Below are 235,207 nucleotides of genomic sequence, written 5' to 3'. Positions count from 1 at the left end.
TGCCTTGCCCCTGAGTGACAGCCTTGGAAAAATCCATCACCACCACGTCCTGTCTGGGGGGTACCGTGGGGTGGGGGGCGGTTCCCTGGCTCTGTGGCTTGACTGGTTTCCCAGCTGTGCAAACTTCTTGCTTGTCAAGCAGACTGCCTTGACCTCCCTTCTGTCTGCCCGCAGGTCTCTCTGCACAGACTAATCCTGCTTTTACGGAGCTTCCTGCCCTGGCACTAACTACCTCCTGCTGTGGTAGCCCAGGTCAAGGATGGGCCTGTGCAAGCTTGTGTGGAACCCCAGGTGTGGTGCCCACTCTCCTGTCACTGCCCTTGGTCTCACCCCAACTCTCCCTCCTCCGGGTTCTCCATGCCTCCCCATACTGTACTGGGATGAAAGCAGCTGCATGGCAATTTTCAGGGTGGAAAGTAGTTAGGAAACTGATTAGTTAGCAGATAGGAACATAGGCTCCGGTGTAAGTCACTCCAGGACATATATTCCATTTTAATTCTACAAACTGTGTGACCCAGGGCAAGTTACTCAACCTCTTTGGGCCTCATATAATAGGACCCTCCTCATAAACTTATGAGAATGAGATGATCTAGTGCAGAGAAAGTACTTAGCACAGCTCCTCGAAAAGAATACATGCTCAATAAATGCAAACCACTCTATTTTTCCAAAGGAGGAAAGAATGAAGACATGCCTTTTTTTTTTTTTTTTTTTTTTGACATGGGCAGGCTCCAGCAATCAAACCCGGGTCTCCGGCATAGCAGGCAAGAACTCTGCCACTAAGCCTGCCCCATACCACTTTTTAATGGATAGCATTCTTGTGTAGAAAACACGAAAGCTGCGATAGCCAATGGGAGATAAAATAAGGGAAGACTTAGATGCCAACTGGGAGAAAGTGGGAAAACCCCCAAGCCAGGCTATCCTGAAGAACAGAGGGAGACTGAGCGCAAGGGGCATAGGTAGGAGCATGGTATGGATCCTCTCTGAACAAAACGAGGCTCAATGGACAGAGGAGAATCTGCAGGACGTGTGTGCATACACCTGGGGTCCACTGTCTGTATGCTGGCACTGATTGCGCACAGTGTATGAATCTGCGTAAACTATGGACTGTGCCTCCTCGGCAGTGTGAGTGCAAACATCTGTGTGCAGGTGTTCCGTGGCAGGGTTGGGCCAGCCACCCTTTGCCAGCTGTGCCACATCAGCAGCTGGTTGGGGTGGAGCGCTGAGGACACACTGCCAGCCAAGGCCAGAGCTAGAGGTTGGCTGAGGTATCTGGGCTCAGGGAGTCCTTGGCCTGGGCCCAGTCTCTGCCTGAACATGGCACCGTGGGTGGGAGCTCACACAAGGCATGGTGTGGGGGAGATGGGAACAGCAGCCACACCTATGGGCTGCGGATGTGGGAACCTGAGGGTTGGGCTGGGTAGGAAGGGCCTAGGGTGGGAGCTGGCTGCGACCAATTTAAGCTGCCCTTTCCCAACTTGATGGCTGCCACCTAGTGACTGGGGCTCGCAGGGGCTAAGGGAAGGTGGGCTGCAGACCTCCCTTTATTGCAGTGTTCCAGAAGAAAGGCACTCCTTATCCCCCTCAATTCTTTCTCAACCTTTTCCCCATCTCCCAGGTTCTTCACTCTGCCAAGGAACAAATTAAATGGTCATTACTGAAATGAAGGCTGTGGATTCAAGGCTCCCTTCCCCAGACCATTTCCCCAAACTTGGAAAAAACCCAAAGACCCCAGGGAACAGGAGAGATCCCTCTGTGTACCCCATCCCCTCCCAGAACTGACTCCTGAGGTCTCTGGACAGGGATTCTGAGATGCAAAGGTTTGACCCTGGCACTGAATCATCCCTTCTCACTGCCTTGCCCTGCCCACTGGGTCATGGGAATCAGCTGAGCTGCCTTAAGTCAGACCTTAGGCATCTGGGGCCCGAGGAGGCATCTGGGGCCTGAGGACCATAATAAAATCTGCTTTCCTCTCCTGGTAGAGTTTCCTTCTCTTTTGGCGTGTGTGTGTGTATGTGTGTGCGTGCGTGCGTGCGTGCGTGTGTGTGTGTGTGTGTGTGTGTGTCCCAAATGCAAAGCTCAGTATATTTCTGGAGTCTTGTCTTCAGGGATGCCCGCTACCAGGGTGTGTTCCTGGGGATGTGTGATTGGGGTGGGGGTGGGGACGCGGATCAAGTAAAAGGGGACTCTTTAACGTAGTGAATGGATGCAACATTGCACCACCTGGCCCCTATGTGGTGGGGAGGTGTGTGTGTGTGTGTGTGTGTGTGTGTGTGTGTGTGTGTGTGTGACGCGGGGACAGTAAATACTTCCGGGAAAGCAAAGAGTGGTATCCCCGTTTTGTGAGTGCCTTACAAACATATTGGCCCTGCTGGGGGTTCCTTGACTCACTTTTTCCATCCCTAACCTCCAGAGAGGAAGGGAGTGAGGCTTCCTCTGGACAAACCGAGGAACAGCGTGCCTGTTTTTCTTGGCATGTCTGGGACCAAGGAATTCCTACACTGGGCACAAGAGCCCTGCATGCTTGCCACTCGGCCTGGATGCTGGAAGCGGGGACGCACTCTCCAGTTCCTATCATGTCCGTGGCCAGTGCACCCGAGGCGCTCCAGATGATGTGAAGAATTGCAAGTCGGGAGGGAAAGAAGGGCGAAAGAGGATGCTGGGCAAAAGGAGAAAGATGGAGATGTATAGTATTTCTACGGGATCCGCCTCCTCTTCTCTCTCCTCCTGCCCTAGAACTTCCCGTTACTCTCTTTCTCTGAGACGTACGATTTCTGCGTCCACGTCCCCATGTCCCCGTGCGTGTCCAAGTTTCCGTCCCGGGACAGCTTGTTTCCCTCAATCTTCCGCTGTTTGCAGTGCTGCTTCATGCCCCGCCCCAGTCCCACGCGGCCGCCGAGCTTCGCAGGAAGCCCCGCCCCCGGACAGCATCCGTGGTCCTGTAGCGCCACCTGGAGGGAAAAGTGGGAAAACGCTCTCCTTCCGGATCCAGCTTCCCTAACTAACTCCACCTCCAGGGCGGGTCTGACACCGCTCTGCGGCTTTTCTCCTCGGCTTTCTACGCGGGCAACAGGCCGTTGCCCTAGCAACCAGCCCATGTGACCCGTCCAGCACAAATAGGCGAATTTCCGCTAGCACCTACAATAAACTAGCTGCGATCCCCGAGCGTTAATAGAGGCTTTTCCTGCGGGTTATCACGTTCTTCATTACAGAACTCTCCAAGGAGTGGATATTTATAATGAGCATGACTACTTGCGCAATTAGAGAAAATGATAAAGATACAGTTATATAAGCATATACGTTGTAACCGCTGTGTGCACAGCGCATTCCAGTAAACAATGCAAAAAGGCAACTCTGAGGGGAATAAAGGTATGCAATTAAATACCATAGAAGTTCAGGGGCCAGTGTGGCGACGGGAAATGAGAACGTCTCCAGAAATACTTTGGCAAATATGCGGCCACACCTAAAGTCTGGCTCCATCCGCCACCCCTGAACAACCGCAAGGACTGGAGGGGCAAACCCGCTTCCTAGCAACCGGGTCGCGCCCGTCCTGGCCCTGCAATCTGTGCCGGGAACAGAGTGGGGAGGGATGGTAGGAGCCCGGCCGGCACGCTTTACACTGGCTTTCTGAAATCTGTGAGCTACGCGATGCTACTCCCATTTTACGGAGGGGAAGACGGAGGGTCTGAAAGGTTAAAGTATTTGCAACAGTTTCTGCAGAGCCCGGGCTGGGGGGCAGAGAACTGCTAGGGGAGGGGTGGCCCCTATCCCACGGCGGTCGAACCCCTCGCCTACACAGGGTCTGTACAGGGTTAAGAGGAATGAGCCTAAGGAACACGGCAAAGCAGAGAAGTCAGCAAAGTCTCATCGCCCGCTGTGACTAAAGGACTATTGCGGTGCGGGGGAGGGCGAGCCCAGAGAGGGCGGCGCGGAATCGCCAGAGCACCCGGGACAGGCCGGCGGGCAGGGGTCGCTGCTCATTCCCAAGGGTCCCAAGTTTGCTGGCCGGGCTTTCTGGGGACTGATACGGAGACCGCGTTGGGTCCAGAGGGACCCCCACCCCCACCCCGGCCGCTGCCTCCCCGGCCTGCTCTCGGTGCCCGCAGGCGGGCGAAGCAGCCAGGACGGCAGGCTTGGGGGTCAACTCCGAGCTCTACCCGCCGGCACCGGCTCTCGGAGTCGGCGGCGGGAGGGCAACAGCCAGAGACCCGGCGGGGGACCCGCAGTCTGCGGAAGACCGGGTTTCGGGAAGGGTGGTCGGCGGTTCCGGGTGGAGGCGGCCGTCTGGGCGTGCCTTCTCGTCTCGTCTCATCCCCAGCGCCCCTCCCTTCCTCTTCCCCTCGGGGATGGCCCAGCGGATCCCGAGTGTGGAAGGAAGAGGGGCCCAGGAAGCCCCCTTTCCTCCTGCTGAATCGGTGCACGTCAGACACCGAATTCCCAGGAGGCTGGGCCCAGCCAGAAGGCTGCACGGAAACACTGGGCCGGGGGGCTCTGCGAGGGAGGGGCACTAGCCATCCCCGACCCGGCTGCGGGAAACAGAGGATGCGGGGCCCAAGCCTCGGACCCCCTTTATACCACCCCCAGACAGTCTCATCTCCTTTTCCGCGCGCCCGCTACGTTTCGGCGATTGGCCGGCAGGAAGGAAGGGCTGGCCGGATTGGCTAGCGTCCAGACAGTGATGGATAGCTCCCCGCAGGCTGGACCCGGGCGGGTGCGTGTCACCGCCCCACGCAGACTGGCAGAGGCGGGCCCAGCCAGCCCAGGGGTGGCCAGTGCCGGGATGAGTAGAGAGAGACCCCACGGGGGTTCAGACTTTCTGTATCTTCAATTCCCTTTGAAACTCTGCTCTGTAGAGTAAATTCCCGGTAGATTAACACCGGAGCCTGATATACGCAAAGTTGAGTAATTTACCCAAAGTGGGCTATGGACCTCCTTTTCCCTCCAACCCGGGTCTCATACATTCAACAATATTCATTCATTCACTCAAATATCTGAGTATTTATCATAAGCCAGGCACTGGGGAAAGAAAACGAGGAAGACTGATTAGGAAGCAATATGGGCAGCCCAAGCAGAGTTTGCCAATGGGTGTTGAAAGGAAGGAAAGGATTTGAGAGCTATTTTAAGGTAAAAATGCCTTTAGAATTCAAATGTTGTCTTAGATTCTGATCTGAGTAGTGGCAACAAGTTAGAGTTTACACTTAAGATTTTGCTCTTTGTCACAGTGTAAGTCATACTTCAATTAAAAAAAAGAAAATGAATTAATCAAATGACTGCCAAATTATATCCTGTCATCAACATTTGTATGGTCTTCATGTATTTCCTAATCTTCATCTCTACTAGCTAAAAATGGAATATCTCAGTTGAGGATCCAAAGAAATGAAAGTGAATGTGGAACAAATGTGGAATTTATACTGTACATGTAGATGAATACCATCCCGCAAAATGGTCTCTTTGCAAAGAAAAGCAGCATTGATAAAAAAATAATAATAAAGTAAACTCTTTTTTTGAAATGCATTCTTTCAACAGACATAGAAGTGGTGGTTCTGAGCCAGGCACCTTGCTGAGGTTTGGTGGGAGCTTCTAAGTTGAATTGGAAGACACAGTTCTTGGCTCAAGGAGATAACAAGTTGACTGCAAGCAAAGTCGTATATGCAGATAATGAAATTATAAGCATTCGTAGAATAGGCTGCATAGAAGAGATGCATAGTGTAGAATGAGATGGGGAAAAAGGCACTACAAAGGGTGCAACAGTAAAGAGGCAAAGAAGCATAGCAAGCAAAGAAGCACAGAAACCCCGACTTGTTTAAAGAATTGCAAATAGGCGAACATAGCTCAAATAGAGGATGTGTGTCACCATGCGGGGAATGGGGTATGTTATGGTATGACGTTTCTCCCTAAACAAATGGAAACTGGGTGGCCACAGGCATTGAATGCTATGCTAAAAGTAACTACCATTTACCAAGTTTATTACTCTGTACACTTTAGGAATACTATTGTCCTCAAAACAGTCTAACAAAGTAGATGCTGTTAGTCCTATTTTACAAATGAGGAAACTGAGGACCTAAGAGGTTAAATATTTTGCTCCAGGTCACAGAGATGAGATTTAAATCCATGCTAGTATACCATTGCCCAATGCTCTTCTTGCCAACCAGAGAGCTAAGGCGCTTGGGTTGTATTTTGAAGATTACAGGGAGTCATTGAAGATTTTCAAACAGTTACGTGATATCAGCCTTGCTTTTTGAGAGAGAAACTCTGCCTATAAACTGGAACATGAATTGAAATGGGGAATAGGAATTTAGGGTCAGTTTATGACCCACAGAAGTAAATCATTTTAATTACAGTCACTTCTCATCCTTTTTCTTAAATACCCAGCTTGATTGCTGACCTTATTCACCAAGCAGTTTGGAAAAATCAAGCCCATACACAGAGCTTAAAGATTTGATGCTTTTAAGTTAATTCATATCGTTGCAAGCAATCATTCAAGAGGCCTTACAAAGGAACCACTTTGTCAAGGACAGTGATTTGACATTTAGGTTCTGCAAAGTCTGTTTAAAATAATAAATCAGTTTATAAGTTATTTGGCGCCTTCTTAACATTCCATTCCCCCAACTCTGAAAATAGACGCACGCACAGAAACCAACAAAAAACAGACCAAATACAAGAAAAAGAAGTGTGATGTGAGATCTGACTCCATTTGATCAGACCCACAATTTCTTTTTATCCAGACACCTGATTTTGAAGGCATTAAAAATATGTATCTTGTCATGACAGCTAAAGAGCCTTCATCTAAAAGAACATGAGGCTAGAAGAAAATTCAGAAAGTCATGAAAACTATGCCCCTGGCTCTAGGAAACAACTTTTTAGTGAGCAACAGAGTTTCCTGGGATGGTACTTTGGGGACATACCACCACTTAGTAGACGTCTATCGAAAGAATTCATTTCAAAAAAGGAATCTATTTTATTTTATTTTATTTATCTCATGTGGAGATGCAGGTTCACTGGTGGAACGATTGGAAAGAGACTGGCATCAGTGCTTCTGGGTCTCAGTAGGTGGGGTACCCCTCCCACTCCTGAGTTCGGAAGGTTAGAGGACTCCTCGAACATTCCCTCCCAAGAGACGTCTGGAAAGCCCGGAACTCAGAGCTTGATTTTGGGAAGACAGACGAGATTAAGGAAAAAAAAAAAAAAACTTCTGAGAGCAAAAGATATCTGGCTTTCAAGACCAAAAAAAATATCGCGGTCAGTTTCGGGATGGCGACAAGAAGAGTTGGAGTTCACAGGTCTGGCCAGAAGATGGCGCTGTAAGACAAGCCCCATTTCCCTTCTTTTTAGGGGAGTGGGATCAAGGCGGGTCAGTGGAAGGCCTGCAGGAACTAGAACTTCTACTTACCGGGCGGCAGCTATGCCAGAGAGCGCTGAGCATGGGAAGTTCATCCCTAGAGATCCCCTAAACCACAGAGGAGAACAAGGGCGAGAGGGTGGGGTGGCCCACATCTGTGGTGTGAACAACATGTGGTTTTTAATCAGCTTTAGCTAGAATAATTTACATACATTAACTTCATCCATTTTCTGTCTACAGTTCAATGAGTATTGACAACTCTATGTGGGAATTTTGTATAGCTCTAGGCATACCAACTCCAGTACTGTTTCTAAAATAACGCAATTAATAAGTGAGTGCAGTCATCAGCTGCATTTATTTTCAAAGAAAGGAGACTTCTTTCCTGTACAAAACACAGAATAGCTTCACACATAGGTTTCTTCTAGTAAAATGTATGTAAACACCTCATATTTATCAAGTGTTGTGTAAGAGTACTCTGTTTCCTCCACATAGGGAATTCTATTTGCTCTCTCGGCTGCTGTGAGGTAGGCAGGCCTCGACATCCCCACTAGACAGGTAGGAAAACTGAGGCTCAGTTGAGAAGGAGGTTGCTTTGTGGTCCCAGGAGCGGAAGCAGTGGGTCTGAACCCAGGTGTAGGCTTCACTTTGAAGACAAATTTCTCTTCTCTCAAGGTATTGTCTGGGACCCAGTGCGCCAGCCCCCAATTGCTCTCTGGTGAACACAGAATGGTTGCAGCTTCCCAGGAGCCCCATCCTGACTGACAAAATGGCTGGGTGGATGGGGGTGTGGGTGGAGGAAGGAGATGGGGAATCAGACTCACTTCTCCAGACGTGAGTGACAGCTTTGAGGGCAGTATTGAAATGAATCTGAGAAGCTAAGAATCCTGGAAAACCTTGAAGAACACCCACCCCCACTGCAAGGATTAGGATGCAGACAGTCTCCTTTTTGTGCAACAAGGAGAAATAATTATTCCTGAAGGCTGGAGAAGCATGCCAAATGCTAGTCCGGGCACAGAGTATCCAGGGACTGAGCTCAATATCATTGCATCCTGAAAAACTTAAAAATAAGTCTGAGTCTCTAGCTCTGTATCTCTTTGTTCTAGGGGTGCATTTTGAGTTTCCTTTAAGTTCCTATCTAAATATAATGAGAGGAACTAGGGTTAGTTGGTGGGGAAGTAGACTAAGGACTGAGAAGAAAGGAAGAGGAGAGACAAGGGTGGCTGGCACCTGAGGCTGACCCCCTGCACACCAACCTATCCCCCACCCCCAAGCCTGTGCTCCTCCAAAGGATGTTCAGTTTAATGCTCAGACCCTAGGCAACAGCAGAGAACAGCAGAGCAGATCGGCTTAAGGGTCCTATTTGTAGAATCTGAAAACCCAGAGGCTGCCCTGGCAAGCTGCTTAGGGCTCTGGGTCAAGAGAAATGAGGAGCTCCCCTGGTGACAATCTTTCTCCTCCTCTTCCTCCTCTTTCTAGTTCTTTTCTTCCTTCCACTCCCCTTAAACTTGCTGAATCCCTTAGGCAGCTGGGATCAACATAAGCTAGAGACTGATACGTGTACAAGGGAAACAGGGGGGCCTAGAAACAGCAGAACCTGGGAGAGGTATCCATGTACAGGGCAAATGAGGGGAGCCTGGAAACAGCTGAATCTGGGGAGATGGAACTGCCTAGTGAGAGAGTAAGGGGATCCTGGAAACTGCTGAACCCAGGGAGGCCAATTTGTGTACAGGGAAATATGGGGGAACCTGGAAACAGCAGGATCTAGGGAGACAGTTCGTGTACAGGGGGGCAGACAGAGAGAGAGAGAGAGAGAGAAGCCTGAAAACAGTTGAATCTGGGGAGATTCGTGTGCAGGGGAAACAAGGGGAGAATGGAAACAGCACAATCTGGGGAGATGTGTCAGTGTATGGAGAAAGCTGGGGCAGCCTGAAAACAGGGGCTCTCAGGGGATGGATCTGTGTGGGATTGCAGCGGGAGAGGAGGGGGGAGCCTGGGACTCTGATGAGGCAGGCGGGGTGCAGGGGAGACAGGCAAGCACAGGAGTGGAGTTGGAATGGTGGTTGTATGGAATGGGGAGTCCAGTGGAGCTTCCTTCCTAGTTAGGCTTGACTTTGAGACCCCTTCAACTTCTTCTGGACAGGTTACGGTAAGAAAGTAGATCTCCAATGGAGACCCAGGATTCCTCATGGCGAGGAGAGAAGATGGGTCTTTGTAGACAGTTGCTGACCAAGTCTTAAAATAAGCATGCTTCAGTCTCAAAGCCAGCTCATTCTAGGCCCCTGGAATTCCTTAGGGGAGCCAAGAAGTTGAGAGAGGAGAGGGAGATGAAGAGGTGGAAAAAGTTGGGTCCCCCTCATGTTCTTCCCCATCCTCTCTGACAGGCACAGACCCCTCCTCTCCCTTTCCACCAGCCAACCTGACCTCCTCTCTGCCAGCAGTTCACTTCTGAGTGACATACAGACAAAGACAGAGCTGTGGACAATCGAGTGGGGGAGGGCCCACAAAAGCTCCCTCCTTACTCACCACCACCACCCCACCCCACCCCCAGCCAGGGCCAAAGGGAGCTGTCACTCCAGCGGAGCTGCGTTCAGAAGAGAGGGTGACTAGGGGCTTGGAAAGGCCTGAGATTTTTGGGATTCTGCCTGTGCCTCTTGGAAACCAGGGTTTCCCAACCACTTGCCTCTGAGAGGAGAGAGGGAGGGGCGTCAGCAGCCCACCATGGCAGAAAGTGCAAGTTGGCGCCACCATTCCCTAGCTATCAGATTGTGGGCAAGTTATAGGCCCTCTCTGGGTCCTAGTGTTCTCATCTGTGAAATGAAAGATTGTTCTAGATCTTTAACGGCTCTTGCAGCTCTAACATGGGGATTCTCAATAGACTCAAAGGAGAGAGAGCCCAGATAGCATTTCTTCTCGTTTGCTGATATTGCTTAAGCCTTTGCAGGCAAACACTGGGAGCAAGGCTGGCATTTGGGATGTTGTGGGAGTGTTTAAGCAAGCTTCCCCTGCATTGATAACTTTTCCGGAACACGTATGTTTCTATTTCTTATCACTCCAAGGAGGTCCCTCCTCTTATGCGAAATTATTTTTTACTCCAACTGCCTCAAGCTCCCACCTTGTGATTTAGCTCAGGAGTGGAATCTGAGCACAGAATCTCCTCCCTCTCTCTTGCATATTTCGCCCTGTTTTTCCCTGCTGGTCTCACACCCCTGCACTTCTTGTCCTCTCTAAGTGTCCCTTGCCTGTGGCCTTTCCTGATGCCAGGGATATTTGGAAAGGGGGCCTCTGCTTGCAATCTTGTAATGAAGTTTTAGAGTCTCAGGGAAAGGACGCCAGAAGGATCCTGTAGGTTCCCCAGAGCTCGGATGCATCGCTGCACCCTGCCCATCACCAAGCCCTGGAAGGGGACAATGCATCCCTCATGTGCATCTCACAGTGCTTGCTGGGAAGGCTTTTGAGGCCACCTGTGAAAGAATGGCCTTGGGCCTGGAAGCATGGAAAGTATGATGTGCATGTGTGGCTGGCAGGGGGTCAAAGTCGCTGCTGGCCTAATTCAGGCCAGGCCTGTAGGTCTGTGCCTCTCCACACCTCCCCTCGGTCTGAGAAATTGGGTTTAGCACCAGGCCCTATAGCTTGGGTTGATGCTCTGATGACTCCAGAAACCCTCTCCACCTCTAGTTCTGTGCAGAATAAATCATTAGCATGTTCAGAGTATCAGAATGCAAGAGACCTGCCCAGAGGCAAGGGAACCATGGTTGCCTGCCTTACCTCTCAGGGACCTCAGGTGACCTGCCTCAACCTAATCAAGAAGTGGGGAGAAGAGTGGTCTCCTGGGGACAGTGCTGGGTACCACCAAAGATGAGGACCTTGGGTGCACATAACCTCGTCGGAGCCGGGGCCTGTCGCTCCCAGACACGGGAGTGCCAGGGCACCTCTACCCTTCTGCTTCTCTCAGCACCGCCAGGGCTGCACCCGCAGTTCTTAATGAGTCCCAAGGCTGTAGGAGCTGAAGGGGTTAGTCGGTTGGGCAGAGGAGAGTGGGCTCTGCCGGGCCCAGCGGAGGGGAGAGGGGGAGGGGATCTGATTAGAATCCGGACCGTATGGTGAACGCTGCGGAGATGGAGGTAATCACTGAGCGGGCGAGACAGCGTGCTCGGCGACAGCAGGCGGCCCGGCCGTCGCCATGGCAACCGCGGCCTCCGGGGCGCTCGGCTCCGCGCAGCTCAGCGTCCGCGGCGGAACATCTGCTTTGCACGGGGCTGCTGGGAGCCGGGGGGCGCGGGCGCGGCTGCACTGCCCTCCCCCCGCTTAAAAAAAAAAAAAAAAAAGAAAAGAAAAGAAACAAATTAGGCCAACTGTCCAATGAGGGACCGCAAATGTATTTATTAATGCGAGGGAAAGGTTGTTCCGGAGCGCAGTTTGATTAATGTTTGAGTCTTCAGCCTGTCAGTCTGGTTTTGTCTCCTGCAAAAGGGGAAAGGGGAGGGGTTGGGCGGGGGGCTGGGGGGGAGTGGGGAGAAGAGAGACAACAAAGCGGGAGGGGATGTTAATAACCAAATAGGCTCTTTTTCATGTTTCCCTCAGCCTGCCACCCTTGATTGATGGCTCAGACAGAGACCGGAGCGCATCAGGGAGACGCGAGCCCCCTCGGAGGGAGAGACGGGGGATGGAGGGAGAGGGGGTCGCGGGAGCCTGGCTGGGGTCTGTGGGGAAGGAGCTCCCAGAGGGCGTAAAGGAAAGGAATGGCCCTGGGAAACGGACAACTCCTAGGGAAAGCCGAGGAAAATGTCAGAAACTGTTTACGAGCCTCGCCTAGCTTCCTCTACTTGCAAGCACTGGCCTCGGGGAGAGGAGATGGCAGGGAGGTTGGAGGGGACGGCCTGGGCGCCTCTGATGTCACAGGGAAGAGGAGATTGCACCCGTGGAGAGAGGGATGAGAGATGGGTGGTGGGCAAAAGCCCATGGCTTCGAATTCTTCTTCCTCTTTTCCTTACTCCACCGTTCACTTTTCCTTCCTCTCACCCACTCTGCCATACTTCCCAGCTTTACTTTTTGCACCGTTTTTCCCCCTTTCCCTTTGTCTCTTCCATTGTTTTTTTCCCTCCATCTTCCCACCCTCTCCTGGTGACATCCACTGGCCGTGATGGGAACTGCCTAGCTGAGGTGTGTCATCTGTGAACACATCTAATATGTCCTATTTTCTGTCTCTTCTTTTCTGAATTCATGGGGGAATGGTGAACTCCATTGGAACCCCAGGCCTGAGCCAAAGTATGAGAAAACAGAACCCCATTCCTCCTTTACCCTCTCCACCCAAATCTTCTCAGCCCCAGTGCTCTAGGAATGCATGCCATGGAAGCTGAAAAGTACAGATTTCTGGTCGGGCCTGGAATTCAGAAAGACAGGGGAGGGTTTGAAAAGTTAGACTTCTCTGAGGTGAGAGGTTTCCTCTTTATTATCCCTTGCCAAAAAATAAAATAAAAATTAGAAAGTACCCCTTTAGGCCGGGCCACATCCTAATATGGCTTTGTAGCTCACCTTACTTTCCCTTCCAAGAGGGGATTGAATTTATACATCAAAAGAGCTTTGCATTGATATTATTTGCTACTTAAGTATTTTCTATTATACAGTCAATTCTGTTAGAATACTTGTTTTGGAAACACAAATTATTCCAATGGGTTTGATAAGTTTCATCATAAGGCAAATCTTGCATTTGCTTATGTACAATTTCATAAGAAACACTAAATGAACACAGAGCTGCATCCAGCTAAGCCAAGCCACAGAGAAGGACCCAAAACATACATACTTCAAATGCCACCGTGTATTGTAAGCCACACCCACCCACATCTGGTGTCACTTTCCATTCAATTTCAGATGACCATCCTTCCACCACTTCACAGTAACTTACAAGCCGCAACACTTCCGATGCCCAATTCCACAAGCAAACTTCAAGGAAAAGTCCCATAGGTATTGTAGAATTATGTTGCAGTAGATTGAGTTGTGTACCTCAGGAAAAAAAAAAAAACGTGTTATTAATACATTCCTGTGGCTGTGAACCCATTGTAAATAGGACCTTTTGAAATGTTATTTTTAATTAAGGTGTGGCCAACTTAATCAAGATGAGTCTTAATCCTATCAGTGGAGGTCTTTATAGAGAAGACCACAGAGAAAGAAGCTGTAAATCAAGAGAACCCAGAAGAGAAAGGGGAAGATGCCACCATGTGCATTGCCAAATGACAAAAAAAGCAAAGAGCCCCAGGATCACTAGCAGCTAATCCCAAAATACCATAGACTTTGGAGAGAAAGCATCACCTTTCTGATGCCTCAGTTTTGGACTTCTCCTAACCTCAAAACCATGAGCCAATAAAATTTCCATTGTTTAATACCCCCCCCAATAAAAAAGGGCTTTGCAATAGTGAAGTTATTAGGCCTAAACAAGATGGCTCAGTCAGATCACAGCCCCACTTTCCTTGGAAGATTTTTATTTATTATTGTCAGCATCGCAACTAGTATTATTCACAGTCTTTTCAAGGGCAGGGATTGTCCTCTTCAAATGTGGTGGTAACACCTTGGTTAAGAGTGGGGGGCTATGGGTTGAATTCCGATTTTGCCACTCACTAGCTGGGTTACAGGGTGGGGGAGAGAATTACTTAACCTTCTAAGCCTCAGTTTCCTCTTAATAAAAGGAGGAATATAATTGTCCCTGGATCCCTGGGTTGTGGAAGGAGTAAGTAATCTACATAAGAAAAGAGGCAATGTTCATAAAGTGTTAGCACTCTGACTGATGGGCTTTATGTGCTCAGTGCATGCTGCTCTACTGGCTGCCATTATTATTTTAGTTGTAGACCTTCCAAACAACCTCCATGATCAGCAACAGTGAACATGCATTGTGCTTCAACTGTTCAAGTAGCGTTACATTAAATATAAGATGGGATGTATATGCCAGTGGGACCTCTGCTCTTGAAAGGCTTATGGTCATTCTGACAAGGAAGAGCAGATACATTAAAAATTAAAAATCATACAAGTCACGTGCCAAGTGCCAAGTAGTATAGATGCTAAATGATTTTAAGACTCAGCTCCAAGGGAAGGATTGCAGGGCTTAGAACTTGGGGGTCCTTCCAGAACAAGCCACAAGGCCCAGGTCTTGAAGGAAGTAAGAGATGGAGCCAAGTACAGTGGAGAAGGAAATAACATGAGCAAAGGCCAGGAGGATCTGTTTGGGGATGAGTGGGTTTGGCTGCATCTAATGGAACCTTGAGGAGAGTCTTGAACACAGCACCCAGACACTTGAATTTCATCTTGTATGCTTTAGGAATTGTTGTTGGTTTTTGAACGAGAGTGTCAGGATGCAAAATATTTTTATCATATATGTCATATCTTATATATACATATATAACCACATGTACACACACCTATATAGAAGGAAGATTAATCTAGTGGTAGCACTCAGAATGAGTTGGTTAGGAGAGAGACCGGAGACCAGGAAACCAGTAAGGAGACTGGGTGAAGAGGACCTGGACCAGAAGGGAGAGGAAAGAATAGGTATGAAAACATGAGGAAGTTAGGAGACCGAGTGCATATTAGGAAGAGAGTGGGGAGAGGGATTCTGCATTCAAGTCTAAGGCTTTGAACCTGAGTTATGGAAAAGACATCTACAGATCATAATTTGGTCCTCATTCACTTTGAGCTCTGGGTGGAGCCCACATAAATTTTGCTGACCTGCCTGCTGCCTGGGGCTTATTGATATGGTTTCATATTTATCAGATGTCCATTATGGGGTGGGTATGGTGAGGAGTCACCGTCATCACCCACCCTCCATCACTATGACATATGTTTTGAATAGTTTGGAATTGACTACCCTGGACATCTTTGTTTTTCCATGGCTGATCTTAGAGGTTAAGGGTTCATCCTATGGTAAGTAGAAATAACCCTTTTGGGGGGCCAAACGTAAGATTCAGATCTATTGGCGTAATATTTGCTTCAACAAGTGAGTTTAAAAGTAGTACATGTCCATCCCATAGGCCTGTTTTCTGGAAGCTGAAATACAGATGGTGTACAGTTTGTAAGCAAATGGCCTAGGCAAATATTCCTCTCTTTGAGGATATTCCCTTCAAAGTAATCTCACCAGGAGGCTGCACTTGTTCCAAATGTTTCCATTGCTTAAAATATTGGGGAATGCTTCATGGAATTATCTTCAGAGTCTGCTGCACATTTATTTTGCTGTTTTCAGAGGTACCAAATCTTCATTCTTTGAAGGTGGATGGCTTAATTGTTTTTCTTAGGTTGGCACTATCCAAAAAAATTTTCCAACTGCTTTTGGCAATGGCAAAAGTGTTTAAATAAAACCACAGCCTGCTACTAAAGAGCCACGACAACTGGATGCCGTGTCTGATCCAAGATTGGATCCTGGAATGGGGGTGGGGGACACTGAGGGTGGGAATAGCTATAGGGGGCATTACTGGGAAAATTGATGGAATTGAAAGTGAACTATGGATTAGATAATAGTCTTGCAGCAATGTTAAAGTTCTTGATTTTTATAAAGTGTGCTGTGGTTGTTTGTGTAAGAGAATGCCCTTGTTCTTAGAAAATACACACTAAAGTATTTAGGGATAAAGTGAACATGATGTCTCCAACTTACTCTCAGAAAGTTCAGAAAATATACATTAATAATCATATAGATAAAGAAGGATAGAGTAAATGGGGCTAAATGTAAGCAATTGATGAACCTATGTAAAGGGCATATGGGAGTTCTTTGTGCTATTTTTGATACTCTGTACATTTGAAATTACATTGAAATAAAAAGTTATTAACAACCACCACCATTAACAGCTATAACCTCCATTTGAAGGAGAGTGACAGTATTTAGAAATTGATTTTACCAAAACAGTCCTCCTGGCGGGCAATGGTGCTCTTCAACATTTTCATCAAGGATTGGATGAAGAAGTGTGATAGTTTGAAGCTATTATGGACCTCAGAAAAGGCCATATTCTTTTAATCCATTCTTGTGGGTGCAGGCCTATTGTGGGTGGGAACTTTTGTTTAGGTTATTTCATTTGAGAAGTGACCCACTCCATTCAAGATGGGTCTTAATCATTTACTGGAGCCCTTTATGAGAGCACAGAGAGAGAAATGCCCAGAGACATATGGAGAGAGCTTCAAGAGAGCAGGAGCTGAAAGCAGCAAAACCCAGGAGAGAAGAATCAACAGAGTCAGCCATGTGACTTCCCATGTGACAGAGGAATGCCAGATGCCATTGGCCTTTCTTCAGAGAGGAGGTATCATCCTGTTGATGCCTTAATTGGGGTGTTTTCATGGCCTTCGAACTATAAATTTGCAAATGAATAAATCTCTATTGTAAAAACCAACCCATTTCTGGTACATTGCCTTCTGGCAACTTGAGCAAACCGAAACAACATGGGAGACAAGCTCATAAGATCTGTGGATGATACAGAGCTGGAAGAGACAGTTAATATTTTGGGTGACCGTCTCATAATCTAAGAACTCAACAGGGTGAGAACATGGGACCAAATTGAACACAGTTAAATACGATACTTGCCCCATTAGTGTCAATCAGTTGAAGTGAACTGAGTGAGATGAAATTGAAAAAGATTAAATAAGTTTTATGCTTGTCACCAAAAATGTTAGCTCAAGTACGATTGAGGAATTTATGGCTTAATGGTGGCATATAACAAAGACAAGTTTTGTTGCCTGTGGCTTCAGTGAGCTTATATGATATAGGAGCTACTATGATCCGTGGCTGCCATAAAAACAAGCCGATTCTGAGCTGCATTAACAGAAATACAGTGTGCAGAACAAAGGAGGTGATAATCTGTCTCTGTCCTGTGCCTTTTAGACTTAATCTAAACCATTCAGTTTAGGCCTGGGGCATCACTTATAAAGAAAAAGGCATCACAAATGTAAAGGAATACAGAGAAAGAGGATTTGAAATGAGAACATTTGAGGAACAGCTGAAGGTATTAGGGATGTTTAAGTTGAAGGAGAAAAGTCTCGGGGGTTCCTTTGGCTGCCTTCTAGACATTTGATTGACGTCTGAACTGGGGGTCACACATTCACCATAGCTTCACGTGATGAAAATAGGACAGGTGGAAGTTTCCAGCTTAATAGGAGGAAAAATGTTTTAAACAGTAAAGAAGTCTCAAATGGAAATGGGTCACCTAATGAGGTAGTGAGTTCCCTGTCATTGGAAATATTCAAAGAAGAATATTATCAGGACTACTATACTAAGGAGTCTTGCAGCAGGAAGGATCCTAGGTTAGATGAATCTTTCTGATCCCTAACCTCCGAAAGCCTGAGTAAGTGCCTGTCTGTTTAGAATAATAAAGCCATCTGCCTCATCATTCTGTGTTCTTGAGTCTATCTTTACAGAAACTGGCCCCAAAGTCACTGCTTGTATTAGGCTTGGGAAACCCAGACGGGGAGCCTCCTTATTTTGACTTCTCTCTGCCTCACTCCCCCTCTTTTGCAGGTCTCATCTGCCCCTTGGCCCCCACTGCCCAGCACTTCCTGTGCCATCCTGCAGGATGGGATCTCCCTTGAGAGACGTGTAACATTTAAGACATTCCAGGTGATGTACCGGTCGAGTGACTGAAGATGACTCTAACTCCTTTCTGGCATTTGTTTTCAGAGCACAATTTCCTGCACCGGAGGAATTGAGCTGGGATCCCAGCACTCTTGCTTACAGCTCAGAAAGCAGGGTAGAGTGTGTGTGTCAGTGGCATGTATGAGGGGGGCAGCACCAGCTCTGAACCCCAAGGGAAAGCAAACCCTTGGAATGGACTGTGGATCCCAGAAGCAAATGAAGGTAGAAAACAGAGATAAGAAATGCACTCCCTTTCTTTCCTGTTCTCTTTTCCCAGTTCTTCTCTGTTTTAATCACAGGAAGAATGATTAGTCAGCTGCAGAAGGACGGGGGAAGAAAGCAGATGAGTTTTATCTGGCTGGGGTCTGTCTGCGCCACAGCCATGTGACTACCCAGCTGACCTGGGGTCTCCATCATGTTCCTGCCCGTCCACAAGATGGATCAGGCTGCCCTTCTCCACCGCCCTCCTCCTCCTTCATTCCAGGAGAGGCTTGCTAGGATAATTACAGCTTACTTGTTTCTCTCCCTCTCTCCCACTCTTCAGGTCTTTGAATTTTTTTTTACTTCCTCAGGGACTGAGAAACTTCTTCAACACTGTGGTAAACAAGAATCTGGAAGATTCCTTCTAGCAGAGATAGAGATAGTGAGGTTAGATTCTCAGAAATCATCCCCGTCTGTTCTCCTCCCCCTAAGGTTAACTGAGAATCTTAATTGCTTTGCCCTGAATTTCAGCAATACTGAGCCTTTCCCCGGCACACATGAAGTTGACCCCTCCCAAGGGCGATCTGGCTTATTTTGGGGAGTCAACAGACCTGGGTTTTCTATCACTTGCCCAAGCTCTGACCTTGGGTAAGTTGCAAAATCTCTCTGAGCATCAATTATTCCGCTAGTAAAATGGGAATAATTATACTGATCTCCCAAAATGTTTATAAATGTTTATAAATATTCAATGAAATAATAAAGCTCTTAGCCCAGTGGCTGGCAAAGTGAGTACTCAAAACATGGCAACTCTTACTCAAAAGGCTCACAGGTTGCCTGTGCTAAGTGGACAAAGCAAAAGGAGATGGCGAGGATTAAGGAAGCAAACAGAAAGGAGACTCAAAGGAGAGAGGCTGAAAGCGGTGGATTTGGTAATAGCAGGAGGGAGGGAAGAGAAGGAGAAAGAAGGCTAGGAAGAGGAAAGGAAAGGAAAAGGTGGACTCGTTGGAAGCTGGTCTGGTGGGACGAGAGAAAATCGGACTGGACAGAATGAGATGGAGCAAGGGAAAAGGACAAACAGACACAGATGGCAGATGGGAAAGGAAGACGGAATGATACACATCAGGGAAGAAAACCAGCTGGTGTAAGACAGACAAGGAGTGCTGGAGAAAACAGACGGAAGGAAAAGAGAAACTGAGTGGGGGTGGGTGGGTGTCAAAATGAGATGGGGGAGCAGTGGCAGGACAGACAGACTGAGAGCGAGTTGAGAAATCAGAAGACGGACAGACAGATGGCAGGGACAAGAGGGTGCCCTGGGTTGCCTGCATTCTGCTGTGTTTACCAGCTAATTGAGTTAAATTGTTGTCAGAGATGTAATTAAAGGGTAGAGAGAGCTCTCTGGCAGGCCCGAAACAGATGGAGGGGGCTTTAATTGGTAATTAAATTCTTCCCTGGCAGCTGAGGAAGGAACTTGTGCTTCAGCCTCACAAGGCCACAGCGGCCTTCCCCCCAATGCCGGCCCCTCTCAGGGGCTCTTTGGGGAGGGGACTGGGCCCTGCACACCAGCAGCCTGGCAGGCGGGGAGGCCTGGTAACTGCAGGAGAATGCCAAAGCAACCCCTCCTTCCCTACCAGGACTGGCTCAGCTCCCAAGGGCTGTTTCCAGCAAACCCACCCCTGTGCCTGCCCCTCCCTGACCTCCCACTCCCACCCACCAAACTGGCATTGACCAATGAATTTCTATATGGCCCCTATTGCTTCCCTTGGGATCCCAGGAGAAAATAATGGGCTCTGGCTCTGCAGACCGACCGGCTTGGGATGGGTTGGTTGGTTTAGTCGGGGATCCAGGCAGACCCATCTGTTGGCTCTCACGAGCCTCTCAGCATCTGCACGCATCACCCCACCCACCCACCCTCCCCTCCAGGAGACACGGAGTGGAAATGCTGTTCTGCCCAGCACATCACTGTGTAGAGCTGACTTGGCTTCTTGCTTCTCCTCCCCACTCCAAACCCCCAACACCAAATTAGTCAGGAATGGGATCAGTAGCCTTGATGGGCAGATTGGTTGGACTCTTTAAGATGTGGGCATTTAGACTAATCAGCTTTCAACTGCAAATCTCAGTTTGACCTGCATTTCATTGGAGAAGGACCCTTGGGATGGCAGATTTCCCTGAAACCCACATTTTCTTGACATGTTCCACTTCAAAGAAAGAGATAAGTCAAAAGAGAGGCAGGGCTTTTAAAAGAGAAAGCTGAAAAGGGAACTTAGGCAGAAATAAAATCTGGCCCGGACATTGTGAGATTATTGTAAAAGGCATGGCTGTCCGTGAGTCAGCAGTACAGCACAGCTCTTATAAAAACAGCCCCACGCGGGATGCATAAATAAGGAGGCGGGGGTCATTTTCTCATTTTATCTCAGCTGATCAGACAAAAGTTCTTTGTTTTTCTCCGGGCCTCATGGAGCCCAGGGAGTCACGGGGAGCTTAGAGAGGTTTCTGGGAAGGGCCAACGAAATGACAGAAGGCTCCTAGGACAGATTGCTGGGGCTATTCTGCATTTCACTGGGTTTGTCCCACCAGCTGCCTTACCTTCAGCCGCTCTCTCCTCTGCAGCCGAGCCCTCATTTCTTTAGCATGCTATCCCTGGCCCCATCTCCCCACTCTCAACACCGTGTGTGCCTCACCTGTCTTAGCACTGTGTCCTAATTGCTAGTTTAATTGTCTGACTCCCTCGTGAACCTGCGAGATCAAAAGGACTAAAGATGGTGTTGATTTTGCTCACTTTTGTCTCCCCAATACCTAACCTAGGGTCTGTTAAGCAGTAGGTGCTGAATTAATTTTTGTTGAATGAATGAATAAACCCAGATCACTCAGAGCAAAGACGAGAAAGTTGAAAGCAAACTCGGAAAGTCATCAGTAAAATTATTACACAGGTAATAAAGTCAAGAAATCCAGCAGAGATTTTTGTTAGCTATAGGAAAGAACTTTTTGTTTGTTTGTTTTTTAAAAATCTTTCGTATTAGCTAAGGAAGAATGAGGAAATCTCTTGCAGAAATAGAAAGAGAAGAGGATGAAGTCTTTTATATGATCAGCACTGATCGTAACCTGGAGCCTGGGCCTACAATGGGGACAGCTAGGAGGGTGAGTTTAATGGTTCCCAAATGCCAGCAGCAGCTCCCCACCACCCCATCTTGGGATTTTTGCTCAGTCTGGGACCAGGGACAAGAATCTGTATTTTTTAAACCTTACTCCATGATTCTGATTCTGATGACTGGCAGATTTAGAAACCACTGGATTAAATGTGGGATCTCTTTTAGCTACAAACATTTGTTTTTCTATACTTTTCTCTTACTCATTGGCTTTTTTTTTCACTCCAGCAGGAACGAATCAGCCAGACTAGTTCTAATAGACTGGAAAGAAAACAGGCTTTCAGGATGTTGAATTCTGCATCCTGCACGGGACCTAAGCAGATGAAGGCATGAAGCCTGCTTGTCGAGTGGGCCCTTTCGCCACATGCCGGATGAGGCGATGGTCCCTGGAGACACTTCTCCCTCTATTCACCCCTGACCTTCTCTATTGGAAAGACCAAATTTAAAATGAATATGATTTGAATCCTTGTTTAGGATCCCACAGAATGGGATCTCCATACAAACAGCTTCCAGGTCAAGGACTGCTGGAACCAAGTACTGAGTCTTGCATTTTACTCCTGATTGTCAAGGGCCCCATCACCTTATAAACCTATTGGGCTCCCGGGGAGGGGAGGCCAGGAAAAGGAGATGGATAACATTGCCTCCTTGAAAGTAACCCTGTCTTCCTGGTGAGAGGCTGGCCCCGAGGACCCACCGCTTCAGAGGCCACCAGAAGGCCTAGGGATCCCCAGGGCAAAGCATTCTGGCTCATAAGAGCCCCCACAGCCACGTCCTTCATGGCCAGGCCAAACCTAAGCCTCCTTGTTGTTCTCTGCTCTCCCTCCTGCATGGCCTCTGTGGCCTGTTACTTAGACTCGTGGTATTTAGAGCTGGAATCAACCCTAGCCTCCTTTTGGGATAATAGTTTTCAGGTCCTGGATTTCGGCAAAGCTTGGTGGGGAAGGGGCATCCATGCTTCCAGCAAAGCAATTCTGCTTTTCTCTGTCTTTATTAACATCTTAGAGTTCCAATGGGTGGTGTGCTTGGTAAGAGTTAAACAGCTCTCGCGAGGGCAGGGTGGGGAAGAGCTCTGCTATGCAGCATTGGCCCGTTTCTGAGGAGAAATATGGCCAAAGCCCATTCCAAGCTACCATTGGGCAGTCGCCAAATGCGAAGCTGGAATGCAGTGCACACCTAGGGGTCAGCGTAAGCTGCCCTGGCCCAGCACTGGCTCTGGTCCTCCTTTTTTAAAAGAAGTGTGAAGACCATTGCCTGGCATTCCTGTTTAAAGATGAGGTAACTGAGACCTAGTGAGATGAAGAGTTGCTGAGAGCTTTCTCAGCAACGGTTCTCTCAGTAACTGACAGCTAGCTGCACTGAGAAGTGGGACCAGATTCCAAACCCCCTGACCCCCACAACCCCTGGTGCCATAGTACCTTGCCAGCCTGCCCTAGGCAGCTGGGAAGGGAACACAAACCACAGCGGGGGTGGGGGTGGGGGGCCTGGGGTTAACTCGCAGTGGACAGTGTCAAACGAGTGGCCAAAGGGTCTCACACTCAGCCTTTCCTGGTGCCTACGTGCTGCTTCTTACTCTTCTGGGGGCAAAAACAGAAAAAAAAAAAAAAAACTTAAAAAGCTCCTTTTCGGTGGGCCACGGTGGCTCAGCAGGCAAGAATGCTTGCCTGCCGTGCCCGAGGACCTGGGTTCGATTCCCAGTGCCTGCCCATGTAAAAAAAAAAAAAAAAGCTCCTTTTCTTTTTTTTTTTCCTCTTTTAGAATCCTTTTTTAAAAAAATTTTCCTAATAAAACCAATCAACAAAAACACGAACATTCTTAACGTATGAACATTCCATATTTAATGTGCAATCAGTGGCTCACAATATCATCACATAGTTGTATATTCATCACCATGATCATTTCTCAGAACATTTACATCACTCCAGAAAAAGAAATAAAAAGAAAAAGGAAAAAACTCATACATACCATACCCCTTACTCCTCCCTTTCATTGACTACTAGTATTTCCCTCTACCCAATTTATTTTAATATTTGTTCCCCTATTATTTATTTATTTTTAATCCGTATTTTTTACTCATCTGTCCACACCATAGAAAAAAGGAGCATCAGACACAAGGTTTTCACAATCACACAGTCACTTTGCGAAAGCTATATCGTTATACAGTCATCTTAAAGAAACACAGCTACTGGAACACAGCTCTACAGTTTCAGGCACTTCCCTCCAGCCTCTCTAATACACCTTAAACTGAAAAGGGGTTATCTATATAATGTGTAAGAATAACCTCCAGGATAACCTCTTGACTCTGAAATCTCTCAGCCACTGACTCTTTATTTTGTCTCATTTCTCTCTGCCCCCTTTCAGTCGAGATGGTTTTCTCAATCCCTTGATGCTGAGTCCCAGCTCATTCTAGGATTTCTGTCCCATGTTGCCAGGGAGGTCCACACCCCTGGGAGTCATGTCCCACGTAGAGAGGGGGAGAGCAGTGAGTTTGCCTGCCGTGTTGACAAGCCCCTTTTCAAAAAACCTCCTCCATGTTCTCAGGGAGTAAATGATATCCCATTCCCAGCCAGGCTGACACAGGAAGCACCTTCACCAACCCTCCCACCCACACCCCAAGCCTATCTCCCAAACCTGCTAGAAGTCCTTGGGCAAGGCATTCTGAGTTTGCTGCAGGTAAGGGAGGGGCCTGGAAAAGAACCCAGCCCTTCCAGTTAAGCCCAGGAGTAATTATTTTAGCAGCTGTTACATATTCTTCCAGGGTAAGGAGCAAGGAGGGGTGTGATGCAATGCCACCGAAAGGGTCTTGATCAGGGAGTCTTCTGGAGTCCAGTCCGGCCCGGGTGCTCATTTGGGTAAGCCTCTCTCCTTCTCTAGGTTCCAGTTTCCCCAAGATACCATGCAAGTTAGAACTGATGCTTTCTAGCATTTCTTTCTTTTAAAATCCCATAGCAGGCAATCACCATGGGGTAAAAAGGATGGAGAGACTACCCAGCGATGTTTCTTTCTCCCTCTGCAGTGTCTCACTCTTGCTTGCTCCACTGAGCACCTTTTCCTTGACCCTCCAAAGATGCCTCCCGCTCTATAGACAATCTCCCCAAAGGCTCCCTCCTTCCAAGTTCTCTGTACGTGGAGAGGAGACATGAAGTCTCCCGGTCCTGACATGGGGCTCCTCCAGCCAGGCAGCTGGTCTCCTGTTTCCTAGTGATTCTTTGTGTCTGGGTGTCTTCCCTGGGAGCCGGGGTCACAGTGCCAAGGACAAGGAATGAAGGGGGGAGGTCATCTTTTTTCTCCAGTCTCTGCCTATCTCCCCCCACCCTTCCAATCTGCTTTTCCAGTGGGGAGGAGGGAGGATGGGGGCGAGGGATTGCCAAAAGAATCCTGTGACTCCCAAGCCTGTCCTGCAGCTTCTCACTCCCCTGTCTTCCCCTCCACAGAAGGAAAATGGGTCACGCTCTGCAAGGGCCCGTTATCGCCAACCTGGCCCTGCTGCTGCCTGATAGAGCCCAGCCCTCCCCCACCAGATCTCATTAAGGGGTCGTCACTTATGCTTCCCAGAGCCCCCCATCCATCTTTGGCTACGGATGACAGACTGGGCCCGGGGCTGATGGCCGGCAGGTGACAGGGTTAATGGCAGAAGAGGGCAGAGGGCAGAGGCCAGTCGACTCACAGTGGTGGGAGGGCAGTGTGGGGAGGGCCTGGGTCCATTCCAGTTGGGCAGCCCCTCAAATTACAACACCTGGGGGGAGGGATAGGTCCTAGGCTCTGCTATCCCCAGGGAGGCAAGGTAGGCAGTATTGGCCCAGTATTGGCCAACTTGGGAGCACATGGTGGGAGGGGAAAGCATGTGAGCCTGGGAGGAAGGTGAGTTAAAATAAGCTTGGAAGGGACAGAAAGCTGCAAAAAAATACACACACAGAAAAATCCCTGCATTTGTCAGCTCAATGAAAAAGTTACCTCTGGGATCCCTGGATGCTCTTTGACAAGAAGCACACATTTTGCAAATGTGTATGCAGTTGGATGAGTGCTTTAGAGATGGGTACCCAGGGCCTATAGTTTGGGACCAGTCTCCAGAATCAAACAATGTGGGTCCAAAGCCTGTTCAGATCCTCTCTGTGTGGCCCCAGGTAAATTACTTCACCTCTCTGAGCCTTCTTTTGTTCATCTGTGCAATGTGAGTTCCCAGCTCCTGTGAGGATAGAATGACATACTGCAGGTAAACACAGTACCTGGGACAGAGTGAGGGTTCAACAGATCCTCGCTGCCATTGGCAGTGGGGTTATATCCTGATTATCGTCCTTGCCATCACCTCTGGTGCCTCTCCCCCATTCCCAGCCTTTCCCAGGACTTCTGCCCCTGGCCCTCCCTTGTCTGACCTCCTCCATGCCCAGGATCACCTCCTGGCCTGCTCTGCTCACTCCCAGGGAGCGACTGAATGCTACTTTGGGAGCAGCTGACCCTTCCCGGCCTGAAGGAGGGGCCCCTTCGTGGCAAGGGTTACCCCCCTGGGCCTTTGAAGCTCAGGGAGGGGAGGGGCTGCCTGTGCTGCTGACCTGGGGGAGGGGAGGAGGGGCTCAGCCCCTGCCCGCCGTGGGAGGCGCTCGGGGAACAATGGGCAGTGGCGGGCTGGCTCCAGCGCAGGCCAGCTGGCAATTGGGCGAGGGGGTGGGCTAGGGGCAGGAGCACCCTCTCCCCAAAGGAAGCAAAACTCTCCTTTAAAATTGGGTAGTGGCTGTGCGACGCTCCCCACCCCCTCCGGGATATCCTGTAGAGAGGGGGGGACAATGCCGCCTCCTGGACTGAAGTCGTCCAGACCCCTCCCAGAGAGAGACAAGTGTCCCTCCCCGGGCCCAGGAACATCCCCCCAAAAGCGAACCCCAATCTCAGGGTAGTCAGAGGAGTCAAGTAGCACTGCTCTGCCCTCCTCCTGGAGCTTGGAGGGGTCTAGAGGGTGGAGTGGCTCCTCCGGGGGTGCTGATTGCCTCCATTAGCTCCTCAATCTTGCGAGGATAACGCATGGCCCAGGCCGGGCTGGGGGAGGAGGCCCCGCCAGCAGGGGAACCGCAAGGCAGGATGTGACAGCCAGTGCCTGAGCCGAATATCAAGCGGTGGGCTGGGACGCCACCCTGGCTGCCAGCATAGCTGGGACAAAGCTGGGACAAATCTGAGCTGGGGAGGCCTCGTGGAGGGGAAAGGGTGGGGTCTGTTCCCGCCCCCAGAGCCCCCGGCCACCTCTGCGCACCTCTGTGCACTCAGGCCAGCTCCATCAGCTCCCTGCCATGGCTGAACATATGCAGAGCCACAGAGGGGCTTGGGGTCTCACCCTCCCACCACTGCAAGCTCCATGGTGCCAGGGTCCGAGGTGGCAGGAAACAGCAGCAGCAGCCTCCCCACTGGGATGGTCCAGAGCCCTGCTCATCTCAGGGCCTCTGAAGATCCAGCAAGATCAGAATAAAAACCCACCTGGCAGAGGTGGGAGGACTCAGAAGAGCAAAATATCCTTCCCTTTCATCACCTATTCCCAGTTGTTAAATGAAATAACCCCGTGAGAGAGACCCAGCCACAGGCCTCCTCTGAAGCCCATTTGCCGTGCTGTGGCCTGCTCGCTGCTAGTCCCGTCTCCTTAGGGACGCTGCTGCCCTTGGCCGGCTGGCTCTGGTCGACCAGGACCTCTCAGCCTGTCATACCCCAGCCTCCCCTTTCACCTTCTGCTGGGAAGACCTCTGATCCTATCTTACGTGCTATTCTGCCCTGCAGGTGACAGAGTCCTTTCACTTCCGTGGCTGGGTCTGACTTTCCCCATCCTGCCTGGAAAGGGCGACGGCGTTCTTGCCGCTGGAAGGCAGCGTGGCCTAGGAGTGAGGGGCTCGGGCCCCGCAGCCAGACAAAGGGAGGGTGTAAACCAACCCGGCCACTTACCAGCTGGGTGACCTTGGGCAAGTCTGTTAAATTCTCAGGGCCTGAGTTTCCTTACCTGATTAAAATAGTATTATGCTGGGTGGCTAGGAGAATTAACTGAGATAATGCTATTGTAAAGCATTTACATTATTATTTAGTGCAGGGCCTGGCACATTGTAAGTGCTTAAAAATGGCACAGAAAGCAAAAATACCTTTTTAAAACTTCCTATTTTATAGGTGAAGAAAGTGAGGTCCAGGAAGGAAAGGGATTTGGGCTGGATCATAGAACCAGGGGCAGAAAAAAACGGGTTCAGTGAGGTCTCTGCACTCTGATTCCAAAGCTCCTCGCACGGCCGTCCCCTTCAGAGGCCGTCCAGCCCCGGAACTTCCTCTCACCCTCCTGCTTCGCCCTCAGCCTTGTGTCCCAAATCTTGCTTGCCCTGAATTTGGGGTGTCAGGCCTCTGCTCCAGTCTCTGATCCTCCTTCATCTGAAACGTTGATTCTCTCTTCCTGTCCGGACTGTGGGGAGATGTTTGTGATAATGGGAGCAGCAGTGGGGAGTCTCGGCCCATAACTCACCAGCGATCAGATGTAGGGGCGGTGCCTGGACAGTCATATTAATAACTGCGCCATGAAAAACAAGCAAGTGAGGTGCTGATAAAAACATGTGTCGGTTGGGGTGGTTGGGTTTGTTTATTTTTATTTTTTTTCCCCTTCAGGAGCAAATGGGGCCACAGAGGGAGAACATTAAATTATCTCTTGAAATGATTCCAGTAATAAGTTGGGCAGGTTAGAAAAGCTGTCGGCAGCTCCTGCCAGACCTCCTTCACCCTTTCCTAACTCCTGGCTTTCACTTGGCTTTAGTCTAGAGGTGTTTAAAGCCACCGTCTTCATGGGCAAAATGTGCTTTTTTTTGTGTGCATTGCATCAGCCTAGCAAGTCAGAGGGATCCTATGTTAGTCCTTGCCAGAAATTGGGGCATGTGGTATGACATGGAAAAGAGGAAAAGAGAGGGGACTTGGGTGGGCCACAGTGGCTCAGCAGGCAAGAATGCTTGCCTGCCATGCCCGAGGACCCGAGTTCGATTCCTGGTGCCTGCCCATGTGAAAAAAAAAAAAGAGAGAGGGGACTTGTAGGGATAAAGGCTTTGAATATTTGAAGTGTTCAATGTTCTGGAAAATCAGGTCCACAGAGGCCTAATAATAACATCAATAATAATAGCTAGCTTTCACACGACATGGGTGACAGGCCAGGCGCTCCGTTCTGAGCAGTTTACACGTCTCCTCACCTTTCGCCTTCACAATCACTCTGTGCACGTGTACTGTTAGGATTCCCGCACCCCGGGCCAGAGGAAACTGACATCCTGAAGCTGTTAAATGGCAGAGCTGGGATTCAACCCTGGCCAGCCTGGCTCCCCAGGCAGTTTCCACCCCCGAGTACACCACACTTCCTCAGAGAGTTTGCTCTGTGGTCAGGGCCCTCTCCCGCCTTCTTAACTGCTGAATTGAGGGTGCCCCGGCTGGGTTTAGAAGATATTCCTGAAGCCCGAAAAGCCCTTCCTGTCTCAGACAGTAGCAGCCGAGGTACCCCAAAGGCCTGCGGTGAGCGAGGCGGTGTGCTAGAAACAGGCTGCGTGCGAGCGTGACTTCACTAGTTCTCAGTGACCCTGCGAGATTGCAGCTGTTGTCACTCCCACTCTGCAGACAAGCGAGTCGGGGCCCCTGGGTGTCGAAGGGCACGCTAGCAAGTACGCACTCAAAGCCAGGGCTGCCTCAGTAGGTTCCCCTGCCCTGTGCAGTTTCTCCCACTTCCCATGCCGGGATGCCATGATTCTCACGCTGCGTGTTCAGGTTTGACCAAGCCCTGTTGTACGGAGTGCAGCCCATTTCTAAGACACCCCCGATTCCCAAGGCTGGGGTCCTAGGCCGGGGGACCCAGCCTGAGACAGGCACAGACCGGGAGGCATGGGGGGGTCTTTTAATTCTACATTAAAAGAGACGGCTCCCTCCCCCATGCCCCCAGCCCTCTCCCCCCTGCTTCGGCTCCCTTGCAGTCACATCAGAGGGCCCAGAGGGGGCTTGACCTCTGTCCTCGGGGGAGGTCAGCCGGGGTGACCCTGCCTGTGTGCAGGGTCCCGTGAGAGAGACCCAGCTGCAGCCCTGGAGCGCTAGAGGCGCACCCGGAAACAGGCTCAGGGTCGTGAGGGCGGCCCCAGCCGCGGGGGGGCTCCCTGGGCCCTTTGTGAGCTGATGGGCAGGGGGATATTAGTTCCACAGGCAGCCCCTGTGTCTCCAGAGAAAGGGGCTATTATGGAGCCACTAAAAATACAGGGCACGCCCCCCCCTTTTATCACCATGGAGATGAGGAGGCTGTGGGGGGAGGGGAGGGGTTTGGGGGAGGGGGGCGAAGAGAGCAAGAGAGGGCGGGAGAATGAAAGGCACGTGAAAATGGGAGGAGGGAGAAGCCAGGAGTGGAGGCCAGCGAAAGAAAAAAGGAGAGAGGGGAGAACTCTGTGTCTGCCTTTCTTCCCCAGAGCGGCCGGTGGGAACTCTCAGCTTCACCTCCAGCTCACCATTTCCTCTCCACATCCTGCCTGCTGGGTCACAGACACTGCCTGGGGTCTACCCTGGCAAAGAGGGGCCCCCTTATAACCCTGCAGCTGGCCCTGTGACCCCTGAGGGTGAGGGTCCGGCCATCTGGGATTAAATTGCGAGATGGCCACATGGAAGGCAGCTGGCGAGCAGCTGCTCGGCCTTGTCCAGCTTCTGGACACACCAAGCGCCCCAAACCTCCCGCCCTCTGAGGCATCCCTGCCAGGTATTTGATCTGCAGCAGCCCGAGACCTTCCATGACGGTGGCTGTCCCACCTGTCCCTTGTGGGGGGCCTTTGATGGTCAGCACAGGCTTCCTGCCATCACGCAGAGAACTGGGCCATAGTTCTGCCTTTTGGGCCTGCTCAGTGGAATTGGGGAGGCATTTAACAAATATTGTAGAAAGAAAACCATTCTGACATTTCTTAACATGAAATATTTGAAGAAAGCTACTGAAAAGATAACTCCGTTTCCAAAAAATATAGTCTGGTTTTTTTATCTGAAGCTAAATGGAAATCCTGGGACAGGAAGTGATGCTTGCCACTGAACACGGGGCGGGCAGAAGATCAAGCATCCCGAGAGGCCAGACTCCAGGGAGCTTCTCTGATGTCAACACAGAAGGTTATGGATGGAACCTTGGGCTTCTCTCAGCAAACTAGGCATTCAGTGAATACCCAGCCCAAGGGGCAGAGAGGGAACCCAGAGTTAGGGCTGGCCAGGGGGCAGTGGCGAGGCTCTGGCTCTCTGCCCCTCACGCCTACTACAAGCTGGAGAAACGTGTCCCATCCCCAATGGGAAGCTCTTGAAAGAGGGACCCACTCCTGGCCAGGGGCAAAAGGCCCTGTGATCTTATTAGAGATGTGAAAAGGAAGGGGCCTCCCTCTTTGGGAGCTACAAGCTCTCAGGCTAAAAGATGTGTGATTCCACAGTTTGAAAAGACTTAAGGATTCGGTCGGTTAACTGGGGTCCTCCAATTGGCAAGATTATAAACCTCAATCTGTGCTCCAGGGAGCCCACCCGGGAAGCTTCAGGTCCATTTCTGACCCCCTAGAAGAGGGAAAGGAGGCAAACCCCATCATGGAGGGAGAGAAATCAGGCTCTTGTACCTTTTTTCCCTCCCTGCACTCCCACCACCTGGGGGGACCTAGGGACCAGATTCCATAGACAAGACATTTGGAGCAGATGTGGTTTAGGTGTGCCAGCAACCTGGAATAAGTGGAGACTTGGGTTGCACTAACAAGGCTGTGTATACACCATGCCCAAGAACAGCTGTTTCAAAATGCTGGGAACTGGCAGTTGGAAGGTGGTAGGAACAGCCCACACCCTGATCTTGCATCAGGAGAGAACAAGCAGATAAGTCCCTGGCTCCCTCCTTGAGCAGTGCCACGGCCTGGGCTGTCAAGAGAGGCACGCATACCTGCTGTTGCCTCTTCCCATTCAACGCCGGGGCTCCTGCCCAAATGCTAGTGTCCAGATTGTATTTATGACTGTTTTAAGAAGGAGTGACAGAGCCTTTTAATATCCCTGACAGCCCGGGATGTTTTAATAGATGGTGGAACTGGGCCACGGGAGTTAAGAAAGAGCTGAGTCGTTGAGCGAGCTGTCAGGCCTGCTTTCTATGACAGTCCTACTGATGGACTCGACGACAAAATAAAATACGGGGCCGTGTCTCTCCTCAGTCCCCTCAGGTTGACAGACAGTCTGTCACCACTGTATGTCATCTTTCACCTCCTAATCACTCAGGCTTAGGGGAAACCTGTGTTTCATGGGGAGTCCCTACAGGATTTCTACCCAAACCCACCACCTGCACATCCAGCCTCCATTTCACCCTCTCTGGGCTCCAGCTGGAGTGCTCCTGTTTTCTGGATTTCAAAGAGAACTCTTCTCCCTACCGAGTCCCACCTTACTTGTTGCCCTTTGTTAGAGGTGATTAGAGGTCACACAGGGTGGCCAGGGATTCTGCAAAGAACAAATGGAGGAAGGAACAAAGGGTGATGCTTTGGATTTTTGACCCCTTTGAACTTGAGTGTTCCACAGTCTATACCTATAACCTGTAGCAAAACTAGCCCGACGCCTCCACTCCGCAGAAAAGCACTCAGCTTCCCTCACCTCCTCCGTCCTTGCCTCTTCCTCAGTGCCCCGCGGTTTACAGGCCTCAAGGTCATTGTTTTCAGGCTCCTTGTACACTCCCTGCTTTCAGCAGGGACTCGATTTGACCACACCCCTTAGGCCTCTAAGGGATTCTCCTGCTTTTTGGATGGGGAAACCGAGAGAAGTAAATCGAGGGGCCACCGGCCTTATTCTTTGCTGAGTAACTCAAAAACCTTAGAAGAGAGAACGAAGTTCTTTCTTCCACACGTGTTGAGGTTAGTTGTGCTCGGTCTGTGCTCCCTCCATGGGGGGCTCCCCTCTGCGCTCCCCGCCTGCGAGGAGGGGTACGGGGCATCACCGATGCTCCCTGGCCCTGGGGTTGCGGGCACCGCTACAGACAGGAAGCTTCCCACCAGCCCCAGCGGCCCAGGGCCCTGCGTTCAAGTCCCCTGCCAGGAGAGAGTTAAGGGCTTGGGTTTAATTTGCCCGTTAATCACAGTTAAAAGAAGTAATGAGCGTCTCCCCAAAGCCTGGGTGTTTCTCTGCAGATTAAGCAGCAATTTGCATAGCCCCTTTATTCATGCCCACCTTCCCCTGTGGGGCGGCTTGTCCTTTCAGACACAGCCAAGCGCAGCCGGCGGCGGGAGCGGTTTGACAAATGGCTTTGCCGGCTGCCGCCGCCGCCGTTGGGGCGAGGTGGGGGGGCGGGGAGCGCTGGGAGGGAGAGGGCAGCTCCCAACAGTAATGGATAGCTGGGGCGTTAAATAGTGCAGAACTTTTTATTAGGCACACAGGAGAAGTTTAAATATTCAGACTGGTTTTCTTTGAAGCCCGGGGAACGGGAGGAGGTGGCAGGCAGAAGTAAGAGTTTACTCAGGGCCACTTTACTTAGAGAGTCCCCGAGAGGAAGGGCACCTGGAGGGCAAAGGCGGGTCTGCAGTCAGCTGGTGCCCCTGGGCTCCTCACCCCTAGAACGGGCCTGACACCCTCCTGCTGGGCTCTTGGATCTGCCCTGAGTGGGGCAGCCTGGAAGCCGCTCCTCGGGCTCTGATTACCCGGGGTGCAGAGCAGCATATGGCCGGCATTGGATAAATGGGACTGAGGCCAGCTTTGGTGGCAAACCCCCATCTATGAGGCAATGACATCCCCAAGAGAATGGGACAACAGTCCTCTCCAGTTTCAGCCAGAAATGCCCTCATCCAAACAGGGAGAGAGGATGGGAGAGGAGGCTCAGAAGGTTCTCAGGATAGTTGCTCTCACTTGACATATTACAAAAGGCATTTTTGTTTAGCCATTGGTCCATTTTAAAGCCTGCTTATACCCAATTTTCTTTGGAAGCTTCTAGTGCTTTGGGGAACTCTTCCTTTTTTGCCGGATGATTTATGAGCTATATGATCATAATATTTTAGAAGTTAAAGTCACTTTAGAGAAATAAGTTTGAGATTTCAAGGGGGACATGAAGGTGAGCAAGACACAACCCCACCCTGCCCTCAAGAAGCTCAGTTTGGGGGACAGAAGATTGGGAGGGCATTATGATGCCATCAGTTGATAAGAGTTCTCCTAGGGACATCTCCACGGAGCTGTGGGACTGCTGCCAGGAGTAGGGGTGAGGGTGATGGAAGGGAGGATAGGGAAGGAGGGAGGAAATGTCCATGGAGATGATATTTGGGCCCATTCTGAGCTGGTTCCAGAAGGCTACGAGGGAGCCAAAAAGAGGGTCAGGGCTCTGGGGACTTACATGTGTTGGGTGTCTTGGGTGGAAATCCCAAGCTGAAAAGACAGGTAAGGGTCCGAGAACAAGGGTTAACCTGCTGTATCAGAAATTTGGGGAGCTGAGGAGCACTGGAGTTTCTAAGCAGAAGAATGTTTAGGGTAAAAACGCCTGAAGCAATGTGGGAAAGGTGGGTTAGAAAGGGGAGCCAGCAGAAACTGGGAAATTGTTGATGACACAAAGGGAAATAGGAGGGTGCACGGGTGGTTCAGTGGTAGAATATCTGCCTTCCATATAGGAGACCCGGGTTCGATTCCTGGACCATGCACAAAAATAAATAAATAATAAAAACAAACCAAAAAACTAGTTACATGAACTCATTAAAAAAAAAAAAGAGGAAATAGGAAATATCAGAGAAGGATCAAGGGTGGTTGAGGGTGATGAGGGTTTTAGTTCGGGACATATTGGAATATTGGGACATATGGAGCCAGGACCAGAACCCAGTTTTTAACCTTAGCTCAAGGATGTTTCTGCACTGCCACCCTCTCGAAACAGCTAGCGTCTGCCTGCTTTCTGTGTGCCAAGGCTCCACTCTATGCACCTCACCTGCTCATCTATTTCCTGGAGAGAGGTGGCATCTTTATCATCACTATACAGTTGATGGAAAGGAGGCATAGAGTGGTCCAGTAACTTGTCCAAGGTCACACAGGGTGTGAGAATAGAGCTGGACTTGAACCAAGGCAGTCCCAGTCTAGGGCACCTGCTAACCACCCCCACACTGCACTGCCTACCTTCCTAACTTACCAGTTTTATCACACTTTGAATGTGTATATACAGGAGTGGGGGGAAGAGGTGCAGAATAAGCAAGTGGAAACTAAAAGAAGAAATAAAAATTAAGAATAGTACAGTTAGGTGTGGGTGAAAAGGCAAACGGCCCCACGATCTGTTTCTGTGGGAGAAACTGGGTAAGCACCCTGGGGAACTCATGAGAGGGAGTGCAGCCTCGGCCACAGTGAACTCTGCAAGGCTCGGGATGTGCTTCTCTTTGGTTCCCAGCACCAGGCCAGTTCTCCTTGGCACCAGTCATTCTTTCCACAGGCAAGGAGATTTTCTGCTGAATGATGCTGATTAATTCCTTGCGCTGCACTGGTAATGGGAAACTAGTTCTAGACGAGTATTACAGAACTGCCCAGCAAGCTCAGAATGGGGCACAGATTCTGGTTGCCAGAACCCAGATGGAGGAATCTCAGCAACCCCTTAGCTCATGTTCATGGTCAGTCTCACCTCAGCTGAACATGAGTCAGCCACCAGGCTGCAGTGGAAAGGAATTCTACTTTTGTTCACTGCGAAGAGAACCACACTTTGAAAGGATATGGTGGAGATGATGCAGGAAGAAAGGCTTCAATTGGGCAGAGTCCATGAGTAGGGCAGGGGCAAAGGCTGGGTTTAGCAGGGTGAGATTTTGGAAAGATATCATGCTGCTTCAGATAAGGAAGGTATCTTATCTGTGTTAGCTAAACAGTGAAAGTCACTACCTTAATCCTTTCTGGAAAGTACTGGGATTACAAGAAACATAAAAATATTCAGTGCTCTTGGCAATAATACAATTCACATCAAACAAGATTTTAATAGTGTAATATTGGCCCACCTCCTATCTCTATCTATCTATCTATCATCTTTATCTGTCGGTCTGTCTATCCAGCTATCTATCTTGGCAGCCCTAGAAACCCAAACTCCTCAAAATGTGGTCTTCAAGATCCACAAGTGCCCCTCGTCCCTTTCTTCCAAGAACTCAAATTGGGCCAGAATGGAGCATTTGTATTGTTCACAAACTTTATTGTTTCAGACTTTAAACATTAGAGCTCACATTTATCCCGTGAGCGCCTTCTCTGCCAGGCACTATTTTAAGAGCACTGCATGTGTGAGCTCATTTGATCCTCATAACCCTTGAGGCAAGAAAAAAGACATTAACAAGCAGGAACCTAAATGCGATCGAGTGAACCTGAGGGAAATCTGAAAGCATATCTGAGGGACAGAACTGTCCCTTACATGGGGTGAAACAGCCAGCTGGGTTCCTGGGTCTTTGGACTGGTCAGGAAGGTGGAATGGGGAAGCACTGGCCAAATGCAAATGAAGCTGAAGGTTCTAGACACCAAATACAAATATAATAGAGTTAAAGGCTTTTAAGAAACCATTTACATCAGCCTAGGGCTCAGGGTATGCCTCCATTTCACCAAATGAGCAGTGAAATGGGTCTGACCCCAGCTGTCACATTGCCAGCTATGAAAGAGCACAGGTCCCCAAGCACACAGATCTCTAAGGTGGCTGAATCTGCTGAGAAAACCTGTTCCATCCAAGTCCACTTTCTTTACTGGTGAAAGCCTTAAAAATGGCCAACCCTCAGCGAGTACTACTTCCCCTCACTGCCCCTGGGGTGGATGAGGAGGCAGGACAGGGAGGGCAGAGGCCTGGGCCCAGCCTGTGGTGGTCATGTGACCCACGGGGCTTCTCCCCAGTGCTCTGTCCCTGCAAGCAATAGTCTGTGTAACAGCTGGTGATTGGACAAGGGACAGAAGACAGGGCAAGGGTAGCACGCCTCAGTGAGCTGACGGCTGCTGCAAGAGGCAGGCCAGAAGGCCAGTGGAGCCAGCAGCTGAACAGGTGGGGCTGGAGGTAGAAGACATGTCACCAAAGGAACCAGGAGAAGCAGACAGCAACCCCAGCCCAGAGGGTTTCTAGCAGCTGAGGGCAGGACATGGCCCACTCAGGACCCTCCATGCCCTTCTGTTGAGAGCACTTTTACCTCAGCATACCACCAATTATTTTTTTCCTTTTCCCTAGATTTCTTATTTCAGCTCCCAGCCTCCCCAAAAAGAGGTGACCAGGCAAGGATGGGGGAAGCGATGGGTTGACATTAATTGATAGGAGCGGCTTGGAGCAGTTCATGCTGCCTTATCTCTCTCTCCTTTGGATAGCGTGTGTCCGCCGGAGTCCACGGGGTCGGTGATTAATAGGGGCTATCACTCACTGTCCAGGACGGCTGAAAGGCAGCAGGGAGGGGGCGGCCCTCCCCAGAACTGAGATAACAAGCAGCAGGAATAATGAGTGGTGTCACTCCACTTTTCATTTTGATGGAAAGTCATTACGGGAGTCAACGCCAGCGACAAAGAGCCATGAATCAACTGCTCTGCTATGAAATTAAAATCGAATTGCCGGCCACCCCCAACCCCTACCCTGCCTGGGAAGCAGGGATGGGTAGGTGGCTTGGGAGAGGGGTGCTATACTGGGGTGGGCGCTATCCAATCACAGAGCAGGCGGTGATAGGTAGGAAGGGGACAGGCAGCTAGTGAAGGTGACAACTCCTGTCTCCACCCTGTTTATCAGACCCTTCCTACCCAAACCGCATTTTCCCTCTGCCTTGAGGTAAGCTGTGATTAAAAGGAAAACATGGCTTTGCTGGCTCCAACAAGGCTGCACTGGCGGCTCCCTTTGGTCTGCTGGCCTGAGTGGGGCAGTCTCGGCCTGGTTATGGAGAGAAAGGGCCCAGCCAACACAGCTATCCCAGAGCCCCTTGCAGAGCCTCCAATCTGGAGCCCACCCTTTTGCCAGAGGTAAAGAGGAGACGTCTTTACTTTGGGGCCCCAAAGCAACAGCTGATGGCCCAGGAAGCAAATCTGGAACAAAAATCTCATGAAAAAACAGGTGCATGGCCTTACTTCAGGCTTACAAAAGGAGTGCAAGTAACTGCATAGTGAAGTCAAGAGTTTTCTCCTCTTTTATTAAGTCCAACTAAATTAACCACAAGGGGCAGAAGCTGTGGCCAGAGCCAACCAAGATAGCTTCTTGCAGAGAGCACAGTGAGTGGCAAGGTAACAGCCTCTACTTCTCCCATTTGAGTGACAGTTTCTTCATGTGGCTTTCCATCCTCCAGTTTGCCTCATCCCTTGCCGACAAGGACCCACAACAGCAGCCCTGCCTGTTCCACCTCCATGTTGAAGGCTGACAAGAAGGGTGGGCAGCAAGAAGGCAGACAGGTATCACAGAGCAGTTCCCATCAGGTTCACAGGGCGCCCGTTGTATCTCTTAGAAATGTCAGCTTCAATCTGAAAGACAGTGATACCCAGTAGGCAGGAAGCAGAGAAGTGAAGGGGCCTCATTCTGCAGAAACTGGGGGTTCTCCCACTTGGCAGCTCTCCCTTCCGACCTTACCAACTTCTGCAGCTCCCTGGTCTTCTCCAGCAGCAGGTCCAGCTTGGGCTCCAGAGCTGCTTGCTCTTGAAGCACTTCCCGCTGCTTCTGCACCATCAGTTCTTTCTTCAAGGCCAGCAGCTGGGACTGCTTCAGCTTTTGCTGGAGGAATTCAGTCACTCGGTCCACATACCTGTGCAGCACACTCAGGTGAGTGTTTATGTACCTGTGAGCCCTGAGCATTCCCATTCAACCGGCAGGAAAGGCGAAGTTCAGGACGCAGGCTCCCTACTTCACTTCTCTAGCCTCTACATCCTTAAATCTTTATTTGTAAGGAATCCCCACCCCCAGCTCCCCTGTCCTACTTGAGAATCAGATTTTATCTGTATAATTCAAATCACCCCATCTTGCCTCAAAGAGGAGCCCCCATCTCTCATAAAGTGATGTTACAGGAGACAGGGCGAAGTTTCAGGGGCCACACAAGAGGAAGAGGAATGTACAGGAGTCAGAGCTGCTGAACATGGCAGAGCCCTGTGTCATGCTCCCGAACAGCCCAGGCATCGAGGGGAAAGCCAGACCTTGGTGAGGCGAGGATCATAAAGAGGTGCTGCATCCGAAGATTGGTGAGCTGGCCAATCAGATCCTGCAGTGCTGACACCATGGTAACCATCTTCCCTTTGGTCTGGCCCTGCAGGATGGCTGGAGCCAGCTGGAACTGGCTCATGGACAAGATGTCAGCCTCCTCACTCATTTCTACTGCTCTCTGGGACAAGAAGATCTCGAGCTGAGAATAGAAGAGGACTTGGTTCAAACTGCGAAAAGAACCCAGAAGCTAAGTCCTTAGCTGCTCAAAATGCAAGGAGATGTGCACGTTAAATTCAGAGGGGTTGTTTCATATTAACACTTTTATGGCTGGGAACACACCGACGGTAACATGAAAGCTTGGGGCAGCCTGTGCAGTCACTCCTCCACCCCCGTTTCCTATCTCAGGACTTACTTAGAGCCCTGCACCTCCATCCCTCCTCCCCAGCCATGGATCACATAACTAGGAACACAGGGACCCAAAAGGTTTGCTTTTCCCCAGGAAGATATTTTTTCACCATGGGAGAAATGAGATTCAGGGAATAGGAATCCATGTTTGAGAAAACATGGATTAAGAAAGGGCTAAAAAGAATCTGAGAACCAGCTACATATCTGTCAATTGTATTCTACCATAAAAACTTGATGCCTTCTATTCACCTCTCCTCTTGAGGCTAGGAGGGGCTTCTGTTGGCAGAAGAGGAAGGAGTAAGGCAGGACTAACAAGGTAGCTGAGAATTTTCATGAGGCCCTCTCTAATCAGGCACCTTGGAAAGGGAACAGACCCAGTGAATAAAGAAGAGTGGGTCCCCAACTCCCCGATCCCCTGGTGAAGGTCCAAGAAAGCCAGCTCCTTATTCTGGGGTGCTCAAGCCATGGGGCTACATTTAAACACACATGACATCATGTCACTTCTCTGCTTAAAATCTCCAGCAGCTTCCCGTTTCATTCAGAGCAAAAACCAAAGCTCTCTTTTCTTCTCTGAGCAGCTCTTCTACTTGCGCCAGCTCCCGCCCCCCCCGCCCACTGACTCCTACTCCTCTGCACACCCACACTGGCCTCCCTGCACCTCAAACGTGCTGGGCACGCGGCTCCCCGTGCCTGGTTCCCTTCTGCCAGGTATCTGCAGGGCTCTCTCCACTCCTCCTGCAGGTCATCTTTGCCAGGGGGCCTTTCCTGATGACCCAGTACAAAACTGCAGCCCTTCCCAATCCTCTCTATCTCCCTTCCTTGCTTTATTCTCTCCATGAACTTATCATCTAAAGTAGTGTGTATTTTACTAATTCTTTTTGGTTCTTGTCCACCTTTCCCACCAGAACATAAGCTCCATGAGGCCCAGGACTTCTGTCTTGTTCACTACTGACTTTCTGGAACCTCAGATACAGCCAGGTGCACAGGAAGTGCGCAATAAATATCTGTTGAATGAATGGTGGAGCGTCTTGTAGATAAGGCCTCTGTTCCAGAATGTGCAAATCTCTCAGCGCCTTTCACCCACCAGCCAGGGTCAGGTGGGCGTCCTGGAGGTGGGGCACTGCACGGGTATAGGCTACAACCCCACACCTCCCAAAGGACCACAGTACCTCCATGAGCTCATCAATGAACTGATTCCGAGTCTCAGGATGTTCAAGAAGTGTCAGAGCATCTAGGCCCCTAGCTACACCTTCTGGAGCTGCCAGGAGGAGAAACAGAGAAGTGAAAAAGGAGCTGAGGGCCAGAGAAGGAAAAGACCTTTAATTGTGAGAAGCCCTGGGGTGTTAACATGAATACAGACTCATTGCACGAAAGTTACTTCCTGCCCCAACCCAAGGGGGAAGGAAGAGTCACTCTTTCCCATATGCCTCAGCCCTCATCAGGCACCCACAGTGTGCGAGGAGGATCACACAGCTGGGTGGCGAGTGGAGAGGAGAAAGGTCAAGTTTCATCCTGCACTGCCCTCTAGTGGCACAGCTCACTGCTGCATCCTCTCTGCTATGGAGAAGTGGGCCCACAGAACCTCCCAATACCTCCACCAGAACAGCTCCAAAAAGTTGAGAGTTTCCATGCTTCATCTTAAGAGCCTCTCCCTATCCCCTTTCACTCACATCCTCTTCACGATTTTAAGAAAACAGTAAAAGTGCAAATAGCCCACTCTTTTTGCTTTGTTTCTAGAGACACAGGGCTGCAGGGGACAGTGGACTTACCCTCGGTTCCGGCTTCTAGCACTGTGATTTGCAAAGTGGAAGCATCATGTCCCCAGTCTATTCCATCACTCCTGGATTCCTGGATGGAGAGCAAAGAACCCCAGACGTGTTGAGAGAATTTTCCCTAGCAATGAAAGCTGGAAAAAGCCAAAGCCCTGGACGAGTCAATGACTGCACACTGCGACTGTATTAAGGTCTCGCAGCCCTAATGCAGGCAGCAAAGACAGTGTCAGGGGCCCATTTATCTTGCCACCTTGTCTGTGCTTTGTGCAGCTGCCACCTGCTGGCACTCCCACATCGTGCTCCAAACACCAGGAGAAAAGGGGTCCAAACTGTGATATGTCCCTTTTGAAAATCTGTCTAGCCCCAGCTACACCTGGTATTAGAAGTAAAAACCTCAAGTGATGGTTTAAAGACAGACAACACTTTTCTTATCACTGACACCGCAATCACAGAAAGCCCTCAGAGAGACAGATGGAGAGTGCATCCTAACCGTAGAGTCTGGTTCCGGGGAGATGTCCCAGTTTATTCCAGCAGCCTCAGCAGAGATGCCATAGTCAATCCCTTCAGAAGCTGCCTCTACCCCAAAGTCGCCCCAGTCAATCTAGAAGGGGAGGAAAAAAGTGTCAGCTCATGGCAGGTGGGTGAGCGAAAGGTGACCTGCCTTCCTATGGCCCTCAGCTGCTTCTGTCAGAAATGCTAGTATGCTGTTTAATGCGATGGCCTGCAAGCTCTCCAAAAGAGAGCTCATCTTCAGAGGGTTTGTGTGACTGAAGGGTTCCCAGTTTAAAGAGAAGTAGCTCTCTGAGCCTCTTTTGCACTCATCTATGTTCTGGTCTCATGAAGGCCAGAAAATAAAAGAGTGGGGCCTTCTGGGCCCTTCTGTCTATAATGCTTCACACAAATCCCCCTCTCTTCCTTCGGGAAGTGTGACTCTAGGTCGTGGGGGATTGGGCTCTGTGGGCGAGCAGCTATACTCTCATCTGTTCTGCGGCAGGTGCCTCCTAACAGAGCTTGTCTTACCGCATCTTCTTCCACCTGCTTGGGAGGCTCCTCGAGGTGCGGCCGCTCCACCACCGAGGGCTCCGTCCCGGTTCTCCATTCATACACCGTGGAGTTTCCCCGCTTCTGCACGTATCTCAGCATTGGCAGCACCTGTTCTGTGGCACTAAAACAGACCACATAACTGACTCTTCTGCTGACCCACCTTGAAGCCAACACTGGGATTCAGTCCTGGCTACAGGGTCAAATGGGCAAGGCTCCTACAGAATTTCCACATAGAATAAAGCTCAAGTGTCATGTGGGAAAAATAGAAGTGGAGGAGACGGGATAACCAGGGAAAATAAGTAAGCCATCCCTCTTGTCAGAGAAAAATGGAGGTGCTCTTTACCTTTCGCACACAAACCCCACACAGGCCTGATACAGGTCAATGGCTTCCCCTAGGGACTGAGCCCCAACTCCAATGGCAGCCAGCTGGCTCGGCAGGTCCTTCACCAGGGCCAGCAGTTCTCTTCGCACATTATCTCCCTAGAGAGGATGGAAGAGATGGGCTAAGATGGAGTGGTGGGAAGCAGATGCCAACAGACAAAAGAAAACATCAGAAAATGGAGATTAGCTGGACACTAAGCCCAAGAAAGGCACAACCCAGCTGAGAAGGAAGGTTTTGCCAGCAGCAAAGGAGTTGGGTGCTGAGTGGCCTCTGTAGTTCCTGAGCCCCAGGAAGACAGACAGCTCAGGCACCTCCCATCGTGCATCGCTCTGCTCACCGTGATGCCGTACTGCTTGCAGGAGTGGTAGAACTGCTCCCGCATCTCGGCAGCCCCGGCCTGGCCCTCCTCCTCCCTGCGGCTGTACTCCTGCTGCAGCTGCTGGCACTTGGCAATCTGCTTCTTCAGTAAGGGGATCTCGTAGTTGACATTCCTAACCAGGAGGCTAGAGAGTTCCGCTGGGAAGGGCCCAGGAAATTCCCCCTCAGCATACCATAAGGCACACAAGGCAAGTATGCCCCAGGAAACATGCACACAAATACCCCAAGTGAGGTCCTGAGAGCATGGAGTTGACTTCCTGGGTCTTCCCCTTCCTAGCTGTGAAAGCTAAGATCAGTCACTTAACCTCCCCAAACCAAGTCTCATTTGTAACACAAGGACAGTAATATTGATCATGAGAATTAAAAGGGTCCATATAAAACACCAAGCACAATTCCTTGTACTTAGGTGTTTGGTAAAAATTAACTATTATTAATATTGATAGAAATCACAATTGAACTACAATCAGCCTTTCACTGCTCTCTCTTGGGCACCGGACAGCAGACCCCAGGATGAACCCTGCCCCTCTGTCTCATACAGAATGGGGGTACAGTGGGGTTGGGGCACTGAGTGATGGCAGATGTATATACCTAGTCATTTGGCATGGTATGATCCTGCCTGATCCACCTCTGCTCTCTCCTCCTTTACCCTAACACTCTTGGTAGAATTTATGTCTGCCACCTCATCAACAGGCAACATCTACATTCTGGCCTCATCGCAAACACAGCCTGCGCCTCCTATCAGCCCGCCGTCTCAGAACCCTGGGAGTGCACTTCGTACGGCTGCCAGGACTCCCAGGCTGGGCCACTTTACCCAAGTAGGTGTTGTCCTTCTCATACAGGGCTACGATCTCCTGCCAGTCCTGAGTAAGACAGAAACAGAAAATGAGCCAGAAAAGCACTCAGCCGCCACATCCTAGCTCAAGTCCTGAACAGGGATGCTCTTCCCGGCTTTACATCAAACACACTCCTTGCCCTCCTTCAACTCATAACGCTGGGTGGACCACCAACTTCCTTTTTTATAAACATTTGTTCCCCCTATTATTTATTTATTTTTAATCCATACGTTTTACTCATCTGTCCATAAGGTACATAAAACCATCAGACACAAGGTTTTCACAATCACACAGTCACATTGTGAAAGCTATATCATTACTCAATCATCCTCAAGAAACACGGCTACTGGAACACAGCTCTACATTTTCAGGCAGTTTCCGCCAGCCTCTCTGTTATGCCTTAACCAAAAAGGTGAAATCTATTTAATGCGTAAGAATAACCTCCAAGATAACCTCTCGACTCTGTTTGGAATCTCTCAGCCATTGACACTTTATTTTGTCTCATTTTTCTCTTCCCCTTTTTGGTCGAGAAGGTTTTCTCAATCCCTTGGTGCTGAGTTCCAGCTCATTCTAGGATTTCTGTCCCACGTTGCCAGGAAGATCCGTACCCCTGGGATTCATGTCCCACGTAGAGAGAGGGGGAGGGCAGTGAGTTTGCTTGTCATGTTGGCTGAGAGAGAGAGGCCACATCTGAGCAACAAAAGAGGTTCTCTTGGGGGTAACTCTTAGGCCTAATTTTAAATAGGCTTAGTCGATATTTTGGGGGCTTACATTTCATATGAATAAACACCAAGATTGGGGGCTCAGCCTATCGCTTTGGTTGGCCCCACTGCTTGTGAGAATATCAAGAATTCTCCACTTGGGGAAGTTGAATTTTCCCCCTTTGTCACCATTTCCCCAAGGGAACTTTGCAAATTTTTTTTTATTCACTGTTCAAATTGTTTAAATCCTTCTGGGATTTATCGAGGCATCACTCTGCACAAACCTACAAAATCTCAGGCCCTACTTAAGGTTCTATGTACTTATGGTGTTCAATTAAGCTGTCTATATAAGTTATATTAGGAAATGCACTAGTCAAAATATAAATTTTGTACCAAATAAATATTTTTTGTTTTAGTCTCATATAGACATTAAAGTTTTAAAATATTAATTACCATCTATGTTCAATACCCTGTATTATTGACATTCCTTTGTTCTTCCTCATGCAAAGCATTTTTAAATTTGTACATTTAGTCACTATCATTATACACTCTAGGCATTCCTAGCCACTTTCTTTTAAGAGTGGGGCGCCAACAAGCAATTCCCAAAGCAGTGGATCTGAAAATTTAAACCCAGGGGTAAGATCTACCTTTGGCATAAATTATGGGGACAGAGAGAAAGCTCAGGAAATATTCTACAAAGGAGCCTCCCACTGGATCCTCAGAGAAATGAGAAAGGCTCTAACCCTGCAGGCTGGAGGCACATCACCAGTCCTCAGCCCATACTTGCCTGCATTCGCTGTGAAGAGTACCACCCAAAAATATTTTTCGTGGAGGCCTCAGTGCCTTTGAGAAGGTCCACGATTCTTAGGCAGTGGAAATAATGGATGTCTGGAAATCAAGGAAGAGTGAAGACATTGAGAATTACAGTGCCGTTGGCATGTGGTCGACTCTCCCGTCATCATATGGTGCTGGAAGAAACCAGCACTGACACCCTCAAATAAAAATGTCTCTCTACTGTGTTCCAGTAGCCATGTTTCTTGATGATGATTGTATAATGATGTAGCTGTGTGACTGTGTGATTGTGAAAACCTTGTGTCTGATGCTCCTTTTATCTACCTTGTCAACAGACAAGTAAAACATATGTAATAAAAATAAATAATAGGGGGAACAAATGTTAAAATAAATTTAGTTTGAAATGCTAGTGATCAATGAAAGTGAGGGGTAAGGTGTATGGTATGTATAATCTTTTTTTTTTCTGTTTTTGTTTTATTTCGTTTTCTGTTGTCTTTTTATTTCTTTTTCTGAATTGATGCAAATGTTCTAAGAAATAAAGAATATGCAACTATGTGATGATATTGTGAATTACTGATTATATATGTAGAATGGAATGATCATATGTTAATGTTTTTGTTTGTTGTTAAATTTTTTTTTAATTAATAAATAAATAAATTAAAAAAACAAAATATCTCTCTAGGGGTCAGCCCAGGAGCTAAACAACAAGAGAATGGCTCAGCTGATACAGACAGCTCTGGGAGAGGGGAGACCCCGGTAACAGTACTGAAGCACTCACAGGAGCCAGAGAGCAGCTGGGCAATCTCCTCGCTCTCCGGCATGTCCTGGATGGCAGCGTTGATCTTCTCTCGGATCGTCAGCACCAGCCTCTGCCATCGCAGGTTGCAATGTCTTCTGTCCACCAGCCAGTCTATCGAGAAACACCCAAATCATTGCAGCCCCACTCCCAGCACCAAATGAGATAGGCTGAGACAAGAGCTAGATTTTCTTCATCCTGTTTAAGGATTGGGGGTCAGGGGAATATGGTTGGAAAGACAGATCCAAAGGGATGCTTGGGGCTAAACAAACCCTGGCAACCTGATTTTGTCTTCAGTGTGATTTTTATAGAGCATGTGCCTCAACACAGAGAGACAGAAAATTTTAAATTGGTCCTGATATAAAAGCGCCAGTTTGACCACTTAAATTCTCCATAGTATTTCTGCTTCCATGGGTAGTCATTCCACTTTCTCAGGGATGGAATTAACCACAACAATGCAAAACACAAGATGGTTATGCCAAGTTCCAGATGAATGACCATCTGTAAAGCCCCTAATACCTAAGAACTAGATAACACTGGTCTAGTCTCAACAGTGAAGTACTGTCCCATATATATAAATGTCAACAGGCCTGACCTTCCAGAATCTAGGCTTAGACCTGTGCTTTTCATAAGAGGTATGGGTGGACTGAGCTGTGCACACCAGTCTTCAATGGGAGAGAGCTAAGAGCTAGGCTTTATGATCAGATGGGTCTGGCTTCCACAGTTTCTTGGGCTAGTTTCTCAACCTCTCTTTGCCTCAGTTTCCCCACATGTAAAATGGAGAGAATAAGGTACTGAGTCCAAATAAAGCCTGGACTGTGCCTGACACCTGGCAAGGACTCAGTAAACCTCAGTGATCCTTATTTTTATAACAGTAAATGCCTAAAACAGTGTCTGGCATACATCAAGCCCTCAATTAATGATACTGTTTTATTTGTCCTTTTCATAACCAACGATGAGCTCACACAGCAAGAGTGCACTTGTACAAAAGAGTCAGAACAAATCTGAAGTGAGGCTAAAGAAGCTCTTCTATAGGCCACTGCACAGGTCTTAGTAGATGGCCCTAAAATCTGCCAACTCATCAAATACTGTGGTCCCACACTCACAGAACTAAAAGCAAAGGCCTGACACCACCTTAATGATAAGACTGGCACTGTATCCATTAATTCACTGAGCAATGAACAACAGCAGAAGCTGTGCAAATACCCTGGAGTGGTCAGAATAAAGAGACCCTTCCCCTACTCGGAACTGGGGAAGAGGTACATAAACCAGAGAGAGGCGGTTGGGAGATGGCCTAGCTAATTAAAGGTCTTTATTTCCAACTAATTTTTGTTTCCCTAATCCCCCTAAAATCACAGGGAGATGGAAGCTAGTAAGAATGGCATATCTGAGAAAGCGTGGCCATTAGAGACACTTAAGTTCCAATCTCGGGGAGGTCACTTGGCAGTCGAATGTCTTTAAAGTAAGTCATATAGCCTCCCTACACTTAAATGATATGACTTGATAACACGTTTAAATGTTAATATAGAAAAGGCAGGTGAAGTACAGATTCTACGTTCGATTCTATCCCCCCTTCTCTTAGCGAGACAGGTCCAGCCACAGATGAGGCACATGGCGAGAGACAAATGCCTCAACCCGGACCTTCAGGCATCAAGACTCCTGGCTCTTGGCGACAGGGGACAAAGAATCGGGCCCCCCTTCTGACAGCCAGCTGAGCGAGGGCTCCCCCTCCTACCGAGCAGCTTGCTGGTCTGGATGTCGATGGGCACGTCCTGATGGTCCTAAGAGGGAAACACCGGAGGAAGGGGAGCGTCAGCGCGGGCCGGGGGTGCGACACTCGCGCGCTCATTTCACAGTCCCCACAGTCACCCTGCGGGGCCAAATCGAAGGGCCAGGAAGGGCTGCCCCGGGGGCGAGGCCGAGATAGCCGGTCGGCAACGGACCGGCAGGACACCGCCCAGGGGTCCCAGGTCAGCACCCCCTTTTCCCACCTCCGTACTCCCACCTGCATCTTTCCTCTACTTCCGCTTCCGGCCGGGGGACCCAAGCCCGCCCCGCCCTACCACCAATCCTGCGCTGAGGTGGCTGAGTCTAAGTTAGACACGAACTGGCCTCCTTCGACTACGTCTCCACCTTCGGCAGAGCCAATGAGCCAATCGAGGCGTACGCTCCTCCCCGGCCGCAAGCCCCACCCCCACCCAGGCTCCGATTGGCTGCACCGAGAGAGGCGGGAGAACGGGAGACAGCCAATGGGAGGAGCAAGGCGGGCTCAGGCCGGGGAATGGGAAGGCGGAGCCTGGGAAGGGGCTGTAGCCGTGGCGCGATCGCGGCAGGGGGCGCTGGAGGGACGGTAACCGCAGTCTCCACCCCGGGACAACGCGGAGCTGTCACCTCCCCGCAGTCCGCATGCAGGGTCCCAGCGTCAACCTGGAGGGCGTTTTCCACGGGCATTAAAAATCCTTCTTTCTTGTAGATCACAAAAGGTCTTGTATGTCGTGTATGACAGATAGTTACTGCTCACCAAATATCCATGTTCGCCCCTCGTTTTCCAGTCTTCTTCCAGTTGGAGGGAGCCAATGGGCTGTAAGCGGAAGGCGCATATGTCAGTTCGGGGCTAAAGCACATTAGAGGCAGTGTGAGTTCTCCCTTAGCTTTCTTGCCTCGCTCCAGAGACCAACGAGGTTACATGCTCCAAGATGCTGGTGTAAAGGAGAAATTAAGAATTAACAAATGATTATGATTACTGAATCATTATATAGATGTTTTCTTTTTATATTGTAGAACAGCTGAAAGTTAATACCTGAAATTACTGAAACTCAACTAGTCTCAGCCCTGTGAATACTCACTATTGTAATGCTTATTATAGCCTAGTCTCAGCCCTGCTTTTATACTTGATATTGTAATGGTAACAGCTCCCTTGGTTGAATCCATAAACTCCCTGAACTCCTTAGACCCGGGGAGACAGATTTTTGGGCCAATAGGCCATCTGATCTCCTGCTTTCCATGTAGCAATAGACTTTTTTTTTTCTTTTTGCATGGGCAGGTTCCAGGAATCAAACCTGGATCTCCAGTTTGGCAGTCGAGAATTCTTGCCACTGAGCCACCGTGGCACCGCCTAGCGGTAGACTTTTTGAGTCCCCTTTGTCAGGGATCAGCTGTTATGCACATCAGGCAGGGAACCCAGCATTGGATCGATATCATTGGAGCTTGCATCAGCCTGGGCCCATGAAAGGCCATGTGGGGCAGGGCCCGTGCTAGCATGCATTGGATATGTACAGTGAGCAAGAAATAAACTTACCATGTATTAAGCCATTAGGATTTGGGGATAATTTGTTACTGCAGCATAACTTAGCCAATCCGGACTGATAAACCAAGCTAAGATATTTGGAATTTACCCTAGAGATGGAGAGCTAGGAAAAAAAAATGTTAAAGCCAACTTGCCTCTTTGCCTCTCTTTACCATCAATAATAGTTTGTAACTCTCTTGGGGCACTTGTCGGGCTGTTTTCCCTTTCAATTTATCAGTGCTCAATTTGTGATTAGGTGATTGGTGCTCTGGAGAGGGAGGGAGGATGGTCAGGGAGGCATTACACAGATAACACCTAAGTGTGATCTTAAAGGCAGAGCTGTAGAAAGGGGGGCATTGTAAGCAGGAGTGTTTCAGTGGGGAGACTGCACAAAGCTTTGGAGGCCAGAAACTGCAAGAGGGATTCAGGGAACAGCGTAATTGGTGAGGCCCAGGGCAAAATGAAAATGCGGGACCTTTGTTCAAAAATTACTAAGAAATTCAAGACAGCCACAGCTGCTCAGTAAAGCAAGCGTGGGGTCCATTTGCACATTGGGCCCCATGCAACTGCACCGGTCTCAGGCTCTTGAAGCAGCTCTATGGGCAGGCCAACTTCCCCATAGTAAAAGTTTTGAGGCAGGGAGTGTGGCCTGAGATGAGTCTGTGAAGGTGGAAGGGTCAAATCTTAGGGGGTTTCCTTAAGGAACTTGGACTTCGCCCTGCAGAAAGGAACCCCAGAAGGGTTTTAAGTCTTTGAAGCAGGGAGAGACCTGTATAGATTTGCATCTTAGATCTTTCTAATGACTGCAAGGAAGATGGATTCAAGGGAGATAAAACTGAAGTCAGGGACATTGTCTGCTTAGGAGGTTATCTGGGAGAGGTTGGGGCCTCAAATGGGACAGAAGCCACGAGAAGGAGGAGGGAGGCTGGATTTGAAAGCTGTTAGGGAGAAAAATGCACAGCACTTGGCAATTTACTGGCTGGGTACATTAGGGGAGAGAGACCCCAAGGATGACAGCTTCTGTTGGGTGGAGTGCTACCGTCTGAGACAGGGATACAGGGTGCAGAGCAGGTGTTGGGGAGGGGATCTCAGCCTCAAACCTGGGGGTGGGTTGGTGGTGCTCAGAGACTGCCAGGTAGAATGTCTGCGGCAGGCAATGGCGTCCACAGCTCTGGAGTTCAGGGGCTGGAGGGAGAGCTTTGGAGAGTCACAGGCTGGCCGATCTGTGATCCAAGCAGTGGCTGAAGCCCAGGGAGGAGAGGAGCCTGGCCCAGAGGGGGGTCGAGTGAGAAGAGAGGTTGGGAACAGTACATCTCCACACTCCCCCTCCCCCCAGGATCTCACAGTCCTGGGTAGACCATTGCTCCCCTTTCAGGCTAGCTCCTCCCAGAGGCTCTGCCTGATTCTTTCACATGTCCAGCCCCTGCAGCCCAAATTTTGGGACCCAGTACATTTTTTTTTTAACTGTATGGTGTGATACAACAGTGGGGAGACATAGACTCCTACCCAGTGAGCTCTTAGACCATTTCCACAACCTTTCTCATAGCCACAGTTTCCTCAACAATAGCATGGAGATACCTCTGCTGACCAATTAAAGGTATTTCTGCTTATAGAATTAAATACATAAATATACTAGGTGTATGTAGCTCTGTATACTTCACAAGATACTTTAGACCTTTTTTTCTTATAATTTTTTACTCATATATATTAAACATTATACAGGCATAGCCCAAATACCCTAAAGAGTGGGAGAAAGATCAAAGGTGATGGTGGAGTTATGCGGAGAAGGTCGGGTTTAACAAACAAGTATGAGTGCTGAATCATTATACTGATATTTCTTTTAGTCTCCAGTATCTTAGGGCAGCTAGAAGCAAAAGCCTAAAATGGTGGAATTGTAACACATACCAAACTATGAAATCTGTTCTACAACTAATTGTTGCGATGTGCTTTGAAATTTATGGCTTTTTTGTATATGTGTTACTTTTCACAGAAAAGAAAAAACTTCCTTCTAGACTCCAAAGTTTGGGAGCAGCTAGAAGGAAAAATCTGAAATAGTGGAATGGTAACCCATAACAAACTCTGAAATCTGTTCTGCATCTACTTCTTGAAGTGTACTTTGAAAATCATTGCTTTTTCTTTCTTTTCTTTGTGTATATGTTATATTTAACAATAAAAAACATTTAAACAAATCATATATATAATAATAATCATTATTATTATTATAGAATGGGTTGACAGTAACTTCTTTACTCAGCTTCCTTGAAAACGGCTCACAGGGCAGAACCAAGGGCCTCTTCATGTTCTCTCATGGGAATTTGGCTCCTGTCTTAGAGTCCTGACTCAGGCCGCAAGAATTGCTCAGGCTCCCCAGTGATTAAACAAACACTTACTGGACTCCAACTATGTGTTCCCTACATTCTGGGGCATCCCAAGAAATATGACCCTGCCCCACCCTCAAGGTGGATCTCTCCTCCTTGAACCCATAGGCCGGGCAGAGCAGGTCAGGGTGGCTCTAGAAGACCCGGCCCTGGTGAATGGGTGGAGGCAGAGACCACTGGCGTTCCACCCCTACCTTCAGCTCCTGTGACCCAGGTGGGACAGAAGGATGGCAAAGGACATTTCTGCTCAGCTGCTGGCCCCAGGGAGGCCACCCCAAGAGAGCGCAGGAGAGTGGGCCACGGGGAGCACCCTACAAAGCCACAGGGAACCTCAGGGGCCTGGGGGCACGTCAGACCCAATGGTCTGGCATCAGGGCATTGGCTCTGCCTGCATAGGGGTGGGTGGGATGGGGAGCTGTGGCCCTCGGGGCTCCCAGCATCTGGAAGGAGGCAGGATAGAATGTGGGATATTCCTTGCTGTGAATCTCTCAATTTGCTGCTGATTTAGCAGGTGGGACACTGCCTGGGAGAAGAGCAGCACATGTAGGGAGGTGGGCAGGGACCCAGCCAGCTATGCCAGCTTTGTTTAGGAAGCACAGAGCCCCAGGGTGCTATGGATGCAGCCTGCTTGTTATGGATGTTGTTAAATTGCTTGTTAAGGGATGACCACGTGCCGTGCGGGTGTAGAACTTAATGTTTTACAAGCCTTATCTAAGTTGATCCTTCCAACAACCTTATAATGTGAGTACTATTATTAGCCCGCTTTTAAAGACAAGGAAGCCAAAGCTGAGTAATTAAGTAACTTGTCCAAGGTCATAGAGCTGCTAATTGGCGGGGGCTGGGATTCAAACCCAGGCCTGTCTGGCTCCTCAGCCTGCATTCTTGTTTGCTGTGTGACGTGACTTTATTTCCCCTACATGGCTGCCTGCCCCATTCGTTCTGCTCAGCCACACTAGCCCATGTCTCTTCCTTCCTCGGTCTTTGTCCTGATTCCCACTTTCTCCCCACTTACGCAGCACATCTAGAACCCCCACCCTGTAGTCTCTGCTCTCTTCCAAAGTCCTTCTGGACCACACCCCACTCTAGGCTAGAACGCCCACTATTTATCCTCATGCAATAGCCATAAAAAGAAGGCTTACCCTTGACATCCAAATAATCTTTTTTTTTTTTTTACCTCCCATATGTTTATTATTTTATGGCTTCTATGCTTTCTATGTGCTTGCTCACAGCCACATTAACTGCTGTGTGTGTGTTTATCTGCCTGCTGGGCTGCAAGCCCTGGAAACTTAGCAGCCTTGCCCAGGTCTCTTGCTGTTTGGAGTGTAATATCTGCGTTGTTTTTTCAGTCTCTCTAACTGGCTGTGAGCACCTTGCAGGCTGGGAGGACTGACTGGCACATCTCTGGAACACCAGCACCTGCCACAACACCTGATATTAAGCATATGTTTAGTGGATTCTTGTAGAGGAAGAGTTAAGAGAATGTACAGCCACGTGCAGGAAGGCATTTAATGATGGTGGTGGTCGTGGTGAGCTGGGTCCATGATCAAGTCGTGTGTGGGCTGGAGGTGGGCAAGTTGCCCAGCTCCTTTCATCATCTGTTCAACCACCCTGAGCTTCTTGGGACTGGAGAAAGAAAATCAGGGAGAGGACAGCATGGCTGGTTGGCTACCCAAGCCAGTGAGGGCCTGGGGGGACCTCTGTGGGCCTCTCCACTGGGCTGTACTCTGGGGCCACCAGTTGCACCTGTAACCCTGGTCATCTGTGCCCTTCCCATCCCTCCACCCTGTCAGTCTTCTGGGGAGAAGCGACTTGCCAGTCAGCCGCGTGAAATGGGGCACAGGTGTCGTCTCCTGAGAATACCTCCACATTTCATCATTCCATCATCTCATCATGATGGTGGAGGAAACCATCTCTTCGAAGGAAGGAAAAATCAAGTTCATTATCAAACCACCCATCTCAGCCTCCTTCCCATGCAGCTCAGCATCTGTACCCTCTATTTGACAAGCATTATTTGCCAGGGTGCTGGGGGGGCGGGGGGCTTAACACAAAGACATAGTCCCTGTCCTCAAGGAAAGCAACAGTACAATGTGCCAAGAGCCCACCGTACTCCAAATCCCCTCACTGCACTCTCAGAACCCAGCACTGTGTGCATGAATGGTTAAGTGCTTAAAATTTTCCATACCAACCAAATAAGAGGTGTCCACTGAGTGCAAAGGGAGCCGAGAGGAAAGGTATCTGACTTAAGCAGGAGGTAAAGGCAATGAAATGGGGATGGAAAAGAATCACACCAGCTTCCTGATGAGACTTGCAAGATGGGTATGAATTGCTGTCAAAGGGAGAGGAGAAAGGAGAGGTAGGAAGGTGATGGGCTTCTCCTCGGAAGAGGGAATAGCATGTGTGGAGAGCATGGCTGTTCTGGAAGGAGTTTATTACAGGAGCACAGAATGCTTAAGGGGAGAGGAGAGAAATTAGGATGGAGAAGTTAGAAGTGGGGATCATGAAGAATTCTCTAGGCTGTGACAAGGGCTTCAATTTAATCCTCTAGACTAGAGTTCCAAAACTAGTGGGCAGCAAATCCCTGGGAGGCTGTGGAATCGTGCAAAGGGCCTGGAAATCCATAAAGGGCACCATCATCTGGGGAGGTGGAGGACTTGTCCTATGTTGAAGAGGAGCGTTTCGGAAACCATGACAGGCAAATGGCCAATAAACCTATGAAAAATGTTCAACCTCACCAGAAAGGAGGGACGCGCAACTAGAAAATAGACAATGAACTTCACTTCCATCACATTGCGAAAACTAAAATGTCTCTAATATGGGTTATGCTCAGGGGCCAAGGTATTTATTAGGGATCAGTAGATGTGAGAGGAACTGGAAAAAAGTAGGACTGGGCAGAGGGAGAAGTCCAACTGTGATGCAGGCCCAGCAAAGCCTCCTCCAAGCTGCTGGGAGTAGAGAGAGTGGAGAGAGTCTAGTCCCTCTGGGGATCCCTATGGGGCTGAAATGGCTGGACCTTTACACCTGCCAATGTGGGCTGCCCCTAGGAGGGGTGCCCTCCTACAAGGTGGCTCTCTGCAGCTGCGCCAACAGCGGGAGGCTCACCGCTGACCATGCCCAGGGCTGGGCAGCAAGCCCATCTTGAAGGGGGTCTGGGTGGCACAGCACACTGTCCACCACATCCTGACAACGCAAAGAGTTAGTGAGAGTGAAGAGCGTGGGAGGCCGAGAAATGGCCTCTCCTAAAAGATATGCATGTCAAATCCCCGGAAACTGTGAATATTATCTCCCCTGGAAAAAGGGTCTTTGCAAATGTGACTCAGATAAGAATTTTGAGATAAACTTGGATTCTCCAGATCTGCCCTAAATGCCACCCCTAAAATCCTTATAAGAGGGAGGTGTGGGCAGATTAGACAGAAAGGAGAAGGAGGCAATGTGGCCACAGAGGCAGAGATTGGAGTGATGCAGCCACAAGCCAAGGAGAGTTGGCAGCCACGAGAAGATGAAAGAGGCAAGGACCGGATTTTCTCCTGGAGCCTCTAGAGGGAGTATGGCCCTGCTGATATCTTGATTTTGGCTCAGTGAAACTGATTTTGACCTTTTGGCCTCCAAAATTGTGAGAGAAGTAATTTCTGTTGTTTCAAGCCACCAAGTTTGTGGTAATTTGTTACAGTAGCCATGGGAATTTGATGCAAAGGATAACAGAAAATTTGCTGGTGGGCATGCAAATCAGTGCACCCACTTAGAGGATCTGCCTTAGGAGGTGGCTGAAAGGATAAAGAGTTCACATAAGCAGAACATTTGGAAGAGTGCCCGGTGCACGGTAAGGACCCCCAAAATATTGGCTGCTAATAACCCTTCTCCCCCATTGAAAGCCCCTTCCAATGGCAACCCCACCACCAGCCTCAGGTCAGAATGCAGCTGCTGCCTGCCCCCTGCCCTGCTTCCCAGCAGAGCCTGGCAGAGCCCGCAGGACCCTGATCTCTGCCCTTGCCCCACTTCTCGCCTCAGCCAGGCTGGGAATCCCCAGGATGTCCAATCTCCTAGCTTTCCTGAGAGGGAAGGGGAGTTGAGGAGGGTGGCAGCTCCTCCCTCATCCCGTTTGGGGAAGGAAATATCCCTGAAGCTTAGATCTGCTCCCTAGGCAGAGGAGTCAGGAAAATGGGAAGTATATTTCAGGTCAGATTGGGTTTGTAATCTCAGGGGCCCAGTGGCTGTGTGCCCCAAATCAGAGCACCAAGTTTCTTGGAGCTGCTTGACGAAGATAAATTTCTTAAAGTGTGCAAATTGCGTGTTTGCATAGAGAATATTGAACTTTAACCTGGTTTTAGGAAGATGTGCTTAAAGGTGAACACATTCTATAAAAGCAGTTTGTGGGGCGTGGGGTGGGGCGAGGATGATCTATTTAGGGTAGATATATTCATAGCTCTTAGCCTTATCTCAAACTCTCTTCCCCACCCTGCTCTTCCCAGAAATAAACCCCTGAAGGCCAGGGGTTGGGCCTGGCGTCCCAGACCGGTCCCTCCCAAGAGGACAGGCTGAGCTGTCCACCTCCTGCTCCTGGTCACGGAGGTGCTTCCGGAAGAACAGGCCACAGGTGGGTGGCCCACGGGTCTTGCCCACCAGGGTTCTCACTGGGCTCTTTCTCCAGTGTGGGGCCGAGAGAACAGGATTCTGAAACCTTGAGTCTCAGACGTCAGAGAGGCCTGGGTTTCAGGATGGATGGAATGAGTTCAGAACGGACCGGCGCCTTCCCGTCCTGGGATGGAGAAAATTGGCTTCCTGTTTCTCAATCCAGCACCGGAGCTGGGATGACTATTTAGGCTCTTCTGGTGACTTCTGGATCTGACATCCCTCTCTGGGTAGACTGGGCTTTCAGAGAGAGCTGTGGGCACCATCCTGGGGCGTCTGCGTGCACGTGTACCAGGGGCAGGGAGACCTTGCAATGTAACGAGAATTCTACCACTGAACTACCCTTGCACTGCTCGACCTTGCAATATAATATCCTCCAATTCGCATATGCCCCTGGGGAGGTGATACAACAGCAAGCCTGCTTAGCTGGAACCACAAGAAGTCAAATAAATGGGTTTTCTCTCCCATTTCACCTGTCTCAGGGAGCTTAGGACAAAGGCAACTGGCTGCAATAAGAGTTTCTTGAGGGCAAAGACAGTGGTTCTGTTTCTCATTCCCAATTTCATGCTTGTGTTAAGTACCTACTGTATTTCTGGCCCGTATCAGTGATAAATAATTCTGGGCTCAAGGAGCTAAAATTCTATAAGGGAGACAGGCACATGAATAGATAATCACAATACTATGTATGCACATATGTACACTCACGGTTACACACACACACACACACACATATACAAGTGCTCAATCATGGTATACATCATGTAAAATACAAGTATATGAGCGAGCTCTGTGGGAGCACAACAGGGAGAGCAAGCCACTTCCTGATGGGGTGGTAGGTGAAATGCTTAATTTGGGACTTGAGGCATGAATAGGAGTTTTTCCTGGGCTGCACAAGCGATGAGGAGGCCACTCCTGGCTAAGAGCACAGTATGTACTCCTAATGTCACCCTCTTAGGCAATCTCTGTGCCCAGAAAGGTAAGCAGAGAATGGACGCAGCGTATGTATCCAGGGAGAGCTGGGGAGGTGAGTGGGGACAGGAGGCTGGAGAGGTTGCAGAGGCCTCATCCTAGAAAGACCAGGCTAAGCGGGTTCCACTGGGGGCCATGGAGAGCCTTTGAAGGACTGTCCGCCCGAGGGAGACTGTGCACAGGGTGATGACTTAGGAGGGAAGTGACTGTGAACTGAAGAAGCCATGAGAAGCTGTATCAACTGGAAGTGGGCTTGGAGACAATGGGACAGTTTGAGAGTTGGTTAGTTAGGATTTAAAATTGTCATTTGGGTGGGGGAACCAGGGGAAAGGGGGAATTGTGTGCCCTTTCTGCCTGGCATGTAGGGACTGCTCAGTGCACGGAGGCGGACAGCGGGGCTGGCGAACTGAGCAGCTCGGCTGGGCAGCACTGTCCACAGGAAGTTTCAAGGGACGCTGAATATGCAGCAGGTGTTTCTCATCCTGCAGGGGTGCCTGTCTGAGGGAAGAGAGGATGCGAACACAATCAGGGCACTTGAGGGTGGCTGCAACAGGTTATCCAAAGAACAGAGCCATCTGCCAGAGCAGCCCTGGCTGCAAGCTGCCGGCCACCTAGCCGGACTGTGACAGGAGGGCTCCACGGGGCAGTTTGCAGAGGAGGCGTGGCTTTAGAGGAGGCGTGGCTGCAGCGCAGTGAGGACCACGACCCCCCACCCCCCACCCCCCACCCCCGCACACTCTGCCTGACCCCGGTGTGCCCACCAGCCTGCTGCTTGCATGTGCCTCTCTTCCCTCCTCACCAGGGCCCCATCTCTCCCTCTTTCCCCTGAGAGCTTGCCCTGGGTTTTGCCAGCTTTATCATACTCAGTAAGGCCCTTCAGGGGACTGTGGGAAGTTTGGGGGAAGTTGAAGGAACGCACTATGCGGATAAGTTGGAAATCTCAGTTCTCTTTGAGAGTCTGAGAAAAAAGTTATGAGTTCTGTGCAAAGAAAAACATCCCTCTGCCAACACAAATGGAGATTTTTTGGGGGGGAGGATGTTCATGGTCAGGGAATCGAACTGGGGTCTCCCGCATGGAAGGGGAGCACTTTACCACTGGCCACCCTGCACTGCACCAGTGGAGTTCTGCATGTGATTTCAGGGCCCTGAAGCCCATCTCTGAGCTTAGGCAGGGGGTGGGGGTGGGGAGCGAGGCTCTTTGAGGTGGTGGTGGGTCTGGAGAGCCTGGCCCAAGGAGGGGAGATCTCGAGGAGGTGCCCTTCAGGCCAGAAGGGAACAGCCCCTCCTCCCGGCCCTGACCATCTGAGGCACTGAGGCTTTGGGGCGGGGAGGAGACCCAGCCTGCGAACTGGTCTACCAACCTGTTTAACCAGGGACTGGTTTCGACTCAGAGAGTTCAAAGGGAACAGGGGTGCACCCTGTCCTGCCCGCCCCCGCTGTGTGCCAACGGGAGCAGTGGCCCTTAACCCTTTCTTGGTTGTGCCCCGGCCAACGTCCGGAAGGTGGTCCTTGCTGAGAAGGGTACTTGCTGGAGACCCCTTTGGTGATGGAATGAATGGGGTGACCTTGGCTATAACTGGGGGTGCAACCAAGCAGCCCAAGGGTGGGGAAACTGAAGAGAAAGGCTCCCATACCTGACATCTCCCTTGGGATTCCCTCCTCTGCCTTGGCAATCCCTCGAGGACCTAGGCTTCTGGGTGGGTGCAGGGGCTCTGGGATTGGATTTCAGGGATGATGAATATTCATCAGTCTGAGCCAGCCTCTGCTTCTGTTTACTTAGCCGGGAGGGGTTGGGTTTCAGGTTCACCTTGAGTCCAGGAGCTGCAGCCCGGCAGGTACCTGCTCCTGCACCTGTTTCTCCTGCACCTGACGTGCAGCTGCTCCTACCCACCACTCCTGAGCCTTGCCCGGCGCAGCACCCTGGAAGCACCCTCACCTCCCCCAGTTTCACCCTCCTGGGCAGCTCCTACACTCAGCTCCTTCTCTAGGGAAGGGCTCGCCTCCAGCCCGGAGCAATCAGGATTACAGGTACAGGCAGAGGGCAGGTGGGTGGGGAAACCAAGGCACAGTCTTCAGCAAGAGCACCCAGCTCTGCCTTCATGGCCAGCAAACCTGGCTGGGAGGGGGCAACCCAGGCACACCTTCTCCCACCTCTCCCTAGGTGGGCAGGCAGAGCCCGGGACTCATCCCACTGGCTTCTTGGAGGCAATCCAGGCCTCCAGCAGAGCTTTTTCTGGGAAAGTTTCACTCCGGAGCAGTTCTCTTTTAACTCTTGCTGAACTGGAGCTTCCCCCTGGCACCCCGTCCCCCCCACCCAGCCTGGAGGATGTTTCTGTCTGTTTGATTGTCAGGAGCACTTGTTCTGAGCACCTCAGATTCATGGGGTGAAATGCCACTAGGGTCCCACAGGGGTATGGGGTGAGGTCTCTGAGTTTTCTGTGCAACATCAAAGCTGGCTTGCTCCCCTTTTCCTCCAGTCAATGGATAACTAGTCCCAGCTCAGAGAATGGCCAGGCCCAGCCTGGGCAAGTCCCTTCGGAGCAGCTAGGGAACCCAGCTGGGTGGTGGGGTCCAACCTGCACAACACAGTGCCAACCGCCAAATGCCAGGGGTGGCAGCTGTCCCATGAGGCCCTTTGTAGGCTCCGAAGCAAAGCTGTGCAAACAGTGGAGGTGGAGTTGGCCTCCTTAAGGGCTGATTTCCATCTCCCCTGTGGATTGTAGGGCCCCAGGCAAGGGGCCCAGCCTCCAGTGCCACCAGTGGTGCAATCTGCTGGGGCACTAAATGCTGGGCTTGTGCGAAATCCTGAGTAGTTGCCCTACCCCTGGCCCCCAGCCCCACCGGGCCTGTGACTGGGCATGGGCATGCAGCTGTGGGCACCTGGCTTTTTGTAAGTTTGAATATCCAGGAAGTTTGGATAGCACGTCACTTTTCTTAAAAAGTAAATCAGATTTTCAACTATCTTGGGGCAGCTCGCTGTTTAGAAGAATCTTATAGCTGGGTGACTTTATAAAGCAAAGAATAGTCTCCTAATTTATGTGTTTTGCAAATTTGGATTTCCCTGTATCAAGCTTGCCTGAAGAGGTAACACCTGCCTACTGGCGCTCATGTGTCCTTCTTGAACAGAAGTGACTAGAAGGTCTGGCCAACAGCATCCTAGAAAAACCCAGAAAGAGGCCAGAAAGAGAGGCACCAGACCCCAGGGTAGGGTCTGAGGGATGTTCCCAGCTCTCGTTATGGTTTTCTGACAAGAAGTTCCTGTGGTGTGTCTGCCACTGCCTTTATCACCCCATGGATGCCAAATGAAATACCCCTTAAAGCAGTATATTTTAACTGGCACTGGCAGAAGCCACTTCCTCTCACAGAGCTAGGCAGTCTGTTCCCCCCACCCCTACCCCTAAGTGTCTTGGCAGCCCCAGATGGGCATGGTGGGGTTGTGGGTCTTGCACCAGACACGGCAGCAACTGGCATCATTGAGCCAGCAAGCACCCTGTCCCTCCTTCCCTACCTCCCCCCCCCACCTCCTTCCAGAAATCCATCCTGGAACGCCGAGTTCTGTGCAAGGCTGTGCTAAGCCCAGCCGGGGCAGGCTGCCAAAACAAACCTCTCAGTCTATCCCCTTGGTGAGCTCACCTCTGCAGGGTGCCCTGAAAGCATTTATCTGGCCATTCAAACCTCCTCCTTCGCTTTCCAAGGAGGAGCTCCACAAGATCTCCTTTGGTTTCTCTGGTGACTTGAGACCAGCTACTGGGACAGAGCTGGCAATATGGGGTTTATCTCTCAGACAAAGAAGTGGGAAGGAATCCACTGGGCATGCCTTCTGGGGAAGGAGATGGGCATATGCAGGGTCAAGAGATGATAGTAGCACCAGGCAGTAGGTCCCAATACTTGATTTAGACCAAGCCTAGGAAAATCAGGAAGTCAGAAAAAGAGAGGGAAGAAAACATCTCTTATTCCTTCTACACAAAAAAAACTGCAACTAATGGTTTGTGTGTTTTCTTCTGGCCATTTTAGAAAACATAGTTAAGGCCATCAGTTTTTAAAAGGATGTGATCTATTTATTTGCCTGTGCTTGGGGAAGCCGCCTGTAGCTTTTTGGTCTGCACTCTGGCCACTGCACCCTCCTCCCAGGAGTTTCTCGATCCACACCTGGGCGTCCGAAGAGCCAGACCACCAACCTCTCCAGGCCCAGAGGCGCCTCCATTTCTCATGGCTTTGCCTGCTCTTTCATTGTTCTTTATTCCTCTAGCCTCCCATCCCCTTCTCCCATCTTCCAGGCCCTGGATATCAATGATGTCCAGGCAACTTCATCTCCCAGAACTCTCAGGAGCTCACACAGCACCTTTGTGCAAACTAGCAAAAGGCAAGGCTCCTAGTAGGGTGGCTCCACGTCAGGGTGGGCAGCTTGTGAGCGGAGAAGCCGGGACTTCGGCTGCAGGTACAGCCTGTGGCGGCCAGATTGCACACCCATACCCCATGGCTCACCAAACTTCTTTCCAAACTCTTTTAAACTCAGGTTTCCCCTGGAAACTGGGTGAGGGAAGGGAGCCATCCTTGATATTTACTGCATAATCGTAAATGTGATTTTGCAAAGCGCATCTACCCCTCTGGGCAGGGATTAACGTTAGGCTACATGTAAGGGGTAGAAGGGACAAATGAGGAAACAGAGGCCCAGAGAAGTCACTTACCAGAGGTCACCAAGGTAGAACAGTCCCCAGGACTTCCCACTGACTCCACGTCATGTTTTTCTCCCCTTAGACAAAGGTCAGCATCTTCCTTAGACTTTCTAGTCAACACTGGCAAGTCCAAATGACTCCGAGTAGTGTAAATTCTACTTGGTTTCGTAATGAAATCCAAGCAAAATGCACAGGGCATTTCTGTCTGTCTCATACCCGTCACCCAGCTGTTCACCTCCTAGCAGCAGGGTCTGGTGTGTAGCGGGCAGAACGTGGAGGGATGCACGAGGCCTGGATGCTGGGCCGGGCAAGCCCCTCACCTTCCTGCAGCTCTGAGGGGCCTGGAATGGATGATCCCTTGGTTTCTGACCACCCGGCACGGCAACGATGCAACAGGCCCAGTGTCCCCTGTGGCTGGCTCCATAGGCTTCCCCGCCTGTGTTTACTTTGGCTGCCCTTTCCCCAGGCCCTTCTCTCTTCTCATCCTCTCCAAAAGCATTGCATCCCTGGAACCTGGGTTTCAGGCTTAATTTTTTTTTTTTTTTTCACATGGGCAGGCACCGGGAATCGAACCCGGGTCCTCTGGCATGGCAGGCAAGCATTCTTGCCTGCTGAGCCACCGTGGCCCGCCCTCAGGCTTAATTCTTTAATTAAGAATTACCTTAAATTCTTTCAGGCCTGGGCTAGTGAAACAGCCCACGACGATGAGTCTAGGGTAGGCTGGTTCCCCACTGACCCCTTCTCTTTCCACCCTGCGCCAGCAGAGAGACCCACCCTCTCGCCTCGGGGAGCGCCATGACCGACGTTGGTTGGTGGAAGCTGACCTTCCTTCGAAAAAAGAAATCCACTCCCAAGGTGCTGTATGAGATCCCGGACACCTACGCCCAAACAGAGGGAGGCACGGAGCCCCCACGGCCCGAGGAAGGGGGCCCCAGCAGTGACTTTAACACCCGCCTGGGGAAGATTGTAGACAAGAGTACAAAGGGCAAACACGTCAAAGTTTCCAATTCAGGTCGATTCAAGGAGAAGAAAAAAGTTCGAGCCACGCTGGCAGAGAACCCTAACCTCTTCGATGACAAGGAGGGCAAAGGACAGTGAAGGAGGCCCAGGTGGAGGCTAGCGCCTCCCCGCTTCCTGCCATCAGCCAGGTTGGAGATAGGAGCGTACCACGCTGGCCCCTTTGGCCACAGCTAAAGTCTTGGAGCAGTTGATGCCTGCTGGCAAGAAAATGCCTGTTTTTTAGGTTTGTGTTCATGTGCCCCAGCTTTATTTAAGGCCCAGGAGATCCTAGGGCTACCCCTCACCCCAACCCCCTGACCACAAACACAAAGTACTCCAGTTAAAGAATGAACGCTTCCACCCAGGAAGGAAAGTGCTCCTAGAAGCAATGGCAGTGCCAGTAAGGAGGTGGGCATGGCGAGGAATGGAGAGAGGGAGCCGGACAGACTTCAGCCCTTCCCTGGGCACAGGGTCAAGGGTGACTCTGGATTGCTGCTCCACGTGATGGGGGTGGTGGCCTTGGAGCCAGAGGCGGAGGCGCTGAACTTGAGCTCACCTCCAGACACACGGGGTAAACTTCCTAGAACTTTGCCCCCAAGTGCAGAGTGGGGAGAGGACCCTGGCACTTGGAGGGGGAGCTGCAATGGCCAAATCGGTGATTCCCAGGTTCCAGCTCCGGCCGTGCCAAGCTGCACACCTTGAACGGCAGGTCCACTAGCCCAGTGGTCCTAACTGGGGGTGGGTGGGGAGGCTCTGGCAGGAGCAAAAAGCAGCCAGTTTCCTCCTGTCTGACCCTTACTAGTATTTAAGAAAGACTAGCCCCAGAGATGAGTCCTGGAGCCTTGTGCTTTGTTTTAAAAATTAATTGTTGGTTTCTCTCTTTGTAATAATGCCATTAAAGCAGAGAACCCATTTATGCTCTTGTCCTGCATTTATTGAGGTGACTATTTCTGATGCCCTTACCTCCCTTCATGTAAGAAAATGGAACTTTGTGCTAGAACTGTTTTTTTCAAGCTGGAAGAAGGGTCCCCAGGTATGAGAATGTAGGAACTGGCTCTCTCCCAGGATTAGGTATGCTGCCTTCCCCCAGGCTTCTTCCCCCAGCCTTCCCCACTGGAACTTTCTAGGTTCCTATCAGTTACCCAGTCCTAACACCCGTAGTCACACTCCTGCCAGATAGTAAAACCAGCAAGTCATCCTCAGTGTCTGGGGAGAGCAGAGGAGGGAGGCAGTTGGTTCTCAATGGTCAGTTCTAGCGGAGAGGAGCACACTTTGGGTGACCTCCGTGTCCCCGTGGTTTGGTTTGGGATCAGGATTTAAATTCAGGTTGATCTTGGGAATACATATTTTTAATTCCCTCTGAGGCTCAGTCTCCTCTTCCATAGAAGGGGCTGCAGTAAAACCTACTGCACAGGGAGTGATCGGTTTTAAGGGGTGACTCATATAGGGGCTCAGTAAACACTGGTTTCCCTTCCCCTTCCTTCACCGAGGACTGCCTCCACGCCCCGCAGCTTCAGTTTAAGGAAGAGGAAAAAGCTCTCTTGTGCCGTTAGGTTGGTTGAACTTTTTCTCAAGCACAGGAGCCAGGAACTGGAAAGATTTGGCCAACCCCCTGGAGCTCATGGTGGGAACAGGGAGCCACCAGTGTGGCCGGCTAAGTGATGAGGGCCTGCAGTTTCCAGGCCAGCTCCTCCCAGGCAGGGCCACCGCACCCCGGGGAGCTGTTGCTCAGGAAATTTATTACCAAAACAAACAGACTTGTACAAGGGGGCCTTTGTTAGGTGGCCCCACCCAGGCCAGGGGGAACTCTGGGGATGCATGAGTAGTCTGGGCTCTCTCCCAGGATTAGGTGTGCTGCCTTTCCCAGGGCCTCTCCCCCAACCCCCCCCCCCACCCTGCTCCCACGGAACTTTTTAGGGTCCTAACAGTTACCCAACCCTAAAGCCTCTCAGACTCACACTCCTATTCACACTCCTTCCAGATAGTAAAACCGGCCAGGCCCTACAGCAAGTGCTTTACAAGTTCCCCATTTAATCCTCTCCTCATCCCTGAGACAGATGCTGTCATTATCCTCATGTTCCAGACAGTTAGCTGGGGCTTAGAGGCTGTCACTTGCCCTGGGTCAGGTGCCAACAGTAGTGGCGCTGGGACTGAAGCCGGAGCTGGCCTGGTGTGAACCTCTAGCACTCTTGATTTCTGTCGGCGCTGGGGCCGGGAGCAGCCACCTTCCGCAGAAGGCAGGTGGGGGTGGGCAGGGCAGTCTCAGGACCTGGGGAGGTGAGCACCGCTGGAGGGGGCTGCGGAGACTCTGGAACCAATGGGGAAAAGCTGTCCAGGTTGGAGGCCCGGTGACCCCTGAGGCCCCAGTCTGCAGGGACCTTCCACTTCAGCCCATCCTGGGGTTCCCTAGGCTGGAGGCCGGCACTGCCGCCTGCCTGGGTATCCCAGGTACCATGAGCCCTCCTAGGTGAGCGTGTCCATGGCCATGCTGCCCCTTGCAAGCCCGCCCTGCTGCACAGCCCCAGAGTGAATGCTTTAGGAATCTCCCAGAGCAACTCCACTATGCCCCTAAGCTGGGGACGGCAGAGAGACAGGAGGAGGCTACTAAAAGCTAAAGGGAGATCTGGTGACCTGGGTGGCCGAGCTGAGCAGTTGCAGGATTTCAAAGGGCCGGAGGTGGAGGAGGAACTGAGAGAGCAAATATGTGCAGGAGTCGGGAGAGGCTACGGGTTATCAAACACAGTTTTGCTGGGAGGCGACCCAAGGTGGGCGGGCGGGGGACGGCAGGAGAGGTCCGCCGGAGCTGGCCTTCGGCTGCCCAGAAGAGGCCAAGCACGAATGGCTGGCTCCCCCTGCTGGAGACCCAATCTATGTGGGGAGACCCTCTTTGATCCCCCAAATCCCTTCCTTCCCAGGGCGAGACCACACTGGAGGAAAGCTGATACCGCACACACCTGGCAGACTTTTATTAGGCTTGGCACAGGGATGGACAGACAGCCTTGGAAAAGAACAGTTGGGACCAGGCTCAAACTGGGGGATTACACAACCCCCAGGAACACAGGTGTGGTGCGGCACTTCACACACATGTACGCACACACTCACCAAGTACACAGCCCACCGCACAAGGACAAAGAGGACAAGGCAGGTGGCCGCAGGGTTAATGCTGAGCTTTCCTGCCCCCAGGCTGAAGCAGCATCAGGGCAGGAGGGGGGCTGCCAGTTAATACAAAGCCCATCCAGTCAAACACACATGGCAGCACGGTTTACAGAAGAGCAAGTTCAGTGCCAATGAGTGCAAAGAACAGTGAGTCCTCCGATCAGGGTTGAGTCACAGCAAACATGTGCCCAGCCTGGTTCTTCACCGTGACCAGCGCACCTCGCACCCAGGTAATCCCCGGTCACCAGGTGTGTGCTCAAGGAAAGCAAACACATTTCAGCACAGGCCTCAGCCCAGGGTTATTAAAGAATCCCAGACTGCCAGAGTGGGGGGTTGTCGGCTTGCAGGCTGAGGCCAGTGAGACCCGGGGGTCCTGTTAGGATAAGGGTCTGCTCTCTCTCTCATGGGCTCTCGGTGAGGCTGATGCCAGAGGCCCATGGACCACACTGAGGAGCAAAGGGACCAGTGAGTGGGTCTCAATCTTGGCTGTACAAGAATCCCTGGTGAGCCTTTCAAAGTCCCAACTTCCATGCTGCACTCCAGACCAGTTAAATCTCTGACGGTGAGACCCAGATATCAGGACTTTAAAGGCTACCCAGGTAATTCCACTGTGCTGGGATACACCATTGCCCAAGGGATCATCTGTAGAAGGCGGCAAGGGGTGTGTGTGTCTGTGTATTTAGTCTGAAAGGCATAATCTATATAATAACTTCATTTTATATCTGGAAAATGAAATATGTGTGTACACACATATAACCAAACATAGAAAGAGAAGTTCAATTAAAATCTTCCCAGCCACAAGGCACCTAGCATTTGAGACCCTTCTGTAAAATTCCTAACGGGGATTGAATACTTCTCCCGACAGAACTTGCTCCCTAACAGGCAGCTCTTATTTGAAATCTCTCCTAGTATGGAGATGAAACACACTTCCCTGGAACTTCCAGGAGGTATAGAGAATAAATTTAACCCCTTTTCATATACCTGTGCTTCAAACCACAGAAGGCAACAATTAGCAGAGTAAATGTTGTAATGATGTTTTACCAGTTAATGCTAGATTAAGTCCCAAATGGGATTTACAGGGTGAAGGGTGGGATGTCTTGAGGCAGGAGCAACTGCACAGCCCAGAGTGGGAAGGAGAGATAAGGGCAGCTTCAAGAATTTGCATGGCAGCAGCCGCAGCCTGGTTGCTTCTTGGCTGCCATTGATGATTTGGCTACAATGATTCCTATGCTCAGATCTCCATTCCAAATTTCAAATTGCTGATGAGAAAATCTGATTGGCTAGGTTGGCTCACGTGCCTACCCTGGGACCAATCGGCTTGGGCCAATATGACCAGTCACATGGTAACAGGCAGGACTGCTGGGGGCCACTCTGTGTCACTGGAGAAGGGAATTACACCAGTTGCAATCCCCAGGGGGCGCTATTACGATAAAGTGCAGTCAACGCCAAGAAAAATAATCATGGGATTGTTTTCCCTTTGTGAGCCTCTATATCCCTCATTGAGAGTCAACTGGGTACAGATAACAGAGGCCAAGCTCTGAAGAGCCCTAGGTATAAGTGCTGGGAGGGAAATGGGTTGAGCATAGAAGGTTCTGGCTCCCAGCGCCACACCTCTGAGCATCTAGCTCCAGCTTCAGTCCGGCCGACAGGTCCCGGAGTCAGGGTGCAAGTCTCTCGTAGAGCCACTCTGCGTCCCCACAGTGGGTCATTGGTCCTAAAGGGGAGTCTGTTGGCAAGCCCTTCCGGAAGACAATCCGGTCGTGCAGGCGGTTGGTTTGGCCTTGCCAGAACTCTATCACCTCCGGGCACAGCACGTAGCCTCCCCTGCAAGAAGAAGCAGAAGTTTCACTGCTCTATGGGTTTTCCCAGGCAGGTCCCTCCTTCCCCCAATCCCAGAGCTCTGTGCGGGAAGCAACTGGAATACCTCCGACCAGGCTGCCAGGGGAAAAGGAGATGTGTGATACACAGGGTGGTGGTAGGTAAACACGGGGGTCCTGATGTCCTTTTCTAGAGGACCACCACTTATCACTCACCAGGATTTCGGCTTAGGCACCTCTTGTTCCTGGTAGAGGCGCTCTAATTCCTCATTCTTCTTTCTCAGATACTGTCCAGGAAAAGGAGAGGGAGGAAGGGCCAGGCCCAGTCAACGATTCATTCAATGACCACTTACAGAGCGCATGCTCTGTGCCAGGCCACCCGCGGACACGGGCAAGCCAGGCAGACGGCCTCTGTCCTCCCCAAACCCGTGGCCCAACAGGAGGCTCAGGCAGATAAAGAAGCCTCGCTCCCCACCTCCTCCTTTGCTGGAGAGAGGGGACCCTGGGGATGGCTTAGCCCCAGAGGACTAAGGACGAGCCCCACTCACCTCCCGACTGGGAATCACAGAACTCTGGTGGCTGACCGCAGCCCCAATCTGACTGCTCTTGGGGCGGGAGTGGAAGTAGCGCTCGGCCTCCTCCTCGGGGAGCTTCTTTACGGAACCTTCCACACGTACCTGCAGAGGAATGGTCCCGGGTAGGTGAGGTTCAATGCCGTCTGCTCTACCCACCAGTCCATATCCCATTCCTCTCTGTTCTTTTCCTTATGGACTGCCCCACCACTCCCGGCTTCAACTACAGTTGCTAATTGAGCGTCGTTTCTGAGAAGCAGAGGGCACGAGGCCCAGGCAGGATGCTTGCCCAGCCTGCGAAGCTTCACTAGGCACATCCATAAACCCAGCCCCTCCCTATCAGGCCTACCGCAGCCTGTCCTGGACACAGATCACTCACCTGACGGCTAAGGGGCTCCCAGTAGAAGACAAGGGAAGCTAAGGGGTTGGAGTCCTGAAAGAAAACACATGAACAGCCATCAGGCGGGGGGAAGGATGCCACCAGCATGCAGGGTGGAAGGCACGACAGCTGCAGGGTGAGGGCCCCCAGCAGATGCAATCCACCATAACGTCTCCTTTAAGTCGCAAAGGCAGGCCTACTTTTACAGATGTGGACATAGACTAGGAGAAATTAAGTATTTTGCCCAAATTCATGATTGTAATGATAGAACTGAGTTTAAAAAGCAAGCTGTTACTAGACAAAGGTGATGGATTCTTTTGCCCAAGGTCCTCAAATGGCCGATCCCTGAGACACCGGGGTTTTAGAGAGAAAGAGTTTACACCTAGGAGCCAAGTAGGAAGTCAGGTGCCCATTCGCCCCAAAGTCTGTCTTCCCAAACTGCAGAAATGCTGATGGTTTTATGGAGTTAAAAGATGAGCAGGTTTTAGGATAAGGAGCACAATGGCTCCAGATAATGTTATTAGAGTTGATTTAATTATTGAGCACCTGCAGATTGATTACATGCTTAGTCACAGAATGTATATATAAGAAAACGGTGCCCTTAATATAATGATGGGCATGATTTTTATTACCATAATGAGGTACAGGTAACTTACAGGTTAAAGTCTAAGCTACTGCATATGTCAGGCAGGACCATTTTGTTTAGATCCAGCATAACTTTGGACTTTGGTTGGGATAGTTCTGGGCTGACCCAGGGCCCTTCGTTAATAAACATGAGGGGCTGTCTGCAGTGATCCAAAGACGCCAAAGTTGAAAACCAGATAAGATGGGTACAAATGAGGGTCAGTCATAAGGGGCACAAGATAATGGCCATACAATCATTATCAGAGATCAAGGAAGTTGGATTACAGTTCAAATATTTCAGGAATTTCCCTGTTTACTCCAATATAACAGAAGGTAAAAAGGAATATCTATATAATGATTCAGGAACCATAATCATCCCTTAAATCCTAATTTCTTGGTTACAAAGTCAGCTTATCTCCAAAATGAGGCTTTGCCATTTTGCTCACTTATAGGTTTGCAAGTCCTGAGAAATGCATGTGTGGCTAGCATGGACTCAGGGAAGGCTATTGATTTTGGCTTCATTCACTGAATGCATACCTTTCTCCTGTGACAGACACCAGGCTAGGTGCTGGGGATGCAGCAGAGATAAAAGAGGCAGTCTCTGCCCCTACAGAGTTTACTGTTTAGCAGGGGAGACAAACATTAATCAGATAATTGCATAAATAAATGTATAGTTGCAAATTGAAAAAAAAATGGCAGGAAGTTATAAGTTACAATGACAGAAAACAGCACAAGGGGCTGGCCCAGTGTAGGAGTCAGAGAAGGCTCTCCCTGAGAGGAAGAACTATTTGGGCTGAAGTCTGAAGGAACAGGAGTTAATTAGGTAAACAAATGATAGAGGGTATTTAGGAAGAGCATTCATTCAGAGCAAAGAGAACATCAGGTGCAAAGGAGGGAGGAAGGATCCTGAGGGTAAAAAGAAGTGGGGAAAAAAAAAAAAGAGAGAAGTGGGGGAGGCAGGAGAAGAATGGGGGAAGGAGGGCTGGACCATGTGGATCCTGGGAAGGACTGACTGCACACGCTCACCAGCTCTTTTCCTTTGCGACTCTCAAAGTTAGTGAAGAAGCGGAAGCCGTCCTTGTCAAAGCCCTTCAGCAGCAACATGCGGGCAGAGGGTTTTCCATCTCTAGAGGCAAACGGAAGAGGCCTGTAGTCAGAGCCCACTTCAATTACCTCCCCCCCCCTCCCCCCTACCCCGCAAGATGTCTGCACACAGCCCTACAGCTGTGCTCCCTTATCTTGCACTGTCTCAGCACTCAGGCTTTCAGCCTACTCCACCTGGCCCTACTTGCCCCTGGGGATCTGTCCTAGAGGTATGAGTATGCCACCACTGCCAGGGTAACTAAGGGCAGGGACCATAAATAACTTAATGAGCCATCAGCTAGGCATCACAGAAGGCGCAGTTATATCCGGTCCTCTGTTCAGAGCTCTGGGAGATACCTCGGGATAAAGCATAAGATCCTTGTCTTCAAAGTCCTTATGCTTTAGTGAGAGGGGACAAGAAGAGTTAAATTAGAGGCTAATACATAAGATGTCTCAAGGGGTATATGATGAATTGTCAAATGCATGATGGAGCTTAGCACTGTAGTTCTATGCCACGTCTGAAGAGTTGGAGAGAGCTAGCTTCATGGAAAGGACCAGGAGAAGCAGATATTGAAGGACAGATGGGAACTGGGTAAGTGGGGAGATGCAGCACGCAGAGGTGTGGCTGGGGATGCATCAAAGGTAGAGATGAATGAGGCACTGCATTTTATCACTGAAATGACATTTAGTGATGTTTGGCTGTCTGTTTACAGGTAAGCACCTTGAGGCTCCGAGGGGACAAGTGACTTTCCTGAGGACATGCAGCATGTTAACACCAGAGCTAGAACCATAAAGGTGGCATCCATGAAACTGAGAGTTTCCCAAGTTTCCTACTTCATCTGCAGCCACCCACGTAAGGCCCCACCTGGTGCTGGTAGCCAGACACATGGCATTGGCTTCGCCTATGCCAGGACACTGAACCGCCTCCTCGAACCAGGCAGCAAACTGCTTCATGGGGTCCAGGGAGGTGAGGTGAGCCTCCTCAAACGCCTGAGAAGAAAGATTTTTATCTGATTTAATGAACACACACACATAGTGCTTACTTCGTTCTTGGCATTGTTCTTGGCAATGTTCAAATACCACCTCATCTAGTCCTCACGATAAAAAAAACATTATCCAGGAAGTAGTTCTGTTAGCCCCATTTTCCAGGTGAGGAAATTAAGGCATATAGAAAGGTCAAACGATTTTTGCCTGGTCACACAGCTAGAAATGGATGAATCAGAGTTCCACGTCGTAAGTATCAAACCTATCTGTGTATTGGAATCACAGCGGGGCCTAAAAGGAGATTCCTAGGCTCTACCCCCATAGATTTCATTCAATAGTTCCGAGGCTTAGATGAAAACTGCATTTTTAACTAGCACTTCAGAAGATGCTCAGAAATAGCCAGATTTGCATGGCTCTGGGACTCAAACCCCAAACAGTTCTCTGGGCTCCTATCCTGAGGAGGGAGGAGGAAAAAAACTTCAAGTTCTTCAACTTTAGTTATTTGATTTATCCATCACTTACAAATTACTTACCACTGTTCTAAGCACTTCACAGTCACCAGTAGGTGGCAGGATTCTAACCCAGGCAGGCTCCAGCTGGACCTCTTATCCACCCGGACAAGCTGCCTCTAGATCCCCTCTCCATTCACTCCCGGACCCCAGATCTCTACCTACAAAACATCTCTACAAGGTTGGGTGCGATCACTGCGAAGTACTTACCCAAGAGAGTAAGTACAGGCCCAGAGAGTAAGTACATTGCCTAGTTGACCAGCCAGTAGGTGGCAGGATTCCAACCCAGGCAGGCTCCAGCTGGACCTCTTATCCACCCGGACAAGCTGCCTCTAGATCCCCGCTCCATTCACTCCCGGACCCCAGATCTCTCCGCCCCCTACGGAAGGTCCCGGCGCCCGCACCTCTAGGTCCCCGCGGTAACCCCTGCGCATAGATTCCAGGTCCATGACAGCACCGCGACTGCACAGGCGGCGGAGGTAGCCCAGCCAGGCCGCAGGTCGCCCAAACGTCACGGTGACACTCCGCAGCACGCACGTCATTGGGGAGGGAGGGCGCCCGTCACGTGACCCGGCGTCGCCCGGCCCCGGGTTCCGTTAGATTCGGAACCAATTTCTCATCCCGGGACTCGACCCGGGGGAAGGAAGAATTTGCCAGTCGCCAAGCCAGGCTAACAGGCCTCACTCCTCGGAGCCAATGGGAGTCCACGATCGGAGGAGGGAGACAGACGCGGAAAGGTCATTGGTTGGCGTTTTTCTGGAGCTTGGCCAATTAGAGAGAGAACTGGAACCCAGCGGCCAATGGGCAGCGCCTCCGGGGGCGGGAGCAGAGAGACAAGGAAATGCTGTCACCGCCGTTAATACGCACGTGGAGGTTTGTTAAAGGTGTAGGACGACTGCAGTCCAAGCGGGGGACGGGGGATGAGCCTGTGGGGGCTTGAGGGGAATGGTCAGGGTCAAGTGGCTGGCCCACAGTAGCTGCCTGACGGCGAGTTTAGTACAGCGAGTACCCTTGGGAGGGGAAACTAGTGGGCTGGGAAAGAGAAAACAGGAAAGAATTTAGGGACTAGACTCCTAGGCAAGATAAAGGAGAGACACAGAGAAAGGGGAGATCTGGTTGGGGGAAGAAATTAGGGCTTGAGAGTGGACGAGCTTGAAGTGATTTGTGGACCACATGAGATAGGAGCCCTGGAGTGGGTGGGAGAGGGAGTCCCTTTGAGGTCTGGGGAGGTGCAGTGGGGTCAGGAAGAGACTAGAGAGTGAGGGGGAAAAAAAAAGGCAGCTGAATGGGAAGGGGAAAGCGGAAATTTTGGGAGCAGAGCATTCCACACCAGAATCACCTCCCTGTTTCAGCTCTGCACCCTCTCTCTCCAGCCTTGTTTCTTTAACTGGGGCCAGGGCTTGCTGCCCCTTTGCCCATCATTTCCCCTTTCCTGGTGCAGCTGAGTTCACACTAGCTGGTGTTCTGATAGATGGAAAGGTTGCCACTGTTCCACCTCAGTTTGGCTTCCTCCATCTTTGCTGGGTCCCCCCCACCCCCTTTCCCCTTTTGTCCTTCCTAGGTAGCTTGGGGTCTAGACCCTAGGTCAATTGGTGTCAGCAAAAGCTGAGGATATAGGGGAGCAGGTGGCTGTGCAAAGCCACATTCCTACTATAGAGACTGGGCTGAGAGATGGGAAACCTGCCAGTGCCCATTTCTGCTTTGACCTGGCTGAGGCAGCTTGGGTCAGGACCTCTCTAAATCCCTGGTTTCCACCAACATGAGGAAGGGGAGCTGCAAGAACCATCTAGGCAGGCACCCCACGATTGTGCCAGGTAAGGGGAACTTCTTGCCCTGCACAGGTGTCGGCATTGCAGCTAAGTGTCTTAAAGCCCTATATTGGATACTTGTCATCTTTTATTATGTACATGGAGCTTGAGGCATATAGAATCTGGAGGACAGATTTGTTGCAAAGACATAATAGGTCTCAAAATTTAATGATATGGATCTGTGGATTATCCATGGTTGGAACTTGCCAACCAGTGCCACTGTGGTGTTTTGTTTTGGTTTTGTGCTGCCATTGTTTTCCTCTGGTAGCACTGTTGAGAGTTGACTTGGCTTACTTTCTTGTTGAGGGTATTTTCCCACAAATGAGCATTTGTGTTCTCCCCTGTCTCATACCCCTGCACTTGGACCTGTCTGAGCAGTAATCAGTAGCTTTCAACTCAGACTGTTTTGTCAATGGAGCTATATTCCTTTAGCATTCCTGGGCCACTGCTACCCTGGATTTCAAAGAAGCTAGCCTAGGATCATTTGAATAGGCAGTTTTAGGTTTGTTTAAATCCAAGAGCTCAGTGTAGTGGGGTAGATATTTATCCATTCAATGGACATTTGTTAGACTTTGTATGAACCAGGCATTGAACTAGGCCTGAGAATACCAAAGTGAAGATGACGACATGGTTCTTGCCCATAAGCAGCTTGTGGTCTATCAGGGGAGGAATAGCTCTAACCTAAAGAGTTGCAGGTACTTTAGCAGATGTTTCTGGAGGGTAGCGGGAAGCAAAAAGGGAAGAAGTGGTTTCCAGGGGTCAAACAGTCAGCAAAGGCTTTGCAAGGGTTTGGACATTTGATTTGTCATAATAAGTAAGCTTTTCCTGGATGAACAGTGAAATGGGCATTCACAAGCCATGGTGCATTTGGGGCGCTTGGAGTAGTGTAATATGCTGGAGCGAGGTGGTGAAAAAACAGGGCATGTAAGGGGCCTGGGGTGCCTCACTGAAAGGTTGCACGCAGGGAAAGAGGACCAGGCTTTCAAGCACAAAGATTCTAATTTTTTATCCTGTGATACTGTTGAACTGGAGTGCCCTATTTTTTCAAGACCAAATGGGAGAACAAAGTGCTAGATTCTGATAGCCTCCTTCCTTGGTGAGGAAGTTTTACATCTGGTTGTTTTTTTATATTTTTCCCATTGTCTTGAAGATAATAAGCAGGCATGTGGTGTGCTTTTCTGCTTCTGGGAATTAGTGTCAGGATCACAAAGCAGCCCTGCGGCGTGGAACCAGAGTGGGAAACACGCCTACTGGCTGCTGCAACTGCTGATGCAACCTGCCATGGGTTTTATCTGAGTGCAAGACATGATTTTTTTTTTTGCTGTTACTGATTTTTCTTAAACACTTTGCCACCCTCCCCAACTTTATAGAATTATTAATCTTTTCTTGAGAAAGTCTTAAAAGAATAGAAATATATTGCAATATTTTATCCTATAGAGAGCTAGATACATTGGTTTCTGGATATGGAACAGAGAGGCTGTATGTGAGTTTGGGGACTTTATGTCCTGCCTGTTTTCTGCTAATGCTTTTGCATTTATGTTCTTAAATCTTTTATTTAATTATTTGATTTAATTATATATTCCAGTGGAATGTTTTTGTGGTTGGATTTGTGTATTGAAACCATCACACTGGTGACCAGTGGACGATGGGCTGGGGAGGCTGGGGGCGAGGCTGGCAGCAGGGAGATGCTGGGGGTGGTGGTGCATAGATGCTGTGCTGTCTCAGGGGAAGTAGGATGGGAGTGGAGGGGGTGGGCCTAGGGAGGCAGAGGTGGGGGTACAAAGAGGAGGGAATTGACTCTCCAGGATTGGCTTTATGTGACATGGTGGTACGGTTCATTGATGTGGGGCATGTTGGAGGAGGAGGTTGGGGGTAAAGGTGAATTCATTATCGGACTTGTTGAGTATGAGGGTTTATGGGACATCCTCGTTCGGTCAGGAACATCGAGTGTGGAGCTTAGAGGAGAAGTCTGGGCTGATGATACACATTCGCTATGGCGAAGGATGTCTGGGAAGGGAGATCCCAGGGGAGTTAAGATGGTAGGGAAAGGGAGAGGTCCAGGAAGGAAGGTAATGATGCTGGTGAAATACAGCACCCAGCTTTCCAGGAAGCCAGAGAAGAGGGGTGGCAGCCGGGAGGGATGTGCTAGGGAGTTATGGATGCTAAGCTCTGGAATTCCCAGGCCCAGCTTTAGGAGTGAACTCAGCTTGGGGCACCTGGGGTTAGCAACATCAGGAACACAGAGAGGGGGTAGTCGCTGCTCTGCCTACAGGTGTCTGGGCCCTGATACTGATAATTAGGGGGCCAGAGGAGGACTGGGTCCTCCGAGGCTTATGGAGGGATCCAGAGGAAACAACCAAGTCTGTGTCTGATCTGTGGCATTTTTGTAGTTCACCCCATGCACAGCCATGGCTCATGCTCACGGGTTGCTGCTCAAGGTTGTTCCATAGTTTTCATGCATGAGTCTGGTGTGCCCGCTAGACTGGGAGCAGCTCCAAGTAGGGAACACATCTCTCACTTTCTCTGGCTCTTCAAAATTCCAGTCAACAGGGTGTGTTCAGGAACTTAACTCTGGTTTTTCTGCTTAAGCTGCTTTTGTTAAGCTTCTCTGTATGTTGGGTGCTAGGCATGGCCATGGGCTTGAGGTTCTTTTGTGCCTGGTGGGAGCAGGGCCATGTGTCTTTGCTGATGTAGAGGGATGTTACATGAGTCATTAGGAGACCAGTCCCAGTCCTGGGACTGGGTGCTTTGGTAATTAGCCTGTGTGCTCCAGGCAGCCAGCAGAAGGAGGCCCGGTGGGACGCTCTCCAGGCAGTCCCAAGAGCATATGACGTGCTGGCTTCTTAGGGTCTTTTAAAAAGAACCCTGGCTTTTGCCTTTGGCCTGCCCTGCATTTATGTCTTGTTTCCTCCTGCCTAGGATTCCTACGAGGATGTAGTTGGCTCTCCTCTCTCCATAGACATCTGAGATGAGGCTGCTTTCTGAACCCCAAGTGAAGGGGGGACCCCTACTTCACTTCTGCATCACCTGGGGAGCCCAGGGTACCCCCCGCTGAGACCCCCAATCTTCCCTAGACCACAAGCCTCAGGCCAGTTTCCCTGACATGCGGCAGCCCTGCTGTGCTGAATGAGAGAGCATATAGGACATACAGCCTGATGGGACTGCAGAACGGATGTTCCTGGTAGAGGTGGGTGTCTCCAAGAGCTGGTAGTGGAAAATGGGTCTAGGTTCCCTCTGCCTCCAAGGCCTCCAGAGCTAGGGAGGTGGGACAGGGTTGCCATGGGCCTGTTTTCAGTCAACATCTAGGCTGAAATCCTCTGGGTACTAGATTCCGGAAGGAGAGTCAGGAGACCAAGACAACATCCAGCTTCAGGGGAGGTCTACAGAAGTGGGTAGATACTGAGGGAGCACGCTTCCCACCCCACAGAACAGTAGTAGGGAGAACAGTCCTGCTGTATTTTTAAACAATTTGAGCCAACCTTTAAAGGCTAGGAGATTTCATATCAAACTCCACATTTCCAGCTTTCTTTATAAAACTCACAAGGACTGGTATTCTTGCCCAACACCAGCTGGCCAAAGCTGAGTGGGACACCCTGATGAGGGCTGGGTGCCTTAGTTTGGCAATATCCTTTCCCATATTCTCCACCCTTGGCATTTGTCATGGTGCTTGCACTGTTTCCTTCCTGGTCTCTGAGGTATGTGGGTTGGCAGTGGCCTAATATTTGAGCAGAGTGGGTGAGAGCATCTACCCTGAGAGCTGGAGAGGAAGAGAGGCCTGAATGGCACTGGGGGGTTTAGGGGAGCCCCAAGGAAGAAGGGCTGACTAGGAGAGTTCTGGAAAACAGCTGGAGGGAGGAAGCGGGTCACAAGGATTGGGAAGGGCCCCAGATCATTGCTCAAGAAGGATCTACTGGTGAAGTGGAAAACAGGCCAGGGCTTAGGAGGCAGAGAGAAGAAGTCATCATTTTTATTCAGACTCTAAATAACTGACAGCTTAATCTTTTTAGCTCGAGGTCTAGGTGCTGAAGGGATAGTTTCAACGGGGTTTCAAGTTTGTTGGACAGTGGAAAGATTCAAATGGGGATCAAAACAGCCCCATTTCTGCCACTCAGATCAGGACAGCTGCATGTGCTCGGGCCACACCCTGGGCTGGGGTGGACCTGTTTTCACACCCCAGTCTTCCTGAAAACATGCCACTGAGGCTAGTTGTATCTTCAGCCTAGACATCACTCTCAATTGTGGGGCTTCACAAGCACTCAGAAGATGATCATAAAGATGGATCAGTGATTTGAAGAAAAGAAATTTGAGTCCAATTTGCTAGGTTGGGTAAAAGAAAAAGTACTTTGCCTGGATTTGCCTTCAGGAGGGGGACTCGTTGCCTCACCCCTCTTTCTGTCAGGCCTGTAATCCTAGGATTAATGAGGAGAACTGTAGTGTTTAGCATTTGCTGAGCAAAGAGGAAGGGGTGGTGAGGTGTCTTTGGTGCTGATGACTCTGGGGAGAAAAGTGGGGGCAGAGGAGGAAGCCTGGGCTGTGCAGCCCCCAGCCCAGAAGCTGGGTGTGGGGCTAGGAGGACCCAGGGACCCAGCCCCAGGCAAGAGGGCTGCAAGCTCCCTCCTACAGGCACCCCAGTCTCGTAAGTCCCCTGCAACCAGACTAAGGCTGATTTGCCACTGCATCTTCCCAGTCTTTCCTCCTGCCATGCTGCCACCAGGGAGAAAACATGTTCTCCCTTGCTGTCTAACTCAGGCATCCTGTGAGAGGTAGGGATGGTCAGCCAGTAATTCTTGACACTGGGTGGAGCGGGGAAATCTGGCCTGTTCTGCTGAGCTCTGGGCTGGCACCTTCATTTCCAAATGATGCTGTGGAGTCAGGTCAGTCTCTACAAATGAGCCTGAAGCAATGACTTGGAATCAGCTCCCAGGAAAGGATTATTCTTTGTGCCTGAGAGCAAAGCCAAAGGGAACATGTGGCAGAAAGAGGTCAATTTGTTAATGTTCCCCTTCTCTCCACCAAACCCTGTTCAGAACACCACAAGGTAGCTGTGCACCCATGCAGCTATGCATGAGTAGTAGATAAATATACTGCACAGCTTCCTCCTGTTGCTAGCGGAGAGATGAGATGTGGGGCTCATGGGGTGGCTAGGAGGTAGATTTGGCTGTTGGTCTAGTAGTGCCCAGGGGGTTTAGGTCTCAGTAGGATGGTCTGCCTACCTGCTAACAGAGACTGATCAAGGGCAGAGAACCTGTGAGCCATCAGAGAGGAGAGAGCCCACACCTCTGTTTCATTTCTTCAGCTTATGTGAGGGCTGTATGATCTAAGGAATCGCTGTCAGCAAATGCAGGCTTCTGGGTGACAAAGGAAAGAGATTAAGGGAAAGAACAGTTCAAATCCAGCCCTGGCCACTCCTGCACATAGCAGCAATCCTGGCTGTGTCCTTTTGAGAGTGAGTGAAAAACATTGTCATTATATGGAAAGCAAATGTCATTCTCTTTTTGCTTGAGACCAATTTGGTCTCCCTTTAGCCCAGATGCTTTTCACACCCTTGCTAGGTGTCAGTACAGGGGTGGAGCTAGCTCTAATCTCAATGTGCATTAACAGCACCATCCTTGACTTCCCTCTTCCCCCCAAATTTCTGTAGCACCTGCTAAAACTTAAGGCAGCCATCAGCCCATTGGCCCTCCCTGGGGTGCTGGGGTGGAGGAGAAGAAAAACAGATTTGATGCCCAGGGACCTCCTTTGGGTAGGATGGGGCTCCTGGTCCTCTGTCAGGCCCTCCACCTTAGGAAGGGATCTTGGCCTTTGGGGAAATGTTTTCTCCAGACTCTGGCCTTTTGGAAGTAACTGAGACCAGGCCCCGTTGGCTCATCTCCCCAAAACACCTTATGAAAGGTCTCTGAGGCCAAAGCCTTCCACCAAAGGGGACGAATGGAGGGACTGGCTCGCTGGCAGAGGAAGTGACTGCCGCCCTGACTCTGTGGTCTCTGTTCTCTGACTTGCAGAAGAAAAAACAGGTATCAGTGGGGTACCTGCCCCTGGAGGTCCCAGCTAGGTGCTGTGGGGGCTTGTGCCAAGGCTGAGAGGTATGTGGGGCTGTGGCCTGGCCGTGGCTGGGAGTGTATGCCGAGGGTCAGGAGGGAAAGTCCTACCTTCTTCCCAGTGTGGGGGCTCTGAGAGACCACGGCTCCCTCCTCTGGAGTCCTCTCTCCGAGCTTTCCAAGGTAAAAGCAAAGGAAGCCGCACTGCCAAGCTGCAGATTTTGCCTCAGGCAACTAAATTTATTAGCAAGAAAAAATTTTTGTCAGCTCAGTGCTGACCAACAAAGTACATCGTTAATAAAGGATAACAAATCTGTCACTTAATTCATAAAACATACCTCAAGCAGTTACAACTAAAAATAAAGTTGGATTTTTGTTTAATTTAAAAGCCTCAAAAATAACAAGCAATATGTTTTTAAACATGTAGTAGACACAATTGTCTATTATACAATATACACTGTACACAGATGGAGCTTGAGCCAAGTCGGGGTGGGAGAGATGAGGTGGAGAGGGACAAGGTTCAATGTGTGTGGTGTTTTTATCTGGATCCAAATTTGAATTGAAATGCTGTGTCATTTAGAAATGAGAATTGCCAGAGTAAGAAAAAAATTCATATGCTCATCATTGCCCCCCAAAACCCTAAACTGAAAGCAGGCATGGGGGAGGTGAGTAACAAGGAAAGGAAGATGGGAGCAATTAAATAAACTTCTTTAAAGCACGCACAATACACAGTGTTCATCATCTGAAGTAGAGAGTATAAGGCAACGTTCTCCATAGAAAAGAGGGGAATCAGGAGTCCCAGGGATCTTTACTTTTTTAAATAGAAAGTTGGAATGTGCTGGAGGAGAGTTGTGGCCGGGCCAGGGTGTGGAGTGAAGGCATCCCCCTGAGCCCCTCCAGAGGCGGATGCCAGTGAGGAGCAGGGGAGGGGAGGGGGCATGGCACGGGCGACCCAGCTCGCCAGGCTCTGGGTCGCTGCAGTGGTAGGACTGGGATGGGGCAGGGCTCACTTTGCTCCTCGACGGAGTGAAATTCATGTTTTTCCTTTGGAAATAAGGGTTCCCACTCGTCCTGATTTAGAACGTCTCATGGGGCACGGCCAGTGTCCATGGTCTGGGCAGGCCGGGACCTTGTGGTAAGAGGGAGAGAGCTGGGGTGGAGTTATGGGGCTACAGAAGGAAGGGAGTCCAGGGTGGCAGTGCCCGTTCCTGTGGGGACACAGTCACAGGACAGGAGGAAGGGCTGAGCGGGGCCTGGGGCGGCTTGGGCGTCCTTGCCGCCGGGGGCCCAGGCAGGACACGGACAGGGGCTGCATCTTCGGTCTCCTGCCTGTTGGCCTTACAAGTTCTTCGTGACCAGGTGGGTCTTATAATGCTTGGTGAGGTGGTCACTCCTCATGAAGCGCTTCTGACACTGGGCACACTCGAAGCGTTTGTCCCCTGGGAAGAGGAGATGGCTGTCACTTCCTGAGCCCACATGCAGCCCTGTCCAGCCCCAGAAAGGAGCGGCACATACAGGGGGTACCCCATAAAGCCAGTGTCACCCTTCCCATCACGTTCTGCTGCCTCCTGCTCCCATTCCATTTGTTCCCTATCTAGAAACTGAAACCCTTTTATCAATTCTCATCCCTCTCTACCCCCCAGCTGACCTCCAGTCTACTTTGCTTCTGTTCCTGACCCCTTCCCCAGGGATGGCTGCCTGCGCTGATCCTGGTTCCTCGGGCCCAACATCCCCCTCCTCTCAGGAAAACTCCATTACATCCCGACCTGCCAGCCCTGAGCCCTTAGCCCCAAACCACACTGACCCCAGTAGGTCAGCTGCTGTTCTGAGCCATTTTTTATTCTTCAGCAAGAGCTTTGGGTCATCTGTCCCCATCCCCAGGCCCAGAAAGGGGTCTGCTCACTAGGGCAGTCACTACAGCAGCACTTCTCAAAGTGTGTGCCCTGGGCCACTAGGGCTTATCTAAGACAATTTTAGGTGGTAGGTAAGTGGTGAATAGTTTCCATTTTAATAGTTTTGTATTTATGTGCCAATGTGTTAAGAAATTTAATGATAGTAAACCAGTGACATCAAAGATAACACTGCACAGGGCATAAATGAGTAAAAATAGTGAGATGATAAAAGAAAAATCATTAGGTCATGGGCTTAAGAGTCAGGCAGCCAGGTCTGCTCCCAGCTTCATCAACCAAAGATGTGTGATCTTACACACGTGACCTCCTTCTTATGCCCCAGAAAATAGGAGAAAATAAAAAATACCCTCCCCATGGAGTTATTATGAGGATTAAATTAGTTTATCTGCAAAGTTTGCACTGGCGCATCATGTCAGTGCTCACTAAATAACAAGGTGGTACAAGTCACTGTGGCTGTGTAATGCAACGCAAATGGCAGTACTTTGGGAAACTCTGTGACAAGGGAGTAGACTGAAGGAACTTCCTGTGTAGTCCCTGGACCCTGATCCCTGAGAAGACAGCTGTGGCTCATGCTCAGTATGTCAGTTCCTTGGCAGGGCCAGGAATCTCCCAGCCATAGAAACACCCCATGCTGCTGAGGTGCCCAGGGGGAGGGTAGTACAGACCCACATGGGTGCGAGCGTGCAGAGGTGGGTGCAGACCTGTGTGGGTGCGAGCGTGCAGAGGTGGGTGCAGACCTGTGTGGGTGCGAGTGTGCAGAGGTGGGTGCAGACCTAGGTGGGTGCAGACCTGTATGGGTGCGAGCGTGCCGCTGGAGTTCGTCACTCCGTGTGAACCTCTTTCCACAGAAGAACCAGTTGCAGACGAACGGCCGCTCGCCGGTGTGCAGGCGCACGTGGGCCCGCAGCAAGGACGTCTTCCGGAAGGTCTTGCCGCAGTCAGGGATGTGGCAGACGTGCTTCTTCTTGCCCTGCTCGCCAGACCTGGGGATTGGGTTAAGGATGGGATGGAGGGAATGGGAAGAGAAAAGAAGAAGGAGGTAGAAAACGGGGGCAGGAGCAGGAGGGAAAGGGGACTTGAGGCTAGGGAAGAGGGTCCGGGTAAGGTATGGCAGACCAGTGACTTGGGGCTGGCCTGGAGCCCCCCTGGGCTGTGGGAACACACCAGGCTGACAGGGTGGCTCCTCTCCACGAATTACCTCTTCTCCCCATCCTTGCAGTTGGGGCACGTGCAGGCCATGCGGCGCCGCTTCTCCCCAGGCTGGGTTTCTCCAGCCAGGGCCTGCTCCATCTGCAGCTGGATCTGGGTGGGACTCAGCCCGCTGATGGTCAGGTTGTTCCCAGAAACATTCTGTACTGTCAGCTGCTGCTGCCCTGTGGACCGGAAGGCACAGCTGAGGATGAGAAAACCTGAGGGGCACAGGAGGGAGCCCGACACCTCAGGGGGAGCCTTCCCTTCTGTACAAGGTAAGGGTGATAAAACAGCATTTCTGAGAGAGCCTGTTAGGGGCCAGATACCTTGTTAGGGACTTGCTGTAAGCACTAAGGTGTTTAATCGCCACACCAACCCTATGAGACAGGTCCTCTTCTCCATTTTTCACAGATAAAGAAATGGAGGTACATTAACTTATTAAAGTCACACGGCTAGTAAACGGGAGAAGCTGGAACTGACCCTAAGCAGCCCACTTCCTGGAACCAGTATTTTACACGGGAAGCATTCGCTTTAGCACACGCTTTGTCCGTGTGATTGCAATGGGGCAGGGCCTTGTAATGGGTTGCTCTGAAGTGCTTATTCTGGAATGGTTCAGTCTTAGACCCTTGTGAGATACGAACTCTGCTTTCAGGAGAGTCTCCAGACATTTTTGTTGGTAACAGTGAGGAAACAGTTCTAGGAATTTTGGGAAAAACCAAGTCCCTTTCTAATGGGGCACTTCTGCATAAGGCCATTCAAAGCAGGGGAAGTGCCACTGACCTAACACCTGTGTCCCTTGAGTGGACCACTTCCACATTCCCTACAAAGAAGAGGAGTCCTGTCCTCCCCTCTTGGGGTCACCTCAAGTGGAAAGACCAAAGATATGAAGTGCAGCAAATTAATTAAGGATGAAGAAATTCACAGAGCTCCCACCACCCTGACAATTGCCCTTCATCTAGGTAAAGGATGCAAGGAGCCATTTTTGCCAGGTGGTTACAACTTTTCCTGGGATTATCTGCAGGGCCACCTTTACAGTGTAAACATCACCACTGAACAGAACTGCAGCACAGGCTATTCCCTCCCTTTTCTTCCAACCTTAACTCAAAGCTTTCTCATCCAAAAAGCCTTCCTTAAAGCTCCTTTATATAAGCGTCTCCCTTGAACACTTGTTCATGGTCTACAAAACTAATCTGCATTTATGAGACAGAGGGTTTTCCTGAGAACATGTTATTTTCTCCATCATGTTCAAGGTCTTCAGCTGTAAGAGGGGACTAAGAAGGGACAACATGTATCTTCAACTACCTCACAAGGCTACTGTGGGGGCCAAATGAGAAAATACAAGTGGACATGCTTAGCTAGAAGGCACTAGGCAGTGCTGTCGCCAGGAGGCCCAGGGCCAGTCTGCAGTTCCCACGTGCAGGGCACAGGCATCGTGGCCCTGCCCTGCCAGGAGGGGCCTTCCCTCACCGCCAGTGTTGGTGATGGTGACCGGCACGCCCTGGACCTGGACGCCGTTGATGCTGATGGTCTGCATGGCCTGGGCAGCTGCCGCCAGCTGAGCTGCGTTCAGGCTGATGATGCTCCCGGCAGGGGCAATCTTTGGCAAGGGACGCTCTTTTCGGAGAATTGCAGCAGCATGCTTTTTGCTGGTTCCACTAAGATGGGGAGCTCGGGGCGCAGGGCTGCTACAAGTGGTGGTAGAGGTGGTTGCAGCTGTTGCTGGGGGGCTGTCCTGGACAAGGACTGTCTGCACCTCACCGGAAGGCGTACGGATGTAGACCTGGGAGGGGCCAGAGAGGAAAAGGTCAGGGCCCCAGCAGAGATCGGGCTCCCTGTGCCTTTAAATGCAGTGTTACCTCCTCCCCCGAGTGAGAGGTGGGGGTGCCTCTTTGTCAGTCCAAATCTCTTCTTCAGTTAGCCCCAACCAATATTTATATGTTGTTGATGTTCAACAGAGGGCTGATGAAAGTATACCACTGCTATACTAAGCTAGCAGATGTTGACTACTGATTTGAAACCAAACATTTAATTTATTTAGCATGGAAAAATATAATTGCCAAATCTCAGAATTGAAGAATTAGAAGGCAACCTAATGAGGACCCCCTCAAAAGATGCACTGTGAATGACACAATGAATAATGAAAACAGATTCCACCATACTCATCCTTAAAGAGTCACAAATTAATGAGAAATAATTTTTCCCCAGTTCAGATTGGCAAGGATCTAAATGTAAGAGCTATAAAATCTTCATGACCATGAATTTGACAAAGGAGTCTTAGATATGATGCCAAAAGCACAAATGACAAAAGAAGACAAAATAGATAAATTGGACTTCATCAAAATTAAAAACTTTTGTTCTTCAAAGAACACCATCAAGAACATGAGAAGACAGCCTGCAGAACAGCAGAAAATATTTGAAAATCATGTATCTGGTAAGAGACCTGTACCCAGATGTATAACGAGCTTAAAACATAATAATAAAAAGACAAACAACCCAATAAAAAATGGGCAAAAAATCTGCATTGACATTTCTTCACAGAAGATACATAGAAGTGGTCTATAAGAACATGAAAAGACCCTCAACATCGTTAGTCATGAGGATAATGTGCATCAGAACCACAGTAAGATACCACTTTACACACACTAGGCTGGCTGAAATAAAAAGACATCAAGTGTTGATGATGTGGAAAACGCAGAACCCTCATATACTGCTTGTGAATTATAAAACTGTATAACACTTTGAAAACAGTTTGGCTATTCCTCAAAATGTTAAATACGAAGTTGCTTTATGACCCAGCAATTCCACTGTTAGGTGTATACCGATATACCTTGGGTATACATCCCAGAGAACTGAAAACATTTGTCCACACAAAAACCCATACATGAATGTCCACAGCAGCATTACTCATAGTAGCCAAAAAAGTGAACCAACCCCAATGTCCATCTGCAGATGAATAAATAAGCAAAATGATTCAGTTATGAAAGGGAATGAAGGGTGGGCAATGATGGCTCAGTGGCAGAATTCTCTGCTGTGCCGGAGACCCGGGTTCCATTCTCAGAGCCTGCCCATGTAAAAAAAAAAAAAAGGGAATGAAGACATGGATGAACCTTGAAAACATTATGCTAAAGTGAAAGGAGTCACACAAAAGGCTGTATGATTCCATTTAAATGGAATGTGCAGAACGTAGATGAGTGGTTACCAGGGGTGGGGGTGAGGAAGAGGAGTGGGAAGTGACTGCTAATGGATGCAGGGTCCGTTTTGGGGGAGATGAAAATCTTCGAAAGTTAGATCATGGTGACGGTTGCAAAACTCAAAATATCCTAAAATCCACTGAACTGTACATTTTCAAAGGTTGAATTTTATAGTATGTGAAATATATCTCGAAAAAGCTGTTAAAAACAAAAGCAAAAGGACAGAGCATGTTAATTAGATACAAAAGCCAACCTGAAAGAGCTTCATGGCCAAAACTGGAACAGTGTGAGCCACAAAATAATGTAGTAATGGATTATAATCCAAAGTATAAAATAAATATACATGAGTGCATATTGACATAAATGACTGAATAAGTAAGTGGGGAGAAGAGAGAAATCTTCCTTATAGAAGAATTCTGAGATATGGATATAGTTACAACCCCCAGCCGCCCTCCAGGATATGGGCCTTACTTCCTACCCCCAACCTGCGCCCAAAGGTGGGGCTAGAATTAGTGACTCGCTTACAAATATAGAAAGAGAAAAACAGTAACTTCACAGTAGAGAAACATGACAAAACTACCTTAAACATGAGACAAATGTTCACATCCCCAGGGATGATGTGAAACCACCCTAACAATATGGTGATGAGGGCCTTGTGCTTCTGTGGCATTCTTTCCAAAAACACATGACTCCAGTCAAATCATGAGAAAAGTATCAGAAAAACCCAGATTGGGGGACATTCTACAAGATCCTTGGCCAGTACACCTCTAGACAGGCAAGGTCATGAGAAACCAATAAAGACTGAAAAACTGCTAAGACTAGAGAAGAATGGGGGAACCAGGACAAGTAAATGCAGTGTGGTACCCTGTGAGGGGTGGGGGGCATGCATGGGGGCAGGGGCAGTAGAGGTCCTGGAACAGAGAGAGGACATTCAAGGAAAAACTGGTGAAAGCCAAATGAAGTCTGGAGTTTAGTTAATAATGTCCCAATGTCAATTCCTTGTTTTGACAAATATACCATAGTAATGTAAGGTGTTCAGCAGTCAGGGAAACCAGGTTAGGGTATATGGAAACCCTGTACTATCACTGCACCTTTTCTGCAAATCTAAAATTATTCTAAAATTAAAAGTTAATTTTAAAAAATCTCTATTATAATAAAAGTTTGGTACTGAAACATGAGGGTGAAAATATCTCCCAGAAAATAAATATCAATTACAATGGGGAAAAAAAGTATGCTGCAGAAACCTGCCAAACACCACTTTACTCATCACTAATAAGGGGACAAACTGAAATCAGGCACCACCCTTTAGGATGCAGTGAGAAAAACAGCTCACTTCTGGGACATTTCTGCAAAAAAAAAAAAACCATAACCTGCACCTAATCATGAGGAAACATCAAACCTAAATCGAGAGCTTCCAGTAATATAGCATACCAGAGTGGAGTGAGTTTACTCCTGCCCCGTGAAACAAGATAGAAGATGGGGAAAAAATGTCCAGGACTGCAAGTCCCGGGCTGCTGGGAGTTCACCTTGGGTCTCCTGCATGGTAGTCAGCCATTCTGCCACTGGAGTACCTGTGCACCCCAGTCACCTTGTAATAGGCCCTTAAGTTGAACTGTATCCCCTACATGAGATCTGGACCTTGATTTGGCAGAGAATAACCAACAAACAAAGTGCAAGAGGAATCATTCAGCAAAAACTAAGTAAATACAAAACTTTAGAAGAGTGAAGGAAAGCAACTTGCATAATAACCATATCAAGATAAACAAATACCCAGAACACAACTGAAAATGACAAAGCACACAGAGATCCAGGCAGAAATGGTCCAGACAAACGACCAAGTAGAAATTCCAGACGGGACAAAGAATATAGAACAACTACTCAAGGATATTTATAAAGAAATAAAAGATATCAGGAAGATACTAGAAGAGCATAAAGAAGAATTTAGGAGGTTAAATAGAAAAATGGCAGGTCTCACAGAAATGAAAGATACAGTAGACCAAATAAAAAAATATACTGGAGACACACGATAGCAGATTCAAAGAAGCAGAAGGAAGAATAAGTGAGCTAGAAGATAGAACAACAGAACTAGAGTGCACAAAAGAACAAATGGCAAGAAAGATGGAAAAGATTCAACTGGATCTTAGGTAAATGATGGACAACAAGATGCCCAAAAATATAAGAATTATTGGTGTCCTAGAAGGAGAAGAGAAGAGTAAAGTGTTAGGAAAGTTAGTTGAAGATACAATCGGAGAAAACTTCCCAACCCTTATAAAAGACACAAATATGCACATTAAAGAGGCCCAGTGAACTCAGAATAAATCCGAAAGAGCCCACTCCAAGACACATACTAATCAGACTTTCAGGTGTTGAAGAGAAACAAAGTCCTGAAAGCAGCATGAGAAAAGCAACCTACTACGTACAAGGGCAAACACTTAAAACTGACTTCAGACTACTCAACAGGAACCATGGAAGCAAGAAGACAGTAGTATGATATTTTGAAAAAGGCTTTCAACCCAAAATTCTTTATCCAGCCAAGTTATCCTTCAAAATCGAGCAAGAGATTAAAATCTTCAAAGTTAAAGAAAGATTAAGAGAACTAGTCAACAAGAGACCAGCCCTATTTCCTAATATAACATGTGGACAGTTTAATTGAACTCCGTAAGTACATGGAACGTTGAGTAGGGCATGAGATCTTGTAGATTTGTCCAGAGTGATGTCCCGATAAATCCCAGAGTGATCTGAACAGTGAACAAAAAAGTACTTGCAAAGTCCCTTTGGGGGAATGGTGAGAAAGGGGGAAAATTCAATTCTCCCATGTGGAGAATTCCTGATATTCTCACAAGCAGCGGGGACAACCAAAGCAATAGGCTGAGCCCTCAATCTTGGGGTTTGTTCATATGAAACTTATCCCCGCAAAGGATAGGCTAAGCCTACTTAAAATTAGGCCTAAGAGTCACCCCCAGAGAACCTCTTTTGTTGCTCAGGTGTGGCTTCTCTCTCACCCAAAACAAAAAGCAAACTAACTACCCTCCTCCTCTCTACATGGGTTATGACTCCCAGGGCTGTAAACCTTCCTGGCAACGTGAGACAGAAATCCTAGAATGAGCTGGGGACTTAGCATCAAGGGATTGAGGAAACCTTCTCGACCAAAAGGGGGAAGAGATAAATGAGACAAAGTGTCAATGGCTGAGAGATTTCAAACAGAGTCAAGAGGTTATCCTGGAGGTTATTCTTACGTGTTAAACAGATATCAACTTTTTAGTTAAGGTATAATGGAGAGGCTGGAGGGAAGTGTGTGAAAGTACAGAGCTGTGTTCCAGTAGCCATGTTTCTTGAAGATGACTGTATAATGATATAGCTTTCGCAATGTGACTGTGTGATTGTGAAAACCTTGTCTCTGATGCTCCTTTTATCTACAGTATGGACAGATGAGTAAAACATATTGATTAAAAATAAATAATAAGGGGAACAAATGTTAAAATAAATTAAGTAGATTGAAATGCTAGTAATCAATGAAAGGGAGGGGTAAGAGGTATGGTATGTATGAATTTATTTCTTATTGTCTTTTTATTTCTTTTTCTGAATTGATGCAAATGTTCTAAGAAATGATTATGATGATGAATATACAACTATGGGATGATATTGTAAGTTATCGATTATATACCAAGAATGGAATGATCATATGCTAAGAATGTTCATGTATGTATGTTATGCTTTAAAAATTAATTAATTAATTAATAAAAAAAATCTAAAAAAAGAGACCAGCCCTGCAAGAAATATTAAAGGGAGCCCTGTCAGCTGATAAAAAAAGACAGGAGAGGGAGGTCTGGAGGGCACAGAATTGAAGAATATGACTAAAGGTAATTTAAAGGAAAAGAGAGAGAGAAGGAAAATAATATACAGATCTGACAAATAAAAACTAAAGGACAAGATGGTAGAATCAAGAACTGCTTTTACAGTAATTACTTTGAATGTTAATGGACTAAAACTCACCAATTAAAAGATACAGACTGACAGAATGGATCAAAAAACACAATCCATCTATATACTATTTATGAGAGACACATTTTCGACTCGAAGACATAGTTAGATTGAAAGTGAAAGAATGGAAAAAGATCTTCTATGCAAGCTGTAACTAAAAGAAAGCAGGAGTAGCTATACCAATATCAGACAAAATAGACTTTAAAAGTAAAGACATCATAAGAGACAAAGATGGACACTACATATTAATAAAAGGGACAATTCACCAGGAAGAAATAACAACCATAAATGTGTATGCTCCCAATCAAGGAGATACAAAGTACATGAGGCACATATTGGAAAACTGAAGGGAGCTATACACATATCAACAGTAATACCGGGGGACTTCAATACACTACTCTCACTATAGATAGAACAACCACACAGAGGATCAACAAGGGAATAGAGAACCTAAACAATGAGATAAATGAATCAGATCTAATAGACATATATAGATCATTACATCCCAAACACCAGAAAACACATTCTTCTCTAGTGTACACGGAATGTTCTCCAGGATAGATCATGTACTGAGACATAAACTGAGTCTCTATAAATTCAACAAGATTGAAATTATTCAAAGCACTCTCTGATCACATGGAATAAAGCTGGAAATTAATAATCACCAAAGAACCAGAGCTTTCACAAATATATGGAGATTAAACAACACACTCTTAAATAATCAGTGGGTCAAGGAAGAAATTGCTACAGAAATCAATAAAATCTGGAGACGAATGATAATGAGAATACAACATATCAAAACTTTTGGGATGCAGCAAAGGCAGTGCTGAGAGGGAAATTTATTGCCCTAGATGCCTATATCAAACCTAAATTGAGGAACATCCTACAAAATAATTGGCCTGTAATCTTTGAAAGTATCAAGGTCATGTAAGTCAAGGCTGAGAAACTATTCCAGATCAAAAGACACCAGTGAGGCAGGACAACTCACTGCAACATGTGAGCAGATCCTTTGGTTAAAAAGGAATTATTGGGGCAACTGGTGAAACCCGAATGGGGTTGCTGAATTAGATGGTAGTATGTTTTTATTGCTGATTTCCTGGCTTTGATGGTTGCATTGGGATTATGTACAATGTCCTTGCATGTAGGAATGATGCACTTTCTATAAAGCATTTGGAGGTGACGGGGTCTAAGTTCTTTGTAAAAAATAAAATCCTGCTGTGAATTTCGACTGGGGTTATTTTTTAATTTTTTGTATGCTGTATGGCAGGGTCACATTTCATCCTTTTTCCATGTATCCCATTACTGCAGCACCATTTTTTGAATTTTGTTTGTATTTTGGGAAGTGCATGGGCAAGGAATTGAACCCACGTCTCCCACATAGTGGATGAGAATTCTACCACTGAACTACCCTTGCATCCCCCTTAGGGTTATTTTTAATTCCTGGATTATTTAGAACTGTTTTTCTCAGTAAAAAATAAACCAACGATTCCCAGCCCATATACACAAACGAACAAAAAACCAACCAACCAACCAACCTCATGTCACCTCTTAATGAATATGCAAATCTTATTCCCGGTTTTTTGAGTATGTTCCCCTTTTACAAATCATTGCTATTTTCTGTGTATCTGAAGTTTCTGTTACTAGAACATTTTTGGTTCATAATACAGAATACAGGTCAGCAAATTTTTTCTATAAAAAGGCCAGAAGGTAAATATTTTAGGCTCTGCAAGCCAGACAGTCTCTGTAGCAGCCACTCAACTCTGTTCTTGTTGTGCTAAAGCCAGACAATATGTCAACAAATGGGTGACTATGTTCCAATAAAACTTTATTTATAAAAACAGGTGTGTCTGTTTAGATTCTACTCATGGGCCACAGGTTGCCAACCTATGACATAATACTTTTTATTTAATTGTGCATATCCGTTGATCTAATTTTAGGAATTAAGCTACAAGGTTGGAAATTGCCTAGAAGTACATTTGATAGTGCATTAGTTATATAAATAATTGTATCTTGGGATGATGGAAAAGAATATAGTCATAAAAAATATGTTATGAAAAAAAAGCGTTGTAGCTAAATGTTTCTGCATATATGATTCTCTCCTTAGGAAGACCTTTGCTCAATTTCTGCTTCCGTCATTTCAAGACATGGCACCTAAGGGAACGGAGACAATGCCAAGGGTCTGTGCACCTGAGGTGCCACCTTAGTTCATTACCTTTAAGGTAGGACTGACTATGGAACCTCAGACATACTGTGACAGACAAATTAAATAATATATAGACAATTACTTGGCAATATGCAAGATGCCACAAGGGAGGAGGAATTCCTCTAGGGCAGGCCTCAGGTCTCCTCCTGCTTGTGTTGTTCCTACAGCTCAAATTCAAGGGCTTCTCCTCCTCCCAGGAGACAGCACAATTTCCCACTGCCACTGAGTGCAGTGCCTTGGTTCTCTCTAGAAACTACACATATATCCCTCGTGGCAGGAGCACAAATTAAAAAAGAAAAATCTCTACCCCAATTTCAACATTAGTACCTGCTGCATATAAGACACAGAGTCAAAGTATAAAAATGAAAAGAACATAGGGTTTGAAGTCCGAGATTTGAGTTGAACCCTGGCTTTTGTCTGTTATGCCCCTGAGATCTCGGTTACTCTGTAACTTCTCTGAGCCCCAGGACCTCCAGCTGCCACACGGCATTGTCCCTGGCATTTCCTGGCATTTATTTCGTAGTCATGCACAGGGAGTAAAATCAGCCTCAGGCCAAACAGATACTGAGCATTAGAGCATAATAATAAAGAAGAATGCCAGATGTCAGAACACTTTTGTTGAATTTAACATCCCAGATGAATCTAACCTAAATGTCTAAATTTTCCTACTACAAAGGTAGGCTGCTCTTCCTATTTCTTCTCAGCATATTTCTTGTTACTTTTCATACTTAATATCAAACTCTATGGTTCTGACTTGAACCTTTGCATGCTTGGCTACTGTTCCCTTAAAAGCATATAATTCTATAATAAAAAATAAACTTTATTATTAAAAACTATATCCCTGCCTTGTACCCACCCCCTACAAAAGACTCCCATAAAGAAAAAGCTGACCACAATGTATCTGTTTCATCTGATTTCTAAGGATAACCTGAACTTGGCCCTCTAAACTGAAGAGAGCTCATCTGCTAACTGGGATGTCCACTTACTGCCGACCCCAAACGATACTGGCTCCCAACACTCAGATCAAACCAGGGGTGCATCAGCAAAGTGGCATTTTAAAAAGCAAACCGAGGGGTAAGCCAGCACCAGCAGTTTAGTGCTAAGGAGGAGAGGGAGGCGGGTGCAGAGGGGGTGTGTGGTACCTGAGTAGGTGTCGGCTCAGTCGCCTGTATCTGGAAGTTCTGGGAAGGCTTCTGGGGGACGGTGGGGAGGGTGGCAGATGCTGCCTGCACCACCCGCAGGGCTTGCTGGGGGATCTGCACCACCTGCTGCTGCTCAGCCTTCGGGGGCACCACCTGGACCTGCTGGACCACAGCTGGCTGGCCCCCGCCGGGACTCTGAACAATAAGCAGGTTGTTTCCTGCCTGGATGATGTTGTCTGCGGTGGTCTCGATCAGCACGGTCTCCACCTGCTCTGTCACGGCCACAGGAGGCTGGGAGGCAGGAAGGCTCTTCTTTCTTGCTTTCTTGTTAGTCTTGGACAGTGGGGTTGGGGGGCTTTCAGTGAGGAGTTGAGCAGGGGCCCCGGTGTCACCCGTGTTCACGAGGTTGTTGACGGGTAGAGTGAGTGTCACGTTGCCGCCCCCACCTGACAGCTTTACCACATTGGTCCCGCTTTGCCCAGGGGGGGTGGTCGTGCTTGACTTCTGGGCAGGGGCTGGCTTGATGGGGACAGGCTTATGGCTGGACGGCGAGGGGGTAATGATGGCTTGGTGGGTGCCAGGGATGATCTGGATCTGGTTGGTGAGACTGGGCTGCACTTGGATGGTCTGGGAACTGCTCGCCTGAATCTGAGGGACCGCCTGGTACTGGATATTGGCATTTGATCGGTTCCCTTTGTTGATCATGGTGGGATTCTGGATGGCAAATACCAGCTGTCCCCCAGGATAGGACGTGCTCAATTGTGACCCCTGAATCTGAAGAATATTTCCTTTGGAGGACAAGATTCCAAAACTATTCTTGCCGGGACTGAGAGGGAGAGGGGCAGGTTTGATAGGGACGAGTTTCCGTGGTGTAGGCTGGGGGGGAGCAGGAGGTGTCACAGCAGCTTCAACAGCTGGGGGGCCAATTTTGCTACATGTTGCAGCAAGCAGGGCTAAGGGAGATGGTTGGGAGTCCTGCAAAAAAGCAAGCAGAGGAAAGAAGTGAGACATGAGGCCTGCTGGCCCAGCCGCCCTCCTTCCCTTTGAGAGCCTCTCATCTGGCAGCTCTGGGCTCTGCCCTGCCCCGAGGCAGGCATGGCCTCAGCAGCTCCAGTCTCTCCCTCTTGCTGCCTTCTCTGTTAAGTGAGGGAGAAATGGTGGGAAATGTCTTTCTCAGGAAGGAACGCTCCAGAAGCACCCATAGTCAGGTTGATCTAACAGCCTGTACTGACCATGTCACTCTGCTGGCCTTGTTTCTAACAGGGACACTGAATCAGCCCCGGTGTGGAGCTTAGATGGAATCCGTTCAGCTCCCACAGGCACTGAGGGAGGAAGCAAGGGGCAACGAGAGGAATAAACACTTCGGTAAAGTGTTTTCTAGTGCTTGGTGCCTACGACTTTATGGACCTGGAGTGCTACTCTTACCACAACAATCTCCCTTTTCCTTTCATGGGCAGGGGGTTCTGGTGGAAGAACCTGTTTTTTTCCCGCTGACTCTATCATGGCACCTGAGGTAAAAGGCCAAGGTTTCTTAGTTTAGAAAAACGTGGGTGCCGGAATCTTCCCTGGCCTCATATCCCAGGGTATCCCAGATGCAGGTGACAGTGCAGAAAAGGGGTTTTCAGAGTGATTTAAAGTCAGCCTTGGAGAATCCTCCGAGAGAGATGCAGCCCCAGCCCTCGGAGCCCACTGTCCACTCGCCTGGGTGGTGGGGGCAGCGGGCTGCAGGTAGTCACTGGGGCTGACAGCGGCAGTGGCAGCCATGCTGGTCTGTGGATCTGCTGGAAGAAAAGAGATGGAATAAGGCACAAGGCGACAGAAAAGAACGAGCACCATAACCTCTGGTTTTCTTTTTACCGCTATTTACTACCTCTTTTTGGAGAGGTGAAGGACTCTTTCCCCACACTTCCTTACTCGAGGCCCATGCCGTGTGTCTATTTCAGTGGATGACCTTCTCCTCTCCTCAGACTCCATCTGATCCTGTCTCCACTGGACTGTCCCTTCCAACCATGATAAAGTCTGGGATAAAATGAGGACACCGACTGTCTTCAGTCACTAAGCTGTGCCACCTAACAGAGCCCACTTTCTGCTGGCCACTGACAACTCTCCTTGGCCAGAGTGGAATCTCTGTGGTGGGCGGGGGAGCCCCCTTCCCCTGCTATCCCTCTAGCTCTAACTCGAGTTTCCTGCTCACTCCTGCTGTAGGGAGATGCCAGGCCAGGGTTGGAAAGAAGCATTGCTCAGCCACGATTCGTGACAAGGAGGACACGCCCGTTCCATTAGGGACACGTGGGTATTTTGTGCTCAGCGCTCACTACAAAGGCACCTGGGCACCAGGTATCAGTATCTACCACAAGGGTAATTTCTTTGAGTGAATTTACACCTTTACATAACAATAGATATGACTTCATAGTTATCACCAAGACCAGGTATATTCAATGACTGAATGTAATGAGAAGAATGAAAATACAGTAAATTCGATTTTGTTTAATTCTTATTTAAAAGGTCAAATAGTTAAAAGGCTCTAAAAAATCTAAAACTTTCAAAGCCTTTATCTCTGGGCGATAGGATTTTCCTTGACTTAGAAATTTTCCTCCTTGCTTTTATGTATTTTCTCATTTTCCCTTAATGGACATAGTCTGTCGTACTTATTTGTAGTAAAGGTAAAGAAAGAAGGTTGAGAAAGTAATAAAGGGACACTCTCTACCCTGCACTTCAGTCTGATCAAAGAAAAAGACAAGGTAAATAAGCTGGAAGTCATGAGAATCTGGTGAGGAAGAACCTAGGCCATCTTAGAGTACATAAATCAGGAAGGAAAGGCACTCTGGGCAGGGTCAGACTTGTGTCCTGGACCTCTGCAAAGATTTCAGGAAGCTCAGAAACAAGGAATAATTCTTCAGGGACTTTAAAAAGCGAAAGGGCTCAAGAAAAAGAAATTCTTCCAATAAAAACCACAAATCACCCTAGTGTTGAACACAAGGAAAAGCAGCTACATAAACAAATGAGGTCTGATTTCAATCACTGTTAATATGATGCTTCTCTGCCAGCTTTGCTTGACATTGGGTTGCAAAGCGAGTGAGCAGAAAGCTCGGTTAGGAATACAGACCTGATTTTAATAGGTCACATATAAAAGAACCAAGGTGATCCAAGCCAGGAGAGCTGGCATTTAAAGATTGAAACTCAGAAAGGGACTTCAAAACTACTAAAGATCACTGAAAGAGACCTTAATAAAAAAAACTACTCTTAGACCAAGAAGCAGCAGGAAGGAATTGACCCCCTATTGGGCATCTGTCAAGAAGCGGACAGAGGTCAGGGAGAAGGCAGAGCCATTCAGGGTTAGCTGGCTTCTCTCTTTAGGAGGATGATTCTTAAATGGGAAAAAGGGAAGAAAAGTGCTCCAATGGGAACTGAAGCCCAGGACAGGTGATAGATGGGCAGTTAAGAGCACACACCCATGCCTTCAGTAATTTCCAGGCTCTAAATCTAAACAGACTGTATTCTAGGGTAGTGAATGACTTTTCAGACACCCTTACAAACTGTGCGAGGAGCCAGAAAGCAGCTCTGTGCAAAATCTTGTGTAGACCCTGAAATATTATAAATAGTATAAACACTGATCAGCGGCAAAATCCTGGAACAAATGATTGAACAGCACTGCAGCTACTTAGGAAAGGAAGAAGTGATCACAAGGACTAAGGTCTGTGGTTGTGAAAAACCAGTCCTACTGGGGAAATATCTGTTTATTTCAACAAAGCATCCAACTGATTTTTCATAATAATCTTTTGAGTAAAAATGTAAAAAAAATTAGAACTAGAGGACAGGTTAGTTTGGGGGCGGGGCATTTGCTGCTGCAGGGTGTGTCTCAGGACCAGGGGCCACTGGCCATCTCCTCGGAGGCTCATGCTTCATGAAAATGAGCATTATCCTTTAGAGCTTGGGGTGACTGTTGCTTACCCAGGTCCTGCCATGTTTTCGGGGCCTGTGTTTGTGTTTACAACTTCATCAGTGTCAACTGGCACCAGCGTAACTACACCTGGCAACTAATTCGGCACACCTGGTCCACTTCTGCAAAATGAAGGCCTTGCATTCATCAGATGTGGTAGGAGGACTGTGTCGTACAGCAAAAGAACATTGCAGGGTAGGCCTGTGGGACTCAGGGAGCTCAGAGTGTGAGGTCTGTGCCATGTTCTCACAGTGAAAGCGATTCGGATTTGATGAAGCATCTTTCTGCCTATAGTGAAGTTATTGATTTCAATTTTACTGGCGTCTGTTGTAGATATTTAATTTGTTCGTTTTATAGGAGCTGGATCAATGAGTTGATACACAGATTTATGTTTAAACATAATTAAGTAGCATTATAATGAAAATGTTTTTATAATAAAAATGAAAAAAAGCACTTTTTCTTTAGAGTAGTGGTATTCAAACTATTTTGACCATGAATCACAGTCATAAAACAATTTACATCAAGACCCAGCATGTGTACATGAGCAAACACACATGTATACATGGTACTTCCCTGTCCTATGTTCATGCAGTAAGGGTTTCTTGAAAAAAAATTTACCCTTACTACATGTGAGGTACTTTGTAATTCTTCTATTCTTTTTCAGTTTTTTAAAATGCTGTTTGTGACTCACTAAATTGGCTGTATGACCACAGGTTGGAAACATGGCTTTGGAGTAGTCTAACCACTATCCAAGTTTGGGAAACAGTACAGAAACCTGGAAGGCAAGTACCATGAGGACTGTGAACCCAGTGAATATTAGTATCAGGGCTCAAAAAGATCTTAGAGACCAGGCCGAGGCCCCAGGCCTAAGGGAGGGTTCTCACCAAGCCGTTTCTTAGTGGGTGGCTGTTGCATTCATTCCTCTCTCAGCCCACTGCACCTTCTGTAAAACAGGGCTAATATCCTCGTGGGTGAGGCTTCTATAATTTATATGATAAGCATCACGCACAAGACCTGGCAGGTAGTGGGTAATTAATAAAAGGTGGTTTAAGATGTGAAGTCTGGTAAATCGTGCATTTATGTTTAAAAAAAATTACATGCTATAATACAAGAAAAAAGTGCTTAATAGTGGTTCTTATGTGAAAAAGCCCCAGTGGCTTTTGACTCTAAACTAAATGGGAGCCAAGAGATTCTAGACATGGTTGCTAAGTAAACGACTGCAAGCTTAGACTACATTTTTAAACGTTCAATTGAAGAACCTGAAAAATAATAGTCCCAGTATATTCTGCATGCATGGATGGCAGCTGGAGTGTTAAGTTTTTCCCTGAAGGCATTTTGAGAGGGGATTTTTTCAACAGGAACTTGTTCAGAGAAGAGTGGCAATGGCTGCGACCAGGACGCCAGAGAGGCAAGGCCCACGAGGATATTTATTCTAGATGTGGGTCCAAAGTGCAGAACCAAGACTTTGGGGTGGAAATTTCAAGAAGGCAGATTTCAGTTTAACGTAAGGGAAAACTTTCAAAAGTTGCAATCAGTTGCCTCTTGAGGTAATGTTTTCACCTTCCTTGGAATCGTTTAGCCAGAGGCAGGATGTGTGTCTCTGGTGGAGATGGGATCTCTATATGGGGTAGGAAGGAGGACTAAATGATCTTTAAGGTTTTTATAATTCTTGCTGCTGATAAAAACACAGGATTAGTTTCTGGCAGGGCTAGGAAAGAAGGCAGGGGCTCTCCTAGAGGAGCCTCCCTGGGATCAGGTTCGCTTGGCTAAAACTGGGGAATGACTCTCCCCAGACATCCTCTGTTATGAAATGCAGGGATGTCAGAAAAGGACAGAATGCAAACAAAATGAAACAAACAAACAAAACTGGCCTAGCACTCCCTTAATCATGTTGCTTCCTCTCTCCCCCTGCAGTCATTATTAGCCTGCACTCAAACAGTTTGGAGACCAGACTGGGCTCTGAGTGATTCTTCCGAGCTGGGAAGTTAAAGCAGAACCTACTGAAGCAAGCTGCAGACTGCGGGTGCTTGAGGTTGCACCATTTCATTTTGGTTTCATTTTCCTCCCCAGCTGGCTCTTGAAATACTCATCTAGATCTCAAATCAGTGTTTGTAAGTATCTCTGCTAGTGCTGCTCAGGGCTTTACGGCCCCTGGGCTGCAGACTCGAGCTAACCAGAACGGAATACTCTCCCTGCATTGCAGGATTACATCCTGGATTCATCATGAAAGGGGAAAGAGAAGCATTTCCAGTTGGTGTTTAATAAATGAAAAGTGGCTAAGGAGAGGTAGTATAGATTTGTAACTACAAAATTATAATCAAAGGTACTTTCAAATCTCATTAATTTGTCACCTTATATTTAAAATGTGTAATTTGGACATAAATTGTACTTTACTTTTCCTTCATAATATTCAAAGAGAGGTTACATGGAGTATGAAGACTGCAAAGGGACTCTTAGGCATAGTTACATAATTGCTTTATACCACTTCTCCCCTGTTAAAAGTACCATTTGCTTTTAACAAGGATATACAACCAGTCCCCAAAACATACATTTAGTAACCCTGGTAAGTAGGATTACTGCATATGCTTGAAAGAAAAACCTGCATGTCTTTCGAAGTTATACCATTCAGATTTTTAATTAATTCAGGTTGGCTAAAACTTTCCCCCCAACAGTCCTTAAATGGGAAAATCTTTACAGTGATTTACTAAAAAAAAAAAGTCCCTCTATTAGTCCCAGAGAAAATTTCCCAGGGCAACAAGGCTTGAAAACAGCATAGGAGGGTGGGGTGGGGAGTATAGATGTCTGATGGGGCCACTCTCAACTTTCCTTTCCCCATATTGGAAGCCAATTTAATTCCAAGACCAGCAGAAAAGATCCCAAGTCTCTGCGCTCTTGATGTGCTGACTATCCCTCTCCACCTCCCATGCCCTTAGCTACAGCCTTCTCTTCCTTCCTTCTTGGCCAAACTTGGTGGAAAAGCTGCCAGCACTTTGCTGCCCCTCTCCTTTATTTCCCATTTGTTCCTTTTTTCAAGGAGCTACATCAGGACTTCCACCCTACTACTGTGCTGAAACTAGATGCCATGGCCACCAAGACCTTCTTGTTGCTAAATCCAGTGACTGTTCTTTAGTAGTTCTTGGCCCTTCGACCATCCCAGAGATGGGATTTCCTCCCACCTCTTCGGCTAGCTCTACCCCTTGTGGGCTCCTCTTCCTCTGCTGCTCCTTAAATATGGACGTTTCTCAGCGTCTGTCCTTCTTTCTCACCCAACAACCCTTGTGTGGGTGATTGTGCCCACTCACGTGGATTCAGGTACCTTCCACAGACTGACAACTCTCAGGGCTGTGCTGGCCAAGGCCTCTCTTTTGAATGTCAGATTGGTACATCCAGTCCTGTGTGTACAGGGGCTGGCCACGGATACCTCAAACGCTGAGCTTGTCACCCTTGCCCATTCTCTCCCCAACCACCACAGGCCTCCCTCCAGCCCCACCGCCAGCCCCTGGGGAACACTGGACTGCCTCATGGGCTCCTGCAAACTTGGCTGTGGCTTTCCTGGCTGTCACTATGGTATCTCCCCTGGAGGAATTTCACCCTCCTCAAACAGGCCTCCTGCTGGCTATTTTGGTCAGCTCAGCTGGGCCCAACGCCAACAAACCGTTTCTAAGCCCAGCCTTTCCCAGTTTCCTAGTGTGGAAAAAATTCTAAGCTGGTGAGAGAAAACCAAGTCATGGCTGGTTTAAACAAGGAAGTGGGACCTCAAAGGGAACTGACAAAGAGACTAACAGAATTGCTTTAGATGGGAAAGCAGCAATATTAGCTGTAAAAGGCTCCAAACTGCCTGAACACTTCTAACAGAAGCAGATCTTCAACAATCACAATAACCATGTAAAAGAGCTCAATAACAGTAACATGACTTCCATTATGCATGAACAACTCTGGGCAAGGCTACTAATGCCACCAGCCAAGAGAGGAAGGTCAGTAAGGAATGGAGCTCTTGTCTCCACCCAGACACTTAGCTCAGCTGTCCTGTCTTTCCCACTTCCACTTATGACCCCCAGTCTAGCCTTATGTGTGTCCACAATTTCATCAGGAAGTTGAAATGCCCTTCATCAGCAAAGATCTATTTCTATCCTTCCTTTCAAGCAAAATTTGTAAGAATTGCCTATACTTGCTGTCCCTAATCTCTCTCCTCCCAGTCCCTAGTCTCAATCTCTCCTCTCTCTTGAACCTGTTCCAACCAGGCTGACGCCCCACCCTGTATCTCCAGGTTCCACGATGCCACCCAAACTGCTCAGCACCAGTGACCTCCTTGTCAGTAAATCCAAGAGTTAAAATTCTTCAGCCTCATCTGCCATGTGGCTTTGATAGTTGATCCTTCCTCCTCCTTGAAATTCTTCCTTCACTTGGCTTCCAGTGTGTCCACGTTTGCAGGCTTGGCCTCCTACCTCCCTGGCTGTTCCTTCTAAGCCTGCTTTGCAAGTTTCTCCCCTTCTCAAATTCTAAATTGTTAGGCTGCCCTGGGGCTCAGCCTCAGGACCTATTTAATCTCTCTTTAGGATACCTACTTCCTAGGTGATTCATCTACTCTCCTCATTATAAACCAGAAATATATAGATTCTGTATAATGATGACTCCCAAATTTATGTCTCCAGACTTGTATGTTCTCTACTTCCTGACATCTACACTTAGATGTGTTAATAGGCATCTCAAATCTATCTGGCCCTAAAGAGGGCCCCTGGCATCTCCCTAATTCTTCCCCTTCTTCCAATTTCCCCACTCTACCCTTACAGTGAATGGCCACTCTACCCTTCTAGCTGCTCAGCCCTAAAACCTTAAGAGTCATCCTCAACTACTCTTTGTTCTACACCCACATCTGACAATCAGCAAAATCTTAACGGCTCTACCTTTACAATATATTCAGAATCTGACAGCTTCTGACTACTTCCTGTGTCATCAAACCCATGTTCAAGCCATCATCACCTCTTGCCTGGATGACTGCAAAAGCCTCCTAGCTAGACTTCTGACGTGTCCCATCAGTCAATTCTCAGCACACATGCAGAGTGAGACCCATCAAATTTAAACTAAATCATGTTACTCCTCTGCTGCCAGCCCCCAATTTTCCCATCACCCACTGAAAGTACTGTCCCCACCATGGACACATAAGGGCCCTATGTGATCTGGTTCTCATGACCCCTCTGACGCTCCCTTCTGTCACTCTCCCTCAGTCTGCTTCAGCCAAGCTGGCTTCTCTGCTACTCCCAAACTTGCCAAGCAGGGCCCCAAGCACATGCTATTCTCTGCTGGAGTTCTTGCTCTCCTCCTTTCCTCCCACCCTTGATAGTTACATGTTTCAATCCCCCACCTACTTCAGGGTTTTACTCAAAAGTAAAGACCTTCCCTAACCACCCTATATAAACTACAGCCTCTCCCATACTTGTCGTATCCTCTTTCTTTTTTCTCCTTAGCATTTCTCAATGTCTAGCAAAGACTTTATGAAATTTATTTGTTTACTAAGATGCCAGCTTCCTAAAGGCAGGGACTTCTTTCTGCAATACTCACTGCTATACCCCAAGTACCTGGTACACAGTAAATGCTTAATATTTGTTGAATGAACAAGTGAATAATCCTTGAGGCTGCAGAGCAGCAAATACTCAATTTTGGAGAGTTTAAGAACCAAAGGAGAAAACCCAGAGATTTGTATATCCTGGCACTAGGTTGGACCACCTTGACATGTCAGCTCAGCATGACTGGTCAGAACCACGGTCCTCTCCTGGTCAGTGACTCAGTCCCAGGTGGAACTCTTAATCCCACCTGTCACCTCACACATGGGCAAGTGCCTTGCATGGTCCAACACAATCCAGTACTGTTCCTGGAAAAATCTCTCGTATCTCAAAGCACACAGCTCATTGCCACATACCAGCAACCATATTTCAGTGTTTCTTTCAAACGTGTATTGGAGGAAAGTTCTTCTCCAAGTGAGTTAAGATAATGAGGGTAGCTGCTATATGAATACCTCTTGTCTGCCTCCACCCTCCTTCCCCAAAATGTGAACTGTGTCATTTGCTAGCGTCAATCCTATCTGGGTCACACCCCATTGAACAGGGAGGGGACTGTGGAGTGGGGGATGTGGGGAGCAGGGGATGGTTACAACTCTTGGCTCTGACAGAAGTAGTCCCAGCAAATGATGCAATTTAGAGTACTGGGCCTCAGAATTCTGTCTTGGAGAGTATGAAAAAAATGAAGCCAAAATACACCTTTTCTCCCTAACGGATATCATTATGTACCAACACATTACCTTCTTTGCTTCAGTATATTTATGAATTGCCCCACTTCAGCCAAGGTTAGGATGGGTTTCTGTGATATGAGTGGTAACTTGATCCCCCCAGGAGGAGAGGACTGGCTTACCATTTCTCCTGAGAAGGCTGGGAAATGTCTTGGTCTGTTTTTTCTTTTCCAAGGCCCATCTGAGATTTCCAATTAGACATTTATGGGGGCAAAATATTCCACTTCCAATCACAAGGCCCTGCCTGCCATTTCTTATTCCCTATTCACACTCTCTTGGAGGCCACTTTGTGATTCTACTAAATCTCTCTTTGTAGGAGAGGTGACAAATAACTTCATAGAAGAGGCTCTGGAAAGAGAGTATTTGGAAATGTGCAGGCCAGTGTCTTCTGGTTCCTGAGTCACTTTCACCCTGTGACTGAGAAGAGAGGCCACCTACTAGCCTACATCACTGCTGGCATTTCAGAGCCCTCTGCATCAAAATCCACAACAGTCACCCAAGGCAAACCTTAGCATTATCACGTGGCGATGTGTCTGGCTGAGTACAGCAAGCAATTCCAATAGTGACACCAATCACAGCTAAGGAAATTAGAGGTCCAAAGGAAGGATTCAAAGAGTTGTGTCTGCAAGCATACTCTTCCTGGGAAACAAACTGCCTTGACTTCTCTACACTGTTTGGAGCTGCTCACTGAACTAAACTGAGAAGCATCTAAACTGGACACACAGCCCTTTCATAATCCTGAGCAGAGTTCATCTCTCAAGAGCAAGCCAGCCTAAAATCTACCCTGATGAGCAGCACAGCAACCACCATGCCAGTGGCAGCCTTGGAACATCCTGAAAGAATTCTTCCTAGATACCATGGCCTCCCCCTGCTAGTGCTGACACTGAGCTTACTCCTGGGCTCTTTTATTCAGAATCCCAAGAGTAGTGGAAAAATCAGTTTTCCATTCTAGAATCCTATCAACTCAAACAAATTCACCAGGTATTGCCCTGGAAGTATCTCCTCAAGGGCAATCAACAATCCCTTTCCTCCTCAGGCTGACAGTGCCCTTGAGTTGGACAATGCCCAGGTTTTTATACTCTTTACTCATCTCTCCACCCTGCCCTGGCAGATTACTGGTGACCTTCCACCCTAAGAGAATACTGCTAGTCAAAAAATGGCCTGCTAATAACGGGGGAAGAGTGTCTCAGGAGAGACTTTCAGCTATACTTCAAAAACATAAAGGTGTACGTTCTGGCTCTTTGAAGGAAGAAATAAAGAGAAAGGCGGTTCTCCTCTTAAAACAGATACAGGTGGGCTTTCTTCCCTCCTACAAGAGATCTAGAACTCACACAGTAAGTTCTATGCATATTCATTCAAACAAAAGCAAAGCAAAAATACCAACAAAATATTCCATAATGATGTCAATTTCTTGGCTCATCTTATCTCAGTCTGCTACAGCCTGTAGGTCAAATGTTCCTGGTTTAGTATTTGCTGGGAAGTTCACAAATCCAATTAAGCTGTCCAAAGGGACACCCCAGACCGTCACCCAATGAACTCCTAAGAAAGTATCTGAGCTTCTCCAAATATATTTTACTCTAAGTCTATATATAGCCCATGAGGTTTCATGTACACCATTACAACCTCAACTTCTAATACCCTAAAGCAATGTGTCTTTCATTCTGTGGCCACTGCCTATCGCCTCCAAAATAATTCCTAAAGTTTTCAAGTACACACAGTGTGGGCTCCGATTTGTGTGTATACAGAGAACAGAACAGAAATGAAGTCTCTACTTTTGGTCTTCGAAAAGGTTTTAGAAAGACTCTGTTTATAGTCCTAGAAAAAGAACATGCTGTGTTACTATTATAGAAATGGGCTGGGGGGTAGTGGGGGAGGTAAAAAAGATGGCTGAGCCCAAGCCAATAGTAAGGTCTACTGGTTGGCTGCAACAAACTTAGAATGTCTTCATAAAGGCCCTGTTAGGCAAGTCTTCATTAAATCAAGCTTGAAAACTGTCACATAACTATGGTAAGGTTGCTTAATCAAAGCAACCTACAACTTCTCCAAAAGGCTACTGACTATTAAGCCATTGAAAAACGAAGAAGTTCAAGGTAAAGATATGAAAATTAACTACTCCACCTATACTTATACCCAGACATTTGCCAAGACCTTCTGACAGCTTCTTCTCTCCTCTGACAGGCTTTCAGAAGCTCAACTTTAATAGAATCCAGAGAAAAAAGTTGACCATCTATGTGCTGTCAATAGTGATGCCAAACTCTTCCTCCTGAAGCCAGTTCTCCTTGCTGGGCAGTCAGATGGGGCTACATTAATGAACTAACTTTACGTGGAGCTCTTTGACAGAGAGTCTGTGTCTTCAGCAGCCTAGCTCAAGGGGTTCATAATTACGTTACACCAGTTGTTTTTCTTATGGCTTTTAAGTGAAAAGGATAAGCCTCCACACAACCAAGTGGAAGAACTAGTATTAGAAAACTGACCAACAGTCCCAGCCAATGAGAACCCATTTCCAACAGGTATTAATGCCTGTTAGATGCCACTGGCACAGTGACATCATCAGACTGATAGGAATTCTCCCCCTTACATTGCATACAAGGATTTAAAACAAAACAAGACACTGCAGTTATACTGATTACTGCAGACAATGGGTGTTTGTGTTATTAGTCAAAATTATTCCAGTGGCTTGAACTCCATCATCATTTTCTTCATAGATTCTGTGAGCCAGCCAACACCCTAGACTTTTTGGCCCTAACAACCTTCTTATCATCCGAAAGACCAACTCAACATTTAGCCCCCTAATGTGATAAGGAATGCCTTCTGGGGTACAGCATGCAACTGTCTTAGTGCATGCCAATGCGTCTTCAAACAGCTGTGGCACCCTCCTTTCTGCAATTAAATCTGTATAATGGAGGAACCTGAGCCAATTCATTGCTTTAAGAAGACCTACCAGTCCCTCCCTTTCTCCAGGAAATAACCTCAGAAGGAGAAATGAACCTCGGGAGAATGCGCACTGAGAGAAGCCAGACTGAATCTCCTTGGATCAAGTTAATTCAGAAACAATTAAACACAACAATATACTAGAATCAAAACCAAGGAATGAGGTGAGGACAGGTTTCTCAATTGCTCAGAAAATACACATTACCTTCTGTACTAAAATTAGAAAGCAGGCCGGAAGCTTGGGAAAGAGGCTGAGAACCCTAAATCGGAATGGGGATGAAGGTGGGGTGGAGGAAAGTAAGGAGCCATTTTGTTTTATTACTTCAGTCATTTCTTAAGATTGTTTTGCGCCTGAGCTTTGGGATTTCAGCAGTTCCCCCACAGGACGTCAAGGTAACCGGCTGGAAGCTCCGTCAACAAGTCTTTAAATTCTCCACAATTTTGTTACGAGCTTGCAGTCATCTAGCAGAGGCTCTAGAATCCAAATGAAAACTTTAAAAGGTTTTTGCCCACTCCACAGTCTTAAGAGGTCATCTGTCTAGGGCGGCCCTAGTGGCCCGTTACCATCTCATCGGAAACCAGGTTGGCTGCTCTGCACAGCAGTGCCCGTCTGGTTGGCACATTCTAAACGTCAGGCATTACGCCCCTGCCCTCTCGGCACCCCGCAGAGCCCTGAATCTCTGGTGGGCACCTAGGGTTAGAGTTTAGGAGGGTCCCTCAAATAAGCCAAGCACGAGGGGCGACGACCGCCTGTTTGGAGCAGACTCAAGCTTTGTCCACCCGGTAGACGGCACTTAAGCAGGTGGGCGCAGGGTCCGAGGGGCTACCAGCCCCGCCCCAGGGGCCCGCTCTTCTCGCCAGCCCCCGGAAACACCGCCCTCCCGCCCAGAGGGCTCAGAGGGGGCGGGGAGTCGAACGCCCCCTTCCGGGTGCCTCCGCCCGGCTGGCCAGCCCCGCTCCTCCTCCGGGCGGGAATCCTCCCTCCCCCGCCCCTCCCGAAGCTGGGCCCCAGCGCCAGGCCTGGCCCCAGGGGGGAATCCCCGGCTCCAACTCCCCCTCCCTGAGGCCTCTGCCCGTCTTCCCGGCCCCTAAGGGCCTGGAAGACCCCGCCGGCAGCGGCTAAGACCCACCGCTCATTACGACATCTTCCTCCCTGGCCTCCGCCGCCTCCGCCGCCACCGAGAGCCTGACACCGCCCGCCTAGCGCCCGCCAATCCCGGAGCCCGCCACCGCCCGAGCGACGGCAGCATTCGCCAATAAGAGTTCAGCACATTGGGGACCGACAGCACTACTAAGCAATCAACGAGAGGTATCGAGAGCGACGTTGGTTTGGCCAATAGGCCTGTGAAATGTCACTGATAGACGGTAGAGTGCACCAACCGGAAACCTACTGAAGTGTGAACGACATGTTCACTAGCCAACTGGAAGGAGGCAAAGTCCCGCCCACTACGTAGTTGATGGACAGCAGCAGGAAGCTAGATGGGGTGGGGCTTAGGTGAAGACTGTTTTTTAATTGGTCGTGCTTGACCTTCCACCCACCTCTAACCCAGAAGATGAGTGATAGATCTGCCCTAAAGCCAATCAGAAGTCCTTAGGGTGAGGCCGAGAAATGCCCTTCTAAATAGCATACACATTGCGCCTTAAATCTGGCATCACCCCTGTGTGGCAGGGTTCCTCCTACTCTTCGGCCGCAGCCCTCTGCCAGTCAGTCCCACGCCTGGTGAGTGGAAAGCCACTAACCTTTTATTTAATCCCTCGCCCGTCATCGAATTGGGAATGGGCATTGTGCCCCCGGGCATCCTTGTACAGTAAGCCTTTGCTGTCCGACACAATAGCGGGTGTTAGGGTTACTTGACACTTGCAGAGAGGGGAATGTTTTCGTTGCGTGGGTTCAAGCCCTTGTGAATCCTCACCTGGTTACTGCAGCCACCACCCCCGTAACTGGCGGTCTCCGAATGCGTGCGTCGGAATCAACGGAGCTTCTTTTCAGAAAGCAGGTTCCATTCCCGGGGGCCGCCTCTGATTCGGGACGTCTGGGCGTGCCTGGAATCTGCATTTGAACTAGCGCCTCTGGTGGACTGAAATGCACACTTAAGTTTCACAACCACTGCTTGTTCTCTGCTCCGCTTACCTCCTTCAATGGGGCGCTTACTGTGAGTCGAGAAGCGCCAGGATAGCCCGGGTAGGTTTAACTTTCTCTCCCAGGTCTCTTTCCTGTGGACGAGTAACTTGGGAAGGTTCCTGGCTTTAGTGAGAGGGCATTCCTCCTGGCTTCGGACCAGCCTCGTTTCAAAACCTACATCGCACTGAAAGGGACATCTTAGGGTACTGAAACCCATGGTGTCTTCCAGTCTATCTTCTCAGTGTTAGCCTTTTGAAACAAAAGACTTTAGACAATATCACTCCTGTAGTTAAGATCCTTTTTTGGATGCTGGTGTGCGTCCAAATAAAGCCCAACTTCGCTACTCGTTAAACAAGGTGCTTTATGCTCTTCATTTACGTCGTACATGCCTTATTTTCCTTTCCCTAGCCCCCATATCCTTTCTACAAACCCTTCCCTTTCTCCACAAGGAAAGAATCCACAGTCCCTAAACACTTATGCTTCTCTCCGCTATTTCCCTTCCTACTTTATGTTCCTTTCTCCTTCTGGTAAACTCCTATACATCCTTCAAGACCCTGCTCAAAGAGCACTTTCTGAGAAACTTCTGGCCACACAGCCCTCCCATCCAGCCTAGCTATTTCCTCCCGTGTGCTGCCCTGGGCTGTCCTTGGCACCTGCAAACAACTTCTCTTCCTCACCCTGCATTGCTCATTTTTATTTTCACTTCTGACCTTTCAGCTAGACTGTGAGCTGCAGTACTATGCAGAAGACTGGCAAGAAATGTGTGCTGAATATTTGCATACAATTACATCTACATATGACTTACTTAAATAGACCATTCATTCTGTTCCCAGGCTACTTTTCAAATTAAGATTGCTTCACTGTCAAGCCAAGGACTCCACCTGGGTTCAGTGACTCAGCTATATTAAGGTGCAGTTTTTTGGGGGGAAGCAGGGTTGAAGATCCTGCTGGGCCACTGCCAAACCTCTCCTGGGACAAACACCTGGGGGGGGGGGCGGTAGTTGTTGCTTCTCACACCCGCCGAGGCACCAACATGAACATAGCAAAAGTGGAAGAAAAAAATGTGCATGTGTGTGTGTATGGGGGAATAGGATTCGAAAACTGATAAGAATTCAGCAGCAGTTTTGAGTTATTTGAATGGGTTTTTTTCCCTTTTAAAGGATGCCATTTTGTTTTTTCTTTATTTCAGGTCTATCCTACTCTCTTACCAGGGACACATCCGAGGAAGAGAGGATGTTCTAAGGAGAGGACCCTTTGTACTTGTGTCAGGACCTCTGGAGTCTCCGGTCCTCATTCACAACCCTTCAAAACCACCACATAACTTCTCTTCCCATAGATTTCTTTCGAGATGGCCCCCTCATCAACAGAGAGGAAGGAGGCCAGGCAGCCAGCCTCTAAATGCCCACCTTCTCCCTGGCTGCACTTAGACTCACTGGAGAGTGTTCTATATATTCTGAAGTCTGGGACCCATCCTAGAGCAAGGAAATCAGCATCTGTGGAGTTGGTGCCTGGGCGTCAGTATTAAGAAAATCCTCGGGCAGCTCCAGTGGACAGCCATATGTTGAGAACCACTCCTTAGTCCAAAGATAACTTCCCACTGGGGGCATCCAAGTAAAAAACTATGAAATGTCAGTACCCTCCACCCCCACCCATTCCTGTCCCTCCCTTTTCTGAACTTCTCCCCTGGGCCACCCTACCTGCTGTGGTCTTTGTGGAGCTTGGTCGACAGGTTGTTCCAGCTGTGTTTTTCAACATCAACCAGGAAAGACATCTCTTCCTCTGATGTTTCTGGGGGCCAGTTCTCTCTCAGTGATATTTCCCTTCTCGTCTTCATCTGTCTTTCAGTCTCTTCTAATTTTTTCCCCATTTCTAATTTACAAAGATGCCCGTTCTCCACCACTGAAAGCTTGATGTTTGTCTAGTCCACCACTGTACCTTCCACTCCCAGCACATTGCTTGATATTTAGTATCAGTGAGTGTTTGTTGACTGACTGAATGATTGTATCATTTTAATACTTCTCATGAACTTATCCTCTTCCCTTCGGCTCAGCATCTTCCACCTCCTATTTCACTTCTCCTTTTCTGTCTGCCATGTAATTCCCTTACCTCTGCATTGGCCCACCTTTTTTCTACTTCTTAGTGTCGTTTTGTCCTCTTTTGCCTGTGGCTGCTGCCACAGTGAGTGTCTGCGCCCACCTGAAGGTGCTGAGGGCTCCAGAGGGAAGGAAGCACAACTGTGGTCTCTGCCCTCAGGAAGCTTCAGATTGCCTCTAGAGCCTCCTCTGAAAGGAAGCACATGGTGTGCCTGGCGCTGGATACCCAGAAAGTAGAGTATCAGGCCAGCCCTTGGCCACCAGTTGATCCTCACTCATCTCACCCGAGCTTTATTGTTTTTATTTTTGAAGCATTACAGCCATCCCAGCCTTCTAAAGGCTGCTAATTCTGCCTTACGGATTTCCCAGTAGCATCTGCTTCTCACTTTTTCCTTCCCTCGTTTCTACTTTCTCATCTTTTCCTTTTCCACTTATGGAGAAATCAAAGTTAACAGATATTCAAATCATCCTTGATGCTTTGAGAAAACTTTCATGGGCCAAAACACACAATTTGAATGAACTATAGGATCCAACTAAGGTTTCAATTATCCAGGTTTCCTCCGTCTTCTGTGAGCATGAAAAGTTGAAAGAAGCTGTAAAATGTATCTCCTGATTATACGTTAGTAGCTACTCCAACTCCGTGCCCCAGGAGCGCGCGCCTCTGCCTCCACTGTCCAGGGATGCCACTCCTGACCCCATGTCCTCACTGCTCAACGCCCTCTGCCCTGCGGCGTCCTGCCCAGGCCAATGGCTGCCCACCAACTGCCATGGAATCTTCCAGCAAGGACATTCTACCCATCCTTCCCCAAAGGGTTCTTTTTTCTTCCCTGGTTATTCCTACCACCGTGCCCCTTGGGCTGGGGTCTGTGGACCCCTTGGAAAGGAATAGTCAGCCCCAGGGTGAAAACCCCTCGGGTGGGAGGCATGGGGGCTGCTTTAGCCTTGTCACCACCAGGGGGCGCCTAAGGCATTCCAAAAGCCAGCTATCCCAATGTAGTCTTACAGGGAGAGAAGGCAGGCAGGTAAATTCAACTTAATAAGCATATATTAAGTGCCTCCTGTTTGCCAGGCCTGTGCCCTGCTTGTGCTGGAGACTGAAAGTGTGTTCTAGCCTCTACAATGGTCTCTTTTTGTGTTTTTTTTTTTTGGGGGGGGGGGTACATGGTTCAGGAATGGAACCTGGGTCTCCTGCATGAAAGGCAAGTAATCTGCCACCGAACCACCGCGCACCCTTACACTGGTCTTCTTTAAAGAACCATTTGCATCTTCAAGTAGTCAGTTGCCAATGTACCAGCTCCTTTGACCACTTCTGGTCACAAATCTTTCCTCCACCTCAGCTTCTCCTGGACCCAGCCCCTCCCCACCCCCTGGTCCTGAGGCCCACAGCTCCTCAGGGCTGCAGAGCCTGCACTTGTTTATCTGGGTTCAGACTTCTCCCAGCCAGCCGGAAGAGTTTCCAAGAAATAAAGGGAGATGGTGAATTTCCCCAGGTGGGACAATGCTGCTTCCCTCTCTCTTCTGAGTCCTCAGTCCCTATCACTAGGCCTGTCGGGGTTTCCAGAGCCCCTAAGTAGGGAAGATGTAGATTCTGGGAAGCTGGTGACCGGGGTACTGGGTTCAGGGACATCTTCCTTCCTGTAGAAACACTGACCCAGCTGGTGGAGACTCGGAGTGGGTGATGGCAGTATATTCATAATATTAATAACAACACTGGGGACCACAAAACGGCTGTGAAACAACCCTCTAATGATCCCCTTTATTTATAGATCTCTTCTTCCTGTACATTTCAGAGCCATTGCCCAATTAACCCTCTTAGCTTCCCTAGGAGGGACAATTAACCCCATATTTTATGGCTGGGGGAAACTGAAGCTCTAGGAAGGCGATAGAGTTGGCCAGAGTCATACAGCATGTTAGTGACAGAATTTATATTCATGTCTCTTTGAGAAGCGCCCTCTCCTTCCTCCCTCTGTCCAGGCTCACCTAGGCGTGTGCGCCTGTGTACACATAACAGGCTTGCACACACACACAAGCATACGCTCAGTGTCCATGCCAACAACTCTGCCCTCCAGGGTCCTCAGTATCAGGGAGAAGCTCTAACTGGGTCAAAAGATGACCGTTGGGGGTAACCAGCCCGGAGCCTCCGTTACCACAGAGGAGGGCTTCTCAGTGTCAGCTGGGGACAGCCAAGGCGCAGGGAAAGCCTTGCTCGGTTCTGTTGGACATGTTCGAGTCTGGGAGGCCCTCCCAGGCCCCGGTAGTGGAGGTGGCAGTGTCGCCTCGCAGGGGGAGATGTGGCAGTCCTGGGGAAGGAGTAGAGAGTACTGGCCAGGAGAAGGCCCCTCTGGAAGAATGACAATTGTTCGGCCTGCATAGGAAGCAGCTGAGTGCGGGGGCACGAGGGAGATGGGAGAGTCGGTGCTGGGACATGGGACTGGATTTCAGCTTCATGTCACCAGCAAAGTACAAAAGGAACAGGGAGATGCTTTTCTCCTAGTCTGAACTAAGGCACGGAAGATGGGGATGTGCTCTTGCTCCCAGCAAGAATCCAGAGGGAGCCAGCTTCTCTAACCTGAGGGCTTCCTGGTTAGATGAATGCTCCGGAACCGGTGACTGAAGGGGGCAGTGAGGGAAAGGGGGGTGACATCTTGGCTAATATGAAGCAGGCCTTGAGAGAAGGCCCTGATTATCTTGGCCTCTGGGTGGGGGGATGGGCGAGGATGTTTGGTGGGGTGCCTGCTTTGAGAGAAGAGCCACTGTGGAAACCCAGTGACCACGGACTGGACTAGGCCACTTCCCGTCACTGGTTCTTGACTGTGGACTGGCTCCCGCCCACCGGCTCTGCTCCTGCCTCCCGCCCTCGGGCCCCTGACCCCCGTGGCCAAGGACCAGAGATTTCCCTCCCCTCGCTCCGGGTTTCACCTCCCAAAGTCCAAGGCTCCACATTGCTGAGATTTTACTAGGGCTCCCAGCTGGATCCCACCTTTGATCTGGCTTCAAAAAATAAAAAGCAGAAAGCAGTAGCAGGAGAGTAATTTTCCCGACCAGCTAGGGAGGAGGGCGGGCTGGAGGCAGGTCCCGACCAGCCCGGCCCACTCCTCCTCCAGCCTGTAGTCAGAAGCCGGAGGGTGGGGCGGGGGGTGGGCGGGGTGTCCAGTGGAGCAAAGCCATCGAAGCCATCTTTCCTCCTTGACTTCTTCCCCTTTCCTTTTTAGGGCGCTGACCTCACGCCAGTCTTCCTTTCCTTCCCTACCTACCAATCAGAGGACCTTACAGCTGCACCCCCTGGGCACCTGCCCCCCACCTCCTCCTCCCTGCTCCTGCCTCTTGCCACTGGGTCCCCTGGTCTGTCCCTGGGGAGTGGTGACCGCTCAGGGTGGGGCCTGGCCACAGGCAAGTCTGTGCCCACCTGGCTGGGCACCCCAGACATGACTCAGTTGGCTGTCTCAGCGCCAGCTTCTGGTCCCAGGAGGCTGGACCAGGGGAGTGGGGAGGGGAAGGCCGGGCTGGAGAGAGGGTGGGTCAGCCTTTGATGACGCTTCTCCCCCTCCCCCTCCGCCTAGGTGCTCAGAGCCCTGGCCCAGGATTTCCATCTCCCCGCAGCAGCCCCCATGTCCCCTCCCAGTTCAAAGGCTCAGGCTCCGCACCTGCTCTGGGGATGCTTACCTGGGCCTTTTAAGTGGTTAGCAGGGCTCCTCACCCCCACCCAGCCGAGGTTCAGGGCTTCTCCGTGCAGGTGCAGGGGACATGGGGGACTGGAGTGATGGGGTGCAGAATTCAGAGTCTGGGAGGAGGTAGAAACACCCAAAACTAACTGAGTGGCCCCATGCTGTTAGGCCCTACATAAGGGCCACTGACAGCTAAACAGTCCTCTCTGCTGGGCTGGGACCAGGAAGCCAGGCCAAGTGGCAGCGTGGCGGCAGAGTTCTGGTGGGCAGGAGTGACAGTCAGGGCCTGGGCCACATCGCCCCCTTGTGGAGACCCCAGGCTCAGCCTTTTGGCTCATTGGTTGAAGGGGGGGGGGCAGTGGGGCGGGGGGAGGTGGGGGAGGGTTGCGGTAGAGCTCAGGAGATTTTCTGTTTTGGTGTCCTAACTTTGCCATCTTCGGCTCCCTTCAGACAAGACCTCTCACCCATGTACACACTATGAAAGAATTCTCTCCTTGCTGCTCCTGCCTTGCCTGGGAAAAGGAACCTGGGAGCTGGAACCCCACAGTCTCCAAGGGGAGACCTCTTTTGGGAGGTGCCCCTGAGCTCCCCCCACCTTGCCCCCAGACTCTCTCCCTGACCTGGGGGCAGAGAAGAGTTCAGGGAGGGTGGGGGGAGTTGTGAGCCACCTAGTCTCCAGGTGCCCCCCCGTGGGGCGGGGTCCCAACAGATAACCATCTCTCTGGCAGCTCCAACCTGTTCTGTTGGTGACTATTTTTTTTTTTCTCCTAGAAGAGAAAGGTGAAGGCCTTGGTGGGGAGTTATTCTGGCTCTGAAGTATCCTTGCAGCCCCCCCACCCCCAGGCCTTGTGCAAGAGCTGTAAATCTCTCACCACCCACAGGCCTGGGGGCCTGCTGCTGCCACTTTCATGTAGGGAAGTTTCAGCCTTTGCAGCTCTGTGTGCTCCACGGCCCCTGCCTGGGGCCTCTCCCCAGCCTGTAAAAATCCAGGCCTGTAAATCTTCGCTGCCTCCCTGGGGGCCTAGCAGAGTCCTTCCCCCTCCTCCCCCTCCGCCCACCTGCACACATCTCCCCCCCTCCCCCGCCCCAGAGGCAGCAGACCAAGAGCAGTCGCAGGGCAAGGAGGTTGGGGTCTCTGAGGGGGGCAGCCGCGGGGCAGGAGCCTTCCTGGGGCCTCACCCCCTGCGCCAGCGGCCAGGGCTCAGCTATCGCTGAATGGTCTATTGCAGGCAGCTCTCAGCACCGAAGGGGTTTCCGGGGTCTCTGGTGGAGACCCTTGGCCTCCACCGCCTGCTGGCATCCACCTGAGTCTTAGGAGACAGGTGGCTGTCTGTCTGCCAAGCCCCCAGGTGCAGTCGGAGGTGGCAGGCAGCCCAGTGACTATGACGCTCTCCTGGATCAAAATGGGGAACTGGAGGAGTGGAAAAAGGAGTCATAGAGGCCGAAGCCTGCATGGGGTCATGGGTCGTTTGCATGGTCCAGTGCAAGAAACACAGTTCTTAGCTTCCCAGGAGGACGCTGGACATGGACCCAGGACCGGGGCCAGGTTGCAGGTGCTGGGGAGGGTCTCGGGGCTGCGCTGGACGAGGGAAGGGTGAGCTTGTGCCTGAGAAGAAATATCTCACCAAGGAAAAGGATTACAGGACCGGGTGGGAAGGAGGAAGAGGCAAGAGCCTCTTCAGAGGGAGCGGGGTGTCTGTGGTGGAGGGAACAGTCTGTTCAGAGGTTCCCAGGGGGTAGGGGACCCCAGCTGGTTTGCTGCCAGGAAGGCGGAGGAGCCCGTGCCTGGCTCTGCCTTCCCGGGATCAGAGGTGCAAAGGGAGGAGCACTCTTAAACAGCTGACGGTGGGGAGACGAGGTGGGCAGTAGGAGGGAGGGCCCCGACTCTGGGGGCTGGCGTGGGGCGGACATGGCCTCTCAGGCAGAGAGGGTCCCACGCCAAGGTCTCACTGGCCCTCCTGACTTCCGGGCATCTCACTTCCGGGCACGAGGACACAAGGAAACCCAAGTTCTCTGGGCCGGAGGTGAGTCCACTCACCCCAACCCCATCTCCACCGTGACCAGAGCCAGCCTGACTGACATCCTATCTCCTTTTTCCCACTTCCAAGCCAAAACAGCGCTGGTGCTGGCCTCTGTGAGTGCTTACTGCAGGCCGGGCGCTGTCTCAGCCTTTGGTGTGCAATTATCAGTTTTGTCCTCCATCTCATAGGCCTCAGTTTACGCACGAGAAGGCCGAAGCACGCACACAGCTAGGTCTGCACCGGTGGCATCTGAACCCAGGCCATTTGGATACTGCCCCCATGCCCGCCACTGTGAGGGTAAGAGGTGCTATGGCTGGGGGGGGAGGGGAAAAGAGTACCCTCTGGGCCTCCTCCCCACCCCTCCAGCACGGCAACTCAGGTAGTTTAGGTGAAGCCTGCTTGACGCCCCTCCACCCCCTTAGGGAAGGAGCAGTTGGGGCCTGGCAACCAGGCCATGTCTGGGAACCAGCTGCCTCCTGACGGATGCCACCTCAGAGGCAGCACGAGGGACCAGCTCCTGATGCCCACGGGGTGCCCAGCTTCGGCTGGTGCCCAGCTACCATTGGGGAAACTGGGCAATAGCAAAAGTGAAACTGACTCAGCCAGTTTCCCACCCCTGCCAAGGGAAACGGGGAGCAGCTTCGGCTGGACAACAACCAATTAGGCACTTTTTATTGCCCACGCTGTCATAATCCTCAGAGCTTGGCTCTGATGAAGAAGAGGAAATGGGATGTGCTGGAATTCCAAGAAGCCTTCAGAGTTCATCCCAGCTATCCCCCTGCTTCTGGGCGAGAGAGCCCAAATGCCAACCACCAGAGGGTTTCTCCACGTGAGGCCCTTGGCCCTGGAAATTGATAGGTCTTTGTGTCTAACACAAGCCCTTCAGCCTTGTGAAGGCTCCAGAAACTCAGGGAAGAGGAACCCCATTTCTGTTAGTTCCTGAGACAAGTGGGGATGGGCTAGGCACCTACCTAGGGCACAGATGTGGTTATGCTTCCAGGCCAAGCCTCTGGTTGCAGAAACTTGCATGTTGGCATCAGTGTTCAGAGAATTACTGATTTTTTTTCCTACCACTATCTGACTGTCTGAGACTGGCAGCTCTCTGAAGACAGTGGAATAGAGGACTTGTAGCATCGGTCTGGAAGCTCCTCTTCCCAAGGATAGCCAGGCTCCATTCATTCTCTTCCCCTGCCCTCAGTTGCCCAGTGTGGAGGTCTGTCCGTCCAGGTCAGTCCTGCTGACATCATACTATGCTTGTGATCTGGCCCAGAGGGGGCTGCTACGGCTGCATTCTGCTTGCGAAATGCAACCACAGCCCAGCAGTGCCTCCGTTTCCCCCTCTGTAAAATGGAGTAATAATAGGACCCACCTCAATATTGTTGTGAGGGTTAAGTAAGAAAATGTATGTGTCTGGCCCATACAGGCACTCAATAAATGAGAGTTCTAACTTGCTTTTTGGATAGCTGGCAAAAGGAGAGAGACCCGCGCTCCAGGCAGTGCCTTTCTGCCCATCAGAAACCAAGGTGGGGAAATCCAGCAGCCCAGAGGGCCAGACCCGGCCAGCCTGGCAGCATTGCACAGGCCTCAGGCTGAGGCCCAGGTGGACAGGTCCAGTCTGCTGTCTCCAGGAGGGAGTAAGAAGAGCTGAAACCAACATGGCCACCCTCAGGGACCTGGAGTGGAGAGGGCAGCAAAGAAGGAGAAGTCTTGATGGTTAGGACCCAACCGTGACGGCAGAGTGAGGAGAGAAAGGGGTGCTGCGTCTCACTGCTTCAGACCAGAGAGCGATATCATGGTCCCTTTCTAGAGTGGTGGTGGTCTCAAATCCAGTGGAGATGTTCACTCAGCATCTTGAGGAGTTGAGACACAGATAGGGGGGTAGACTCAATGACTTCTCCCAGCCCATGGATCCCAAAATCACCTAGAGGAGGGGAAGGGACACAAGTAGGTGAAAATGCATCCAGGCTGAGCACCCATCACCTTCCGTGCTGTGCGTGGAAACATGTCCCTGGGTTCAGAGTGGTCCACAAGCTGCTTCATGTACCGATACTGCCTCTCCTCTGGAGAAACAGGCCCTAGGGATTGGCGGCTGTTGTGAGGAAGAGGAGACACTGCCTTCGCAGCCGGTTCTGCCCTGAGTAAGGACCCTGGGTGGGGCTGAGCAGGAATGGCACTTGGCATGGAGCCAGGGCCCTCAGGCAGAGTAGGTAGAAGGAGGAGGGAGTGCCCTAACTTTATGAAAGAGATAGGGCAGACCCCACTGCCCTCTGCCTTGGGCCTCCAAGGAAGAAGCAAGTAGAATTGAAATGGGGAGAGTGGGAGAAGAGGGATTCTGAAGCTGTTGAGAAAATCTTGGGGGGAAGGGATCTCTCTCCTGTCATCTTTCTTCTTTTCAGCTTCAACTTAGACGTCAACTCCTCTGGGAAGCCTTCCCTACATTTCCCCCATGCTCTGCTTTTACCTTTGCCTCAGCATTTATCTTGATCTTTCTGAGTGATGTTTACTTGTAAAATTCTTACACAAGCAGAGAAGTGAGTTGCCTCCCCCCTCCCCACCCCTCCTCCTCTCCCTCAGCCGTCCACCACCCCTGCCAGCGGACAAACTGATGGCATGGGCCCAGAAGCTGCACTTTTCAGGGAGCTGCTAGTCAGACAGTGGAGACATGGTTCTTGACCACAGAAGATTTCCCAGTCTGGGGGGAGGGTGGGGAGACAGGACACACCCCTAATTCATCAACAGAGATGAGAAACAGGGGCGAATGGATGGGATTCTTGTAGTGCTAGAATAAGGGGAAGAAAATGTAGGGAGGGGGGCCGAGTGGAGTCACCGTGGAATAGTTTTCTAGACGAGAGAAGCCGGTGAATATCATTTATCCTTAAACCATGTCCATTTAACCAAAGAAGAAACTGCTTGAGACCTCCTGGTAAATCTGAGCCAGGACTCCAAACCACCGCACTTTCCCAGGGTCTGTGGGGCCGGGGAGGACGCCCAGGATAAAGCACCAACAACAGGGGAGCGGGTGAGGGGTAAAGATGGGAGAAGGAGGGAAAGCCTGTCATTTGAGGAACATTCCTTCCGGCCCATGGATGACCCGAAGTCACCTAAATGATAAGCAGAGAGAGAGGCATGTTGAACTGGTCCCCGTCTGGCTGGCCACAGCGAGGCAGGGAGCCGGGCTGTCTGATCCCATGAGCCAAATCCCCGCATCGCTGGGGCTTTAAAGGCTCTGAGTGTCGGGCCTCAAAGCCACCGACAGGTATCGATCTGCCCTCTCCCTGACCTCCTCATCTCCCTGTCCTTTCAGTGCTCTCTGACCTCTGGCATGGGGCCCGAGGGACCCATTTTTGTTACCCTTCCTGCCCCTAAAGATTTGGGGTAGACCTGGGTGCAGATGGCAAAATGAAGGGAGCTAAGCAGATGGGCGCAGGACAGGGGAGAAGGGATTGAAGGAATCAGGGAAGTGCATGTTTCCCAGAAGGTGGAACAGCTGGGCACTTCGGGAGCACATCCCTGCAGACACGGTGGAATTCACTCTCTGTAGGTGGATGTCACGAGCAGTTTTGTGAAAGAAAATGAAGTGTATGGGTGGGGAGAAGGTGATGGGGGAAATAAGGAAGAATTCACATGGCTCTTCAGGGCCCCCTTTATTTGAGTGCTAACGGCCATTAGAGGAAGTTCATTAGAAAGAAATGCTCTGAGCCCTACCCCTTAGGGACTTCAGGGAACCCCCATCAGCCTTGGCCCTAGACAGGCCCAAGCCAGCCCAGCCCAGGGGATCTCCTCAGTTAAGACTGTGACCTCTTAGTGTCCCCTAGTCTGTCCTGTTCCCAGGCACCTCCATGGGGGCAAGGGGTGGGTCCCCTTGGCAGAGACCAAAGGCTCCAGATGGTACATTCAAGACAGGGCAGAACACCCCGAGGGGGGCAAGGGCGGGGATAGGTGCTGGTGTGCATCCTCTGGTTGGGATAGAGGGTGTCTCCTGAGCCCCTGGACACTCTCTCCCATCTTACTGGAGCTAGCACCCCAGGGAGGGAGGTTTCGGAGCTTGGCTGAGTCCGTTCCAGGAGGGAGGGAAGAAAGCAACAGGGGGGTGGGATGTCTCTTCCACCCGCCTGGCCGATTAGTGACTCTGAGACAGGAGAGGGCCTGTCACCGAGCCCATAAATAAAGCAGGGAAGTCTCTCCCTCCATCTGTGTTTTTCTGTCTGGCCTGGAGCTTCCGGGAGAGGAGATGTCTCAGCACCCCCAGCATCAAACATCAGGTGCTGGAGGGAGAGGGGCAGCCTCCCTCCCTCCCTCCTCCTCCCACTGTCAATCTCTACTTCTGCTCCCCAAATCCCTTACCCTTAGCCCTTCTCTCTTTAGCCTAGACACTGACTCCAGGAGGCTCCCGGAGACCTTCGGCGAGGGGCAGCATGGTCTGGGGTCTCTGCCAAAAAGCTCTACCATCTCTCGCCCTTGGTGACCATCCTGTGTGGACTCAGGAGGAAGATGCCCTGGGGCCCCAAGGAGGTGTAGAGTAGGGATCAACAGGTGCCAAGAGGCCTGAGTAGGCAAAGCCCTCCTCTGCCAGGAGCCGCAGCAGGACTGGGAGCTGGGCCTGCTCCTTCGTGATGGTGAAGGGCCAGGGGAGGGACCTAGTGAGCAGAGAGCCTGGCAGAGCGCCAGCACCCTGCTGGGAATAGCTGGTCCCAGGGAGAAAACCCTGCACTCCACCTCCTACCCCAGCTGACTCTTCTTCCCAGCACCCTCCACCCCTCTTTCTGCCTCCCTGGGGCCCTCAAGCGCCAAGTTGTTCTTAGAACCCAGGACATGCCACCAGAGCTTTCCAAAGAGTAGTTGTCAGACCACCTGCATCTACATCACCGGGAAAGGAAAGGGAAAATGCTCGCTTAAACGCAGATTCCTGGGCCCCCATAGATTTACTGAACCAAAAGGGATCATTTTAATGAGCATATCAGGTGATGCTGGTGCAATTCACGCTTGAGAAACTCCCAACTGAGCTGTATGATGGCAGGGACTCTCATTCTCCATTAAATCCCCAGCACCCAGCTCAGTGCCTGGGATGTAGTAAGTGTTCAATAAATATCCATCGATTCAATGCATTTCTAGATAATGACTCCTCCTCCTTTCCCTCTAGGACTCCTCCTCTGTCTTCTACAACAACCCCAAACCTATCAATGGATTCCAAGTTCCTGCTAAGGTGATAATGCCATAATATGTTAGCCAGATCCCCAATATCACCTGTCTTTCAACAGAACATTCCTGCAGACTTCACTGGCAGTCATGGGGAACACCCCAGTGGTAGGGGTCTTAGGCGCTAGGGCAGATTGGTGGGGAGCTCTTGCGGGGGCAGGGGCAGGGTTGAGGCCCTAAGCTCTCTTATTTCCACATGGTAGACAAACTCACCTAACCCGAGGGAGTGATGGTGGGGTGCAGGGCTCCTGTTCTGAGGGTAGTAAGAGCCAGGGAAGGGAAAATCACAGAGAAGGAAAAAAACCTCAATACTGTGCTAAAGCAGGGCTGTAGCTGAATGAGGTTTAAGAGGAAAAGAAAATCACACCTGTTGCACAATTCAGGTCAGTGGCCTCTGAAGTTTTCTCAAGGGCCAGGCATACCAGCTAGGAATGCATCTAGGGGTCCACCCATCTCCTCCCATCTGGTTTGCATTGCATCTGCAATATATTGCTTGGGCTGGACCCTGCAAATGTAGTATGCAAATAATACAAAATGGTGGTGTTTGGGGTTGGGGAGTTTCCCTAAGGTGAAGACAGAGAGGCTGTTCTGGAGAAAGCAGGGAGGATGCCTGCAGCTAGCGAGCGACCCCCAGGCTTGGGTGCCAGCCTTCCCAGCTCCAGAGTGGTGGAGAGGGCCTTTGAGAACTTTAAGAGCCCTGGCTTCGCAGGCCCTAGGAGGCCTGGGTTGGTGGGGAGAAAATGACCCAGGCAATCCAGGGATGAGAGCAGCTGTAATGGTGGAGAGTAGAAGAGCAAGATTTGCAGGTTGTCCCCAGGGCAGCAGGGAACCCGGGAGGAGCAGCTCCAGGAAGGCACTGACATGGCAAATGCCAAATACTTGCCCTGGGGCCCTAGAGATGAGGACGGCAGAAGGCTGAGAGAAGAGGGGGAGGCAGGTGCCAGGCAGAGTTTCCTGAGGAAGGAAGAGAAAGAATCACTCCTAGGCTGGAGGGTGACAGCAAAGGTGCCACCCTGGCAGGGGCAGGGCCCCGGAAAAGGCCCAGCACTCAGTGAAGACCTGGGAGAGGAGGGCCACCCGGTCCCCTCCCTGTGGGGTGGCTCCTGCATGTCCTCCACCCTAGGGAAAAATCCCCAATTTGACAGTGGAGGTAACATCTCCACCCTGATTTGGGGCTGGGGGAGGGGGCTCTTAGCCCTCAGAGGGACCGTATATTGGAAAAGACACAGTCCATGTCCTTGGAAAGCCTTTAGTCCAATGGAGGCAGCACAGTCCCTGCCTCCACCCGGGCGGGAAGGAGGGTGGGTAAGGGGATAAAGCACAATTTTCAAAATGGCCTTAGAGTTCTTAGAGCAACATAGCATCGCTGTGGGCAAACCGGGCCATTTGCAGATGGAGGGGACCAGCATAAAGGAGCAAGGCAGAGCTCAGCAGAGTAAATCAAGGGAAGCTTCACTGAAGTGGCTTTGGGTTGAGCTTTTGAAAATGGGGAAAGATTGGGGCTTGTGGGTTCCTCTGTCTGCTTGGCGAGAGCTATTGAGGGTGAGGGAGGATGGGCTCAAAGGCTTCTTGGGCTGTGACAGAAGAGCGGACTCGTGTGTCTTTCCCGGAGATGAGCACAGTTAGGGAAATCAAGGCTTCAATAAGAGAATCGACCCAATAAATTAGGGGCTGAACTGAGACAAGACCACGGACCAGAGTTTAGGGCTAGTCCAGTGCTGTCCCCCCTCCCCCTGCTGGCATGCTGAGAGCTGGAGGCTTTTGCAGGAAGGTCCCTGGAGCCCTGATATCCTCCAGGTGGGCTGTTAGAACTGGGGAAAGTACCTTATCTCTTGAGACCTCTTTTTCCCCATCTGTATTTTGGGCTTTTTCATCTAAAGAGGGGAAAGTCCTTTGCAGGAGGGTCCCAAGTGAATCTCAGGTGTTGGTAGGACTTACTCACTCCTTTCCTGTAGGGATGTTTAAACAGAGGGGGAGAGGAAGGCAGTCAGAGGCTAGGGACCCCCCCCAGCTGAGCAGGCACCCTCTTCTTCCAAGTTGCTGATTTCTGAGGGGCGGGGTGGGGATGGAGATAAATTTGCATTCAATTTGCACATGAATTGTGTGAGTTGCAGGCAACAGCCACATCTGGAATCTCCCTGGCTCCCGCTGCCTGGTCTGTGGTTTCCCCACCTGCCCCAAAGCCTGGGTTACCAGTTGTGTGGTCACAGCTGGAAAGGGGGCCGGGAGCGGGGTGGGGTTCAGGCGTTGACCACCGGCATGCCCAGGACCCACAGAGCACCCTCCGACCAGGCTCTGGCCCCTTTTCCCAGCCCTCCTCACCTCCCCGCAGGGTGCCCAGGAGGCCGCGGGCAGACCGAGCTGGCTCTGACGATGCTGACGGCCTCCCCACACCAGGACCCCCTCTAAAGGGGAACCCAGCGGGAGCTCCTCGGGGCCCTACCGCTGCAGCCCCACCCTCCGCGCCCTTCCGAGGCCGGGCGCTCAGCTGCAGTGGGCCAGCGAAGGGCTGTCCCCTCCCACTGGAGCCAAATAATTGCCTCCTGCTTTGTTGTGTGGTGTCTGGGGCCCGGGGCCTCTCATTTGCGGGGACGTGCTGCGGCGAGAGCCTCCCTGCCTAATTACCCGCCTCCCCCTCGCCGCCGCCGCCGCCGCCGAGCCTCCTGCGTCCGGCCGCTGGGCCTTACTCACCCCGGCCGGCCCGCCCGCCCGGCCCGCAGCTCCCCCCGCGGCCCGGAGGCGGCGAGCTCCCCGCCCGGTTCCCAAACCGGCCTTCCCCTGCAAAGAGCCCTCTGCCTCCTCACACACACACACACCGCCGTGCCCGCCAGCCAGAAGGGAGAGGAGCCGACCCCGGGGCGTCTGTTTTGGAAAGAGGGAGCTGGAGGAATAGCTCTGGCCTGAATATACCCCCACCTCTGTAGCCACCCAGGAACGGGACCCGGGCGAGGGCCCTGGGCCCCCGCCTCGCATTGCACAACATCTGGACAGGAGCTGCACCTGTCGGGACTCATTCCCAGTTGGGGCTGGTGCTCCCTGTGACACCGGCACCTGGGAGAAAACACTCCCCTCTAGTTTTTTTTTTTTTTTCTCTCTCCTTTTTCCATTTCTCAACCATCTCTTTACCTGTTTGCTGTAAAGGAAACGAAGGGGGGATGGGGAGACAAAGAAAGAAGAGATAGTGCCTGACACACACACACACACACACACACACACACACAAGGAGGAAACAGATTCCTAAAGACAGAGACTCTACGAAAGAAACAAAATGAGCCACAGCGGGGGAAGGGGTAGAGACTCAAAGAAAGCTACACAAGGGCCCACAGAGACAAAAGCACAGGGAAATGGAGGAGGTTTTCACTTCTCTTAAGAAAAAAAGAAGAAGCAGAATGGACAAGCAGAAATATCATCAGAAAAAGGAAGCCTCTTGTTTCTTGGTACATTAAAATTGTGGGTAACTCGTGGAGAATGGACCATTGACATTATTGACACTAAATGGGAGCAGGACTTAGGGGAAAGCAGGGATGCCAAGAAACATTGGGCTGAGCTAAGACTGCTAAATTATGAAGGGACAGTCACATATCAAACTGTTTTTTTTTTTTTACTTTTTTCTACTTGATCTTTATTAACTCTTTAATTCTTACCCCGTCGTTTCTTTCTTTTTTTTTTTTTTTGCATATTCATCATCATGATCATTTTCAAAATGTTTTGCCCAGAATGGATGCTCAATATATAATGATAGCTGGGGCAGACAGATGTGGCAGCAAAAGGAATGTGGGATGGACTTCTGGGTGGACTTTCCAAACTTAAGAACCATCCATGCATTCAACAAACACTTATAGAGCTACTTCTAGACACCAGCCTCCGTTCTGAGTGCGAATGATTTAATTAATCTACCAAACAATCCCTGGGAACACTAGAGAATGCTATGAACTCTGCCTGCCAGAAGGAAAAGTCAAAAGAGAACAAATCCTCAGCATGTTATACAGGGGCTACTTGGAGAGGTGAAGATCAGGGGGTGCTGGGATTTGCCAGAAACTAGGGGAGGTGAACTCTAGGCTCCTGGTTAGGAGGAACCTCAAGCCATCAAGTCCCCATGGAGCAGCCCCAGAGTTGGGAGCAGTAGGGGATAGATAGACCCTCCCCGAGGTCCCGCCACAGAGGCAGTTTCAGTGTCTGGTGGAGCCATGGGTTCTCGGGTAGCTTGGAAACCCAGACATTTACAGTCCTTCCCCGTTGGAAACTGTGGTATAAAGATCAAGCATGTGCGTTGTGTTCATGCTTGGGCAGGATCCCAGCAAGTTCAGGACTTTGTAAGGGGATCACATCCTCCGTCAGTCTTCAAAGCATCCCTCCTTGCTCTCTTCTCACCCCTCTAAGGACTTCTCACCACCCCGGTTTTCAGGAATTTCTCCCAAAGGTGGAAGGTCACACTCCAAACCCTCTCTCTCGGTGGTGGTAGAGGAAAGGAATTCTTCCTGCCCTTTTCCTGGGTGGAGGAAGAACAAAGAAGCAGAGATGTCATTTGATGAGGTGGGGACCAGCAGCTCCCTCACAAACACCTTTCCCTGCCACCTCTTTTAGGCCCTGAAGCAGAGGAAGGAGATGAAAGGGACAGATCTGTGGGGGAAGGAAAAGGTGGGAGCCTGACTGGGGACAGATTTCAGGAGCAGATAGAGGGGTGGGGCAGGACTCCTGGTGATCTCATTGGATGCCTTGGCATCAAAGGTCCACTGGCTTCCAGCAAAGTGGAGTTGATTAGTGTTTGTGTGCACACTGGGGAGTGGTAGGGTCCTGTACCGATGCGTTCACTGCACAGCTTCACACCCTATACATGCACACGTGCACGTCACGTGTACAGTCAAGGCCTTCTCCAGGAACCTGACCTCGCCAGGTCTTTATTCTGGAGAGAACTCTGTGATCTTCCAGCTCAAGAAAGAGACCATTGGACACCTCTCTTTTTAAAAAGTCTTCCCTTGAGTTAAAATATATTGAGTAGATGGAACTACTAGTGGTCAATGAGATGGAGGGTTAAGGGGTATGGTATGTATGAGTTTTTTCTTTTTTATTTCTATTTCTTTTTCTGGAGTGATGCAGATGTTCTAAAATATGATCATTGGGATGATTATACTACTATGTCATGCTATTGTGATCCACTGATTGTACACCATGCACAGAATGTTTGTATGTTAAGAATGTTCATGTTTTTATGTTATTGTGGTTTGATAATAAAAAATAAATGTGTAAAAAGAAAATTTTAAAAAGTCTTCCCTTGACATTGAAAAATATTTAAATGAAAACATTTTATGAAATATGACGTGCATATAGAAAAGTGCCTAAATTACAAGTATAAAACTGAATGAATTTTCACAAAATTCACACTCGGGTAGCCAGCATTCAGCTCAAGGAACGCAAGGTTACCTCTACCCAGAAGCCCCCCCTGTGCCCCTCTTCCCTGTATTAACCCCCCAAGGGTAACAGACCTCTGTTCTGATTATTTTATCTTTATCTAAGTAGAATTATGTATGATGTAGATTTTATATCTAGCCTCTTTCACTTCACATAATATGTGTGAGATTCATCTTTTATGAGTTTGAACCATCCTGTGGGGGGAGGGACAGAATAGGTCAAGGATTATCCCCTTTGGGTCTCTAACTTAGGCTCCCCTGAGATCCTCTTTGGCCCCCTTTCAGAGTTTGGTGTCAGGGTCCCCTTTTCTGGTCCTCTGACTTCTCAGGCAGGTCCCAAACAAGAAGAACACTCGGGAGACCTTGTCCTCTTGGGGCTGTAATCCAAGCTGGGATCTGGGAATTGCTGGTCCCAGACCACACCCCTCCAAAGGGACTCCGGAGGAAGTCCCCGACCTGGGCGGGGTAAATTAGATGGCGCTTTGAGATCTCAGGATGAAAGTACCACCTCGGGCCATTGTCCTTGGCCTCTTGTCCAGCTTGGCAGAGAGGCAAGGGAGTACCCTGTCCCCTCAGGCCCAGGGATGGGGCATCAGCCTCGTGGGGTGGGCATTGCCAGGCTCTGGAGAGTTCTCTGCTCTGAGAACTGCCTATCCCAGGAGGCAGGGAACCCAGGGCTGAGGTATTGGAAAGTGGGGAGTCCAAGGCCCATGTCCCTGGGGCCTGCCTGCCCCCACCTACCCTGGGCAGCCCACAGACAGCCGGGCTCTGGTACCATGTGTGGTTTCAGGATAAGCTGCCGATGCCACCCAGCGCGCCCTGCTGACAGACAAGGATCTCGCCCGCTTTCAAAGACGCCCTTTTATCTGCCAGGGCTAATTACACCTGTAGAGTGGAGGAGAGGGCATGGGAGCCAGCCCCCTCCCTCTTCCCCCCCACCATCCCAGCTCCTAAGCCCCCTGCTCAGGAGCCCTTCCCCTCCCTCTTTTCTGCCTGTGGCAAAGCCTTCTTGGGGGCAGCCTCAGCACCTGGTTGTCTCAAGCGACAAGGGGCCCTGTCTCCTGGGAGGAAAAGTGTGTGCAAGCGAGCAGAGGTCTGGAAGGTGGGCCTGCTTGTGTGCAAGGGCCGGGGGCTGGAGGGTGCAAGTGGCATTAGGAGGGTTGCAAGAGTCCCCAGGCAGTAGGTGAGGGCTTGTGAGTGTGAAAGTTCACGTCTATAATGAGGGCAGTTTAATGGCAGCCATGGGCACTTGATGGACACAGGAATCTGCGTTACTTTGCTTCTCACCTAGCGTCCCTGAGCCTCAGTTTCCTCGCCTGTGAAATGGGGATAGTAATACCTACCCCATGGGATGGTTGTGAAGAATAGTTGAAGAAATGCACATAAAGCCCTTGGCATGGTGTGTAGCTAACACATGAGGGCAGGGGGTTAGCGGAGGGTGGGAAAGGTGCCACCTCGTGTGGGAAGGGTCTCCAAGTTAGACACCCATTGTATCTCAGGCTTACTCCTCCTCCGGCACCTGAGGCACTGCTTTGAAACAATCTGCTTACTACCTTGCAAACAAACTCCTCAAGGAACCATGTTGTCTCCGTCTTTGTACTTCAGTATTAGACCAGTGCCCAGAATATAGTAGGTGCTCATTGCACGCCAGCCAGTCCTGATGGCATAGGAGCAGAGGGAGCATGTGATGGGGAGGGGCAGGGGGAGCATGTGATGGGGAGGGGGAGCATGTGACGGGGGAGGGAGAGCACATGATGGGGGGCACATGTGTGAAGGGGTCCTCCGGAAATAAGGTCTCTGGGCAAGGAGGAGTCAAGGCCCTGTGTCTTGAGTGTGTGTGACCCCGAGGGCGAGGGGATGTGTGAGTGTACAAGTGGCTGCTGTGAGTGTGTAAAGATAGGAGTGGGTAGGCAGCGTCGTCTGTCTGTGTTGGGGTCTGGGTGAGCCTCTCAGCGGTAATGATCTATGAGGGTGTGTAGACAAGTGAAGATATCTCTGCGTGTGTGTGTGTGTGTGTGTGTGTGTGTGTGTGTGTAAATCCCTGTGGGAGAGCTCCGTGTGAGGCTAACTCCATCTGCGTCTGGGGCCGTTGGTGCAGCTGGTGGGTGAGGCGCAGGCATGGGGACTGGTGGGTCAGCTTGGGGCCTGCAGCGGTGGACAGGGCCTCCTTCCCAGGCACCTCACCTCAAGTGGGCCCAGAGAAACGGTTAGGAGGCTGTGTCCTCCCCAGGGCGGGGGGAGCAGGAGGAAGCCCTCCCCACCCCCCAGTGCCCCCTTCCCTCCTGGGCCCAGGGAGTAAGGTGCTGGTGAGCTGGTCACAGGCTGGAGCGGGTTGGTGGCCTTCTCGGGAGGCTGGGAAGGGGGGGTAGGTCCCTGGGGGCTGGGGATGGGAGGGTCAGAGCCCCCCAACTAACTGTGTAGGTGAGGGGTGGTCTGTCCCCTTGCATTGGAGGGATGAGTCCAGACATCCTGGGTAGGTTGTGGGGTCCTTCCCTCAGCCCCCAGGAACCTCCCACCCCAAAGCTAGTAAGTCCTTGGTGTTAACTCACCTTTATATTCCAGGCCTGGCTCAGGCCCTGCCCACCCTCCCATTGTCAGAATCCCTAGATGGGCACAAACAATCGATCATGGAAACCCTGGACCCTCAAGCCAGAGGTCGCTGACGTCCTGGTCCCCCTACTTTCCTTCTGTGCCTCATCACTTCTCATCCCCTTCCCCAGCCCCTCCTCTGACCCTGTCATCCCTGGGAGGGGTAATGCCCTCAGCTCTTCCCGACAGGAAGTCCCTCGGGTGCCTGGCCACCTCTCCCGGGTTCTCAGACCCTGTTTAGGGGCTGGGTGCAGGGGGACCCCGTTCCCAGCATAAGACCGCCATCCGGGTCTGAGGTCAGCGGCCGCTGAAGTACGTCAGCGGTGGGTGGGTGTGTCCCACCCCTCACAGCCTCCCTTTCATCCTTTGTTCCTGCCAGCCCGGCCCATTCCCACCGCAGATTCTTGGATTCTCAGCGTGGCGTGTCCGCTGAGCCAGAGTCTTCGCCCAGACACGATCCTCTCCCGGCCCTGCCCTCCGCGCGCCTCCTCCTCCCTGTTCCTGTCTTCCTCCCAGCCACAGGAAATCACTTTCGGGGGCGCGGGCGGGGGCGGGAGGAGGGCTGGTGCTTTCACTCTCCCTCCTGCCCCTCTCCTTTCCAGCCTACCCTGGCCCCCAGAGGAATTGTGGTTGGACACGAAGAAGAATTTGAGGGGCTTTGCAAAGTGGGGAACTTGGGCAGGTTGAGAGCTTTTCCCGGGAACAAGAGAGCTGGGAGGGAAAGGAGCATGTGGGCCTGGGGGCACTAGGGTGGGCAGGGGCACTTCTCTGGGCTCCCTTCCCGCCCTCTGATGCCATCCCAGAGCTTTTGTTAACTGTAGATGTCTGGCTGCCCTGGTCTGGCTTCCAACCACCAAACATTTCTCCATTTACCCAGCTTCAAATTGGGTTTCCACCTTGCTGGAAATGGCTGTTTGCATTACACCCTCCCAGCTGCCTGCCTGGAGTCTGGTAGAGCTTTGCACCCTGTGTCCTGGTTCTCAGCCCCTCCCTAGGAATCATGATGCCGTCCCAACCTGGGTCCTTCTCTCCAAGGGTTCTGTGGCCCCTCCCATCTGCCTCCTCCTCCTCTTCCAGGAAGCCCTCTCAGCTGGCCTTGCTGCCTCCTTCCTTCCCAGCCCAATCTCCCCATTCGGGATGTCCACTGATCTTTCTAGCCAGAGCCTTCCAGTGTCTCTCTGGGTGTTTGTGTGTGTCAGGTTTTTCCCATGTAAGTCAGGAGCTCCCCAAAGGTGGGCCTATTACCCCCACCCCAGATTAGAAGTTCCCCAGAGAAACTTCCCAATTCCCAGAAAAATCCATAGGACCAGGTCTTGAGGAAGTGAAGGAAGGGAGGAGGGCAATTATCAGGGGAAGTGATGAGAAAGAGTGGCAAGAGTTGAAGCAATAAGAAATGTGTTTCCCCGGAGCTCTGGCCCAAGGAGTGGGGTAGAGAAGAGAGAGGGAGATTTATTAAAGTTTCGTAGTATAGGGCAGAAAGAGAAAAGAGAAAGACTCCTTCTTTTTAAAAAAATGTTTTTTTAAATTTTTCTATTAGAGATGATGTGGGTTTATAAAAGCATCAGGCATAAAATACAAGATTCCCATACCCCACCCCACCCCCACCACCTGCCCTGGTGTGGAACGTTTGTTTCAATTGATGACCACACTTTTCAAATAATTGTAGTTTTTTTTTTTAGCAGTACAGCCTTTGTTACAATTGATGAAAGATTATTAAAATTGTACTATTACTTATCATCCATAATTTACATTAGGTGTATTTTTTCCCCACATATCACCCTATCATTAACACCTTTTAGTATCGTACATGTGTTATAATTCATGAAAGAACAATCTTATGTCTGTACTATTAACTATAGTCCATTGTGTACAGTAGCGTTCATGTGTTGTAAGAGAAAGTTTTTTGTTGTTTTTTTTTTTTTACATGGGCAGGCACCGGGAATTGAACCCGGGTCCTCTGGCATGGCAGGCAACCGTTCTTGCCACTGAGCCACCGTGGCCCACCCAGAGAAAGATTCTTGACCGCTCCTCTGGTGGGTCCGAAGGGAAGGGTCCCTGGAAGAGTTTGCCAAAACAAAGCCCATGAGAGGTGCAAGTCCCTCCTATAAAAGGTGCGGGAGGGCAGCTCTATGGGCACGATCAATGAGGAGGGGGGGTCCTGATCCACCCGCCCCCTCTATCTCGACCCCTACCTGCCTAGCAGTAGCATTTGGGTACTTGAGGTCACCGGAGCAATCCAGAGTCATAAAAAGTGCTAACAAGAGTCCCCAGGCGTCCTCCTATCCTGGCCTGGAAGGGAACCCATTGGGTTTTAATCCTAGATCTGCTATTAATTAATTTGCTGAGTGATCTCTGGCAAGTCCCTCAACTTCTCTGGGCTTCCCTTTCCTGTCCCCACCCCTCCAGGAACAGGTGCCTGAGGGAGGAGGTGGGGCCTCCTCCAAGCTGGTTCTGAGGATGGGTGTCCCTTCTAGTGCTGGGGCCAGGCAAGTGGTACCTTCTTGGACCCTTTTTCTGTTCAGCTGGGGAGGGAAAGAAGGGGGGTGTGGTGCCGTGTCACCCCTGATGGGAACGCGAACCCCTGTGCACCCTTCCTCCCTGCCCCTCCTCGGGGTGCTGGGCTGCACATCCCCTTCGCGCCCGAGACCCCCCTCCTCTGACACTCTCTATCCTCCTGCCCACCCGGGGCCCCGCCCACAGGAGCCAGAGCGAACCCCTGGGAGAGAGACTAGCTCAGAACCCCTGATGAGCAATAATTTGTTTTATGACAGAAAAGGAAATTGTCTTCAGTTTCACAAGAGTGAAACGAATTCGTTTGAAGTAGTTTGCCCTGCGGCAGGCAGAAGAAGGTTTCTCTCGAGCTTGCCTTCGCTCTCCTTCTCTACCCCCTCTCCCTCTCCCCTTCTAATTACTGCAGCTTCCAAGCTGTTGGCATGCGTTGGTGCCAGGCCGTCAGATGCTCACTGCCCCAGGATCTCACCTCTTGGGTGTGGATGGAGGGAGGGAGCCACAGGAACAAGGTGGGGTGGCCCTCGGCTCAGCCTCTGCCATGCCCTCAGCCTTACCTAGCACCATCAGACGGGTGTAGGGGGCAGAATCCCGGGGCCCAGGAGAGCAGTCCACTCCAGGGCTTCGAGGGACAACCAGAGTCTTGATGCCCAGGGAAGGCCGATTGGGGTCCGGTGGGCTTTCCTGTACCCGGTCAGCCCTCCTTCCTCAACCTCACTGATACAGCCTCAAAGCTGAGTTTTTCCAGGAATGGCCATCTCTGGTGACATCTGTCCAGGAGGATGGACCATGGCCACCTGCTAGTGCCAAGACTGAAAGATGCTCCTGGGTGAGGCAGTCGGGAAGGGTAGCACTGGATCATGAGTGCCCTCATCACAAAGTCCAGTGGACACAAATCATGAGAGCTGCTTGTGCCCACTCAAAGGGCCTCTCCCTCCCTCCCTCCCTCCCTTCCTCCCTTCCATCCACTCAACAAACTCATCAAATGCTTAGAAAACACCAAGTACCACTCTAGGCACTGGGAGTAGGGCAAGAACAAAAGCCCTGGCTCCATGGACCTTACATTCTAGAAGAGAGTGTTAGCTACAAGGAGGGGAGGTGGGGCCAAGTGTCATGCCAGGCACAGAGTAGGCACCCAAAAATACTCCCTGAAGGAGTGATTAATGCCCACTCTGAATTAGAGGTGACACTGAGAAAGTTCCATTTGATGGGGAAAAAAAGGATTGCTGGCGTAACCCATTCCCTGCCATGTCCCCCACCCTCACTTCCCCTTCCTGGAGCTCCCCTGCTGTGGTCCTGAGCGCAGGTGGGAAGGGGCAGCTGTCTGCATGGGACCGAGGAGTAGGCAGGCGCCAGACTCTAGGACTGCCAAGCAGCGGTGCCAGGTTGGCAATGGGCACCCTCTAAAACAACAAATTTCATGTCTCTAATTCAGCACATCCTGTTTGTCTTGATATTATCGCCTGTCCTTGAAGCCCACAGGCCCACTCTATTACCAGATAAAGAGATGGAGCTTTCTGGACTCAGAGAGGGGGAGAGGCAAGGGTGGCCTTCCCCAGAGGTTTCCAAGCTGTGTTCGAGGGCTCTGGGCAGAAGTCTGAGGTCTAATGCCCCAGGGCACTAAGCAGAGAGCTTGAGTCTACTCTGTACCCGCACCCCAGGTTGTTCCTAAAGGGTGAGTCTTGGTTGTCCCAGGTTCTTGGATCAATGCCACTTCTTCCCCTCTGTGACTGTCGGTTTTTAGAAAACTGCAGAGCAGGGAGGATTCAGGGTGGGATTCATCAAGCCTCACCGATCTCTCTTTCCCATTTCCAGCATGGCTAGGAAGTTCTTCTTCTACTTTCTTCTCTTTAATATTTTTATTGAGAAATCTTCACACATTTACAGTCCACTCATAGTATACAATCATTGGCTCACAATGTTATTACACAGTTGGGTGTGCATTGCCATAATCATTTTTAGGACACTTGTATCTCTCCAGAAAAAGAAATAAGAGGAAAAAAATTGTTGCATCCCATATCCCTCATTCCTCCTTCTCACCAGCCACTAATATTTCAATCTATCTTATTTTTTACCCATTATCCCCCTCCATTATTAATTTATGTTTTATCTATTTTTTTTACTCATCTGTCCATACCCTGGATAAAAGGAGCATCAGACACAAGGTTTTCACAATCACATGATCACATTGTAAAAACTATATAGTTATACAATCGTCTTCAAGAATTAAGGCTACTGGAGTACAGTTCAACAGTTTTCAGGTACTTCCCTCTAGCCACTAGAAAGTTCTTCCTGATGTCTAACTTCAGTACCTTCTGCCATTCTTGGGGGAATGGGCTCTAGTCTTGCTCTGCCTCCAAGTTTCATCTGTCTCAGGTTCCCAAATCAATACCGTGTGCGCTTTATGGTGAAGTGACTTTAGACATTGAAGTCCAGCTGGGACCAACTGTCTCCCATAAAAGCAGCCTTTCCTTCACCAGCTGGGCCTAGCTCCCCTCTGTGTGAGTGTGTCCACCACACTGAGTCTCAAGGTGGCTGCCCCATGTGTGGTAGAATCAAGGCAAATTCCAGACGGGGCCCCCACCCTGGCCAGAGGGGCAGCCTGTGCCACCCCCAGAGCCCCAGGTAATAAGCTAGAGCCAAGCCAAGCCCGCCAGCACCTGAGCCACCGGCAGCAGATAATGATGGGGGAGCCAGGCAGGCAGAGCCAACCCCTCAATCAGGAAACAAATTAAAAAGAGGAGGAATCTCCAGACAGACCACAACAATGAGACCAGCCCCCTTTCTAGGGCAGTGCCCACTGTCCCCCTTACCCACCCTATCTCTCCTGCCAGGCACTGATACACAGGTTTCCTGTTTGAGGCCCCTCTCGTGGGATCAAGCTGGAGGTTCTTAGAGTGACCCTGGTCAAGGTTGGTGGCAGTACCCTGCTGGCCAGGATGCTGGATGCTTGGTCTCTCATTGAGCCTAGTCTGCCAGCCCTGATCTTGGATTCCTGACAGGACAGTGTGCATGGAATGGGGTGAAAAAGGAAGGATCAGGTCATGCGTTTGGTGCAGCAACTTGAAGCCCATGAGGCTGTGACAGAGAACCTATCAGCCTCTGACCCAGCAGCCCCCTCTCCCTGCAAAGGGCACAGTTCAATTGAGTGCAGCCTGCCTTTATTGCACACCAGAGCCAGTCACTGTACGAAATGCTGGGGAGATACAAGAGGAACAGATGAAATTCCCATAATTCAAGGAGTTCATGGTCTGATACACACACAACGAATCGTATCACCCATCAAACAGCATTAAGTCCTGTTATATTTTAGGGGATGGGGCTTAAATTCCAGACCAAAGAACATGGACTTTCTCCTGTATGTAATGGGGAGCTATTGAATGTTTTTGAGCTAGGCATCACATGGCCAGGATCCTGCTACCCTTGTAAGAGGAGTTTTAATTTAACTTCCCACAGAGATAAAAAGAGCATTTGTGCTTGTCTACCTCTGCTTTTCTCCATGGCTGCCACCCAGCCAGCCAGCCAGCCAGCCCTTTGTCGGAGCTCCCACTCACTGTTCATTCCCCTTTTGTCCCCAACCCTTGACGAGGGGTTCCAAGCAGAGTGGCGGAGTGGAATGCTTTAACGGTGCTCAGCCCTCACCCCAACCCTATTGGTCTCAGACTTGGGGGTCCTTCCACCTCCATTACATAACTAAGGCCAGCCGAGAGGATGGCAGGGAAGCTGTGTTCTCTTTCTTCCCGGATCTTTGGGATTCAAGGCCCCTGTTTGTCTTCTCACCTGGCCCAGGCTCCTTCCTTCACTGCCGCCCTCCTCAGCTGAGACTCCATTTCAGGGAGACATATCTCTAGTTCACTCAGCTAGGGCATATCCACCCCTTCTCCAAAAAAGTTGCTGAGCTGAGGCCTGGATTGCCTGAAAAAAAACGTGGTTCTTGCTCTCAAGGAGCCTACCTACAGTAGGGAAGATGGGAAAACAATTCCCTGGAAACAGGGAATGAGGCAGCAAGTGCTAGCGAAGTTCAGAGGAACAAGCCCGAGATGAGCTGATTAGAGAAGACTTCACTGAGAAACCAGCCTTTGAGCCAGAGACTTAAAGGATGATCTGCTCTCCTAGGTCAGAGGTGCAGGTTCCAGGGGTAGAAACAGTTTGAACAAAGGTAGGACAGTTGGGCATGTTCAGGGAAATGCAGGTCATTTGGGTTGGTCTAGGGTGTGGGGTTTTTCTAAGGGTCAGTGGAAGCAAAATCTGCAAAGATGATGGAGGCCAAATAGGATGGCTTTGGCTATCACAGTGAGCACTGGGGAGCCGCTGTAAGTGTTTGAGATGGAGAGTGCTGAGATGCAGCAGCAGCCAGATGATAATGTGCTGTTGGTGGCAGGGACTGAATGACAGGAAGCCTCACCAACACCCCTGTAGGAGACCAGAAAACTAATCCAGGCAAAAAGAAATTCCTGTCAGCAAGATGGCACCTAGCTGGAATTTTCACCGATCATTTCACTAAATTTATTCATTCAACAAATATTTATTTAATGCTTACTAAGTACCAGGCACCCTTTTAGGCTCTTTCTTCATTCCCTTTTCTCTCTGACTTTCAGATAAGAAAGGTGAACTTTCCACACGTTCCTAAGGATCTTAGCCCAGTGGCTCCCAACCCTACCACGTCTAGCTGATCTGGTAGCCTCTGCTTCTGGAGCAGGTATTAGAGGAAAATGGGCATTTAGGATTTGAGGGAATAGGACAAGGTAGGAAATTTGGGAGGTGGGGTGGTGAGAAGCCTCAGCAGGAAGCTGTGGTTGGTGGGCATGAGGTAACAAAGTGAAGCAACTTTGACAGCTGAGCATGGGGGACCTGGGCTCACTGAGGGAGCGAGACTGGGGAAGGAGGAGAAAGGTGAAGGTAAAAAGAGTAGAAGACAGGCCTCGGGGGCTAATTATGAGAGCCAGGAGGGAATGAGGGACAAATTAGAGAGCTGGAGAAGGAAGGAGAGACTTAGCAGGTAGGGGTGGAGCAGGGAGGAGGTGGGGGACAGGGAGATGAGGCAGAAGGTCCAGCCATGGGAGACAAAAGTCTTGGAGTCTGAGTCTCTGAAGAGCTACCTGGAAAGTGAAGACAATGGCCACATTAAACCTGGGATTGAAGGCTGGCTTTGGGAATGAGCTGGAGTTGGGGGGTGGGTGGGTGGCGGTAGCTTCGGGGGAGCTGAGAGTATAAGAGAGAAGCTTGAATCTACCACTAACCCTGCTGGGTCTTCAGCTTACTCTGGCCCTTCTTCCTTCCTCTGAAGGCCAGAAGCCGGGACTCCAGGGTCCCTACATCCTCTACTCTGAAGATATTGGTCTCACTGTGCCCATCCCTGGCTTTCCAGCTCCTCTCTCTTGCCCATCATTGGTGGTGGGAAAGCACATGGTTCAGAGGTGTGAATAGAGGAGGAAAGGGGTCTCCCCCTAAATAGGGTCCTGCTTGTGTTAATTGCTTCCCTTTTCACAACCCGGTAGGGTCTCCGTATGCCCTTTACTGGCTGGGAGAAGGGATGTGCGCCAGCAGGTCCAGGTAAAGGGCTGGGCCTTTTTCCTCCCCCCAACTCCCGCTCTCCAAGATTCTCCCATCTTTTGGACTGGACCTGCTACCTAAGCATATGGAACCGACTGAAAGAATTTGTATGCTCACCTTATAATTTATGCAAATCAACTCTGTAATTAACTATAATTTGGAGGCCTCCTTTGGTATTTGAGACATTTACCCATGAGGAAATGCCCTGGTGGTAATGCTCCCGTACTAACATTATTTACTCCACCTGTGTGGTCTCCTCAGCTTGCTCCCCCCCAACCCCCATACACTCTGGTCTTCTGGGCTGGAAGATGGAGGAGGACAAGGAAGCCCCTCCCTGGAACCAACCTCAGTCCTGACGCCTGTGTTACCCCAGGGAGCTGTGCTGGCCGTGTCCTCTAATATTTGTCTATAATTGCAGGGAGGGGTGCAGTGCTGCCTTCTGAGTCCCCCAACACTCGACTCTTTTCTGCTTGATGGGTGGCTTTCTGCTGAGCGGTTTAGCCTTCTTAAGGGCCTCAATGTTCTAATCTCTAAAATGGGGAGAAGAAGGACCTGTTGGGGCCTTTACAGGATAATTACTGGAAAGCTAATGAAGGAACTGGGAATCCCCAGTGTAAAGATTGCTGGGGGGGTTATGGGGGAGGGGCCGGAGAAGAGCTCAGGGTACAAACTCCCTGACTCACCCTGTGGGAACTTGGTGGGGGGATGCCTGCAGGTTACTGGTTTTCTGGGTTCTGTGTGTGTGTATGTATAGGAGTCCCTAGCAGCTTCTGTCTTGAGTGCTAAGGGAGTTGGCCCAGAATAGGTCACGCGGAAAGTGAAGAGACCCAAGGCCACCTCCTATGTGGGTCAGAATTCCTGGCTTCAGAGAGCTTTGGGAAACTGGCCTTACTCTGTTTCATCTCCTGCCTCTATCCTGGTCTTTTGTCCCTCTTTGCTCCAGGACATGGTCCTGTTAGCCAACACGCCTAATCTTACAACCACTCTAAAATCAAGCTCATGTAAATAGTTGGGGATGTGGGGGCTCCACCTGGACGCACCTCCAGGCCCTTTCTTCTTTCCCAGGCCATATTCCTAGACTCTTTATAATCCGGAGTTCCGGTCTGTAAAAGTTGTTGGTTGGACTCTGCCTCGGGTTTTAGGTGACCTCCTGTCCACCGCAGGCTGCCCCATCCCACTCTAACTGAGAAAGAAGGTCCTTTTGCCCCATCTGAATGACAGAGCCCCGCTTCAAAGGTGGATGGGTTTCATTGGCTCCTCCTGGGCGGGATCCATGCTGAGAAGCGAGTGTCCTATAAAGGGGAAGAAGGAAAGGGAGAGGGAAAATGAGGCTCTGTTCGAGGCAGGAGGGTCGGCTGGAGTAACAAGAATGATGTGGGGCCCTGAAGGGAGGGACTGCCTTGAAGATGTGTGTGTTTCGGGTCTAAAAGTCGTACTTCTTTCCTTCCCACTAAGTCCATGAAAAGATCCTCAAAGTTAGGGGGATGAAATTTGGAGATTTTTAGCCATCCCATCTCTCTTCCCTAGAAATGCTCTATTTCCTCCATCCTCCAAAAATCACTTTGTACCTACATCACTGAGCATCCTACCCACAGGGGAGGAAGGAAGTCCTATTCTGCTCTCCCATCCAGCTGCCTCTTTCAGCTGAAATCCTCTTTTCCTGGCAGACCCCACGATTCAGATCTTACCCCCAACACCTTCCCCAGAAGAGCGGGGGGCCACCGTTTCCTAGATTATCCTAAAAGCTTCTTAGGCCATGAGGTTTATTATTTATTTTTATTTATTTATTTATTTTTGCATGGGCAGGCACTGGGAATCGAGCAACCCGGGTCTGTGGCATGGCCGGTGAAAACTCTGCCTGCTGAGCCACCGTGACCCGCCCAGGCCATGAGGTTTTGGCAGCATCCCTGCCCACATCTCTTGCCTCCCCCTTTGGTTCTGACCATACCTCCTTTATAAAGTCTGGCTCATCCCATCACCCCCACTTGCCCCTCACTGCTGCTGCCAGATCTGGGCTCCTTGGACTAGTAAGGGGGACTGTTCCCTGTGCAGGACAGGAGACAAGAGGAGCAGGTCTCCATTTTAAAGTGGGGATCATAGAGAAGGGTCTGGAGGCTTCATCCTCTCTTAATTGGGGAGGGAAAGTTAAGGGTGGAGTCTGTAAGGAGAATCAAAGAGAACTCCTTGGACATCTTTAGGGTGGACTGGGCTGAGATCTGGGGGAGAAGTGGCTTGGGGATTCGCTGTTTTATTTTTTTTTATTAATTTTTTAAAAATATAACAACAAACAAATGCAAACATTCTTAACTTATGATCATTCCGTACTACATATATAATCAGTAATTCACAATATCATCACATAGTTGCGCATTCATCATCATGATCATTTCTTAGAACATCTGCATCAATTCAGAAAAAGAAATAAAAAGCAAACAAAAAAAATTGATGCACACCATACCCCTTACCCCTCCCTTTCATTGATCACTAGCATCTCAATCTAAATTTATTTTAACCTTTGTTCCCCCTATTATTTATTTTTCCTCCATATGTTCTACTCATCTGTTGACAAGGTAGATAAAAGGAGCATCAGACACAAGATTTTCACAATCACACAGTTACATTGTGAAAGCTGTATCATTATACAATCATCTTCAGGAAACATGGCTACTGGAACACAGCTCTACATTTTCAGGCAGTTCCCTCCAGCCTCTCCATTACATCTTGACTAGCAAGGTGATACATTGTGAAAGCTGTATCATTATACAATCATCTTCAGGAAACATGGCTACTGGAACACAGCTCTACATTTTCAGGCAGTTCCCTCCAGCCTCTCCATTACATCTTGACTAGCAAGGTGATACCTATTTAATGTGTAAGAGTGACCTCCAGGATAACCTCTTGAATCTGTTTGGAATCTCTAAGCCATTGACACTTTATTTTGCCTCATTTCACTCTTCCCCTTTTTAGTCAAGAAGGTTTTCTCAATCCCTTGATGCTAAGTCTCAGCTCATTCTAGCATTTCTGTCCCATGTTGTCAGGAAGGTCCACACCCCTGGGAGGCATGTCCCATGTAGACAGGGGGAGGGCAGTGAGTTTGCTTGTTGTGTTGGCTGGAGAGAGAGGCCACATCTGAGCAACAAAAGAGGCTCTCTTGGGGTGACTCTTAGGCTTAATTTTAAGTAGGCTTGACCTATCCTTTGTGGGGTTAAGTTTCATATGAACAAACCCCAAGATTGGGGCTCAGCCTATTGCTTTGGTTGTCCGCACTGCTTGTGAGAATATTAAGAATTCAACTTGGGGAAGTTGAATTTTCCCCTTTTCTCACATTCCCCAAAGGGGACTTTGCAAATACTTTTTTATTCACTGTTCAGATCACTCTGGGATTTATTGGGGCAGGGGATTCACTGTTTAATAGGCTGGAGACTTCATTCTAAGAGAAACGATGAGCAAATATCAAAAGCCATTCTGGGCACACACACTCAACACCCGGAGTTTCACAACAGAACATCTGCAGAGGCGCTAAGGGAGAAACCACTGTACATAGCCTGTGGGAAACACGCTTGATAAATGAGGCAGGGGACAGACACCGTACATTTAAGCCCCAGGTACACACAGGCAGGATGGGCACACATTTGTAGACACACATATACATGCAGCAACACACAGATGCACACTCCTCAGCTGGATTCATCTTTCAGGCTGAAAAGGGATGGTGGATGCTAGTCATATTTAGATTTAGAACAGCCTTAGTATCCAGCATAGGCTTGGTCCGCGGTAGACTACTATTAAAGTGTTTGTTGAATGAATGAAAGAAAGCCATTTGGCCCCAGCACTGGACCCTGTTCAATTTTCTGAGAACTTGAGAGTATGAGGTGGGGACAGGAGTGGAAAGGAGAAATATGTTGGCATCCAGGGTCATCAGCTGGCGGTCTTAGAAGTGCAGCCTGGAGGTGGGGGTGGGGAGTATAGAAGAACAGTGGTAGACTAGGAAACCAACGAATAGGAGACTATGGTTTTGGTCTCTGCTCTGCATATAACTTGTGTGATCTTGAGCAACTCCTCTCCCTGTTCTGAGTTTATTTCCCCACCTATAAAATGAAAGCTTGAACTAGATGACTTTTATTGGCAGACCAGCTTTGATATTCTTATAGTGTAATATCCATGGAATGACAATTGTTTGGAAGAGGTCACGGGTGTAGACTGTGGCTTGTCTCAGCAATCCATGATGGGACTGGTTTGTCCTATTAGATTCAGGGTGGTGGATGACTTTGCTGGAGACTCCAGTTTCAGGTAGTTGTCCCTTTTAACTTCAGAATCTAGGGGAGCTGGACTCCCAGGACCATCACTTCTGCCAATAGCAAGTCAGGCACAGGCTTTGGAGCCTGACAGATCTAGACTTGGGTTCTTCCCTCTCTCTTAACAGCTCTGTAACCTTGGGATGGTTATTTAAGTTCTTTGATCCTTGTTTTTCTCCTCTGTAGAATGGGGAAAATAATTCCTAGTTTATTGTGTGCCCGTGAGAATTAGAGATGTTTGTGTAAAGCACATGGAACATAGTAGGTGCTCAATAAATGTTGATTATGCAGAACATGGAGACTAATGGGGTTGCTCCTATAAGTGAGGGATGAGAAGAAGACCAGAGGCTGGACTGGCAGGTGAACATTTGTGGGAAGGTCTGCCTATTTACCTCTTTAGGGGGTAAGGGAGAGGAGCAGAATGGCCCAAAAAGTCCTGGCAGATCTGGGGGGAGATGTAGTGGGCAGCGTTGCTCAGTTTTGAGGTGAGATAAGACTGCAGGCGCTGGCTAGTCATACCAATACCAGAGCTTGGCCACCGTTCAGTGGGCAAATATCTAGCAACTGGAAACCCTAAGGGCTGGAATTCTACCCAGAGCAAGGTGAGCGGAGGGGATCTGGAGGAAAGATCCCCTGAATCAGAGGCCAGGCAGGAGGTGAGAAAGGCTGGGCATTTTCCCTCTGACAACTCCTGTACTGTTAAATTTCACACTGATGGGCCAGAGGCAGATGGAAGGTCTTTGATACCCGTGAGTCTTCCGGGAACCCCAGGTGGCTGGGGGTCAGGGTGAGGTAGAATTAAAGGGGTCCTGGGGTGAAGAGGAGGTTGTCAGGGATTTCCTTGTTGCTTTTCAGGGAAAGCTGGAAGGGATGGGGAAGATCAGGTCATCTGGAGCCTCTAAAACGGAAGGGCGGCGGGGTCCCCGCACCCGGGTCCAAGCATACAGCAGGGTAAGAGGGGTAGGCGCGGGTGCAGCCCCAAGGGCGGCCGGCGGCTGGAGAAGGAGCGGGTGACTGTCCAGCGCTCCAATCACAGCCCTAACCTGGGAACCGAGTTGGTTCAGGACAGGAGCGCACAACTCCCGTTCCGGACGCGGCTGTGAACTGGTATGCAAACCCAGCTAGGCAGGATTCGCAGGCTGAGTGGACCGAGATAAAGCAGTGTGATAGAAACGGCTGTCGATTTAGCCGCGGCTATGGAGTTCCAGAACGGTTCTTGTGAATCTCTTCTTCCCAGCCGGGAAGAAGGAAATCCGGCTGATCAGGAATAACAATCCCCGACGTCGCGGAGGCGCCTCCCGCTCCTTTCCCGGCTCCTCACCCGGCGGGGCGGCTGCTCTGCTGGCATTTCACAGAGGAGGAAACTGAGGCTCAGAGCAACCTGACGCGCCCGGGGATCGCTTGCTTAGCAAGTGACAGGGCTGAGGTTAGAATTTAGGTCCGTTAACTTTTAGCCCAAAGATCTTCGTGAATATACTTTATTATAACAAACTTATTAGAAATCGACTTAACAACAACGATATCTTCTGCTTCCTGGGAGCTTTCCAGGGGGCTGCGAGCGCTACGCGTTTCGGGTACATCATTTTCTGGAAACCTTTGCAACTTGCACCCACGCTGTCCTCATGAGGAAACTGAGGCTTAGTAAAAAGGCAGACGCACAAATAAATCAGACACTGACTCTGGATACGAAAACTTTATGTGCTCCCTTCCCCATACCCCGAACAATTTTCACGTGTCTTGTGGACTCAGTTGAGCAGTTTCACGGTCACACTTCAAGTGCATGGGAAACCGGGAACGCGGTATCGGTGAACCAGTGCTGAGGGAATCTGCGGCCGTGGAGGCTGCACTAAATCAGCCTAAATTCTAGCCCGGGTGTGCGAAAGCGACTGTAAAAAAACAAAAATGAAATTAAAAAGCCGATAGTGTGTGCTTAGGAAAATGACCCGCGCAAGGAAAAGAATACAGAAACTGATCAGAATTCTTCTGCAAAAAAGGGGTCACCTCGAGAGGCCAAGCTTTGCGCTGTGGACGCAGCGCAGGGCTAGAGAATGTGGGGCGAGCTGCGACGGCAGGCTGCAGGCCCGGGGGGAAGACCCACCTGAGCTCGGCGCGGCCGGAGGATTCCGACCCAACCGGATCTTGGGAGAAGTTCTCAGGTGGGCGCCCTGAAATTTTACCAGAATGTGGCAACGCACACACACACACACATATATATATATCTTGTTGTTTTTTATCCCCTAGAACTCAACAAATTCCCCAAAGAGTCCAAGACCCTCCCCCCCCTCCCCAATTAAGATCTTCGGGCCCAGATGTTCAGGTGAGAATTGAAGGAGTGGTTGCAGGGGGTCGCTTAATTTTTTCCAGAAGTATCCCTTTGGGCCGCAGGCGGGAGCCAGGGTGGCAGGCTGCACGTCTCCCAGATGGAGAGAAAAGGTGGACTTAGGGAGAGCTGGGCTCGCACCTAAGGCTGGGGGAGGTGAAGTGTAAGAGCTATGGGGGCCGGAGAGAGCCGGAGGGGGCGGCGATCACCCAGAAGGCAAGTGATCAAGGAGGGAGAACTGGGAAGCGAGAGGCAAAAGGGGGAGACGGGGTGAAAAGAAGAGGAGGGTGGAAAGCGGAAGGAGGACAGCCAAGACAAAGTAAAGTTTTCACGGCCTAGGCCTGGGAGATGGACCTTACACGTACTTGGCGCTCAGTCCTTTCCCCTTCTTTCCTCTCAGTTCCGGGGCATCTCTGCCCCGCGGAGGCAGTTAGGGCAACCAGCGCCCTAGGGGTGCATCACCCGGGGTTCCCGCTCCCTTGTCTGTTCCCCCCAAGATCTGATCCTGCGTCCCTTGCCAGACCACGCCAGCTCGAGGGCAGTTTTTCACCTAATAGAGCGGGACTCAGGACCTGGGAAACAACCCGCCTAGGCCCCCAGGCCGGGGAGTCGAGGGGACAAGGGAGGAGCGAGGAAAGGGGAGGGACACAGCCTAGTTAGCGATTCCCTCCTCCAGCTCCTCGCCTGCCCCCTCCTTGTGGGCCTGGCCGGCCTCTTCTCGGGCCGAGCCCGCAAGGGTTAAAGGCGGCCACAGGTGAGGTGGGCGGGGCCGCGAGTTCGAGGGGAAAAAGGAGCGCTGGGGAGAGGATGAAGGCAGTGAGCGCGGGTGAGTCACGGGCGGAGCTGGCCTCGCTCGCTCCTGACTCCAGCCCTCCCTCCGCCCTCCGCCCTCCGCCCTCGCTCCGGCTCTCTCCGCCTCCTCCACCGTCGCCCGCCGCCGAGTCTGGTCGCGGCTCCGCACGCCCTCGGCTGCTGCCCCCCGCCACTGAAGAGCCCGCGGGCGCGCAGGGCCCCTGAACAGGGTCTAGACCGCGCCAGCCGGCCGTGCCCGGATCCCCAGCGTGGCCTCCAGGTAGGAGCCCGGGTCCGGAGGGCGAGGGGTGCGGGCAGCGGGGATCCCCTCCGAAGATCGCACTCGGGACAGCCTCCTCCAGTCTTAGGGAGAGGGGTGGTCCTAAACTACGTGAGGGGCTTAGGGTCCCCACGGAGGGAAAACCGGGCAGACGGGAGAGACTGGAGGGACAGAGGAGACTGGAAACTGGGGAAACTGGAGCGACTGGGACAACCGGAGGACTGGAAGTTGGGAGTACGGAAGCTCCCGCCACCTGAGCGCGGGTGATCGGCGAGAGGCGGCTGGCGGGATGGAGAGTGAGGTTTTCTCTCCCAGCCTTCGCGCTTTGGGGTGAGGGAAGCCCGCGGCGCGCACGCCCTGCCGTCTCTTTTCTCCCGAACTTGTAGCCGGCCATTGCAAGCCAGACTGAGCTCCTGGGCTCTGTGTCTGGAGAAGGGTAGAGATGCCCACTCTGGAGCTTGAGTGCTCTCAGCCTTCCCACCTCCCAGCCCCTTGAGCAGTTCCCAGGCCTGCTGCCCCGCCCGGGCCTGAGGCTTCATTCCTGCTACTTCACCCTATGCCTTTCTTGTGGTGAGGCAGCAGGAGCGCAAATAGGTGTCCCAGTTCCCCTCTCCCTCCCTCTTCCAGACAACCTCGGTGCCACCTCCCTGGTCCCAGAGGCAGAAGGTGGGAGGATGGGAGGGGGGTTGTCAGCTAAGCCCTGCTGTGGGAAGAAAAAGCTCCTGCCTTAAATTACTGCGTTCCTCCCCCCATCTCCCATCACAGAAGGCCCAGGCACACAAACCACAGAGGTAGCAGGACTTAGGGAAGGGGCAATGAGAAGAGGTGGATCTTAAGTCATAGCTATGTGGTTGAGAAAGGGGGTTGGGGTCTTTAGGTTCCCAATGGTTTAGGGGGTCACAGATCTGGAGTCAGGAGTCAGGAGTCCTGATACATAGAGGGACATAGTACATACCTGTGGACTGAATGAATAGATGAATATAATTTCTTTCAAGACACTTCTCCAAACTAGACCTCACTTCTTCTCTTCTTTGAAATAAGAGGGTTGGTTGGGAGCAGTCATTCTCAGCACTTGGCTACATATTAGAATCATCTGGAGAGCTTCTAAAAATCATCCATACCTGGGATGCACCCCCTTAGATACTCTCTGGGCAAAACTTTCTCTTAAGTTCTATGATTTTAGTTTTTCTTATTGTACCCTCGCCTCCCATTTTGACCCCACTTCTGGTATGAAGTTGGCAATTTACCTTCCTGAGTGCTGTTAAGTTCTTTGTCTGGTTGACCTCTTCCTCTAGGAACGCCAATCTCTAAACTTCATGTCTGGTTCTCCCCTAGGTAGGAGAAGGCACGGCAGCAGCCAGAGAGATGACTGGCCCTGCAGTGGGTCAGGATGGGGAAAGGGAAAAGGAGAAAAGGCTTTCTCTAGAAGGGGGAACTCCCTGGGGAAACTGGCACTTCAGCTGCATCCCAGGAAGGTGAAGTCCCTGCCGGAGGGAAAGGGGCGGGGGCCAGGAATGGGAGTGGGTTTGGTGGTGCTGAGGCAACCCAGCCAGGCAGGGAGATGCGGGGGAGTGGTGTGCAGAGGCTGATTCTCTTCCTCACTGAACAGGTCTCAGGGATGGCAAAGGGGCGACTTGGGCTTTGGGAAGGTGGGTCACCTCAGACTGTGGACTTCAGAAACAGACCGCCCCCTCCCCACATCCGTTTCCTGAGTTAAACCAGGGAAGCGAAAATGGATCTACTTCTTACATCTAAGCTGATAACAGGTCTCCAGAGAGAAATGTCACTGCGCCTTGCATGGCCTGGGCAGCTTGAGGAGAGGGGTGGGGGTGGATTGCAGTTCACCCATGGCCCTCCAGGTATATCCTACCACCAGCCTGAGGCCAGCCCAAGTCCAGCATGAGTTGGGTCCTGTGGGAGGGATCACCAAGGAGAAGGCAAAGCTCCATCATCGTCTACTTGGCTGAGAACCTCACATTGTCAACCCTTCCTAGCACTCCCAAATTCTCTTAACTGATCTTTACTCCCTACCCGATGGTGGGTTCCTCATTTTCACCTGAGAGGCAGAAAGGAGCACTTTGCAGAAACTGTATCTGGATTAGGACCGAAAGTGAGCTGGTTACTTTCCTCACTTCTCTTCTTCTCTTCCTTTTAGTACATCTGAGGCACCCCGACCATCTCTGCCCTCCACCCACACCCGGGGTCTCGGCAATGCTAACCGCTGTCTGCGGCTCTCTGGGAAGCCAGCACACGGACACGCCTCACGCTTCGCCTCCGCGCCTCGACCTGCAGCCTCTCCAAACATACCAGGGCCACACGAGCCCGGAGGCCGGGGACTACCCCTCCCCGCTGCAGCCTGGAGAGCTGCAGAGCCTCCCGCTGGGCCAGGAGGTGGACTTCTCACAGGGCTATGAGCTACCCGGGGCCTCCTCGCGGGTAACCTGCGAGGACCTGGAAAGCGACAGTCCCTTGGCCCCGGGACCCTTTTCCAAGCTCCTGCAACCGGACATGTCGCACCATTACGAATCGTGGTTCCGGCCGACCCACCCAGGTACAGAGGATGGCTCATGGTGGGACCTTCATCCAGGCACCAGCTGGATGGACCTACCCCACACTCAGGGCGCGCTGACCTCACCTGGCCACCCGGGGGCGCTTCAGGCCGGTTTGGGAGGCTACGTAGGCGACCACCAGCTTTGTGCTCCCCCGCCTCACCCGCATCCTCACCACCTCCTCCCAGCCGCTGGAGGCCAACACCTTCTGGGGCCACCCGACGGGGCTAAAGCCCTGGAAGCGGCGTCCCCAGAGGCCCAAGGGCTGGATTCCAGTCTGGATGGGGCGACCCGGTCCAAAGGCTCCCGGCGGTCAGTGCCCCGCAGCTCAGGCCAGACCGTGTGTCGCTGCCCCAACTGCCTGGAGGCCGAGCGACTGGGGGCTCCGTGCGGGCCTGAAGGGAGCAAGAAGAAGCATTTGCACAACTGCCACATCCCCGGCTGCGGGAAGGCCTACGCCAAGACGTCGCACCTGAAGGCGCACTTGCGCTGGCACAGCGGCGACCGTCCCTTCGTGTGCAACTGGCTCTTCTGCGGCAAGCGCTTCACGCGCTCCGACGAGCTGCAGCGCCACCTTCAGACCCACACCGGCACCAAGAAGTTCCCCTGCGCGGTCTGCAGCCGGGTCTTCATGCGCAGCGACCACCTAGCCAAACACATGAAAACCCACGAGGGTGCCAAAGAGGAGGCTGCTGGGGCGGCCGCGGACGACTGCAAGGCCGGCGGAGCTGTGGAGTCCCCCGGGGGCAAAGGCAAGCTGGAGGCCGAGGGCGCCGCCGCACCCTCCAACTGAGCTCCTCGGGTACCGCCACCCCCGCTGGTCTTGACTAAGGCATAAGAGGGGCCCCGGGTCTGACGTCCTTGGGGGGGGGGGCGTGCAGCTTGAGCAGGAGGGGAAGGTGGTTATTTATTGAGGGGGTGGGGTGAGTGGTGCTGGGACAGGGAGACGGGACGGGACGCTGGGGTTTTTAGTCACTGGGACTGGATGGGGCGCGTTTGAGTGTTGGGCGGGGAGGAGCTGCGCATTCCCGCACCCCCGTCAGTGGTTCTCCCCTGCCTCACTTTTAACTCACGCCCAGGCAGGGATGGAGGGGACACGTCTACAGCGGGGGGAGGGGAGTGCTAGGTGGGGGAGCTCTGGGTTGCAGAGAGGGGACAGACTGGAGGAGACAGTGCCCGGCTCCGGAGCAGAGAAGAGTGGGGCCAGCCTGGGCGTTAGGGGTTGCTGCCTGGACAAGTCCTTAGTGCCTGGGAACCAGGACATAAAAGTGCCTCTGGAGCCGCCCTGTGGCCCAGATCCCTTTCATTCCCCTTATAGTGCTTCTGCCCCGAGGGTTTCCGGACGGAGAGCTAAGATGGGGTGGGGGAGGCTAGGGGGTCCTGTTGGACAGAGCTGTATCTGGCTGGGAGGGTTGTTGCTGGAGAAATAGCTCCTTTGAGGCTCCTCCTTATTAACCTTCCCAGAACCCATCTGATGTAGCCACGAAGGAGAGGGGAAGAGGGTGGCACTCCCAGGATCCCCTACAACTTCCTAGCCAGAGCTGCGGATGGAAGGACAGGGAAGAGAGAAGTTCTCTCTTAAAATGAGAGAGAGGGGGATTTGGTGGGAGACAAAAGGAACTAATCTCTTCTGTGTCCAACACTGATTGAGTTCTTAATGCTTGGTTTTTATAAAAAATAAAGTTCAGTAGCCCAACCCCCCCTCTACAAACCTAAGGACTCTTCCAAAGCAGTGGGAAGCCCCAGGTCTAGAATTGATGGTGTTTCTTACCCTAGACCCCCCCAGGGGCCTTCTTCCTGGGGGTGGAAGAAGGATTACCGTGGCTGGTTGGGGATAGGCTGGAGTGTCCAAGCAGAGAGACCTCCCGGTTCCGCTCGAGTCCAGTGGCGGGGCCATCTCCAGCTCACAGAGCAGCTAAGTCCTACTCTTTTTTTTTTTTTAGCTTAACCTTTCCTTTTCCCTTTTATCTACAACCCTTGCCCCTCCTGTATAGAACATGTATTGAGGATGAATTGGGGAGTCCCAGGAGGAAGATAGGAGACTCCTCCCCATTCCCACAGAGGAAACTCCCCTTCCATATGAAGTTCTCCCACCAGAAGGGGTTCTGCCTTCTGAGGATTCAGGAAGCTGTCTTTGTTCCCTTCTTTAGATGATAGAAATACATTTTGACTATGATTATAGGGTAGGAAAGGGAGGGAAGGGAGAAGCCCAGCAGAGGTTGAGCCAGGCAGAGGGGAAGGGAGCTGATAAAGGGAAGTGGCTGGCAGCCCACCGTGTCGGAGGTGCTGGGCTTTTCCAGGCTCCAGGTAGAGGTCTAAAGACTTTCCCTTCCCTCCCCTCTTCCATTCTTCCCTTTCCCACCCGTTCCCTACACTGGGATTAGCCGTGTATTGATTTTTAAGTTATAAGCAAAGGGTATTTTATTTAATATCAGGTATGTGTGTGCATGTATATCTCTGTGTGTGTGTGTGTGTGTGTGTGTGTGCATGTGTTTGGTTCTCTACTGAGCCTGGGGTCTCCAGCCAGGGAGACCCCATCTTGTTCACCCGATTCAGGTTCCTGGGGTCTAGGCCCTTGGCATTGCTTCCTCCCTTGGGGATGCTGGAGCCCAGTGCAAGGACTGGGAGCTATACGGGAAGTGGGAGCTGGGAATGGGTGGAGGCATGTATAGAAAGGGCCCTGCTTAACAGGGGCAGTGTGCCTCCCCCTGAGGGGCTCATGGGCCTGGGTAGTAGAAGAAGTAACGTTCTTTCTTTTCTCTCCCTCTTTTCTCTCCCTCCTCCTAACCCAACCAAAGGTCCCCATCCTTGCTGAGAGGGTTGGGGGCAGGAGGAGAATCGGCAGTGCCTGCAGGTTGCCTGGGCAGATGGAGAGAGGGGGAGAAAGGCAGGCTGTCGTGGGTGTCGGATGCCTTTCTCCTCCACACATTGAAACCAGCCACCCCTTTCCTGTGCCACCAGGACAGCCTTTTTCAATGACAATTTTAAGGGGGACTCCCAAAGCGGATGTTAGCATGGGGGGACATGGGTGTTCCCCCACAGAAGCCCTAAGCTCTAAGGTTGTTCAGGTGGGGGCTATGGGTTGGTTTTCTTTTGCTCCCCTCTTTTATAGATCTAGGTTGCTTGGCTGTCTGCCCCCTTCCAGGCAGCCCCCTAGAGGAGAAATGTAGGATTTTTTTTTTCTTTAACTGCTGTGAACCCATTTTGGGGGGAGGAGGAGGAAGAAACAGCTTGTGTTTTTTATGCCACAATAAAGTTGTCAACCACATCATTGCTTCGTTTGTCTTCCAGCTCTGTTTCTGCTTTGTCCCAATGCCCCGCAGCAGCGAGGACCAGGTCTGGACTGCAGGGTGGCAGGGGACACTCTTATCATGAGTCCTTGGGCAGCCCCAGTGCCACTGGGCTGGGACAGAATGGAGCCGATTGAAGGGTCCAGTCCTGTCCCAGAGGTGGTTACTGCAGAAGGGAGGGAGGAGTTCCTTCTGTGCTGCCTGTGCTGCCTCTTCACCTGTAGAGAGCGGAAGGTTCTAGGTCTTTCCTTCCTCCTCTACCTATGAACCCCACTCCCCCCTTCTCTGCCCAAAACCCTGGTTCCCTGCCTTCTCAGCTGGCCTCTTTTTCCCCCCTCCTCCCATCCCGCCCCATGCGGGGAGGGTGTGTGTGTCAGCCGGTCCCTCTGGTGGTGAGGGCGGTGTAGGTGACTGACAGTGATTTCTTCACCCAGGGTGATCCCTATCAGGGACAAGGCAATGAAAGGCAGCCAGGCTATCTGATTGGCTCCCACCCAGCTGGAAAGTAGGAGGGAAAGGCTCCTGCTGCAATTCACAGCCAGAAATCTGCCACGGTTACACAACCCCGGTGTGCACAAACAAATTCCGCTGGACCCTCCTTCCCCTCAGTTATGCACAAGTGCCCATCCACATGTACTGCCCCAGGCCGCCCAGTAAGCAGTTTGTGCCTAATTAATGTCAGATGAGTGAAAAACTCAGGACTCCAGAGCCCCAAAGCTGGGAAGGCTGATGGAGGGTTTGTTCCCAGAGCAACAGGGGTCAGGTACAATATTCTTTTTTTTTGCCAAAATTATTATTTTCTCCCAGTGGGGCTCCAATTTCCCCCACTCTAGTCGAATATCTTCTGAGCCAAATTTGGTACCCAGATTTGTTTGGGTGAGTCTAGGGTCACCCAGTTTGAGGCTACTTTGGGATAGGGGACATCAGAATCATTTAGGTGTCACAGAGGAAATCAGATTGGCTTGGGAGCCAATTATTTGTTCCCATCGGCTCCTGGATTTAGAAGTTTGGGGGGAGGAGGAGGAGGAGGGACAGGCAGGCTTTCATGTGACCCGGTGTCCTCCCAACTCCATGTGGGCTCCTCCTTTGTCTTCCTGGTTCGGGGGTGTGTTAGACCCCAGGAACCGGTGACTCCCCTCCCCCCCCATCACCACCCTAGGGGCAAGAGGGCAGCTGTGGGGCCGGCTGGGCCTGTCTGGGCAAGGCTGGGGCCTCCCCTCCTCCCCTCGCAGCTCCTCCCGCTGACCTGCATTCTTAGCGGGGGCCTTTGGTGGGGCTCCGACGCTCGCTGGCTCGGGCAGCAATGCTGCCTGGCTGGCCTGGCCCCCCACCCCCACCCCGACGGAGCCCAAGGCCACCTCTGACCCTTCAGCTCTGGCGCCTGGCAGGACGGTCCTGCAGGGGCCAGGACAGGGTTAGGGAAATCAGAACATCTGGCCTGACCCTGAGGGTGACCTCTCAGCCATCATCTCTCCGGGCAAGTAGGAGTAGAATCCCTCTAGGGTGGGTGAGTGAAATGAGGAATGGGAAAGTGGCAGCGGAGAACGCAGTTTGAGAACTGCAGCCTGAGGCTGTGCCTCTCTTCCTGCCCGCTCCTGCCCCCCAGCGGGCAGCTGGGGAAGGGCAGGGAGGTGGACCGGCTCTCCCGCAGGCCAGCTGGGGCGCCCATGCTTCTGTCCGCACACAGCCTTGCTGTTTGCTCCTGGAATAATGTCAATGGCAATCTCCCCAACATCACATCAGAAGCAGTCTTCCCCTTTGCATTAATCCTAGTGAGGTTGGTTGCTCGGTATCCTAGCAATGTAGGTTGGAGAAGAATTTTAGAAACCAGACGGTCCAGTTGTCTTGGGAGGGGGCATATTAGAATCCCCTGTGGGGTTTTTCGAGATATTCCTATTCATTTCACAACACCCTACTTAGTTATGCCTTTGGGAGGTGTATTAGAACAGTACTCAGTAAGCTTTACACCTGGAATATACAGATTCCAATCTCAGTAGGTCTGGGATGGGGCCTGTGAGCCTGCCTTTTTAAGCCTCTGGATGATGCTGGTGGTCCGCAGACCACACTTTGAGTAACAGAGCAGTACAGTATCTTGTTGTTCAATGGGCATTAAGTATGGATGGGGAAAAAATTCCTCCTTATCCCACCTGTGGTCAAGAACCAGAGATCTAGTCCAATGCCTTCATTTTACCACTGGGAAAACTGAGGCCATTGCAGTTAAAGAGATTCAGCAAATCCAAAACAAAAGCAGAGGTGAGATGCTGGTCTGCAACGTTCCAGATAATTCTCTACCTTGCCTCCAGCTCTGCTTCTAGGACATTCTCTGCAAGTTACACTCTCCTTCCTGGAAGTGAAGTCCATCACCCTGGAGACAACAAGTATCCTCTTGAGAATCAGATTTGTTTACCTGGAGGCAATAAGAAAATATCTCAGATTTCAAGTCCTCCAACAACAGCCTTATCTGGCAGGTCTCCTCCAGCCATCATCTGGCTTGCCGCCTGCCACCTGCCTCCTGGGGAAACCACAACTGCCAGCAGACTTTGCCTTCGTTCCCATCTCAGGAATGACTGCCGGCAGGCAGGCATAACTGCCACAGCCAGGACTCCAGGCAGCAGCCCTGACTAGCTGGCAGGATGTAGCGGGAGAAATAGATAACATGCAGTGTCTCCCCTTCCCACACCCGGAGGGCTCCAGACAGCAAAAGGGTGGGAGAAGCAGTCACTTACATTCTGGTTATAGAGATGGTTTACAGTGATCCAGTGTCATCCTTAGCCAAGACTTCTTTGCTGCTTCAGTTTCATTATGGACTAGAAACTTCAAAATGTTCTTTCAAAGGTCTCTTCCCACGAGTTTGGGCACTGTGGGCAGAATAGGCCTTTTTTGGGGGGTCCGGGGGGTTTTATGCATGTGCATTCCTTTTAAAAAGGTGCATTAATTTAAGTTATCCCTGCACCTCCTGACCTGTGGCCACTCTTCTATATTGTATTTTCCCCGGGGCCACCAGCTTGGAATGGAGCCTTTGGAATTCAAACAAGGATGAGTGTAGCCAGGTTTTTCCTTAATCACCAGATGCCCCAGCAGCCTCCACTCTCTGACATACAGACAGACCCCGGCTCCCTTCCAGCTCCAGCTACTCACAGTGACCCCACTAGCTGAGCCACGTGGACTCGTCCTAGCATTTCTTCGGGCCCAAAATGGGCGCGGGGGAAGGGCAGAGAGTCAGGTAGGACTCGGAGGCTGGCTCTTCTCCAAGAAGTGGTGCTGCGGCGCGCCCTGGTGGAACACAGCGAAACTGCAGGTGCTCGGTTCCGGTTCCGCCCCCGGAACCAAGGCCTTCCAGGTTACCCAGCCTCCGCCCGAAGGGACGGGCTGGACCTGAAGCGGAGGAGGTGGTGCCCGGGGCCGAGCTGGGGATCTTGGGGAGAGAGAGGGTGAGGGGCATGGAAGAAGGGGTGGGCAGAGGAGGGCGCCGTTCTCACGGCAGGCGCAGGAGCGTGGGAGTCTTGGAGATGGCCCTGCCGGCTGCACCAATGGGCCAGGACTCCTAACAGGGGTAGGGCTCGGACTGTGGAGGGTCTGCGCCCGCCTGCCGACCCCCCAGTCGCGGAGCCTGAGCGGAGAGAGTGGGTGCTTGGCACATGCGGTGTTTGTGCTCCCGGTGTCCTGAGTGTGGTGGGGTGTTGTGTCCAGTGCCCAAGGGCAGTGTCTTTCCCCGAGGGTCTGTCTGTATGTGTTGGGAGAGCGGCATCCCTAGGGTTGGGCCATGGCCGAGATCGTGGGGAGGCGGCATGGGATGGATACACTCTCCCCACCGTTTCCCAGATGGCGTCGAGGACCCCTGACATCCCGTGCTCCTGTGACTGCTTTGTCTCGGTTCCCCCCGCCTCGGCCATCCCAGCTGTGCTCTTTGCCAAGAACTCCGACAGACCGCGGGATGAGGTGCAGGAGGTGGTGTTTGTTCCCGCAGGCACTCATGCCCCTGGGAGCCAGCTCCAGGTGGGTGAGGCCTTACGGGATGCCTTGGGTGTCGGCGTTCTGCTAAGACCTTCCTCTTCTGTTCCCCACATCTGGGGGTGTAAGTGGAAAGAGTGTGAGCTTCAAGTCCACCAACCTGGACCCTGAGCTGGTTATTTAGCCTCTATAGACCCCAGTTTCCTCATCTGTACAATGGGAATAAGGAGACCTTCCTCAAAGGGACGTGGAAGGCGATTGTCACAGTGCCAGCCCCCTTTCTGAGCGGCACCCCCTTCTCCTCCCTCACCTCCAGTGCACCTACATTAAGGTGGAGCAGGTGTCGAAGACGCATGCTGTGATCCTGAGCCGCCCTTCTTGGCTGTGGGGTGCTGAGATGGGTGCCAACGAGCATGGAGTCTGCATTGGCAACGAGGCTGTGTGGACCAAGGAGCCAGTTGGGGAGGGGGAGGCGCTGCTGGGCATGGACTTACTCAGGTGTGGCCCTGCCCCCCCACCTCCCCCTACCCTAGGCCCACCCTTCCGCCCTGCTACCTGGTTCACAGGGGCCTCCTCCTCCCTGCTGACCCCTTCTCCACAGGCAGATTAGGAATCTCCAAATGTGTCTACCTCTAGGTCTCTCCTACCCCCAGAAATAGGGCAATGGTTTTAAAATGTTTTGAAAAGTTTTTCAACAGAAGTAAACTTTTTTCAAATGAAATCTCATAAAGGGTCCCAATTTATAACACCATTAAAATTGGGGTAGTTCTGATTGAAGAGGGGCTGGGGGTCTTGGAGACCAAGACAGACCTTTTTATGAAACGCTCAGAACACAGCATGAGCACCACTGACATAAGACTGAGCTTCTCATGATCCACGAGCCAGTGGATTTGCTGTGTGACATGGACCAGTCATCGAACCTCTTTGGGTCTCTTCTGCCCTTCAGAGCCTCTGTCTCCAGCCACTGATATTCCCACTCTTCCCCATTCTGTCCCCTGGACCTCTGTCTTTGCCAGGCTGGCTTTGGAACGTAGCAGCTCAGCCAAGGAGGCCCTGCACGTGATCACAGACTTGCTGGAGCGCTACGGGCAGGGGGGCAGCTGCCGGGAGGATCCCACACCCTTCTGCTACCACAACACCTTTCTGCTGGCCGATCGCACCGAGGCATGGGTCCTAGAGACGGCTGGGAGGCTGTGGGCTGCACAGAGGATCCAGGGTAAGGGGCCGGGGCCCGGAGCCTACATCCCAGAGGTAGAAGTTCCTCCTGAGTCAGTCTTGGAATGGGGAGCGGAAGAGATGGTAGGGGCAAGGAGAAGCCCCAGGCCAAGTGCACACCTCTCAGGTGGGTGGGGCATCCAGGCCCATTCAGGAACTCTTCTCCCCACTTTACTTGGTTGACACCATCTCAACTTGCCGCTTCCTCCAGGAAGCCTACCTGGACTTCACTGGGTGGTCAGATTCCCCCCTTCTATGCAAGCAGGCAGTTCTTCCTTGCACTCACCACAGTTGCTAGCTTACATTTATTTTTGTGATTGTCTTGTCCATCTCCCCCACCATGCTGTAGGTTCCACAAGGGCAGGTCTGTTCTCTTCATGCTCATGTTCTCAGTACCTGGTACAATGCCTGGCACCTAAATAGGTGCTAAAAATTAGTTTGAATGAATACGAGTGACTCCCCATCTCCTCCACAGAGGGGAGCCGGAACCTCTCCAATCAGCTGAGCATTGGCACTGACATCTCAGCCGAGCACCGCGAGCTCCGGGCACATGCCCGGGCCCAGGGATGGTGGGACGGGCAGAGCCTCTTTGACTTCGCTCGGGTCTTCTCGCTGACCCAGCAGCCTGTGCGCATGGAGGCTGCCAAGGCCCGCTTCCAGGCTGGGCAGGCGCTGCTGCAGCGACAGCAAGGTCAGCAAGCAGCTGGGGGGGCAGCAGGGCCATGGTGGTGGCGTCCGCTCTCCCCTCCCCTCACTGCAGGCTGGAGTACTTCTCTTTGCTGGGTGCCCCTTCACCCTCTCCCTCTTGGCAGGAGGTGTCACGGCTGAGGTGATGATGGCCATCCTGAGGGACAAGGAAAGTGGCATCTGCATGGATTCTGGAGGCTTTCGCACCACGGCTAGCATGGTATCCATCCTGCCCCGGGATCCCACACTGCCCTGCGTCCACTTCTTCACCGCCACACCTGACCCCTCGAGGTGAGAATGAGGGTGGGGGTGGATGGGGAGAACGTCCTAATCAGGGAAGATAACAGGGTGTGATGTGCCTTGATCCTTCTATTTGTGTCCCACTAGGTCAGTGTTCAAACCCTTCGTCTTTGGAAAGGGGGTGGCTCAGGTCCCTCAGGTACTGTCCCCTACTTTTGGGGCACAGGACCCTGTGCAGACCGTGCCCCGATTCCAGACTCAGGTGGATCGCCGGCATGCCCTGTACCGTGGACACCAGGTGGCTCTGGGGCTGATGGAGAGTGAGCAGGTAATGCCCAGGGGGTAGGGCTTGCCTCCCCCATCCCCATCTGGGACCCTGGAAATATCAAAGGGAACCAGGGGAGTGCGGAAGAGACTCCAGAGCTAGGGAAGAGGGTACCTCCCTTCAAAGCCAGGCTGTCCCAGAGAATGTCAGGTGATCTGTCTGTCCTCCTGCCTATGCGAGAGGCTGACACCCTCCTCCCTGATTGGGAGGAAGGCCTGTCCTAGGGACTCACGGTGGCCTTTCCTGAGCAGGACCGGGGGCAGCAGCTCCAGCAGAAGCAGCGGGATCTGGAGCAGGAAGGCCTGGAGGCTGTGCGGGGGCTGCTGACTGGGGAGGGGGCGCTGCCACCCCAGCAGCTGGGCCGCCTCTTCCAGGCCTTTGTGGAGAGGGAGAGCTGGGTGTATGCCTGAGCGCTGTGGGGGTGGGCTGGGGGCAGCTTCCCTGCTGCTGTTACAGGGGTCAGAGCAATATCTCCTCCCCCCTCAGTCTTGTCCTGAGTGGCCAGCTCAGCCTTTGCCTTAATAAATGTGTTTTAGTTTCTTGTTCCATGAACTTGATCCCAGGTCCAAGGGGGGGGGGGGGTGGGCCACATGAGGGCAAAGGGCAGCACTGAGCTGGCAGCAAGGCCGTTGGTGGCCTTGTTGGGTGGTGAATGCTTGTGATGGGATGGTGAAGGCTGTGGAGGAGCGAGAGGGGGTTCCCCTCATGGGTGTGTGAGTGTATGTGCTCAAAAAAGAAGGCCCAGTGTGCTGGGTGCCCACTATTTGGGAAGAATGAGAACCACAGGTTTCAGTCCCGGGCCTGGACCCCTGGAGGCAGCAGGAGGTGGCAATGCAGCGTGCCCACCCTGAGATGGTGTCCTCCATAAACTGGTGCCCTCCTCCCACCCACACAGGAGCCAGGAGGCTGTGGGGGCCTGAGAAGGGGTGCCAGGCCTTTGGGTATGTCCTGAAAGATTAGAAATTTCTACTTTAGAGTCCAGCTGCTCTTTAAGGCCCTGTATATTCTGCAGTAGTTTCCTGGTACCTTCAGTAGTTGCCTCCCCCGAGATGCCCCCAGATGACATGAGAGACGTAGTCAAGGCCCAAGGACACTTTATTAAGGATGGCTCTTGCCCTGGGTGAGGGCTGTGAGCACATGGGGCAGCCCACTGAGCTCCTTGTTCTTCCCACTGTCCTGTTTCTGGAGCTTTGCTGACAGGAACAGGCCACATTTCATTTCTTAATTCTCTTGGTCGTGGTTCTGGTTGTGCTGGACGCTCCAGCCAGGGCGGCCCTGGGGCCTGTGGCTGCTCTGGCCCCCTTCCCTGCCTGGTCAGTGCTTTGCTGGCCCATAGAAACCACGTTGCTAGTCTTCTTGGTGGCAGAGGATGCCTGTGGTGAGGAGCTGGGCTCCAGGGAAGTCTTCTTCTCTTGCCCAGGAGTGGCAGGAAGACTGCCGTCCCCAGCCATGGGTTCCCCAGGCAGCAGGGGGAGATTAGTGAGGACAGGCTCAGTCCCCATCCTTAGAAGGTGCTCCATGAGGGCCGCCTGCTGCCTGCGCTCCTTGTGCTTGCTCATCTCCTCCTCCAGCTCCTTCAGGAAACCTGTGAGGGGGCCAGGATGGTAGATGGTGGAGGGGCTCTCAGGTGCAGCAGGAGGGCCACTGGATTGAAGGAAAGGGTCCCAGATGGATCCCCTGTGCCAGCCACCCTTGCTATCTCTAATGGGGAGGCACCTGAGACCAAGGCTGGGGAGGGATGTGTCTCCTACTGACACCTGGCATGGCTGCATTCTCTACCACCTCTGGCCTAGATGCTGCTCTGAGCTTGGAGCCACCTCCCCATGTACCACCACTCACTTAGTTCCCCTACCCCCATAGGGCAGGGGTTGGCTCTGGGGATGCTGCAGGCCTTGGAAAGCAGGGCCACCTTGCTCTGAGCAGAAGGGGCTGCTCAGCTCTGGGAACTCCTCATCCTCATCTCCTGAAGCTATGTCCTCTTCATCCGAGGTCCAGCGCTCCAGCACGGGCTGCCCGTCCAGGTCCAGGAGCAGAGGCAGGGCTTTGGTCACCAGCTCCCTGGTGGAAAGAGGAGAGGCTACCCAGGAGGGCACCCTGGATGCGGAGCCTGGGATGATACAAAGACCCAAGTCTCAGCACCCCACCTCAAGGAGTGTTGGCTCACAAGCTAGGTGATGGGGGCTGTAACCAACCCCAAAGAGCTAAGGGTTGGCTCCCCAGGAAGTTATGGGAGTAGAAGTGGAAGAAGGGCTGACTCAAGCTGTGCTGGGGAGGGGAAGGTGTCACGGATGGCGACCCTAGGTTTGCAGGCTGTGAGGGAGCCTTCGTGGAGACAGTGGGTGGAGCTCAGCCATCACCCCTTGTTGAGATTTATTTCCTTCTTACCTGTAGCCCTCCTTCTTGGTGCAGCTATTTCCAGTCAGATTGAGGATGAGAAGGCTCTGGGGGAACTCATCTGCACACACCCAGGGGATGAGGGGAGGAGGAGGTTCTCATAACCATTTTCCAGTCCAAAGCCCCTGCTGCCGCTACCCTCTGCAGAGCCCCCTAGGACCCCTGGCGGATGAAGCGGGTATGTGAAGGCGTAGCTAATGCATGCACTGGGCGGTGGAAGCCGGGAGGAATAGGGCCCTGCCCAGGGCTTATTCGCTGAGCCAGGGCAAGGGTGACCCTACCGAGCTTCAGCGTTTCTATCAGGTTCTCAGAAAGGTCCAAAAGCTGGAGGTACGGAAGGTCGCGGAGATTTTCCACCTGCCTAATGCGGTTTCCTGCCAGAGACAGGAAGCTGCAGGGGAAGGGAGTGGGGAGTGGGAGGAAAAGAGGAGGGCAAGAAGGCATCTTGGTTTGACCCTCAGGGTAAGGGAAGCACGAGTGAGGCTCTTCAGCTGACAAGGAGCCAGGCTTGGAGAGGTCTGAACTGGTTTCTCGGGGTGTTTCCACCTCCATCCCACCCGCCCCTCCCCACCTGAGCCCTGGCACCACATACCGCAGGGAGGGGACGCAGGTCAGGTTCTCTATTCGCTGGATCTTATTCTGCAGAAAGAAACGAAGCTGGGAAGCCAGCCGAGGTCAGGTGGGTGGGTGGCCCTTTAAGGGGACAGGGCCCTCAAACCACAGTTACTAATGTGGCTGGAGATGTAGCACTTTGAGAGTAAGCAATTTTTAAAATGGTCGCCACTAACTTGGGGTGATTTGCTTTCTCCATGGAGATGGTTGAGAGTGTAAACTTGGGGCTGGCTAAATTTTGATTAAAGTGTACAGCTCTGACCTCATAACCAAAGAGTGACCTGGGAACCAAAGAAGGAAAGCAAGAAGCTACAGGGAAAATGAAAAGACCTTGGGAAGCCTGAGTATATACTGATTTGATTTGATTTGTAAATTTTCTGTGGGGAAAGAATAAGGGAGTGGGGTACAGTCCGCCTAGGGAAGGCTGAAGAACAACCAACCAACCACCACCGCCGCCGCTGCTACCATCACTACCACCAAAAACAGGCTTCAAGTTCTGAAGGGTATAAAGGAATCTGCTTAGTTCCTTCTTCCTCTTCTTCAAAATAGGAAATGGGCTTGAGCTATGTAACATGAGAGATTTAGGGTAGACACCAAGAAGAACTTCTGGATGAAAAGAAGTATATGACACAAGAACAGTGATTCAAGAGCATGTTCAGGATGTCTCTTTGGGGTATCAGCAATTCAGGAGAATTCCTGATTCAGCTGAGGACAGTTTAAATGAAGGTCTGCCTGCCTGAACACCAGGGAATGCACAAGATAACCTGGTTGGGTTTTTTCCCATTAGACAGACTTTGTCTACAGTGGCAGTGGGAGCTGTGGGGGGCAAGAAGTTACCATTTGTAAGTAGAGGCTGTGGAGATTCTGGAGGCCTTCTAAGTTCCTGATAGCAGTAATCCCCTCCCGGTCCAGGCGGACAGTCTCCAGTTCAGCAAGAGTGTGAAACCTGGGAAAAGATGGGTAGAATGGTGTATAGAGATGGTTTCTTGTGGTCTCTTAGCAGGGAAGCTGGGAGAGAGGAGGAAGGGAGATGTTTTAAGGAAGGATAGATGGCTGAGTAATTTTTTTTTTATTATTTTTTTAATTAAAAAAATATATAACAAACGCAAACATTCTTAACTTTTGATCATTCCATTCTACATATATAATCAGTAATTCACAATATCATCACATAGTTGCATATTCATCATCATGATTATTTCTTAGAACATTTGCATCAATTCAGAAAAGGAAATAAAAAGCAAACAGAAAAAAATTCATACATACAATATTCCTTACCCCTCCCTTTCGTTGATCACTAGCATTTCAAACTAAATTTATTTTAACATTTGTTCCCCCATTATTTATTTTTATTCCATATGTTTTACTCATCTGTTGATAAGGTAGATAAAAGGAGCATCAGACACAAGGTTTTCACAATCACACAGTCACATTGTGAAAGCTATATCATTATACAATCATCATCAAGAAACATGGCTACTGGAACAGCTCTACATTTTCAGGCAGTTCCCTCCAGCCTCTCCATTACATCTTGACTAATAAGGTGATATCTATTTAATGCGTAAGAGTAACCTCCAGGATAACCTCTTGACTCTGGAATCTCTCAGCCATTGACACTTTATTTCGTCTCATTTCGCTCTTCCCCCTTTTAGTTGAGGTTTTCTTAATTCCTTGATGCTGAGTCTCAGCTCATTCTAGGGTTTTTCTCAATCCCTTGATACTGAGTCCCAGCTTATTCTACGATTTCTGTCCCACATTGCCAGGAAGGTCCACACCCCTCGGAGTCATGTCCCACATAGACAGGGGGAGGGCAGTGAGTTTGCTTGTTGTGTTGGTTGGAGAGAGAGGCCACATCTGAGCAACAAAAGAGGTTCTCTTGGGGGTGACTGTTAGGCCTAATTTTAAGTAGGTTTGACCTGTCCTTTGTGGGGTTAAGTTTCATATGAACAAACCCCAAGATTGGGGGCTCTGGCTGAGTGATTTTGACTGCACATCAGGAAGAGCTTTTTGACTTACAAAAGGATGTCCAGATCATGAAACTGGTTTGACTTGGAGACCTGGATCTCTGTCAAGAGCACTGAGAAGGAGCAGAATGAGAGAGGAGCAAGGGCCCCTCTGACTGGGAGACTGGGTGATGGCAGCTTACATTTCCTAGAGTGATTCAGAGGCAAGAGAAGCCTCAGGCCAGCTTGGATGATGGAGGTACGGGTTGACAGAGATGAAACAACCTCTTCAGGAAGACCTTTCTTCACCTCTCTTCTGTGTGGCCCATGAAGGGAATGCCATTTGTTCCAACCATCTAGTCATTAATTCCACAACATTTACTGAGTGGCTACTAGAGACAAATGACAGGATCCCTGCCTATCACTGTTAGGGAAACAGGTCAAACACACGACACATGACAGAGGCAAGTACAAGGGACTAAGGGAATACATAGGCTATGCTCCAAGTCCAGGTAAGGAGATCAGGGAATGCTTCCTGGAGGAGGTGACAGATGAGTGGGAATTAGGGAAGATAGAATAAGGAAGGGGAGAAGACTTTCATTCAGAAGGACTACTATGTACTAATCTAGCCCTTCTCAAACTTTAATGTGCCCATGAGTACCCTGGGGTTATTATTAAAATGCAGATTCTGATTTGTAGGTCTGAGACGGGCCTGAGATTCTTCATTTCTAAGAAGCTCTTAGGTAGTGCCAATGCTGCTGGGCTCTGGACCACCTCAGTAGTAAGGTGCTAAGGTGTGAGAGCATAGCATCTTAGGTAGAAATTGCACACTTGTGGAGAGTGACATGAGATAAGGGTGAAAAGGTGGCAGAGGTCAACTGACGCTAAGGCATTTGGATTTTATTCTGGAGGAACTGGTGAGCCAAGGAAGGTTCTATCAGGAAGTGCCTAATCAGATTTGTCTTTTGAAATGATCTCTTTTTTTTGAAATGATCATTTTGAGAACAGTATGGGGAGACTGAACTGGAGGCAGGGAGATTAATTAGGAGTTTGTTGCAGTGATCCTATTGAGAGGTGATGAGATCTTCACCTAAGGCAATTGAATTTGAATGGTTATAAAAAGATAGACTGATCTTTAAGGAGAGAAATTCAATTGGGCATTACCACTGATTGGATGTGTGGTTTATGTGAAGAGGGAGACAAAGATGAGTTGAAAAAAATCCATACAGTCTGGGGATTGGTCATCCTGTGTGTCTCAACCTTCCAGCACTTCTTTCCTCCCTCATGCACTCACATCTTTTCTGACAAATCCTCATCGTCAGGAAAGGTCAAATTCCGCTTAATGATAAGGTCTTCGGTAAGGCAGACTTCCCCTTTCTCTGAACCCTGGGCAGGCTTGGCTGTGAAAAGATGAATCCAGCGGTCATTTCCTCATTCCTGGAGGCTTGACCCCATTGTTGTCCAACGGTTCTACCCACCATCCCACTTTCCTACTCACCTCCAGGCATGATCCAAAAGACTGTTGGCCTGGGGCGGGCGAGCGACGGAGAGGGGCCGAGCAGCTTGAACTGTCCCTATGGATGGGGAAACCCAGGATGGTATGAGAAGAGAGGATGGGGGAAGAGGGAAAGGGGTTGATTCAGAGCAAGTTTGTTGGGGTGGGGTCGAAGACAAAAGCAAACCACTGTGCAAGGTCTGGGATCTGACTGGTGTATAGGGGCTTTGCCGGTTTAAACCGTGGGATTGTGTGCAGAGAGAGGGTGGTGTGCGGAAGGCGAGGAAGGGACGGATCCAAGGGTACTGGCGTCGTTGCTAAGAGACCGGACGCCAGGCGAAGGGAGGGCTCGCAAGTGCCCGGCTCAGCGCATGCGTATTACTGCTCTAACTGGTGGTTTCGTTCACTGCCTCCAGCCCCAGAGCTCGCCGACCCACAATCCTTAGCAGCTTCCGTCTCTCCTCGGCTCCCGTTTATTCCTCCCGCAGAGATGGCTGCGGCCGTGGGTGGGGTGCTGCGAGGGGGCCTGCTTCCCTCGGCGGGTAAGGAGCATCCCAAGACCTCAGGGGGCGGTCCGACCAGCGCTCTCCATAGTCTTTGTCTCTCTCCCACTACCACTGATCCCTTCCTATAATCTCTGATCCCAGACAGTTCTCGGTAACTCCTGACTCCAGGTCCCTCCCCAACTTCCTTAACCCTGCCCAAATTCCTTATGACTCCAGAAATTATGGTAGCAGCAACAGCAGTATTTGCTCCCTACGCCCCAGTGCACCTGCCTTCTTTGAATTTCTGTGGCCCACCCAGCTCTTTCCCCCATAGTTTCCTTGGCGTGGATCACTCCCCGCCCTCCAGACCTTTTGACTATATCTCCTGATTATTAAGAACCCCGGTCTAAATGACTCCGCCTCAGGCCAGAGCAGGTTTCCTCTGTTTATCTCTATGTTATACGGATTGGTTGACCCCGTAGATCATCTCGCAGTTGTAATTTTGCATTTGTTTATTAACTTGACTCTATTAGACTGTAGACCCATAAGGGCAGAACCGTGTTCATTCAGCATAGCCAGAAAGTGGCAGGTGACTGACATTAATAGGCATGCAATTGGTGTTCGCTTAGTGAGTGAATTTGAGCATTTCATACGAGCAAGACACTATGAGAGATGCTTTACATGCGTTATCACATTCAAATCTTAATACACTCTTTACAGATGAGAAAACTGATGTTCAGACCAGTTGAGTGAATGGTCAAGGTTACAACTAGTAAGTACCAGAAGAGGGATTAGAATTCAGTTCCAACTGATTCCAAAGCCTGTGCTCTTAACAGTTATGTTTTATGGCCGCTGGCAGTAAAACCTCTTAACTCAGGAATCTCCATGCTCTCTGGGTTAGAGCCACCTTCCAACTGAACCTTTCCCATGAGTCTCATGGCAGGGTTAGGGCTGAAAGTGGGAAGCTCTAGCTTTGGTCCTGTGCCATGGTCACTTTGGCTCAGGATTTTCAAATGGCTCCCTTGCCTTCTGAAGGGTGCTACCCTGCTGTTACCTGTAAAGAAGAGGAGGAGGAAAAAAGACTTGTTTGAGGGATCTGGAGGATGGCATGAAGTTTTTCCTATTGCCTCAAATCATGGGAGAAGGCTTTAGAGCAGTGCTTAGAGCATCGGTTTTCAGACTTTTGTGTGCATTGGTATTGCTTGGAGCTTGTTAAAACACGATTTGCTTGGCCCTACCCAATGTTTCTGATTTACTAGCTGTAAGGAAGGGCTTGAGGAGTTGCATTTCTAACAAGTTCCCAGATGATACTAATGTTGCTAGTCAGGGACCACACTTTGAGAACCACTGGCTTAGGCAAGGGTTGGCAAACTATGGCTGGAGTGGCCACCAATTTGTAAATAAAGTTTTATTGGAACCTACCTATTTGTCTACATATTGTCTATGGCTGCTTTCATACTACAATGGAAGAGTTGAGTGGTTGCAACAGAGACTATTTGGCCCTTAAGCCTAAAATATTTACTATCTATCCAATTTAGGAAAAGTTTGCACATCCCCTTCCCCTCTTTAATGTGTTCAAAATGCGTTTGTTTTCCTGTTTTTCTCCCATCTCTCTATATAAAGAAGACCTGGAGAAATGGGAGCCTCAAAGGATCAAGCCTAAGATCATTCATTAAAAGAGAAGAGATGATTTAGGAATTTAGGATCTGGGAGACAATTCATTGTCCACTCATGTGCAGAGTCTGTGAGCCATGGTTGTCTCTGCAGAGAGAGGTGCTTTGCCTCCATCTGTGGCAGACTAGAGCCTTTAAGAGCCTGCATCTCACCCATGTTGCCATCTCCCTGCCCAGGCCAGCTGCCTTCCCTCCAGACTGTCCGTTATGGCTCCAAGGCCGTTACCCGCCACCGTCGTGTGATGCACTTTGTGCGGCAGAAGCTGATGGCTGTGACTGAGTATATTCCCCCCAAACCAGCTGTCAACCCAAGATGCCTGCCATCTCCTCCCAGTCCACCCCAGGAGGTAAGGAGGGGAATGGGTTCACATCACTTGGTGGCGAGATGGTGGGTTAAGGTGATTTTGTCTCTGTGACCATGTGAAGGAGGCTCTAGGCCATAGTCACATCATTACTTGACTTCTCCACTTTGGCCCTTTAGTCCAGATACTTTAAAATGAAATCTCTACTTAAAAAAAAAATCTCTACTTGATTTTTTATTGGCCCTTGGGCTTATGGACAGGAAGGGCCTCCTGAATTTGGTTTGTTCTTTACTTATCTTCAGAAAGGTACATGAGAAAGCTGTCCAAGCAGGTGGTGGGAGGGGAGAGCATGTCTTTTGTTCTAAAAGGAGCTGAAGCTTCCAGATTTCTATGGAGGATGGTAGAGGTTTTATGTACTTAAAAAAAAAAGAGCAGAAAGACTAGTGGAGAATCTGTAGCTTTAATGGTGATTTCTGTTATTGTAAGTACCTAATAAATTCTAGTTTTCTAGTAGTCTAATGCTGCTTGAGGGCTAGTTAGCTGTCCTCTACTTATAGAGGTTAGAACGTGGGTAACGGAGCAGCAGCTGCAGCCTGAGGAATTAAGTCAGATGTCATACACTGATGGAAGTGATGACAGGGGTCAGTCGGCAGAGACTCCTTAAGGACTAGTGGGAAAAAACCTGTCTTAAATGAGCCTGCAGGGTCAGCCTATAGAGCAGTGCTATGTTTCAGTGGTGGGGACTCTTTCAGCAGGCTTTGCATTTGCCCAGCTAAAACTGATTGCCAGTATTCCCTCTGCCACCCCCACCCCCCCATTAAAACAGTATTAGGGGTGCATGGTAGAATTCTCACCAGCCATGTGGGAGACCTGGGTTTGATTCTCAGCTCATGCACCCCCTCTCCCCCCAAAAAACATGGTGAACAAAAATTCCCTATGATATACCTAGTCACATATCTGCCTCTTTATGTGTATGTGTTTAGGTATAGAAATACATATATGTAGGGAGACACGTTAAAAAAATAAAGTCAAGGGATAGAATTTTCCCAGTTAAGTTGTTCTCTCAAAATTGTATTTTAAAGGTATTATAACTATCCAAGAATTTTAAAACAACCCATGCAATAGAATTTTTTGAAATGGGATGATGAAAATGCTCTATATCTATCTTTCTAGTACAGTAGCTACTGGCTAGGTGTGGCTATCGAATATATGAAATGAGGCTGGTGTGACTAAGGAACTGAATTTGTAATTATGTTTAATTTTAATTAATTTAACTGTAAATAGCCACATGTGGCTAGTGGGTACTGTATTGGACAGGGCAGATCTGTAATCTAGATTTTGCATAAAAGTGAATCTTCTGTTTTAACTTGTTTACATTAATATTTTCATGGAATTCTCCAAAGTGCACCATGCCTTCCAGGCACTCCACTGGGATCATTGCTTTGGAAAGCAGTGTCTATGGAGTTCTGTGAATATATTTTCAGGTCCACAAGTTCTCAAACTTGATAAACACTGTCTTAAGAAAACGAGGTATTGTTCTGTGAAAATGTCTCAATTTTGAATTAACACTACAAAGAAGTTGGCCTGTATTTATAATTGGTAAAATAATTCAACATGAGTACAGTGTCATAGTGGTAATTTGAAGTAATACGATAACATTATTGTCAAATAATGTTGACTGGAGCAGGCTGCTGACCTGTTCAGGGGGACCAAGCATTCTCAGGTTTGAAAAATGCTGCTCTAAAACTGTGATTATCTCATGAAAATCGAAGATTAGAGTCAGCAATGCAACATGTCTCTAAGAGTCAGGGGCTCAATTCTCCCTACCTACTCCCTGATGTTTCTCACACTTGAGCACCACTGGAAGCCTCAACACCTGTCCCTGAGGGAGTGGGGATGGGGAGTGCAAGGAGAAGAGGCAGCTTGTGTCCCCTTGGCTGTCCCTTCCTGACTCTAGGAGACAGGCCTCATCCGGCTTCTCCGACGGGAGGTGGCAACAGTTTTTCGAGACAACAGAATGATTGCTGTCTGCCAGAACGTGGCTCTCAGTGCGGAGGACAAGCTATTTATACGGCACCAACTGCGAAAACACAAGATCTTGATGAAGATCTTCCCCAATCAGGTAGGGAGTGGGCCCTCTGGCATGACTTACTGTTGCCCTAACCCCTCCAGACTCAGAGGTCAGCATCTGCTCCCCATCTATGGCATCTTTGACTCCTCCCCTCCACAAACAACTCTAGTCTCTGCTGCTTCAATTGCAGTTAGGGGCTGAGGAGCCCTTGGGTTGTACCCTTAGCCTGATGTTCCTGTGACAAGGTGGGCAGCTCTCCCTCCCACTCTTCTCATTTAGCCATTCTTTCCCTGCCATTCCAGATCCTTAAGCCTTTCCTGGAGGATTCCAAGTACCAAAACCTGCTGCCCCTTTTTGTGGGGCACAACCTGCTGCTGGTCAGTGAAGAGCCCAAGGTCAAGGAGATGGTGCGAGTCTTAAGGGGCGCGCCTTTTCTGCCACTGCTAGGTGAGCAAGCACCTGTCCCTGCCAGCTGGGGGCAGGGTCGAAGTGAGGTGGGTGCCGCAGCAGCCTGGTGCCATGTGCTAGGTCTGTCTGGTTAAAACTGTGGATACCTTTGAGGAAACCTCATTTCATGTAGGTCTTGAATCAGTAGCACCAACTATTGAGGGATCTCGCTTTCCCAGACTACCTCTGTACTGCAGGAAAGATTAGAGAAAGTGTCTCTGAGGAAAGAGAAAGTACAGACACCTCGAGTCTTACAGTGGTCAGAATTGGTGCTGCAGCTCCGACAGATGACGATTTTTGAATGAAACAGCCAAATAGAGAGTGCTGCAGGAGGATGAACAGTCTTCCCTGATGCTAAGAATCAGCAAGGGTCCTTATTCTGTCAAGAATACTGGGCATCTCCAGGAAATTCAGATTTATTAGGCCTCTTTGGGGTCTCAGGAATCTCTGTTTATGATAAGCCCCACCCCACCTCCATGATTCATATCTTCAAGAAAGTTTGGAAAACTCTGATGGGGGTTTTCTGAAGGAAGAGTTAGGAAGGAGGGGAGAGGATTGATCCCAAGCACAGTGAGATTGGGGTGGGGGGCAAGTAGGAACCAGTATCCTGGGGAAGGGTGGCAGGTGAGAAGGGCAATGGAGAGCAAATGCCTAGGGTTGGATTATCGTTTTCAGGAAAAAAAAAGCCATTTGTGGGCTAGGTGGGGTGATGAGTCTGCAGGAAGTGGGGCTGACCCTGTCGTCTTCCAGGTGGCTGCATCGACGACACCATCCTCAGCAGGCAGGGCTTCATCAACTACTCCAAGCTCCCCAGCCTGGCTGTGGCACAAGGGGAACTGGTGGGAGGACTTACCCTCCCCATAGCCCAGACCCACTCCCTCCTTCAGCACCAGCCCCTCCAGCTGACCGCCCTGTTGGATCAGTACGTCAGACAGCAACATGAGGGAGACTTCATCGTGCCAGCCAGTGGGAAGCTGGATCCTCCTGACCCTGTTCGGGACTCGTAGCCCATGTACCCTGCCCTGCCCACAAATACACTCTGACCCTCATGGCCGTGTTGTCCTCTGTTGGAAATGGGGAAGATCATGGGGTGGGGGAGTAGCGTTTGTTACTTGCTTCCACTGGCAGCAATCCCTTCAGATACAAGGCTACTCTGAAATGCAGAGGGATTCCATTTCAGGGTGTAGACTGTTAACCATTGTATCTGACCTTCATTTTTACAACTTGGGATCTGATAGGAGAAAAGCCTGCTTCATCTCTCAGGACCAAGGTAGAGAATCTGTGATGAGGATATTGGCCTCTGCCTCGTTGTTCACTATCCCTGCTGCCTGCGTCTCCCTACCCTACCCGATCCCCTCCTAGGCACAGCTTTCCACAGTAGCTCAGTTAAGTAGTGGCAAGAGTGGCATCTCTTCAGAGCTGTGTGCCAGGCACTGAGCTAAGTACTTTCCATGTATTTGTGCCTTTATTCCTCTTTGTGCTGTCCCCATTTAATAGGGGACATATTAATACTAATATTAAGTAACTTGCACAGGATCATGTGTTTAATAAGTGGCGGAACAGGGACATGAAACAAGATCTCTCTTCCTCTGAAGATGTCACTCTGAATTTCTATGAAAGCGCTTCTTCATTAGGGTACCAGAAGTGGGTCCAGAGATGTTAATTCTCCATCCTTGGGGTTTGCCATGTGAAAAAGGCTGGGGGCAATGCTTTATGATAAAATGAAATTCCATTTAACATATCTGTTTTGATGTGTATAAGGTTATCCTCCCTGTAGGTTTATTCTCAGGGTCACCTCTTCTATCTCTGACTCTCCCTAATTCTTTTCCTAGAGAATTTCCTCTTCCCTTGTTTTACCATGTCACCTTCTGTACCTACTCCCACAGATGGCATCTTCTTACATGTCTGTCCTTTTGAAGGTAGCTTGTATGGTAGCTAATAAATGTGTGCTGAACAAAAGGGCTGGAGGAAAACTAGGGTTCTCTTAGTGGGGGATTCTGGAGGCTCTCAAGTAGGATAACTCATCCAAGAATTAGGGACCCGGAAGCTGCTAGTCTAATGAAGGAGTTAGGGTTCCTAATTGAAAGCCCACCATTGTCCTTGATTGGAGTATGTTCTGCCCTAATACAGGGTGACATGGGGAGGGTGGCTGTTCAGCATCCACCTTGGACTTGGAGCAGTGCCACTACTTCTTAGTCCTGGACACACACCGCTCAGGCAGTGATCACAGCATCTTTTCTGTGGCCTGGTCCAGGGCCAATTTCCCATAGTACCCAGCTCTGTGCCATATGCCCAGTGATGCTCAATCAATATAAAGTAACTTAGAAGACTCCTGAGGTTCCTAAATGCCAGAGCAAGTCTACCCAGTGTTGCCCAGTGCTGCTTAGTGACTGTCCTGCCTCCTAAAACACTGCCAGTTGCTCACAACACCCCAGGGTGGCAGTGCTGAGGTTCTGAAGGGAGCAGAGAGCAGGTATTACCTGAAACGTGAAATAATCTTATGGTTAAGCCAAGGCCAGTGTGGGACGAGGTCAGTTGGGGAGGTAGTTTACATAATTTCTGGGACCAAAGAACCTTGTGGAGCATCCTTCACCTACTGGCAGGGCCTGAGGCCCCACCACTAAGAAACTCCCTCTTTCCAGAAGGTTGTTTGACTGTACTTAGAGCCTACTATTCTGACTTTTAATTGAGCAGCTGGGCACAGGCCTCTAGCCAAAAGGCAAAGGTGCTCAGAAAGGGAGGCAGAGTTACCTCCAGCTAGCTTTTTGTAACAGCCACAGGTGACTAGTCTGAATACTAAACTGGCTGTGAGGATTTGTCTTATTGCACACGTGCTTCAGCTCCCCAAAGTGGGTCCTAATCGGGACTGTCACCTCCTCTAACAGCCTCAGTGTGGGGCTGCTGGGCCTTCCTTTCCGGCTTCAACTGCTGACTGTGCTGTCGGCACTGCCTGTTGTGTTCCAGAGAGGGCATCTGTCCCTTCCCTGTAAACCTGATACCTTTGCTGGCTCCAAATTTTGCAATCTATTTTCAGATGTAAAATGAGAATCGAGGGTTAACAAGGAAATGGCCTTGGGCACTAACTGGGGTTGTGGCCAAGCTAATCAGAATAAATTCTTTATTGCCATTGGCTTGGGGCCAGCAGCAACCCTGCCTGATGTGCTCTATTTGGAACCCTGCCTATAGGGGACCGTGTTCCCACTCCCAGTTAAGATGGGTGCTGGGGGAGTCCGCCTAGCCCTGAGTCCTCCAGGGAGCAGGGGGGCAGAGCTGAGCGGCCGCCTGAGCTTGGCGGGAGGAGGAGACTGAGGATAGGGAGGTGGGGAGATCCGGCTAGAGGGGAGGCTCCGACGTCTCCTTCCTTCCTGGTTCCTGCAGTAGCTACTGCCACTGCTCAGCTCCGCAAGGAGGGAGCCAGCGACTCAGACGGTGACTCAGAGGCAGAGCAGCAGCGCGCGGGTCAAGGAGCATTGGCGTCCATGCGCCTGGGGTAAGGGGACCATGCTGGCATCAGCTGACACTCCCCAGGGAGGGCTGCCCCCATCCGAAGCTGGGCCGGTCTGCTCCTCTGGAGACAGGGGTGGGAATGGAGGTGGAGAGGGCTACCCACCTGGCTTACCTTGACCCCCCACCCTGTTCCTGATGGAGCCTATCCCTCCACCTTCCTGCAGTGAGGTGCCAGGATTCCCACAGGGCCGGGAAGAGGCACAAAGATACCCAAACACCAGAGGAGTTTGGGAACTTTCAAGGGGCTGATGGCATGAGTTTCCCTCCTGTGTCAGCCTCTGCAGCATGGGCCCATCTGCCCTCACCTCCTGGCCACTCCTACCCCACTGTGTCCTGTATCTGTCCCCTCTCAGCCTGAACCCCTCAGGTGCTTGTTCCATAAACTGATCTGAGCTGCTTCCTGGCCTCGAGCCAGCCTTGCCCCCCAGTCCTGTCCCCCACGGAGCTTCAGGGCATTATTGATCCGTGGTGGAGCCCGGCCAGGCCAGGGTGCCTGTGAACATTGTCGTGGGACCTGTGCCGACCTCGGCAGGTTCTTGGCAACTTCTCTACCCACAGTATTTTCCTTGGCTCATGCCAGTCCCCTCTCCTGGCCAGATGGGTGGTGCTTCCCAGGAGCCCCAAGGACCTGAATACTAGAGAGGGGTGGGAAGGCTCTGGGGGACCGAGGTCCAAGGTGGGAATCCTGGGGACGATGTCTGGTAGGAGGAGGCCCAGGACAAAATTGGGGCTGTCTCAGGCCTCGGTTTCCCTGTGCAGAAAATGGAAGTCTGAGAACTTGAGGATATAGATACCAGTTGTTGGGGAGTTGGGGTCTAAGGGACTGGGGGCAGGGCTCTGCAGGGCACCCGAGTCCTGGAACCCTGGCAGTGGTGGTGGAGGGCCCTGAGGGAATAGGCCACTGGAGTGCGCTCTGCCCAGTCTCTGAATCCCTCTGTCCTTTCTTGGAGCCTCTTCCCTCGCTCCCCCGTCCCACCTCTGATGATCCCCAAGGAACCGAAAGCCTGAGTGTTTTCTGGAGCTGGGAGTGTGTATGTGCCCAGGGCGGGGCTGGGTGGATGCCCAGTGCTGTGCTCTGGGCACCGGTCTGCCTGCTGAGTTCTAGTTCCCCAGGGGTGTGGGCAGAGAGACCTGCTCAGCCAGGGTAGGGCCAGACTTGGTGAGTGGCATGGCAGGGGAAGGGAAGATGTGTTGGGGGTTCTTATCCCAGAGAGGGCAGGATGGACTGGGGGGAAGCTGCGTGACAGCAGGGCATGAGCTGATGGGATCTCTCTCCCCTCAAGGGCCCCCTCAGGACAAGGTGACGTCCTTTCCCCACCGCTCTGCCCGACATCCTGAGCGGGGAGTGGCCTCTCCCTTCTCCATGGACTTCCAGGAGAGGGCCCCTCCCTCCCTGGCCGAGAGCACCCAGTCCTCCAAGTCCAGCAGCGCCCAGCAGGTCTGGGGACAGGAAAGTAGGCAATGGGTGGGCTTTGCTGGGCCAAAGGAGAGGGGACAGAGGTGGTGGCCTCACCAGCCACTCCCTCCCTCTCTGTCCTGGACTGCAGGCCTCAGAGTTGTGGGAGGTAGTGGAGGAACCTCGGGGCAGGCTGGGGCCAGAAGGTATCCTGCCTGAGCGGCAGGAAGGCCACCTGCTTAAGAAGAGGAAGTGGCCTCTGAAGGGCTGGCACAAGGTAGGGTGGGCAGGGTGAGGGAAGGAGCCAGAAGTGGGGTGGAGTGGGAATGGAGAGGGCAGCTGCTGGGCGGTACTGGTACTTGCCTGTGGAGAAGAGGAAGAATCTCTTCATACGATTGATCTCTGCCCCGCCCCCTTTTCTCCGGCCTCCGGGGCTCCTGCTCCTCCTGTGGGCAACCTCACAGAGATACTTTGTGCTCGAGGACGGGATCCTTCACTATGCGACATCACGGCAAGATGTGAGTCAAGGCCTTGGCATGGGGTCGTGGTGGGTTTCTGGCTGCAGAGCATCCTGGGCTGGCAGGGGGCATCTGGAATCACACAGAGCAGGGCCTGTACCCGAGGTGTGCTGTTTGCTGGGGGAATTACTTCCCCGGGTCTCAGCTTCCTCACCTCTAAGATAGGGTGAGTGTGGTGACCCATTTGGAGGGTCGTGGTCAGTCAAGAGATATAAATATGTAAGGTTTTCTGGACGGTGCTTAGCACAAAAAAAGGGCCCAAGACATAGGAACTTAATCATCCTCATCCTTGTCCCCTTTCTCATGCTGGACACAAGGAACTGAAGGCCCTAGACCCCCAGATTCTCTCCACTAGGGCATTTTCTTCCTCAGCCTTGCAGATTCCTAAGGGTGGCAATATTTTTCCTTGCTCTATGTAGAGTTTAGAATGTGACTTGATGCCGTGGCCTGCTCTGTGCACAGTGTGATGAATGACTGCCGACTGGTGCTGTGACTTAGGCACAGGCTTGAACCTGCTGCCTAACCCTTGAGCTTAGAGTAGCCTCAGGAAGATGGTGGCTCCCTGTCCCCAGGAGCGTAAAGCCAGTTCTCCTACCCACCCCCCTCAATCTCCACCCTAGATTACCAAGGGGAAGCTCCATGGCTCCATTGATGTCCGACTATCTGTCATGTCCATCAACAAAAAGGCCCAGCGCATTGACCTTGACACTGAAGACAACATCTACCACCTCAAGGTGAGTTGCTTGGCCCCCAGCCTGGCAGAGGCACTGGGGCACAAAGGAGAAAGGGGCATGGGCAGAGCATCTCAAGAAGGGAGTTCCCATCATGTGATGTAGTTAGTGGCAGGCGAGCCTACCCTTATGGATTGTTCTGTGGACAGACACAGACCTTGGGCTCTGGCCCTTGGGGCAGCTGTGCAAAGGGACTCCAGCCCTTGGGGCCTTCCTGCAAAGGGACTTTACAAGCTGGAGCCTATAGGGAGAGACTCTGCTTGCTTGAGGACCTGAGCACCAACTTCTTGCCTCTGGAGAGCAGTTTCTCCTTTCATGCATTCCTCCCCCTCCACTGTTTCTGCAGATCAAATCCCAGGACCTGTTCCAGAGCTGGGTGGCCCAGCTGCGTGCCCACCGCCTGGCCCAGCGCCTGGACATGTCCCGCGACCCACTGCCGGGCACCACCCACTGGAAGGAAAGAGGGGCTCTGGGGTGGGCATGGGGCAGGTGAAGTGGAGATGGGGGTGGGGGTTGTTGGGAACTGTGAGACCCAGGGTGGCAGGCACCCTCCTTCCTGATCCTTGGCTTGCCCCACAGGTTCCTGGTGCCCAGCATCCAACGGCAGGGAGCGCCTCGGCCCTACCAGGGCTTGGACCTCGGGAGAAGGTGTTTTCCTGGCTGAGGCACAGTGATGGGCTAGACCGCTGCTCTCATGGTGAGGGGTCCTTGGTCCAGTGCCTCTGTGGGTGGGGCCCAAGTTGGCAGGGCTTGGTGGCATCAGTAGTCACAGAGAGGAGAATAAGTCACTCCATGCCTACCTTGAGGGGCTCAAGCCTGATGGGAAAACTCAGCCTCTGCCTCCAGAATGACCGGGTCTACTTGTGTCCTGCCTTGTGAGCCCCAGGCTTCCAGAGGATGGTGGGATCCGGGCCCTAGGCGCAGAGGTAGATGGGGATGCAGGGCAGGTCCATGTAAGGGAAGACACTGACTGCAAGGCAGAGGCCGGGGAGGGTCCTGAGGCATGGAGCTTGGGAGGAGGGAGTGTGTTTGGAGTCAGGGGCTGCAGTATTGACCCAGGGAGGGGCAGACCAGGTGGAGAGAGGGCATGGCACCTCGGCCTGTGTGAAGGGCGTGGAGGTGAGGTGTGGTTTGGATGCAGGTACACTGGGAAGCCAGGGAGACCAGGGCAAGGCCAAACTAAGGGGCCTGTGTTAGGAACTGCTCTGAGCCCATGAGCTGGGGGTGAGGGTAAGGTAGGTGAGACTGCGTCAGGATTTCTGTGGCTGCCAGATGAAGTCTTAAGAGGAGGAAGGGGAGTGGATGGACAGACTTTGGCCTTAGGAGAGGGACTTCCTCACTCCATTTCCCCTCAGAGCTCTCCGAGTGTCAGGGGAAGCTCCAGGAACTGCACAGACTCCTCCAGGGCCTGGAGTCCCTGCACCGAATCCCCTCAGCCCCTGTGATACCCACACACCAGGTGAGGGCCAGGGGCGCGCCTGCTTCCTCTATCCCCGTCACTTCCCTGGAAGGTCATCTCCAGTCCCCTGTATCACTGCAGCTTCCTGGAGAGCCACGCCTCGCCCAGCTGCCTCTTTGCCTCTTGTCCAAACTGTCCTTTGAGTGACTCCTGAGCCCTTGGGTCTGCCAGCATATGGGTCTTCCTCCTCCTTCGGGATGTCATTTGTCTCCGCCACCTTGGCTGGGCTGCTGGGCCTTCTGTGTCCAGACTGCTCTGTGTTCTCGCCTGGGACCTTTTGCCACTCATCTGTGCTTTAACGGTGTGCTGCCCCCCTTCCCCATCCTGAGAGTGTAATTCCCCTCCTTGGCTTGCCAGTCCTCAGTGACAACCGAGAGACCCAAGAAGGGGAAGCGGACGAGCCGCATGTGGTGCACGCAGAGCTTTGCCAAGGACGACACCATTGGACGGGTGAGGTGGGGGTGGCCCAGCTCGCTAGGGTGTGATGCCCTAAGACAGGCCGTCCCCTGAGAACCCTCCCCCTCCCCTACAGGTAGGCCGTCTCCATGGCTCTGTCCCTAACCTGTCCCGCTACCTGGAATCCCGGGACTCCTCGGGCCCCCGTGGGCTGCCGCCCCCAGACTACGCCCACCTGCAGCGCAATTTCTGGGCCCTGGCACAGAAGGGTGAGTGTATGTTGGAGGGGTTGAGGTGCAGGTAGGAGGGGACGGGGAGGGGGTGTGACGGCCTGTTCCCACCCCCCTCGCAGTGCACAGCTCCCTCAGCAGTGTGCTGGCTGCCCTCACCGCTGAATGGGACCGACTGAGGGACCTGCACCAGGGGTCAGAGCTGTCAAGGATAGGGGTGAGGCTCAGGGAGCAGGGTGGCTGGTGGGAGGAGAGGGCTGCAGGCCTTGGGGGCTGATAGCAGCTGTGGGGTGGGGGTAGGGGGAGGCAGTGACAGGCTCAGCAGGGACCAGGGCGCAGGGTGAGGAGGCCTTCATCTCCCTGTCCCCCTGTCCCGCACCCATTCCCTACAGGTCTCTGAGGCCCCAGCTGGCCAGAGGCGCCTCCACTCACAGTCCGTCTCCTCGGACACCACTGCAGACTCCTTCAGTTCCCTCAACCCCGAGGAGGTGAGGAGCCGGGGTGGACCATGGGGCCGTGTCTCCTGGGCCTTGTTTCTGAAGCAGACGTGAAGGCCCAGCGTGGTGGGCAAGGTTGGTTTTCTGTCCTGAAACAGAGCCCAGAAACCCTTGTTCCAGCATCCTCCAAATCAGCAGCCGCAGCATCTTGGCAATTCCTTAGCAATGAGCAGAGTACTTTTACTTTTAATCCAGAGTTTTGGGAGGCACTTATTCTAATCCTCAGCTTTACGGACAAGGACACTGAGAGCCAGAGTCTAACCTGTGGACCCAGGCTCCCGCAGTCCTGAGCTGGCTGAGCTGGGACTCAGGGCTGCCAAGGGCAGACTCTGTGCAGGTTTGAAACTCGCGCCACTTCATGCTAGTTTTGTGATCCCAGGCCTCAATGTCCTTGTCTGCAAAATGGGAGTATTTATAATTGCACCTACCTCACTGGGTTGATCTGTGCAAAGAGCTTAGAGTGGGGCAGGGCTCAGAGTCAGGGCCCAGGAAGTGTGAACAGTTATTCTGGAACCTGTGTTCCCTTACTCCCAGGCTGCTGTTCATTCCACAACCCCTTCTGACCTCCCTCAACGCCCTCTGCCTCTTCTTCCTGCTGGGCTCAGATGGTAAAAGCCCCTGGTTGTGCTTCCCTCCCAAGGGGACTGTCAGGCAAGGGGAAGTTCTACCTAACTCTCCCAGCCTGGCCTGAGGGCACTCACGTCCCTCTGGCTCCCCCCCAGCAAGAAGCTCTGTACATGAAGGGGCGAGAGCTGACCCCCCAGCTGTCCCAGAGCAGTATCCTGTCCCTCGCTGACTCCCACACCGAGTTCTTTGATGCCTGCGAGGTTCTTCTTTCTGCCAGCTCTTCTGAGAATGAGGTAAGAGAGGAGGGAAGCTGGCAGTGAGAGGGGAGGGACACAGGGAATATAGGGTGGGCGCCAGAGAGACCAGATTGAGATTCCCAAGTCCTTTCTAACCTCCTCAGCTGCTGTCTCTGAAAATGCATCAAAACCCACTGGGTTTATATGGCTCTGCTTGGGAATCTCCACTGGGACCCTTCTTCCAGTTGAACATACTTTATTCCCATGGGGCTCTTGAGAAACTGCCACCTCAACCCCAGCCCCAGTAATCTTCTGGTGACACCATTTCAGTTTCTGCACTCCCTCGGCCCTCACTCCCCAACCCTAAGCCTCAGTAACTTCCCCACTTCCCCTTCCCATGTGTCCTGCCACATCCCTGTGCATTCTCCCACCTCTTAGGGCCAGGCGCTCCCTGTCCCAAGGTGGCTGGGCCCACTCTGTGATGCCATGCATCCTGGGGCAGTAACTGAGAGCTCAGACCCCAAATACATTCTCTTCCCCTTCCCACCAAAGGGCTAGTGGGGCAGATTCCTGGCAGGTTCTGGGCACCACCCAGCTGCCCAGAGGAGGCCCAGTCTGCCCAGCTTGTCATCTGTCCTGGTCCAGGGCTCAGAGGAGGAGTCGTGCATCAGTGAAATCACCACCAGCCTGTCTGAGGAGGTGCTGGACCTCAGGGGAGCCGAGCGCTGTCAGAAAGGTGCCTGCCAGGGCCCGCAGGCCAAGGGAGGCTGGAGAGGGCAGAGAAGGGGGCTGCTGTCCATTGCCAGGCCCCATGGAGAGACAGTCCCTTGTGGGGTACTGACCCCAGAGGTGACCCCAGGAGCTACAGAAGGCAAAGCTGTGAGCAGTGGCTATAGAGCCTGGATCAGGGTCAGGCTTGGGCCTTCGTTCCGGGAGCTGGGAAAGCTCTCACAGGGCCTGAAAGGGAGGTGGGAGATTCCACTTTGCCACTCTTTAGCTGTGTGGCTTTGGCAGTGTGAGTATGGCGATTCTCAGCCATCTGAATGCCCGGGGGAGCTCAGCAAGAATTAGATTCCTGCCCCCACTCTGTGCTGCCCCAGTGAGTTGAGGCCGGGGCCTGGGCACTTGGAGATCTACGAGCTCCTTGAGTCTGGGAAGCCGGGGCCCGGAGGGAGAGTGACGTGGCTGGGGTGGGCCCTGGAGCTTGTGTCCCAGGGAGAGCTGCTGCAGGGCCCCCCCGACGCCGCTGCCTGCCCGCGGCCAGCGGGCCCGGGGCCGACGTGAGCCTGTGGAACATACTGCGCAACAACATCGGCAAAGACCTGTCCAAGGTGTCGATGCCCGTGCAGCTCAACGAGCCACTCAACACCCTGCAGCGGCTCTGCGAGGAGCTCGAGTACAGCGGCCTCCTGGACCAGGCCAGCCGCGCTGCCGACCCCTGCGAACGCATGGTACCTGCCCTGCCCGCCTCCCACCAAGTCCTGCCTGCTAAAGGGCCCCCCCGGAGCCCCAGACCTTGCTTAAAGGGTGTGGAGGTGGCGTCCCCTCTCCTGGGGACCCGCTCCCCCCCCCCAGTGCCATACCCCCTGCCCTCCCCCAGGTGTACGTTGCAGCCTTCGCTGTCTCTGCCTATTCCTCCACCTACCACCGGGCTGGCTGCAAGCCCTTCAACCCTGTGCTCGGGGAGACCTACGAGTGTGAGCGGCCCGACCGAGGCTTCCGCTTCATCAGCGAGCAGGTGGGTGCCCTGGGAGCAGAACCAGGGCAGGGAAAAGTCTGGCCTCAGGGAGGAGAAGCAGGCCAGGGGCCAGGGTGCTGGGGAGGGAGCCTGGGGCCACCTGCTGTGTGTGAGACCCGGTGCCATGCCCTGGGTGCTGGGTGCGGCGAGGTCTGCTCTGGGGACGTCCCAGCGTGGGAGACAGATGTGAAATGAGGAGTTGCTGTGCCATGTTCGAGGGTCTGGAGATGGATCACAGAAGCTCCTGGGAGGTTGTTCAGCTCAATCTGGGAAGGCCTGCCCCAAGGGTGGCACTTAGGTTAAGCCTAGAAAGATGGACTAGAGTTGGCCAGAAATAGAAGAGGTGGGGACAAGGGGCTGCTCCAGACTGTGAAGGAAGGGTAAGGGCGGGGAGCATGTTTGGGAAGAGTCAGAGAAGTGAAGGAGGAGGCAGGCCAGACTCTGAGGAGCCTTGGAGGTAAAGATAAGGAGGTTGACTATTTTTATTTCTACCCTGAAGGCAGTGGGGAGTCATTGAAGGATCTTTTTTTTTTTTTTTGTATGGTGGGGTCACATTTCATTCTCTTTCCACGTGAGGTCATTGAAGGATTTTAAGAAGTGGAGTGACAAGTTCAGAATTGCACTTACAAAGAGCACTCAGCAGTGTGTGGGGACGGTTTGGGGAAGGCCCTAGCCGGCCACCCCTGTCATCTCTGTCAGAGACCACAAGTCTGCACGTGGGCCGTGGCAGCCGGACCAGATGGACATTGGAGTCAGGAGATATTTGTGTTACCCTTGACAGGACTCAGTGGTCAACAGGGTGTGCTTGTGTGTGTGCGTGTGCGTGTGAGAGAGAAAGAGAGAGAGGGAGGGAGGCAGGGTGGGGTGGTGGGCAGCGCAGGTGGTCACTGAGAGGGAGGAATCTGGGGTGGCCTCAGTTTCAGGTTTGAGGGATTCAGGGAGCGTGTGGTGATGTCATTCAGCAAGAGGGAGACTGTGGGAGGAAGGTGATTGGATGTAAAGGGACTCACCCATGTAGGGTTGACTTCCGGGGGAGGGTCCAGCGGGCGCTAGGGTATTTAGGCCTGGAGGACCTTGGCAAGCACAGGTGGAGCTGACAGGTCGGGGAGTCATGGACCCCTTGTGGGCGAGTGTCTGGGGAGGAGGGCACTCATGGAAGGTGGAGGGGCAAGGAGGGGGGTATGCCCAGAGAAGGAGTGTCACTGAGCCCAGGGGCAAGAAGGGAGGGAGGGTGGACCCCAGACTAGCCTGGGGGGAGCGTCATCAGCTTCTTGAGTGAGGGTTTCAGAGGAGGCACGGGGCAGAGCGTGGATCAGTGGGCATGGAGAAAAGTGGAGGTAAAAAGTTTAGAGAAAAATGTAGATTGTCTCAAAAAATTTACTGTAAGGGGAAGAGGAGCAGCAGCTAGAGAGGAAGAAAAGGGTTGAGACAATTTTTGTTTGTTTATATTTTAAATGCTTTTGAAAACATGGTGAAAAGTTTGCCCAGTGCAATAGTGCGTGCAATAGAAAGTAAGTCCCCCCGCGCCATGCTGTGAGATGTTTGCTCCCAGTTTTCGTAAATCCTCCCAGAAATGTTTTATAGATGTGCATGTATAGAAAGGGAAGGTTTACTGTTTTTTAAGACAGATGATCAAAAATATTTATAATCAGTGATAAGGAGAAATATAGAGGGAGGGACTGAAGGTCCAGATGACAGAGGGGACTGGGAGGAGAAGGAGGCCTGGGAGTGAGGGGTTGGGGTGCAGAGAGGAGGAGGGGGGAGCCCTGGCTGGAGGAGCAGGTGTGAGTGGGGCCAAACGTGGAAGGAGTTGCCATCTCCTGCTTTATTCTTCCTGTGATGCTGGGGTGTGGTTGGAAGGGAGGAGCCTGCTCCAGTGAGAGGGGCATGGGCCCAGGCCTTCAGGGACAATTGCTGGGTGATGCTAAGGGCCCAGATGTGAACACTCTGTAGAGTGAGAAGTTTCCCAAGTATGTTGTGTGTGTACCTCGGCAGTGGTGGGGGTAGGTGGGGGTGTAACCTAGAGCTCAGGGTGGGCATGGAGGAGGCAGGTGTCAGGGATTTTCTGGCAAATGGAAGGAGCAGTGTTGTGGAAACTACTGGCGTGAGAGTGGCTGAAGTGGTGGAGCAGAGACTAGGCTGGAGAGGGAGGGAAAAGAAGCGAGAAAGTGGAGGAGGTAGGTACCTTGGAGACTTGGGCAGAAGCTGTGCGAATGAGGGAATTTTGAGAGAGGCAAGGAAAACAGGCTGTGGGATATCAGAGTTTAAGGTTCCATATGTGGAGCCATTCCAAGAGAGGACAAGGCCAAGGGTTTCAAGGGTGTGGTATGGAGGTTGCAGGTGATGTTCAGATTTTGGGGGTGGAAACAGTGAGGGAAGAGGGTCCTTAGGGCAGGACTGGGCTTCAGGAAGGGCAAGAGGTGAAGGCCCCACCTGGCACAATTTAGAGGCTTGAGCAGGGGTTCTGGAGGGCTCCAAGGGGAGCAAGAAGGGAGAACATAGGACTCTGTGGGGCAAGGACAGGGGACTGGAAGGGTTGGAATTCAGGTGGTGGCCAAGGATGACATGGATGAGAGACTTGGAACTAACTGGCCTCCTGGTTCACAGGGGAACTGGGAGTCAGGCTCAGAATTTGGTGGGGAGGGGGACTGGGAGCCAGGAGAAGACCCCAAGGTCCTCAGGAGCAGCCTCAAGAGAGCTGCTCTGTTGCCTCAAGGTCTCCCACCATCCCCCCATCTCGGCGTGCCATGCAGAGTCCGAGAACTTCATCTTCTGGCAAGGTGAGGGGCAGGTGTGGGTGGACTGGGGGTGAAGGGCATTTGAGGGATGGGCTGGAACACTCTTATCTCTGCAATTCCTTCTCCTTCCCTCAACCCCAACTCCAGACATGAAGTGGAAGAACAAGTTCTGGGGCAAATCCCTGGAGATAGTGCCTGTGGGGACAGTCCACGTCAGCTTGCCCAGGTGAGTGTCCCAGGGCCCCCAGCAGCCAGGCCCAGCCCAGAGGCCACTGATCCTCTAGCCTGGGGATGGAGCAGGTGGTGGGGACAGACCAGGAGGGCCTGAAGCCCACTGGGATGGGGGTGGGGACGGCACTGCCTGTGCATTTCCACCTGTATTCACAGCAGTTGCCAATAAGGAAAAGTGAAAATCTTAGAATGTGGAGCTGGCAGGCAGGGCTCTTAGAGGTCATCTGACTCAGTGGCTTCCACACTTTTTTGACCTTGACTCCCAGTAAGGAGTACATTTGATACTGCAAGCCAGCATAACACACACACATATGCCCCCCTTCCCTCCCCCACTGAAACCTAGGTTTTTATTCCAGAACCTATAGGTCACCAACCATATTTGAAAAACACTCATTTAGCTCATTTTACAAGTGAAGAGACAAAAGCCAGAGAGGGAAATGAACCCACCTGTTCTAGTTTGCTAGCTGCCAGAATGCAATATACCAGACACAGGATGACGTTTAAAAAGGGAATTTATATAGTTCTCAGGCCGAGAAAATGTCCCAATTAAAACAAGTCTACAGAAATGTCCAATCTAAGGCATCCAGGGAAAGATACCTTGGTTCAAGAAGGCCGATGAAGTTCAGGGTTTCTCTCTCAAGTGGAAAGGCACATGGCGAACACAGAGTTTCTCTCTTATCTGGAAAGGCACATGGTGAACATGGCATCATCTGCTAGCTTCTTTGTGTTTCATGAAGCTCCCTGGGAGGCATTTTCCAAAGAACATCTCCAAAAGTTGCTGGCTGGTAGACTCTGCTTCTCATGGCTGTATCGTTCTACTCTGTTCTTTCTGAATCACTCTCATTCTCCAAAATGTTTCCTCTTTTATAGGACTTCAGAAACTAATCAAGACCACCCAAATGGGTGGAGACATGTCGTCACCTAATCCAGTTTAACAACCACTCTTGATTAAATCACACCTCCAGGGAGATGAAATAATTACAGTTTCAAACATACAGTACTGAATAGGGATTAGAAGAAATGGCTGCCTTTAAAAAAATGGGATTAGGATTTTCTAGGGGACATACATCCTTTCAAACCAGCACACCACCCAAAGTGTTCCAGGAGTTTGCTAGAAGCCAGCGTTGGGGGTGGGAGAGATCCTGGACTTGGAGCCAGAAATCCTACAGAGAGTCAAGAAGGCTGAAAAATAACTTGATGCCTCAGAGCTTCGAGAATGCCATCCATAAAACAGGAATAATGAATAAGACCCAATGGAAGTGAGGATTCCATAGGACAATAGATGTGACTTTCCTTGGTCATTGGGACCTGAGGGCAGGGGCCGTGTCTGTCTTTCTGTCCCCAGCACTTAGGCATTCAGGAGCTTTCTAAGTGAATGGAGGTGCCTTCTGTGAAGGGTGTTCTGCGTCATAAATAGAAGCTGAGGCACAACCAGGATGCCAGGGTTCTCTCCCCAGAGCTGTGCCATCCCCTTTAGCGAGCCAGGTGCTCCAACCCAGGGTGGCAGCTCACTCCCTGGGGCTGTCCTTCCCATGCCCTGTGTCTCCCAGATTTGGGGACCACTTTGAGTGGAACAAGGTGACGTCCTGCATCCACAACATCCTGAGTGGCCAGCGCTGGATCGAGCACTATGGGGAGGTGTTGATCCGAAACACACAGGACAGCTCCTGCCACTGCAAGATCACCTTCTGTAAGGTGGGCATGCAACTCAGACCCCACCTTTCTGCCCCAGCAGCCTCTGCTGAAGCTCACCTGGGATGGGGGAGGGGCCACCTCCCTAAACGCCCTGTCTCCCCCACCCCAGGCCAAGTACTGGAGCTCCAACATCCACGAGGTACAGGGTGCTGTGTTCAGCCGGAGCGGCCGTGTCCTCCACCGACTCTTTGGGAAGTGGCATGAGGGACTGTACCGGGGACCCCCATCGGGTGGCCAGTGCATCTGGAAACCCAGTAAGTAGGGTGGTCGGCAAAGGCTGGGCAGGTTGAGGGCAGCTGTGGCACAGTCCACCTGCCCCAGCCCCTCGCTTTGCCCCCAGACTCAATGCCCCCAGACCATGAACGAAACTTCGGCTTCACTCAGTTTGCCTTGGAGCTGAATGAGCTGACCACAGAGCTGAAACGGTCACTGCCCTCCACGGACACACGGCTCCGGCCCGACCAGAGGTCTGTGACAGGCGAGCGTCACTCCAGAACCCCCGGGCTCACTCCCTTCTCAAAGCTGGGACTCCATCCTTCCTCTGAGGCATTGCCTCAGGGAAATGCAGCCTGTTCGGAGCAGGGCAGAGCTGGTTGGGGGCCCCAGTGGGCAGGCAGTTCTGCTGACCACAGTCTGGGTCCTTAGGTATCTGGAGGAAGGCAACATCCAGGCTGCCGAGGCTCAGAAGAGAAGGATCGAGCAGCTGCAGCGAGACAGGCGCAGAGTGATGGAGGAGAACAACATCGTCCACCAGGCCCGCTTCTTCAGGTGCCTGCCCAGGCTCCCTCGAACGCCCTCCTGCTCTGGGTGGGGGGCATGCCATGGGACCCTGGCTGTTCCACTTCTCACTTCCACCCATCCTCTACCCCAGGCGGCAGACAGACGGCAGCGGAAAGGAGTGGTGGGTGACCAACAACACGTACTGGAGGCTGCGGGCCGAGCCGGGCTACGGAAACCTGGACGGGGCAGTGCTCTGGTAGCCCTGGCCCCGGGGCAGGAGGCGCTGGCTCTCCAGCTCTCCTGCCTCCGCCCCCTACATGGACAGTGGGGCCGAGGCCAGCCTCCGCCCTGCTCCCAGCCCCTGAGAACCAGGGCGGTAGCCCTACCTCTGGCCCTTGCCCCTCTCCGCAGGCCGGAGGGGCTGTGTCTCAGCCCAGCCCCCACCCCATGGTTTGGGGTGGGAAATAGAATCTGTGCTTCCCCAGTCTTGTTGCCCTGGACACCCGGCATGTAAGATCCTTCTCGCTCTGTCTTCCCCCTTCCTGTCCCCCTTGGGGTGCTTGGGGGAGACTCCAGGCTTCCCAGAATTTGTTCCCCATTTCAGTGCCTTCCTAGGACACGGGGGACCACTTAATGCACCCCAGGCTTTCTATACCCTGGGCTCTGGCCCCAGTTGAGAGGTTGATGTGAATGAAGGAGAGGAGATGGCGTTTTCTTCCACCCCCCACCCCATGCCCTGTCCCCAGCATCTTCTCCCCTTGGCCTGTCCCAGCAGGGCTTTTTCCACCTCCCTCTGGTTGGTCCCTGGCCATCCTCCCATCCTGCTGGCTCCCCTTGCCCCACACTGCAAAACACCTGCAGCTTCCAGATCCTTAGTTTCTGATCCTCAAGCGGTTTCCCTCGGCTGCAGCTCAGAGGATCCCCCCAGAGTAGACAAGGCCTGGCCAGGAAGTGGGGAGCAGACAGACTGAGCAGGCAGTGTGCCTGGCCTCAGACCCCCAGGAGGGAGTTAGCATGTGTGAGTGTGAGTCGTCTGTGTGCCCACAGATGTGCGTGCATGTGTGCGTGCCCGTGTGCTGCTTGCAGGCAAGCAGGGTTCCTTCATGTAGCCGGGATGTCCCCCTGCTGGATGTCAGCCACCATTGCTGCTCATTTTCTCACAGTCTGACTCTGAGTAAGGTGACTTGCTGTGACATTCCAAGCCCTAATAAAGACTGTCTCGGACTTTGGCCATGACCATTTTTTAAAAACATGTTTGCTCAAGGTCAGGGCAAGGCCCATAGCTACCTGCACCTGAGCTAAATGTGTGGGCATCACCTGCCCTCTTCTTTAGCCACACATCTTGCCAATTCAATCTCAAATCTCTCGGCTCTGGCTCCTTTTCTCCATTGCACCTGGCTTACGCTGGGCCCTTATCAACCTTGCCTGGACCTCTGCAATAGCCTCTGAGCCTCCACCATTCCCTTTGTAATGCTGGCTTTCAGGGTAATATTTTAAAAGGGAAAATATGACACCTCTTGCCTCTTTAAAATACATCCATTGCTTCCTGGTGCTTAGAGGAAATATCCCAACTTCCAACAAGGCAGGAAATGCTCTGCATGGTCGCTGTCCCCCTCTTTGGCGTGGAGTGCTGTATGTTGACCCTCACACCTAGCCTGCCCCTACACAAAAAATAAAAAGATCATCGAGTGTTCAAGGAAGGGTGGAAGGGAAAGGAAGGACTGGGCGAGGCGGGTGGGGGGCAAGCCGCAGTTTCTCTTCACTTCCTCCACACTGAGGTGAGGTTCAGATTCCAGCTCCGAGATTCCACAGCTCTGCGATCATCATCGCATGGCCTGACCTTCTGCTCAGAGACTTCGTACCCTCATTAAGCTTTTTTGGTGTCTCAAATGAGAAAGTATGTGATGTGCCCAGCTTGGTGCAGGGCCTGGGCCCCTTATCTCATTAATTTTCTCTTAGCCCTCACTCTTTACCCCCACAGCCAATCACAGGCCCCCAAAACCTACTCTGGCTTGATGGATGTCCCAAGAGGAAGTCATGCCTTCTCTGGGACGTGACGAGGAGGCAAGAGCAGAGGGAGCCCTGCGCCGCGGCAGCCCTTCCCGAGTCCTTGTCTTCATCTCGCTCCCCCAGCCCTGGGGAGGGAGCGCTGGTCGTTATCTTCACAGTTTATTTGCAGAGAGTGTTAAAACTAACACACTTGTCCTGACACCACAGACCAGAAATAACCTCAACCCATTCCTAACAGCCAAAGCTGCACATATTCAGGGTCTTTTTTTAAAAAATGCACACCACCCTTCTCCTCCCCATTTTCCACTCGAGCAACACAGAGCCTGACCACCCTGTATTAAAATTCCACACATTTCAAGAACTGTAATTTCAAACAGAGCACATTTTGAGGTCCTTTTTCTGCTGGAGACAGGAGACCAGAAACTCCTTGCCCACGAGGACCAAGCCCTTCGTGGACGGTGCCGGCTAGACCAGCGCCCTGCCTGCGGCCGTCCCCACCCGTGGCCCGGCTCTCTGGACTGCGGGCGGGTGGTGAGACTGCTCTTTGCTCTTGTTTCTGCTCTCGCTTGCGTCCCGGCGGGTTAAGGTTGTTTGCTGCTGAGAACTAGTGTCCCGTTAGGACGCTCCTGCCCTAATCCAGGTGGGGTTTGTGGGTCTCGGCTGTCGGGGTGCTCGGGCCAGGCCAGCTGGGTGAGTGCTCTGGTGCATGCTGGGCTCACAGTGTGAAGGGCCCGAGGCAGCCCTGGGTGCAGAGGGTGGGGGCCACCTCCTGGCCTCTGGGAACACCAGGGTCAGGGATGGTCGGGTTGGAGGTCGGGACCAGAACGCTGGGCCCCCTTCCCAGCCCATCTCAGCCGCGTCCAGATGCCTGCAGGGGACTGATCACCCTTGGACACTGGGGTAGCCCAGCCTGGGCCTGAACCTCCCAGCCTTGGTGGGAGAATGTGGTGGGCCTGAGGCAAAAGGGAGAAATTTGGACTTAAAGGCCCCAAATCTTGACTTGGGAAACGTACGAACGGAGCACACCAGTTTGTGGCAGAGACCCTGGATGAGGGAGGAACTGCCGGGAGAACGCTCAGGCCTCACTGGTGGCAGAGGGAAAGGAGGGGGCAAGAGGTGCCACAGGCCTCACCTCACCTATCTTGGACCACACAACATCTAGTGTGGTTTGATAAAACAATTTTTTTTTTAGTAAACCATTAAATAGCTGACAGGGACCCCTGGGAAACCAGGGGCAGTTTGGAAATATTTGGAAACTCCAAGTCCCTGACTCTCCTGGATGAAGGATGGCTTTGAGTGTGTTGCTCACATGTGTATAAGCATGTGCCTGCATGTGTGTGTATTTGTAGTTAACCTGAGAGGGGCAGAGCGCCAAACCAGTTGAGGGGTGCTTCCCTTCCCTGGACTGCTCAGGCAGGTACCACCCAATGGGTCAGCTTAAACAAAGGGAAGTCATTCGCTTACGGTTGGTCTGAGGCTGGGAAAAAGTCCAAATCAAGGCCTCATCAAGGTGATGCTTTCTCCCCAATACTGTGGCATTCTGGGGCCGGCTGGCATGATCCTTGGTCCATAGCTTGTCACCTGGCAAGGCCCATGGCGGCCTCTTGCAGCCTCTCCCTTCTCTTCCAGGTCCCGCTGATTTCAGCTTCTGGCTGCTCCATCTGTGGCTCTCTCTCCTCTGTCTGAATTTCATTCTCCTTAAAAAGGACTCCAGCCACAGGATTAAGACCCATTCTGATTGAGGTGGACCACACCTTAATTGAAGTAACTTCGTCAAAAGGTCCTATTTGCAAGAGTTCATACGCACAGGAATGGATGAAATTTAAGAACATGTTTTTCCGGAGTACATACAGTTCCAATCCATCCCAAAGGGCCAGTAAAACTCTCTCCGTGAGGTCAGGGTGAGGAGCTAGCTCACCCTGAAGCTGGAGGGGTGTGCACGGCAGAAGGAGGCCAGCGGGCATGCTGACTCCCTGCTGTACCCCCCTGGCAGAGAGGTGAGGTGGACGTGTGCAGGGGAGCCCCACCCTCTCTGCTGCAGGGAGAAGGAAAGCAGTGGGAGCACAGGAGGGAGGGGACCCACAGCCCCTACCCAGTACCTGATGAAGATGCAAAGACCTTCCAGTCTGATCTTAATTCCACCAGTTTTGGTTCCATCCCTGGAAGGATAGCCAGCCTCCCCTATCCTAGGCTGTGGGGCCCCAATCGCTTTAAAGATCCCATGTTACACTGCCTGGCACTGTCCAACTTTTCAAAGGAATGCCCAAGGAGGCCCCTTTGGGTGGGGTCATAAGCTTCTAACTGGAAAGGAGCCATTTTACAAGTGATTTCCCCTTCTAGGAACTCTTTGTTTCCAGCACAGATGGGAAAGCAGCTGGGGCTTAGCGCTTCCCTGCTGGGACCCATCCCTGTCTCCTCAGGATGGTTAGGGAGGGTAGTCTAGACTTCAGAGAGACCCTCACAGGCTTACCCAGCGACCAATTCTTGGTATAGGCACTTAACCAGACCACCTGGCCTAAAAGGATCAGGGACAGATCCACCCTGATTCTTGCCACACCTGCATCTACTCTGTCCCTGAGAAAGAGTCAGTGTAACAGAGAGGGGATGCTTAGAGCTCATGTGATCCCTGGCAGAGCAGAACCAGCTCAGTAGGCACCCTAGGGGCTAATGGAGCTTGGTATGTCATTAACACATGCCATCACACGATGCACATTCCTCAGGCTCCTGAAATATGCTTCCAGGCCCTAATAGGCATGGCTAGGTTGGTTTCACATGGGCAGGTCCAAACCATCGGCACTATGTCCTGTGATACCAGGACCCACCCGGGGCCTTGCTGGTTCCTACCAGGAGAGGGTGGGGGGTGCAAAGGGATGTGTCGCTGGAAGAAGAGATTGGAAAGGTCAGGGTGTAAACAGGAAGGAAAGAGGTCCTAAGTGGTGAGAGTCTATAGGCATACACCAGTGGGCACCTGGGTCTCTTGAAAGGATCAATTCAGTAACACCCGGAGCCTTACCTGGCAGGACGCTGCACCCACTGTCTGCTCAGAGTACCAGGTCACCAAGCATCTGACAGTGGCCAGGCCCTGCTCAGCAGTGATAAATGTCAGCAATGGAAACTATTCATCAGTTTCCTCCAGGGAAATGTCTTTTCTGGAAGACCCAAGTATTGAGGATTGAAAGAGAGAGAGAGAAACCACGGGGAACAGTCAGAAGCTGGGAATCAGTGGAACCCAGAAGAGAAAGATGTGCTGTGTGCATTGCCATGTGATGGAAAAGCCAAGGAACCCCAAAGATTGCCAACCAGGCAGAAGATTCCAACCCTGGGAGGAAGCCTCGACTCTGAAACCATGAACCAATAAATTCCTGTTGTTAAGCCAACCCATTGTATGGTATTTGTTTTAGCAGCTGGGAAACTTAAACACCAGTGTGGTAGCTTGGAGGCTGTATTTACCCCAGAAAATGTCGTGTTCTTTTAATCCATTCCTGTGGGTGTAGACCTATTATAGGTCGGATCTTTTGATTAGTTTATTTCAATTGAGGTGTGACCCACCTTAATCTTCAAACTGGAGTCCTTTATAAGAGGATAAAGGACAAAAAACAGAGAGAAACATCCAGAGAAGTTTAGACAAAAAGCCACAGGTAGAGAAGCCAAAAGCTGAAGCAACGAAACCGGGAAAAGAAGGAACAGCAGACATCACCATGTGCCTTGTTATCGGGCAGAGCGGCCCAAGCTCACTGGTGACCAGTCTTCAGAGAAGTTCTGGTCCTGTCGATACACCTTAAATATGACATTTTCATGGCATTAGAATGTAAGTTTGTTGGCTAATAAATCCCCTGTTTTAGTCTGCCAAAGCTGCCAGAATGCAACACACCAGAGATGGACTGACTTTTAATAAAAGGGGATTTATTTAGTTAAAAATTAATAGTTCTTCAGAGGAAAGGCAGTTAACTTTCATCTGAGGTTCTCTGTTCCGTGGGAAGGCACAGGGCGATGTCTGTTGACCTTCTCTCCTAGGTTCTGGGTTCCAGCCGCTTTCCCTGGGGTGATTCCTTTCTGCATCTCCAGATGTCCAGGCTCAGCTGTGAGTGCTGAGATGGGGTATGCTGAGCTGCTTGGGCTGTGCTGCGGTGAGCTCTCTCTTTTAAGCCTCCAGCTAGTTTAGTTAAACATCACTCATTACGGAAGGCACTCCCCATAGCCGACTGCAGGTATAATTAGCCATAGATGAATTTAACATGATGCCGATTCAAGTCCATAACAACAGAAGTAGGCACCAATCACCTGGCCACGCTGACACTGGATCTTAACTACCACATCCCTGTTGGTAAAAGCTGGTCCACTTCTGGTATACTGCATTTCATCAGCTTTAGCAAACCCAAACTAGGAAATGAAAACACCAGGTATCCGCAACCACTCCCAGAAGCTTCCCAGATAGTTTGGGGAAGGGGTGTCAGGGCCCCTTTATTGCCAGGGAACAGGCCTCCCTAGGACAGTAGCTCCAGGCCTCTCCCTGCTCCTATTTGGGGGCCCTCGTAAGATGACTTTCCCATATGTCACCACTGACCCTCACTAACCTCACCTGCTTTTGCAGCCCCCAGACGCTGGTCACACACTGGCGCTAGAACCCCTGAATTCTGGACTTCCGAAGAGAAAAACAGACCGAAGAGTAGGCAGAGTACTGCTGTCTTGGTTTCCATGCTGCTATAACAAATGCCACACAAGAGGTTGGTTTAACGATGGGAATTGATTGCCTCACAGTTTTGGAGGCTGGGAGGCTTGCTTGCTAGTGGGGTCAGCTGGGTTCTGATGGGCTACCCATCCCTGGAGTTCTTTGGCTTTCCCATCACATGGAGATGCCCTCTCCTTTCTCTTCTGAGTTCAGGCTGACTTCCAGCTGCTAGCTCCCTTCCTGTAGCTTTCTCTTTTAAGGCCTTCAGTAATAGGATTAAGACCCATCCTGATTCAGCTGCCACACCTTAATTTAAAATAACAAAGTTAAACATCCTACTTAAAATGGGTTCACACATAAAGGATTGGGATTAAGACCATGTTTTTTTTTTAAGACCATGTTTTATTCTGGGCTACATAATTCAGCCTACCACAACCCCCCTGCCCAGGGACCTCTGCTTGTAAGTGCTGTTCTGACTTTCCTCTGTCTGTGTCCCTCCCAAGGGGCCAGGAGTCTGTGGGGGCAAAGGAACCCATTCCTTGGATTCTGGAATTCCTGACTAACTGGTCTCTAGCCTACTGTGCAGGTATCTTCCCTGGGTCCACTCTCTTGAGGGTGCACTGTGCCTGCCAGTGTGTGCATCCCCTCACAATACACAAGAGAGCATGGGTGTAAAGGGGGTCAGCCAGTGGCCTAGGGGCCGGGTCTCGCTACATTGGCAAGGAACATGGAGGAGTCTGAGAATTCTAAATTTCAACATCAACTTTAAGGTGATCATGAAAGTCTATTTGTTGAGGTTGGAGGATAGAACATATTTTATTTAGGTTGTTAGTTTGTTTTATAACTTTAAATATTTAACATATATATATAGGAACCAATATTTGTATTCTGTCCTGGGCCCTGCAAATGTTAGAGGTGGGCCCAAGGAGATTTCCCTTGTTTGCTTCTAAAGATTGAAGTATGTATGTTTCTGTGTGTGAGGTTGGGGCAGGGGTCCTTTGTGCTCTCCTGAGGGGGACAAGAATGGGGACAAGAAGGAAGCTGCCCATTAGGCCAGGGCCAGTGTAGCAGAGAAGTCCTGGCTGATATGGGAAACCATCTCACCCAGGTCCCCTGAAGAGGGATGGAGCAGGTGGCAGGTGGGGAAGGCGGGTCTTAGCCCTCCCTCCCTTTCCCTCTACTTGGCAAGACAATGTGGGCTGAGGTGGCCCCTCTTGTCCATGGCCGTCAGAGGCTATCACACTCCACCTTCACCACCTGAGAGTCAAGGTGGGATGGGAACCAGCACTGGTCAAGGAGTCAGGGGACCTGAACTCTGGGCCTGGCTATGCTGTTTATTCCCTTCACCTCCTTCAGCATCAGTTTCCTCTCCTATAAAATGGGGATAATGGTGCTGGCGCGCAGCCCCTTCACTTTGTCAAAGGAGACGGTGGGCCTGACCATGGTTGCAGCTGTGGAGCAGCAGGCAGGGGTGGTCTCTGCCGACCTGGCTCCTCCACTACTTGGGGGCCTCCCAGTGAAACAGCAAATCCTTCTGTGAGAGAAGGAAGCAGGGTCAAAATGTGGGGGTGTAGGTGCCACTTGGTGACTTAAATTTCCCAGTACATTTGCAAGGGAAAGAAGGATACAACACATCTTCATCCAAAGGTGGGGGGCTCAGGAACTGATAGGGGGTAGAGGGCAGCACCGTCGGTGCCTGAGACAGAAGATAGCATTCTTACCTCTGTTAGCCGACTGACCCCTTCCCCAGTTGGGGAACCCGAAGCTGTCGGGAGTTCCTGCCCCACCCACCTCAGGAAACTCAAGAGGATCCTGACTAAGAGGGCCAGAATGTTCTAGAAGGTCAGGAAGTCTCAGGCTGGCAGAGAGGAAGGCTGAGGGGGCAGAAATGGACACCTGGCCTCAGGCATCACCGTCTGCGGGCGTTCTGGGGCCAATATGGGGTGGCCCGGGGCCGGGGAGACCCCGCGGTACCTGCCGCGCCAGGGCGGGTGCGGACCACCAGCTTCCCGGGAGCCGCAGGGCCCGAGCCAGGGCCGCCCAGCCCGGCGCGCTCGGGTGCAGTTGGCCTGGCGGCCGCGGGGTAAAGCCCGGGAAGCAGAGACGCCCGAGCGCGGGGCCGCCGCGGGACACGAGGGACCCGGCGCGCCGTCTGCCCCATCCCTTGTACGGTACCAAGCGGCGCTGGCGGCTCCACCCTCCGGGTGGCTGCCGGGCTCGGGGAGGCTTGATGCGCGCTGTCCTCGGCTCAGTCACTCGCTCACGGGGAAATCCGACAGGGATGAGGGAGGGAGGGCACGGGGCTCCGGGCTCCGGGGGCAGGCGAGTCATCCCGAGTCGCCGCGTTCTTCCTCCCCGCACAAATATGCGGGCACCCCATCCCCAACACGAGCACGGAAGGCGTTGCGGGACCTGGGACCATGACCCCTGGCCTCCACCCATCGCCCTGCAGAGAGTGCAGGCCGGATGAACCCCAATCCTGGACGGTCTCCCGCAACACTCTCTACCACTTCCTTGTTTCCTCTGCAGCTCTCAAAGGGAGGGACGCACTGAAGATGCCTGGCCTCAGAGGGATGAGCCTCTTCTCCTGAAAGAGGAAAAAAACCCATTATCAGTGCTTGCAACGTTTACTTGTACCCCCAAACCATAATCATCTCTTCAAAGAAACTGCTGAGAGCAATCATTATTCTATGTGCCTATATTGATGTAGTAAATATTAGAGACTTTTGTATTTTGTTATTGACTATAATAATTAGTTTAATTAGCCTTGCAAACTAACGAATGGTATCAAGACCAAGATATTTTTGCCAAAGTTCTGGATTTCCAAAACTCATCCCTCTATGTGATAAATGACCCACCATGACATTGCATTTTCTGAGGCAATTTCATGCAGGTGTTTTGGGGAGAAGCCTTTTTTTAAGCAACAAAGATTCAACTGAGTCAAAAACCCTACTGTTTGCAGAGAAAACCAAATTCCTTTTTGGAGCACTTCAGAACTGCCGCTATGAAGAAATTCTCTGAATTGTTTGAAGTTTTTTTTAAGTGAAATAATACTTTAGGCCAAAATTGCTATGAGGATTTGATCTTTTTGAGATTTTTCTAGTATCCACTTTACTATCAGGAAGTTGAAGTATGTGAAATACAGGCTGATAGCACTTTATTTTATTGTTCTCCATTATTGCTACTCTTTATGATCCCTTCAGTCTAGAAAATTATTACTCTATATGGCACTGTTTTCTATCACAAATATATATATGTAATATTGATATATAACTATATATAGCCATTACACATGAACAACAAAATAAAGTGTTAAATTAATCTTATTTCTTTGCCCTTTTGCAACATGTAGGAATGAGCGAGTGGCTTTCTAGGATGTTCTTGGTCCCTCTCTGTATGTCACACTTATCCCTAGCACAAGAAATTCCAGTCATGTGAAACAAGTTGCCCTTTGTCCTCAAAGAAATAATCTAAAAAGAAAACATTTTTAAAAATATTTTTATTATAAACAACGAACAAATGTGCAAACATTCTTGACATGGTTACAATCAATGACTCACAATATCGTCACATAGTTGTGTATTCATCACCATGATCATTTCTTAGAACATTTGCATCATTCCAGAGAAGGAAATAAAAAGAAAAAACTCATACATGCCATACCCCTTATCTCTCCCTCTCATTGACCACTAGTATTTCAATCTACTCAATTCATTTTAATCTTTGTTCCCTCTATTATTTGTTTATTTCCTATCTATATTTTTTACTCATCTGTCCATACCGTAGATAAAAGGAGCATCAGACACAAGGTTTTCACAATCACACAGTCACATTGTGAAAACTATATCATTATACAATCATCTTCAAGAAACATGGCGACTGGAACACAGCTCTACAGTTTCAGGCACTTCCCTCCAGTCTCTCTAATACACCATAAACCTAAAAGGGGATGTCTATATAATGCATAATAATAACCTCCAGGACAACCTCTCAACTCTGTTTGAAATCTCTCAGCCACAGACACTATTTTGTCCCATTTCGCTCTTCCCCCTTTTGGTTGACAAGGTTTTCTCGATCCCTTGACGCTGAGTCCCAGATCATTCTAGGATTTCTGTCCCACGTTGCCAGGGAGGTCCACACCCCTGGGAGTCATGGGGTGGGCAGGGGAGGGCAGCGAGTTCGTTTCCCATGTCAGCTGAGAGAGAGAGGTCCTGCATCTGAGCAATAAAAAAGACTCTCTGTGGATGACTCTTAGGCCTAATTTTAAGTAGGCTTAGCCTGTCCTTTGCTGGAATAAGTCTCACAGGGGCAAACTTCAAGACTGAGAGCTCAGCCTGTTGATTTGGTTGTCCCCACTGCCTGCGAGAATAACAGGAATTCTCCTAATGGGGAAGTTGAATTTTACCCCCTTTCTCCCCATTCCCCCAAGGGGACCCTGCAAATACCTCTTTATTCACTGTTCAAATCACTCCTTTCACCCATTTTGATGAAGTCCAATCTGTCAATTTTTCTTTTATGGACCAAGATTTTGGTATTATATTTAAGAAAACTTTGCCTAGCTTAAGGTCACGAAGATTTCTCCTATGTTTTTGTTTTATAAGGTTTATAATTTTACATTTAGGGCTGCGATCTGTTTTGAGTGATTCTGAAAATGTTTCTTACTTTTTCTTTTGCTTTCTTTCTTTTCTTTTTTATTTATTTGCATATGGCTATCCAATTTTTTCCAGTTTCATTTGTGAAACAAATGAACAAAACTACCTTTTTTCCCTGAATTGCCTTTATACCTTTGAAGAATAGGTCTATTTCTGGATTCTCCATTCTAGTCCATTGACCTAATTTGTCTATCTTTTGCCAGTACCGCACAATATTGGTTATTGAAACTTTGTAATAAGTCTGAAAATCAGGTAGTAGTAAATCCTCCAACTTTGTTCTTCCTTTTCAAATTATGGTACTTTGAATTTCCATACAAATTCTAGAACTGTCTTCCCACTTTATACAAACAAACAGACAAAAGACTGCTGGGATTTTTTAAAATTTATTTTTCTATTAGAAAAGTAGGATTACAGAAAGATCACACAGAAAATATAGAGCTTCCATATACCCACCTTCATTTTTAATATTTTGCATAAGTGGGATATTTTTGTTACAGTTAATGAAAGAATATTATTGGTCAGGATCACATTGAATTTATAGCTCAATTTGAAGAGAATTAGGACCTTAACAAAATCAAGTCTTCTGATTCATGAACAAACATGTTATATATCTCTATTTATTTAATCTTCTGTAATTTATCTCAGCAAAGTTTTGTAGTTTTCAGTGTGTGGGTCTTGTACCTCTTTTGTCAGATTTATCCCTAAGTATTTAATTTTTTATGCCATTGTAAGTGGTATTGCTTTTTAAATTTCAATTTCTGATCATTCCTTGCTAGTCTATAGAAATACAAGTTTTTAATATATTGATCTTGTATCGTTTAGCCTTACTAAACACAGTGATTATTTCTAACAGCTTTCTTGTAGATTCTATAGGATTTCTACATAGACAATCCTGTTGTCTGTGCGTAAAAGTGGTTTTACTCCTGCCTCTCCAGTCTGGATGCCTTTCGTTTCTTTTTCTTTCTTCCTTGCATTGGCTAGAACCTCTAACACATAATAACTTTGGGTGTAAAACCAAAGGGTTTTACTAAAAACTAAGGGACTCGTTAGAATTCATCAAGTTACAAAATGTAACTTTTTTTCAAGAATTGTAACAAGTCCCTTAGGTTTTATACCTAAAAACCTTTTATCAAAAATACAGCAAAAGATTCGTTCCCGGGTTTCAGCACCAAAAGAAAACAAAAACAAAAAACAAACAGCAAAAGGGGGTGGGCAACGGTGGCTCAGTGACAGTTCTCGCCTGCCATGCCATAGACCTGGGTTCATTTCCCGGTGCCTGCCCATGCAAAAAAAAAAAAATGAAAATAAATAAAGCAAGCATGGTGAACAAGATACACTTGCTAATACCATTTTCTGGTGGCATATTGACATACTGTTACATTCTGAAATTGATAAATTGAGAATCATATGCTTTAAGATGGTTCCTGCCAAGATGGCAAGTTAGTTCCAGCTGTTGGCTACCGCCCCAACCGCTTCTACCTTCGGGAACCTAAAGGGAATCCTTACAATGGCTCATTTAGGATGATGTCTTTTATAGGACTTTTTGTAGTTATCTTTTCTGTAGTTTAAGAAAGTTCTCTTCCATTCCTAATTTATAAAGGTTTTGTTTATTTTAATTAGAAATGAACATTGAACTTTAAGAATTTTTTTCTGCATCTATTGAATTGATTATATGGTTTTTCTCTGCTAGTATGTTATTGGGGTGAAGAACTTTTGTACCATTGTATCATTTAGTTCAGTTCTAAGTATTCTTAAACTTCCACTATACTTTCTCTTTTGACCTATATGAATTATTCAGGGGTGCTTTTATTTTCAAATATATGGTGACTTCTATTTGTCCTCATTATTAATTTTTAATATAGTTGCTTCTCGGTCAGAGAGAAAGACGCATATGATTCCTGTTCTTTGAATTTTTGCTGGAACTTTCATTTTGCCCTAAGGAACAACTGGGTCATCACTTATTGAGCTCAAGATCCTCACCTCAGTGGGAAATTCTAAGGCTTGTGCAACAGTCTAACTGAGGTCAAGATGGGTGACCTGGGGTGGGGGGGTGATCTTACACAATACTAACAGGAAATCCCCTCAAAGTATTGATCACCAGGCCCTGTGTCGTGACTAGCTCCCTATCAGCTTCCTCTGCCACAAAATGCTTGCAGCCACCAGCCCCATGGACAGCGGAGGGCACAAACCCAGGCTCTACAGAGCTTCAGGTTCCTGATTCATATCACTAGGACCCTAGAATCTTTGTCTTTGACTGGGGGCTACCCTAGGAAAGATTTAAGTAAAACCTTCAGTAACAGCCAGAACCCTATTGCCTCTGCTTGCTGGGACTTGCATCCAAGAGGGGCCGACTCAGGTATTTTGTCCAGTCTGTGTTCTCTTCAGCCAACCGCCCCTCTGGCTGTTGTCCCTCCGTGGTATATGGGAAGAGAACAGGGTTGTTGGTTGTTTGGGGTGGGTGTTGGTGCTTCTCTGTGCTGGGTCTGGTCTTCTGGCAACAGCAGAGATGATGGGGACCTCTGCCTCCTGTGTCCCCCCACCTTCTCCTGGACCTTCAGGTCACACGATCCCTTTCCCAGTCATGGCTCCTCTGATGGGGTGTGGACTATGCCTTCTATGGGCGCCTATAAATCTAGTCCGATTTAAGGGACTTTTCTAGTCTGCTTTAATTAATAGTTCAGTAGCTGAGAGACAGGAATTCTAGGAAAACTACTGGCATAAGAATGGGTGCCTAAACCTTATTCCTAAAACTAACTGAAATGATTGAAACTAAAAGCAAAAACAAAAGAAAACATGTCTCAGGACCTGTGACAGCCCAGGGCCCAGGGCCGCTGCTAAATGGCCTGTAACAAACCTGCTTTAGCCAAGGACAAAGGTCAAGAAAGAAAACATCTCCCTGGAGGGGGAAAAGTGTAACCGCAGATGTAAAATCGGCACTGACTGTATCTCAGTCTTAAGCACTAATCTCAGTAAAACATCAAGTCTCAGGGCCCTTTAATGATTGTACTAGAGACCCGATGTCCTCATGCCGTTTGGAATATCTTTGTTCTGAAATCACATATTACCCCACCCCCACGCCCCCACTCCTTTTCCTCCTAGAGCACTAACCCTTCAACCACCGCCACTGGAGAACCCCTTCTGTTCGTAAATCCCAGTAAATCTACGTCCACTTCTGTGCCTGGTATGCTTTTTGGTCTTGTGGCACCATCAGCCGGGCTCAGCACAAACTCAGTCTGGGCCGGAACGCTACAGAAATAATGGAGAGTGACCCCAGCAGTCACACACAGCCAGAACACTCTGCTGGACAGAGAGCACCTCAAACCACGGTGACCAGCAATATCAGTCCCTCCTTCACACACACACGTGCGCACGCACTCACACGCACCTTTACCAAGAACATGAGAAGTTACAGGAGAGATAGAGGAAATTCTGATTGATCTTTGCTGTCAGCTATTTCCACTGGAGAAACTGATGCTGGTGAGATGGGCTTTTGGAGAGGTGAGGCCACTCTGCCTATACCCTCCCTTTAAAAATGTTATTGTGGTAACACATATAAAGCACAAAATTTTCCATTTTAACCATTTTTGCGTGTACACTTCAGTGGTCTTCCTTACACCCCCAATATTGTGTTACCACCACCCACTACCAAGGCTGGTAACCCCCACCCCTTATCCACAATATGGTGGGTGCAGTCGCCTGTGGCTCCGATGGCCCCACTGCCAACCATCTTTTCCTCCAAACTTTTCCTTCTCCTAATTCAACCACCTCTTGTCTCTTGTTCCTCAGTCATTCGACTTATGGGACCTGATCTATCTCACCCCCACCCCCAGCTCGGCCACCCTGCAGCCTCCCCGACTCCCTTATAGCCAGGATTGGGGGTGCACGCGGCCTGCGCTCTCGGCAGAGGGAAGGGAGCAGGCTGGGGGTCACGGTCCGAGGTTCCGCAGTGCCCCCCACGCCCGTGCCCGGGGACTCCGGCTGCCTCCTCTGCCCGCGCCCTCCCTTCCTCATTCCAGCCGGATTCCCCCGTGAGCGGGTGACTGAGACAGAGGACTGTGGCCACCCCGTGTCTTCACCGCGCGGTCCGTGACACGCGCTCCCCGAGTCCGACGGCCACCGGGGAGCTGGGGCCGTCCCGCCGTTGCTCCGGACACAGGCGACCCGGCGGACGCGCCCCGCAGCGGCCCCGCGCTCGGGCGTCTCTGGTTCTCGGGCTCCGCCTCGCGGCCGCCAGGCCAACTGCACCCGAGCGCGCCGGGCTGGGCGGCCCTGGCTCGGGCCCTGCGGCTCCGGGGAAGCTGGTGGTCCGCACCCGCCCTGGCGTCGCAGGTACCGCGGGGTCTCCCCGGCCCCGGGCCACCCCATATTGGCCCCAGAACGCGCGCAGACAGTGACGCCTGAGGCCAGGTGTCCATTTCTGCCCCCTCAGCCTTCCTCTCTGCCTTCCTGGGACTTCCTCACTTTCCAGAACATTCTGGCCCTCTTATTCTGGATTCTTTTGCGTTTCTGAGGTGGGTGGGGCAGGAACTCCTCTCAGCCTCGGACTCCTTTAATGAACAGGGAGATGAGTCAGCTAAGAGACATAGAAGGTGGCTTTCTTTCTCGGGTGCTGCAGCGAGAGGGACCACGGAGAGAAGGGTACTTTCCTCTCCTCCTGTCCCCCCGTCGTTTACGGGAGCGGTTTTTATTCTGTGCCAGCTAAACTGATAGGCGACTTTAGGAAAGGTTTTTGATTCCCACGTCTCGCCCACAGGATTGGTCTCTCCACCTTCCGAGTTCCGGGTCCATCCCCTCCAGGAGCCGCCGTGCCTGCCCACGGCTGGAGCTGGCAGCATCGCCGCGCCCGCTTCCACATGAGGGAACTGAGGCCCAGGGGGATGGCGCCGGGCCCGGGAGCCGGGCCCCCTCCGCAGCCCAGTGCCCTCTCCCCCGGCCTCTGGGTGGAAGCGGGGGCTGTGGAGGAGTCGGGGGGAGGACTGATTCTGCACAGCGGGGTGCCTGAGGCATGCAGCCCCCGATGAGCCTGGATACAGGAGAGGCGGCCTGAGCCTGTGCCGTGGGGAAGAGGGGAGAGACGGAGAAGGAGGCATGTGACCTCCCTTCCTGTCCTCCAGCTTCTCTACCCCTTACTTAGGGCACTCGGGGGCAGAGACATGGGAGTCAACCATAAGCTCGCAGCTGAAGCAGGCCCTGGGCTAATCTTCCACCTCCCTCCCACCTCAGCCGCACCCTCAGCGGGCGGCGGGACCTCTCCCATACCCACCTCACTTACTTCTCTCTCGGGAGCCCTGAGGTTAGGTGACCCAGCCCCGACCGTGGCCAGGTTCGAGTGGCTGGCCTTGGACAGGGCTCTGCCATGGCGAAAGGGTCCCAGGGGCTGAGGCGAGTGGAGGGCCTGACTCCTGGGGCTGGGGGTGCAGGGGAGGGAATGAGCACATCTAGGTGAGGAAGCGCCTCACTTCCCATCCGCCCAGCAGCCCGTGTGTCCTCAAGAGCGGGCTGGAGGGACAGTGCCCAAGCCTCGGACCTCTGGGTCTCCGAGAGGTAACACAGCTGAGTTTGGGGCTGCCTCTATATGATCATTTATTGTCACTGAACGGCACCTTCACCCATTATTGCTTGTTTGTGGCCGAGTCCTGATTGTGTGGAAGTTGAGGTTTAAGTCCCATTAGGCGCGACATTGTCATGTAGCGAGCGCTTTGGGGGAGTTGGGGTGCCACCTTGTGGATACTTGAGGAACCTCACCATCTCTTTCCACTCAAGAGTCCCACGCAGCCTGTCCCGTTTGCTGACCTCTGCTGTGCGGGGGCCTGGAGTCTCGGGAGGAGATACCGCTTGAGCTCGGCCTTGGAGGGTGGGTCAGGATCAATGGGAGAGAGAAGAGCGCGCCAGGCTGCGGCACGCGCACAGATGCAGCAGCCTGAAAGTACAGGGCGAGGCCGGAGGACTGCGCCTTTGGCTGACTGCAGCGGAGGCGGACAGGAGGTTCGCTGGGGAGGTCGGCGCCGGGTCCTGAAGGCCTCAGTGTCAGGCTGAGGAGTCCGGGCTCCACCCCACAAGTGCAGACGAGGAACCGTGTCACGCTCCTTAAAGAGCTGAGGAGGCACCTCGCTGTGCTCAGAGGGAGTGGGGAGCCGTGAGATGCGCTTGAGATGGTTCACTTAGTTTATTAATGGTTTCATTAAACGTTAAGGAGTTTTCTATTAGTCAGACCTCTTTCACTGCAGGTGGCTGAAATCCACCCAAGCCAACCTAAGCCAGGAGGGAATTTGTTGGCTCACACAATAGATGAGGACGCTGTGAGAGTCTAAAGGGCTGCAAGAATAACAAAAAGCAAAAGGACTGGAATTCAGGACTGAAGACCGCCAGGAACACCCTTCCTGTCCACGTGGTCTCTGCTCATCTCTGCTGGGCTTGGTTCTATAGACAGACTCGCTTCTCGGGCTGGGAAGGTGGCCGCCCACAGGTGCACATCATCTCAACTAGCCACCCAACCGTGAAGAGGACCTCCTCCTCATTCCAGGGTCTGCAGTTAATCCCGAGGAAGGTTCTAATTGGCCCCGTTTAGTTCACTGATGCCCATAGGTCTAGTCATGGGAAACTGTAATTAACCCAGCCTGGGTCACGACTCACAGCACCTCACGACCACACAGAGTGAGGAAGGGAATTCTCCAAAGAAAAGAGGGTATAGTTAACAGGAGGTACATGGAAAATGGGCTGGACAGCAGAAAAAATGGAAACTGCCACTTCTTTTTTTTAAAATTTTTATTAATAAAACCCAATCAACATACAATATGAACATTCTTTTTTGTCATCACGTAGTTCTGTATTCATCATCATGATCATTTCTTAGAACATTTGCATCAATTCAGAAAAAGAAAACAGAAAAAAAAAATCATACATACCATACCCCTTACCCCTCCCTTTCATTGATCATTAGCATTTCAATCTATTAAATTTATTTTAACATTTGTTCCCCCTATTATTATTTATTTTTAATCCATATGTTTTACTCCTCTGTCCATAAGGTAGATAAAAGGAGCATCAGACACAAGATTTTCACAATCACACAGTCACTTTATGAAAGCTATATCATTATACAATCATCTTCAAGAAACATGGCTACTGGAACACAGCTCTACATTTTCAGACAGGTCCCTCCAGCCTCTTTGTTACACCTTAACTGAAAAGGTGATATCTATTTAATGCGTAAGAATAACCTCCAGGATAACCTGTCGACTCTGTTTGGAATCTCTCAGCCATTGACACTTTATTTTGTCTCATTTTTCTCTTCCCCCTTTTGGTTGAGAAGGTTTTCTCAATCCCTTGGTGCAGAGTCCCAGCTCATTCTAGGATTTCTGTCCCACGTAGCCAGGAAGGGCCACATCCCTGGGAGTCATGTCCCACGTAGACAGGGGGAGGGCGGTGAGTTTTCTTATCATGTTGGCTGAGAAAGAGAGGCCACATCTGAGCAGCAGAAGAGGTTCTTCTCTTGCGGGTGACTCTTACACCTAATTAGATCTCGTGGCGCAACTGTAGTGCATCTGACTCCAAACTGCCACTCTTAATTGTCAAATGTTCTACAAGGTAAGGGGGATTCAGAAATAAGGTCCGGTCCCTGCCCTCCAGTAGCTCACAGTCCAGGCGAGGGTTCAGCTGATTAGAAAGTATCACAAATCTCCAGGTACCTTGGAGAGTGCCCAAGAGAGGGCACCAAACTCAGACTGGTGGAAAGAACCAGGAAATACTTTCCCCAAAAACTTGTCCCTAAACTGAGTTTTGAAAGCTGAATGAGGATTAGTCAAGGGAAGAAAAGAAGAAGGAAGTTCAGGAAAAAAGGAGTTACATGTAGAGGGGGGAATCGTTTAGTTTTCTTTCTGAGAAAAAGGGCAAATTGTTGTATATGTCATAACAGAATGGCCCAAAAGGAATTTCAGGTGGGGGTAAGAGGAATTGGAGAGTTTAGGTTGGTGCAAGAAGAGGTTGGGGTACCTGTGGGTCAATCAGGTGGAGATACCCAGTAGATGACTAGATTATTTTGGATCTAGACATTGAGAAAAAGAATTGAGCTGTGGAGATCATTGTGGGACTCATCTGCCAATGGGTGGCAGCTAAAGCCACAGGAGGATACTGTCACTCAGGGAGAGTGAGAGGAAAGTTGAAGATACTAAGTCAGGGAAGATGCACATTTGCTGAGTGGGTAAACACAGAGGGGCACATGAAGGAAGGAGTCCGAGAAAAAAAAGTTTATTTATTTATTTTTTTAAATACCAAAAAGCACAAAGAAAATGCAAACATTCCTATTTTGATCATTCCATTCTACATATATAATCAGTAATTCACAATATCATCACATAGTTGCATACTCATTATCATAATGATTGCTTGGAACATTTGCATCTATTCAGAAAAAAAAATAAAAAGACAACAGAAAAAAAAATTTATACATACCATACCCCTAACCCCTCCCTTTCATTAATCACTAGCATTTCAAACTAAATTTATTTTAACATTTGTTCCCTCTGTTATTTATTTTTATTCCATAGGTTCTACTCATCTGTTGACAAGGTAGATAAAAGGAGCATCAGACACAAGGTTTTCACAATCATACAGTCACATTGTGAAAGCTATATCATTCAATCATCATCAAGAAACATGGCTACTGGAACACAGCTCCACATATTCAGGCAGTTCTCTCCAGCCTCTCCATTACATCTTGAATAACAAGGTGATATCTACTTAATACGTAAGAATAACCTCCAGGATAACCTCTCGACTCTGTTTGGAATCTCTCAGCCACTGACACTTTGTCTCATTTCTCTCTTCCCCCTTTTAGTTGAGGAGGTTTTCTCAATCCCTTGATGCTGAGTCTCAGAAAAAAGCTCAGTTTAGCAGAGAATTATGAGACAGTAGTTTGTGCTGTCTGGTCCCAAGGCCTCTTCCTATGGAATTCCCTCTCATTTGAAAGCTTCCAGGGGAAAGAACAGGTTGCCTACGGAGGAATGAAAATCAGATTCTCATTAGCCATCTCAATGACAACCCCGGCTGCAAGAAGGTGGAACAAATAGCAAAGGGTGGAGGATGTGGTGAGACTGCACGTTGTCCACAACATCTGCTGTTCCATTTTTCCTTGGTATTAGGACCTTGAATTTGGGCTGGGCACATGGCCATGCAGAATAAAGATTTCCATTCCAGCCTCCCTCGAAGCTAAGAGTGACCAAGGGACAAATTTCCATTCAACGATACCTAAGTGATTGTTTCATGTGGTTACTTTTAGGAACCTTCCTTAAAGACAGCTGGTATGTGCCTTAGTCTCTTCCTTCTTTGCCCCTTCCTCCATCCTGCTGCCTGGAAAGCCAATCTGGGGCCATCACCTTGGACCACGAGCACAAAGGCCATATGTCAGAGTGGCAGAGTAGAAAATTATAAGGAGCCTAGGCCCTTCCAGTCTTTTACATGAGAGAAGCCACTGCTATTTGGGGTCTTTAATTCACAGCTAAACTTAATCCTAACTAATATGGAAGGGAAATAATCCCCCACCAAAATATCAATCAAGTGGGAGAACAAAGTCATTTTTGTACGGGCAACAATCCAATAAGAAGTCAGGGAATAGATGCTTCAATATATTATTTAAAGCCCTAAAACTAAATAATAGAAGAAGTAAATAAATGTGACTGTCAAGGATGGGGGTGGGGAGAAGAAGGGAGACAATAAAAACAAGCTAAATTCCCCATCATTTATTGCAGGAAGTCAGGAGACACTCTTTAAACTTAATAGACTAGGCACAGAGACCTGGGCATATCTTCTAGCATGGAAGAACTATCAGGAAAGCTAAAAAGAGAAATGGTAAAAAAAAAAAAAATAACGTCTGAGGAGTGGGCCTCAGAGTTGCTGGAGGGAGAGTTTGATTTTTCATTTTGTACCTTCTCGTACAGTTTAAGAATATATTTGCATTTACATGTACACAATGAATATTTAACTCTTAAAATGTGCCGCTGCAGAGAGGGTCAGAGGACGGACTAAGGCTTCAGTTTAAAAGCTTCTATATTGTTTGATTTTATAAAAATGATAACATTATTTTTCTTACAAATTTTTAATGTATTTATTTTTTAAAGTAAGGGGAAAGGGAAAGTAGCAGATAATGGGAAATGGCCCACTAGCCTGCAGACCTGCAAGGACTGGCTTCCCTGGCAGTGAAATCAGTTGTTTATTAGCAAATCTGACTGCCCCGATTTCACAACCTGGATTTATCTTGTCCATTGTCCTCCATGGCCAGACCTGGGAGGAGCGTAAAGAGAATTCCCCTCGCGGGAAGTGTCCTGCTCAAGTGTCCCACTTCCTGATGGCATAGTTAGAGCAGAATTACCGCAGGGCTGAGCAATCAGACGTCTCTGTTTGCCAGGTTCGGGATTTCTCTGGTGACACAACTCCCTGAAATCCTAGTTGGCTGTCTGCCATTTCAATTCCTGGGAATGCCATGTGCAAGTAACCAATACCAGAAATCTCACCCAGTCATGAAATTCGATTCAGAGCTTGGCTCCTGGAGCTTCTGCTCTTAGCAACAAGCCTGGGTGCTCTGCCTCTCCACCTGGGCTTTAAGTTTCTTCCTGGGTATGTGGACAGCTGGTGTTTACTGCCCAATGTCCTTTCGGGGACTGGGACCTAGAACTCCTTTGGGGAATCGCCTCTCCTCGTACTCTCAGCCAAGAGATTTCATCTGGGATTGTTTTTAACCCCCAAATATCAGGGTGTGCCTAGCCAAAGTGATAGTTCAAGGATGGGCACATGATCTCAGGCAGTACAGTCAGGGTCAATCTCAAGGCTTTTGCTGGGAATGCTGGGCATGCGAAGACATGGATTTCTGTTCCCTGCTGGTGTTGAAAAAGGTAGTTGGTAGACCCAGGAGCTGCTGTCAGCCATCATGGGACCATGCTGGGGTTATCCAACACAGAGGAAGCAGAGCAGAGAGATTTTAAAATCAACAATAACAGGTTATGGTCACAATAGATCATTTACCTGCCTCCTCCTAACTTTAACATAGAGAAGAAAATTTAGGTTTTGCAATTCCATAGAGCACACAATTGTCACTCAGAGGTCTTATTGGCCATAAGCAAATTGGACCTTTCTTAACAAAGCTAATTACCCAACCTCCTCTACCCAGTAGTCCAACTTCCTTATCCAAGAGTCCAGCTTAAAAGAAAGATTTTTTTATCTTGTAGCATCTTACTACAGATGACTGAAGTATATCGCATCCAATATACTAGTATTTTTCTATCATAGAAAAATACTAGTATTGTCTAGATAGATAGAAACTATCTGTGTGTCTTCAGTCGATTTCAATATCATTGGGCTGAGTACTGTGGGTGGCGATAATCCAGTGGATCCATTACCATGTGTGGTGATCTGGAGCTTTGTACCCCCCAAAAAACATGTTCTTAGACTTAATCCCTTCCTGTAGGTGTGAACCCTTGTGAATAGGACTTTTTGATGAGGTTACTTCAGTTAAAATGTGGCCCAGCTGAGTCAGGATGAGTCTTAGTCCTATTACAGAAGGTCATACAGGGAAGGCCAGAGAGAAAGGGAAGGACAGAGAGAAAGACAGGGAGCAGCCAGAGCTGGAAGCCAACAGATCGGGGAAGTCAGGAGGGGCTGCAGCGTGCACTGCCATGTGACAGAAAAGCCAAGGACCAGGGATCACCAGCAGCCAGCTCAGAACGCTGCAGTCTTATGGGAGAAAGCGTTGCCTTGATGACATCTTAATTTTGGACTCTTCTAGCCTCAAAACTGTAATCCAGTAAATTCCCATTGTTTAAGCCAATCAGTTGCATGGTATTTGATTTAGCATCCAGGAAACTAAGACACCATATGTGCTGGTTTGAATCTGTTATGTACCTCCCAGAAAAACCATGTTCTTTTCATCCTAATCCAATCTTGTGGGAGCAGACCTATTGCTTAGGGTGGGACCTTTCGATTGGTTTGTTTCCATGAAGATGTGACATTCCCAAATGTGGATGTGACCTCTTGATTAGATGGAGGTATGACTCCACTCATTCAGGTTGAGTCTTGATCAGTTTCCTAGAATCCTTAAAAGAGCCCACACAGATTTGAACAGTGAAGTAAAAAGTATTTGCAAAGTCCCCTTGGGAGAATGGTGAGAAAGGGTAAAAAATTCAACTTCCCCAAGTTGAATTCTTGATATTCTCACAAGCAGTGTGGACGACCAAAGCTATAGGCTGAGCCCCCAATCTTGGGGTTTGTTCATATGAAACTTAACCCCACAAAGGATAGGTCAAGTGTACTTAAAATTAGGCCTAAGAGTCACCCCCAAGAGAACCTCTTTTGTTGCTCAGATGTGGCCTCTCTCTCCAGCCAACACAACGAGCAAACTCACCACCCTCCCCCTGTCTACGTGGGACATGACTCCCAGGGGTGTGGACCTTCCTGGCAACATGTGACAGAAATCCTAGAATGAGTTGAGACTCAGCATCAAGGGACTGAGAAAACCTTCTTGGCCAAAAGGGGGAAGAGAGAAATGAGACAAAGTGTCATTGGCTGAGAGATTCCAAAAAAAGTCGAGAGGTTATCCTGGATGCTATTCTTACGCATTAAGTAGATATCACCTTGTTATCCAAGATGTAATGGAGAGGCTGGAGGGAACTGCCTGAAAATGTAGAGCTGTGTTCCAGTAGCCATGTTTCTTGAAGATGATTGAATAATGATATAGCTTTTGCAATGTGACTGTGTGATTGTGAAAACCTTGTGTCTGATGCTCCTTTTATCTACCTTGTCAACAGACGAGTAGAACATATGGAATAAAAATAAGTAGGGGGAACAAATGTTAAAATAAATTTAGTTTGAAATGCTAGTGATCAATGAAAGGGAGGGGTAAGGGGTATGGTATATAAAATTTTTTTTTCTGTTTTCGTTTTATTTTTCTGTTGTTTTTTTATTTCTTTTCCTGAATTAATGCAAATGTTCTAAGAAATGATCGTGATGATGAATATGCAACTATGTGATGATATTGTGAATTACTGATTATATATGTAGAACGGAATGAGCATATACTAAGAATGTTTGTGTTTCTTTCCTGTAATTGTTTTTTTTTATTAGTAAAAAATTTTTAAAAATGTACAAGCCCTATACATATACATTGTAAAATTTTACCAAAGGACATTAAGGATGACCTAAATAAATGAAGAAATATCCTGTGTTCATGAATAGGAAGACAATATCATAAAGATACCTCTTCTCTCAAATTAAGTTTTAGATTTAGTCCAACTCCAATCAAAATCCCAATTAGGTTTTCATGAAACTTTACAAGTTATTGTATGTTGCATATAGATGAGCAAAGAGCAAGGTATAATCAAGATACTTCTGAAGAAGAAATTTAAAAAGGAAAACTTTCTGACCAGATATTTTTAAGGTATCAACATATAGTGAGTGATTAAGACAATATAGGTCTTCCATTTAATTTATGTTGTTATTCATAGGATTTACTGTATTGACTGGCTTTTATGATCTTTTATATTTTTAAAGTAAAGCCCTCCATCTGCTTTTTTAGAAAATATTTTTATTGACAAAACTTAACATAAAAACATTCTTTTTTTCACTTTAGAAGTCTTTTTATTGAACCAAGAGCTAAAGTAATGAAAACCAACTTTGCAGAGTTTTTTTCTTTAACAGTGAGACTCTTAATAATTGTTTTTGAACTTCCCCATTGCTTAACTCAACACACTTGGTTTCTGAGTAAAACTTTTCTTTACTCTTGGGAACTCCCCCAACCAATCCTAGAGTTACACAATAATTAAAGTTGTTTACTACTCTGCCAAATGCAGATCACTTGCTTGGGAATTTGAATCACTTTTAAAAGCTCAGTGATATTGCTTGTGGTGAAGAAATGTTCATCGAAAGTTTAGAAAATTACTGTGGATTTACTTCATCTTTTTTCTCAAATTAAATTACAGTATTATTAAATTTCATACGTTTTATTAGATATAGCATGTATAGCCCAACTCTGTTTTTATGAAATTATCTGGATTGTTATATTCTCTGTCTCCATCACTGTATCTTTTTTTCATTACATAGTTGTATATGCATCATCATGATAATTTCTTAGAACATTTGTATCAATTCAGAAAAAGAAATAAAAAGAAAACAGAAAAAAATTCATTCATACCATACCCCTTACCCTTCCCTTTCATTGATCACTAGCATTTCAAACTAAATTTATTTTGACATTTGTTCCCCCTGTTATTTATTTATTTTAAATCATATGTTTTACTCCTCTGTCCATAAGGTAGATAAAAGAAGCATCAGACACAAGGTTTTCACGATCATACAGTCACATTGCGAAAGCTATATCATTATACATTCACCTTTTTTTATTTTATTTTATTTTTTTTTACATGGGCAGGCACCGGGAATCAAACCCGGGTCCTCGGGCTTGGCAGGCAAGCATTCTTACCTGCTGAGCCACCATGGCCCACCCTATACATTCATCTTCAAGAAACATGGCTACTGGAACACAGCTCTACATTTTCAGGCAGTTCCCTCCAGCCTCTCTGTTACATCTTGACTAACAAGGTGATATCTATTTAATGTGTAAGAATAACCTCCAGGATAACCTCTCGACTCTGTTTGAAATCTCCCAGCCATTGACACTTTATTTTGTCTCATTTCGTTCTTTCCCCTTTTGGTTGAGAAGGTTTTCTCAATCCCTTGATGCTGAGTGTCAGCTCATTCTAGGATTTCTGTCCCACGTTGCCAGGAAGGTCCACACCCCTAGGAGGCATGTCCCACGTAGACAGGGGGAGGGTGATGAGTTTGCCTGTTGTGTTGGCTGTTGAGAGAGGCCACATCTGAGCAACAAAAGAGGTTCTCTTGGGGGTGACTCTTAGGCCTGATTTTAAGTAGGCTTGATCTATCCTTTGTGGAGTTAAGTGTCATATGAACAAACCCCAAGATCGGGGGCTCAGCCTATAGCTTTGGTGGTCCGCACTGCTTGTGAAAATATCAAGAATTCAACTTTGGGAAGTTGAATTTTCACCTTTAAAAAGGGGAATTTAGTAAGTTGCTAGTTTACAGCTCTAAGGCCGAAAAAATGTCCCAGTTAAAACAAGCCTACAGAAATGTCCAATCTAAGGCATCCAGGGAAAGATACCTTGGTTCAAGAAGGCTGATGAAGTTCAGGGTTTCTCTCTCAAGTGGAAAGGCACATGGTGAACACAATCAGAGTTTCTCTCTCATCTGGAAAGGCACGTGGCGAATATGGCATCGTCTGCTAGCTTCCTCTCCTGGCTTCCTGTTTCATGAAGCTCCCCAGGAGGAATTTTCCTTCTTCATCTTCAAAGGTTGCTAGCTGGTGAACTCTGCTTCTTGTGACTATGTCATTCTGCTCTGCTCTATCTGAAATCTCTCCCATTTTCCAAAATGTTTCCTCTTTTATAGGACTTCAGAAACTAATCAAGACCCACCCAAATGGGTGGAGACATGCCTGTACCTAATCCAGTTTAACAATCACCACTGAATAAATCACACCTCTGGGGAGATGATCTAATCACAGTTTCAAGCATACAGTACTGAATAGGGGTTAGAAGAAACAGCTGCCTTTACAAAATGGGATTAGGATTAAAACATGGCTTTTCTAGGGTACATACATCATTTCAAACCAGCACACTTGCATAAGAGCAACCTCCACAGAAGCCTCTTGACTCTATTTGAACTCTCTCTGCCACTGATACTTTATTAATTACACTTCTTTCCCCCCCTTTTGGTCAGGATGTAATTGCTGATCCCATGGTGCCAGGTCAGGATTCATCCCTGGGAGTCCTCTCCCATGTCGCCAGGGAGACTTTCTCCCCTGGATGTCATGTCCTATGTTTTGCCATCTTTTCTATTGGGTTTTTTGTCTTTTTCTAATTGAGTCTGGTTCTTTATTTATTTTTGATGCCAAGTATTTCTTAGTTATTTGCATTGCAAATGTCTTCTCCTAGATTATTTTCATTTCTTTAAAGTGTTTTTTTAATGAATACAAATTTGTAATTTTAATGTAGTTAAATATTTCAGTTTAAAATTTCATAGCACTTTTTTTTTGTCTTATTTAAGCAATCCTTTCCCACTTGAAGGACAGAAAGATAGACATCTATACATTTTTTCCATAGATTTAAAGCTTTGTACTTAATATTTAGTAATGAATTTTTGTGTGTATGATGGGAGGTAAGGATCAGTATAGATAACCAAATCCCCCCCCCACACACACATTTTTGTTTGTTTGGTGGTATTGTTGAATGATCTTTCCTTTGTTGAGTGATCTGCCAAGCTATTTGCATCATATAAAAGTTCCATATAAGCATGAGTCAGTTTCAAGCTCTTTACTCTGTTCCATCAGTCAAATTGTCTTTCACTGAGAGCACCACATTTGATTCTTTTCCATGTGAATATCCTATTACTGCAGCAGCATTTGCTGAACTTTTTTTTTCTGTAGAGCATGGGCTGGGAATTGAACCCAAGTCTCCTGCATGGCAGGCAAGAATTCTACCACTGAACTACCTGTGCACCCCAATATTGTCTTTTTCTTAAAAATTTTTGTAATAATAGTGGTAGCATTTAATTTTTGCAAGATAAAAAAGCCAGTCAAAAGCAAAGTCACTACTCTCCCCCTGTCTACATGGGACATGACTCCCAGGGGTATGGACCTTCCTGGCAACGTGGGACAGAAATCCTAGAATGAGCTGGGACTCAGGACCAAGGGATTGAGAAAACCTTCTTGACCAAAGGGGGAGGAGAGAAATATGTTCTACAACTAAGTGTGCTTTGAAATTTATAGCTTTTTTGTATATATGTCATTGTTCACAAAAAAAGAAGGAAAAAAAGTCAATTGTGATGATAAAAAAGTATTTAAGCCCTCTAACCTCCTATATTCTGGAGCAGCTAGAAGGAAAAATATGAGAGGAGCGTATGGTAGCCCATGACAAACTCTGGGATCTATCCTGTAACCACTTTTTGAAGAGTGCTTTGAAACTATTGCTTTTTTATTTCTTTGCTTTGTATACATGTTATATTGTACAATAAAAATTTTTAAAAAAGAAAAGATGGCAAAATATATGAACAAGCATTTCATAGACATATGGCTAGTAAACATACAAAAAGAAGCTCAAACTCATTATTACTTTAGGGAGGTTAGAAAGCAATGCAATATGTTTTCTTATACATTATTGGTAGTATTGTAAATCGGTAAAGTAATTTGACATGTTCTTGTTAAGTTGAACATTCACGTACACTGCCCACTCCTACATATATACTTAAGAAACTTTAGCATGTGTACCTGGAAACATGCAAAAAATATTTATAACAAAATTGTTCATAATGGCAAAAATTTCAAAACAGCCATCAATGAAAAAATAGATAAGTGAATTATATAAAATATTTACACATAATGAAATATCATAGCACAGTGAAAATGAATGAACTACCATTGCCACTTCCCAAATGGATGAACCTTAGAAATAGTCTTGAGTTAAAAATCAAGACCCAGAAGACTATATTTATATGTATGTAGTGTACACATATATATCTAGTCTTTTTAATATAGTTCAAAATAAGCAAAATGAAATAATACAGTAATTTTACATGTATCATTAACGTTAATTTTAAAAATCAAGAAAAGGATAAACACAAATTTTGGAATATTGATTATCTGTGGGGGAAAGGCAGGAGATGGGATGAGGGAATGTATAGTTAGCTGTATTATTGTGTTTTGAGTTGTGTGATAAGTTAATGAGTTTTCATTATTTTTTTAAATTAATAATTTATAAATTTATGAAATTTATAAATATTTAACAAATTAATATAGAAAATATTTTAAGAAAGGAGTCTTACAATGGGTTTTTAAATCTATTAGTTTGGATTTTATAAAGTATAACTGAAAAAATAAAATTAAGGTATTACCAATAAAAATGGAAATATATCATATACATATACATATATATCAGAAAATATATCAGATAAAAACAAGCACGAATTGAAATATTAATTCCAGACCATATAATATTTAAGGTAAGATTCATTAAATTAAGTAAAAAGCACTTATACATATATATATAATTAATGTAAATAGCACATTTAATAGTGAAGAAATAATAGCAATGAATCTTGGTGAGATAAGTAACATAGCACCAATCATATGCAGCCAATATTGTGGGAAAAAATGGTGGAGAATGCCTCAATCACAGCTTCCTTTCTCAATATCTAATGAAGTAAGCAAAAATAATTTTTAAATAGTGGGGGAGGAGGCTATTGTATTACCAACAATTCCCTAAGAAAGGAAATAGGCCTGACCGATATCCTTAACTTCAGAAAATGATAGCCAAGGCGGGGGGTGGGGAGGGTGGGGGGCAGATCTGAATTCAGTATGATATGGCAGAACTAACATTATTTACAAAAGCAGGAGCTCGCAAATCCAGAGAGGATGGAACCAAGTGTGTGTCCCTTATCTTTTCCTTCTTCTGACTACAAAGTAGTGAAAATTGCTTCTGGTAGAGACTAGCAAAGGAGGAGATGGGAACTGGGACAGAAGTGAAGTTTCCTAGCCTCCAAATAGAATTGGGAGAAAAGCCCGTGATGACATTCTCCCATGAGAATGGGGTTCTCCCTGAACTGGGGCACCCGCTAGTAACACCAATCTCTTAATATTTCCCATGAACGCCTAAGGAAATATTTTTTATAGTGAAGAAACATTTATCTCAAGGTCAGCAGCTCTGCTCATTTCACTTGAGGGTTTCGGGTGGTTGTTTCAGTTTGCTAAAGTTGATGGAATGCAATATACCAGAAATGCATTGACTTTTTCAATGGGGATGTATTAATGTATAAGCTTACAGTTCTTAGGCCGTGGAAATGTCCAAATCAAGGCATCAGCAGGAGATGTTTTCTCCCCCAAGACTGGCTACCAGTGACCTCAGCGCCTCTGTCACACGGGGAAGGCACACCGGGACCTCTGCGGGTCTCTCCCTTCTCCCCGCCCCCCCCCCCCGCCCCCCCCCCCCCATTTCATGGCTTCTAGCTTCTGGCTTCAGCAGCTTCCTCTCTGTTTCTGCGGTTTCTTTCTCAGTTTCTCTGGGCTTTTTTTTTTTTTTTCACTGTGTTGTCTCTCTTATCCTCTTATAAAGGACTTCAGTAAGAGGATTAAGACCCAACCCCTGAATGAGGTGGGTCACAGTTCAATTTACTTTAAGGTCCTACTCACTAAAAGAATCTACTTACAATAGCCACGCCCACAGAGGCGGGTTCGCTGTAAGAACGGTGTCTTTTCCGGGGTACACACAGCTTCGAACCATCACGGGGTATTGTCTGCTTGTTTGTATTATTACACTCTGTAAACTAAAATGGAATCATTTTCATTTAAAACAAAAGGCAAATAAAAAAGGTTAAAAAACAAAATAAAAAAACGGCATTTTCAATGACTCCAATTTTATAAAAGTATTTCTTTCTGTGAAACCCACCTAATTTTTTTTTTGAATTAAAAAAAATTTTTTAATACAAAAAACTCCAAACAAACACAACCACCTAATGTTAATGGTAATTATTGATGGCTGGTGGGATTTGGAGTAATTTCTTCCTAATTTCTTCCTGTCTTTTAATTTTATTTTATACTTTTTCTGTATTACTGGATTCTTTAAAATAAGTATGTATCATTTTACAAACATGGTTCAGTGTATGTATTAAGAGCCAGAGAGATAGAAACAGACAGAAAATAATAATAATAACAGCTGTGGCTTACACGCTGATGCTTACTGTTTGTCTAACGCTGCTCTAAACCCTTTACATACATATAATTGTAGAATCACACGAAATTACTGATATTTGACAACTCTCAAATTAAAAAAAAACACAGTAAATTCGTATGGTCCAACTTTAGACTTATTCCTTTAATCCTTGAACAATTCTAGAGATGGAGATAGGGAGCTAAGGGGTATTCCTCGGTCCCAAGACACCTTAAGAGGTGACATCAACCATCACCCTCAGTGCTGGGTAGAAAGGTGGGCACGGGGCCTTGATTTAACTCAGTTTATCCCCTGAATGAAGCCACTTAAGTTTTCCAGAATGTCCCCTAGAAACATGAGTCGAAAGAACAGCTTTGTTTCCCAGGCACTTCCAAGCCGAGTTCCCTTTCATTCTGCCCAAGCCCCCCACCCTGGCAGGGAAGCAAGAGGCACTCAACAGTTTCATGTTTATTTTCAGAAAGTGATGAAGACAAAAGAAATACCTCCAGACACCACTCTCTGTACAATAAATAGTCTCCCCTATTCCAAAAACAAAAAAGAAAAAAGCACGCACGCACACAACCACAAACGAGACCTTGCTTCTCCAGAGGTGCCCTGTCTCCCCCTTCCCAGCCCCTTCCTCCGAGCCTTTCTCTGAGAAGGTGGGGCCCGGCCAGCTGCCCCCAGGCCCCGAGTCCTCTCCCTGGCCCTGGCTGGCTGTTATAAGACCCACATTTATTTCTTTTCAGATCAGGGATTAATTAACATACACACAAACAAAAATTTTGAAAGTTACTCCACAAAGGAAGAGAGCTGAACCCCCCATGTCCAGCCTTCCGCTGACCCCCCCACCCCCCCCGAGGGAAGAAGCTTCTTTGTGTCCAACACCTCCTTGTTCCCTTCCTTCTGTTCTCTGGCCAGAAGCAGCACCAGGTAAACGACTGTAGATAGGGCAGAGGCAGGGGCGGAAGAGTCCAGAAACAGTAAGTGACCCCCAGAATCCTTCTTAACCCTCTCTTCCCTAACCCACTCCTACATGGAGAAGGGACAGAGGGGACAAGCGGCTTCTCTGTCCTGAGTCTGTTTTCTAAGTCGGCTGATGTCCTCCAACCTAGAAACACTGTTTCTGGTCCTTTCACCACGTCATCTACTCAATTGGGAAAATAGTTATAAAACTGGCCTTCGGCTTCCTTATCAAAAGGAGAAGGGGCCCCGGCAGGGGAGGAGCTGTCGCCACTGGAAGGGTAGGGAGACATGCGCCTCCTTTTAGAGTCTCCTTCACCCAGTCCTGAGTCACCGGACTCTGGCCGGATGGGGGTGATGTCAGTCCACATTGAGGGGGAGCCCTGGTCCTCTGCGCCCCGCCCCTCCGAGGCTCCAGGGCCATGTTCCACGGGCAGAGTCCTCATGGGGCGGAACCAGCTGGCTGGACCCATCTTCGGGGGATACTGGGGAGCCACAGGCCAGCCCGCTCCGGGTGCCAGGACCTCCTGGCCTCGGTAGTAGGACATGGTGGGTCCGGGGGCAGAGGGCAGGAATGCAGGCTTCATGCTGACTGCGTGAAACTCCGCCTCATAGCTGTGGTCCCGGGGGGCTCCCAACCAGTAAGGCTGGGGAACCACATCCTTGGGCTGGCCAGAAAGGTCGGGGTAGAAACGGCTGGGGACAGGGTACTGGTTGGGTAGGAGAGGAGGGTAGTGGTCTCCCCCAAGCAATTGACAGTTGGATCCAGGAGGGGAGGGGACGCTGCTGTCAACGGATGCATACATGCTAAAGAAACAGGAGGCAAGAAACAGGGTCACCACAGTCCCAGTCACCCAGGGGCCTACCTGTTGCACGTTGCTTCCTGACCCTTCTTCCCCCACCCCCCGCCTCAACCTCCAGTCTCCACCCCACTCTGTCCCCCCACCCTCAGGGGTAGGGAGAGATCGGCTGAGGCTGGATATGGAGCTGGGACTTGAGGAAGCACAGATTTGGAGTCCCCAGACTTGGGAAGGACCAAGAGGAGACCCTCTGCAAAGGAGAGGTGGACCCAGTGGGTACTTACGACTCAAAGTTCTCCCGGAATCCTTTGGCAAAAGGGTTATTATCGATTTTCAGCTGAGTAATCTAGACAGGGGAAACAGAGTCACCTGATCCTGAGTCTGGGGCCAGGGAACATCCAAAATCCCTCCCAAGGAAGACTGTGGGCCCCGCTCTCCCCCACTCCCAGGCTCAGGCCCCCTCACCTCGGCATTCTGGTAGGCAGTCACGGCAATGAACTGGGTTTCTTGGAAAGTAAAGATGTGGGTGTTGGAAGCACCACAGGCTGCCTCTGGCTCTCCATCGTTCACCTCGACGATGTGCAGCCGGGGCTGGTACTTATGGAGGGACTGGAGCACGATCATCTAAAGGGACAGCAGGGTGGTTGGGGGAGGGGTGTCCTACAGCCACACCCTGCCACCCCACAAGTGCTGGCCCTACAGAGAGGGCAGGAAGGACCCTGAGGCCCTCTTGTCCATTCTGCCATGCCACCAGGTAACTTCTCCTGGGCCTTCCAGCTCCAGAGCCTCCAGCCTCATGCCCCATTTTCCACCCCCAGATGTCCACTGTGACCACAGGATTAGCACAGACAGGGCTTTCCTAGGGATAAGGACACTTTCAACAAGATCGCCCAATCGCAAACCTTCTGCATCCATTCCCTGGGATCACTGATCCATTCCCTGGGCCAGCTCGGTGCCCACCATGGAATGGGAGCAATGCAACTCGGAATTGTGCGAAACACCCCCAGGCTGGCTCGGCCTGCATCTGTCTGAATGTGCCCCATGCCTGAGGGCCGTCTGTCTGTCCTCTCCCCTCACCTTCCTCCCAAGGTGGGCGGGAAAGAACCAAAGGGCTCAGAGAGGGAGAAAAGTGACGCTCACAGAGCAGAATCAACCCCACAGGACTCCCTGGTCTCCGGCCTCGGACTCACAGGCGGCTGGTGGAGGGGAGGACCTACCTGGGTCACGTTGTTGGACGCCCCCTTGTTGTTTGTGAGCTTCAGTTTCCCGAAGGAAACTTCCTGGCGCATCCAGTGGGCTCCGGTGTTGGGGGAATCCGGGTGAACGTACAGGCGGTTTCCTGTGGACAGTGAACCTCTTTGGCCTGCAGCCTCTGGGGCCAGACCCCGGGGTGTGGGCTTTGCCTGTTCTTGATGTTCTGGGGAGGGGGTGGGGGGAGGGCCAAAGGCAGCCCGGCAGGGGGGGTGTGGAAGAGCCCTGGGCAGAAGACAGGCTAGAGCGGAACAGAAAAGGGGACAAGCGAAACAGGGGGTGCGATGGGGTAGGGTGGGGTGGGAATTAGATCCTCGGTGGGGGTTGGGGGTCAGGAGCGAGGGGTTCCTCCTGGATCCACCAGGGGGCGCCGCAGTCTTGGAGGAAAGGAGTGTGGAGCCCGGCTCCCGAGGGCGTGCGTACCTGGCATGCTGCCCTCGGCCTTTCCACACTGCACCCACTTGCCGCTCTGATACCGCCAGTGGTGCTGGTCCACCAGGACCACGTCCACGAACATCCGGTAATGGCTGGTGGGCTCCAGCCCCGCCACGGTAAATGACAGGAACGGGAACATCCGCCTGGGGAGGACAGACACCGCCCCAGGGGCCGTGAGCCCGGGTTGCTGCGCGGGCGCCCGCTCCCGCCCCTGCCCGGGAGCCAATCACAGAATGTTCGGAAAGTTTGAAAATCAGTTGTTAAACACGGGATGAATTAAAAATTAAATTATATAAATGTACAATCAAATACATTATATTAAAAACCAAATTCATTATGTATTAATATTGGTTCATCAGTTATAACAAATGTACCAGCCTGATGCAAGATGGTAATAATAGGGGAAAGTATGGGTGTGTGTTGGGGGGACATGGGAACTCTCTGTACTTTCTTTGCAATTTTTCTATGAATCCAGAACTGCTCTGAAATTACAGACTATTATTTAAAAAAAAAAGGTAATAAATATTTAAATAATCATCACGCCTCAATTATTTTACTATATTATACTATTATCTATGCTCTTGAGGTTATTTTTGCCTACGGTATGCATGTGGTAGAAATACTATGTAATATTCTGTAGTGTGCCCCTCTTCCCACCTCCACGTCAAGTGATGTCACACCACTAGCCTGAAGTCAGCCACGGTGGGAATATTTACACCACAGAAATCAGCAAACACTGTACATCAGGGCTCTTCCTTCCCGAGGGCTGGTTGTTAAACATTTACCGCATTCTACCATCTTTAACCTTAGTTTGCTTCCTGGGAGAGGGAGGGTTCCTAGTAGGGGCTCACACCTCAGCCCCCAAGCCCTGTCTGGCTTCAGTGCCCCACTCATCCTCTCCACTGGGCTCTCAGTGCTGACACACTCCGAGCCCCACAGCACCCACCCACATCCCCTCTCTGCCCCATCTTCCTGGGCCTGATGCCTGTAGTATGGCCTGCCTCAGGCCTGGGTCTTCAGAGAAGTTGCTAGAGTCCCGGGTAGACAGGGAACTTCCCATCCACCTGAAAGAGGGCCCCTTCAGGCACAGTTCTCATGCTCAAAGGCCTGGTTCCTAGGGAAAGTAGAGGAAGTTGGGGGTGGGGTGCTGCAGTAGCCCCTATTGGGCCAGAGGAAGAGATTAACAGAAAGAGGCAGTCCCATAGTATGGCCATCTCTACCATTTCCACCATCACCATGCCATTACCACCACCATTACAACCACCTCCGTCATCATCAGCATCACCATCACCATAATCACCACCATCACTGTAACCACCACCACTGCTATCAGCATCACCATCACTACAGCCACCACCTCTACCATCACGACCACCATCCCTACAGCTACCACCTCCACATCACCACCAGCATTGCTACAGCCACCACCTCCACTGTCACCACCACCATCACTACACCCACCACCTCCACTGTCACGACCACCATCCCTACGGCCACCACCTCCACATCACCACCAGCATTGCTACAGCCACCACCTCCACTGTCACCACCACCATCACTACACCCACCACCTCCACTGTCACGACCACCATCCCTACGGCTACCACCTCCACATCACCACCAGCATCGCTACAGCCACCACCTCCCATCACTACCAGCATCGCTATAGCCACCACCTCCACCATCATGACCACCATTCCTACAGCCACCACCTCCACTGCCACAACCACCATCCCTACAGCCACCACCTCCACACCACCACCAGCATCACTACAGCCACCACCTCTACCTTCACGACCACCATCCATCCCTATAGCCACCACCTCCCATCACCACCAGTATCACTACAGCCTCCACCTCCACTGTCACCATCACCTCAACTTCCAGTCCTACCAGCATCAGTGCCATCACCAGTTCCAATGGGCTTAGACTTTCTCTTCTAACCAAGCCAGAAGAACAGAGTTCTCAGGATGGCATGATGAAGCCCTCATCATTATTACTTTTCATACCCACTCATTTCCCCTCCCTTGCTCCTATGATAAGCTCTGCAGGATAAAGAAAAGTCTTGGTCCATGAGCCAGGAAACTTAGGGGAGGGGGAAGTACAGGGTCGAGTCACACCTTGGGTCAGGTCCTAATTCCCAGAGGGTCCCAGAACAATACCTTCAGTAACTTCGGATTGATCCCCAATCCAGGAGGACACTGTTACTTTCCTGCCTTCCCCAGATTCTCCTTAGCTGAAAAAAGGAAACTTATTGGACCTGTGACCTTAGACAAGTTAATTCTTAAACTGAACTTCAGATTCCTCACCTGTAAATGGAGAGAAGTCCTGCCCAAATTTCCTCTCAAATCTGTGAAGTTTAAAAGAAGTGAAACTCAGCTCATCCTTCCCATCCCACCTCCCTCCCAACCGTCTCCCAAGCCCAGAGCCCACAGAACCCTCTGGCCTGGCTGAAGGTGAGGTCCCAGGGGCCTGGCTCGGCTGGGCCACTTAACTTGAGAAAGCAAGGGTTAGGGACTAGGCCTTGAACAATCGGGGTGGTAGAATATTTTCAACCCATTTCTACAACCAACTCATTCTACACCACTTCTGTTATTGTAACTGGTTCTTACCCCAACTTGTAGGCACAAAGGAATGGAAAGGAACAAAATATTTGTTGAGCCTTTGCTTTATACCAGCCAATTCACCAACCAGTCTGTGGTAGCTTGGGGTTATGTACCCCAATAAAACACATTCTTACTCTTAATCCGTTCCTGTGGATGTGACCCCACTATAAATAGGACCTTTTGATGAGGTTACTTCAGTTAAGGTGTGGCCCAACTGAATCAGGATGGGTCTTCATCCTATTAATGGAGGCCTTATGCAGAAGGTCACCGAGAGAGAAGCCACGGGGAGCAGCCAGAAGCTGGAAGTCAACAGAATCCGGAAGAGAAAGGGGAAGATGCTGCCATGCACGATGCCAAGTGCCAGAAAAGCCAAGGAACCCCAAAGATCGCCAGCCACCCTCCAACCCCAGAAGGAAGCAAGTCTTCTAGCCTCTGAAACCATGAGCCAATAAATTCCTGTTGTTAAGCCCACTCATGATGTGGTATTTGTTTTAGCAGGTAGGAAACACCGTCCTTCGAGATATAAAATGTTATTTCCAATTGTATATTTAAAGAAACAGGCTCAGACAGGTTAGGCAAGTTCCTTGGGGGCAGCCCAGCTCCTTCTGACTGCAGAGTGTATGCTGTGTCCTCATCCCTCCATCCTGCTCTTCTCTCTAGTAGAGGGAAACGGAGGAGACACGGGAAAAGGGTGGAGCAACAGGACAGGAGGGAGGTCTCAGTTTCACCCTAAAAGTCTAGAATCACCACTACAGGAAGAGGGAATGGAGATGGATCCGGTGCCATACTGAGCACCCCAGAATGATTTCCTTAACAGCCACCATTCTACCCTCCGAGGGCAGGGCCCACGACTCCAAATCCCCCCACCACCCCTAAGGACCAAACTTTCTTGAGATGATCCGCAGGATCTCACATCCCTGAACACCTGGGCACGCTCTACTTCGCAATAATTAATTAAGTGCAAATTAAAATAACAAGAAGACAGATTTAGTCATGTTGGCAAAATGTTAAAAAATGGATACTATTTTATGCTGATGAGGCAGTGGGAAATGGGGCCTCAGCAAACACTGCTGGGGGTGCACGGGTGGTCCAGCAATGGGATGCGCGCCTTCTGTGCGGGAGACCCGGGTTTGATTCCCGGACCACGCACCTCCCCCACCCCCCCAAAATCAAACACTTTCGGGGGAGTGTGTGATTTGGTACCTGGTTTAGGAGGGTGTCATGGCAATGGCACGTACCTATCAAAACATCAAATGTGCTGGGGCCTCAAGGGAAGGCCTCCGCCTACCACCCCCAGACCAGCTTAATGGGGATCAGCCGGCCGCTCGCAAACGGCTGGACGACAAGCAAAGCTGTTTTCACCTGCCCGGAGAGGAACGCAGCCAGTCTATACCCTAATAGAATAAGGCTGGGAAAAAATTTTTTTTTTCAAAGATCTAAAAATTGCTCAGAGTCGGGAATGCGGAGAAGGGAAAACACTAATGGCTGCAAGGCCAACAGGAGTGTGTGGGGCAGAAACTGGGGTTTAATCAGGCCCTAACATCGCACACACATACACAAACGCAAACGGAGCTAGTTAACAACAGAACTACCCCGAGTTAACTTAATTATAATAATCAGCCAATCACACCCAGAAAAGTGGAGGTTGCCAGCAATGAATACACACCCGCACACCCACACACTCACGGATGCGCCAGCCTCTCTCTTCCTCTACTGCGAATGCCTACCATCAACTGTTCGATACTCGCCAACACACTCACAACACACGTGCACTGCCGCCCAGACACCAACACAAACCCTCATCGGACACTCGCGGGCTGCCCAGATGCTCCACAAACACACAGCACTCGCACAATACCCAGTCGGGCCAAGCTGTCGTTTTGTCCTCCGCTTCCTTCTCCCAGCCCCATTCGAGCCACCTTGACGGATCCCTGGACACAGAAAGCATTGCCCGTTTCCTGGCCCATTCCTGCCCCTGTGGAGAGTGTGACTGTCGCAAGGCTGGTCGGTCCTGAGGGATGGCCTTGGGTGGGTGGGAGAGAGGAAGGACACAGGAGGGAGTGAGTCGGCCAGGGGTAAAAGGCTGCGGGGCTGTGGGTGGGCCTCAGGATGGAAGGCTCTTTCAAAAGGGAAGAAGGCCGTGGGTGAAGTGGGGGTGACTGGTCAATGGAAACCCGGAGGGACAGGCCAGCCCGCCGAGGCAGGAAGGCAGAAAGGAAGCGATGCTCTGAGCCCGCGTCTTCCTTTTCAGAAGCCTGCAGTGGGAGGAAATGGGCACTGACTTCCCAGGTCACTGGAGCCCGGTGGGTAGAGGGGGCTGAACGGGGGACCTGTGTCCTCTCTCTCCTCCCTGCCCCCCAGCTTGGGCCCCAGGCACGATCCTAAGGGAGTGATGGAAGGAGAGAGCGAGGGGGCTACTGCCCCCACTTTCAACAGGGACTCGGTGATGCTCAGAGTACCCCTCCAGGCAGACTGAAAAGTGTGAGAGCCGTAAAACACACACACAGTTATGAAACTATCGGGGAAATTTGATAGATAGAAATTTCTGATGATTCTCTTTTTTCAGGTGTGATACTGTGTTTATATTTGTCAGTTTTCTTTTTTTCGTATGCTGTATGGCGGGGTCACATCTCATTCTTTTTCCATGTGAGTACCCTGTTACTGCGGCACCATTTGTTGAATTCTTTTGCTTGTTTGGTATTTTGCTTGTTTGTTTGTTTGTTGGGGGAATAGCATGGGCTGGGAATCGAACCCAGGTCTCCTGCATAGCAGGTGAGAATTCTACCACTAAACTACCCTCCCACCCCCCTGTGCTTATTTTTAAAAAGACATTTTTAGAGCTGCATAGAGAAGTATTTAAGGATGAAATAATGCAACGTCTAGGATTTACTTACTAATTACTTATGATATTACTATACTTACTATATTACTAATATAGTGGCAGACAGGGGTGGTGGGGTGGAGGTGGCCGAGGATTAAAGCAGAAACAAGATTGGACCAGTGTTGCCAACTGTTGAGCTGAGTGATGGGGTAAGTAAGTGGCGGTCCATCACATTTTTCTCTCCATTTTTGCATATGTTTGAAATTTTTCATTTTTTGGAAAATTTTCAGAATTTTCCAAGAGAGAATTAGTCAGCCAGAATGTAAAGTTAAAGAGGAGGCCACAGAGGTGGAGGTGGCGATACCCCCAGGCGGGGCTCACCCCCCTGAAATCCCGCCCTGAAGAGCCTGCACCCAGACGGACAGCTAGCCCAGCACCCAAAGTGCAGGCTGCTGCTCCCCGCCCATCTATGAGATTGGAGGGGCAGAGGCCTGGCAGGAGGCTGGGGGGGTGGGGGGCCTCCTGGCCACATGACAGACTGGGACGATAGAAGGTCTGAGCTCTGGTCTGCTGCGTGGCCGTGTGCAGGCCATTAGACATCCTTGTGCCCCAGTGTCCTTAGCTGTATTGGCCTAGCTCACACACAGTGAAGTAATGGATGTGAAGACACTCCAAAAGTATGAAGGCCTTCGGACAGCAGTGGTGGTCATTTTCACAGGTGGCCATGGGGTTCGGGGAAAAGAAATCCAGTCAGGTACCTTCTGGGCTCTGGTGCCAGCTCTGCCACCAGCAGCTGCACCAGAGATTCTGAAGAATCTCTTGCCGTCTCTGGACCCATTTCCCTGGCTGTGCTGTGAGAGAGTTGGACCAGCTCATGGGTCCCTTTCAGTTCAGACATGCTGGGACCGAAGCCTGGGCTGGGCTGGGGGGCACCCAGAGAGGGACTGAGTTTCCAGGGAACAGAGGAGAATTCTCAGAAGGCTTAGGAGATGAAGGCCGAACCAGAAGAGAAAATGCCAGCTTTCCTGGGTTCATCCCAGGGAAAGAGGAACGGCTCAGCAACTTCAAGCCAACTTGTGATTGTGTTTGTGTAGTTGACTGACAGGTCCCTCAATCCCAGGACGTTGAGATTATCCCACAGGAATGGCTGGAGGGAAGAATGCTCCAGAACAGCCAGCTTGACTGGCCTGCCCCGCATTAGTTATCTACTCTCCAACCCCTCCTGGCTCAGGTCTACTGTCCCAGGTCCACGGGTGACATAGCCCCTCCTCACAGGGGTCCCTGCTGGCTCCTTCCCCACACTGGCCCCCACTGGGAAGGCAGGTGCACACTCTCACACGCACACACAGGCAGGGCCCACTAAACAAATACCACACAAGTCACAAGTCGCAAGTTTCTCTTTCTTCCCCCACATAGGAGGCTCTACCGGAAGCAGCACCCTCAGCCCCAAACCTTACCCCTCACACACTGGCTCCCGAGCCATGGGTCCTCCCTCCCAAACTGCCCTGGCGTGGACCTGTGACTAACTGGACAGAATGGTGGACAGGCTTTCAGAGGCAAGGCCCCTCAGGGTGAGTGTGGGGTGGCTGCCAACTTGAACCCCTGGGCTAGAGCCACCCGCCCAGGCCCGGGGGCATCTGTGCCCTCCAGTAAGGGCCCCTGGAGGGATGTGTCCCCCACATCCCCACCCCAACACACACAGCCCAGACATATGATCTCAAAGTACAACCGGAAGGGAAACTTTGCAACTGCTTCTTCATGTCACCAAATCCAGTCTACACTCTCCCTCGCCTCACAAAGCTGACAAGAGGGCAGCAGCAGCAAAGAGGCTGGGGGGATATGAGGGGCTCTGCCCTCCTCCCATTTCCTACACGTACGGGCTAAAAGGCCCAGTCAGTCCCAGAACGCAGGCTGCGGTGGCCCCCCCTGACCCTCCAGTGAGCAGAACGAGGGCAGGGGCACACACCAATTCTGGGTGAGCCCCAGACAGCCTTCCCTGAACCAGGATCACCTCTCATATGCACTCCTCAACCACCTGCCTTTGGCTTGTTGAAGGGACACCCTGGGAGTGAGCCGCCCCACCCCCACCCCAGCCCACCCCAGCCAGGAGCATCTCGACCTCCCTTCAGTCTCCCCCACCCCCCCTACACACACCCGGTGCTCCACAACCTCCTAAAGCTGGAGGCAACACGCCGAGGCACACGGACACACAAGCAACATCTAGACCGAAAAGAAAAAAAGAGAAGAAAAAGCCCGGGTTTTGCTCACCGTCCCTGCTTGGTGATGATCATCTCGGTCTGGTGCTGATTAAACTTGGACCACAACAGGTGGTTGTTGAGCGCGACTCTCAGCTTCCCGGACACCTCCAGCCCCGCGGGCAGCGGGTAGTCCTCGCGCGGCCCGGGGTAGAGTCCGGCCCGGGGGTCCAGGGCCGCGTAGCCTTCCCCGGGCTGGTAGCCCCCCTCGGCGCCCGCCGTCGGCGGGTAGGGCTCGGCCGCGCCGGGGAAGCCCACGGCCTGGGGCCGGGGAGGGTAGGCGTAGGCTCCCAGGAAGCGGCCCGAGGGAGCGGGCACGAGGGCGCCCCCGGCGTAGGACGCCCCCAGGCTGCCGCCCCCACGACGGTTGGCCGCGTCCTGCGCCGCGGGCTCCGGGTAGAAGTAGCGGCTCTGCGGGTCGGCGCCGGGCGCCCGGCCCTGGTCGCTCCCCGGCAAAGGCTCGGTGCCCGTCAGCATGTCTCCGCCGCGTCGCCACGAGGCCCATCCGAGGCGGGCGGGCCCCGTTCCGCAGCCGTCGAGGGGCGCTGCGGCCGGCTCCCCTGTCGGCGCCGGGGCCGGAGGGACGGTTGAGGCCGCCGAGGCGTGCAGGGGGCGGGGCGGGGCCAGGGCCCCGGGGGCGAGGGGGGGCCACCGAGCCCGGGCTCGGGCGTCTGGGTCCTGCGCCCGCGTTTGGCGGGCGCGCGGCAGCTGCCGGGCTCCTTCTGCCGCGGGCCGCTGTCACTAGCGTCGCGGCGCCTTTGCTGTGGCTTTATGAAGCTCTCCGGGCCCCCCCACCCCACCCCGCCACCTCGGCCCCGCCTCTCCCCGCCCCCTCGTGGCTAATACTAGGCAAATTCAACGCGGTCGGCAAGGACTGGAGGGCCCCTCACGGTGGAGACGACAGGGTCCCCGGGCACCCTGTAGTACTTAAAGACCTTGCCTTCTGGAAGTGCCAATCGCTCCACGGGGAAGGGAAGCGAGTTTCTCTTCCCTGGACCCTGGGGGAAATGCCGACCCATCCCTGGCTCCCCCCGCAGGCCGGCGCCTCGGGGAGGCCTTCAGTGATGGCCCGGGTGGGCCTTCCCGCAGGCCGGGTGCTGCTTCAGCCATGACCGGTCAGCGCCTCTTCCCCGGTGCCCACTGTGCGCCCAGGCTTTGTGCTCAGTAGCTTTGCGTCAAGTGTTTGCCCTTTTTCTCCGGGTCAGGGGTCAGGGCGGTAGGTGACCCACGTGCGTTTGGTACCTCCTGCCCTGGGACAGACCTGGAACCTGGGGTGGGGAAGGGCAGGAAGAGTTCCTTAAGGGGGATTGCAGCAGCAGCAGCAGCCACCGCGCCTTTGCAGGGCGCCTCGCGCAGGGCTGGTCCACAAAGCTCCCCCACCGCGACCCGGTGGCCAGGAACAGTGGAAGGAGCACCGGCCTGCGAGTGAGTGCCCGGCCTCCAGTCCCAGGACAGGCTGTGCCTGTCACTCAAGTATGTGTGACCCAGGTAAGTCGCCTCCCTTGCCTGCGAGTCAGCCTCACTGCCTCAGAGGGGGAAACACACGGATCTACTTTCCAGAGGGGCTTTGAGCCGAGCTGGTGTAAGCGGCTGCGGGCTCCGGTCTATTCTTATACCTGGATGGAAGAGCTGCTCTGAGTAGACTCCGAGCCGCGGACAGGAAGGAAACCCACCACATGCTCCGAAGAGCTGCCCTGGGACTTCGGAGCTTTTCTTTTCTCTATTTTCCTTTCCTAACTAATGTACTTATGTTACTTTATGATGAAAGCAATGCCCCCACCCCCACCCCGACTCCTCTCAACTGAAAATAACATCATTGAGAATTTTCCTGTGTATAATAATAAAAGATAGTCATAGAGAAAATTTAAGCAAAGTACAGGAAAGTAGAAAGACGACAGCGTAAATCACCCCAAGTTTCATCCCCTACAGGCAAGGAGGACTCACATTAAAGTCAACACCCTGCCCGATATCACGACCCGCATTCCCTCACTGCTTGTCTTTTGCGCGCGCGCACACACACACACACACACACACACACACACACACACAAATACATAATGATATACCAACACCACACGTGCTGTTCTGTAAAGTGCTTTCTTTTTTTTACTCAACAAGGTGCCATGGAATTTTTTGCATGTCAATATATAAAGATTTACATTTTAAAGAGTGTTTTGGAAAACACTTTAAAATTTTCACCCTGTTAAAAGTTAACCTTTCCTCTCCCTCCCCACTGCAGCTTTCCCCAGTTCTCTCTCCTGGGGCCTGGCCCCATCTCTACAACTCAGTCCCAGCCCAACAAGGTTTACCCTCAGGGCCCCGGGGGGACTCTCTGCTCCCAACTAGAGCTGAACTGAGAGGCAGGTTGGCAGGTGAAGGTGAGTCTGGGGACCCCAAGAGGCGGGCAGGGGGTGAGCATGACCCAGGAGGGTGGAGGGAGAAAGAATCAGCGCATCCCTTGAGATAGAGACTGGATCCATGAAAGCACCAGACGCTGGAAACTGGCTTCCTCCCTAACTCTTTACCCACCATTTCCCCGATGCCTTAAGAAAGGAGGAAAGTTTCTGCTTGCGTTCTAGGAGAACTGCTTGAAAAAGAGGGTGTCCTTGGAACCCTTGGCTATTTTTTGTAAAGCATGAGAGATTTCAGAAAGGCCCCTTCAATGACTGATTTCCCCAGGAGACGTGAGACTGTTGAATGCTGACACCTCTTTGGGAGGACATTTTTGCGAAGTGCTTGGCTGTGGAAAGCCAAATGAGGTCTTCTTTCTCTCTCTCCCCAGTCCTCATTTCTACCCTAATCCTCAGGTTAGTGACCCAAGGGCTACCTGGAAACAGGACGGCCTAAGCTCCCCTCCACCTCTCTGGGGGAGGAGGGATGATGAACATCAGAGCCAGGTGGGCCTGGAGGCATGAACAGGGCAGATGGGGGCAGCCTCTCCATAAACTGATGGGCTGTTGGAGGGTCTTAAAGCCTGTTTCATTAAACCCAATCCTTCAAACTCCCCACATCCCCCATTTCTTCCACCCCAAAAAGAAAGTGCTTGTGAAAAGTGGGAGCTGAGTGGCCCTGGTATCACCACTGCCAGTCCCGCCCCTCTGCCAGCTTGGGTGAGAAGAAGAACCCTGGCGGTGACACCTCCTCCTCCTGCCACCTCACCCCCTTCCCAGGCCCCAGGGCTGGAGAGATGGGAGAGGAGTGAGGAGACAAGCCCCCTTGGGATCCCCTCACCTCCCCATGGCTGCCCCTCCTGGCTTTTCTCTCATCCCACAAGCACACAAGCATCCAGAAGGCTGATCCCAGTGGAGGCAAAGAAACACAGGGTGGGCATGCAGGAGGCCTGGGTTCGATTCCTGGCCCATGCACCCAAAAAAATAATAAAAAGAAAGAAAGAAACACAGGACCAATTGTCCAGAAGGGGTGTGACACGGCCAGCAAAAATACCAAATTTCATAAGGCAGGCTGGATGGCAGCTGTGGGAAACCCACACACCCATTTGGGGCAGAGCAGGGGCTGGAACCCAGGTCTCTTGACTCCTGATCCAGTGCTCCTCCCACAAAAGTTCTGGCCTTCCCATTTTGAGGGGGAATAATGATAACAAATGAGAAGTCAAGTGATCACATTAGTAAAGGTTTGGAAAACAGAAAAGGAAATCACCCATATCTGTCAGCCTAGGCACTGTCTTTTTTTTACCCTATTGTCCTTGGAATGTATTTGAGGCTCCTTTTGAAGTCGGTTGATATCAAGACTCAAAATGAGTGCGGGGTGGCCCTGCTGTCACACAGCACCTGCCACACCTGTGCCAGGGAGCTGGTTCAGTGCAGATTCCCAGGACCCTCCTCTAGAGATTCTGACGCAGTCCGTGGTGGGACCCAGAATCTCTACTTTTAAGTAAGACTCCAGGTGATACTGGAGTCCAGGGAGCCCACGCATCTGACTCTCAGGCCCCCTCCAAGGCCCCCTCCAAGTCAGGGCCCATCCTAGGACAGTCCGCGGGCCCCGAGCTCACTTGGTGTGTCTCCTTGGCATGTGTAGGCAGGCGGCTTTGGGCATTGAAAAGGTTTCCTTATAAAGCTCTAGACCAGCCGACTGCTCAGCCCAGGATCTGTCAGTCACCAGGGTCCTGGAGCATCTCCTTAAGCAGTGAGTGCCGAGCACCCCCCACCCTATCCAGGGACCCCGAAGTGGGGATGGATCCCCAGGCCGTGGCAGGGAGGGCTGAGCAGCGTGTCCGTGGGCGAGGCAGGCAGGGGGCAGCCGCTAGTGGCAACTCAGGGAGGGGATGCGAGGACCCACCTTCAGCCCCCCACCCGTTGGGCATAGTATTAGTGCTTGTAAGGGGTAGATGGGGATGGAGAAGGCAGTGTTTGGGGGATGGAGCAGAAAGGAAAGAGAGAGCCAAGTGAGAGGCATTTCTGAAAGAGAGGTTTAGAGATGGAGAGGGAGATGGACTAGAAAGTCAGAGACCTGAAACGTGACTCAGTGAGAAAGTCTCAGGCCAGGCAAGAGGTGGATGCAAGAAAGGAGAAGAGAGGAAGCCATGCCAGTGAGAGAACTGGAGGGGGCTCGGAGGGGGCAGCGGGGTCGGAACTCCAACCTCAACCATCACTGGTGGTGGGACCTGTTGAGTATCGTAACCTCTCTTGGTTTCCTTATCAGTAAATGGGTGTAAGAAAAGTTCTGTGAGGACTAACTGGGTCTCAGAGGGGCTGTGAAGGCTGGTGCTAAGGCAGAGGCTGTGCTAAATGGCAGCTCTTTCCTCTGCTCCAAGCTACCTACCATCTTCCCTCTCTTCCTTCATCTTAGTGGCTTACCCGTTGGTCCCCCACAACGGATCCTTTTAATGCACCCCCCAGCTTGCGCTCGGGGCCTTGGGTCAAAAGAGAATCTCTCCACTTGTAAGACCTCATCTCAGAAAGGGACAGGATTCTCTACTGAGCCCCAGAATCCCCCAGGTCCTGATTCTCTGCAGCCTCGTTTTCTGAGGCCAGACCCCAGGCACTCCAGGGTCACAAAGATGAAATTAGGGTCAGCTCCTGCTCCACAGAGCTCCTAGCGTGGACACCCGGGGTGGGGGTGGGACAGAGTTTCTGAGCCCCTCAGGCCACATACCCCTTGGGTGTGGATGCAGTGCTGTAGCCTGTGCACACACCGCATCACCCTCACGTGCACACACTCTGCACACAGAGCTGTGCTAGAACCCCCCCGGGATCCAGTCCCTACCGCACAATACCCCCCCCTTCTCATCATCATCCAGCCTCCCAGAGCCCCTTGGGCACCTGATTCTGCCCGCCCCTACCCACCCCCTCCCCCCCTGGGCCCACACGCCAGTCCTTCAGAGGGCATGGCCGGAACCATCGGATTAACAGCCAGGGAGGGGGGAAGGGGGGTAACTAGCACCTGTAGAGCCCCCTCCCCCCATGACAGCTGCAGGAGTTCCGAGTCCCAGCACCCAGCACCAGGTGGTCAGTGTGAGCACAGGATGGAGGGCTCATCCCAAGGTCAAGGACTCCAGGCTCTGCCCCCCAAGCTGGGTTATCCTTCCCCACCCTTCATCAACCCCCAAGGTTGGGTACCCCTTACCCCTTGGCTCTAGTCCAGGCCTGGGTCCCCTCTGCATCTCAGCCCCTTGCATTTCTGCACTCCTCTACTACTCTCAGCCTCGCCCCATCTCTTCACACAAGACCCACACAGCCCACATACACCCTCACCCATGCAACACACTCCACCCTGCCCTGTGCTCCCAGGCCAGGGTTCCTGTGCCCTCCTGAAGGAACAGTAAGAGCTCTTGGTATTTGAGCAACTTTATAATTGCAGGGGCATGCCAGGGTTGGGGGGTGGGCAAGGCTGAGTTCAGAGAGGCCCTGGGAGAGGCCATGCCCCGTCACCCCTTCCTGGGGAATCTCAGCAGACAGTCCCTTAATCTCAGGCAGGAAGCAGGGTCTGGTTACCAGGAGTGGGGGAGGGGGTACCCAGGGCTTTGGGCAAAGGGAGCTGGGATGGGGGAGGAGAAAGAGAAGGGCAGAGGAGGGAACTGGAGGTGGAGGGCAAGGGCTGAGGGGTTAAGCCCTCCCGATCCAGGTTCCTCTCTGCTCCCCACCCTCTGCTCTTGGAGATGGGCAGAGTCAGGCTCTGCCAGGTCAGGCCTCCTGGCCTCAGGACAGCAAAGCAGCCCCTACTTGGCCCCTCTCTCTCCCAGGCCCTCCCCTGCCTTCCTGTGAGCCATATGTATCGTGTCCCCATCTGCCCTGCTTCTCTATTGGTCTCCCTGGGCTTCTAGGTCTCTGTGTTTCTCTGCCCTGTATCTCTCTGGGTCCCTATGTCTTTGCCTGTATCTCGGTGTGTCATCTTTGCATCCAACTCTATTTTGGGGATCTGTACAAGCTCTGTGTGCTTGTCCTGAGGGTTCTGTACCCATCTTTCTGCCCCTGTATCTGTTATTTCTGGATCTGCTTAAGTCTCTGTTCTCTGTCTGTCTGTGTCTCTAGCTCCATGTCTTTCTCTATCAGTGTCTTGAAGTCACTCTAGGTTTCAGTGAGCCTGTTGCATGTCTGTCTGTCTGGGACCAGGCCTCCATCTGTGAGTCTGCTCTGAGACTGTCTCTGGCCTGAGGACCTTTGACTTGTCCCTCTGGTTAGTGGGATGGGGGAGAGATGGCACAGACTTATGGGCTGGACCAGGAATGGTGAGAAGGGGAGGGAAAGAGGGGACAAGAGACTACAGGGGAGAGGACTGAATACCATTCTGAAATGGTGCCGAAGCATCTGGACAGCCCTGGTACCCCAGGATGAAGCCCTGTAGGCCAGGGAGAGAGCCTGACTTGCAGAGAAACTGAAATCAAAATAGAATGTGGAAGACTCAGAAGCAGATGGAAAGATAGATTCCGAGCTCAGGGTCCAGATCCTTGATCTGCCACTACTTAATGACTGTGGACTAGGTCCTTTCCCTCTTTGGGCCTCAGTTTTCTGCTCTGCAAAATGAGATAGCCAGCAGAGACCATCCTCTAGAATTCTGAGTCATGCAGCAGAAGACATCTCTAAACCCAGGACAGAAGACTGGCTGCCCCCTTCTGTCCCTTGAAGAGCTGTCCCCAAATCCCTCCCAACTCCAGCATCCTCTGAGTCTGCAATTCAGCACCACTAGGGGCAGGACAGAGGGAAGAATGGAGGTTAGATAGCAGGAAGGACTTTCTGCCAAACGGCAGGCGGGCAAAGGGGCGCCGCTCCTCCTCCCAGCAGGCCTCCAGGTCCCCTCTCTTGGGGCTGGGGGTGGAGGGACAGGGAAGGGGATGGGGGCTCAGCAGCTGGGTAATTAGCTGCCGCTCTCAAGCCCTGCGGGGAGGGGCCGGCTGGACCGAGAAACCAATGCAAAGTGACAGGGGCCGTTTTGACACACGGCGGAGCTGACGGGCCCAGGGGGCCAAGGCTTTAGTTTGGGGGGGTGGAAATCCCATCAAATGATTTAAAAATAGGTCAGAGGGAAGAAGCTGCAGCCAGCACTGGGCCTGTGGTGAGAGCACCATGTAGCTTCCCCGGGGCTGTGGACCAGAATGGGGGGTTGGGGGGGGGGAGAGGAGTGTTTGCATGGGGCAGGTGAGCCGGACTGGGGACCAGACAGCTGCAGGTCTGTCAACTGGCCCTCTACCTCCCTCAGCCCAGTCTCACGGGAACAGTTCGTAATTCTGCCTCAGTCTACC

The 235,207-nt window shown here is 50.5% G+C and overlaps 11 protein-coding genes and 2 long non-coding RNA genes across 36 annotated transcripts in view; 8 read left to right on the top strand and 5 right to left on the bottom strand.

The window, feature by feature from the left end:
- Positions 1 to 1,972, top strand: part of COPZ2 (coat protein complex I subunit zeta 2) — a 9,812-nt gene extending 7,840 nt beyond the window's left edge. For 2 of the 4 annotated variants that reach the window (XM_077164635.1, XM_077164637.1), the window contains exons 9-10: positions 175 to 291; positions 1,616 to 1,972. In XM_077164635.1, coding sequence (XP_077020750.1) covers positions 175 to 228 — 54 coding nt within the window. In that variant the 3' untranslated portion in view covers positions 229 to 291; positions 1,616 to 1,972. The remainder of the gene's footprint in view (positions 1 to 174; positions 292 to 1,615) is intronic. The other 2 variants (XM_077164636.1, XM_077164638.1) reach the window with 1 other exon arrangement.
- A 35,340-nt stretch (positions 1,973 to 37,312) lies between these two features.
- On the bottom strand, positions 37,313 to 47,567 carry CDK5RAP3 (CDK5 regulatory subunit associated protein 3). Its single transcript, XM_077164633.1, has 14 exons — positions 47,442 to 47,567; positions 47,172 to 47,217; positions 45,419 to 45,550; positions 44,636 to 44,736; positions 43,126 to 43,174; positions 42,274 to 42,452; positions 41,898 to 42,034; positions 41,531 to 41,675; positions 41,001 to 41,111; positions 40,508 to 40,586; positions 39,908 to 39,996; positions 38,327 to 38,532; positions 37,770 to 37,941; positions 37,313 to 37,663 (listed from the first exon to the last, which is right to left on the bottom strand). The coding sequence occupies exons 1-14, from the start codon at positions 47,445 to 47,447 to the stop codon at positions 37,598 to 37,600; spliced, it is 1,518 nt and encodes a 505-aa protein (XP_077020748.1). The 5' UTR covers positions 47,448 to 47,567; the 3' UTR covers positions 37,313 to 37,597.
- A 10,922-nt stretch (positions 47,568 to 58,489) lies between these two features.
- On the top strand, positions 58,490 to 63,319 carry PRR15L (proline rich 15 like). 2 transcript variants are annotated; one of them, XM_077164631.1, is made up of 2 exons: positions 58,490 to 58,723; positions 62,133 to 63,319. In XM_077164631.1, the coding sequence occupies exon 2, from the start codon at positions 62,167 to 62,169 to the stop codon at positions 62,467 to 62,469; it is 303 nt and encodes a 100-aa protein (XP_077020746.1). In that variant the 5' UTR covers positions 58,490 to 58,723; positions 62,133 to 62,166; the 3' UTR covers positions 62,470 to 63,319. The 2 variants fall into 2 exon arrangements, with proteins under 2 accessions (XP_077020746.1, XP_077020747.1); XM_077164632.1 differs by having other exon boundaries at positions 62,136 to 63,318.
- A 1,975-nt stretch (positions 63,320 to 65,294) lies between these two features.
- Positions 65,295 to 72,199, bottom strand: PNPO (pyridoxamine 5'-phosphate oxidase). Its single transcript, XM_077164630.1, has 7 exons — positions 71,899 to 72,199; positions 70,867 to 70,991; positions 69,945 to 70,044; positions 68,295 to 68,348; positions 67,892 to 68,020; positions 67,560 to 67,630; positions 65,295 to 67,350 (listed from the first exon to the last, which is right to left on the bottom strand). The coding sequence occupies exons 1-7, from the start codon at positions 72,034 to 72,036 to the stop codon at positions 67,185 to 67,187; spliced, it is 783 nt and encodes a 260-aa protein (XP_077020745.1). The 5' UTR covers positions 72,037 to 72,199; the 3' UTR covers positions 65,295 to 67,184.
- LOC143687561 (uncharacterized) lies at positions 72,053 to 97,736 on the top strand. 10 transcript variants are annotated; one of them, XR_013177577.1, is made up of 6 exons: positions 72,053 to 72,367; positions 76,377 to 79,385; positions 82,099 to 82,716; positions 91,718 to 91,832; positions 92,739 to 92,890; positions 94,222 to 97,736. It is a non-coding gene; the product is annotated as an uncharacterized LOC143687561 (long non-coding RNA). The 10 variants fall into 10 exon arrangements; XR_013177575.1 differs by lacking the exon at positions 72,053 to 72,367 and adding an exon at positions 72,374 to 73,308; XR_013177578.1 differs by lacking the exon at positions 72,053 to 72,367 and having other exon boundaries at positions 72,374 to 76,489; positions 79,305 to 79,385.
- SP2 (Sp2 transcription factor) lies at positions 77,238 to 111,102 on the bottom strand. 8 transcript variants are annotated; one of them, XR_013177571.1, is made up of 9 exons: positions 109,932 to 111,102; positions 94,660 to 94,739; positions 92,959 to 93,933; positions 83,909 to 84,221; positions 82,449 to 82,623; positions 82,040 to 82,233; positions 80,351 to 80,779; positions 79,452 to 79,574; positions 77,238 to 78,650 (listed from the first exon to the last, which is right to left on the bottom strand). XR_013177571.1 is itself a non-coding variant. In XM_077164627.1 (8 exons), the coding sequence occupies exons 3-8, from the start codon at positions 94,720 to 94,722 to the stop codon at positions 80,679 to 80,681; spliced, it is 1,821 nt and encodes a 606-aa protein (XP_077020742.1). In that variant the 5' UTR covers positions 94,723 to 94,739; positions 108,026 to 108,483; positions 109,932 to 111,102; the 3' UTR covers positions 79,554 to 80,678. The 8 variants fall into 8 exon arrangements, 7 of the variants coding, with proteins under 7 accessions (XP_077020742.1, XP_077020743.1, XP_077020744.1 ...); XM_077164627.1 differs by lacking the exon at positions 77,238 to 78,650 and adding an exon at positions 108,026 to 108,483 and having other exon boundaries at positions 79,554 to 80,779; XM_077164628.1 differs by lacking the exon at positions 77,238 to 78,650 and adding an exon at positions 108,026 to 108,483 and having other exon boundaries at positions 79,554 to 80,779; positions 94,660 to 94,736.
- Positions 107,064 to 112,626, top strand: LOC143687563 (uncharacterized). Its single transcript, XR_013177582.1, has 3 exons — positions 107,064 to 107,832; positions 109,068 to 109,143; positions 109,424 to 112,626. It is a non-coding gene; the product is annotated as an uncharacterized LOC143687563 (long non-coding RNA).
- A 32,223-nt stretch (positions 112,627 to 144,849) lies between these two features.
- SP6 (Sp6 transcription factor) lies at positions 144,850 to 150,764 on the top strand. Its single transcript, XM_077163047.1, has 2 exons — positions 144,850 to 144,954; positions 147,110 to 150,764. The coding sequence occupies exon 2, from the start codon at positions 147,166 to 147,168 to the stop codon at positions 148,294 to 148,296; it is 1,131 nt and encodes a 376-aa protein (XP_077019162.1). The 5' UTR covers positions 144,850 to 144,954; positions 147,110 to 147,165; the 3' UTR covers positions 148,297 to 150,764.
- A 3,335-nt stretch (positions 150,765 to 154,099) lies between these two features.
- Positions 154,100 to 157,763, top strand: SCRN2 (secernin 2). Of its 2 annotated transcripts, none has more exons than XM_077164619.1 (8): positions 154,100 to 154,182; positions 154,616 to 154,789; positions 155,061 to 155,242; positions 155,761 to 155,960; positions 156,435 to 156,650; positions 156,772 to 156,937; positions 157,034 to 157,214; positions 157,463 to 157,763. In XM_077164619.1, exons 2-8 carry the CDS (start codon positions 154,616 to 154,618, stop codon positions 157,619 to 157,621), a joined length of 1,278 nt encoding a protein of 425 aa, XP_077020734.1. In that variant the 5' UTR covers positions 154,100 to 154,182; the 3' UTR covers positions 157,622 to 157,763. The 2 variants fall into 2 exon arrangements, with proteins under 2 accessions (XP_077020734.1, XP_077020733.1); XM_077164618.1 differs by having other exon boundaries at positions 154,111 to 154,224.
- Positions 157,764 to 158,288: 525 nt separating this feature from the next.
- LRRC46 (leucine rich repeat containing 46) lies at positions 158,289 to 164,030 on the bottom strand. Its single transcript, XM_077164620.1, has 8 exons — positions 163,659 to 164,030; positions 163,455 to 163,560; positions 161,055 to 161,163; positions 160,198 to 160,244; positions 159,887 to 159,996; positions 159,597 to 159,666; positions 159,121 to 159,269; positions 158,289 to 158,796 (listed from the first exon to the last, which is right to left on the bottom strand). The coding sequence occupies exons 1-8, from the start codon at positions 163,666 to 163,668 to the stop codon at positions 158,426 to 158,428; spliced, it is 972 nt and encodes a 323-aa protein (XP_077020735.1). The 5' UTR covers positions 163,669 to 164,030; the 3' UTR covers positions 158,289 to 158,425.
- Positions 164,031 to 164,070: 40 nt separating this feature from the next.
- On the top strand, positions 164,071 to 169,684 carry MRPL10 (mitochondrial ribosomal protein L10). 2 transcript variants are annotated; one of them, XM_077164622.1, is made up of 6 exons: positions 164,120 to 164,197; positions 164,861 to 164,912; positions 165,991 to 166,160; positions 168,073 to 168,237; positions 168,489 to 168,633; positions 169,384 to 169,684. In XM_077164622.1, exons 2-6 carry the CDS (start codon positions 164,894 to 164,896, stop codon positions 169,638 to 169,640), a joined length of 756 nt encoding a protein of 251 aa, XP_077020737.1. In that variant the 5' UTR covers positions 164,120 to 164,197; positions 164,861 to 164,893; the 3' UTR covers positions 169,641 to 169,684. The 2 variants fall into 2 exon arrangements, with proteins under 2 accessions (XP_077020736.1, XP_077020737.1); XM_077164621.1 differs by lacking the exon at positions 164,861 to 164,912 and having other exon boundaries at positions 164,071 to 164,197.
- A 97-nt stretch (positions 169,685 to 169,781) lies between these two features.
- On the top strand, positions 169,782 to 186,521 carry OSBPL7 (oxysterol binding protein like 7). 2 transcript variants are annotated; one of them, XM_077164617.1, is made up of 23 exons: positions 169,782 to 172,123; positions 173,424 to 173,578; positions 173,688 to 173,813; positions 174,001 to 174,054; positions 174,675 to 174,788; positions 175,132 to 175,251; positions 175,365 to 175,482; positions 176,141 to 176,244; positions 176,602 to 176,694; positions 176,777 to 176,909; positions 176,993 to 177,087; positions 177,263 to 177,358; positions 178,090 to 178,227; positions 178,816 to 178,912; positions 179,374 to 179,621; positions 179,771 to 179,908; positions 182,625 to 182,688; positions 182,794 to 182,872; positions 184,428 to 184,572; positions 184,682 to 184,826; positions 184,913 to 185,039; positions 185,218 to 185,340; positions 185,444 to 186,521. In XM_077164617.1, the coding sequence occupies exons 2-23, from the start codon at positions 173,504 to 173,506 to the stop codon at positions 185,550 to 185,552; spliced, it is 2,541 nt and encodes an 846-aa protein (XP_077020732.1). In that variant the 5' UTR covers positions 169,782 to 172,123; positions 173,424 to 173,503; the 3' UTR covers positions 185,553 to 186,521. The 2 variants fall into 2 exon arrangements, with proteins under 2 accessions (XP_077020732.1, XP_077020731.1); XM_077164616.1 differs by lacking the exons at positions 169,782 to 172,123; positions 173,424 to 173,578; positions 173,688 to 173,813; positions 174,001 to 174,054; positions 174,675 to 174,788 and having other exon boundaries at positions 175,242 to 175,482; positions 178,816 to 178,906.
- Positions 186,522 to 216,835: 30,314 nt separating this feature from the next.
- TBX21 (T-box transcription factor 21) lies at positions 216,836 to 228,003 on the bottom strand. Its single transcript, XM_077164615.1, has 6 exons — positions 227,525 to 228,003; positions 219,818 to 219,972; positions 219,361 to 219,482; positions 218,609 to 218,767; positions 218,428 to 218,489; positions 216,836 to 218,150 (listed from the first exon to the last, which is right to left on the bottom strand). Exons 1-6 carry the CDS (start codon positions 227,986 to 227,988, stop codon positions 217,532 to 217,534), a joined length of 1,581 nt encoding a protein of 526 aa, XP_077020730.1. The 5' UTR covers positions 227,989 to 228,003; the 3' UTR covers positions 216,836 to 217,531.
- Between the last annotated feature and the right edge of the window lie 7,204 nt (positions 228,004 to 235,207).

The sequence above is a fragment of the Tamandua tetradactyla genome, chromosome 6 (assembly GCF_023851605.1).
Source record: "Tamandua tetradactyla isolate mTamTet1 chromosome 6, mTamTet1.pri, whole genome shotgun sequence".
NCBI classification, from domain to species: Eukaryota; Metazoa; Chordata; class Mammalia; order Pilosa; family Myrmecophagidae; genus Tamandua; species Tamandua tetradactyla.
This window is presented reverse-complemented; position numbering and strand designations above follow the sequence as displayed.

Excerpts from the sequence above, each read along its gene's own strand:
- CDK5RAP3 (XM_077164633.1), bottom strand. Across the intron at positions 42,453-43,125 it reads GAAGGACAACACCTACTTGG|CGGAACTCTCTAGCCTCCTG; the intron begins GTAAAGTGGCCC and ends GGCCCTTCCCAG. Across the intron at positions 37,942-38,326 it reads ATGATCCTCGCCTCACCAAG|GTATGTGGACCGAGTGACTG; the intron begins GTCTGGCTTTCC and ends TGTGCTGCACAG.
- PRR15L (XM_077164631.1), top strand. The coding sequence starts at position 62,167 with ATGACCGACGTTGGTTGGTGGAAGCTGACCTTCCTTCGAAAAAAGAAA.
- PNPO (XM_077164630.1), bottom strand. The coding sequence starts at position 72,036 with ATGACGTGCGTGCTGCGGAGTGTCACCGTGACGTTTGGGCGACCTGCG. Across the intron at positions 70,992-71,898 it reads GTTACCGCGGGGACCTAGAG|GCGTTTGAGGAGGCTCACCT; the intron begins GTGCGGGCGCCG and ends CTTTCTTCTCAG. Across the intron at positions 67,351-67,559 it reads GTGCCTAAGCCGAAATCCTG|GGGAGGCTACGTGCTGTGCC; the intron begins GTGAGTGATAAG and ends TTCTTCTTGCAG.
- SP2 (XM_077164623.1), bottom strand. The coding sequence starts at position 109,989 with ATGTTGAAAAACACAGCTGGAACAACCTGTCGACCAAGCTCCACAAAG. Across the intron at positions 93,934-94,659 it reads CCGCTGCCCCCACCACCCAG|GACTCCCAACCATCTCCCTT; the intron begins GCGAGTGGACAG and ends GCTTTTTTGCAG. Across the intron at positions 82,234-82,448 it reads TGCAAGGATGGGGAGAAGAG|GTCTGGCGAGCAGGGCAAGA; the intron begins GTAATTCGTGGA and ends CCCAATCCCCAG.
- SP6 (XM_077163047.1), top strand. The coding sequence starts at position 147,166 with ATGCTAACCGCTGTCTGCGGCTCTCTGGGAAGCCAGCACACGGACACG.
- SCRN2 (XM_077164619.1), top strand. The coding sequence starts at position 154,616 with ATGGCGTCGAGGACCCCTGACATCCCGTGCTCCTGTGACTGCTTTGTC. Across the intron at positions 154,790-155,060 it reads CCCCTGGGAGCCAGCTCCAG|TGCACCTACATTAAGGTGGA; the intron begins GTGGGTGAGGCC and ends CCTCACCTCCAG. Across the intron at positions 155,961-156,434 it reads GGCTGCACAGAGGATCCAGG|AGGGGAGCCGGAACCTCTCC; the intron begins GTAAGGGGCCGG and ends TCTCCTCCACAG.
- LRRC46 (XM_077164620.1), bottom strand. Across the intron at positions 160,245-161,054 it reads ACAGCCTCTACTTACAAATG|AATAAGATCCAGCGAATAGA; the intron begins GTAACTTCTTGC and ends TTCTTTCTGCAG. Across the intron at positions 159,667-159,886 it reads GATAGAAACGCTGAAGCTCG|ATGAGTTCCCCCAGAGCCTT; the intron begins GTAGGGTCACCC and ends GGGTGTGTGCAG.
- MRPL10 (XM_077164621.1), top strand. The coding sequence starts at position 164,146 with ATGGCTGCGGCCGTGGGTGGGGTGCTGCGAGGGGGCCTGCTTCCCTCG. Across the intron at positions 164,198-165,990 it reads GGGCCTGCTTCCCTCGGCGG|GCCAGCTGCCTTCCCTCCAG; the intron begins GTAAGGAGCATC and ends CTCCCTGCCCAG. Across the intron at positions 168,238-168,488 it reads TGAAGATCTTCCCCAATCAG|ATCCTTAAGCCTTTCCTGGA; the intron begins GTAGGGAGTGGG and ends CTGCCATTCCAG.
- OSBPL7 (XM_077164617.1), top strand. The coding sequence starts at position 173,504 with ATGGACTTCCAGGAGAGGGCCCCTCCCTCCCTGGCCGAGAGCACCCAG. Across the intron at positions 182,689-182,793 it reads GAACTTCATCTTCTGGCAAG|ACATGAAGTGGAAGAACAAG; the intron begins GTGAGGGGCAGG and ends CCCCAACTCCAG. Across the intron at positions 184,573-184,681 it reads GCAAGATCACCTTCTGTAAG|GCCAAGTACTGGAGCTCCAA; the intron begins GTGGGCATGCAA and ends CCCCCACCCCAG.
- TBX21 (XM_077164615.1), bottom strand. The coding sequence starts at position 227,988 with ATGCTGACGGGCACCGAGCCTTTGCCGGGGAGCGACCAGGGCCGGGCG. Across the intron at positions 218,490-218,608 it reads CTGCCTACCAGAATGCCGAG|ATTACTCAGCTGAAAATCGA; the intron begins GTGAGGGGGCCT and ends TCCCCTGTCTAG. Across the intron at positions 218,151-218,427 it reads TTCCGGGAGAACTTTGAGTC|CATGTATGCATCCGTTGACA; the intron begins GTAAGTACCCAC and ends CTGTTTCTTTAG.